The sequence below is a fragment of the Zalophus californianus genome, chromosome 1 (genome assembly GCF_009762305.2).
Source record: "Zalophus californianus isolate mZalCal1 chromosome 1, mZalCal1.pri.v2, whole genome shotgun sequence".
NCBI lineage: Eukaryota > Metazoa > Chordata > Mammalia > Carnivora > Otariidae > Zalophus > Zalophus californianus.
The window spans coordinates 36,006,301-36,294,658 of NC_045595.1; the positions used below are offsets into that span (position 1 = coordinate 36,006,301).

General features: G+C 41.0%; 2 protein-coding genes and 1 pseudogene across 9 annotated transcripts; all 3 read right to left on the bottom strand.

Annotated features, from left to right (window-relative positions):
* Positions 1 to 26,681: 26,681 nt before the first annotated feature.
* TAFA4 (TAFA chemokine like family member 4) lies at positions 26,682 to 209,924 on the bottom strand. 2 transcript variants are annotated; one of them, XM_027585372.2, is made up of 7 exons: positions 209,503 to 209,924; positions 169,857 to 169,922; positions 163,794 to 163,930; positions 157,031 to 157,146; positions 46,958 to 47,113; positions 36,933 to 37,057; positions 26,682 to 28,246 (listed from the first exon to the last, which is right to left on the bottom strand). In XM_027585372.2, exons 3-7 carry the CDS (start codon positions 163,805 to 163,807, stop codon positions 28,235 to 28,237), a joined length of 423 nt encoding a protein of 140 aa, XP_027441173.1. In that variant the 5' UTR covers positions 163,808 to 163,930; positions 169,857 to 169,922; positions 209,503 to 209,924; the 3' UTR covers positions 26,682 to 28,234. The 2 variants fall into 2 exon arrangements, with proteins under 2 accessions (XP_027441173.1, XP_027441174.1); XM_027585373.2 differs by lacking the exon at positions 169,857 to 169,922.
* LOC113917528 lies at positions 111,763 to 119,601 on the bottom strand (annotated as a pseudogene).
* A 37,532-nt stretch (positions 209,925 to 247,456) lies between the features above and the next one.
* Positions 247,457 to 283,135, bottom strand: EOGT (EGF domain specific O-linked N-acetylglucosamine transferase). 7 transcript variants are annotated; one of them, XM_027585870.2, is made up of 18 exons: positions 282,987 to 283,134; positions 281,965 to 282,183; positions 281,258 to 281,313; positions 278,884 to 279,107; positions 277,289 to 277,389; positions 276,103 to 276,211; positions 273,305 to 273,399; positions 272,849 to 272,953; positions 269,168 to 269,274; positions 266,439 to 266,542; positions 260,397 to 260,489; positions 259,977 to 260,048; positions 259,524 to 259,610; positions 258,939 to 259,007; positions 253,978 to 254,039; positions 250,870 to 250,989; positions 249,071 to 249,173; positions 247,457 to 248,640 (listed from the first exon to the last, which is right to left on the bottom strand). In XM_027585870.2, the coding sequence occupies exons 4-18, from the start codon at positions 279,091 to 279,093 to the stop codon at positions 248,494 to 248,496; spliced, it is 1,584 nt and encodes a 527-aa protein (XP_027441671.1). In that variant the 5' UTR covers positions 279,094 to 279,107; positions 281,258 to 281,313; positions 281,965 to 282,183; positions 282,987 to 283,134; the 3' UTR covers positions 247,457 to 248,493. The 7 variants fall into 7 exon arrangements, with proteins under 7 accessions (XP_027441671.1, XP_027441670.1, XP_027441673.1 ...); XM_027585869.2 differs by having other exon boundaries at positions 281,961 to 282,183; XM_027585872.2 differs by lacking the exon at positions 277,289 to 277,389 and having other exon boundaries at positions 281,961 to 282,183; positions 282,987 to 283,135.
* Between the last annotated feature and the right edge of the window lie 5,223 nt (positions 283,136 to 288,358).

Genomic DNA, 288,358 nt, shown 5'->3' on the forward strand with positions numbered 1-288,358 from the left:
AAGGGAACCATTCACCCTGGTGGGCCTAGATTTTCAACATGCCATTTTGCTAACAACTCTGTTAAAGAGTCAAGTTTCCTCTTTATCCATTCATCGGTCGGTCGATGGACATCTTGGATCTTTCCATAGTTTGGCTATTGTGGACATTGCTGCTATAAACATCAGGGTGCATGTACCCCTTTGGAGCCCTACGTTTGTTATCTTTGGGGTAAATACCCAGTAGTGCAATTGCTGGCTCATATGGTAGCTCTATTTTCAACTTTTTGAGGAAACACCATACTGTTTTCCAGAGTGGCTGCACCAGCTTGCATTCCCACCAACAGTGTAGGAGGGTTCCCCTTTCTCCGCATCCCCGCCAACATCTGTCGTTCCCTGACTTGTTAATTTTAGCCATTCTGACTGGTGTGAGGTGGTATCTCATTGAGGTTTTGATTTGAATTTCCCTGACGCTGAGCGATGTTAGGCACTTTTTCACGTGTCTGTTGGCCATTTGGATGTCTTCTTTGGAAAAAATGTCTGTTCATGTCTTCTGCCCATTTCTTGATTGGATTATTTGTTCTTTGGATGTTGAGTTGGATAAGTTCTTTATAGATTTTGGATACTAGCCCTTTATCTGATATGTCATTTGCAAATATCTTCTCCCATTCTGTTGGTTATCTTTTGGTTTTGTGGACTGTTTCCTTTGCTGTGCAAAAACTTTTTTCTTGATGAGGTCCCAATGGTTCATTTTTGCCCTTGCTTCCCTTGTCTTTGGCAATGTTTCTAGGAAGAAGTTGCTGCGGCTGAGGTCAAAGAGGTTGCTGCCTGTGTTCTCCTTTAGGGTTTTGATGGACTCCTGTCTCACATTGAGGTCTTTCAACAATTTGGAGTCTATTTTTGTGTGTGGTGTAAGGAAATGGTCCAGTTTCATTCTTCTGCATGTGGCTGTCCAATTTTCCCAACACCATTTGTTGAAGAGACTGTCTTTTTTCCATTGGACATTCTTTCCTGCTTTGTCGAAGATTGGTTGACCATAGAGTTGAGGGTCCATTTCTGGGCTCTCGATTCTGTTCCATTGATCTATGTGTCTGTTTTTGGGCCAGTACCATACTGTCTTGATGATGACAGCTTTGTAATAGAGCTGGAAGTCTGGAATTGTGATGCCACCAGCTTTGCTTGGCTTTTTCAACATTCCTCTGGCTATTCAGAGTCTTTTCTGGTTCCATACGAACTTTAGGATTATTTGTGCCATTTCTTTGAAAAAAGTGGATGGTATTTTGATGGGGATTGCATTGAATGTGTAGATTGCTCTAGGTAGCATTGACATCTTCACAATATTTGTTCTTCCAATCCATGAGCATGGAACTTTTTTCCATTTCTTTGTGTCTTCCTCAATTTCTTTCATGTGTATTTTATAGTTTTCTGAGTACAGACTCTTTTCCTCTTTGGTTAGATTTATTCCTAGGTATCTTATGGTTTTGGTTGCAAGAAGATGTGGTGTGTATACACACACACACACACACACACACACACACACACACACACACACACAATGGAATATTATGCAGCCATCAAAAGGAATGAAATCTTGCCATTTGCACTGACGTGGATGGAACTGGAGGGTATTATGCTGAGCAAAATAAGTCAATCAGGGAAAGACATGTATCATATGGCCTCACTGATATGAGGAATTCTTAATCTCAGGAAACAAACTGAGGGTTGCTGGAGTGGTGGGGGGTGGGAGGGATGGGGTGCCTGGGTGATAGACATTGGGGAGGATATGTGCTATGGTGAGCGCTGTGAATTGTGTAAGACTGTTGAATCACAGACCTGTACCTCTGAAACAAATAATACATTATATGTTAAAAAAAAAGAAGAAGAAGAAGAAGAAGATAGCAGGAGGGGAAGAATGAAGGGGGGATATCGGAGGGGGAGACGGACCATGAGACGCTGTGGACTCTCAAAAACAAACTGAGGGTTCTAGAGGGGAGGTGGGGTGGGGAGATTGGTTAGCCTGGTGATGGGTATTAAAGAGGGCACGTTCTGCATGGAGCACTGGGTGTTATGCACAAACAATGAATCATGGAACACTACATCAAAAACTAATGATGTAATGTATGGTGATTAACATAACATTAAAAAAAAAAAGTCAAGTTTCCTGAAAATGATCTGCCTACCTTTCAAAGCATCTTAGATTCTAATGGAAAAATTAACTACATGTCTCCGTCAGTATCTTGGGACTGTCTGGACAACTAAATTTCAGGTACAATTGGAGGGTGAAAACTGCAGGAAAATTGAAACTGATGTGCTTTAGTATCTTAACCTCCCATTAGATGAACTCTGATTTATTCTGAAGCGACTGAATCAATGTATCTCTTGAATACATCTGATGTATAAAGGCATCTTTAGCAATTGATCTGTACCACACCACAGCTATTCTAATGATCAGAAAAAAAAAATTTTTTTTGATTCTTGATTCTTCCTCCTTTTAAACTGTGAACCAAAGAGTTACTATTGCTTTTACATGTGCAGCAAAAAGCTAAAGCAGGACTCATACATTACACCTGATCAAAGGTTTAATTATGTCATTGGGTACTTTTATCAACAAAGGCTTTACTTTGATTCAATACATCAACATCCACTATGGTCCCTCCATGGGGATTCTATAAAATAGAGCTTGGTTTGATAATTTGTCTTTCTGCTATCTACATTTTATTCCAAACGCAGTCATTAGCACTGATTTGATATTGCATATGACAATACTTACTACGTTTCTGACAAGAACTTTTCAGACAGAAACTTAAAGGGAATTTTCCTTTGTTAGAGAAAGGTTGTGACAAACTAGAATGGGGATACTTATTGAAAAACATATGTGGCTTTAAGTCTCCATTGGAGATCAAATTAGGCATCTTTTTCTCTCAGGCCTTAATTTTGTCATTGTTTTTTCTGGCCTAAGCAGTAGCCCAGCTTTAAGAGATACCTTTCTCTACCCTGAAGAAATCTTGGACGGGCCAAGGAACTCTTGTGTTTTTGCAATCAAGTCAGAAGGCAGTTGGTTATCACATGTAGAGCAGCAGAACCAGAGAGATTTCCCCCCGGCGCTGCCCCTCCTCCTTTTAGCCATGAAAACAACCTCTTCCTACCTAATAGCATCCTGTGGGCTCCTGTTTTCTGCTGAGACAGCATCTTGGCAATTGGGATGATGTTCCATTAAACTCGAAGACATGTACTTCCTTATTTTACCAGTCTTGCTGACTATACTTCACATAATGTCTTTTTTTTTTTTAAGATTTTATTTATTTATTTGAGAGAGAGAATGAGAGATAGAGAGCACGAGAGGGAAGAAGGTCAGAGGGAGAAGCAGACTCCCTGCTGAGCAGGGAGCCCGATGTGGGACTCGATCCCGGGACTCCAGGATCATGACCTGAGCCGAAGGCAGTCGCTTAACCAACTGAGCCACCCAGGCGCCCCCTCACATAATGTCTTTTTACTCAAATCAATTAGTGTCTTATCAAATTTTTAGTTAAGTAATTCTCATTTAAATTTATTTACTTTCTAAGAACTCAAATCCCCAGTTCTGGACAGTCTTATGTAATTACAAAATTAATTATAGCATTAGGCTCCAAATCTCTTTCCTTGTGATATTTATTATCACTACCCTGATAAAGCTTTATTTTTATACTGCCTTCTCTGGGGGGAGGGGGTTTTGAAGCCTTTGAAGCCATGAGAATGACTTGGGGTTTCTGACATTACTATTTCCTAACATTTACTCTCATATTACAGTCCTCTGGGGCACCTGGGTGGCTCAGTTGGTTGAGCAGCTGCCTTCAGGTTGGGTCATGATCCTGAAGTCCCAAGATCGAGTCCAACATCGGGATCCCTGCTCAGCGGGGAGTCTGTTTCTCCCTCTGACCCTCCCCCCTCATGTGCTCTTTCTCTCATTCTCGCTCTCTCAAATAAATAAATAAAATCTTTTTAAAAAATTATAGTCCTCTGAAAAAGGCAAGGTAGGAACATAACAAACTCTGATAACATCTATGAGTATTCAGGATGGCTTTTCATTTTTTTCTAAGACTCACTCTGTTCCTCTGGAAGATACTGGGACCATGTTGTGCCTTACTCATAGTCAGTGTTCATTAACATCAGTTCCTTTTCTTTATCTAGCAATTTCTGTATATTGGAGCCAAAGATTTCTTAGACTTGCATCAAAACCTAGAATGTGGGGGATCAGACAGAAAGGTAACGGATGAATTCTGATAGCTACACAACACGCTTTCCAAACATTCAGATACATGATAACTCTGAGTTGGTGGGACTTATTTGAGAGAGCAAGTTGAATGAGTGGTCATCTCAGAGAGTTTTAACACTTAAACAGAATGTCATATCTAGCTATCTTGATTGTCTTCCTTGCCCTGGAATAATTCGATTTAAGTTAGAATGACCAGGCGAGCCAATATCCAAAGGGAAACCAGTTGGAAATTAAACACATTAATAAACCTGCCTCAGAAAAGGACATTGTGAAGGAGGAAGTTAAAACCACAAATTGTTTTCCCCCTTAGCATTTTATATATGAGACATATGTGTATATTTTAATTGAATGGGATTATACTAGAAATAAGTCAATGCTATTTTAATGGTTCCATAATAATTCATTGCTTGCAGATATGATAATATATTTAATCACCCCTCCTTATAATAATGTTTTATTCTGAAGTATTTTAAGACTCACAAGAAGTTAAAAAATTAGTAGAGTTTATCTGTACCTTTTACACAATGTTAAAACCAGAAAATTGATGGTGGTATAATTGGTCCTCATTATTCATGGGTTCTGTATTTGTGAATTTGTCTGCTTGCTAAAATTTATTTGTATCCCCAAAATCAGTATTCACAGAGCATTCACAGTCATTTGGACAGGTGCCTACACAGAGTGGTAAAAAATCTGAGTTGCCAATGTAAAACCTCACAGCTGAGGTTGAATACAGGAATTCTTTGCCTTCTTGTTTCAGGTCCTATAGAGTAAATAAGAGTCCTTTCTTCAATCTGCTTAGCATCACGTTTTCCTGGCATTTTTGAGCTTTTTGTTGGTGATTGCACTGTTTGAGATGGACTCCAAGCATAGTACTGAAGTGCTGGCTAGTGCTTCTAAGCACAAGAAGGCTGAGATTTACCCAGGAGAAAATACATGTGTTAAATAAGCTTTGTTCCAGCATGAGTTTGGCCAGGAGTTCAATGTTAATCAACATTATTGTATTAAATAAGGTGTCTTTATTTTTAAAGATGTTATTTATTTATTTGTTTATTTAGAGAGAGCAAGAGTTGGGGGATGGGCAGAGGGTGAGGGAGAGAGAGAATCCCAAGTAGACTCAAGCACTGAGTACAGAGCCCAACGTGGGGTTCAATCTCATAGCCCTGAGATCATGACCTGGCCAAAATCAAGAGTCAGATGCTTAACCGACTAAGCCACCCAGGCACCTCCACATAAGGTGTCTTTAAACAGAGACATACATAAAATAAGGTATTGTATTGATTGGTTGACGAAAATGTGACCAAGAGGCCCACAGAAACGTAGCCCTACATACCCATAGGAACAATGATATAGTACTCATTAATGTAGTGTTCATGGAGACTTCATAGATAAAAGCTACCATGAATACAATAACCATCTGTACAATGCTGGTGAGTATGTAGAGTAAATGGATCTCCTCCACATTAGCTGGTTGGAATGTAAAATGGTTATACAATTTTGAAAAAGTTTAGCAACCTTTCTTACAAAGTTAAACATACACTTACCATAGAACCCAGTAACTGGGTATTTATCACAGAGAAATGAAAAATTTGTACATGCACCTTTGAATTTGTAGATTTATGTCTTTTGCCAAATTTGAGAGGTTTTCAGCCATATTCTTGAGCACCATATTCTTTTTCCTCTCCTTATGGGATTCTTAGGGGATGAATATTAGATCTCTTGTCCTTTTATCACAGGCCCCTGAGGCTCAGTTTATTTTATTTCAAGCTGCTACTTCTCTGTGGCTCAGATTGGATGATTTCTATTGATCTGTCTTTAAGTTAACTGACTTTTTTCCCTATCTCCTTTCATTTTTTGCTATGAAACACATCCATTGAAGCTCTTCTTAAAAATCTCACTTACTATACTTTTCAGTTCTAAAATTTCAGTTAAGTTCTTTATATCTTCTACTTTATTGTTGAGATAGTCTTTTTTTTGAGATAGTCTATTTTATAATTTGTTTCAAGAGTGTCATAATTTCCTGTTGGACCATTTTTATGGCAGCTGCTTAAAAATCCTTGTCTGAAAATTGCAGCATCTGTGTCATCCCAATGTTGACATCTGCTAAGGATATTTTCTTATTTGAGTTGAGATTTTTCTGTTCTTGATATGACGAGTAATTTTGGACTGTATCCTGGACATTTTGAATATTTTATTATCAAACTCTGGGTCCCATTTAAATCTATTTTGACAGCTAGTCAACCTATGAGGTTCAAAATGTATGTCCTGGCTCACTCTTGTGGGTTGTGGTTGAAATGTCAATTTAGCTTATAAAGCCTCTGCAGTGCTATTTTCTTCCACCTTACTTGTGTGTTGGTGACAGGATTCAACACTGTAGTATTCTCAGTTTGGGATGGGGAGTGGGAGATATGCCTCATTACCTCAGAGTGAGGACAAAAGACAGGGTTTTATGTACTGACACATGTGAGGGAGAAGGTGGGGTCATCTTGTCCTTGCAGAAGGGATGGAATCAAAATTCTGTCACAGGCTACACAGGGCAGGGATGCCTGTTCATTACTGTTGTAGTGAGGTGGGGGTTGAAGTCAGAGTTTTGCCCACAGGGGAAGAGCATTTTCTCATTACATTGTATGGGAAACAGAGGATTCAGAGTTCTGCCCACATCCTCTGGAGGAAGGGGTGTTGCCTCATTATTGTAGGGGATGTGAAAGACAGGCCTCTGCCCATAGATCTACACAGGCGAGGGGCACACCTGCTTGTTCCTGCCAGAGGGTAGTGAAAGTCCAATTCATCCACAGGCCCTGCAGGGGAGGGATTGACTCAACACCGTAAAAGAGAAGGATAAAGGACAGGGTTCTATCTGCAGACTGCCCTGCTACAGTATCCACTGGGTTAGAGGATGGCTGCAGATGGTTTTCATAGTGTTCATTCAAGACAGGCAGATATGATTAAAGATTTCTGCATGGTGGAATTGTTCTCTTCCCAGTTGCTTGCACAAAAGAAGGTAGGTTTTTAGGAGGGTTAATTTTGTCTGCACTCTGGCTTTTCTGGGTTGTGGGCTTCTCCAGGGCCTCACCTAGGATACACAGGAAACAAGGAAAGAAGGGAGGAAGCAATGGAGGGAGAAAGAAAAGGAAGGAAGAAGGGAGGGAAAGGAAGAAAAGAAAACCAGGACCTTACTGCTAGGTTATTCTTTGAGTCTCAAGGTCCCAAGCAAGTCTGCCTCTCCTCCATCTTGGAGTCTTCTGCTAAGTGATTTATGTGTTTTGTAATTAGCAGAAGAAGGAAAATGGAATAGACCTTGCCCAGCACCAAAAGTACAGCCCCTTTTGAAGGTTATTTAGGATTTTTTATTTTTGCTGTTACAAACAATTCTGTGATTCGTATTCTTGCTCATGCCACTTGGCCTTTTAATTCCTTAAATTCCCAGAAGTAGAAATCTTGAGTCAGGAAGTATTACATTGCTAAAGCTCTTGAGATGCAGTGTGTACAGTGTATCACTACACCCCTGCAACTCTCGTTAAATGTTCTCTTCCTTTTTTAATATTGGGCAAACTGATAGGTGAAAGACTATTTTGTCTCTACTATTCAACAAAAACTGCAAACCATTATCATTTTTGTATTTCTTCTTTTGTGAATTATCACACCATTTATTAACTTTACTATTGAGGTGTTTGTATTTTACTTACCAATTTGTAAAAGCTTTGTATATGTGGCTACTCACATTTTTTTTTTTTTTTTTTTTTGGCCATATAGGCTGTAACTATGATTCCCAGTCTGACTTTTCATTTGGTTTATGGGGTTTTGCCATGTGCAAAGTTTTGCTTTTTACGTAGTCAGATCTATCAATTTTTACAAATATTTTTCTAATGAGTAGACATGGCTTCCAGGTCCTACCTTGAGCCTGAGTAAACTTCTTCCCCATTTTTCACTCCTTTTTGCACTTTTTTATCATGTTAGTCACCATACAGTACATCATTAGTTTTTGATGTAGTGTTCCATGCTTCATTGTTTGTGTATAACACCGGGTGCTCCACGTAATATGTGCCCTCCTTAATACCCATCACTGGGCTCACCCATCCCCCCACCCCTCCCCTCTAAAACCCTCAGTTTGATTCCCAGAGTCCATAGTCTCTCCTGGTTCGTCTCTCCCTCTGATTTCCCCCCCCCTTCATTTTTCCCTTCCTTCTCCTAATGTCCTCCATGCTATTCCTTATGTTCCACAAATAAGTGAAACCAAATGATAATTGTCTTTCTCTGACTTACTTCACTTAGCATAATCCCCTCCAGTTCCATCCATGTTGATGAAAATGTTGGGTATTCATCTTTTCTGATGGCTGAGTAATAGTCCATTGTATATATGGACCACATCTTCTTTATCCATTCATCTGCTAAAGGGCATCTCAGCTCCTTCCACAATGTGGCTGTTGTGGACATTGCTGCTATGAACATTGGGGTGCATATGGCCCTTCTTTTCACTCCATCTGTATCTTTGGGGTAAATACCCAGGAGTACAATTGCTGGGTCATAGGGTAGCTGTATTTTTTATTTTTTGAGGAATCTCCACACTGTTTTCCAAAGTGGCTGTACCAACTTGCATTCCCACCAATAGTGTAAGAGGGTTCCCCTTTCTCCACAACCTTTCCAACATTTGTTGTTCTTGTCTTGTCAATTTTTGCCATTCCAACTGGTGTAAGGTGGTATCTCAATGTGGTTTTGATTTGAATTTCCCTGATGGTTAATGATGTTGAACATTTTTTCATGGTCTGTTAGCCATTTGTATGCCTTCTTTGGAGAAGTGTCAGTTCATGTCTTCTACCCATTTTTTGACTTAATTACTTTTTTGAGGGAGGGGTTGAGATTGAGAAGTTCACTGAGATAAAAAGCTTCTGCACAGTGAGGGAAACAGTCAACAAAACGAAGAGACAACCCGCGGAATGGGAGAAGATATTTGCAAATGACACTACAGATAAAGGGCTGGTATCCAAGATCTATAAAGAACTTCTCAAACTCAACACACTTTTTGCATTTGAGATGTCAGGAAGGAAAAGAAAAATGAACTTGGCTCTCTTTAAACCACCAGAAGAAGAATGTAGTAACACAAGAGGAAGACCTTTGACACTACTTTTTTGTGTAATCAGAGATGAAATGAGTCTTCCACAAACACACTCAAATGTCTTTCTACTTAACTCTCACTGACCACAACCCAAGTGCCTACATCACCAAATCAGAGCCACTTGTGGTGATTTTCCCACAGGCAAAGCCCCGTTCCCCTGAGAATGGCAGACACAGCATCTTATAGAGAGCCCTTCCCTATTCCCACTCTATGTCTGAGCTCCAGTAGTGAATCAGGAGAGACAGTGATTGAAATAGCATATGGCAGCATCAAATACCAATTGTTCTGATTTTGACAGTTTCAGGAGTTGTCACTAACTTTTTCTCAAGCTGAGACTTACTGGTTTTACTCCAGTTTCTTTACTGCAGCATTAAGAATCTGTTTCAGTCCTCTGTGAGATATATAGCACTCATACATATTTAAATATGCCAAAGTATTGTCCTCATTCCTATTTCAACCCATGCCCCCACTGAGCTGACCTAAGCATTCTGCTCTATTGATTTGTGTGTGAGTGAGAGAAAAATGATGGATTATTTTTTATGTTTTCTTTTCAGTTATTGCAATGCTAAAATTGCAAGGACATGATTTTATTTTCTATGATGTCTGTGAATGGTCTATAAAACACTGAATGTTAAACTTAATATATGTAACAAAGCAAGGGTGAAGATGAAATTCAAAAAGAGGGCAGGAAGTTCAGAGACCCAAGCTGAACTACTGAGAGTAGGGTTTCAAATTTGGAAGTAGAGGACCAAAGTTCATTTGCAGGCTTCCATTCCTTGGTCATTAATTACAGTTACTCAATTAATAATTCAGTGTCCTGAACTATTCCGATAACTCCTCATTAAGAGGATCAAAGCTGATAATTAAAGGATAGGTCAGAGACCCTATCCACAGAGAGCAAAGGCCCAAATGAGCAACGTGAAAGACGTATCATTTCACATTCCTAACATGTGAGCAGGCAATGAATATTGATGGCACCAAATAGGAGAGAAAGGGACTAACATATGAGCTTACAGAGCTCTGCTTTGTTCACAGTCCAAAATCAATACTACAAAGACTGCCCAACATGCTTCAGTAACTGTTCATCAATTATTTACAGGCCTCTTTTGTTCAAAGTTTCTGTTTACAAGATTACTTGAAGATGAACTTGAAAGAACAGTGTTTGTGTGTATGGGCGGCATTGGTCATCTCAGGTTGCAGATTCAGATCAAGGTACCTGTGTGCGGCATCCTTCTGTCCAGTGCTGCTTCAACTTCTATGAGATTTGCATTACAGTTCCAAGACATTTACCTGTCCACGAAGAAAGCACAAGCATTTTCAATATCCTACCTGACAGCCAAGGTCAAGTGAAAGCAATGCTCCTTGAGTTATTTTCCACATTTGTCCTTGTTCTGCTTTTTCAAAGTTCCCACTGTCTTGGAAACAAGGAGAAAACTCTTTAAGATCTGTTCTTACTTGGTCCTAATTCTCTGTCAGTTGTGTCTTCTTAAACTTTATGCCCAGTTTTGAGGGGAGGGTATGCTGTTTGATTCTTTTTTATGAGGTTATTACCTGGACCACAAATTACTCATAAAAGAGGAACAACTTCATCAAGAACTTATAATATTTGCTAATCAACATGCTGAGCTTTTTTTGAGACAAAATTCTTTTTAAAATCTCCTGTGAGATATAGTTATTATTATAACCATTTTATAGATAAACTGAAACTTACAGGGTAGAAAGCTGTGACAGTAAGTAGCAGAGCTGATCATCAAACTTGGTTTTGTTTGCCTCCAGCACCTCTTTCTCACTATCTTATACTGTTGCAATGAAACTCCTAAAAAAACGTCTTGTTCATCCGTTGTGTAGAACAGGAATTAGCAAACTTTTCTGTAAAGGTTGAAAGAGCCAATTTTTTAGGCTTTGTGGACCCTGTGGGCTCTGTCACAATTAATCAACTCTGCTGTAACAGTGCAAAAGCAGCCAGAGATGATACCTAAACAGATGCCCAGGATGTGTTCCAATAAGTCTTTATTTACAAAAACATCCAGGCTGGTTTTGAGCCTAGAGGCTGGAGTTTGTCAACCCCTACAGTAGGAGAATCCACGTGCTTTGGTTACAACTCTTAGTGCTTTGCCTATTTCAGAGACACCCGAAATGGTAAAGTTAGTTAGCATTGGATTCAGTAAGTCCTCAATAGCCCATGACAAAGAATTCTGTGAGGAAATTTCTTCAGGTCCTGGAAGATTTATCTGTGAAATAGGTACTTTGGTAAGGTTGTTTCCATTGACACTTTGAGGAGACAGTACCCAACCTGTGCACCAAGAAATTTTTTCGAGAAATTCCATAGTATGGGCAAAAATTCAAGTGAGGGCAGTAGGCCAAGCGGTCACTGGGTTGGACAAGGTAGGGAGTACACGTCAGTCAAAGGGGTCACTGTCTCCTTTCCACCCAACCGTCTTGACGTAGAGGAATTAGGGGCTCAGTGTTACTGCAACATCTGCAGAAAAGTCCTTGGGAAGCCATGTAACATGCTGGGTGTGCATTTACCCTCATGCAGCCTCTGACTAAAGATTACACGGAGAAGGCTGGTGTTCTGTCAGTGTACACAGTGGTATAGAGAAACTTAGAGTTGCCTACAGTCTAAGTTCAACTAGAGTAGTAGTTGGAGGTTTTCAATTTTCGTTCTGTATTGCCTCAGTCCCCTACTCTCCCTTAAGTAAATAAAAGAGATTACTCTTTTAAACTCAAGTAGAAATTCAGTACTGAATATTTTACTTTATTTTAATCTTTTTAATTAAAGTATAATTGATATACAATATCCTATTTGTTTCAGGTGGGCACCACAATAATTCACTATTTTTAGACATTGCAAAATGATCCTTACAGTAAGTCTAGTTACCATTTCTCACCATACAGTTATAATCTTACTGACTTATTTCCCATGCTATACATTACTTCCCTATAACTTACTTTATAACTGAAGCTTGTACTACTCAATCCCCTTCATCTATTTTGCCAACCCCTCTGATAACCAACAGCTTATTTCCTGTATCTATGAGTCTGTTTCTGTTTTATTCTATTCATTTGTTTTGTTTTTTTAATTCCACATATAAATGAAATCATATGATGTTTATCTCCTCTGACTTATTTCACTTAGGCTAATACTTTGTAGGTTAATCCATGTTGTCACAAATGGCAAGGTTTCATTTTTTTAATGGCTGAGTAATGTTCCATTGTATATTACATGTCACATCTTCTTTATCCAGTCATCTATCAGTGGACAGGTAGGTTGCTTCCATATCTTGGCTATTGTCAATAATGCCGCAGTGAGCAATGATGTGCATATATCTCTTCAGACTGTTTTCATTTTATTTGAATAAATACTCAGAAGTGGAATTGTTGGATTATATGATAGTTCTATTTTGAATTTTTTGAGAAACCACCATACTGTTTCCCACAGCACCGCACCAGTTTACATTCCCACCACCAGGGCACAAGTTTCCCTTTTCTCCACATCTTCACCAACACTTGTTACTTCTTGTCTTTTTGATAATAGCCATTCTGACAGGTGTGAGGTGATATCTCTTTGTGGTTCTCATTTGCATTTCCCTGATGATTATTCATGTTGAGCTTCTCTTGTGTCTGTTGGTCCTCTGCATGTCATCTTTGGAAAATGTCTATTCATGTCCTCTACTCGTTTTTTAATCGGATTATTTGCATTTCTGCTATTAAGTTGTCTGAGTTCGTTGTCTCTTGTGGATAGCAACCCTTAAGCAGATGTGTGGTTTACAAATATTTTCTCCCATTCTATAGGTTGTCTTCATTTTGTTGATGACTTTCTTTGCTCTGTAAAAGCTTTTTAGTTTGATGTAGTCCTTTTTATATATTTTAGTTTGTGTTGCCCTTGCCTGAAGAGACTGGTCCTAAAATATATTGGTAAAACTGATGCCAAATACCTTACTGCCTATGTTTTCTTCTAGGACATTCATAGTTTCAGGTCTTATATTCAAGTCTTTATTTTGAATTTATTTCTGTATATAGTATAAAATAGTAGTCTAGTTGCATTCTTTTGTATATAGCTGTCCCATTTTCTCAGCACCACTAGTTGAAGAGAATGTCTTTTTCCCGTTGTATATTTTTGCCTCTTTGTCATTATTTTTTTTTTAAAGATTTTTTATTTTATTTATTTGAGAGAGAGAGAATGAGAGATAGAGAGCACGAGAGGGAGGAGGGTCAGAGGGAGAAGCAGACTCCCCGCTGAGCAGGGAGCCCGATGCGGGACTCGATCCCGGGACTCCAGGATCATGACCTGAGCCGAAGGCAGTCGCTTAACCAACTGAGCCACCCAGGCGCCCCGCCTCTTTGTCATTATTGATCACATCTGTATGGAGTCTTTTGATGGAGAGAGGGGGACTCTGTTCTATTCCAGTGATCTACATGTCTGTTTTCCTGTCAGTACCATACTTTTTTATTTCGACAGCTTTGTAGTACAGTTTGAAATCAGGGAGCACGGAACCCACAGCTTACTTCTTTCTTAAAATTGTTTTGCTCTTAGGGTCCTTAGTGGTTCCATACAAATTTTAGGATTCTTTGTTCTAATTCTCTGAAAAATGTCATTGGTACTTTGATAGGGATTGCACTGGGTAATATGGACATTTAATAATACTAATTCTTCCAATCCATGAACAGAGATTATCATTCCATTTATTTGTGTCATCTTCAATTTATTTCATCAGTGCCAGAGTTTTCAGAGTAGTTTCTAAACCTCTTTGATGAAATGTATTTCACCTCATTGTTTAAATTTATTCCTAGGTATTTTATTCTTTGTGATCCAATTGAAAATGGTCTTTTTTAAACTTCTTTATGTTTCAGTCTTAGTGTATAGAAACACAATCCATTCCTGTATGTTATTTTGTATCTTGTGACTTTACTGAATTCATTTATTCTAATAGTTTTTTGGTGAAGTCTCTAGGGTTTTCTATATATAGTCTCATGTCTTCTGCAAACTTTACTACTTTTTTCTGACTTGGTTGCCTTTTTTTCTTATCTAATTTCTATGGCAAGAATTTCTAATACTATGTTGAACAAAAATAGCAAAAGTGGGCATTCTTGTCTTGTTCCTGATTCTAGAGGAAAAGCTTCAGCTTTTCACCACTGAGTATGATGTTAGCTGTCAGCTTGTCCTATATGGCCTTTATTATTTTTTTTGGTTTTTTTTTAATTTTTTTATTGTTATGTTAATCACCATATATTACATCATTAGTTTTTGGTGCAGTGTTCCATGATTCATTGTTTGTTCATAACACCCAGTGCTCCATGCAGAACATGCCCTCCTCAATACCCATCACCAGGCTAACCCATCCCCCTACCCCCCTCCCCTCTAGAACCCTCAGTTTGTTTTTCAGAGTCCATCATCTCTCATGGTTCGTCTCCCCCTCTGACATACTCCCCTTTTCTTCCTCTCCTGTTATCTTCTTCTTTTTCTTTTTTCTTAAAATATGTTGCGTTATTTGTTTCAGAAGTACAGAACTGTGATTCAACAGTCTTGCACAATTCACAGCGCTCACCGTAGCACATACCCTCCCCAATGTCTATCACCCAGCCACCCCATCCCTCCCACCCCCAACCACTCCAGTAACACTCAGTTTCTTTCCTGAGATTAAGAATTCCTCATCTCAGTGAGGTCATGTGATACATGTCTTTCTCTGATTGACTTATTTCACTCAGCATAACACCCTCCAGTTCCATCCACGTCATTGCAAATGGCAAGATCTCATTCCTTTTGATGGCTGCATAATATTCCATTGTGTATATATACCACTTCTTCTTTATCCATTCATCTGTCGATGGGCATCTTGGCTCTTTCCACAGTTTGGCTATGGTGGACATTGCTGCTATAAACATTGGGGTACACGTACCCCTTCGGGTCCCTACATTTGTATCTTTGTGGTAAATACCCAGTAGTGCAATTGCTGGATCGAACGGTAGCTCTAATTTCAACTGTTTGAGGAACCTCCATACTGTTTTCCAGAGGGGTTGCACCAGCTTGCATTCCCACCAACAGTGTAGGAGGGTTCCCCTTTCTCCACATCCCCGCCAACATCTGTCGTTCCCTGACTTGTTAATTTTAGCCATTCCGACGGGTGTGAGGTGGTATCTCATGGAGGTTTTGATTTGGATTTCCCTGATGCCGAGTGATGTTGAGCACTTTTTCATGTGCCTGTTGGCCATTTGGATGTCTTCTTTGGAGAAATGTCTGTTCATGTCTTCTGCCCATTTCTTGATTGGATTATTTGTTCTTTGGGTGTTGAGTTGGATAAGTTCTTTATAGATTTTGGATACTAGCCCTTTATCTGATATGTCATTTGCAAATATTTTCTCCCATTCTGTCGGTTGTCTTTTGGTTTTGTGGACTGTTTTTTTTGCTGTCCAAAAGCTTTTTATCTTGATGAAATCCCAATAGTTCATTTTTGCCCTGGCTTCCCATGCCTTTGGCGATGTTTCTAGGAAGAAGTTGCTGCAGCTAAGGTCGAAAAGGTTGCTACCTGTGTTCCCCTTTAGGATTTGGATGGACTCCTGTCTCACATTTAGGTCTTTCAACCATTTGGAATCTATTTTTGTGTGTGGTGTAAGGAAATGGTCCAGTTTCATTCTTCTGCATGTGGCTGTCCAATTTTCCCAACAACATTTGTTGAAGAGACTGTCTTTTTGCCATTGGACATTCTTTCCTGCTTTGTCAAAGATAAGTTGACCATAGAGTTGAGGGTCCATTTCTGGGCTCTCGATTCTGTTCCATTGATCTATGTGTCTGTTTTTGTGCCAGTACCATACTGTCTTGATGATGACAGCTTTGTAATAGAGCTGGAAGTCCGGAATTGTGATGCCGCCAGCTTTGCTTTTCTTTTTCAGTATTCCTCTGGCTATTCTGGGTCTCTTCTGGTTCCATACAAATTTTAGGATTATTTGTTCCATTTCTTTGAAAAAAGTGGATGGTATTTTGATGGGGATTGCATTGAATGTGTAGATTGCTCTAGGTAGCATTGACATCTTCACAATGTTGATTCTCCCAATCCATGAGCATGGAACGTTTTTCCATTTCTTTGTGTCTTCTTCAATTTCTTTCATGAGTATTTTATAGTTTTCTGAGTACAGATCCTTTGCCTCTTTGGTTAGATTTATTCCTAGGTATCTAATGGTTTTGGGTGCAATTGTAAATGGGATCGACTCCTTGATTTGTCTCTCTTCTGTCTTGTTGTTGGTGTATAGGAATGCCACTGATTTCTGTGCATTGGTTTTATATCCTGCTACTTTACTGAATTCCTGTATGAGTTCTAGCAGTTTTGGGGTGGAGTCTTTTGGGTTTTCCACATAAAGTCTCATATCATCTGCAAAGAGTGAGAGTTTGACTTCCTCTTTGCCGATTTGGATGCCTTTGATTTCTTTTTGTTGTCTGATTGCTGTGGCTAGGACTTCTAATACTATGTTGAATAGCAGTGGTGAGAGTGGACATCCCTGCCGTGTTCCTGACCTTAGGGGAAAAGCTCTCAGCCTTTCCCCATTGAGAATGATATTCGCTGTAGGTTTTTCATAGATGGCTTTTATGATATTGAGGTATGTACCCTCTATCCCTATACTCTGAAGAGTTTTGATCAAGAAAGGATGTTGTACTTTGTCAAATGCTTTTTCTGCATCTATTGAGAGGATCATATGATTCTTGCTCTTTCTTTTGTTAATGTATTGTATCACATTGATTGATTTGCGGATGTTGAACCAGCCTTGCAGCCCAGGAATAAATCCCACTTGGTCCTGGTGAATAATCCTTTTAATGTACTGTTGGATCCTATTGGCTAGTATTTTGGTGAGAATTTTTGCATCCATGTTCATCAAGGATATTGGTCTGTAATTCTCTTTTTTGATGGGGTCTTTGTCTGGTTTTGGGATCAAGGTAATGCTGGCCTCATAAAATGAGTTTGGAAGTTTTCCTTCCATATCTATTTTTTGGAACAGTTTCAGGAGAATAGGTATTAATTCTTCTTTAAATGTCTGATAGAATTCCCCTGGGAAGCCAACTGGCCCTGGGCTTTTGTTTCTTGGGAGATTTTTGATGACTGTTTCAATTTCCTTAGTGGTTATAGGTCTGTTCAGGTTTTCTATTTCTTCCTGGTTCAGTTTTGGTAGTTGATACATCTCTAGGAATGCACCCATTTCTTCCAGGTTATCTAATTTGCTGACATAGAGTTGCTCATAATATGTTCTTAGACTTGTTTGTATTTCTTTGGTGTTGGTTGTGATCTCTCCTCTTTCATTCATGATTTTGTTGATTTGGGTCATTTCTCTTTTCTTTTTGATCAGTCTGGCCAGGGGTTTATCAATCTTGTTAATTCTTTCAAAGAACCAGCTCCTAGTTTCGTTGATCTGTTCTACTGTTCTTTTGGTTTCTAGTTCATTGATTTCTGCTCTGATCTTTATGATTTCTCTTCTCCTGCTGGGTTTAGGCTTTATTTGCTGTTCTTTCTCCAGCTCCTTTAGGTGTAGGGTTAGGTTGTGTATTTGAGACCTTTCTTGTTTCTTGAGAAAGGCTTGTATTGCTATATACTTTCCTCTCAGGACTGCCTTTGCTGTATCCCAAAGATTTTGAACAGTTGTGTTTTCATTTTCACTGGTTTCCATGAATTTTTTTAATTCTTCTTTAATTTCTTGGTTGACCCATTCATTCTTTAGTAGGATGCTCTTTAGCCTCCATGTATTTGAGTTCTTTCCGACTTTCCCCTTGTGGTTGAGTTCTAGTTTCAAAGCATTGTGGTCTGAAAATATGCAGGGAATGATCCCAATCTTTTGGTACCGGTTGAGACCTGATTTGTGACCTAGGATGTGATCAATTCTGGAGAATGTTCCATGGGCACTAGAGAAGAATGTGTATCCTGTTGCTTTGGGATGGAATGTTCTGAATATGTCTGTGAAGTCCATTTGGTCCAGTGTGTCATTTAAAGTCTTTATTTCCTTGTTGATCTTTTGCTTAGATGATCTGTCCATTTCAGTCAGGGGGGTGTTAAAGTCCCCCACTATTATTGTATTGTTGTCAATGTGTTTCTTCGCTTTTGTTATTAATTACCTTATATAATTGGCTGCTCCCATGTTCGGGGCATAGATATTTACAATTGTTAGATCTTCTTGTTGGATAGACCCTTTAAGTAGGATATAGTGTCCTTCCTCATCTCTTATTACAGTCTTTGTTTTAAAATCTAGTTTGTCTGATATAAGGATTGCCACCCCAGCTTTCTTTTGGTGTCCATTAGCATGGTAAATGGTTTTCCACCCCCTCACTTTCAATCTGGGGGTGTCTTTGGGTCTAAAATGAGTCTCTTGCAGGCAGCATATGGATGGGTCTTGTTTTTTAATCCAATCTGATAGCCTGTGTCTTTTGATTGGGGCATTTAGCCCATTTACATTCAGGGTAACTATTGAAAGCTATGAATTTAGTGCCATTGTATTACCTGTAAGGTGACTGTTAACTGTCTGTTGTCTGTGTTCATTTCTGCTCTTTGCTGCTTTTAGGTTCTCTCTTTGCTTAGAGGACCCCTCTCAATATTTCTTGGAGGGCTGGTTTCGTGTTTGCAAATTCCTTTAGTTTTTGTTTGTTCTGGAAGCTTTTTATCTCTCCTTCTATTTTCACTGATAGCCTAGCTGGATATAGTATTCTTGGCTGCATATTTTTCTCGTTTAGTGCTCTGAAGATATCTTGCCAGTCCTTTCTGGCCTGCCAGGTCTGTGTGGATAGGTCTGTTGCCAATCTAATGTTTCTACCATTGTAGGTTACATATCTCTTCTCCCGAGCTGCTTTCAGGATTTTCTCTTTGTCTCTGAGACTCGTAAGTTTTACTATTAGATGTCGGGGTGTTGACCTATTATTATTGATTTTGAGAGGGGTTCTCTGTGCCTCCTGGATTTTAATGCCTGTTTCCTTCCTCACATTAGGGAAGTTCTCTGCTATAATTTGCTGCAATATACCTTCTGCCCCTCTCTCTCTCTCTTCTTCTTCTGGGATCCCAATTATTCTAATGTTGTTTCGTCTTATCATATCACTTATCTCTCGAATTCTGCCCTCGTGATCCTGTAGTTGTTTCTCTCTCTTTTTCTCAGCCTCTTTATTTTCCATCATTTGGTCTTCTATATCGCTGATTCTCTCTTCTGCCTCATTTATCCTAGCATTTAGTGCCCCCATTTTTGATTGCACCTCAATAGTAGCCTTTTTGATTTCGACTTGGTTAGATTTTAGTTCTTTTATTTCTCCAGAAAGGGTTTCTCTAATAACTTCCACGCTTTTTTCAAGCCCAGCTAGTATCTTTAAAGTCATGATTCTGAACTCTAGGTCCGACATCATACTAATGTCCGTATTGAGTAGGTCCCTGGCTGACGGTACTACCTCTTGTTCTTTTTGCTGAGGTGATTTCTTTCGTCTTGTCATTTTGTCCAGAGGAGAATAGATGAATGAGAGAACAAAATGCTAACAGGTTTACAACGTCCCCAGCAAATATACTGTATACAAATCAGAAAAGACCTGAAACCAGGGGAAAAGAAAGGGAAGGAAAGAAAAAAGAAAGAGAAAAAGAAAAAAAAAGATAAAAACAAAAACAAAACAATACAAAAAAGGCAGAATATGATCCAATATGATCAGGCTAGTGCATAGATCAGTGCCACACACTAGATTTTGGGCGTATTTTGGTCTGTTAGAAAAAAGTGCCTCCTAAAATTTTAAAGGAAGAAAGACATATATGTACAAAATAAGGGTTGATACAATGAAGGGATGGAAGATGACTGTAAAGATCAAAATTATAAAAGATTTTATAAAAGGACTTGGTAAGATAAGTTGTTTGAAAAAAGAAAGAAGATTTAAGAAAAAAAAAAAGGAAAAAGGGAGAGAATGTGATCAGGCAGGAGACTAGAACAAAGCCATACACTAGTGATTTAGGGTATATTTTGATCTGTTAGAAGAAACTGTACCTCAAAATTTTAAGGAGAGAAAAACTTATATATATATATATGCCAAAAATAAGGGTAACTACTATGAAGGGATAAAATATGACTCTAAAAATGAAAAATAAAAAATGTTTTTTTTTAAAAAGGGATTGATAAGATGTTGGTTGAAAAAGGGAAAAAGAAAAATAAAAAAAAAGTCAACAAAAATTAACTTTGATGAAATAATGAATCATGTTAAAAAAAAAAAAAAAAGCCATGAATCTATGTGCAGTATTTCCCTAGCGCTGGAGTTCTCCTATTCTCCTTGATCGATCAACTTGGTCTTGGCTTGCTGGCTGTTTGTGCTGATCTTCTGGGGGAGGGGCCTGTTGCTGTGGTTTCCAAATGTCTTTGCCGGAGGCGGAATTGCCCCGCCCTTGTCGGTCCGGGCTAAGGAAGCTGCTCCGGTTTGCTCTCAGGAGCTTTTGTTCCCTGCAAGCTCTCGGTACAGCTTTGGAGGACCAGGGCAGAAATGGTGGCCTCCCAATCTCCACTCGGAGGAGCTGAGAACTCGGGGCCCCGCTCCTCAGTGTGCCCCCAGAGAAAAGCAGTCACTTCCGTGTCCCCGGTCTCCGGCCGCACTCCGTGCTCACCCGGCCTGTGACCGAGCGTTGCTATCTCTGGCACCCGACCCCGCGCGGAGTCTCCAAACCCAGCAGATCCCTGCAGTGCGTTCCCGCACCGCTCCTCCCAGGGAAGGAAGGGGAGTCTCCCCGGATCTGCTGCTTGTTGGGTCCCTGCTGGGGGAGCCGTGCCCCGACTGGGCCGCAGATCACAGTTTATGGCAACCCCGAGCTGAGAGCCCGCGACTCTGCTCCGTCTCTGCAGCCGGTTTCCCCGCTCTGATACCTGGGAGCTCTGGCGCACTCAGGCACCCCCGGTCTCTCTGTGACACCAAGGGTCCTGAGACCACACTGTCCCGGGAGGATTCCACCCCCCGCTTAGCCACTGCAGCGACGTCCCTCTGCCGAGCCAACTTCTAAAAGGTCCGATTTTGTGCTCCGCGGCTCTATCACTTGCCAGAAGCGGCCGGCGGAGGCCCCTCCCCCGCCGCCTATCCTCCCGAATATCGCCTCGGATTCACTTCTCCGCACGCCCTACCTTCCAGTAAGTGGTCGCTTCTCTGTTCAGAGAGTTGTTGCTACTCTCCTGTTCGATCTCCTGTTGAGTTCATAGGTGTTCAGAATGGTTTGATCCCTATTCAGCTGAATTCCTGAGACCAGACGAAATCCAGGTCTCCTACTCCTCCGCCATCTTGCTCCGCCTCCTGGCCTTTATTATTGAACTAATTTCCTTCCTTACTTGTGTTGTTGAATTTCAGTAAATGCTTTTTGATTCTACTAAGATGATCACTTGATTTGTATCCTTTGTTTTATTAATGTGGTATATCCTGTTAATTGATTTGCAGCTATTGAACCATCTTTATTTCGCTGGAATAAATCCCACTTGATGGTGGTGTATGATCCTTTCAGTGTTATTTTGAATTGAGTTTGTTAATATTTTTTGAGGAATTTTCCATCCATGTTCATCAGGGATATTGGCCAATAGTTTTCTTTTTTTGTAGTGTCATTGTCTGGCTTTGGTATAATGCTGTCCTCATAAAATGAGTTTGGAAGTATTCTTTCCTCTGAAAGTTTTTGAATAATTTGAGGATAGGTCTTCTTTAAGTATTTGCTAGAATTCAACTATGAAGCTGTCTGGTACTAAACTTTTGGTTTGGGGAAGTTTTTAAATTACTGATTGAATTTCATTATTTGTACTCAGTCTGTTCAGATTTTTAATTTCTTCATGATTCAGTCTTGAAAGGTTGTGTGTTTCAAGGAATATATTTCTTCTAGGTTTTCTAATTTATTGACAAATAATGGTAGTAATCTCTTACGATCCTTTGTATCTGTGGTGTTAGTTGTAGCTTCTCTTCCATCTCTGATTTATTTTGGCCCTGAATCTTTTTTTTTATTAGTCTTGCTAAAGGTTTATTGATTCTATTTATCTTTGCAAAGAACCTGTTTGGTCTGCTGGTCTTTTTTTTTTTTGGTCTCTATTTCACTTTTCATTTTGATCACTATTATTTCCTTTCTTGTACTAATTCAGCCTTGGTTTACTGTTTTTCTAGTTGTTTTAGGTATAAAGTTAGATTATTTATTTGGGATTTTTCTTGTTTCCTGAGGTAATCCCATAACACTATGAATTTCTCTTTTAGATTTGCTTTTGCTGTATGCTGTAGATTTAGGAAAGCTGTGTTTCCATATTCAATTGTGTCAGGGTATTTTTTAATTTCCTCTTTGATTTCTTCATTGACCCACTGGTTGTTTAGTAACATGCTGTTTAGTGTCCCCGTGTTTGTGGGGCTTTTCCCCCCATTTTTCTTCTTGTAATTGATTTCTAGTTTCATATTATGGTGATTATAAAAGATTAATCTTAAATTCATTGAGACTTGTTTTGTGGTGTAACATGTGCTCTGTCCTGGAGAATGTCCCGTGTACACTTGAGTAAAATGTGTCTTCTGCTGTCTGGGGATGGAATATTCCGTATATATCTATTAAGTCCATCTGGTCTAACACATCATTTAAGGCCAATATCTTCTTGATTCTGTCTAGATGATCTATCCATCGATGTAAGTGGGATGTTAAAGGTCCCTACTATTATTGTATTACTGTAAATTTCTCTCTTTATGTCTGTTAACATTTGCGTTTCATATTTAGGTATTCCTATGTTGGGTGCATAAACATATACAAATGTTATATCCTCTTCTTGGATTGACCCCTTTATCATTATGTAATGCCCTTCTTTGTCTTTTGTTAGGTTTTTGTTTTAAAGTCTGTTTTGTCGGATAGAAATATTTGCTACACTAGCTTTCTTTCCATTTCCCTTTGCATGGAATCCCTTTCCATCTCTTTACTTTGAGTCTGTGTGTGTCTTTAGGTCTGAAGTGAATAGGCGGCGTATATATAAAAAATATATTTTATATATTTTGCTACTTCATACCTTTTGATTGAAGCACTTAGTCCATTTACATTTAAGGTAGTTATTAGAAGGTATATACTTATTGCCATTTTGTTAATTGTTTTCTGGTTGTTTTTGTAGTTCTTTCAGTCTCTTCCCTTGGGATTTGATAGTATTTTTTAGTGTTATGTTTGGGTTCCTTTCTCTTTATTGTTTATCTATTGTAGGATTTTGGTGGTTACCATGAAGATCATATACACTGACTTACATATGTAGCAATCTATTTTAAGCTGATGGTTGCTTAAGGAAGCATTAAAACGTGTTTTAATGCCCCCAATTTTTAGTCGCCACTCTGTGCTTTGTTTTTGATGTCTTATTTTACTTCATTTTGTTTATCCCTTAACTACTTATTGTAGTTAGAGTTGGATTTCCTTTTTGCCTTATAACCTTTATAGTAACTTTTCAAGTGGCCGATTTGCTGCTTTTACCATATATTTGGTTTTACCATTGAGATTATTTCCTTTCCTATATTTTCTAATTTCTAGTTACAGCCTTTTCTATTTAAAGAAAACATTTTAACATTTCTTGTAAGGCTAGTTTTGTAATGATTAACTATTTTAGCTTTTGTTTTTCTAAGAAACTCTTTACCGCACCTTAAATTCTGAATGATAACCTTGTCAGGTATTGCATTCTCGGTTGTAAGTTTTCCCTTTCAGCACTTTGAATGTGGTATGCCACTCCATTCGGGCCTGCAACGTTTCTGCTGAAAAATCAACTAGTAGTCTTATGAGGTTTCCCTTGTATTTTACTATAATATGTCTTGGTTCGGATCTCTTTGGATTCTTCTTGTTTGGGATTGTGCTTTCTGGACCCAGATGTCTGTTTCCTTCCCCAGGTTAGAGAACTCTTCGTCCATTATTTCTTCAAAAAAAAAGTTTTTAACCCCTTTATCTCTTTATTCTTCCGCTGAGATAAATATTAATGCAAATGTTAATATGCTAGATGTTGTGTCCCAGAGGTCTCAAACTATTCTCATTATTTAATTCTTTTTTCTTTTTGGTCTTCTGATTAGGTAATTTCCACTATTCTCTCTTCCAGATTATTGACCTGTTCTGTGTCATCCAATCTGTGGTTGATTCCCTCTGGTGTATTTTTCCTTATCTCTGTTTTATTAGGGTTTTTTTTTTGGGGGGGGGTAGTATCTTGTTCTTTTGTTAGTAACATATTCCTCTTCTCATTTTTTTTTTTTTTTTTACTTTCTGTGTTTGTATCTGTGAATTATGGAGAACACCTACCTCTCCCAATCATGAGTCACCTTGCACTGGAGCATCCCCTTTGTAGACTACATGCACCTGGTGGCTTTGGCTGACCAGCTGGAGCTGAATAAGTTGCAGCCTGGTCTGGAGTGTGCTGCACCAGGGCCACCCTGGCAGGACAGCTAGAACTGGAGTGGAAATGGACCACAAAGTCACAGGATGCTGTGAACCAGATCCACCTTTGGCAGGATAGTTGGAACTGGAGCATTCACAGGCTGGGGTTCTCAGAGCATCTCCCCTACAAGGCTGCCCTGGAGGGATGGCTGGAACTGAAGTAGAAGTGTGCACTCTCAGCTTGCCACCCTGGAAGGCTGGCTGGAGTGGTGCAGGCCTGATGGGGTCCTGAGGTGCTGTGTGCTTGGGTTGCCTAGCAGGATGGCTGGGTTGGGCATGGACCAGGGGAGACCAGGAGCACACACTGAGACCACCTTGGTAGAATGGCTGGAGCTAATGTAGGCTTGGGGCCTGGGGCTTGCTGAGTGCCTGGACCCTGCTCCCATCTACACTATCAAGGTCAAGGGTTATATAAACAGTGGTGCCTGGTGGCATCTCAGACCCCAAAGAGAGTTCAGAGAGTCCTCACACTCTTTGGCCGATGCTCTAGAGTTAGTAAATGGCTTTCCTTCACTTACAGTGTAGTTGCCGTTTAAATAAATGGCTGTTTCTTTGCTGTGTTCTAAGGCAGGTGAGTCTGTATACAGGCCCTTCAGTGATAGCTGTTCCTAGTGCAGATCATCACATCAGGGGTAGGGTTCCCACCGTTACTATGTCTCCCTCTGTCCTGTCCTTCTCTATGCGGTCCCTCTATCATTGGTTGTGCCAAAGCCATTCAATCAGCACTCAGTTTTTCTTCAGGAGGAATTGCTCTATATTGAGTTGTAGAGTCTGTGTGTCCATGGGAGGAGGTGAGTTCTGGGACTTCTTAAGCTGAAAGGACCGTCTCCTTTTGCCCAATTTAAAAATGTTAGCAGTGAGATTTTTCATCAGTGTATTGGTATATTATAAGATCGTGGCAAAGAGTGCAAGTGCTGAACCCTGATAAAGTAGGTCAGATGCTAGCCAGATTCTAAGGCTAGCCAAATTCCCTGACACCTGAAGACACAGGATTATTACAGGTTATCCCAAAAGCTCTCAAGGAAAAGTAGATCTACAGTTTCTGATCTTTTTTTCATGATTCCTCAATTTATAATTTCTAGTAGTAACTACTTGTGTGAGTTTGGGCAAGTTTAATTTTATTGGTCCTAAATTCTATAAAATGGGAATATTCATAAAGACCTAACAGGGAGAGAAGAAAAACAGATTTGTGTGTATAAGGGTAGATCACTTGGGGGGGGGGTCTTCATTAAGTGTTGAATGAGTAGAGTTCCCCATGTATATAGTTGAGGTCCATATGGTTTAGAGCAACAAATCTGGATCTGAGGGAAAGCTATAAAATCTAGGAGGTTGCTGGTTCCTTTGGAGAGGCCCAGGCTAAGTCCATAGCCCTTGCTGGGCAGTGTCGGGGTTTAAGATAAAAGAATTGAAAGTCTTCAGGTGTGGAGATCACAAGTGCCACACTTAGGGGGCTTAATGCTGATATGACTAATGTCCTCACAACACTCTTGATATCTTAAATTCTGGAATACATAGAAAACTGTCTTATCTACTTCCCTCCAGGAAAGGTATAGGAATGATAACATAAAAATGCTTCTGCTGTGCAAGCTCCATTTTAGGACTAACTTTTGAACTTGATAAAAAGTATACTTTGAAGCAATAATGGATGAAATGGCAGTTGTGATACCCGCTATTTTCCCTAATGGACCATTTACTCCCCCAAAGTAGTTTACACCCTAGAAATGTACCTCAAGGTGAAGCAGTGTCATTTTAACTTGATCTTATTTGGTGTACTAGATCAGATGTATGGGCAAAAGATGGAGACATTCATATACCATAAAACTGACTTTTTTTTTTTTAACCCTCTCCTCTTACAATGGAGGGTTCTATAGTAAAGGCAGCAGAGTATAGAAAGCATCATGCATGGTCCTCAACTTAATTAAATCTCCCTAGATTTTAAATTATCTTTAATGCTACATGTTGAGGTCTTAAGTTTGCCATACAGTTCACATGCCCAAAATTAAGTATAATTATTTTTCACATTTGCATTTAAAATTTGCAAGCCTAGGGTATTAACATGAAGTCTTAAGGCAATAAAATAATCACAAAAACTTATGTGCCATCAGCAGAATGAATTTTTTACTTACTAATAGGACAGTAATAATTCTAGTAAGCATCCCATCAAATTCAAACAAAGCCAACAAATGGATGTCCCCTATTTCCATTCTTTTTGCAAGACTAAAGTCAAGTAGATGTAACTGTTACTGCTATAAATGTTATAGTAATATTCTCCCCCCCCACTCCGCCCCGGTTGTGAAAGGACAGGGATAATTAACAGTGCAGAAAGGATGTTTTTGGCATTTCTTAATATATAAAATCCCATATTACAGTAGTGTATATTTTAATGACATTATGCATTTAAAATCTGGGTCAGTCACTTTTCATCTGTAATATATTTCTGCATGATAGCATCTGAGAATATGTGGACACATGTCTGCTGCGAAATTATTAAACCAAGAAAAAAATGGCTCAGATTTTACTTACATATAAAGAAATAAAACGACTAACAAATGAGAGAAGAGCTAAGAATAAATCATTTACAGCCTAAAAATTCAACATTTCAAGACTTCTAACAAAATATTTTAATACATTTGACACAAACTGGATCTTAGAAATCACCCTTGATCTAAACAGAGACTGTTTTATATTTTAAGTGATTTACCTTTATGACTACACCTAAGCCATAAAAATCCCAACAGGTTTTATTTCTTTTGTGACTATGTCATGATCAAGCTTTGGTTATAAAATATTAGGTTTGAGATATACTTCCTTAGCACTCAGTAAAATGGTGCACAGAAGTTAAAATGTTATTTTATTTCTGCTAACCTGACAATAGAACTTAAAATGCAAAAATTTAAATCCTCTATGTAACGTATGGTGACTAACATAATAAAAAATTAAAAAATTAAAAAAAATTTAAATCCTCTAAAGCAAAAATACAAATACGCACACAATAACCCCGGTAAGTCTATTTGTTGAGATTTATAAAATGAATTTTCTTCACCAGTTAATCAGAGTTCATTAATCTACATCTGCAAATATGTTTTGCCAAAATGTTTTGGTACTGAGATCCCTTTCAAACCACTTTAATGCAAGGGCTAAAGGAAAAGTTCAAAAGAGGAATAGAATAAGGACCCTGTGAACCCGTCCATGTTCCTTTGTGGAGACAGAAAGACATGGAAGGCCAAGTGGAGATCCATTTTGAAGTCTCTGCTTTGTTCCTCCCGGGTTTCTTGGAGGTATGTTCCTCGGGATCCAGATAGGATGTGAATTGTGTGGCAGCCCATGGCTATAATTCAAGGTAATAAAATCATGAAGCAGAGAGGGCTGGGACAGTTAAGTAAATGACACTCCTTATAGCACACACATGCGAATGTGATGTTGCTGAAATCCGAGACAGTTTCCCCCAAACCAGCCAGGACAGTAATCCAATTAAGAGACCTCTGCATCCTGTCGCTCCTCCAGGATTAAGCACACCTCTCTTCGCTACCGTGTTACCTAAAACAAATTAAATAAGTGAGCATTCAGTATCTCATCCCCACTGAAGACAGTCCTTTCTGCTACCAGCCCCAGAAGTCCCTGTCTCTATCATTTGAGCAGCGTTTAGCAGTTTGTTCCTTTATCTGTAACCAACTTCACCAAATCAACTGTTCAAATCAAATTCTTCTTCACAGTTCTTGCTTCCAGGTTGCAAAGAAAACATGCACAAAGACTTCCACAACATGGTATTATGTACCTTACCTTGGTATTTTATTGAGTTATAAAAAACCCAGCAGATTAGGTACATTCATTGCCCACAGAGTTAACATATGCCTGCTGAGCATGCTTTCCTGAAGGCACTACATTTTTTTTCAAATGAATACCAATTAAGATCAGTGTATGTCAATCTGAAAATGTTACCTTTGTTACTTTTTATTTATTTTTTTTTAAAGATTTTATTTATTTGACAGAGAGAGACACAGCGAGAGAGGGAACACAAGCAGGGGGAGTGGGAGAGGGAGAAGCAGGCTTCCCACTGAGCAGGGAGCCCGACGTGGGGCTCCATCCCAGGACCCCGGCATCATGACCTGAGCCGAAGGCAGACGCTCAATGACTGAGCCACCCAGGCGCCCCACCTTTGTTACTTTTTAATGTGGTTAACTTTTATTTACTGGAGAGAGAGAGAGCACGAGCAAGGGGAGAGGGAGAGGGAGAAGAAGGTTCCCCGCTGAGCAGGGAGCCCAAGGTGGGACCCTGGGATCATGACCTGAGCAAAGGCAGCCACTTAACCAACTGAATCACCCAGGCATCCCTTTTTTTAATGTAGTTAACTTTTATTTTTAAAAATGAGACCCTCAGGGGCCCCATAATAACTTAGTCGGTTGAATGTCTGACTCTTAATTTCAGCTCTGGTGGTGATCTCAGGAAGATCGAGCCCCAGGTCAGGCTCTGCACTCAGTGGAGAATCTGCTTGAGATTCTTTCCCACTCCTTCTGCCCCGCCCCGACTCTCTCTCTCTCTCGTTGCACGCTCTCTCAAATAAATAAATCCTTAATAAAAGAAATAAATAGGTTCTTTTAGAAAACTGCCATAATTACTAGAAACAGACATTCATTAAGAAGTTACTATTGTTTTCTCTATTTTTAAATACTTATAAGAAAAAAGATTAGCAGTTTCTTGAGTTTTATTTGGTCAGGTAAAGTGTAAGGTATTTTACAGGTTAGATAATCCATACACAAGCTAGAAGGGGGAAAAACCCAAAAGCTTGGGACTTTAACAGGCCCACAGCATGAAAAAGTCATCATTCCTGGCCTTTAGACCCAATCAAGTATTTAGTCAAACCTCAGATTTGCTATTAACTGACATATAGCCTTTATTTTAGATATTCTACAATATAGTTGCTCTTTTGTTTGTGAGGGAAATACTATAGCAAACACAACAAAAACCCTGTCCTCGTGGAGTTTATAGAACAAGTATGCTAGCCTTATTCTAGATAAAGGACCAGATAGAAATTTGTTCAGCATTGCAGGCCATACAGTTACTGTCACTACTACTTAACTCAGCCTTTATAGAACAAAAGAAGCATAGACAATTCGGCATGTAAACTAATGGACATTGTTTTATTCCAATAAAACTCTGGTTGTAGACACTGAAATTGGGATTTCGTGTAATTTTCATGCTATGAAACATTCTTTTCCTTTTGATTGCTCCCAACCCTTTAAAACCATATAGCCAGGTCTTGGCTCACAGACCACAAAACCTAGGCCAAGAGCTGAGTGTGGCTTGCAAGCCACAGCTTGGTGACTCCTATTGTAGAGGAAACAGTTGGACCAACAGGCAAAGGAACGACATGTCAGCAAGTGATAGGTGCTATGGACAAAAAGATACTAGGGCCGAGAAGTTAGGGCTCTATGGATTTCGAGAGGTTGTCATTTGAGGAGCTGCTTGAAGGAGACAAGGGAGCACTGACTACCCAGGAGAAGAACTTTGACCTTTTTCCATCTGGGGCACAAAGAGGAGACCAGGGATGCATGGCTAGACTGCCAACTTAAAGGGATCACATTGGTAAAAGTGATGGAAGGTGAGGCCAACGGGACTCGTGAAATGAGGACAACGGATGTGAGAGAATGAGGATTCAAGCAAAGTCTTGATCTCAAATACCGAGATAATGGAGATGGTAATTTTCTAAGATGGGGAGAACTATCACTGCTTGAGCTTCTTCAGCTGCTAAATGTTAAATTAGCGCCTGCTCCCTTCAGTTGTACTGAAGGGTGAGTGAGATGTGAATGGCATGGCCCAGGGCTTGGCGTGTGGTTGACACGCAGGAAAGCTTAGCTCTTATCCCGTCAGCTCCTCCTGGATCTGCCATGCATCTATGCATATAAGTTAACAGTGTTCACAGCCAGGTAGCAACCTATATCTAGGATGTAATTCTCAACAGCCTCTTATTTAAGGAAGCTTTGCATGCCCAGCTCGTTTGGGAGTTGCTCTCCATTAAAGTTGAATGGTAAGATTCTTTAGGATTTATTTTCCTGTCAAATTTTCATTTTGCTAACTGTATATGGAGGGTGCATTTTTGCTTTGGAATTTGGCGGACATAAGGTTGCTGATTACCAATACTAGCTCCACTCTCACATGACAGGGTACTCTGAGTATTTCAAGCTCTGGCCCTAGGGATCAAGAAAGACAAGACTTCTGGGTAAAGGATACGTCTCAGTTGAACCTTAAAAGACAAGTAGAGTTTTATAAAAGGGAACAGACGAAGAAGGCAGCAGTGGGATATGGAAATACATGGTCTATTGGGTGAGTCATATTGATGGCTCAGCTCAAGGTGCTTATACTCTATTTTCTGTTACCCGTGGGAATCCATTGGTGGTCTCTCACCAAGGAGAAATCTAGGCAGGGAAATAAAGGCAAAAACAGAGCAGGTACAGAGCCTGGTTAAACGAGAATCAACATAAGAACAAATTTTTGAGAATGGTTTCCTAAGCCCCTTCCCAGACTTACTATACAAGAATATCCTAGGGGTGGGGCTCAAAACGGTGGATACACGTTCCCATGATAAGTTTCCTGCAGCCACTGTTACCATTAAATAATTATACTATTTGGTCAAGAGAGAATGAGGATGCTTCATGGTGGTAGCCTAAGAAACAGAGGGAAAGTTACCATTTAGAGCATGTTCCAAGGAAGATACCATAAGGACTGGGTCATCTTAGATCTTGAGGGTGAGAGGTGTTGCAAAGAAAACCTGTTGTTTACATTAACTCCTGTCTCTAGTTTTTTTTTTTTTTTTAAGATTTTATTTATTTGAGAGAGAGAATGAGAGATAGAGAGCACGAGAGGGAAGAGGGTCAGAGGGAGAAGCAGACTCCCTGCTGAGCAGGGAGCCCGATGCGGGACTTGATCCCGGGACTCCAGGATCATGACCTGAGCCGAAGGCAGACGCTTAACCAACTGAGCCACCCAGGTGCCCTAGTTTTCTAATATGAAATATTGGAAACATGTAGATACTAAGTGGAAACTTTGAAGAGCTACATGAAGTAAGAGAATCAAATAAGATGCTTACGAACAGCTACCAAAAAAAAAAAAAATTCTCTAAGGCAGATTTTTTTCAACCCCAACACTATTTACATTTGGAGCCAGATAATTCTTTGCTATGGGGGGGCCCTCCTGTGCATTTTAAGATTTTTAGCAGACTGTCTGGTATCTCCCCCCAAAATGTCCATATATCCCCCGACTCCCCAACGTGTGGCAACTAAAAATATCCCCTTGATGGAAAATTACCCCTGGTTGAGAACTACAGCTCCTAAGACATAGCTCTTCACCCTTAGATGTTGGAAAAACAAAAACATGACAAACCTAAAATTTCTTGAAATTCACTATGATTTACTTCCATTCTCAAACAAAAAACAGCCCTGGCCAGTGGTTCACTGTGGTGATAAAACAACATCGTGCAGTTGTTAGGAGCTTTAATATGAACAACTGAAATGTAAAGGAAAACTGAGGCAGGATGACAATGAGAGTTGTAGTTCTCCATGAGAACTAGTAGTTGAAGGTCTCTCTGGAAACACTGGAAACTGTAGAGGCAGAATAAACTCACAGCTACCCTTTTACCCCTGGAAAAGACAGGATGACTGGCTTGAAAACGGTCCCCCTCGTTGTCATATCTTCATCTAAGTCTGTTAATATCTCAGCTTGACTGCTTACTCTTCTCATATTTGCATTTAAGTGGAAAACAAAATTCTGACATAGGTGGCTTACTGCAGGATTATCTTTTTTCAACATTTCCATGTTTTGATGTTGCTATACATGAACTGTTTAAGGAAAACGAAAACTACTTTGTTATATAGTTTATACCCCCTCTAGGGCTGCAATGGTTTTTACCTCTGTAGGACCTCTGTCATACTTGTGGTATAAGGTTGCTGTCTATTTTAAGAAAAAGACACAGCTTCTGAGGGTACTAAGCTCTTCCAGGAAGCCAGTTGCACCTCTACAAATGAATTTACTCTGTTCATAAGATCCATAAAAGACATAAAATGTTTTATGCAGTTCAAGTCACAGTGACTTGGATTAATAAAGGAAACAAAGTTTTACTACTTTGAGATTATTCTCAAGTGGCATATCACTAAAAAAAAAAAGCAGCTAAGTATCATTATGGCTTAGGGAACTGTATTGTGTTTCTACAACTTTAAAAAGTGCCAGATGAAATGTCACTACCGTTGAGGATTTAGCTAGAGCAAACTTACATTCCCAGCACAGAGAGCCAAAATGCCCCTAAAGGTTTGCTTCCTGCAAATGCTCTCTCTAACTGCACATAAATAGAGAGGGAGCTGCTCCAGCAAGAGACTACTTAGACACATTCTTTTCCAGAACACAGTTGGCTTGTGCTCATGGCTTATTTTATATTTATATATAAGGATCAATACAAGTATAATCTTCTGACTGTTAGTCTACAAGCAATAGGATAAAAGGAAATTTTTATCATTGATGGATGTAAGACCCCAGCTTGTTGGCAGCTCCAAGATTTTTATTCAGGAAGGTGATAGGGAAAAAAGGGCTAAAAGGGGCCAGTGGGGAAAGGAGAGTGGAATTACTTTAAGGCAGAGTTTGCTTAGCAAGCACACTTGGGTTTACATAGCTTGGAAGTTAATTTGGAGCAGCTCTGAAGCGGACTTGATAGAAATGATGGGAGCGTTAACCTCCTTCCTCCACCAGCAAAGGACTCCACAAACTTCCACTGCTCTGGATATAAGAGCATATACGGGCATAACTCAGAGGACTGCAGGTTTGGGTCCAGACCACCCCAGTAAAGCAGGTATTGCCATAAAGCAAATATCACAATGAGTATCATAATAAAGCATGCCAGAGTAATTTTTTGGTTTCCCAGTGCCCATAACAGTTATGTTTATACTGTGCTGTACTTTTAAGTGTGCGATAACATTTTGTCTAAACAAAAATGTACATGGCTTAATTTAAAAGCACACAGAAAAAATGCTAACCCTCATCTGAGCTTGCATCCAGTCCTGATCTTTTTCCTGGTGGAGGGTCTTGCCTTGATGTTGATGGCTGCTGACAAATCAGGGTGGTGGTGGCTGTGGCAATTTCTTTTAACAAGACCATCTGGCCTGCCACACTGACTGACTCTTCCTTTCATGAACGACTTCTCTATAGCATGCCATGTTGCTGATAGCATTTTATTCGCAGAACTTCTTTCAAACTGGGAGACAATCCTCTCAAGCCCTGCTACTGCTTATCAACTAAGTTGATGGAAGATTCTAAATCCTTGGTTGTCATGTCAACCATCTTCACAGTATCTTCACCAGGAGTAGATGCCATCACAAAAAAACACTTTCTTTGCTCGTCCATAAGAAGTGCTTCCTCATCTATTACGTTTCTCATGAGATGGCAGCACTCTATTCCCACCACATCCCCAGTGACTTCCCACTGAAGTCTTGAACCCCTCAGAGTTGTCCATGCATGTTAAAATCAACTTCTTCCAAACGCCTGTTAATTTTGACCTCTTCCCATGAATCAGCGATGTTCTTGATGGCATCTAGCATGCCCAGATCCATCTGTGGCAGTTGTAGCCTTATAAAATGCACTTGTTAAATAATAAGAAAGACTAAATGACATCCATTCTGCAGCCCTTGGATCAAGGAGTCATGTTAGCAGCCATGAAAACATTAATCAACATTCATCTCCATCAGAGAGCTTCTGGGGGACCAGGTCCATTGTCACTGAGTGGTAATATTTAGAAAGGAATCTTTTTATAAGGAATAAGTCTCAATAGTGGGTTTTAAATATTCAGCAAACCAAGCTGTAAACAGATACACTGACATCTAAGCTTTGTTGCATTTCTAGAGCACAGAGTAGATTTGGTCTAATTCTTAAGGCCTCTAGGATTTTTGAAATGGTAACTGAGTATTGTCTGCAGCCTAAGGTCACCAGGTGCATTAACCCCTCACAAGAGTCAGCCTGTACTTCGAAGCTTTGATGCCAGGCATTGACTTCTCCTCTCTAGCTATGAAAGTCACGGATAGCATCTTCTTCCCTTAGGAGGCTGTTTTGTCTACAGCGAAAATCTGTTGTTTGGAGTAGCCACCTTCTTTATTTTACCCAGTTTGCTGCAGCTTCCACATCAGCACTTGGTGCTTCACCTTGCACTTGTATGTTATGGACATACCTTCTTTGTTAAACCTCAGGAACCCTGCTAGCTTCAAACTGTTCTTCTGTATGTTCATAGACCTGAAGAGAGTTAGGGCCGTATTCTGGATCAGGCTTTGGTTTAAGGGAATGTTGTGGCTGGGTTGATCTTTTATCCAGACCACTCAAACATTCTTCATATGGGCAAAAAAAGGCTGTTTCCCTTTCCTATCATTTGTGTGTTCACTGGAGTATTTTAAGATTTCCTTCATGGCTTTTTCCTTTGCATTCACAGCTTGGCTAATCATTTGGTGCAAGAGGCCTAGATCTGGGTCTATCTCGACTTTTGAACAAGGCCTCCTGACTAAGCTTAATCATTTCTGGCTTTTGACTTAAAGTGAGAGACATGTGATTCTTCCTTTCACTGGAACACTTACAGGCCCGTGTAGGTTTGTTAATGGGCCTCATTTCAATATTGTTGTATCTCAGGGAATAAGGAGGCCCAGGAGAGGAAGATAGACAGGGGAATAGAACACATAGGTGTGCATACTCAGTTTGCCATCTTACAGGGCTGCCACCCTAAAATTATAATAGTACCATCAAAGATCGCTGATAACCATAACAAGTAATGAAAAGGTTTGAAATATTGCAAGAATTACCAAAATGTGACACAGAAACACTAAATGAGCCAATGCAAATGATGCCAATACACTTGCTTGACACAGGGTTGCCACAAACCTTCAAGTTGTAAAACAAAAAAAACAAAACAGTCTATGCAAAGCACAATAAAATGAGATATGCCTGTATCAGGTTATTTATCCTAGTCATCTTTATATTACTTACAAAAAAGTTTACAATTAATGTTAAATAGTTTTGAGTTTGAAATCATGATTTTAACCAGGTAACTAATCATCTGACTTAACTGTACTATTAATTTTGTATTGGTACTGATGTCAGGTAAAATTTACACTTACAGTTTTCTGTAAAATGTTACCATTTGTTCTAAATGTAATCTTTTATTATGGGACTATCAAGGTCACTGCAAACATGGGGCCTGACCTCACAGGTCTCTTCTAGAGAGAAAGCTCTAGGTGCTAAGCCCCTCAGGACACCCTGCCATGTAAAGTAGAACCAGAATCAATGTTCAGAGATACAGGAGACACAAATCCAATCAGTGATGGACTCTGAAGAAATAATGGTGAAGTAGAAAAGAAAGGAGGGAAGCACATTCCATGAAGAACACCTTCCTTTGCAACCACAAAGGCACCATGGTAAGAGGTACCAACAGAAGGCTGAAACAGGGGGAAAAAAAAAAAGAGTAAATAACCCAGCAAGCCACTTCCCTTTGTGAAGCACCAGACTGGCAAGACCAGTGGAGCAAAAGAGACAGACTAGCTTAGAAGATCTCATTTCACAAAAGTGATGGGAGTCATCATGTGGAGAATGAGGCAGCAACTCAGTCCTCCAGATGGGACATGGTTGGGACAGGACCCCTGTTGTAAGGATGGTGACACACACCAAGGAGGGAGTTGGGAGGAACAATCCCAAGGACCAATAACAGATGGGACATGGGGACATTAAGGCAGAGAGATTTCTGGCTCAAGAACTAGGTGGATGGCGGTACACTTCTGGGACGGGGTGGTCTGGACAGAGGATCACTGAGGGCAGGCAACTCTTGACTTGTGACACCTTGAATTTATTAAAACTCCTCCCAGGAAGTATGCCTCCCTCAGCAAGTCAACTGTGTGTGGAATCTCGCCGTGCTGTTTTGATATGCTGGCCTGCCAACTCCAATCCCTTTATTTTAAACTGGGCTCTTGAAGGAGCTGTAATGAATTTCATGGCCCTGCCTAAAGTAACAAGTTCATCCCCCAAATCACTGCTCTGTAAAATCGGACATAAAGGGCAATACTTGGAAATGGGCTTTTCCCAAAAGGCCAAAGTAATAGGGTGGCTCAACATAAAATAATGTCGTGGTGCCAGGATAAAAGGAAGGGGGGAAAACCGCATAGCTAATAATCTGCAGACGTTGTAAAGGAGAATTGCGTGTGTCTATACTTGCCTTTGTAGTTTTGACTTTATTGCCACTGCTACAGGACCAACCTGAGTAATCTGGCAGCACTTTACAATCCTCTCCTTCCAAGCAAGGATTCATGTGACACCACCATTTCTGAATCACGATGGAAGCTGTAAGACAAAGGCCACATAATGTTTGTGATATAGTTGCTTCCTCCAACTATGGACAACATAAAGCTCATATGGATCAATATACTGACTTCAAAGATTGTTAGTAAGAACTATTTCACAGTAAGTAAATTTAAAGAATTATGCTTTAGATAAGAGTGAGATGCCAAGCTTTGCAGCACGCCTGGATTTGAACTTGGCCGTGCTACTTTTTTTTTCCAATGACCTTCGACTTGTTATTTAACTCCTCTTGGCCTCAATTTCTTCATCTGTAAATCGGGGATAAAAATAGAACCTCGCCACAGATGTCAAGAGGATAAAGCTAATCCATATCAAACTCCCTGCTAACCAGGGGCCAGGCACTAGGTTGTCAGAAAATGTTAGCTATTGCTGTGGTCATCATTTTGTAGGCTCCAGTGGTGGACACAAACCTGGCCAAGTTGTTAGATTTGATGCTGTCTGTTGTCAGGGCGCAAGCCAAAACAGTCAACATTTCCATCACAGAGTCCCTCACCTCTCCATGCCGTTCCAGCAAGTGGTGAGTAACCCCTTGAATTCAACAACCAGAAGCCAAGTGAAGGTGGAAGAGCATGGCGCTCCCTCACTTGCCCTCACTCTAGGGTCGTGATCTCACCTGTGAATTGCTTTTCCCCCTTGTCCCATCACCTCTGCTGCCATCTGCCAATAAGATGAGGAAGCAGAAAATTCTCTGGGTTTGGAGGCAGATGAAGACACGTTAAGGAAACTCTACCAACTTGCCTGGGTATTCCCACAGAGTCAAAGGACAAAGGGATTGTGATTCATTTTTTATGGTGTGCTCACAAACGGTATAGGTCAGAGATCTGGGGCTGTGGGTAGGGTGTGTAGATTAAGGGGGAAGGGTCGTTGAGCCCTCTTTTTCTGTTGAAATGACAGCACTTTGTTAAAAAAAATAAAATAAAATACCCCAGTGGATTTGATTCCAACTACCAGTGCCTACCATATCAAACAAGTCTTGAGAATTCCTAATAGCTATTTTTTCTGGAGGGTCAGGCACCCCGCTAAATGTATTTCCTGCATTTTGTAGAAGAGAGAAAACTGAGGCCCTTTGACAGAGGCATTCTAATGCTAGACCCCCTCCATCAACCCTGAAAGTCACACTCCTCCCTCACACCAGAGATCTGTAGGAAAAACAACTAGAGGTGTAGAGGCAGTAACAAAAGCAGGGAACATAGCAAGCAACATTAAAAACTCTGCTCCTGTCAGGCCAATGCAATATGGCACGGTTAGGGCACCGGACCATTTCATTATCAGCTGAAGTGGCTAGACATTGTGTCTACTCCCCATGAAAACCACCGTTCCTGATTCCGGCCAAATACTGTGCTTCTATGTGATTATAGTCCCATCAAAACCAGTCATACCTCAATGAGCTAGAACTGTGATCTAGAAAAACCATAAGCTATTTAAGTCAGAAGGTGCCAGCACTGAGAAAGGAATGTAGCTAAATGGGTTATTTATTTTGTCAGAGAGTGCCACTGAACTTGAGTGGATGGATGGAGACAGCTGGGTGAAGTCTGAGAAAGCCATATTCTTTTCAGTCACTGATATTACAACAATCCCACCTCAACACTCTATGGAGCTTTGTTATTTTCAAGGCCCTTTTACATACTGTTCCTCTTTCGATTATCTCAACAACCTTCAGAAGCAGGAAGAGGGGGCAGATGGCCAGAAATAAAAAACAAGAGCTTTCCACAAAGTGAGTAAAATGAGGGAGGAGGTACTAGAATCTAGACTTCTTCCTCTGCATCGACAAGTCTTTCTGCTGTACCACAACTTACAATAATAGTTAGATTAACATATGCTACATACAGTTTGACCAGATTCAAAGTCCTTCATTATCTTCTGAATACCTTAGGCCAATCCCAAGTAGATACAAAGATAAATAAGACATGGTTCCCAACCCTCAATTTAAAATTCCATCTGCAGGACTGCGGAAGTTATATAAATGTTGACAGAGCTTAGTTATATTTACACAGAGTTACAGCTGAATTTAAAATACTTTTTTTTTTAATCTTTAAAACCGTTCCCTTAGGCAGATTCTCTGCCACTCAGCAGTGGGCACCTATGTACTCCTGACAGGGGCCAGGGCTACATGGAAGATTCCACAGAAGCCCAGGCAGCTGACGAGTGATCTGCCCCAGGGAAGGCACGCGGTGCATTGGGTCAGGGAGTGACCTACCTGGAAGCCAGGAGACCCAGCTGAGCAAGGTGGGTGGTCTGAGAAGCAACCTTCAATGGCTCTCAATGCCAATTCCAGATTAGACTGGGTTCCCCAAGGGGTAGGGAGCCATGGAAAGTTTCTGAACAAGGGGGTGCAATAAGGCAGGGAAAACTGTGTGCCTGGGAAAGCTAGTCCGGCAGGGGATAGAAAACAATTTGGGACAGAAAGGAGTCTGAAGGAGACCACTTGAGGTGTAAAGTGAGAAATTTCCCGACAGAGGAAATCATCTGATTCATTCTATGTCAACTTCACAGCAGAGAAATGCTAATACTGCCTCACTGACCTCATGGGGTCCTAAGATCATTCTGATGCCAAAGCTAGAAGAGGAGCTTGAGGGGAAAAAAAGATTCAGGCATTCATCACCAAAAACTATGCCAATTCTTAACTACAGAAAAATAAAAGACTTTCATAGTATTTTGTTTAAGGCTTTCAATTTATTTAAACAAAAGAAGAAAGCATGTATAATCAAGCTCTTGTGGAATTATTTACCAGTTTTCTTTCATTTTACTGGAAAATATGGAGTGATTTTTCTGAAGACAGAGTCACAACAGGTTCCCTAAAAGAGCAACCTGTCTTGAAATTTAAAATATTTCTATTTGCCAAAAAAAAAAATCATTTTCACATTTGAGTGAAGAATACATTGAAAGAGGGGCCCTCCAAGTGTTAGAGACGTACTTACTTAACAGCAAATGCTCTTTCAGAAAAGAAAGTCTTAATGAGCGCCACCCTAGTAGCCATAATAAAAATTTCAAATTCCTTTATGTGTTAAAGACTGACTAAGGAACTCATAGCGAGGGTGAGAACCAACTGAGGGTTTCACCCACCAGTGAATAAGGTGATTAAAAAGCCCAGAAGTTCAAGCGTTGAATGCCTACTGAGCTGGGCTTTGAGCTGAGACAGAGGACGCAGAAATAGGATTTTATTAAAATAACTCTTGAGAACATCTGCCCACTTAACTGAGCCTTGTCTCCATAGGAAAATAAGTTTGTAGGAGGTATCTATTTTATCCTGTTCAAAATACCGTAATATACTCGAGATGAGAAAGTGTCTTGTCACTTCTATTTTTAAAATAAAATTCTTTTAGAAAGCCCCATGCCTCCCTGACTTAGGAAAATACAAAACATCCCTATCTTCAAGCTGCCAACCTGTAATGAATTTCTAGTTTTATGCAGAAAGGAAGAAGAAAAAAAAAAAAAAAACAGTGAAACTCTGGTTTTATGGTAGTGACTAGTGTTTTCTGTGATGTTGTTTTCTAGGTGAATTTGTAATGGGACCAATGAGCTATCTTGCTCTTGGTGCATTTTCTGTACTCTCTGTTGTATAAAATAGATGGAGTTTTTTTTCTATCCCTTGTCCCAATTAAACATTATTCCATGAAATAAAACACAAGATGTATTCATATAGCTATTTCTATAAACTCACCTTTGAGTAAGACCAACACCAGGCTCACTTCTCAGGAGTTGGTCTTTCATTTTTTTGACCTCATTTCATTGCATTTACAGAGTTAAGGCTTTTCTAAAGAAAAGTGTATTTTTACACTGAAGCTACAGACTGAAAGATGAAGAACACATCTTCCTAGAATATATACTGTCTTAAAAATGGAAACAATGACAAAAATATGCTCTGAGATTTTCAGATAATTTAGCTGATTTGCTCTTAACATTGTTCTTTCAAGATTTTCTTTGCAAATTAACATTAAAGAAAGGTTTATTAACTTTAAGCCATTTGTCAACTTTAAAAGATAGGCAGGAGGTGGGGGGGAAGGAGACCTGCTAATTTTTGTTATTTCAAGAAAAGAAGCCATTCCAACCTGACCCAGGTATCATGCAAAGAAGTAGTCCTGAGAACATGATTTTTGTTAAGGGAACATTTTACTTGTTCACACACTTCACACATAACAAGGTATTGTTATTTCTACAGAGTACTGAGTGAGGCTGTGGATAAATAGGTACAGAATGATCTTTTGTGATTTAGGTTTGTCTTCTCCACAAAGTGTGAGCTCACACAAGTACAACCCTCCCCAGCCATGACCTGCCCGTAAGGCAGAGTTTCTTGACCTTAGCACTTTAGAGGCTGGGTAATTCTTGATTGTAGGAGTATATAGTGCACCTTGTACCATAGTGACTAGCATCTTAAGCCTCTACCCTTTAGATGCCAGTAGCACCCTCTCCCCCAGTTTAACAACCCGAAGTGGTTCCAGACGTCATCAAACATCCCTAGGGTGGCCAAAATCACCCCTGGTTAAGAAACATTAATCGGGGCACCTGGGGGGCTCAGTTGGTTAGGCGTCTGCCTTCGGCTCAGGTCATGATCTCAGGGTCCTGGGATCGAGCCCCGCATCAGGCTCTCTGTTCAGCGGGGAGCCTGCTTGTCCCTCTCTCTCCCCCGCTGTCCCTCCCCACTGTTCATTCTCTCTCTCTCCTCTCTCTCAAATAAATAAATCTTCATTAAGAAAAGCTTAATCTACAGTCATGTACATTGGGATGTACTCAGCCCCAGATGAGAGGCTGAGCTACTTCAACAGACCTCATAATCCTTAATACATGGTAAACACAATACCACCTCTATTCCTTCTCTTCCCTCCTGGAGCCTCCATTGTGTGCAATCCTACAAGGCGAGAATGTGCATATTCTCTCTCTGAATCTCACTTTCTCTGGCTCAGTCTCACTGTTCTCTCTCCCACACACAAATCCTGGCTACTCCAGGGCTCACCCTGAAACCTATGCTGACAAACTACCTGACCTGGCAAATTCAGAGATCCCATTTTTCCTTTTCTGGAATCTTCTGGTATTGGATATGAACTTTGCTGATAGCACTTTAATACCCTTTCTTACTGGCCTACTCTCCTTCATCCACTATTCCTTGAATACAAATTCCCAGAACACAGGAATTAATCCTACAATCTGAGTTGATGGAAAGTCTCTAAGAGCAAAGGCTCTGTCTACATCTCCAGCCTTGTCTTCGACCATTTCAGAGCCCGAGGGAGACATTTCTCATTCTCATGCTTGCCCCTACTCGTCGGCACACGCTTTACCTGCTGTACCACTTAGTTCCCTCCTGCCTGGTAAAACCAGATCCACTGCTTCTCATGAGACACCGTCCCTGACCGCTTCTCTGCTCTCTCTTCAAGTACCTTCATTTTCTCGAGTTTGTTGTGGGAAAGCAAGACCTGAGTCTAATTAGCATCCTATCCCCCAGCACCTAGGACATGCCGGGCACAATGTGCTACATTAAAACTCCATGAACCAACAAATGCAAGGTGCATCCTTCCACCTCCCCCAGGGATTTTGCAAAGTACACTTCTCTGTCATTCACCTGACTGCCACGGGGAAAAGCTCTGAAAAACACTTGATCTTGCAAGTGGCACAGAGAACACCCCCAGTCACACAACTCTGTGAAACCCCATCTTGAAGACCGACTCCATACCTCATCACACAGTCCATAAAAACCACATCAGTTGTCTGCTGTACGAATGGGAATTCTCGGCCTTCACTAAGTGATTTCTGACATCTCAGAACACAAATTCAGCCATCAGCCAAAGAAAACAAATAGCTTTAAAAAGCAGCTGCCTCCCATTCCTCAGCTTTTATCACTTTTTTAAACCCAATGTTTAGAAAGCATTCACTCTAACAAAATAAATGAAGCTTCATCATACTACGCATTTATCTCGTTTTATCATAAACCATTCAGCATTATCTCTATAGCGTGGTATTTTGATAAATATGGAGAATACAGTTCCTGTCACTAACCAGCCTTGTATATATACCAGTCGAAGATTCAAAAGGGAACGTGCTTACCAGCTACACAATTGTCTGTTGTAGGACCCAAGTAACCGCAGCTTTAGTCAAGTACTTCCCCACCCCTCCTCCCAAATCCCAAATGTGGAGTACAGACACATTTCCATAATACAGGAGGACTTTGTAAGTTAATTATATCCAAAAAAATTGGAGGAAAAAAACCAACTAATTATTCTCCCTTTTTAACTAATAAAAGCTATGATTTTTATGGAAAAGCAATGAAAACACTGGATAAGTATCTCTGCTGTGGATTAGCAGAAATGCATAAGGATATTCCACTTTCTATGCCAACATTAATTAGTGCCCCGCTCCAATGTCTTCTCGCCTTTGTTTTAATTTAAATGTAAATCAAGTGAATGTTATATTTTAGATCCTCTCCACATTCTTATTGACAAATAAGATAAGAGGAACTTACCAGCAGAGACTAGGTCTTTCCACAAGCCAACTAGCAGCATGATAATGCATAATTATTATGGGATAAAGATTATTATGGGATAAAGCTAAAAAGCCCTAATGGAAACATTCGGATAAGGAATAGAAGATCAAAGGGGATATGAAAACAGATATACATCCTAACTAGAGTCTAAATGACAACTTTCCACACCTCCTCTGACTTTGATCCAACAAACATTTATTGAACACCAACTGTTTGCCAGGCTCTGCTAGGTGCAGGGGATACAAATATTAAGATAGAATCACAAGCCTATCCTTCAGAGTTTGGGTATTCTCTGGCTACAAATGTAGTACTCATAAGTCACATAGGTACATAAAGGTGATCCTGCACCGTCTGACAGAGAAGATTTTAGTCTTAAATTCCCATTTAAATTTAAATTCATACCAGGCACATCTCGACTGCTCACTAGCCCCATGTGGTTAGTGTTACCAATTATACTGGGCACATGGGCATCAACACATAGAGCTAAGAATATATTGAAAGAATATGTACATCATCACAGAACCTTCCACTGCACAGACTCTGCTCAGACATTAAATCATTGATCTCTATCACTTACTGATCCTATAACACTAAGAAAATCATTTAGTTAGCCTAGGAGTCTGTTATGACACAGACACAACTAAAATGTCCTTCAGTAAAGGAATGGCTAAATAAATTATAATCTATCCATACGTATAATGGAATGTTATGGAGCAATTAAAAAAATAAACACAGTAGGCCAGTATGTATTAGCACACAAAGATCTCCACAACTTAATATTGATAGCTGGTTGGATTAAGAAATATACAATGTGATACCATTTAGGTAAAACACATTCATATTGAAATGTACCACATTTTCTAGAGACCTATCTTAAATACACAAATATACAAAAACAAATGGATTGACCAAACAGATATGCAGTTATTCTTACAGTGGTGCCCAAAGGGGATTTCGACCACATAATAAATGTATATAAAAATTAAAACAAGCTACTGGAGGATAAGGTATTAATATTTTCTTTACTAAGAGAAAGATAGTAAATTTAATTGCCACACCATCTATACTTTCCAGATGCTGATAAAAGTGCTCTGAGATAAATGTGTAAGGCTTTTTATATCTAAAGATTCTATGATGGATAGAGTAGAAAGTTTATAATTCATCAGGTCTTAAGTTCTTGAAAAAGTTTAAAATCCACAGAGCAAGCAAACACAGTTGATACCATGAATTTGAAAGCAATCTGTGATTACTGAAAATGAATAAGTTCTCCCGTGTGCTCAAAGTCATTCATGGACCAGACAATTGGGGTGGGGTGGGTGGGGAGAAATAAGAGACTCAGTTTCCATCCTTAAGCAACCTACAGACTAATGGGAAGGCACACATTCAGAAAGATCTTAAAACATAATGGCATACAGGTCATGAACTAGAAGTACAGGGAGATACAAGAGCATACAGCAGATATGGAAGGAAAATAGGAATCAAGTAGACAAAATATGTATTGTGGGGAAGATGGCAATGATTCAGGCAAAGGATAAAGGTAGGAGTGTGGAGATCTAAAAAATGTAAATGCCCCCACTTGGACAGGGGTAGTATAGTTGAAAGAGGAGGGAGACAGAGTCAAAACTATGCAAGGCTTCATAAGCCATGGTAAAGAACTTGGATTTTATTTTAAAGATGGTGGGAAGTCACTGAAGGGTGGTTTTAAATACGTCAGTGACGTGATGAGTTCTACTTCTGTAGAAAGCTCAGGGTAGAGAATGGGAGACCGGAGTAGTAAGCATGGCAGAATGTAATGTGAGCCCCTGGACTGCGAGTGATGGCAACAAAGAGAATCTGAGATAGACCAAGGGGACAAAATAGGTGTGGTTTGGATTCAATTGATGGAGGAAATAAATATGCTCAGCTGTCCCAGCTGGAGAGATAGGAACTTAGGACATTTCTTTGAAATGTCTTTTTTTGGGACACCTGGGTGGCTCAGTCAGTTAAGAGTCTGTGTTTGGCTCAGGTCAGGATCCCCAGGGTCCTCAGATTGAGCCCCATTGGGCTCCCTGCTCAGCGGGGAGTCTGCTTCTCCCTCTGCTTCTCTCTCCGCTCCTCCCTCTGCTTGTGTGTGCTCTCTCTCTCTCTGTCAAATAAATAAAATCTTTAAAAAAATGTCTTTTTTTAATCCTAAAAATCTTCATCTTTTTTTATAGATCCACAATCCTTTATCTGTGATCCCCAAATCCAAAAAGCTCTGAAAATGGACAGGACTTCTGTACGATGGTGGCAAAACCTGATTTAACATGAGCTTCTAATTCTTGCCCTATCCCATTCTGCAAGAATATTCTACATATTTCATTGTAGAAATATTAGCACCTGTGACTATGGGGTACAACTGGAAAAGACATTAGGTTTGTGAGAAAACAGTTGCTGTATGTACTATGCTACCTTTAAAAAATCAGCAATGCATTCGGCCCCCAGGGTTTCTGTGAGGAACTGTAGATGGTAACTTGACCATATTCACTTTCCAGCTTTCACAGTGATACATACCACTAGTGACCATACAGACCATAAATTTGTGCCTGTGTTTGGTCAGGGAGACGGGATATGGGTCAATTACTATTCTTGACTGTGTGATTCTGGAGTTAAGAATGCATATGTTTATTCTAATGGCTGACTTTTAGACATGCATCAAATAAGACAGGAAGCATTCATGTTTAGGCAGTTTTCATGCCACTGTAGAGAAAGTGCTACAAGGCTTAACCTCATGTATCTCTTCCCCTGGGGACTGATAACTTGTTTCTAACAAGGTGTGTGCACCAGAGGCATCAAAAGGAATCAATCCCAGGCCTCTACCTACAACCCATCAACATTCATTCATTTTTTAAAAAACCCATTGGCACAGTACTCTGCGAGGGGATTTGGAGACAACAAATAAATGACATGTGATCCCAAACTGTTCTCAGGGAAGTTGCTCCAAAGGAGATGTTTTATAAATGTTTATTAAGATAGTAAACTAGAAATAAAGAGAATATCAGTCTGTAACATTAAAAATGAGGTGAGGAAAAATAAGCTGCTAATCGCTCTTGAGTTGAGAGCTTGAAATCAGGGAGAAAAGTGTATCCAGGGAAGCAAGTGCTTTGATGGATAAGATTTGGAAAGACAGCTGGGGAAGGAAAAAAAAAATCAAAGCATATCTTCCTGATTGTCTAGTGATAGAACTCCCTCATCAGGACCCCTTGAGAAATATCATTAATAACTTACCTGATGCACCAAGCAATGTGTGGAGTTACAATGATGTTCACTTTTGGAGCAACGCTAACCTGAAAGCAGCCTAGTTTTCTTTGAGTTGCAAAGACAGTAAAGGAGGTTGTTGGTGGTTTTACGTACTTTTGCAAGAGTAGAGAAACTGACCAGAAAGGTCTTACCTTCAACACAAGAAGGCTGAGCCCGCGTTGTGCCGGCAACCTGCCCTGGGAAGCAGGAGCACTTGACTGTTTGTGATCGCTCTTCTATGCGGTTCTTGTTACAGCACCTGTGGACAGCGACCACCTCACAGGTCCCTTGCTTGATTTGGTGGTGACCTGATGGATAAAACAGACCCAGTGCTGTTAGGAAAAGAATGAAACTACAAAGTATGTGAACGATACCATGACCACATTTTCCAGCTTCCTGCACCATGCTTAAGAATATTTGTAACTTTTTGTTTGGATGTCATTTCAAATATTTATAAGGTTGTTAAGAATAGTGCAAAAAATTCCTATAAACCTGTGGTAGACAGAAATTCAGCCCCCAGGACCTTCAACCCCTGGTATCACACCCATTATGTTACTTACCTGGCAAAACAGATTTTGCGGATATAATTTAAATCACTAACTGGGGGATTCCTGAGTGGCTCAGTCGGTTAAGTATCTGCCTTCAGCTCAGGTCATGATCCCAGGTGCCTGGGATCAAGCCCGGCAACAGGCTCCGTGCTCAGCAGAGAATCTGCTTCTCCCTTTCTCTCCCTGCTTGTGCTTGCGCACTCTCTCTCTCTAATAAATAAATAAAATCTTCAAAAAATAAAATAAAAATAATTAAATTACTAACTGGTTGATCTTAAGGAACTTGAGCTAATGTGCTCACATGAGCTCTTAAAATCAGAGAGAGAGAGCAGAAGGGGAAGTCAGATTGAAAACATGAGAAGGACTCAAAGCATCACTGCTGGCTTAAAGATCCGGGGTTCAAAAGGCAAGGAAATGGTGACTTCAGTCCTACACCCACAAGGAACTGAGTTCAGCCAACAAACTGAATACATGTGCAAGCAGATTCTTCTCCAGAGCTTCCATAAATGAATGCAGGCCTGCTGATACCTTGATTTTAACCCAGAGGTCAGACTCTGAGCAGAGAATCCAGCTACACTGTGCCAGACTTCTGACCTACAGAAACAAGCCACTAAATTTGTGGTGATTTGTCACAGCAGCAATAACTAAGACCTTTTATCCAGATTCGCTATTGTTAACATGTGACCCTCTTTGTCTTGTCATTCACTCTCTTTCTCATATCTTTCTGAGCCATTTGAAAGTAACTTAACATGATACCCCCTGACCCTTCAGTAACGCTTCAGTGGTTATTTCCTAAGAATAAAAACAGTCTCTTACATAATTACCAAAATCAGGACATTTGACACTGATACAATGCTATTTACACGATGCTATTACATGATCTGCAGTTTTGCCAGTTGTCCTAATAATGTCTTTTCTAGCCTTTATTCCCCTTGTTCAGGATCCAACTCAGGGACCTACATTGTATTTAGTTGTCACATTTCTTTAGCCTTCTTTAGTCAGAAAGTATTTTTTAGCCTTGATCTTTCTTAACCTTGACATCTGTCAAGAATACATGCCAGTTACTTTGTAGAATGTCCCTCAGTGGGTCCAATAGCCCTGGTAGAGTCTTCAAAGACTCCAACCCCAGCCTACAGCTTAAATTCAGTCTGATAACCCTGAGGCAGGACCACCCAGCTAAGACACTCCCAGATTTCAGATGCTGACAGACTGTGTGAAGTTATATATGTTGACTGTTTTAAGCTTCTAAGAATTGGGCTAATTTGTTACACAGTGATAGATAACTAATTATCATCTCTGGCTATAGCAGGATTGGAGAGACTTACCTCTGCTCTGATAAAAACTATGTAAACAAGGTTGTGTAGGCAATGTTTAGAAATTATTAGTAAAAGACAACCTTTTCAAGCACCCTCAATTTTCACATATACTATTTACATATAAATTGTTCTGTGAATTACAAGCAATCTCATCTACTCATTAAGACAGGTTTCCCCAAAGATTCCCAGGGGCTAATGCTTTGCTTGGTTTCTGTTGGTGGGTGCATGTACTTCAAATCACAAAACTAGCTTAAAAATCTGAATTATGAAATATTTTTAATCGATAAAACAAGCCCTTCCACAAAACTACGTCTATATTATTCTGAAAAATTTCTAGCCCTTTTTTCTATGTTAACTCTGGGTGGAAGCAAAATTCAATCACTGGCAAGAACAAATACTAAGGAAAAATTTCATTTGTAAAACACATAAAAGCAGAACCAGTACCCAGAGAATCAAGCCACCATCCTGAAAGTTTTCCATCTACTACAGAAGAAAGCATAAAGTGATTAAAACTATAAACCCAATTAAATGTACACAAGAATGCTGATTTCCAGGGCACCTGGGTGGCTCAGTTGTTAAGCGTCTGCCTTCGGCTCAGGTCATGATCCCCAGGTCCTGGGATTGAGCCCCCACCTTGGGCTCCCTGCTCAGCGGGAAGCCTGCTTCTTCCTCTCCCACTCCCCCTGTTTGTGTTCCCTCTCTTGCTGTGTCTGTCAAATAAATAAAATCTTTAAAAAAAAAGAATGCTGATTTCCCAAAGGTAGTTGCATACAATTGTAAAAAATAAATAAAAATAAATTGTAATTACAATGTCGGGAAAGTAGGGTGGGCACTTAGTGCTGAGTAAGCAGAACAGCAAGGACTGGGAAGAGTTCAAGAGGAGACCCTGTCTCTGGTTTCCAACTGCAAGTAAGCACCTTCAGGTCAAACGTTCCCTGGATGACTAGCCATGTGGGGGGGGGGGGGGGAGCAGGGTAAATTCATCCCCAGTCCTCCAACAGTGCCTTCCCCTGTTGGCCACTGTCACAGTTCGCTCAGCTGCCACAACAAAGGACCACAGGCTGGGTGGCTTAAACAACAGATCAAGGTCCTGGCCAATTCAGTTGAGGGCATTCAGGTGAGGGCATTCTTTGCAGCTTGCAACAAGCGGAAGGGGGCAGGGACAGAGTGCTCTGCTGTCTTTTTTTTTTTTTTTTTTTTTTTTTTCATAAAAACACTGGCTCTCCCAGATTAGGGCCACACCCATACCCATATGACCTCATTTAACCTTGATTTCCTCTTCACAGTCTCTGTCTCCAAATATTTTCATATTTGGGGGTTAGTGGTTTAACATCAGAATGGGGGGGCAAATATTCAGTGGAAATAACAGCCATCCTGCATTAATTAGATTTTCAAAGACCCTGAGAGTCATGAAGGCAGCACTAAACCTCACTAAGAAAATAAAAGAAATGCATTTTAGTAACAGCATAGTTGAGAAGTGATTGGGATATTTAATATTATAGTTGGATTAGAATTTTGCTATTTAGATAACCATCCACAAATGCAAACAGATTTTCTTTTCCTACTCAAATTTGTCTTTGAATAATCAACTTGTGTAGTCTAGGATTTTATTCACTTATATAACACGGACTATGATACCTCATTGATTTTTAAAATACAATGTTTTTCTCATCTTTAAACATTTCAGGTCTCACAACTGATAGTATCTTATCATTGTAATTGGCAATGCTTTTCTTAGAAATACACAAAATCGCAGGGTATCTCACAATTGATGACATCTTAGATTTGATAAAATAGGGTAGGTGGCAGGCACTGTTTTAAATCCTTTACAAATACTATCCTATCTGATCTTATAAAAATGCTACGATGTAGGTATTCTTTTTATTCCTTTTGTACATTTAACAAAATGTACAAACATTAATTTGCCCAAGATCACACAACTAGAAACTGAAGAGGGCAGATGCAAACCCAGGCAGTGTCTATTCTGTCACAGAATGCAGGGAAAGACAGTAACCAATATTTCACTAAGGGGAGCCAAAATGGCGTCTCCACCTCAGCAAACCACAAGATATGGTTGTTTCCCACTGAAAACAACTTCCCTACACAACGGCAGTGTGTGTGGGACTCCATACAAACAGTTTCTAGTCATTTGTGTACACTGGACTTTGGTCTTTGAATAAGAACGTGCCTCATTTCTTTGTAATCTATAGTTCCTGACACAGGAGGTAAGTATTCAGAAACAAGTATTTAAAAATTGCTCAAGGAATGATGGCAGAAGACAGGGATCCATTGTGGGCTAACATGCACAGAAATCACAGGTTATATACTTGGCTTGAGCAGCTCATCTTATATTAGGGTTCTCCAAAGAGAAATCTCGAACCAACATGAAGCAGGTATATACACATAAAGAGATTTATTATAAGAAACTGGCTCATGTGATTATGGAAGCTGAAAATTCCCAAGATTTGGAGGGTAAGTTAGCAAGATGGAGACTCCGGGGAGCCAAAAGTTTAGTTCCAGTCTGAGTCCAAAGGCTTGAGACCCAGGAGAGCCAATGTTGTCATACTAGTTGAAAGACTGGAAGGCTCAAGACTCAGCAAGAGCTGGTGTTTCAGTTTGCAAAGGCAAGAAAAGACTACTGTCTCAGTCCAAAATCAGGAAGAATTCTCTCTTACTCAGGGCAAGGTCAGTCTTTTTGTTCTACTGAGGCCTTCAGCCCAGTAGAATATGAAGCCCACCCACATTAAGGAGGGCAATCTTCTTTACTCAATCTATCAATTCAAATGCTAAACACCCTCAAAGAAACACACAAAATAATGTTTGATCAAACATCTGGGCAACCCATGGCCCAATTTGTTATATAAAATTCATCACCATAAACATGATAGAACTATGTAGTGTAGTCTTACTGGATGCGGGGAAAAACATAAAAGTTTTTTTTTTAAGATTTTATTTATTTATTTGACAGAGATAGACACAGCGAGAGAGAGAACACAAGCAGGGGAAGCGGGAAAGGGAGAAGCAGGGAGCCCGATGTGGGGCCCAATCCAAGGACCCTGGGATCATGACCTGAGCTGAAGGCAGACGCTTAACGACTGAGCCAGCCAGGCGCCCCAAATGAAAGTTTTTAAAAGAGACAAGAAGTTAATGACTTTCATGGTAAACTTAGTTCTCTGGAAAGGTACAGGAAGGATGCCTTGTTCAGTAAGATCACTACCAAAGAGTGGCCACTGCAAGTAAGTTCGCTTAAAACAAAGATACTTCTTTTTGGCAGCAGGAAATATTTTGGCTAGGGATTCACCTTGAAAACTAAAGCTAAATACATGTAAGTATTGAGAGTGAGAGACTATAGCTCAGACTTCTCTTATGGGATTTACCTTACAGGTGTGAAATGAAATAGATAAGACTAAGTTATCCAAAAGTAGAGCTGCTCTCAGAAGCAAAACTGGCCCAACAGAAAACAAAACACTATCCTCTTTGTGCTGTCTCTTCATCTCTGTCAGCTGCTGGGCCATTTCCCTTCCAGTTTTGTCTGGGTAGGTAGAAGGGAGGATATTTATTTCTATCGATTTAACCAATACTTCATATAGTGTACTATGTACAAGACACTGTTCTCTGTGCTCCTGGAGACAAGTAAGTGGGGAAACTTAAAATTGATCCTTGATTCCTTTCCACACTTTTTGACCATGCAATCAGGTTGCATATTTTTTTTCAGAAAAGGTGACTTAAAGTATTGTCAAGACTATAAAATGTAAGATGCCTAATTCCTCACTCACCTGAAGTTAACATGGACATCATTAAAAACATTATAATTCCTAGGGGTGCCTGGGTGGCTCAGTTGGTTAAGCGTCTGCCTTCGGCTCAGGTCATGATCCTGGAGTCCCGGGATCGAGTCCCACATTGGACTCTCTGCTCAGTGGGGAGTCTGCTTCTCCCTCTGACCCTACCCCCTCTCGTGTACTCTCTCTCACTCTCTCTCTCAAATAAATAAATACAATCTTTAAAAAATAAAAATAAAAAAATAAAAACATTATAATTCCTAAAACAATAACTTACTATTTTGGAATTGCTATAGAAGATGAATTAACTTTATCTGAAGAGTGAATTGCTTAAATGTTTATCTTTTTTTCTTATTAACTATGCTTTTAAGAAAAGTTGCCAACAGGGCGCCTGGGTGGCTCAGTTGGTTGAGCGTCTGCCTTCGGCTCAGGTCATGATCCTGGAGTCCTGGGATCGAGTCCCGCATCGGGCTTCCTGCTCGGCAGGGAGTCAGCTTCTCCCTCTGACCCTCTTCCCTCTCGTGCTTTCTATCTCTCATTCTCTCTCTCTCTCAAATAAATAAATAAAATCTTAAAAAAAAAAAAGAAAGAAAAGTTGCCAACAACGAAGGAAATGCCCATTCGTCCCAGTGAAGTCAGGGCCATTCCATTGTTAAAGAGATAAAATACAAAACCTCATTTGCAATAGAAGTTCTTCCATTGAAACTACTTGAAAGCTGATAGGGAGTCAGGAGGCATCAGATTAGGGTGACTTCATGCTACTATTTCCCTTGGATCCTTTTCCTTTTGTTCAAATCCCTTTTCCCCTTCCTCCTCCTGCCCAGCTCAAGAATATACACCCTTAAAAGGAAGCCTCACACTCCAGTGATCTTAGAAGGCATTTATTTTATTTGAGTGTGGTTTGTCTCTATGGCATTCTCAGCCTTTCTCCTCATGAAAGCACAACAGAGGAAAGAGAAAGCTGAAAAGAAGAATTCAGGGAATGAAAGCAGACAATGAGGTAGTGGCTAGTCATTGCCTTTGGAAAACATGCCTAGTATTCCTAGTTGTTGTTCTCTTATAATGCTCAACTCTCTCCCTCTATACCTGCCCCAACTTGGCTTTCAGTCAAAAAAGCGTTATGTCACAGAATAGATGTAAAACTATGGTAGCCACGGGACCACCAGCTGGACAATCTTGATAACTCACTCATGGAGACAAATATCTTCTGAGCCCATAGTATGTGCCAGGCCCTCTGCTGGCATTGAGGATAGAGCAGTAAAGAAGAGAGATGGCCTTTGGTCTCAACAAATAGAGACACCGAACAAAATATCTTGCAATACTCCCAAGGAGGAAATGGCCTTCTCCTTACCTTCTGTTGGCCTTGGAGTCAGAATTGCTGAGCTAGCATGCCAGCTTACAGACTTGGGTAATCCCACAGAGCCTCTCACTCTCATTTTCTCATCTATAAGTAGTTTATTATCTACCTCACATGATGGTTATGAATTTTAAAGTGCTTAATGAACATAGTGAGCTACTTGAAAAATGACAGATGTTGAATAAATGCCTTTGTTTTTTGTTGACACATTTATTCAATAAACATTTGTTGACTATTTACTCTATGCTAGCACATGGTAACAATGCTGAACAAAAAAGGCCCCCCAAAATCCTCTTCAAGGACTTTTCATATTTTAGTGATGAAAGAAACACAAAGCAGGAAAGGTACAATTTAAAATAGGGAAGGCCAGAAACTAACATTTGAGTGAGAAATTAAAGCAGTAAGAAAATAAGTCCTGCAGATATCAGAGGGAAAGAGGCTCTTATAGCTGGAGCTATGGAAGAGAAGGAGAAATTAATAGATGATGCCAGAAAGATAATGGAGGGTAAATGGGCAGATTACAAAAGGCCTCATGGGTCACTGTCGAGGCTTGGGCTTTTACTCACAATAGGATGGGAAGCCCCTGGAAATGATGAACTTAGAATGACCTGATCTAACCTACATTTTTAAAAGATCTATTATGATCAGAACAGACTGAAGAAGAGCAAGGATGAAAGCAGGGACATAGCACCTGCCACAATAATCCAAGGAGAGGTGATGACAGCTTGGACCAAGGTCACAGCAGTGGAAATGGTAAGAAAATGTTGGGTTCTGGATTTATGTAGAAGGTAGAAGTGACAGGATTTGCTGAAAAGTTAAGTTTAAGATGTGAAAGGAAGAGAGGAGTCAATGCTGCCCCCAAATTTGTTGACTTGAACACTGAGAAAGGTGGGGCTGTCCCTTAAATAAATAAGGAGAAAAGTAGGACCTGGGCTGTTAAATTTTAGATGCCAATTAGATTTTAACTGAGGAAGGTCAAATAGGCAGTTAGACATTTGAGTCTGGAGTTCAAGACAGAAGTCTGGTTTTAAGGTGGACACTTACTCACCATTGTAATACGGGATAGTATTTCAAGTCATGACACTGGATAAAATCCCCGACAGAACATTGATAGCCGGACGATTAAAAAAAAAAAAATGATCACTTACATGTTGAGTTTGGGAGCAGAGAAAAGGTAGCCAGTGGCCTAAATAGAACCAAAAATAAATGTGTGGGGGCAAAGAGTTGAGTTCAAGATGGCGGCATAGCAAGATCCAGAACTCACTTCCGCTCACAGACACAACAAATCTACAACTACATATGGACTAATTCCCTCTAAAAGGCAACTGAAAATTTAATGAAGAGAGCCTCCACAACAAAGGATAAAAGGACAGCAATGAGACGGGAAGAAGCAGAGACATGGACTCACCAGGAAAAAAAACATCCCAGACTTAGTGAGTCACAACCGGGAGGGATCACAAAGGTATGGAACTTTTTCTTGAGAAGCAAGGGATTCAAGCTCCACAAAAAAAAAAAAAAAAACGATAAAGGGGCTCATGTGCAGAATCACTTGACCTAGAAAACATCTCAAAAACACCAATTTGAAAAGCCCTAGATAAAAGGGTCCATTTACTAATCTTAGAGAGTCTGCTGGAGAGGCAGGAGACAACAAGGACTCTCCACAGAAACTGAGACACTGGTGGGAGCCATTTTTGTAATCTCAGTCCGTCTTCCTAACACCGGCTCTGAATGGTGTCATTTTGGAATTCTCCCTCTAACTTGCTAGCACCAGTGGGTGTGCCCACTGAAAGCCCCACCCACAAATGCAAAGAAGCAGTTGCTGTTGTACCCCAACAATGGGCCAGGGGACAGACCCACCCACCCAACATAAGACCACCAAAGTATTTACAGCAAATATTAATAGACATAAGGGGAAAAGCTGACAGTAATACAATAATAGTAGGGGGCTTGAACACTCCACTTACATCAATGCATAGATTATCCAGACCAAAAAAATCAGTAAGGAAACATTAGCCTTAAATGACACATTAGACCAAATGGACTTAGTAAATATATATACATTCCATCCAAAAGCAGTACAACACACATTCTACTCAAGTGCAAGTGGAACATTCTCTAGGATATATCACATGTTAGGCCACAAAACAAGTCTTAATAAATTCAAGAAAACTGCATTAATATCAAGCATCTCATTTGACCACAATGGTATGAAAGTAGAAATTAATTACAAAAAGATAAATGAACAGCCAGTAGGTCTTTGAACAAAAAAGAAAAAAAGACCTAGAGACAAATGAAAACAAAAATATGACATACCAAAATCTATGGGATGCAGCAAAAGTGGTTTCTAAGAGGGAAGTTCATAGCAATGGCAGGCCTACCTCAAGAAATAAGAAAAATCTCAAATAATAAGTCTAACTTTACACCTAAAGGACCTAAACAAAAACAAAAATAAACAAACAAAACAAACAACAAAAAACCGGCAAAACGCAAAATTAGTAGAGGGATGGAAATACTAAAAATCAAAGTTAAAATACATGAAATCAAGACTAAAAATACAATTTAAAATATCAGTGAAATTAAGCTGATTCATTGACAAACATGTAGCCCAACTAACCAAAAAAAAAAAAAAAAAAAAGACTCAAATAAAATCACAAATGAAAGAGGCAAAGTTATAACGGATACCACAGAAATAAAGTATCATGAGACTACTATGAACAACTGGACAAGCCTTCAAACTGGACAACCTAGAAGAAATGTGTAAGTTCCAAAAAAGTAAAATTTTCCAATATTAATTTGGGAAGAAATAGAAAATCTGAATAGACCAATTACTAATAAGGATATTGAAGCACTAATCAAACACCTCCCAACAAACAAAAGACCAGGACCAGATGTCTTCACATAAATTCTACCAAACACTCAAAGAAAAATGAATACCTATCCTTCTCAAACTTCCAAAAACTGAAAGTGGGTAAAGCTTCTAAAAACTTTCTATGAGGCCAGCACTACCCTGATACCAAAACCAAACAAGGACACCACACACACAAAATTACAGGCCAATGTTCTTGATGAGTATAGATGCAAGAAACCTCAACAAAGTACTAGAATACCTAATTCAACAACACATTAAAAGGATCATATACCACAATCAAGTGGGATTTATTCCAGTGATACAAGGATGGCTCAACATCTGGAAATCAATATACATATCACATTAATAAAATGAAGATAAAAATTATATGATCATCTCAAAAGATACAGAAAAGCCCTTGACAAAATTCAACATCCATTTATGATAAAAAGTCTCAAGTGGGTAGAGAAGGGACATACATCAACATAATAAAGGTTATATATAACGGTCCTACAGCTAATATCATATTCAGTGATGAAAGTATTTCCTCTAAGATCTAGAAGACAAGGATGCCCACCTTTTCCACTTTTATTCAACCTGTATTTTAAGTCCTAGCCAAAGTGATTATACAATAAAAAGAAATTAAAGACATCCAAATCAGAAAGGAAAAAAGAAAACCATTTGCAAATGACACACTATATTTAGAAAATACCAAAAAACTACTGGAACTAATAAATGAATTCACTGAATTTGCAGGATACAAAATCAACATACAGAAATTTGGGCATTCCTATACACTAAAAACAAACTAGCAGAAAGAAAAATTAAGAAAACAATACCATTTACAATTGTATCAAAAAGAATGTTATACCTAGGAATAAATTTAACCAAGGAGCTGCGAAACCTTTACATTGAAAACTAGAAGACAGTAATGAAAGAAATTGAAAACAACACAAATAAATGGGAACATGCACTTTGCTCATGGATTGGAAGAATATTGTTAAAATGTCTGTACTACCCTAAGAAATGTACAGATTAAATACAATACTTAACTAAAACACCAATGGCATTTCACAAAAGCAAAACAATTAATTCTAAAATTTGTACAGAACCATGAAAGACCCCAAATAGCCAAAGCAATCTGGAGAAAGAACAAAACTGGAGGTATCAGGCTCCCTGATTTTAAACTACACCACAAAACTATACTAACCAAAACAGTATGGTACTGGTAATAGAAACAAATTGATGAATGGAAAAGAACTGAGAGCCTATGAATATACAAACATATATAGGGACAATCTATAAGAAGGAGCCAAGAACACACAAGGGAGAAAGAACAGTCTGCTCAATAAATGGTGTTGGGACAACTGGCACATACGAAAGAATGAAATTAGACCACTATTTACACAAAATTAATTTAAAAATGATTACACTTGAATGGAAAACCTGAAACCATAAAACTCCTAGAAGAAAAAATGGGCACTAAGTTCCTTAACATCAGTCTCAGCAAAACTTTTGTGACTCCAAAAGCAAGGGAAAAATAAATGAGACTACATCAAACAAACAGCTTCTGCACAGCAAAGAAAACCATCATCAAATGATAAGGCAGCCTAATGGAATGGGAAAACATATTTGCAAACTATATGTCTGATCAGTTGCAAATATGTAAAATATATAAAGAACTCCTACAGCTCAACAATAAAAAAAAAAAACACTTAAAAAATGGGCAGAGGATCTGAGTTTACACTTCTTTTAAGAGGACATACAGATGACAAACAGACACACGAAAAGATGCTCAACATCATTAGGTAAATGCAAAATGAAACCAGAATGAGATAACACCTCATACCTGTCAGAGTAGCTCTTCTCAAAAAGACAAGGAATAACAAATATAACAAGACTGGAGAGGATGTGGAAAAAAGACAATCTTCATACACTGTTGGTGGTTTTATAAACTGGCACTGTCACTATGGAAAACACGATGCAAATTCCTCAAAAAATTAAAAATACAACATATGATCCAGCTATTCCATTTCTGGATATTTATCCAAACAATACAAAAACACCAGTTCAAAAGATATATGCACCCTTATGTTCACTGCAGCATTATTTCTAACAGCCGAGATATGAAAACAAAGTGTCCATCAATAAATGAATAAAGATGTATATTATACACAGCCACACCAATACGTCTGGAAAACTAATCAGCCATAAAAAAAAATGAAATTTTGCTATTTGGACAACATAGAGGGACTTTTGAAGGTATTATGCTAAATGAAGTAAGTCAGGGGGCGCTGGGGTGGCTCAGTCGGTTAAGCGTCCGACTCTTGGTTTCAGTTGAGGCAGTGATCTCATAGGTTGTGGGACTGAGCCCCAGCTTGGGCTCCTTGCTCAATGGGGCATCTGCTTGAAAGATTCTCTCCCCCTGCCCCTCCCTAGACACATGTGTGCGCTCTCTCTAAAAAAAATAAATAAATAAATAAATCTTTAAAAAGAAAAATACCATATGATTCCACTTACATTTGGAATCTGAAAAATAAAACAAATGATCAAACAAAACAGAAAGCAGACTCATGGAAACATCCAACATACTAGTCATTAGTTGAAGTGGAAGGTATTAATGGGCAGGTGAAATAGGTGAAGAGGATTAAGAGCTACAAACTTCTAGTTATAAAATAAATGAGTCACAGGGATGTAATATGCATCATAGAGAATATAGGCAGAAATACTAGAATAATTTTAGTAATAATGACAGATGTTAACTAGACTTACTGTCTTATAATGTCTTATAAGACTCATAGTTTTACAATGTATAAAAACATCAAATCACTGTGATGTGAAACTAAAACAATAGAATATTATATGTGAAATATATTAATAGGTAATGCAAATAAAAATTTTCAACTGATTGAAAGTCAAAAAAAATTGTATGTTCTAACCAGCATACCCCAGTCTCTTACCTTGGTTTTTAAAATACCTAAAACTTCCCAAGCTTAGCAGTTCTAATTAGTCTTTAAAAACTTTTCTTCCCTTATCACTCAAGTCCTATTCTAAGGACTTGCCCTGCACATTTTTCTTAATCAAAAGTCTATTTGTTTACCATTCTCTACCAAGAGTACCATCAATTAGAAGATACATATATTGATATGAAAAGTACCATGGAATAAATGCTGAGGGGACCTCATCATTAAATGACCCTTGGTCTTTTGAATGCATGACATAAATGAGAATACACACACACACACGCGCACACACACACACAGCTCCTATTTTAATTATAATACAAATCTCCTTTTAATTAACAACATATAACTTTCCAATGTTATATTTAGATACCAATACTTTTTAGTGGGCTCCTCCCTTATTTCAGAAGGAGTCCATCCAACTGTCTGTTATGGACTGCAATGTACCCCTCCCACCACCAAGGTCACTTGTTGAAGCCCTAAACTTCAAGGGACCATATATGTGGATAAGGCCTTTTCAAGCTAATAAAGGTTAAGTGAGGTCTTAAGGGTAGGACACTAATCCAGAAAAACTGGTGTCTTTATAAGAAGAAATACCAGACAGGTGCCTCTTCCTCCACACAGGCACAGAGATAAGATTACATGATGTCACAGGGAGAAGGTAGCCACCTGCACACTAGGAAGAAAGTCCTTACCAGGAAACAAATTTGCTGACACATGGATCTTGGACTTCTACCTTCTAGAACTATGAGAAAATAAATTTCTGATGTTTAAGCCACCGAGGCTCTGGTATTTTGTAATGGTGGCCCGAGCTGACTGTCACTTACTAATTCTAACTTTACAGAATGAGAAAAGGTGACACACTTCATTTCAAGGGGTATTATACTAACAACATGACTGGGTAAAACAAATCATTTGGGTTCACTCATGTTTCTGAAAACATCTCTCTCCATGTATGCATGCATCCCATAAAAATGTTTTTACAATCCATTACAGAGCATTGGGAAATATCAAGTAAAAGACATGATCTTTGCCTTTAACTGTTGGTGGTGTGGACCAAATCTGCCTTAGTTTACAGCAACACAGATTACTACAATACCAAACTGTATTGGAGAATGGTCTTGTTCTTAGGAAATACATGTAGTTTGCTGCTTACTTACAAACACTTCAGAAAAAAAAATGGCAAGATAGGCAGATTTTTAATTGGTAGTTCTAATATGATAGGCTATAACAGGTGGTCACTCTTGCAAGGGATATAAAGATGTTCACTGTAGGGCGCCTGGGTGGCTCAGTTGGTTAAGCGACTGCCTTTGGCTCAGGTCATGATCCTGGAGTCCCGTGATCGAGTCCCACATCGGGCTCCCTGCTCAGCGGGGGGTCTGCTTCTCCTTCTGACCCTCTTCCCTCTCATGCTCTCTGTCTCTCATTCTCTCTCTCAAGTAAATAAATAAAATCTTTAAAAAAAAAAGATGTTCACTGTACATTCCTTTCAACCGTTCTCTAGATTTTTTTTTTAAGATTTTATTTATTTGACACAGAGAGAGAGGAAAGAGCGAGCACAAGCAGGGGGAGTGGCAGGCAGAGGGAGAGGAAGAAGCAGACTCCCCACTGAGCAAGGATCCCAATGTGGGATTCGATCCTATGTAAACTACTATTACAAGAAATAACTAGAAAGCATTATAGAGGGACAGACCCAAGCTGCCTCTGTTTAAATAGCTACTCTGCCATCTCCTGCGGGGCTTTCAACAAGTGGCTTCACTTCTCTTTGCCTTGGTGTCCATATCTGCAAAATAACAAATTTGCAGAGTTTTGATGTAAGCATAAAGGTAATATAGAGAGTGCTGCTTCGCTACCATTATTACTGCTATTCTTATGAACTATTTAAACAACTACTAAACTGGGAAGATCTAGAAAAAAATATAAAACTCTGGATGCAATTCATTTTTTTAAAATGAATTTTTAAAAAATTATACTTCTCATGGGGTGCCTGGGTGGCTCAGTTGGTTAAGCGACTGCCTTCGGCTCAGGTCATGATCCTGGAGTCCCAGGATCAAGCCCCACATCAGGCTCCCTGCTCGGCAGGCAGTCTGCTTCTCCCTCTGACCCTTCCCCGCTTTCATGCTCTCTCTCTCATTCTCTCTCTCTCTCAAATAAATAAATAAAAATCTTTCAAAAAATTATACTTCTCAGAATAAGGAAAAAAATAAGTGCCCTTTAGAAGCAAAAAATCAGCATTGCAAAGGCCGCTTACCCAACTGATACTCATTGGAGATCTGAGATAGTCAGCAATCCTTGTTTTAATTTTTTCCATGCTGGCACATGAATCCCTTTTTTTCCCCACAAGTGTTCATCCAGTACCTCCTCAAACCCTGCATTCTCCCATCAGAAACCAGTTGATGCCAATTTCAGGCATTTCCAATGATGCGAGACATGACTCCCATCCCTACTGCATAGGACTATACTGGACGCTCCAGTTCCTATTTCTCTGGCTTCTGGTCTTACTACTGCCTAGTACTTTTAAAGGTTTCAGACTCAGCAGGACCACAAGGGGACAGCACAGGAAATCAAATGAAGTGCCTCCCCACTCTCAGTAGGTCAGAGCAAGCACCTTTCTTCTGAAAGGGTAACATAATTGCAGAGACACAGAAGAGATTGCAAAAAGCCTCTCCATTTAGGAGTAACTGATGAAGCAGAGAGCCCACATTACACTTCACTTGAGTCTGCACTCTTAGCCCCAGGCAGTCTCCCACTCTTTCTTAGCACAAGGTGGGGAAAAAGGCAGGGGAGAAAACTAAGTGTAAAGTGAAGGAAGGAAGGAAGGAAGGAAGGAAGGAAGGAAGGAAGGAAGGAAGGAAGGAAGGAAGGAAGGAAGGGAGGGAGGGAGGGAGGGAGGGAGGGAGGGAGGAAAAAGGAAAGGGAAGGAAAGGAAAGGAAAGGAAAGGAAAGAAGGAAGGAAGGAAGGAAGGAAGGAAGGAAGGAAGGAAAGAAAGAAGTGAAATTGCTGTGTTCAAAGAACATGTTTAAAAAGCTATACATATAAAATGAAGTTAGAGTAAAGGCAAATGAGAATTAAAGATAAAAATAAAAGTACTTGTTTAGTGCCTGCAAGTCTCTTTCAATATCTGCATTTATGATTTCAATAACATTTCGTACACAGGTAGATAGATTTCTTATTTGTTGTTCTACTAAATTTGTGTGCAGAACCATCTCAGTAGACAAAAATAAATCTATGCACATATAATGTAGAAATTGGTGATAAGCTTCTATTTGTATGTTTAAAATATAAAAAGCATATGTGTATTTTTAACATTTTCCTTCAGGAAATTTTGTTCTATTTTACTTCTAACTGAAATAGACTCCAGCAAGAAAGTGCATCGTGTTTTTCATCATAGTCTAGACAATATTTTAGGTGTTAAACTCTTATAAACATTACTTTTGTTGACATATTATACATGTCATTAAATACCTAAGCACAGAATTAAAACAGAAAATTACCCTGACATGGCACTATCGACCTTAACAGCACTTAGCAGAACCCATTTTCAATAGATGTTGTAAATTTTTTAATTCCAGTTAAAGATAGTGGAAGAACACCTTTGTTGATCTCTCTTTCCTAAGATTCCACTAAAACTACAGTAAAGGAATACAACAGATCCAAACTTAACAAAAGCAAAGAAAGAAAAGGGGAGGCACCAGCAGCTGAGAGACATTCAATAGTCTTTTGGGAGATGGAAGCAGATGGATTAGCAGTGAGTGATAGGCAGAAGTGGATACTGAGGGGATGAGACTGATTCATTTCTAAGGGCCTCAATAGGTCCTTCAAGGCATGGAGTTGAAAGCATCAGCATACACAAAATTAAAGTCCACTAGTCACTAAATCCTATCCATATTCAGAGAGTCCACACTTCCCTAAGGGGACACAATTGACCTTTGAACAATGGGTTTGAACAACATGGGTCCCCTTGTACCTGGATTTTTTTTTTTTTATAAATACAGTACAGTACTGTAAATGTATTTTCTCTTATGATTTTCTTAATAAGATCTTCTTTTCTCTGGCTTACTTTATTGTAAGGATATGCTATATAATACAAGTACCATCTAAAATATGTGTTAATTAGACTGTTCATCTTATCAGTAAGGCTTCTATTCAACAGTAGGCTATTAGTAGTCAAGGTTTTGTGGGAGTCAAAAGTTACACACTGCACAAGGGTGGGTGCCCCTAACTCTTGCGCTGTTCAAGAGTTAAGTGTACAACATTTGGAGAAATTTTCTAATATGAAGAAGACTAAAATAAATCAAGTGAGGGGCGCCTGGGTGGCTCAGTCGTTAAGCGTCTGCCTTCGGCTCAGGTCATGATCCCAGGGTCCTGGGATCGAGCCCCGCATCGAGCTCCCTGCTCTGCGGGGAAGCCTGCCTCCCCCTCTCCCACTGTCCCTGCTTCTGTTCCCTCTCTCGCTGTCTGTCAAATAAATAAAATCTTTCAAATAAATAAATAAACAAACAAACATGCCATTTTACACATCCCCTTATTAGTTTTATATATAATTATAATATATATGAAATCCCATAGTTCTGGAGTATACATATGTACACACACACACTCATTAAACCTTTGACAATAAGTAAGGCAATAAGACAGTTTCAAAGTCATCCATCAAATATTCAAAAAAAAAAAAAAAACCCAAAACAAAACCACATCTCTAATCCAGGTAATAGGACACTGAAAATCATATGACAAAAACATTAGCAATAAGAAAACACTCTTGAGAATTTTTTAAATAGCAAATCAATAATTTTGCCACAGAAAATCTCTCATGAAATTCAAAAAATAAAAAAGAGATGGAAAGAATGAAACCAAACAGGAAATACTTAGAGAAACAACCCAGATGGCCCAAAAACCTATTCCAGAGATAGAAAACAACAATAGCAAAAAGCACAGTGAGAATATCACCCAAAAAAAAAAAAAGTCCAAGATCAGACTTGGATCTAACTTGAATCCAATTAGAGCAGACCAACACCATAACATGCACTATCATGAAATGTAAAGTTTTAAGGATAACAACAAAAACATACCAAAGAAAATGGTAAGAACTTTGAGAAGCCAGAATAGGAAATATTAACATGCAGAAAAGGAAATGAAACAATTTTATTACACTTCTCAAAACCAGCACTGTATATGCTAAAAACCAATGGAGTCATGCTTTCAAAATTCTAAAGGAAAATTTCTATATCCAACAAAATTGTCAATAAAGTGTGAAACAAAATGTATTTCAGACATTGCTTCAAAACTTTTATTTTCATGAATCCAATTATTTAAGAATTTGCTAGAGGGTATGCTGTAGCAAAATAAAGGAATAAAGTTAGAAAGAGAGAGACATGGGAAAACAAGAAATTCAATCCAAAAGATTAGTGAAACAAAGCCACAGCGTCAGTTTTTCAGCTAGTCAGAATGGAGAAGATCTCTGGAACAGAAAGAATCTGATATGACACATAAGCTAAAAACATTATAAACAAAACAGCTAGAAACAGTAAAACTGTCTAAGCAATATAATCTTTACCTATCATAATGACGGTTAATAATAAGATCTAAAATTGATGAATCAATAAATCACAGCATATGCATATTGTTTAGAAATACGGTGTTAACAGAAAATCGAAGATAAAAAAAAATAGTTGCAGCTGGAGAGAACTGGGGATGCAGAGAGGGGAGGCAGTTGGTAGTCAATAATATACCAATATTAATTTGGTAAATTTAATCATATATTTTGAAATCCTAACCAGCCAGATGATTTCCAAAGCCATAGTATGTTACATTCCTAGTTGAGTCCTTACATGCATGCATACATAAATATATATGTACACACACACACAGAGGTGACTCCTTGCAGTTGATAACTATATCTAAATATCTGTAAGTTTGCTATTTTAAGTAAGTCTTTTTTCTATGACACAGGTTATTTTCAGGTAAAAAAGAAATCTATCTTTATGTGCTGTACTTTTCAGATGTATTTAAGTCATCACACCATATATACAGTAATTCCTTACAAGAATATTGGCTAAAAACTTTTCTTAAAACCTCCAAGACAGGGGCTCTTGGGTGGCTCAGTCGCTTAAGCATCTGCCTTTGGCTCAGGTCATGACCTCAGGGTCCTGAGATCAAGCCCCATATCAGGCTCCCTGCTCAGTGAGGAGTCTGCTTCTCCCTCCCCCTCTGCCACTCCCCCTACTTGTGCTCTTTCTCTCAAATAAATAAATAAATAAAATCTTAAAAAACAAAACCAAACACCCTCCAAGACAGAAGCAAAAATCTCACTGAGTGTCAGGCTTATGGTATTTTTTTGTCCTGAGGACCTTCTCTTAGACTATAAGCTTCAAGAAGGCAGAGAACACAACTCATTCGTGATTGGATCCCCATTGTAAGTAGTCAATAAATTCTTCCCAAATTAAGGAGTTAATCCTTTGGTCCTCTTTTTCATATATAACCCACACTAATACTAGAAGACACGCGTTCCATTAAAGCTGCATCAATGCCCTATGAACTTGAGCCAGGAGAACCTTAATATCATGGAAAGCCAATGAAGATTTCCCTGCATGAGGCTGTATGTTCATCCTCTAGGCGAGTCAGGAACTCAGACACATTAAAAAAAAAAAATGAAATTCAAATATAATCCTATTCAAATGCCAAATATCTTGTCTTTTCATCTGTTCATTTTTACTTTTTGTTTTGTTTGCTTTTAATAAAACTTGAGAAAAACACTATCAAAAATGCCTCCCTCCTAAACACATGAGGGCTTTAAGAATGATGCCCAAAGAGGGTTACTTGTGTGAGTTATGCAATTTAAATGCTATAAGGGTAGTAAAGTTTGTGACCACCCAGGACAAGTTGGTGATAACATGTTTTGAAATGCCAGAAAAAATCTAGTACAATATACCACTGCTGATAACAGTGATCATCTCCGAGAAATGACACTGAGGAAGACAATTTTTGGAATAAACAAGAATTGATTTTATAATTAAAGAAAATAAGAGCACTGTAAAAATGGGTGTAAATAAAGCAGCAGCTCTCTTACCAATGTTCTGCAACAGCAGTTTTCAAATTAGGGTACGCGAACTTCTAGAAATACAGAAAGACTTTCGAAAAGGTACACTCACAATTAAGGTAATCAATCTAGATTATTCTCCATACATTGTTTTTCTTACCTAAACATATAGGATGTGCTATGATGCAAGTACGTGTATGCCTGCTTTCCAACAAAAGGAGAGTTTGGGGGTCACTGAAGGCCCCCTCCCCAATTTTCATCTCATTAAGACATGAAATTCCAGTAAAATTTTACTAATGGGGAAGATGTCAACTTAGAAGCTTCACAAGTGTCTCATCTCTACACTCTCCTTTTCCAAAGAATCTGAAATTCAAAAGCGACAGAATAGGCAAGGTTTACAGAAATAAGACCATATGGAATTCAGAAGAGTAGATCCATGCTCAAAGAAATAACCTCAATATTACGTCAAATGATTGGCAAATGAGTGCACACTTACAGACATTAAGTTCAAATACAAGATTTAAGGTATGTTTTATCTATAAAAAAAAAAAATAATTCCTTCTCCAAATGACTTTTTCAGTTAACCAGACAAATAGCACCTTGATAAGAGAGCATCTACTTAAACAAAAAGTCAAAGTTAACTTCAGTTCAGTCATTCCTAAAAGAGCACATATTACCTCCCTGGTTACAGGGAGGGATCCCCTATAAGAGCAGGTGTTCTGTTTCTACCCCAATAGGGTGTACCGCAATACTATAATGTAATTCTCACACTAGCTGGAGTTAGTGCAGTGTCACAGATTAAGGGTTCAATTCTCCACAACACGGCTCCCACTTCAGACGCCAATTACCTGCCCTTCTGACCAACTTTGCTACAAATTCAGGCATTCCCACAACCCCATCAGCTTTGATAATTCACTAGAACAATGCACAGAACTCAAGGAAGCACAACACTTACATTTTCATTAATAAGGGTACAAATAGGGTAAGGTCTGGAAGGGTCCTGGATGCTGAGCTCCAGTGCCCTCCCCCCTCAGATTACATGCATGCCGTCCTCCCAGCACATTGATGTGCTGTTCACCAAACTGAAGCTGAACCAAACTGGTGTCCAAAGATTTTACAGAGATATCATTACATAGTCATGATTAAATAAATCACTGGCCATGTGACTGCACTCAGTCTCCAGCTCTCCTCCTCTACCCAGAGATCAGAAGTCTGCAAGTTAATGTCCACAATAGCCAAACTGTAGAAAGAGCCAAGATGTCCATCAACAGATGAATGGATAAAGAAGATGTGGTATGTACACACACACACACACACACACACACACACACACACACACACACACACACAATGGAATATTATGCAGCCATCAAAAGGAATGAGATCTTGCCATTTGCAACGACGTGGATGGAACTGGAGGGTGTCATGCTGAGCGAAATAAGTCAATCAGAGAAGGACATGTATCATATGACCTCACTGATATGAGGAATTCTTAATCTCAGGAAACAAACTGAGTGTTGCTGGAGTGGTGGGGGGTGGGAGGGATGATAGACAGACATTGGGGAAGGTGTGAGCTATGGTGAGTGCTGTGAATCGTGCAAGACTATTGAATCACAGATCTGTACCTCTGAAACAAGTAATACAATATATGTGGAAAAAAAAAGAAGATAGCAGGAGGGGAAGAATGAAGGGGGGGAAATCGGGGCGGGGAGAGGAACCATGAGAGACGATGGACTCTGAAAAACAAACTGAGGGTTCTAGAGGGGAGGGGGGTAGGAGGATGGGTTAGCCTGGTGATGGGTATTAAAGAGGGCGTGTATTGCATGGAGCACTGGGTGTTATACACAAACAATGAATCATGGAACACTACATCAAAAACTAATGATGTAATGTATGGTGATTAACATAACAATAAAATTTAAAAAAAAAAAGGCTGCAAGTTCCCACCCTCCAATCACATCTTGGTCTTTCTGTGGCCATCCTGCATCCTATGGGGGCCATTCATCTAGGGGGCCACCTTGAGTGACTTCATTAGCATAACAAAGACAGTCCTATCGCTCAGGAAATTTCTCAGCGATTACCTATCGCTCAGGTTTTTTTAAAATTTTTTAATTTATTTTTTTATTAACATGTATTATTTGTTTCAGGGGTACAGGTCTGTGATTAATCAGTCTTACACAATTCACAGCTCTCACCATAGCACATACCCTCCCCAATGTCCATCACCCAGCCACCCCATCCCTCCCACTCCCCTCCACTCTAGCAGGAATTTCAAGGTTTTTAAAATTCTGTGTCAGGAAAACAAGGACAAAGACCAGATATGTTCTTTTTATATTGCAATAGGTAAATTAAAATGGTGGGAAGATTTTGTGAAATTTTTAATGAAATTTTGGGTTGAGAGAACAGCAAGAGTAGGGAAGAGGTAAGAACAAGTAAACAAGGAAACTAAGAACAGTGATGAAAGAACACACAGCAAGCAAAGGAACTAGATCAAGGAGGAAATGTCTAAGGACAGAACAGTATGGGCAACATGTTTGGGGGAAAAAAGTTTTTCTATAGAAACAAAGCACCTGCAGGGAGAATCCAAACAGTGATGGACTTTACTTTTTCAACCAGGAGATGAACCAGAATGGTCACATTAGGTCTAGGGTTAGACATTGGAAATTCCAGTGATAAAAATGAGAATTCCCGTCAAGTTCCAGTACTAGGACAGGTAGCAATACTTGGAAAGTGATGAGGGAGAAGGCAAGCTGAGGACAAAGCACAAGCTGACACTCTGCAACAATCCCTCCCCCCAACTGCTTCAAGAAGGCAGAGAACACAACTCATTCGTGATTGGATCCCCATTGTAAGTAGTCAATAAATTCTTCCCAAATTAAGGAGTTAATCCTTTGGTCCTCTTTTTCATATATAACCCACACTAATACTAGAAAACACGCGTTCCATTAAAGCTGCATCAATGCCCTATGAACTTGAGCCAGGAGAACCTTAATATCATGGAAAGCCAACGAAGATTTCCCTCCCCTCTCTGCACCAACTCCCAGGGGGGACATGGTGACATTCCTCGGGCACTCCTGTCTGACCTAAAGCTAAGGGAAGGAAAAACAAATGGTTAACTTATAGAGATCACAGTCCTGCAAGATATGAGTCTCCCTCAGTTTACAAAATGTCTTAGTGATTTACCAGAAAAACAAACAAACATTCTTATCATAACCTAACTTCCAGAAGGAAACTCCCAACTATCATACTGTTAAAGCTTTACTAGAGGGAAAACAACCTTAACTTGACAATGGCAAGGCCTCCAATATCTTGTAGGCCCTCTTTAGCATACAGAAATTCTTTTGAAAACCTCTTTTTCCTCACCCCCCACTCCCAAGTATATAATCAGTCACCCCTCACAACCCCGGGGCAGCAGCTCCTTCTGCCCTTGGGTCCTGTACCCGGGCTTTAATGAAACCACCATTTTGCACCAAAGTTGTCTCAAGAATTCTTTCTTGGCTGTTGGCTCCGGACCTCACCCCACCAAACCTCACCTACGTTCCAAAACTCTACCTAAAGGAAGCCTCTGGAAGGAGGAGTTTACCCCTAGAAATACCTACTAAACTCAGTCAGTAACACAACACTGGAATTGACATACTATGCCAAAAATCTACAGTATATTGTTAGTTCTACAGAATTCTTTCACTCTTTCCCAAGGATCAGGTAGATGGTAATTAACACTTCTGAGGACAAAGCATGTACTATTTACTGTGCATTTTCTCATTTGAAATAGCTCTTGAACTAGAGGGGAAGAAAGATAGGACCATGAACACAGAGGCATTGCTTGTGGAGAGGCTAACTCTCTCCATGTTCTGCACTCTCAAGCAACAATATCAGAAACTAAACCAAGACAATGTGATTAAATGGTATACAAGTAAAGCTTAAGCAATCCTGCCTACTGCCCATTAATAATACATACCTGAGAAGCAGCAGGGCAAAGATTAATTAATCAGCAAATTGTATTTGGTCAACTGAATAACTACTTGGAAACAAATAAATATGAATTAATATATAATGCTAAAAACCAACATATACTCCAGGTATACTTAAATATAAATATAAAAATTAAACAGAGTAACATGTAAATGCACTAACAGAAAACATTTTTTTTCATTTTGTAGTAAGAAGTCCTTTCTAACCAAAACATAAAACTCAGAGGCATAAGGGAGAAAAATTATATATCTGATTGTGTAAGAAGAAAATTATGTGGCAAAAGCATATAAAAATAGTTAAATACAAGAAGAGGCTCCACTTATGCATAGGATATAGAAAACTGCAAAAGAAAATCATTTCCACAGTAACAAACTAACAAAAAGCCACATAATTAGAGAATCAAAACTTTTTTTGAGCCCATCAGAGTTTCAAAGAACTCAGGTGAACTGATTGCCAAAGGATGGCAAGTCTTTTGAAAATGTGAACTGTTTGACTTTTGTCAGGAAAAGGGAGAAAAAGGTGGCCTGCTTTTGGAAAACCATGGAAATTTTAACCATTTCTTAAAGGATAAATGTGAGCTAGGAGCACCAAGCCCAGAGGGAAATTGCTCTCAATCTTGTACAAGGTCTTCCACTGGGTGCTCAAGAGCAATACTGGAAAGAGGATAAAACAGAGAGAGGCTCTAGGCAGTGCAGGTGTGAGATTGGTGACCAGCTGTCACAGGAGAAAAACATAGGACTTACTGTCCTAGAAACTTCTCACATACTATGGAAAAGTTACATGCAGCCCCAGATTAAGGATGGTGTTACAGTCAAGGAGGTAGAAAACCTGAGTGACCTTGACCACTCTGCCACAAGACAAAAGCCACTGGCCACTGGAGGAAAAACAGGAAAACCCACTCAATCCTGGGATCTTAGAATGATAAAAACCAGAGGTCTGCTGCCACTTGCTCACTCCCAACCTACCTTCCCTCTATAGATACAAGGGAAATTTCAGCCACTATGGAGGGAGGAGCACAAGAAAGAACCCAGAAAAAGCCCTGCCCTTGAAGCTCAGGCATACAGGGCCTGCCTAAGATTGATGCTGGAGGAGAAGAGTCATCAACATCCCTGCTCCCATCACAAGACTGAGGAAAGAGCACTATCAGTCTACCACTGGGGATAGGACAAAAACAGGGAGAAAGACTACCTCCATACAGGTCCAACACTATGCACAAGGTAACAAGAATCCACTGTCAAAGGGATGGGGAAAGCTGGGGGCCACTGAGGGTAAGGAGAGCAAGAACAACATCCAAACAAACCCAGCTTAACTATACACTAGACTGACTCAACTCATGGCCTCATGGAAGAGATGGGCCTATTTCTGGTCATAAATAACATTTATCTCAGTTTCCTGCTCTATATTCACTGTCTTGCATTAAATAACAAATTATGAGACACACACAATAAATCAAGAGAAAATGACCTAGAAAATAATGAAGCAATATTTTTAAAGTACTGAAAGAAAGAAAAACTGCCAACCCAGAAATTTATGTTCAAAAATGAAGGCAAAATACAACAGGAAAATTAAAATAGAATTCGAAAAATTATCCAAAATGGCAGGAAAGGGAGGATGAAGCTCAGAAAAAGAGAAGCAGCAAGCGAATAAATAAATAAACTGGTAGCCTCAAATCCAAGCATATAAATAATTATTGTAAATAGTAATGGACTATAGAATTCAGTCAAAAGGCAGAGATTGTCAGAATGGACAAAATAAAAACTTCACCCAAATATATGCTAGCTACAGCCTTTATTTTTTTTAAACAGAAAGGTGTAAAGGAAACAAATGGAAGAAAGATATACTATGCAAATGTGCATGAAGACTGAAATAGCTATATTAGGAGTAGACAGAATATATTTCAAAACAAAATTCATCACCATGGATAAATATGAACATTTCATTAGAATAAAAAGGTCAGTTTAACAGAAAGATATACAAATCATTAAACACAATAGAGCTTAAAAATACATAAAGCAAATTGATGGACTTAAGAGGAAAAATAAAAGGAGGGCTCAAGATGTTGGCTAGGAAGACCCTGAATTCACCTCCTGCCATGGACACAACATATTTACAGCTTATTTACAACAGGCACCTGTGGGCCAGCACCAGAAAGATAAGCCCCCAAAATGTCTGGCTTTGAAAATCAATGGGGAATAGGACCAGAAGGATCACAGAACTACAAGTAATGGAGGTCTCAGTCTTAAAGGGCTCATGCACAAAACCACTCACCCTGATATCCAGGACAAAAGTAACAGATTGAAAGTACCTAGACCACAGGCAATGGAGAAAAACATACTAATTTTAAAGCAGCTATTAGGCAAGAACCTTCAGAGACTTCATCTAGGAGGGAAGTGTGGGGTAGACACAATTTTTGCAAAATCATCCTACCTTGCTGGTTACAGAGCTGATGGGTGCCATTTTTGTTGCCCTCCCTCTAAACTGCTAGTACCATAGGGTGTGCTCTCCTGACCCACACCCTGCTCACCACATGCAGCATCAGAGCCACAAAAGCGTTGGGCAAGCACCACAGGACTGCCCTACCCTTTCAAATACTGAGCCACAGTGTGTCAGGCAAACTCCCTGACTCTGCCTACCTACTACAGAACTGGGAAGGGCACACACCCGGAGCCCCACCCCACTCAGCAGCAAGCAAGGCAAACCAGGCCAGGCAAGTGCCCCAGTCCCACTCTCACCAAGCAATGAACAGGGACACAAGTGGACCAGGGAGTGCTCTTATTCCCATGCATTCAGCTCTGGAACTGAGCCACAGGAGGGCCCTGGGCCCTGCTATCCCTGCACTGCAGCTAACGAACAGTTGAGCCCAGGATAGCCCATCCCACAGAGAGACCAACTCCAAACCAGGAATGCTGAGTACCTTGAACCCCATCCTCCCTGTGCAGCAGTCCATCCTCAACAAGGCCAAGCAAGTGCCTGGAGCCCCCACCAACCCCACCAGAAGACAAGCAGCAACCAGCAGGGCAGTGCCCCAAGTAGTGACCTCCCCAAGCAGCAGACAGAGAAGCCATAACCAGGCTAGAGGAGTGCGCCAGTGCTGCTTACCCCTGCAGAGACTGAGCCACAACCAGGACAGTCAAGCCACTCCAACCCAACTCCCCCACTCAGTGGCCAAACAGCAATCTGTCTGCAACTTAGTACCCAGCGTCCTGCCATCCCCTCACAGAAGTCAAGGCCCAATCACAACACAGCTCACAGGAAAACACCATGTAGTGCCTGGCTCTGATGGAGATGAGAGATTGCATTTCTGGGCCCTAAGGAACAGCTCCTACAGAAGTTGACTTATGCAAGGCTGACGGAGGTAACTGTTTAGCTTAATACAGAGAGAGGAACATACAGAGACAGGCAACATGAGGAGACAGAGGAGTATACTATAAACCAAAGAGCAAGGCATATCCCCAGAGAAAAAGTAGTAAAATTCATTTAAAATAACTACTACCAAATACATAAAATAAAAAGTAGCAAAATACGCCATCAAAATATAAAAATATAAAGCTATGGACTGTGTTCAAATTTAAGGTATTATCAATTTTAAAAAGACTGCTATATACATAAGATGTTTTATGTAAGCTTAAGAGTAATCACAAAGAAAAAACTTATAGCACAAAAGAAAAGGAGCACAGAATCTAAACAAAACACTAAAGCAAATATTCAAATCATGGGGCCCCTGGGTGGCTCAGTCGTTAAGCATCTGCCTTTGGCTCAGGTCATGATCCCAGGGTCCTGGGATCGAGCCCCGCATCGGGCTCCCTGCTCAGCATCTCCCTCCCCGACTCGCCTGCTTGTGTTCCTGCTCTCGCTGTGTCTCTGTCAAATAAATAAATAAAATCTTAAAAAAAAAAGAAAATATTCAAATTACAAGGGAAGAAATGAATTAACAATTAACAAAATGGCAGTAAGTAAATACCTATCAATTATTACTTTAAATGTAAATGGACTAAATGCTTCAATCAAAAGACACAGCGTGGTTGAATGGATTAAGGGGGAAAAAAGCTTCTTCCATATGCTGCTTACAAGAGACTGCCTTCTAACCTAAAGATACTCACAGACTGAAATTGAAGGGATGGAAAAAAGATGTATCATGCAAATAGAAATGAAAAGAAAGCTGGGGGAAAATACTTGTATCAGACAAAACAGACTATAAAACAGAATGTAACAAAAGACAAGGGCATTATAGGGGCTCAATTTAACAAGAAGATATAACATTTGCCAACATTTATACACCTAATATAGGAGCTTCTACATATATAAAACATTTTAACAAAAATAAAGGGAGAAACAGACAATAATACAATAATAGTATGAGACTTTAATATACCATTTACATCAATGAATAGATCATTCAGACAGAAAATCAATATGGAAACACTGGCCTTAAACAACACATCAGACCAGCTGAACTTAATAAATACATACAGGCTATTCCATCCAAAAAGGGCAGAATACACATTATTTTTAAGTGCACGTGGATCATTCTCCAGGATAGATCACATGTTCAGCCATAAAACAAGCCTCAATAAATTCAAGAAGACTGAAATATTTCAAAGCATTTTTTCTGCCTATAAGGGGATTAAACTAGAAATCAATCACAGGAAGAAAAGTGCAAAAAAAAAAAAAAAACACAAAAACATGGAGACTGAACAACATGCTATTAAACAACCAGTGAGTCAGTGAAGACTTCAAAGAGAAAATTTAAAAATACCTTGAGACAAGAATTCAAACACAAAGTTCCAAAACCTTTGAGAAAGCAAAAGAACTAAGAGGCAAGTTCATAGCAATATAGGTCTACCTCAAGAAAAAAAACCTCAGATAAAGAATCTAACTTTACATTTTAAAAAAAGAGAAAAAGAAAGACAAAAATGCCCCAAGTTAGAAAAAAATGATATAAAAAGATCAGAGCAGTAATAAATGAAATAGAGACTAAAAAAGCCAAGAAAGGGTCAATAACACTAAGAGCTGGTACTCTGAAAAGGTAAACAAAATTGACGAACCTTTAGCCCACCTCATCAAGAAAAAGAGAAAGGGAACCCAAATAAAATCAGAAATGAAAAAGGAGACATTATAATCAGTGCAACAACATTACAAAGGGTCATAAGAAAATATTATGAATAATTAGTATATACAGGAACAATTACTATACAACAAATTAGATGGCCTAGAAGAAATTGATTCCTTGAAACACACAATCTTACAAGACTGAATCAGAAATAGAAAACCTTAACAGATTACCAGCAATGAAATTAAATTAGTAATAAAAAAACTCCCAACAAAGTCCAGAGTCAGATGACTTCACAGGCAAAGTCTACAAAATATTTGAAGAAGACTTAATACCTATCCATCTCAAGTTATTCCCCAAAATTGAAGAGGGAAGAGTAATTCCAAGCTCGTTTTATAAGGCCAACGTTACCCTGATAACAAAATCAAAGTTGGTTTACAGGGAACATACCTCAACATAATAAAGGACATATATGATAAACCCATAGCTAACATCACACTCAAGGCTGAAGAGCTGAAAGCTTTTCCTCTAAGATCAGAAACAAAACTAGGTTGCCCACTCTAACCACTTACAGTCAACATAGCATTGGAAGTGCTAGCCACATAAATAAGGGGGGGGAGAAGACATCCAAATTGGTAAGGAAGAAGTAAAACGGTCACTATTTGCAGATGGCATGATACTATATGTAGAAAACCATAAGGACTCCACCAAAAAAACAAACAAAAAGCAACCACTATTAGAACTAGTGCATGAATTCAGTCAAGTTGCAGGATACAAAATTCACATAGGGAAATCTGTGATGTCTCTATACACTAATAATGAAGTAACAGAGATATTAAGAAACAATCCCATCTACAGTTACAACAAAAATAATAAAATACCTGGAAATATATTTAGCTGAGGAGGCAAAAGACCTGTACTCTAAAAGCTATTTCACCTTGATGAAAGAAACTGAAGTTAACACAAATAAATAGAAAAATATACTGTACTCATGGATTGGAAAAATTAATATTGTTAAATGTCTATATTACTCAAAACAAATAAATAAATAAAATCTTAAAAAAAAAACAAACAGGCAGAGGATCTAAATAGACATTTTTCCAAAGAAGACATACAGCTGGTCAACAGGCATACGAAAAAACACTCAACATCATTAATCATGAGGGAAAAGCAAATCCAGACCACAATGAGATACCACCTTATACCTCTTGGAATGGCTCTTTTCAAGAAGACAAGAAATAACAAGTGTTGGTAAAAATGTGAAGGCAAGAGAACCCTTGTGTATTGTTGGTGGAAATGCAAACTGGTACAGTCATTATGCAAAACAGTATGGAGTTTCCTCAAAAATTTAAAAATAGAACTGCCATATGATCTAGCAATTCCACTTCTGAGTATTTCTCCAAAGAAGTAAAAAATGCCTATTTGAACAGATATATGCACCCATGTTCACTGCAGCATTATTTACAACAGCCAAGATAAGGAAGCAACCAAAATGTCCATCAAAAGATGAATGAATAAATGAAGAAACTGTAGTATTTATATACAATAGAGTATTACTCAGCCAGAAAAAAAGAACAAAACCTTGCCATTTGTAACAACACAGATGGAATTTTTGAAATAAGTGAAATAAGTCAGACAGAAAAAGGCAAATACCATATGATTTCATTTATATGTGGAATCTAAAAAGCTAAACAAAGACACAAAACAAAACTCATGGATGATGGATGCAGAGAAAAGAGTGATGGTTGGCCAGAGGGGAAGGGGGTTGGTGGTGGATAAAAAGGGAAGAGGGGAGTCAAGAGGTACTAACTTCCAGTCATAAAATGTATGGGTCATCAGGATGTAATGTACAGCATCGTGACTATGATCAGCAATGTTGTATTGCACGTTATGTAGCTTTACATGGTGTTGGGGAAAACTAAACTCATGGTGATCATTGCAGTGTGTACAAATACTGAACCATTCTGTTGTACACTTGAAACTACTATCATATTATATGTCAATACAATAAAGGAGTCAAGACGAATCTTGACACCTTGGATTTAGCAATAGATAATTAGATAATGTATAGGACACTAAAACTGCAAACAAGAAAACAAAATTAGGTAAACTGGACTTCATCAGAATTAAGAACTTCTGCTCAAAAGACACTGTTTAAAAAAAAAAAATTTAAGACAGTCTAGGAAAAATAATTTGTAAAACTTACCTGATAGAGGACTTATATCCAGAATATAAAGAACTCTTACAACTCAATAAGATAACAAATTAATGGATAGATAGCTCTGTCTCCAAAAACATTCAAAAACATCAACATGTACTAGAGGAATGCAATTTAAACTTTAACAAGATGCCACTAAGTACCTATTAAAATAATTACAATCATAAAAGTGACAAAACCAAATGCTGAGAATGCAAACTGGAATTCTCATACATGGGAATGCAAAACGGTATACCCACTTAGGGGAAAGCAAATATGCAGTTTATTACAAAATTAACCATACAACTTCCATACAACCCAGTAATCCAATTCCCAAGGGAAATGAAAACTTATTTCCCCATAAAAACTCATATGTGAATGGTTATAGCAGCTTTTTTCTTAATGGTCAAAAAGTGGAAACATCCCAGCGTCTATCACTTGGTGAACAGAGAAGCAAATTGTGGTATATCCATACAACTGAACACTACTTACTCCACAGTAAAAATGAACAAATTACTGACACACACGGCAATATGGAGGATTCTCCCATGCGTTATGCTAACTGAAAGAAGCCAACATACTCTATCATTGTGTTTATGTCAGTCCAGAAAACAGAGAAATTACAAGGAAAGAAATCAGATCCATGGTTGCCAGAAGCTGTGTACTGAGGGAGGGGTGGAATGCAAACATACCCAAGGCAACTTTTAGGAGTGATGGAAATTTTATCTTGATTGTGATCATTACACTTACTGTATATATTTATCAAAACTAATCAAACTTATATACTTAAAAGTGGTCATTTTTCTTAACGAAATATAGTTGACATACAATATTCTATTGGTTTCGGGTATATAACAGTATTTTGATCATTATACACATTACAAAATGATCACCACAGTAACCATAGTTACAATCTGTGACCAAAGTTAATTACAATATTATTGACTATTGACAATATTATTCCCTATCATAGGGAACTATGCTGTACATTTCATCCCCATGAGTTTTTCTTTTACAACTGGAAATTCTAACCTCTTAATCCCCTATACCTATTTCACCATCCCCCTACCCCTTCCCACTGGCAGTCACCAGTTTCTTCACTGTATTTATGAGTCTGTTTCTGGTTTTTTTTGCTTGTATGTTTTGTTTCTTAGAGTCCACATACAAGTGAAATCACATGGTATTTGTCTTTATCTGTGTGACTTATTTCACTTAGCATAATACCCTCTAGGTCCATCCCTGTTGTCATTAATGACAAGATTTCATTCTTCTCTATAGCTGAGTAATATTCCATTGTGTATATATATCACATCTTCTTTATCCATTTATCTGTTGATGAACACTTAGGTTGCTTCCATATCTTGGCTATTATTAACAATGCTGCAATAAAGATAGAAATGCATGTATCTTTTTGAAGTAGCATTCTGGTTTTGTTTTGTTTTTTAAGATTTTTTATATATTTATTTGAGAGAGAGCATGAGATGGGGGAGGGTCAGAGGGAGACAGCAGACTCCCTGCTCAGCAGGGAGCCCAATGCGGGACTCAATCCTGGGACTCCAGGATCATGACCTGAGCCGAAGGCCGTCGCTTAACCAACTGGGCCACCCAGGCTCTCGCATTCTGGTTTTCTTTGAGTAGACACCTGAAAGTAACATTACTGGGCTGTACTGTATTTCTAGTTTTGATTTTTGAAGAATCGCCACCCTCCATAATGGCAGCACCAACATGAATTCCCACTAACAGGGCATGAAGATTACAAAAGGGATTATTTTGTATATGTAAATTACGTCTTTAAAAAACTTGTTTTTTTTTTTTAATGCAGACTGAATAACATAGTAATTGGTCCTAAAATCCAGTAATTACATCCCTAATAACAAACCAAAACAGAGGCAGACAGTGACAGATTCAGAAAGACATAAACAAAAAAGTTCTGTCCAGCTTAGGAGCTTCAGTGCTGTGCCCAAAGTCCAAACAGGAGAGGCCCATCTACCACCGCCCAGAGTTTATCTAATCTTAGATAAACAAAAAAAGGATTCTTGCAAGCACTGAGGATTTCTCTTCTAAAAGAAAATGGAAAGGGGATGGTGAAACAAAAATTGGATGGATCTATTTTAGAGCTCCCCACCTAGTTTTCTGGTACCCCAGGTAGCTCCAGAATTTACAAGATAAAATTGGAAAAACAATTCTCTCTCTCCCTCTTTTTCTCTCACTCACACACAGAAAAAAGATGGAAAAAACATACACCAAATATAACAGAAGTGGCTGTCCCTAAATAACAAGATTATGGAGACTTTCATTTTCTGTTTTGCTTTTCGGATTTTCCCACGTTCATTCTTATAATGATCTTGTTTGCTCTTGCAATAGAAAAAAATTTTTATTAAAAACGGGTCAAAACAAAAATGATAAATTAGAAAAATCTTTGCAACAGAACAGATTGAGCTATGTTCTTCAGTATGTAGAAGGTGCTTACAATCAATAAGAAAAGATTATTGAATATCCAAAAAATCACAAATAGACAAGAACTGGAAATAAAGTTGAAAATGCTTATAATCAAATGAAAAGATGTTCAACCTCACTAATAACTAAGGAAGCACAAATTAAACCCACCTAGCAATTTAAAAAGTTTTATAGTTTAAGATATTAGAGCAGTTGTGAGGTATGGCACAATCTTTTGTGTAAATTGTTATGCTGTGTAAATACTGTAATGATGTATCAGGGCACTCTTTGAAATACACATCAAAATTTTGAATGCACAGACCCAATAACTCAGCAATTCTAATTCTAGGAATTTGTGTATTTGTCTAGGTACAGAAATATTTGTAATATATGCAAAGAATCATGTATCAGGCTCTTCAGTACCAAAAAGTATAAACAAACTAAATGTCCATCAATAGGGGACTGGTTCAACAAACTATGCTAAGTCCACACAACCTAGGAGGGAGATCTGCAGGGACTGCTATCATACATGTTCAATTTCCACAATGAAATAAATCAAGTTTGAAGACAGTATTGGAGAGCATTCTCCTCCTGTGTTTAAAAAGAAAAAAAAAGTGCACACAAGTTTGAATATGCATGGAAAGGTACTGGAAGAAACCCAAGAAAATGGTTACCTCTGGTTACCTCTAAGTAGAGAAACTTTTGTATATCCTTTGTACTGTTTCCAATTTTACCATGTACATGTATTAGCTTTTATCACCATTTAACCTTGACTAATAACATATTATACCTTGGTTTTCTACTTTGTAAAATGGTAATACATGTCCAGCTCCTCTCAGAAGGTAACTGTGAGTACTAAATGAGAAAATGCAGATGCACAAAAGTGATCTGTAATCTTTATAGAATGTTGCATAAACTACATAAAAGTTATATAGCAATGCTAATAGCGATTTAGATAATCATTTTATGACCCAGGATTTACATTGGATAGGTCTAAAGAAAATTTAATTTTTAGGTGAAAAGATAAATGAAAACTAAATGCCAAGAACATAGCTGTAAAATGTATTACTGGACGAAGGATTTTGTATTGTTTTGCTTTTAAGGTCAGAGTAGGAAAATTAAAAGGGTCAAAGAAAATATAGAAATACTCATGCAAAAGGCCTTTAAAAAAATTCTGTGCTAGATAAAAATTTAATCTAAATCTTAATTTAACATTTTTGAGGTCCTTAAAAATGAAGACAAAAACATTACATGAAGTTCCACAGGAGCCTCATAATTAAAGGAGAGTCAGTTGAGGCCAAGGTGATCCAAAGAGAAATATGTTCCCTCCATGCTGAGTGAATTTTAAACAGGTGTTTGCAGGTATCAATAAAGCTAATGTTAAGAGGAAATAGAAAAACAACGAGACCTCAGAGTATTCAGCGGAGACTGAAATTGCAACAAACTAACCCCCTACACTCACTATTAAAAGCTCATTAACTCCCAGCTGTTCATCCATTAGGCTAAGAAGAAAAAGCTCATGCCCTAGCTGTCACATATTTATACCAGAGGTTTTCATCTCATAAAAAGGAGAGAGAGGGAAGATAAGGAGAAGACACCATAATTATCTCACCAGGCTGTGGAGAAAGCTGTGGTAAGTACAATAAACCTCTCAGGCAATAAAGTCAGATGAATGTCCAAAGTCTGCCATGTAAAGAAGAAAGAAGGGCAAAAGGTAGATGCCCAGTGGCATCACGGTACTCATCCTTGAGCTACTTACAAACCAGAACCCCATGATTCACCCCAACAGGTCACATCTAATCTACACTACAAGCAGAAATACCTGCAAATAAAATTTTTTTCACCAAGCGATTCACTATTGTACACAATCCTTGACTACAACATTAAATTAAATGAAACAGGGCATAGGAGTACAAATCAGATTTAAAGCAATCTGTGCACAGACTACTGTTTTCCTTAAAGAGGGATGGAATGGAGCTGCTTGTTGTTGATAAAGCTTCTAGGTACCTGCTCAAAATCTGGCAACCTGTACAATGATTCCAGTGCACAGGTGTTGCGTTTGGCTTAGGAATCCTCGAAGAATTTAATTTCTTAGCTGTCAATATTTAAAAGTCAAGATATTGAACTCAATGGTCTATCTCCAGCTTGCCTGATAAAACTGGAAGACTCCAATGCTAGTCCTACATTTGCATATTTCTATTAGAGACAAGTCTTAAGTATTTGAGGGGTTTTTTTCCCCCTTGTTAGAGCCCCAGAAGCATGAAAATTGAAAAATACAACTTTTTCTATACAAATTTCATGCTATGGTATAACACAGATGGCTCTTCTTTCCTGCTCTTTTTAACTATAGCCTCTCTGTGATCCCAACCTCACCTGTATGGTTGAATTCCCACATCCCTTACCACCCTTCTGCCTTGACACCTAGCCACATTGGCCTCCTTGCTCCTCATCAAACATACCAGTTATCTACTGACTCAGGACATCTGCACTTGCTGTTCCCTCACCTGGAAGATTCTTCCCCCAGAATTCATCAGGGCTGGCTCCTTCATCTGATTCAAGTCTTTACTCCCACATTCCCTTCTCAGAGAAGTCATCCTTGACCACCCAATTTAAAAGTCCACCTATGATCTCGGCTTTAATTCTCCCTGTAGAACTCAGGACATCTGCCATCCTCTGCTTTATTGTTTATTTATTGTCTATTCTCCCCCACATATGATGTTAGCCTCAAGAGGGCAAATATTTTTTTTTTGTCTACTCCTCTATCATCAATTGTCTGATGAATAACAGTGTCTGGCACATAACAGGCACTGAAAAAAAAACATAGCCATCAAATGAATTAACTGTGTTTCTCATCAGAAAACAAAAGAAAAGCACACACTTAACATATACCCATACACAATAATGAAGCCATGAGGACGTCACACCTCTAAAATGAGAGTACAATTTATTGTAGACCTAAAAGAAATGTTAAGGGATATTCTTCACACTGAAGGGAAATTCTATCAGAGAGAAATCTGGAATTTTATCAGTAAAGGAAGAGGAACATAAGTGGCAAATAACTAGATATATATATATAGTCTATTTTTCTCCTCTTTCATTTAAAAAAATTGTATATGTTGAAAGCAAAAATTATCACATTATCTGGTGGGATTTTCAATGTACATATATGTAATACATTTGACAATTATAATATAAAGAAGGTGAATAAAGAGATTTATATGCTTGTAAGGCTTCTATATTTTGCTTGGTGTGTCCAAATATTAACTTTAAAGTAGACTGTGAAAGATTAGATGTGTATATTTTAAGCCTGAGAGCAACCACTAAAAATTAATACAAAGAGATATAACCAAAAAGCCAATAGATTACATAAAGTATTAAAATTTAGGCAAAACAAGGCAAGAAAAGGTAACAAAGGAGCAAAAAGCAGTGGTGGCATACCAAAACAAACAAACAAAAAAATCCAAATAATTAAATGACAGACTCAAGTCCAAACATATCATTACATTAAATGTAAATGACCTAACCACACTAATTCAAAGACAGAGATTATCAGACTGAATAAAATGAGAATACTCATAATTTAACAAAATAAGAATCCTTCAGGTATTGAGGGAAAAGAGCATGCTAAAGTATAGTCAGGTGACTTGCATTATACAGTCAATTCTAAGGTCGAAGTTCAGTGTCCCATTCACATAGAGATGGGAATCCCCTGAATTAATAGTACAAATGACCTTAAATTAGACATGAGTCCAGAAGTATCACAACCAGGGAACAAACTTACAATGCCATAGTAATAAAGTAAATGCATAAAATAAAGTAAAATGGATCTGCAAACTTGGGGCAAAGTGGGGGAGAGTATAAGCCAGAAGCGGCAAAAAATTTAAAGGATCTCTCCCACCTTTTGTATCAACTTAGTATTAAGAAAGGAAGAAAGCTTTGTAATACAGCTTGAAATCAGGCAACGTGATGCCCCCAGCTTTGTTTTTCTTTTTCAACATTTCCTTGGTGATTCGGGGTCTTTTCTGATTACATACAAATTTTAGGATTGTTTGTTCCAGCGCTTTGAAAAATGTCATTGGAATTTTGATCGGGATGGCACTGAAGGTATAGACTGCTCTGGGTAGCATAGACATTTTAACAATGTTTATTCTTCCGATCCATGAGCATGGAGTATTTTTCCATCTTTTTGTGTCTTCTTCAATTTCTTTCATGATTGTTCTGTAGTTCCTAGAGTATAGATTCTTTACCTCCTTGGTTAGGTTTATTCCGAGGTATCTTATGGTTTTTGGTGCTATTGTAAATGGAATCATTTCTCTAATTTCTCTTTCTACAATTGCGCTGTTAGTGTATAAGAAAGCAACTGATTTCTGTGCATTGATTTTGTATCCTGCCACATTACTGAATTGCTGTATGAGTTCTAGTAATTTGGGGGTGGAGTCTTTTGGGTTTTCCACATAAAGTATCATGTCGTCCGTGAAAAGAGAGAGTTTGACTTCTTTGCCAATCTGAATACCTTTTATTTCTTTTTGTTGTCGATTGCTGTTGCTAAGATTTCTAGTACTATGTTGAACAATAGTGGAGAGAGTGGGCATCCTTGACGTGTTCCTGATCTTAAGGGAAAGGCTCTCAGCTTTTCCCCATTGAGGATGATATTCACTGTGGGTTTTTCACAGATGGATTTTATGAACTTGAGGAATGTTCCCTCTATCCCTATACTCTGAAGAATTTTAATTTTATTTCTTTTTAAGATTTTATTTATTTGTCAGAGTGAGCAAGAGCACAAGCAGAAGGAGAAGGAGGAGCAGGCCCCCGCTAAGCAGGGTGCCAGACATGGGGTTTGATCCCAGGACCCTGGGACCATGACCTGAGCTGAAGGCAGTCTCTTAACTGACTGAGCCACCCAGGAGCCCCCTGAAGAATTTTAATCAGGAAAGGATGCTGTATTTTGTCAAATGAACTTTTGGGACTTCATCAAGATAAAAAGCTTCTGCACAGCAAAGGAAACAGTCAACAAAACAAAGAGGCAACCCACAGAATGGGAGAAGATATTTGCAAATGACACTACAGATAAAGAGCTGGTATCCAAGACCTATAAAGAACTTCCCAAACTCAACACCCAAAAAACAAATAATCAAGTCAAAAAATGGGCAGAAGATATGAAAAGACACTTCTCTGAAGAAGACATAGAAATGACTAACAGACACATGAAAAAACGTTCATCATCATTAGCCATCAGGGAAATTCAAATCAAAACCACATTGAGATACCATCTTACACCAGTTAGAATGGCAAAAATGGAGAAGGAAAGAAACAACAAATGTTGGAGAGGTTGTGGAGAAAGGGGAACCCTCTTACACTGTTTGTTGGAATGCAAGTTGGTACAGCCATTTTGGAAAACAGTGTGGAGGTTCCTCAAAAATTAAAAAATAGAGCTACCCTATCACCCAGCAATTACACTCCTGGGTATTTACCCCAAAGACACAGATGTAGTGAAAAGAAGGGTCATATGCACCCCAATGTTCATAGCAGCAGTGTCTGCAATAGCCAAACTGTGGAAAGAGCCGAGATGCCCTTCAACAGATGAGTGGATAAAGAAGATGTGGTCCATATATCAATGGAATGTTACTCAGCTTTCAGAAAGGATGAATACCCAACTTTTGCATCAACATGGATGGGACTGGAGGAGATTATGCTAAGTGAGATAAGTCAAGCAGAGAAAGTCAATTATCATATGGTTTCACTTATTTGTGGAACATAAGGAACAGCATGGAGGACATTAGGAGAAGGAAGGGAAAATTGAAGGGGGGGAATCGGAGGGGGAGATGAACCATGAGAGACTATGGACTCTGAGAAACAAACTGAGGGTTCTAGAGGGGAAGGGGGTCGGGGGATAGGTTAGCCTGGTGATGGGTATTAAGGAGGGCACGTACTGCATGGACCACTGGGTGTTATACGAAAACAATGGATTGTGGATCACTACATCAAAAACTAATGATGTATTGTATGGTGACTAACATAACATAATAAAATTAAAAAAAAGAAAAAAGAAAGGAAGAAAGCAAGACTCAGGAATCCCACTTTGGCAAATTTTGGCTCTGGTATCCATACCCACTTCCAACACACACACTGATTTACTTTTCAAGTATTTCTGGGTACCCCCACTGTGTGTAGTAGCTTAGTAGGAGGACGAGGCAGGTATGTAACAGATGGAGACTCTTAACAGAGACATGTGACTACAAGAGGAAGAAACATGGCAAAACAAGGTCACTGTGGCTGGAAGCATCTCGCTCCACCCTAAGGACATGACCGCATACAGCCAAGGGCCACTGGTCACACTGGTCTTGCTCTCTGCTCAACGTTAAGTGTTGTAGATTGAATTGTAACCACCAAAAATATACTGAAGTCAGTACCTATGAATGTAACCTTGTTTAGAGACAAGATCTTCACAAATGTAATCAAATGACCTGTGTCCTTGCAAGAAGAAGAAACCACCAAGTGAAGACAGACCCCCTGAGAGTGACAGTGGAGACAGAGACTGCAGTGCTGAGCAGCAAGCCAAGGAACACTTGGGGCTATCAGAAGCTGGAAGAGGCAAGGAAAGATCCTGCCCTAGAGCCTTCAGAGGGAGTATGGCCCCATCAATACACTGATTTTGGACTTCTATCCTCCACAACTGTGAGAGAAAAAAATTTCTGTTGTTGGAAGCCATCCAGTTCATGGTACTTTGTTAGGACAGTCCAGGGAAACTAGTACAGCAAAGGATGCTATTTCTCTTTGGAGCCTAAAATCATTTGAATAAGGAATAAGAAGAAAAGATAAGGCTTTGTTTCCATTTGAAGAACCCAACACCCAAGAAATAACCCATTCCCTGCCTCACACCCTTGTCTAATGCAGGGGATCTCAAGTTTACAAGACTACAAAGTAAATGAGAAGAGCAGCCATATAACCTAAATAGGCACAGAAACAAATGAAAGCCCTGTCTCTGGGATTATAGCAGCAGATTCTCAGTTCTAGATGTACTAAACTTTTGTTAGGAACAAGAAATTAAGATTTTGATGTGTATATTTTCAGACAGTGAAACACTGTACAGGCTGAACACAGCACCGATTTGGGCCAAACACAGCCCAAAAGCTGTCCGTGTACAATCCCTCCTGTCAATCACACCCTGTACCCCAAGGCAGAGATTGAGATTCTAACAAAACTCTGGAACTGGTAAAAAAAAAAAAAAAAAAAAAAAAAGAAAAAGAAAAAAAGTCATAGTACCTTTAATACTTAACAACCTACCAGTAGATTTTACCAGTTGTCTGGATTTCTCAAGTTATTAAACAATCTGAGTTTTTCTTAGAAACATGCCATCAATATCCATCTTTGCAAGCTCATTTCACTCATAAAAGAAAATGCTGGCCTGATACCACATTATTAAATAGTACTTAACAAGGTTAAGAGGTTAATGGACAAAAACCCCTTAACTCATCATCATTAGTGGAGGGAAATTATCAATTATTAATCTTATTTTTATTTCTTGGCTGAGAACATTAGCTATGGTTACATATATGGACTCATCCATGGATCATCATTTTTTCCATCAGTGAGTCAAGGGAATTTTTTGTAAGAGACAGAACTGAAATTTCAAAGTTGATGTCACATATTCCAATTTCAGGATATGGGACATGGCCTGGGCATCAGCATTTTTAAAAGTTCCCTGGTGATCCCAGCATGCAGCAGAGTTTGCAAACTTGTACAACAGACAATAGAATGGAGAACTTTTTCTAACCTTTGGATAGCATTTTTTTTTTATCTCAAACTCAAAATACAATGTACTTATACCCCAAAGATAATCCCCTCAAAGCTTTCAAATTTTCAGAAAAACAACCAGATTGATTCCTGCTATCTCTTGTCCTGTTTTAGTTGATGAAAATCTTCAGGGTTACTAAATTGATCTAAAGTTGCCCATGTCATTTCGTAATTATTTTTCTTTGCACAGGCAGTAATTTTCATCTTTGGTGTTTTCAAATTAACTAGATTAAAAGAATGCCACTTAACTACACACAAAATGTGTTCTGAGAATAGATACAACTTTGCTTCTCTTCCTAATGAAACTCAGACCTTTCATCTTAAATTCAAGCAGAATCTCAAACACTAAAATGAAATGAGTTTGATATTTTCCTATTTCTATTAAATTGATGGCCACCTACACCCAGGTAAAAAGCCTCGTCATTCTCTTCATTATCCCTGTAGAGCTGCACTACTGCTTCTATGAGATCAATGGGTTATACTGTCTCTTAATAGTGGGATTACGTTTTTCCTATATTTCTGCTGTTATTATTCTTGACTTCGCAAAGCATCTCAACTTTGGCAGGCAAATACAGGCAGTTAATCGCTCTCTGATTTCAGGGAAGTAGAAACCGACTTATCCAAATCCTACCGGAGATAGATCTTCGGATGAGATTGTCTGATTCAATTCAGAAAAAGAAGCTGGTCCACTTGGCCTGACCCCAACATTTACTAAATAAAAGAAGAATGGACTATTGTTTTTAAAATGCCACTAAACAGATTGCATAATTAAGGGAATAGAGAGCCAAAAACCGCACTTAGATGATCATCGGTCTACTGAAAAACACCCTCTGTTTTAATTGCTTCCTTGTAATTCGTTTCAGGGCTTAGTTTTGCAGCAAACTGTTTCTGATAAGCAATCCTATTCGGTGGTTCACAGCTAGGCAGCCCAATTCAGAAATCCAACTGCCACTTAGGCAATGATTAGTCATAAAGCTAAATGGCAAAAGTGGCATTTTAATTTTGAGCTTATATTTGAGCAAGAGCACATTAAAAACATTTAGCATAAACCAATGTGCTCTCCTGTAACAGCTGAACTTCATGGAGAGGAACAATTACAATCTTTTGCAAAAGAAATGAGACTTTGAGCCAGTTCTTTAAAAAAGGGAGTTGCCATTTTTATAGCTGTGCTTGAGTTATGGATTTTAAAAACTGCATCACGCATGCAAGTTTAATTCACTCTGTAATGATGAATCAAACGCAGGCACATAAAGAGGGATTCCAAATCAGATAAAGTGAAATTCAGAAAACGCCATCTCTTTACCTGCCAATCTATAAAATAACTCAAAATGTAGCTTTACTGTGTTTAATGGCATAATCAAAAAATGTGTCAAGACCCTGGAATTGCAAAGCTGCTTCACTTTACACTCTGTCCCCGATGACTCATTTAAAAGTGGGCAGGTTGTCAGAATCGATGGGACATAAACACCTTTCATTCCCTGAGGAGCTGCTAGGATCCTGACCTGTGCAACCCCCTATTTTTTTAAACTCCTCTCTTTGGAATACAAGGTTTTCTTAAAAATTCCAGTATCTTTTACCAAGCCTCAGTAGGCATATGATGATTTATTTTGCCATTGATGAGAATACAGACCTCATGTTATAAGGCATCACTGTCCATGAATACAAGCTCAGGAAAGATGACACCAATTCATTTGCATCATTTTTTCCCCTACTTACCCCTTCCCGGAAAACTAATCATTAACAGGAGCTCTTTGTTTTCTATGCTGGCTGTCTGCATGTCTTCCCTTAAAATTTTAAAAAGCATAGGTATATAAGATGGCTATATTTTGCTCATGCTAAATATATGTTGCATTATTACAAAGCAACCAAAAAGGACTTTAAAGACTTGCACTCTCATTTAACTGGAAGTAACAGGGGCAGTTCTGGTCTTGAGATCTTCTCTTCCTCCCCTCTACCCCCCAGTTGACCACAGGTCTGCTCTCCCACTTCGCTAACACTTCCCAAATCACTCTTCCACTTTCCATGGCTCCCTTCTTTCCTCACACTTCTTTCAAAATTCCACACTATGTATTGATCTCAACGGCGAACAGCTTAGACCTACCTGCCGATAGCAGCACCAGCAACTGAAAGCCAAGAATATCTTTGTCAATCATGGCAGGCGGAGAGAGTGGGGTGGATAGATACACTCCACACTTCAGAAAGCATGATGTAAATCCCATTAATGAATGTGACCCAGCAGTTCTGATTCTCTTATTAATCATCTGCTTACCACCACTAAGGCAAAGAGTAGTAGAAATTGGCTCCATCAAAAAACAAAGAGGGAAAACAACAGTTATTGTAGAACCAAGTGCAGATATGGTTGAAAAAACATACTCTACCAAGAGTTATGAAGCCTAAACTAAGCCTTTGCTTTTGGATCAAGTTCATGCTTCACTTAGCAAAATCACCATTAATTTTGAAACCTTAAATTTCTAGTGCTGTAATTGTTTACTAGCATTTAAAACCATGCATGGGTTTTTATAGCGATTTGGAGGAGAACGACAGGTAACAGAGTAAGCATAAACACACTTTGCTGGCAGAAGTGTTTCTTTGGATGTGGAGGTTACTGAGGAATTATAGCAAGGAGCTGAAGGAAGTGAACTCAGAGAGGAGGCTGGTTTTCTGATGTGCTTTTGCATCTCTTGGTTAGAGAATAAAGACAGGTATGTCAGTCCATGAACTACAAAATAAATTCCAAAGGCTCCCTTTTTCAGCAAATAGATATTTGAAGCCTACTGTGCATCAGGTGCTGCTCCAGCACCTGGGAAACAGCCCTGAGGAACAAAGACCTGGTCCCCATCCCCACAGAGCATATACTCTTCTCTAGTCCATTCACTCGATGAATCTGAGAGCAACATGGGACATCATAGCACCTGTAGCACATCAGAATTAGAAACCATTTTTACCTATGTGCATACACACTTCAAGGACTGAGTCCAAATAGTGAGGTCTCAACATTTAAGACTAGCAAATGCATCATGGCAGAAAGAATCAGGGTGTGCAGCTTTTATTTTTCAGGTGGGACTTTCTGAAACAGGGAAGTTTGGAGCAAGGTTTATTTGGAAGGAAATGAAGAACATGGAATACACATTGGTGCTGTGACTTAGTCAAACTCAGTCTGGTGGCAAACTTGACAAGAGAATAATTTTACTTCACTGGACAACAAATAAGTTGCCCAAGGTGTTAGGCAATAGTTTCTTGTACTTCATGACACTCTCTGCCTACATTTATATGCTGGTAGGGAGATCACATGCACACACAAGTTAACTAATCATGCTTCACTCTTTTTCCTCACCTTCCACAGTCAGTCACCAGCAGTCCTGATAATACGATTTCCTAGCTACATCCTAAATCCATCCTGATGGACTCCACAACTGGCCACAGATTTCTCCCCTCCTTTTATCAATCCCTTGCAATGGGACTTTGTAGCTTCTCTCAGCAAGAGGGGCTCTCTGTTCTACCCCTGAACAAAGGATGGTCACCTATGACTTACTTTGACTGGTGGGACATAAGCAAACATTTGAGAGGCACTTGTACATTGGGACTTGCTTCTTGCTGTTGTTTTGACAGTAAGCATGTGAAAAAGTCCAGCCACCCTATCATTCAGCCAAAGCCAGTCAGCCTCCGACGTGTAAGTGGAACCATCCTGATCATGCAGTCCCTAGATGACCTGCTAAATGACCACAGACACACAAGCAAGCAACGCACAAGCAAGCTCAAACTCTGCTGAGATTACAAGATTATAAGAGACCTGCCAAGAATTTCAAGCTAAACAAATGACTGCTTTTAAACCATATGTTTGAAGCAAAAGCTTCTCTACATCAACGTACTCATCTCCTTCCTCTGCCATTGTAATTTCTCACCTGAAATATTACATCTTCTATTTTGCCCTCTCCTGTCCACTCTCCACAGTGCAGCCAGAACAATCTTTCAAATTATATATATGAAAGTGTATTATATAAAATATATGTATAGGGGGCACCTGGCTGGCTCAGTCGGTGGAGTGTGTGACTCTTGATCTCAGGGTTGTGAGTTCGAGCCCCACATTGGGTGTAGCGATTGCTTAAAAATAAAATCTTAAGGGGCACCTAGGCACAGTCAGTTAAGCGTCCAACTCTTGTTTTCAGTTCAGGTTGTGTTTTCAGGGTCATGAGATCCAGCCCCACATCAGGCTCCATGCTCAGCACAGAGCCTGTTTGAGATGCTCTCTCCTCCTTTTGCCCCTCCTGTTGTGTATTCTCTCTCTCTCTCTCTCTCTCAAATAAATAAATCTTTACAAATGTAAAGATAAAAAAATAAAATCTTAAAAAATATGTATATAAATATGTATTTTATATATATATACATATTATATGTATGTATTGATGAAAAGACTCAATGGTGTGTTGCAAATGTTTAACAACCATCTCAGAGGCAAGAAGAGTGATTTGTGGCATTTGCCAATTTCCATGGTGTAAACAGTTCTCCATGGTGGATTTCAAGCTACCAATGGTGTAACAACTTGTTTACCAAAATTCTACAAAGTGAACTATCAGCTTTCATGAGCCAGTATACAGCACAATCTAGCACAACACTCACTCTTCCCTCCTTAAAACTCTTAATGGATAAGATCCAAAATCCACAGATTACAATTCTTAGCTCCCTGAACAGATTCATGTGTACCAGAAGTCACAAAATAGAGACACTTTAGCCAGAATTTTATTTTGCCCATACAATTAAATTTTAATCAAGTGCCAAAATTTTTTACTTTTCTAAGTATGAAATGAGAAACTCTTGAAAAATCAGACAATCTAACATCCTGGATTGGAGCTCAGAGGACAAAGCCACTTGAAATGGGCTTGAGTGCTTTGATTCACAATCCCTGCCGCATGTCTTAGACCAATCCTGGCTCATTTCTTTTGATTAGCCATCCTCCTAGACACAGAAGTTTGAGACTCTGGTGTGTAAAAGTTTCTGGGCCTCAGATCTGGGTGGCTCAGTCAGTTAAGCGTCCAACTCGTGATTTCAGCTCAGGTCATGATCTCAGGGTTGTGAGATCGAGCCCTGTCCCGTGCTCTGCACTGAGTGTGGAGCCTGCTTAAGATTCTCTCTCTTCTTCTCCCTCTGCCCCTTCCCCTCCCACACTCACCCCCCACCCCACTTGTGCACTCACGCTTTAAAGAAAAAAAAAGTTTCTGGGCCTTTCTACTTCCTTCAATCTTCAATATTCCATTCAGCTTGCTCTAAAGTCTCCTGACCTGTGTCAAGGTTATTCCACAATTCATGTAACACCCCTGCACAGAAGACCTCTCAGAACCTCCTAACTGTTCAACTCTCCTATCGCCTCTTTAGTGGTAACATTCATCATGCCTACGATTACCTGTGAAAGGCCAGTCTCCCACTCCACATTGCAAGTCCGTCAGAGCAAATGATTAACATTTCTGTACTCAGCACACAGGGTCTGAGAGGTGAATATACTTTATATGTTTGTTAAATGAAAGAATAGATTCCACAGATAATCAGATAAAGATGATTCTATGCAGAGATTTCTGCAGGAAGGACTCAGAAGAGAGATTAAAAAAAAAATTTAACTAGACTTTGAAGAATAGTTGCAGATACAAATAACAGAGAGGACAGAAAGCAGCGTAGATGGGAACAGCTTCTATAGTTGTGAGCTTTGGCCTACCCAGCATCCGTTAGCTCAATGCTAGTAACAGCCTGATTTTCCTTTAGTACAAGGCCCTTCCTTTCCCATGCTCAACCCTGTAGCAGAAGTAGGGTCCTACCTATCAGCTCCATGTACAAATCCTATGACCCAAATCTAAGATGTCATTGCCTTGCATTTGCCTTTGGTCATAATAATTGGTTTGCTGATGAGGAGTTCATGACTCAATCCTACCCAAGCAGACCCAGTTAGAGCTAACTAGGTCTTACACCCAACTGATGAGTTTATTGCTCTACCCCAGAACACTGAAACTCACAAGGGTAGAAGGCTTGAGCTACTACTGTCATCTTGCCACCACATGGGACCAAATCCAGAGGAAAGCAGAGGCAAAAGATAGACAGAAACTGAATCCTAGAGCTATCGTTGAAAGGTCCATCAGGCTATAATGAGGGCAAGTTATGTCTTCATAAGAGTCACCATATTCTTTGGCTTGGGACACATTGGATAAATTACTGCCACTTGGAAAGAAACCTAAGTAAAATAAGAACCTATATGACCAATGTCATAAAAGCTGCAGACGCTAAATAAACTATGTGCTCATTGCAGGGAAGGTTATAGCCATTGATTAGGGGATGAAGCTGAAAAAATTTAAAAAATGGTCAAATTGTAGAAAAACAAAGACCTGATTTTAGGGTTCAGATACCTTACCACTTCCAAAATGAAGGGTGCTACACAATATTTAATATATATATTAATATATATTATATATTTTTGTTCTGTATATATATACAGAATAAAATCATATACTGCCTTTTTCAGAAAAGCAAAACAAGTAAAATTAAATCATACAAAATAAAATGGGACCAAGGAAAATAATAAAATAGGTCAATATCAGCAAAGTTACTGTGATTAAGCTTAATTAGGAGCTGAGCTTCCTTGTAATCAGGGTTAAAAGGAAATTATCTGTTTTATTGTAGTCCTTGTTTGTTTTAAAAAGAAAGATGCATCTTAAAAATACTTTATGTTCTGGGCAACAGGGAACCTTTGAAGGGTTTCTGAACAGAGACATGTTAGGAATACTTGGTAGACAAAATAAAACCAACTTCTCCCCTCTCTGCCCCCCCCCACCCCCCGCCCCGGCAAACAAATATCCACATCCTAATTCTCACAACTTGTGAATATATTACCTTACCTAGCAAAAGGACTTTGCAGGTGTGAATAAGTATCTTGAAATGGGGAGAATAGTCTGGATTATTCAGGTGGGTTCGATAGAGTCACAGGGTCATTCTAAGAGTGAGGCAGGAGGCTCAGAGTCGGAGAGAAGGCAACGTGACAAGGGAAGTAGTTGGGGAAGAGGCAGAGTAATGAGAGGCCATAGCCAAGGAATGAGGATAGTCCTTACAAGCTGGAAAAGACAAAGATACGGATTTACCCCCACAGCCTCCAGATAGAACCAGCCCTTCCAACCAGCCCTTCTTGATTTTAGAACTTCTTACCTTCGGGAACTGTAAAATGATGATAAAATTGTGTGTTCTGAGCAATTAAGTTTGTGGTATAGAGCCAATTACAGAATGAAACTTTTCAAAACATAAGGAACCATAGAGGGAATCTCTCACGGCCCCACACTTCTGCTTATATGAAAAAATGGAGCCACGGTGGCTAGGCAACATGCCCAACCTCAGAAAGAGTAACTTTTCTGCCTCACTGTTCACACTCACCTCCAAAAGTTTCCCCCACACTTGCTTCTCAGCTCTCCAGGGCCTGGCACCAGAATGGAGAGGCCGCTTTTGAAGAATTTCATTAAGGCGTGTTTGAAAGCTTGTCGAAACTTAAAGAGTGGAAGAAAAGCAAGTTCTTTTGCCAGGTACATATTCCACAGATTTAATGAGAACCAGAGCACATGAAATATGTGTTGGAATCATCATTAATGAGACATGGAGTTGAAACTAGGCTAAGGAGAGGGGGCAAAGTTCTAAGATCAAAAACATGGGACATCAGCTTTGTCACCAAAGCCATGGGTATGTGGCAAGCATCCAAGGGGAAAGGCACAGATGCCTACATTTCAACAGTTGCAAAGCTAATTGGGCTTTCCAGTGTTGAATGGTCACAGCTGCCTGGTACGAAAGAGACCACCACTGATTTGTGTGACCACTCCCTTAAGATTCTAGAGTTTTACAGACAGACCTGTTCTGCATTTAAGTTCCAGAAAAGGTCACCCATTATGCCAGGGTCATTAATTTTATTTTTATGCATTTAGTACATGAAAATGATATTTATTAAATCTCTTATCCTTGGCATGTAGATTTCCAAGTGAAACTCACACCCATGTCCCTCTTGGCCAAAATATTAAGAAGAATTAATGTTTTGCTGATGCATCCCTGTTTTATTGTCTTTATTTAATTGACCATCACCTTGTAGCTATGAATGAGCTCTGGAATCCCTATGAATGTTGCTGCAGCCTTTTGGGGAATTCTGAGTAGGAAACCAATCCAATCTCTTTTCTCCTGATGGCTGCCCAGTGGCTTATGTGAAAAATGTATTGAGAAATGGAATATTACTCAGCCATCAAAAATGAAATCTTCCCATTTGCAACAATGTGGATGGAACTAGAGGGTATTATGTTAAGTGAAATAAATCAATCAGAGAAAGACAATTATCATATGATTCCACTCATGTGGAATTTAAGAAACAAAACAGAGTAGCATAGGGAAAGAGAGGTAAAAATATAACAAGACAAAAACAGAGAAGGAGATAAACCATAAGATACTCTTAATCATAGGAAACCAACTGAGTGTTGCTGGAGGGGAAGGGGGTGGGGAGGATGGGGTCGCTGGGTGATGGGCATTAAGGAGGGCACGTGATGTAATGAGCACTGGGTGTTATATACAACTGATCAATCACTAAATTCTACCTCTGAAACTAATAATACACTATATGTTTATTAATTTAAATAAAGAGCGAAAAAGAAAGAAGCTTTTTAGATTGTTAGATTAAGAAGTTTCTTAGTTCTTAAAGCTTCTCCATTCACAGCACAAGCTATGATGGTATTCTGCTTACATCAAGTATCTATTGACAACAACATGAATGTGGCCCCTAAAGACCTTTTTATACCTACCACCTATTTATCACCGCAATTCAATTGGGCAAAGTCTTATTACCATAATCCAGATCAGAAGTTGGCAAACTTTTCCTCAAAAGACCAAACAGTAAATATTTAGGCTTTGAGGGTCAAGCAGCAGAATAAACACTATCATATCCATGCCTAAATAGTCATTTAAAAGTGACCATTTAAGAATTTAAAGAATATTCTTAGCTCATGGGCCCTACAAAAGGACACAGACTTTGGGCCAGATTGGCCCAAAGTCCATACTGACCTGTTCCTCTAATCATTGAAATTATTTATACAAAATTCCATGCAGTTTTTCCCCCAGAGTCCAAAAATCTATAGTGTTTATAGGTACAAGATGCAAAACAACCACTGGGATCTTCAGGGGTTTTTTGCAGGTAAATGCAATTAAGGAATATTGATAGACACATTTGTTCAAGAGGTTTTTTCAAAATAACAGAAGGGAGAATACACTGTGTTCTCACCCTGTTGCAAAATGATAATAGTAGTATTAAGCAACAGAGAAAACCATTCTAACTGATATCACCAGTTAGCTAACTTTTATATGCAGTTTTTCCTTCTCTAATTGACATTTTATAAATGGTATCTGCTTTGTAAGTGTTCCATTTTGATTTATGCCAATCTGTTGGCATTACACATGAACTAGAAGAAAATATGGAGCCTTCTGCTTCAAGTATCCTAATTTACATGCTAAATCAGAAGGTCAAAATGAATCCTTGTCATGTTTAGAGCCCTGTACATTGGCCCAGAAATAAAAGGCAGCCTGGTGAATTTTTTTTTTTTCCTGGCAGGAAGGATAGTTCTTTTCTTAGAAAAGAAGCAAGTAATAACAATGTAAGTTCAGAACAACAAAATCTAGTGCATGAGAAAATAAATACTATGGAAAGTGCTTTGGTGCAATAAGTAGGACTGTATTTAAGTTGAAAATTGTGCTTCATTCTGATAGTAGTTGAGCAGCAGATGGCCTGAAGTTATCATAAATATGTAAGCTCCAGAAGTACTCTGCATTGAAGTGCAGCCAAAACACAACAGTGTTGAACAACACAGAGCATAGAGAGAACAGTCTGACACATCCAAAAGAATGAATTCTTTCCCCATAGTCTGATTTCTAAGCACAGTAGAACATCAGAGACATCAGCCAGCTTTTCCATGCTACAGTGACCACGTGGCAACCTCATTGTTAAAGGTTACATGACAAGGAAGTTAGCCTTTTTCTTCCAATTAAATTACCACATTTTCACAATATAGAACTTGAGCTAGAACTTCGAGTGCTTTCTTTGACAACCTGCTGTCAAAATCCCAGCTTACGTTTAAGATGAAGAGCTGAACAGTGCAATGGACAACACTAATGGGATGGTTTGCTTTAGCTTAAGTATAACTTTCCCCCTTCTCTAGGTACTGTGACTTTGCTTCTTGCTCCTATCTACCTAACTGAATACCTGAAATGCTATCCAAAAAGATCTTCACTTCACTGAAAATTCTCTTCATTGCTGAATTACAAAGGTAGCTCATTTCCTATCTACTGTAGCTACAGTCATAATATTCTCTACAGGCTTGAATAAATAAATACATGTGAGATCCATCCACCTCCTCATTAATGCCTATTATGTACTGTATTAGAGAACCACAGATACAGAGATGAATGACTTGGAAAATACTCCTTTCCCTGTGTTTCTACAGAATTGGTTTGAAACTGCTGCCTTCTCACACTCCTCTAAATGGGAGAAGGAGAAATTCATTTGACAGGTGCAATGATGAGAGTCCAACATCCCTGATCCCTAACTCTGTCCTAGGCAAAGTTGATTTGTTCACAACTGCTGTGTTGATGTGGTCTTCCTGTGTTCAAGGGGTATGAGAAAAGCCAGGATCTGCCATGTTGGGTTACATGGATAACTAGGGAACTGTTCGGCCATAGGTGAGTCCCAGGGAGGAGACGCAGGGTGGGGAGAGAAGTATCAACATGTCTATCTGAGCTGGAGGTCTGAACCTCATTCTCTAATCCCATTTTACCAGAGGTATAGCTGATGTTTTGATGTTTCTCTGCCTCATCTGTTCGTTTTTCCTTAGGATCAGCAAGGGGGGAGGGGGGAGTATAGGCCTCAAAAAAAAAAAAAAAAGAGGGCTAGGGTTCATGGTACCAACAGGTAAGATTCCTGCCCTCAAGAAGCTGAGAGCCTTCAAGGGTCTTTACTTTGTTTTGTTTTTTTTCAAACATTTATATAATTAAACCATGAGTAGAAAACAGTATCTATCCCAGTTCTTCAAGAAACATGAATTCAATGCAAATGCTTTAAAGAAACTACCTGAGAACGTGGTCTCTGGATAAGTCAATACATAAAGGGCTTTAGTTACATATAAAATATATAAGTATTAGAAAATAACTCCCAAACAACCAATGGGGTACACGGTATCTTGAATTTGGGTGACCTTAAGCACATGATAACATTCTGAACACTGCAGAAAAGCAGTGCACCAGTGACCTGGGCAGCATTTCATTTTATAGTTTATGCCTTGGTGATCAGGGGGCAGAGAAAAACCCTTTCAGTAAAGTCTGTGACACGGTATTTTCTTTCTACATGAAGAGAAAAATGGTTTTCCTCAAATTCACTAGTTGGTAGAAGACACTCTTCTACTGGTTCCCACACATTACACTTCTCTGCTTTAACAACTGTCAAAGGCATCAAACAAGAAAAATATTTTACTTCAGGTGACATTTCTAAGGAAGAACAAATAAGTCCCAGCCATTTAGTTGGTTATTCTGTCTTATATACCTAAACCATGTATTATATCTTCTGTGGTTCAACTTTTATTATAAAAAGCTTACCATCCAGGACTTGGCCAAGAGGATATAAGCCTTGCATGCAAGACTCGACCAGGAATGCCCAGGAATGAGGATACACAAATGTCATCGATAGTCATTCCATTGTTGTTTAAGGAATGCTAACAAGTACCAGAAACTCTTCTAGGAGCTGAGAATAGGAGCGTGAACAAAATCAAGTCCCCACACTCACTGTGCTTCCACCTTGGTGATGGACAGGAAGAGCTGAGCACATCAGCCATGTCAATCACAACACCTGCTTACTCGCTCTCTCAGCTCGCATTCAATTCTCCACGATCTTGTGCCTCATTCCCTACAACTGACTGGTCTAGAGTAGCTAACCAATAGGCTGGCTAGTGACTAAGACCTATGGTCTGGCATCAAAAACAAAACAAAACAAAACAAAACCAACACCAAGTTGAGTTGATCTTCTTCCACTCCTTGAATTTGAAGTAAAGACGAGAAAGAAATAAGGCAGTTAGCAACAGCAGCTGATGGCTGTCTTTCTGTAAGGAGGACAGGGAGGTCTTATTAAAGGCAACTGCTAGCTGATGTTATAAGACGGCAGAAACAGTGAGTGAGCAGAAGCAATGATGAAGAGCAGCAATAATTCCCAACTCAGAGCCAGACTGCCCATCAGTAGACACTTTGGAAATATATGGGGCATTTCAGGTTGTCCCAGGAATTGGGTGGACAATGATGCTTGGTATCTTGCAATACTCTTGAAGTCCTGCACAGAGAAGAATTGTCCTGCGATCTACAGGAGTTTTAATACCCTGCAGGACATTCATTTAGGTGCAAATCTGTTTGTAACTACCAGAACTTAAAGGCTGACTCTACTTTGCATATAAAGGTGGAGCGCACTAACATGTCAACCTAGGAAGGACTGTTTTGTTTTGTTCAGAGCTTTAGCAAGAGATGCTCACCATTTCAGGTAGACCTACCACCTACACAGGACTGCTCTGTGTTAAGTTCCCCGACTTAACCACCTCTGCTGATTTGCATCCGAAGCTAAAGTATCTGATAACATCATGTCCTCTGGTGTTGTCATGCCCGAGAATTTACACATTGAACTATAGAGCATTCTATTCCTTTTTGTTTCATCCTTTATAACACAGTAACACATTGCATTGGAGGGTTTTTCTTTATGTGCATATGTAGATAGTATTACTTGCGAATTTTGGCTTAAAACAGTAAAAGAGGTGCTGAAAAATATTTGTTAGAAAAAAAGAGAATTGGATCTGATGGGGTTGAAACCAGCCAGAATGGAGAAGGAGGAACATACAGGAGGAGAGTATTCTAACACAGAACCATTCACATCTATGAGCAAGCCTCTGAAAATGGCCCTTTCAACCACAGCTTCCAGCTGGTGCTGGGCCTTCAACCCTCCACCTCGGTCAGACCACTGCAAACACCTCTTGTTCCCTGTTCCATGACCCGTGTATGTATCCAGCTACATGATAATCATCTGAAAATGATCATTACTAATATCTCTGTCTTACTCAAAATCTTTCCAAAGTCCCAAGTTACCTTAATGTACTCACAATCTAGACCCACCCTATATTCCTAAAATAAATTTTCTGCCTACCCAAGCCCTCTGAATGAGCCACCCTAATCTCTACTTTTCCCTAAAGAGGTCACAAGCCATCCCAAATCTCATCTTCATACCTTTGACTTCTGGTTTCCCCATGGCAAAGCCCGTTCTCACCTCTAATTCTAAACCCTTTATTTTTCCCTTGTGGCTCAACACAAATTCCTTATTCAGAAGTCCTAAGTGATCATTTCTTCCTCTAAAAACCTAGAGGGAGCCATTAAGTATGACACAGTAGTCCAAATAGGGTCTATTACATTACAATAACAAGCAGCCCCACAATCCCAGGGGCTTACAACAAAGGTTTACTTCTCACTTATGTCAAATGTCCAATACAAATCAACACTGCTTCTGGCTCCTTGTCATCTTCATTCTAGGACACAAATCAAGGGAGCGCCTTCATCTTGAAACTGCTGCTCATCATGACAGAAAGAAAAGAGAACATGGGGATTCCTGATTTAAGGAAGCGTTTGCTCAGAAGGTCCATGTGTCACTTCCACTCATTTTTCATTGGCTGAAGCAAACCATATGACCAAACATGATGTCAATGAGGCAGGGAGAGAAGAGACAACAAATACTTTCAAATTTTCAAACAATATTAAAATCTTTAATAAATGAATCAGCTTGCATAGTGAACGCTTCCTAGCAATACCCTCATACCTCTAGAGTACAGGTTTCATGGTCGGCAACAAGCCATTTATTGGTATTCTATTCTAATATGATGATAGCAGTGGATTTGAACATTTTCAACTCCAAGTCAAAACCCTGAAAGAACTGTTGATCTGTATACATCAGAACCAATAATGTCTCTTGGATTGCCAGTCTGTGAATTTAGTTTACCAATGCAATTAAATTCTAGTACAACAAAATAAATTGGACATGAATTTAAAGCGCACTCTAACAGTATGGGGATTGTAGTTTTTTGTCTAGAAATATGTTTTGTTACTAATATAATTTGGCTGGGTTTGTTTTGCAGTTTTGAGATCCACAAATTTAAAATCATGAGATAGGCGGTATTAAAAATCTCACTACCTGTAGAAAATTAGGAGCAATGCAAACCCTCTGCAATTAAGCAAAACATGAAGAACTTCATTTCATAGTTGGTGAGCCGTGGAAAACTACAACCTGCTCACACTGCACCACAGGAAGGTGCCAATTTAGCTAATCTGCAGATACCCACTGACTCTTTTGGTACTGTGGAAACCAATTCCATAAATTATGTTACTCACTATTGTGCTGTAGCTTTCACAGTCAATACTTACGAATTAAAATTATTTTTAATTCCATAATAATGTCATCCATACATTCAGTGATGCTGAAAAACATGGTCAAAAATCGATAACTTTTGAACTACTGCCAAAATATATACCATGCTGTTCATTTGGGTACAAACTCAGAGTTATTCAAGATAATATGGAGGAAATAAACACAGCATCAAAGCAACAGTAAGACAGGACGGCTGAAGATTTATGAGCTGTGAAGTTAACCTTGTTTTGTTTCCATGAGAAAACAAGTCTTGGAAGATGTGCGTTATGAATTAACGTGCGTTCTTCGCGTATCGCCCCAACCATAAACCCTGCTGCCACCCTGAATGTTAAATCTTTCCACAAAGAGGAAGGCCATGAGGGCACATTCCTGATAACTACATTTCATTCAGGTGTTTTGCCCATATACCACTTTTCATCCAGAAGAAAAATGAGAAAATATTGACATGTTTAAACCATGGTAAGTACCTAACAGCTCTCTGTCTTCTATTTAAAGACACAGCTGTCAAATCCATCACTTACAGAGATATTTGAGAGTGCTACTCCAGTAAATCTGTGATGAAAACCGCCTGTGGAAAACCTCTACTGGTATTAATTTTTGCAATCCTATTGAGCCTCATGTTAACAAAATAAAAATGTATTATGCTCGCTCTATTTATATGGCAGGTGTGGAAAGCTCTGGAAAGCTACTTGGTTTCTTGTGGCTGCCACAGCTATCTTTCCAAATTTTCCAGTGAAAACAAATACTGACTTAAAAAAAAATGTAATCCCAAGGGTAAGGAGGATGTAAAATATTAAGTCAAGCCAGTATCACAAACATCATCATGCCTACTATGTGCACCACAGTGCGCCAGATCTAAGCCTAAAATCCTCACTCAGTGAGCTGTTTGATAGGCTATCACATAAGCAACTGTCTTATGAACTCCGACTGAAGCTCATTTGTGTGTATGACTCAGGAAAAATGGTCAGCACAATTTAGTGGAACTTCTGACTCCTTCTCGGTCAAGAAAATGTTGCTAACTGCTGCTATTTACCCAAAATTACCTCTAAGACGCAACTGCACTGAAATTCTTGCACCACTTTTCATTCCTGTTGTGTTAGAATGCTTTGCTAATATGGAATTAATTTCACACTCACCTCCCTAACCCTACCATAAAATTGTTTACTTGCCAGCTCTTCTCTCCTGCTCAGTTTGTTTTTATAAATGATGTTTCAAGCCCACATCAACTCAGCTGGGTTTATGAGACTGGCTTTGGCCTTTTGCAAATGAAGCAGGGCAGTCATCGCCTTGTCCTCTCAAACCCATCACCCCTTAAACCCCAGAAGACATTCACTAACTCTTAAGCGTTAGGTCTTGGGGGTTCACCACCCTTCCTGTTGTCTTTTCATAATGCCCCTTGTCAGGGATTCACACCTGAATTCACACTGAGGGGCGCACAGTCAGAACTGGTGGGAGGTGGGGGGTGGGGAACAGGGTAAGTGAACTTGAGTGGGGACAAGTTACATCTTTATTCCACTAATCTCACACTGACTGTAGCAGCAACGTCAACGATGAATACAGTCAATGGAACACAATACTGTCAGCTGTGCCGACGATTTCTGTCACCAAAAGAAATCATGGATATTCTCATCTCACATTTCAATTGTGCCAGATGTGCTAGGATATCGTTTGCGTGCATTCCTACTTCAAAGTTACAGTAGTTATGAGGCCTGCCCCAAGATCTTTTTAAATGTGTTACTGAAGTTCAAATATCACCTTACCTCACACTTTTTAAAATATTGGATAACTGTATTTCAATGTAACAGGCTTTCTTGGTTGTAGTACTGATTTTATTTTATGAATTAAAAACTTAGTGCATTTCCTGGGGGCACCTGGCTGGCTCAGTCAGTAGGATATGCAACTCTTGATCTTAAGGTCGTGAGTTCAAGCCCCACACCAGGCCTAGAGCTTATTTTAAAAATAATAAAATCAGAATGAAAAAAATGGCTAAGATGGTAAATGCTACATTTTTTTTAAAATTTTTAAAAATTTAAAAAAAATAATTAAGGAAGGGGATTAAGGAAGGCACTGCCTTTGTTGTAGTGCTGATTTTATTTTGTGAATTAAAAACATAATCCATATGTAATATCCTGCCGAAGGGGCCCATGGCTCAGAGAAAGAACACCGATGATGTGGTACAGGGACAGTGCTCAGGACCGGGAAAGAAACTGAAGCCAGGAGAGGCTCTGTGGCTGCTCTAAGTTATTCAAAAGATAAGAACTATAGCTACCACCCAGATCATTTTTTAATACCTACTGTATTTGTTTCCTATTACTGCCATAACAAACTACTTTAAATTTGGCAACTTAAAACAATACAAACATTCTTTTATTACTCTGCATGTCAAAGTCCAAAATGGGTCTAATTGGGTTACAATCAGCACTGACAGAGCCACAATCCTTCCGGAGGCTCCAGAAAGAAGCCATTTCCTTGCCTTTTCCAGCTTCTACCAGATGCCCACATTGCTTGGTTCATGGCCCATTAAGCTCCACATCACTCTACTTCTGACATCACATCTCCTTCTGCTTCTGACACTCCTGCATCCCCCTTTCGCTCATAAAGACCCTTGTGATGACATGGGGCCCACCCAACTCATCCAGGACAATTGCCCTACCTCAAAATCCTTAATTTAACCACACCTGCCATGTCCCCTTTTGCCATGTAAAGTAACCCTCACAGCTTCCAGGGATTCGGATGTGGAGCTCTTTGGGAAACCTTATTCTGTCTACCACACTAACCCTATTTCCAGCTACGCTTTACCTGGTAAAACAATCCAATGAGTTTGAAATGATCTTCAGCATATAAAAACAGAGAGGCAAACGATAAGAGACACTTAACTATAGGGAACAAATGGAGGGTTGCTGGGGGAGGGGGGGGGTTTGGGTGGGGGTGGGCTCAAGGGGTGATGGGGATTAAGGAAGGCACTTGCTGGGATGACCACGAGGTGTTTTATGTAAGTGAGGAATCACTAAATCCTACTCCTGAAACCAATACTACACTATATGTTGACCAACTTGAATTCAAATAAAAACTTGGAAGAAAAAAAAGTATCTTCAGAATCGAGAATTTTGAGGTTTTAAGTTCAGAGTTCAAGGTCACAAAGCCAGCAAGGGACAGAAACAGGACTCCGTCCTCTTAGCCACCGGCCTCTAACAAGAGCTACGCTGGGATGCCTATTATGTGTGACCTCTTTGCGCGTTTAATATCCCCCTATCCTTTATCCTCCAGACTTGCTGTCCTACATTCTCTAGACCTGCCCTCACTTAGGCTTGAATGCAGAGTTTAAGGCTTTCTTTTGAGGCTTTTGGGAGCCTAGTGCCTTCACTGCCATGTCCCCAGTCAGTCCAGAATTTTATTTTTATTTATCCGGTATTAACCTTACCTTAACGGACATACTTCAGAGTAGGGGGAAGCAAAAAGGAAAGGCTCACTTAGCAGCTTCTTTATCCCTCCCCATAACTCAGAAGAATGAAAACCCAGCTTTGAAGGGAAGGCCTTTCACTCTCTGTGAGCCCTTCTCCAGGATATCTCAGGCACATTCAATGACCAGTTCTGTCCTTCTGGTCAAGGCTTTCTTTTGGATTCTACTGGGAACGTGGTAAAGGGCCCATCCCTGCTCTCAAACAGTTTACAACCTAAGGGACGCAAGTGGGAGGAGGCAGAAATCGATCAGTGTAAACCTGACCATTACATTAGACAGGGAGGGACACGGCCAGGGACCCAGGCTGGTGATCAACATTGTGAAGAAGCTCTTAATAAGAAATCAAACTAGAAGGACCTTCAGAATAGGCAGGAGCTCTGCAGAATGAAGAGGGTTTTGAAGGGTGAGAGAGCACTGCTGGGCAGGAAGAGAACACAGAGGCTAGAAATCATGGCGTAGTTCAGGGAAGCATTTTATTTGGGCTACAGAGAAGAGGGGAGAGAGGAACAGAACACTGGACCTGGAATCAGAAAGCCTACTTTTGAGAAGCCAGCTCTGTCGCTATCTGTGTAACCACAGTTACTTGATTATGCCAAGCTTTCTCGTCCATAAAAAATGGATGATATGAATGTTAGTTCTGAGGGGTGTTATGCAAAATAAATAACATGATGTAAATGCGTCTGCAAAAATGTTCATCTGCATTTGAGGGTGCTATCAGGGTAGAGAAGCATTACCTGGAAAGAAAGGGGAAGAGGAGACATAGTGCAGATGGGCCCCCACTCACGATGGTTCTACTTACAATTTTGTGACTTAGAGATGGTCCAAAGGCAATACACACTCGGGAGAAACCATACTGAATTATTGAATCTGGATCTTTTCCCAGGCTAGCAATATAGGGTAGGATGCTCTCTTGTGATGCTGGGAAGTGGCAGCCCCAGCTCCCAGTCAGCCACACATTCACCAGGGTCAACAACCAATACACTTTCAACCATTCTGTACCCATACATTCTGTTTTCCACTTTCAGAACAGTACTCAATAAATTACATGAGATATTTGACACTTTATTTTAAAATAGGCTTGGTGTTACACGATCTGGCTTAACTGTAGGCTAATCTAAGTGTTCTGCACATGTTTAAGGTAGGTAAGGCTAAGCTATGATATTCAGAAGGCTAGGTGTATTAAGTACATTTTTGGCTTATGATATTTTCAATTTATCATGGGTTTATCAGGACGTAACCCCATTTTAAGTCAAGGAAGATCTGTATAGTATTATCAACAGTCTGAGGAGGCTCAAGAATAATGAAAACACACCTTCCTTCTGAAGATTCAATCCTTTTCTCCTCGGACCTTTTTTACCCAGTAACGTTATGAGAACTAACAGGTCATGTATTATTTCAGAAGACTTCCATTTAAAGGAAGTTACCTAGTGCTCCAAAGACTTGAGAAAAAGAGCAAATTCAGCATATGTACCAGAAACAGAGCCTAGAATTTTCCATGACCGAAACCTAACTCTGTATGAAATATACCACCCAAGGTTATAGTAGCATGTCTAAGGACCCTCAGTAAAAACATCAATGTAAAGATTATTTTGAGTAACTAAAGCATTCAGGTACTTGGAAATAGACATGAAGTTTTCCTTAAAATAAGTCTGTTAAGAATGAACAGTCCACAAACTTTAATCAATGTGTAAATATTTAATTTATTTGGAAGAGCTATTTTTCTTAATTCCTTTGTCAACTTTGAATAAAAGTTTCCCTTAACTGAGATCTACTCTTAAAATTTCATCAATAACTACAACTACTTTCCTGTCTACAGTCTAAAACAAATAAAATAAAATAACTGCTTTCATCTCTTTACAAAACATAGCAGAGGAATACAGGACTAGTGTCAAATGCACACTGAGGTATTCCTATTCCAAGATGCAAGATCTTAGGTAAATGGCATCCTCAAGTCTGAGGTGCCTCATCTGTAAAACAATGATGAAAATATGAAGATTATATGAAACAATTATTATAAAGCTTCTAACACTCACATGGGTTGCAGAGACATGTATTTCCCTCTCCTCATAATTCATTAGAGTTAATGACCACCCTGGGTTCTCCCCCCAGACTTCAAGAACCCCTCTCTAGAAGAGGAAGGAAGACTTACACAACTGGCTGATTGGCAAGTCTAGAGAGAAGGAAGGCCCATCTGTGGTAGGATCTGCTTACCTGAACATACACTAACATTCTGATCTGCTTGTGTCTGTGCAGTAAGGAACCCATCCCAACCAGGCCTGGTAAATAAGCCCATCTGATTTTAGAGTAGAGTATGGGCAAGTCCACTCTGCCATGAACCCAAGGCCACATTCTTTACTCCTGCCATTATCAGGAGTAACATTGAAATTTTAATTCTCTACCTGTATAATTTTTGTTTTAATTTATCACTTGGCTCTGAGTTCAGAAACATGGTAAAGAATGTTCTTTACTGTGCTCATACAACCCAAATAATAGGCACATAATACTAACTGCTATTAGTACCATCATCACCGAAATCCTCCTACCTGAGCTTCACCAATTCATATCCAGGTGCCTTCTTGACATCTTCATGTGAGTAGCTAACAAGCATTTCAACTCAACATATCCCAAATCCAACTCCTGATATCCACTTCCACTCCACACACACCTGTTCTTCCCATATCCTTCCTCATCTCAGAAGCAGCAACTCCTTCTTTCTGGCTAATCAAGCCAAAAAAATATTTGCATCATCCTTGATCCCTCTCTTTCTCTTTCAAACCACAGTCCATCTGTCAGCCAAGTTGTGTTGGCTCCATTTCACATTTTCAGTGTCTACTCAATTCAAATACCATATCTCCCGGTACCACCCTCATCCAAAGCACCCCTATTTCTTGCCAGGAATTATTTCAACAGCCTCCTTAGTGGCCTCCGTGCTTCTGCTCTGGCCCTCCCACATATCAACACACCACCAGAGTAATGCTTTTCAAGTTTAAGTCAGAAAATGTCTCCTCCTTCTCAAAACCCACCAAGATCTCGCACCTCACTCAGGGTAGAAGCCATCATCTTCACGATGGCCGATGAGGCCCAATATGGTCCACATCCCCCACTGCCTGCTGTATTCACTCCACTTAACTCTCAGACCTCACTCCAATTTCTTCCCCTCCTCCCTCAGAGCCTTTGCATTTGCTGTATCCTCCCCCGAGAACACTTGCTCCCAGTCATCCTTGGGTCTTTGTCTAAATGGCACCTCCCAGTTAAAGCCTTTCCTGATGACCTCCTTTGAAACAGCACCCTTGCTCGCACCCACCCTACTCCCCCAATCCCTCGACTCTGTTATTTTTCTCCTTAGAACTCATCACCATCTGATATTTACTTTTTCTGTTTGTTCATTATCTGTCTCCACTCGCTAGCGTTAAAAGTTCCTGGAGGACAAAGACTTTGTTTCCCCAGAATGAGAACACTGTCTGATACACAGTCAATAACACCCAAATATTGGTTAAACAAATGAATGAGATGGAGGCACATGATACAAATGTCTTTCTTCCTTGCCTGTGGCTTCTAGAAGGCTTAATAATAATAAGTATCTTGAATAAACAAACCCCAAAATTGCAAAATTTCTCCATCTAAGGTAAATTTGTGAAGTTAGCTCAAGTTATAGCACAGAGAGAACATTTTTGTGGGAAGTTTCACTACAAAGCCCCGATGTCTTGTGGCAGTCTTGCATAGGTGCCAAGTTGGCTTGCAGGTGACATAATTAGGTCACTGGGGGCAGGAATGCTTAGCAATGATAAAGAAATCTGTATGTCTTCTCAAGTTAGTCTTCCTGTCACTTCCACAGCTGTGCCTTCCCTCTTCCTTCCTCAGGATCAAAAGTCAGACTCTCAGCCATTCAACAGCATCTTTACTTCAGTAAATTCCTGAAATGGGCAGCCATTTTGTCTTCTTCATGTATCCCTCTTTAAAATTCGTGATTCTTCAAACACACCTACAAAATTGCCCTTCCCTTTGTGTCAGAAGAATGCCCTGCAATATATAATGCAATTGTAATGCCCTGCATATATAATATGCAATATTGTTACCAAAAAAAAAAAAAAAACCCATTCCAGCAAGGTCTGCAAATTTCATTTTTAAAATCTTATTAAGTAGGGCGCCTGGGTGGCTCAGTTGGTTAGGCGACTGCCTTCAGCTCAGGTCATGATCCTGGAGTCCCAGGATCGAGTCCCGCATCGGGCTCCCTGCTCAGCAGGGAGTCTGCTTCTCCCTCTGACCCTCTTCCCTCTCGTGCTCTCTATCTCTCATTCTCTCTCTCTCAAATAAATAAATAAAATCTTTAAAAAAAAATCTTATTAAGTATTCTAAAATAAGCAACTATAGAGAAGAAAGAAGAAAAGGGTATATTACCCTCTCTCGGGCCCCTTATATCTTCTGACTGTTGGCATAAGAACGCACCATTGACTGTGTTTCGTAGGACCTCTCCATTACAAGAAAATGGGGCTTTTGTCTTGAATCCCTTGCCCCAGAAATAATCCCAATTCCTCCATCCACCAGGGTGGTTTGTCAAAACACAATACTGAGAAGGACTTGAAGGCTCAAAATTCATAGGAGGTCTTAACAATTTAAGCCACAGGTAACAATGTAGGTCCCTGCAAATGGTACCTATCAAATGTAAATGAACTGCTGCATACGAAGCAGCCCGAGTACCAAGAATCTTGAGTACCAAGGAGCCTATATGTACAAACGTCTGGCTTCTAGGACTTATACTGTATCATTGGTTGAATTACTTTACCTTTAAAATCACCTTCTACAAAAACACTAACATTAGAAGTGGCAAATCATTAACTAACCATTCAACAAATGTTTATTGAGCACCTACTATGTTCCAGGTACTCTCCTAGGTAGTGAGGATAGAGAAACCACAGAACAAAAGAATTCCTGCCCTCATGGAGTTTACATTATAGTTGCCCTTCAAAAAGAAAAGTTATTTCCAAAGCGAGATTTGTTGCTGGTGTGGAGCCCGCTTTGTATAGTAGAAAAAACACTGAGTTTGGAAGCCAGAGGTCAGGGTTCAAGTCTGGACAATACCAAGTGGTTGCCTTGCATCCTTGAGAAAGTTCCTTCATTAGCTTTCCAAATCTTTAGTTTTGTGTATTATACCAGGATACAAAGGATGAAGGAAAGCACCTAGCAAATCACCTGTCATATAGAAGGTGCTGAATATTTCTAAAGAACAGTGAAAATAATTGGTATGACTCTCTAACCCAGGACTGGAAAATTATGGCCCTCAGGCTAAAACCAACGGGCCATCTGTTTTTGTAAACAAAGTTGTAACAGGACACAGACATTTGTATATAATCTCTGGCTGCTTTCATGCTCCAACAGCAGATCTGAGCAGTTGTTACAGGCTGTTTGACCCGCAAAGCCTCATACTTTCACTCTCTGACCATTTAGAGAAAAAAACTTGCCAACTCCTGCTGTAATCCTAGCATTATGCCAAATGATCCAAGAACAGGGACCAACAGTATCACCCAGCAGTGGGTTTGAAAAGCAGAATCTGAGGCCCCACTCCAGACCTGAGTCAATCCACATTTTAGCAAGACCCCCAAGTGTGACTCCTTTGGCATGGAAGGCTGGGAAACAGGGCCATAGAGTGTGGCCATGACAGATGCATTTTTTTTTTTTTTTTAAGAGTAGCACTAGGATTTATTGAATTGTGCCTTAGTACAGGCACTGGGGCTTGCCCATGGTGCTCTTGATGTATAAAGCCCGGACATTCTGCCAATTCTTCTTCAGCAAGGACACCAGGAATTTGACCGCTAAGTGGATGTTGTACACAAGCTTGTCATCCGTCATCTTCACATGGCCAAAGGGCACTGCCAGACACATCAACTTCTTCATCTAGAATTTGATGGTGGAATTCACTTCATCCACTTTGGCCACCATGTTCTCATTGTGGGTCAGCAAGGAAGGGAACTTGCCAGCCTGGTTCAGGCCTGGGCACAGGATTCGTGGGATATGCTTGATCAGACATTCTGAAGCCAAAACAGCCTCATACTTCTTGGCCAGCTTCTTGACTAATTTCTTATTTTTTCTTTAATTTTTTTATTGTTATGTTAATCACCATACATTACATCATTAGTTTTTGATGTAGTGTTGATGATTCATTGTTTGTGCATAACACCCAGTGCTCAACGCAGAACGTGCCCTCTTTAATATCCATCACCAGGCTAACCCATCCCCCACTCCCTCCCCTCTAGAACCCTCAGTTTGTTTTTCAGAGTCCATCGTCTCTCATGGTTCCTCTCCCCCTCTGATCTACTCCCCTTCATTCTTCCCCTCCTGCTTTTTTTCTTTTAACATATATTGCATTATTTGTTTCAGAAGTACAGATCTGTGATTCAACAGTCTTGCACAATTCACAGTGCTCACCATAGCACATACCCTCCCCACTGTCTATCACCCAGTTACCCCATGCCTCCCACCCCCCACCACTCCAGCAACCCTCAGTTTGTTTCCTGAGATTAAGAATTCCTCATATCGGGGCACCTGAGTGGCTCAGTCGTTAAGCGTCTGCCTTCGGCTCAGGTCATGATCCCAGGGTCCTGAGATCGAGCCCCACATCCGGCTCCTTGCTCAGCGGGAAGCCGGCTTCTCCCTCCCCCACGCCCCCTGCTTGTGTTCCCTCTATCGGTCAAATAAATAAATAAAATCTTTAAAAAAAAATTCCTCATATCAGTGAGGTCATATGATACATGTCTTTGTCTGATTGACTTATTTCACTCAGTATAACACCCTCCAGTTCCAACCACGTCGTTGCAAATGCCAAGATCTCACTCCTTTTGATGGCTGCATAATATTCCATTGTGTATATATACCACTTCTTCTTTATCCATTCATCTGCCGATTGACATCGTGGCTCTTTCCACAGTCTAGCTATTGTGGACATTGCTGCTATAAACATTGGGGTGCACGTACCCCTTTGGATCCCTACATTTGTATCTTTGGGGTAAATACCCAGTAGTGCAACTGCTGGATCATATGGTAGCTCTATTTTCAAATTTTGAGGAACCTCCATACTGTTTTCCAGAGTGGCTGCACCAGCTTGCATTCCCACCAACAGTGTAGGAGGGTTCCCCTTTCTCCACATCCCCGCCAACATCTGTCGTTTCCTGACTTGTTAATTTTAGCCATTCTGACGGGTATGAGGTAGTATCTCATTGAGGTTTTGATTTGGATTTCCCTAATGCCGAGTGATGTTGAGCATTTTTCATGTGTCTGTGGCCATTTGGACGTCTTCTTTGGAAAAATGACTGTTCATGTCTTCTGCCCATTTCTTGATTGGATTATTTGTTCTTTGGGTGTTGAGTTGGATAAGTTCTTTATAGATTTTGGATACTAGCCCTTTATCTGATATGTCATTTGCAAATATCTTCTCCCATTCTGTCCGTTGTCTTTTGGTTTTGTGGACTGTTTCTTTTGCTGTGCAAAAGCTTTTTATCGTGATGAAGTCCCAATAGGTCATTTTTGTCCTGGCTTCCCTTGCCTTTGGCGCTGTTTCTAGGAAGAAGTTGCTGCAGCTGAGGTCGAAGAGGTTGCTGCCTGTGTTCTCCTTTAGGATTTTGATGGACTCCTGTCTCACGTTTAGGTCTTTCAACCATTTGGAGTCTATTTTTGTGTGTGGTGTAAGGAAATGGTCAGTTTCATTCTTCTGCATGTGGCTGTCCAATTTTCCCAACACCATTTGTTGAAGAGACTGTCTTTATTCCATTGGACATTCTTTCCTGCTTTGTCAAAGATGAGTTGACCGTAGAGTTGAGGGTCCATTTCTGGGCTCTCGATTCTGTTCCATTCATCTATGTGTCTGTTTTTGTGCCAGTACCATACTGTCTCGATGATGACAGCTTTGTAATAGAGCTGGAAGTCTGGAATTGTGATGCCACCAGCTTTGCTTTTCTTTTTCAACATTCCTCTGGCTACTCGGGGTGTCTTCTGGTTCCATACAAATTTTAGGATTATTTGTGCCATTTCTTTGAAAAAAGTGGATGGTATTTTGATGGGGATTGCATTGAATGTGTAGATTGCTCTAGGTAGCATTGACATCTTCACAATATTTGTTGTTCCAATCCATGAGCATGGAACGTTTTTCCATTTCCTTGTGTCTTCCTCAATTTCTTTCATGAGTTTTTTATAGTTTTCTGAGTACAGATCCTTTGCCTCTTTGGTTAGATTTATTCCTAGGTATCTTATGGATTTGGGTGCAATTGTAAATGGGATCGTCTCCTTGATTTGTCTCTCTTCTGTCCTGTTGTTGGTGTATAGGAATGCCACTGATTTCTGTGCATTGATTTTATATCCTGCCACTTGACTGAATTCCTGTATGAGTTCTAGCAGTTTTGGGGTGGAGTCTTTTGGGTTTTCGACATACAGTATCATATCATCTCCAAAGAGTGAGAGTTTGACTTCCTCTTTGCCGATTTGGATGCCTTTGATTTCTTCTTGTTGTCTGATTGCTGTGGCTAGGACTTCTAATACTATGGTGAATAGCAGTGGTGAGAGTGGACATCCCTTCCACGTTCCTGACCTTAGGGGGAAAGCTCTCAGCTTTTCTCCATTGAGAATGATATTGGCTGTAGGTTTTTCATAGATGGCTTTTATGATATTGAGGTATGTACCCTCTATCCCTGTACTCTGAACAGTTTTGTTCAAGAAAGGATGCTGTACTTTGTCAAATGCTTTTTCTGCATCTATTGAGAGGATCATATGATTCTTGTTCTTTCTTTTGTTAATATATTGTATCACGTTGATTGATTTGCAGATGTTGAACCAACCTTGCAGCCCAGAGATAAATCCCACTTGGTCATGGTGAATAATCCTTTTAATGTACTGTTGGATCCTATTGGCTAGTATTTTGGTGAGAATTTTGGCATCCATGTTCATCAAGGATATTGGTCTGTCGTTCTCCTTTTGGATGGGGTCTTTGGTCTGGGGATCAAGATAATGGTGGCCTCATAAAATGAGTTTGGAAGTTTTCCTTCCATTTCTATTTTTTGGAACAGTTTCAGGAGAATAGGTATTAATTCTTCTTGAAATGTCTGATAGAATTCCCCTGGGAAGCCATCTGGCCCTGGGCTTTTGTTTCTTGGGAGATTTTTGATGACTGCTTCAATTTCCTTAGTGGTTATAGGTCCGTTCAGGTTTTCTATTTCTTCCTGGTTCAATTTTGGTAGTTGATACATCTCTAGGAATGCACCCGTTTCTTCCAGGTTATCTAATTTGCTGGCATAGAGTTGCTCATAATATGTTCTTAGAATTGTTTGTATTTCTTTGGTGTTGATTGTGATCTCTCCTCTTTCATTCATGATTTTGTTGATTTGGGTCATTTCTCTTTTCTTTTTGATAAGTCTGGCCAGGGGCTTATCAATTTTGTTAATTCTTTCAAAGAACCAGCTCCTAGTTTTGTTGATCTGTCCTCCTGTTCTTTTGGTTTCTATTTCATTGAATTCTGCTCTGATCTTTATGATTTCTCTTCTCCTGCTGGGTTTAGGCTTTATTTGCTGTTCTTTCTCCAGCTCCTTTAGGTGTAGGGTTAGGTTGTGTATTTCAGACCTTTCTTGTTTCTTGAGAAAGCTTGTATTGCTATATACTTTCCTCTCAGGACTGCCTTTGTGGCATCCCAAAGATTTTGAACAGTTGTGTTTTCATTTTCCTTGGTTTCCTTGAATTGTTTTAATTCTTCTTTAATTTCCTGGTTGACCCAATCATTCCTTAGTAGGATGCTCTTTAGCCTCCATGTATTTGAGTTCTTTCCGACTTTCCTCTTGTGATTGAGTTCTAGTTTCAAAGCATTGTGGTCTGAAAATATGCAGGGAATAATCCCAATCTTTTGGTACCGGTTGAGACCTGATTTGTGACCTAGGATGTGATCTATTCTGGAGAATGTTCCATGGGCACTAGAGAAGAGTGTGTATTCCGTTGGTGTGGGATGGAATGTTCTGAATATGTCTGTGAAGTCCATTTGGTCCAGTGTGTCATTTAAAGTCTTTATTTCCTTGTTGATCTTTTGCTTAGATGATCTGTCCATCTCCGTCAGGGGGGTGGTTAAAGTCCCCTATTATTGTATTGTTGTCATGTTTCTTTGCTTTTGTTATTAATTGCCTTATATAATTGGCTGCTCCCATGTTCAGGGCATAGATATTTACAGTTGTTAGATCTTCTTGCAGGATAGACCCTTTAAGTAGGATATAGTATCCTTCTTTATCTCTTATTACAGTCTTTATTTTAAAATCTAATTTGTCTGATATAAGGATTGCCACCCCAGCTTTCTTTTGGTGTCCATTAGCATGGTAAATGGTTTTCCACGCCCTCACTTTCAATGTGGGCGTGTCTTTGGGTCTAAAATGAGTCTCTTGCAGACAGCATATCGATGGGTCTTGTTTTTTAATCCAATCTGATAGCCTGTGTCTTTTGATTGGGGCATTTAGCCCATTTACATTCAGGGTAACTATTAAGAGGTATGAATTTAGTGCCATTGTATTGCCTGTAAGCTGACTGTTACTGTATATTGTCTGTGTTCCTTTCTGGTCTATGCTGCTTTTAGGCTCTCTCTTTGCTTAGAGGACCCCTTTCAAGATTTCTTTTAGGGCTGGTTTCGTGCTTGCAAATTCCTTTAGTTTTTGTTTGTCCTGGAAGCTTTTGATCTCTCCTTCTATTTTCAGTGACAGCCTAGCTGGATATAGTATTCTTGGCTGCATATTTTTCTCATTTAGTGCTCTGAAAATATCATGCCAGTCCTTTCTGGCCTGCCAGGTCTCTGTGGATAGGTCTGTTGCCAATCTAATGTTTCTACCATTATAGGTAATATATCTCTTCTCCCGAGCTGCTTTCAAGATTTTCTCTTTGTCTCTGAGACTCGTAAGTTTTACTATTAGATGTCAGGGTGTTGACCTATTTTTATTGATTTTGAGAGGGGTTCTCTGTGCCTCCTGCATTTTGATGCCTGTCTCCTTCCCCACATTAGGGTAGTTCTCTATTATAATTTGCTCCAATATACCTTCTGCCCCTCTCTCTCTCTCTTCTTCTTCTGGGATCCCAATTATTCTAATGTTGTTTCGTCTTATCGTATGGCTTATGTCTCGAATTCTGCCCTCGTGATCCAGGAGTTGTTTCTCTCCCTTTTTCTCAGCGTCTTTATTTTCCATCATTTGGTCTTCTATATCGCTGATTCTCTCTTCTGCCTCATTTATCCTAGCAGTTAGTGCCATTTTTGATTGTACCTCACTGATAGCCTTTTTGATTTCGACTTGGTTAGATTTTAGTTCTTTTATTTCTCAAGGAAGTGTTTCTCTAATAACTTCCACGCTTTTTTCAAGCCCAGCTAGTATCTTTAAAGTCATGATTCTGAACTCTAGGTCCGACATTGTACTAATGTCCGTATTGAGTAGGTCACTGGCAGATGGTACTACTTCTTGTTCTTTTTGTTGAGGTGATTTTTTTCGTCTTGTCATTTTGTCCAGAGGAGAATAGATGAATGAGAGAACAAAACACTAACAGGTTAACAATGTCCCCAGCAAATATACTCTATACAAATCAGAAAAGACCTGAAACCAGGGGAAAAGAAAGGGAAAGAAAGAAAAAAGAAAAAAAAAAGAACAAGGTAAAAACAAAAACAGAAAAAAATAGAATATGATCAAATATGATCAGGCTAGTGCATAGATCAGCGCCACACAGTAGATTTTGTCTGTGAGAAGAATGTGCCTCCTAAAATTTTGAAGAAAGAAAGACTTATATATGTACAAAATAAGGGTTGATACAATGAAGGCATGGAATATGACTGTAAAGATGAAAATTATAAAAAATTTTAAAACAGGAATTGATAAGGTGCTTGAAAAAAGAAAGAAGAGGATAAAAAAAAAGAAAAAAGGGGGGAGACTGTGATCAGGCAGGAGACTAGAACAAAGTCATACACTAGAGATTTAGGGTATATTTTGATCTGTTAGAACAAACTGTATCTCAAAACAACATATATATATGCCAAAAATAAGGGTAACTACTAGAAGGGATAAATATGACTCTAAAAATGAAAAATAAAAAAATTTTTTTAAAAAGTGATTGATAAGATGTTGGTTGAAAAAGGGAAAAAGAATTATTTAAAAAAAAGTTAAAAAAATTAACTTTGAAAGACTAATGAATCATGGTAAAAAAGCCATGAATTCTCTGTGCAGTATTCCCCTAGAGCTGGAGTTCTGCCGTTCTCATTGATTGGTAAACTTGGTCTTGGCTTGCTGGCTGTTCGTGCTGATCTTCTGGGGGAGGGGCCTGTTGCCGTGGTTCCCAAATGTCTTTACCGGAAGCGGAATTGCCCCGCCCTTGCCGGTCCCGGCTAAGCAATCTGCTCGGGTTTGCTCTTGTGAGCTTTTGTTCCCTGCAAGCTCTCCGTACAGCTATGGAGGACAACAGTGAAAATGGGGGCCTCCCAATCTCTGCCTTGGAGGAGCCAAGAACTCGGGGCCCCGCTCCTCAGTGCGCCCCCAGAGAAAAGCAGTCAGTTACTCCCATCTCCCCAGTCTCTGGCCGCACTCCGTGCTCACCCGGCCTGTGACCGAGCGTTTCTATCTCTGGCACCCGACCCCGTATGGAGTCTCCAAACCCAGCAGATCCCTGCGGTGCGCTCCCGCGCCGCTCCTCCAGGGGGAGGAAGGGGAGTCTCCCTGGCTCTGCCGTTTGTTGGGTCCCTGCTGGAGAAGCAGTGGCCCAAAGGTCACCAATCACAGTTTATGGCAACCCCGAGCTGAGAGCCTGTGCCTCGGCTCCGTCTCTGCAGCCAGTGTCCCTGCTCTGATACCCGGGAGCTCTGCCACACTCAGGCACCCCCGGTCTTTCTGTGACCCCGAGGGTCCTGAGACCACACTGTCCCGTGAGGGTTCCACCCCCAGCTTAGCCACTGGAGCGATGTCCCTCAGCAGAGCCGACTTCTAAAAGTTCCGATTTTGTGCTCCGCAGCTTTATCACTTGCCAGAAGCGGCCAACAGAGGCCCCCTCCCCCGCCGTCTATCCTCCCAAATGTCACCTCGGATTCACTTCTCCGCACGTCCTACCTTCCAGAAAGTGGTCGCTTTTCTGTTCAGAGAGTTGTTGCTATTCTTTTCTTCCATCTCCTGTCGAGTTCGTAGGTGTTCAGAATGGATTGATCCCTATCCAGCTGAATTCCTGAGACCAGACGAAATCCAGGTCTCCTACTCCTCCGCCATCTTGCTCCCAGGACCCTAATTTCTTATTCTTGTTGAGTTTCTTCAGGACCTCAATGTCCATGTCGGGAATATCCACTGCCTTGGCCTCATCACAGTGCTGCTGATCCCCCAAAACACATACGGAGAACTTGGGGCAGGGAGTGGACTTAAGCCTGACGGTGCCCGAGAAGCATTTGTCCTGAGGGTCATAGTTCTTCAGGCTGATCTGCAGCTGCACCATCTCCAAAAACTTCCAGGCCTTGCACTGGTTCCCGTGCAGGACTTGCCACACTGCCTCGTACAGGGCGTCATGGGAGACTTTGCTGCTCATGCTTCTTCACGCCACAGTAACCAGAAAAGAGACAGATGCATTCTTGCTCTAAAATGATTGGGTGAATATCAACCTTCCCCCTCCTACCATTCCAGCCAATAGCTGGATTTAGAACAATGATTTTATACCTTAGTGAACATCAGAATCACATATACAACTTGTTAGAAATAGAAACTCCTTAGGCTTCCCTCCAGTGATTCTGATTTAATGAGTGTGAGGTGGGGTCAAACAATCCAAATTTTTTAAACTAATACCGCCTGAAGATATTCAGACATAACTGATCCTGGAACATCACTTGGGAAACACTGAAGAGTATGCTTTTATATCGTGTAGAGTCGGGCCAAAAATCAAAAGCATCATTCATGCCCATTGCTACTAACATTTTTCTTTTTTTTTAAAGATTTTATTTATATATTTGACAGAGACAGAGAGCACAAGCAGGGGGAGTGGGAGAGGGAGAGGGAGAAGCAGACTCTCCACTGAGCAGGGAGCCCACTGCGGGGCACAATCCCAAGACCCTGGGATCACAACCTGAACCAAAGGCAGATGCTTAACCGACTGAGCCACCCAGGCACCCCATCATTTTTCTTTTAAATACTGAAAATAGCACCAGAACATTGGTCAGCAGTTTATTGCAAAGTAATGACTCCATGACTGTCCAGGGGTTAAATGCCTTACCTCTCAGCTACTACTTCACCACCATTAGTGTTTTCAGTGACAAGAATCCATTTTCATATCTTCATGACCTTATTCAAGGAACTTTACTGAACACCAGAGGTTTGTAAGGCATTGTTCTAGGTAGATTGGGAGTCTAACACTGAGGGACCCACATAACATTCACTCCTAGCACAAATATCCATCCAGGGCCCACTCCATAGCAAGGTCCTGCTCTAGGTCACAGGTTGGCAGAGGTTTTCTCTAAAGGACCAGATAGGAAATATTTGAGGCTTTGTGGGCCACGTATTTTTACTTCAGGGTTTTTTTTTTTTTTTAACCTCTTTTTTAACCCTTTAAAATGTAAAAATCATTCTTGGTTCTCCTGCAATAGAAAAACTAGCTATGGGCCAGATTTGGCCTGTGGGCTTTATTTTGTATATCCCTGCTCTAGGTGATGGAGCTATGGTAGTGAATAAAACAGACAGGAGACCCTGCCCTCTAGGAGACCATCCTCTAGCAAAAGGACACATATGATCAATTAATGGATTAAAATGTAGATAGCAAGTCAGTTCTATGTAGAAAAATAGTAAGGGGATTAAAAAGTGACAGCGGAAGAAGACTTTTAACAGCGGGTGGCCAAGAAAGGTGATATTTAAGCAGAAATCTGAATGAAATAGGGATACAGATACAGCAGGATTACAGATACATCAAGGCCTGGTCAAGTTAAATTATCACCACGAGTCCATCCATGTTGCTGCAAATGGCAAGATCTCATTCTTTTTTATGGCTGAGTCATATTGCATTGTATATAATATTCCATTGTATATATACAATATTCCAATGTGTGTGTGTCTGTGTGTGTCTATATATATATATATATTCCCGTGTATATATCCCATTGTATATACACATCTTCTTTATCCATTCATCTCTCAGTGGGCACCTGGGTTGCTTCCATATCTTGGCTATTGTATATAATGCTGCAGTAAACAGGGGTATAGAGAGGGTATAATGCTAATTGAAATAAGTCAGAGAAAGACAAATACCATATGATTTCACTCATGTCGAATTTAAGAAACAAATGAAGAAAGAAAGAAGAGACCAAAAAAAACCAGACTCTTAGATACAGAGAACAAACTGGTGGTTGCCAAAAAGGAGGTGGGAAGGAGATGGGGAAATAAAGGGAATCAAGAATTTACTTCTCTTGCTGAGCACTGAGAAATGTATAGAATTGTTGAACCACTATATTGTACACCTGAAACTAATATATAACTAATAATAAACCAATATTGTATTTTGCACATCCCTGCTCTAGGTGATGGTGCTAGGGTCGTGAATAAAACAGACCGGAGACCCTGCCCTCTAGGAGACCATCCTCTAGCAAAAGGACACATATGATCAACAAATTAATGGATTAAAATGTAGATAGCAAGTCAGTTCTATGTAGAAAAATAGTAAGGAGGGACGCCTGGGTGGCTCAGTCGGTTAAGCGGCTGCCTTCGGCCCAGGTCATGATCCCAGGGTCCTGGGATCAAGCCCCACATCAGGCTCGTTGCTCAGCAGGGAGCCTGCTTCTCCCTCTCTCTCCCTCTGCTTGTGCTCTGTCAAATAAATAAAATCTTTAAAAAAAAAAAATAGTAAGGGGATAAAAAGTGACAGCGGAAGAAGACTTTTAACAAAGGGTGGCCAAGAAAGGTGATATTTAAGCAGAAATCTGAATGGAATAGGGATACAGACACAGCAGGACCACAGATACAGCAAGGCCTGGTCAAGTTAATTTTACTGGTTAGTTTTACTGGAATTTTTAAAACAAAAATAAATAGAACACAGGCTTTGAGAAAGAAAAAAAAAAATATCATGGGGAATAATGTAAACACCACATGAGAACATAGGAAAACAACATCCAAAACAAACAGAAGTAATTCATAATAAAAAGGGCTTTGGCCACAAATATTAGTAGTCAAGACAGAAGTGAAAGTTTTACTACATGATGTACATGCAAATATTTCACATAGGCCCTGGAAAAGTCAGCACCAACTCAAGCTTCATTAACACTCAGATGCAATTCACAACCTTTTCATATTGAGAAATATTCCCCTGCCTCTTAAAAAATCATTTTAATTCCTTCCTTCCCTGACATATGGCCTGCCACTCTCCTTTCCAACCTCACGTTAATCCATTAGAAGCATTAATTTTGAGATCAGCTGATCCTCACTCTAGAAGTTTGTTGCAAAGGAGTGCCTGGTCTTTGGAGTTAAGTTAAGGGGGAAAATCTAAGGACACCAATTCTGTCAACTGGCTAGAAGTGGCAGAGGTCAGAGAGACCATCAGCCAAAGTCACAGAGGCACTGGGCTGAGATGTAAGGACAATGGGAGTGAGCCCTGATGGGTCCACCATGAACAAAAGTTGCGCACACAGATTGAATATACTACCGGCAGAAAGCTTGAGGTAGACACAGCTTTGTTAGACTCTCCCGTTCACCTTCTTTTGTTTCCAGGTAGAAACTGTGATAGGACACTGTCTTTTCTCCAAAGAGATGCTTTGTTCCCTCAGGTTAAAGTCTCAAGAAAAGATAGAGATTGCGAGACAGAAGGACCCCGTGGCAAACACGGGCTGCATCAGTAAACTCTGTAGCCAGAAATCATTCTCACCACTTCACTCGTTTGAGATAGACCATTTGTGAGCGTAGGTAAATAGTCTCTCCAAGAAATGCTCAAGAGATATAACACACGTGGCTTTTCAAAATAAAACTCATATTCTGTTTCATTCATTACTAAGAAGCGGGTTGATGACACTGACACATAACCTACATGGTGATGGAGAAGGGGGAAAAAAGGAGCCCTAGGTCTTCCCCACATGGAAAAATTAGAGTTCCACAGTTTAGCAGCAAACACTCTTCCTGCATGAGAAGAAGCCTTTTGTGGTTTGCCTCTGGGAGCCAACATGCCTGCCAAAGCCTTCCCTGGGCTTACTGCCCCGACCATGGTTAGACTGACCAACTATCAGCCACTCTTGCTTTAGGTACTATTAGTTCCTAAAATACTGGACCAAGTGAAGTTGCTTTCTAGTCCTGGACTTGCCCTGTCTCACATTCCCCACCCCTGCTGTCAAGACAATAACACTGAATTAAGTGCAAAACTCTAAAGGCTTCCTTTATAAGCCCAAAAAGAAGGTGATCTTAAAGAATACACACACACCCCTTTTAATTTGCATTAAGTCTCTGTGGTCCCACAATCACCTGGCATTGTTCATTTTTGTTTTTGTTTTATTTTATTATGTTAGGTTAGTCACCATACAGTACATCATTAGTTTTTGATGTGGTGATCCACGATTCATTGTTTTCGTGTAACACCCAGTGCTCCACGCAGTATGTGCCCTCCTTAATACCCATCACCAGGCTAAGGCATCCCCCCACCCACTCCCCTCTAGAACCCTCAGTTTGTTTCTCAGAGTCCATAGTCTCTCGTGGTTCGTCTCCCCCTCCGATTTCCCCCCCTTCATTCTTCCCTTCCTTCTCCTAATGTCCTCCCTGCTATTCCTTATGTTCCACAAATAAGTGAAACCATATGATAATGGACTTTCTCTGCTTGACTTATTTCACTCAGCATAATCTCCTCCAGTTCCATCCATGTTCATGCAAAAGTTGAGGCATTGTTCTTGCCTTTCTTCCCTGACAGCACATGGCCACCAGCCCCTGAGCTAAATCACAATCACTATCACTATCTCTCTACACAATTCATGCACTGTCACCTCCAATTGATCTACTGGATGGTGTGAGAGGAACTGAGCTTCTCAAAAGGCCACCAATTCCCCACACTGGATTTGAGATTTGAGCACACTAAAATATGAAATCACTGGGTCATAAAATCCACGTTAATTTCCCAGATACGTAACATGTTTTAGAAACATTTACCACCACTGTATGCAGTTCCTGCTTTGAACTTGTCCTCCAGAGGCTAAGTGAAACACACACAGAATTCACTCACCAAATATTTCTAAGTCCCTACTTTGTGTCCAGAACTAACGCTAGCGACTTCTCTAGAAAGGTAAATACTGCTGCTGCTAATAGCTATCCCTTTTATAGCACTATGTCCACTTCACATGCGATGACATTTCATCTCCACATCCACACGAAAAGGTGAATGTTATCATTAGTCCCATTTTATAGTTCAGGAAACTGAGACACACTAGATGAAGTAACAAATCTGAGTTTCCACAGCTATTCAGTGGCAAAACCAAAATTTGAACCAAGTCTGGCTCCAGTGCCTAGGCCATTAACTGCCACACAACACCACCCTGCAACACCCCAGGATATCTACCTTCTCCATATGTAAGCGCAACACATACAAAATTAATCTGCCCAGGGGCGCCTGGGTGGCTCAGTCGTTAAGCGTCTACCTTCAGCTCAGGTCATGATCCCAGGGTCCTGGGATGGAGCCCCGCATCAGGCTCCCTGCTCCGTGGGAAGCCTGCTTCTCCCTCTCCCACTCCCCCTGCTTGTGCTCTCTCCCTCTCTCGCTGTGTCTGTCAAATAAATAAATAAAATCTTAAAAAAAAATTAATCTGCCCAGCATTTTCTGAGACCCTACCCTACACAGGACTCCAAAGCCAGATGTGACATGAGAGAAAACGAATCACACAGTGTCCTCTCTCTGTTCTTGGTCATCTATCAGCAAATAAAAATCATGGTCTCAACTCATACATTTTAGTCCTTTAGGCATGAAATATAACTGTAGTTTCCTATGTGGTTCTTGCCCAGGAAACAGGCATCTTCAATCAATAAGGTAGAACATGTCTTGGTGTTTTCATCCTGCTGTTTGGCCTTTCCACGGACGATGGTTGGTCAACTCACCTTGGTGGCAACGGTTCCATGAACCTGGATTAAAGGGAAAAGTGGGGAGGCCTGGGGCACCTGGGTGGCCCAGTCAGTTGAGTGTCCAACTCTTGGTGTCAGATCGAGTCATGATCTCATGGGTCGTGGGCTCCGGCTCAGCAGGGAGTCTGCTTGAAGATTCTCTCCCTCTGCCCCGCCCCCTGCTTGGGTTCTCATGCTCTCTAAATTAATAAATAAATCTTTAAAAACAAAAAAAGTGGGGAGACACATCTAAGTGGCTCAGTTGGTTGAGCCTCTGACTCTTGATTTCAGCTCAGGTCCTGGTGTCAGGGTCGTGAGATCGAGCCCTGTGTCATGCCCCACATGGAGCTCTGCACTCAGCATTGAGTCTGCATGTCCTTCCCCCTCAGCTCCTCCACCACCGTCCCCACCATTGGCACTCTCTCTCACTCTCTCTCAAATAAAATCTTAAAAAAGAAAAAAAAATGGGCAGGCCTATTTAACTATACTACTTTCTCATCCCCTCAATGGGCCCTGTGCCCTTTTAACATCTTCCACATCCAGTGCCAACGCCTCAGGCAATAATTTCTACTGCCACCTCCAGAGGCAGTGAAGCCTGCACTACACCACTCCCTATCCCAAAACAGAGGTCCTAGCTCCTGTACCACTTCCTCAGGCAAGACAATCTTAGGCTGAGAACATGCCCAGTTCATAGCGCGTGGAGTGTGGCAGACTGTCTCCTTTCTATTTCGTTAGCTCACCTAACAAAAACCAACTTGATTCCCTGGAAGTTTGCCAAGGAGAAAAAGTAAGAACACTCCTCCAGAAGTTGTCCCTTAAATGGATTTCTTACCTCTAGCATTGGCGATCCTTCCAGGAAAAAGGAGCAATAAAAACTACTGATGAATATAATGCAATATAGTTTTTCCATTATTTATTTTTATTTAGCCATTCTAGTAGGAGTTTCACTTAAAAATCCATACTTCCTCCTTCTCAGATTTCTTAAATTCTTTTTGGTCCATCGATTGACCTAAAATGTGATGGTAACTCGTTGTGACATGTTACAGATAGCCACAAATGCTTTGACACTCCTCTGAGAGAAATTGAGTCTGTGTCCCTTCCCTTGGAAAATGAATGTGCCATGTGACCAATACTAGAATATTCAGGAATTACCCTGTGCCTATTTCTGGGCCCAGGCCTCAAGAGACTGACAACTTCTACTCCCTGGCTTTTGGAAAGCTTGAGCCCTGAGCCAGTATTAAGAAGTACGTGGAGAGACACTGAAACTACACGGAAAGAGACGCAGCTGAGTCCAGGCTCCCAGCTGCCCACCCAAGTGGGGGAAACATGAGTGAAGCTACCTTAAATCTTTTGCGCTATCCCAGATGTCATCTGAATACCACCAAGCAACCCGATCCATGTGGAGAACTGTGCCCTGACCAAGTGTGCCTGATTCCTGATCTGCAGTCACGACATAATAAAATGTATTAAGTCATTAAGTCTGTTACAAGCATCAACTAATCACCAGTCCTTCCTCAAAACCCCAACTTTCATTCACATTGTCTCACTCAACATCTTCTCTCCCAAATGATCCACTATTGGCCAGCTTCTTGGCCGTTCCTCAACAGGTTCCTCTATTGCATGCCCTCCCCACTCGTCAGTCTTTCTAGAGGGTGTCTGGCTTGCTGGTTGCCATGTCCCATAGCACTGAAAAATTGCCTCCTTCACTGTAAAACCACCAGGATCTCCACCCTCCTCTTCAAATTCCATCTGATCACTAAAGACTCTTATACCTTCAAATAAGTACAGTGCACTTACACTAAACAGGGGAAGGCAAGAAATTTGGTTATCTAATTTTAAAACTTACTGATATGGTCTAGTAGCAAGCCTAGAGGGGAAAGCAACCTGGGGGAGAGATACATAGGACTGCACCCTGGGATGGTGGCAGCAGAAATAGAGTTTCGAGCGTAAGGTTAAGGTCAAACTTATGGGACTGGGGTGAGCAAATTTCAGCACGCCTCAGAATGACCTTCTTAAAAATCAGATTCCTAGGCTCAGACCAAGAGATTCTATCTCACTACATCTGAGTGGGAGCCCAGGAATGTGTGTTCTAACAGCTTCCTGGTGATTCTGATGCAAGCGGCCACAGACCACTCTTTGAGAATCCCTACTTGAGGTCTTAGCACACGATGAGTGAGAAACAGGAGAAGAAATGATGAATCAACACTGCCTCTTAAGTCTCAAGACTGAGTAAGGCCAAGACAGAAACAGGGAGACCAGGAAGGGCTCCTTTACAGGGAGGGGACTGTTTCAAGCCAGATAATATTAGGAAGAACCAGGCATCTCACTAACTGCATTTGTGAGTTTGGTTGCAGACCCAAAAGCACATTCTCCAACTAACTTTTCCAGTGCCCAAGGCAATGTGCTCATCTCCACTTGCCTGACTCTGCAGCTCTCTCTCAACCAGGTCAGACCTGAATAGGGGGCCTCCCAAAACTCCAATCACAAGGTTTGAATTGAATTGGCTAAGCTTCAGCTCAGCCTAAAAGTCAGTAGGCACCCATGATCAATTTCTTTTCAGATTCACTAAGCCTGAATCCCTAGTCATTGAAATTCACTAACCAAGTTTCCAAACACTATTACATCATCCTCAATGTATCATCATCATCTACCAAAAAGAAAGGGAACTAGCAAGACTGAGCCCTCAGTTCATGTGAGCTCTGGGTGGGGGGAAAAAAACCTCCCTCATCTCATATTCATGATCAGACTAGATAATCCTTTTGGATCTAAAAACCCTACATGTTTCCCCTACAGTGTTCTGAAATAATTCCTTCTTAATAAACTCTTCTCCCTTCAAAGGAAAACTGAGGGTTCTTAAACCAGAAATGTGAAAGTACAGTTGTGATTCACTTGAATCTTTTGCAAGAACATGGTAATAATGTACAAAGCTATGTGATTTCTAAGTAAATTACACTTTAATTTATAATGTCAAATGGATATAAAGTTGGAGTGTCACAATGTTTACATATCTATTAGCCTTAATTATTATTATTATTACCTACTACAGAACTAAGGGGGAAAAAAACATTTTTCCCCTGCTAGTGTTCTAAAAATAAAATCTTCAAGTGTTAATAGATGTGAGTCAGCTGTGCGGGTTTTTTTTTTTTTTTTAAGACTTATTTATGTATGGGGCACCTGGGTGGCTCAGTCGGTTAAGGGTCTGCCTTCAGCTCAGGTCATGACTCAGAGTCCTAGGATCCAGCCACCCCCCACCCCCACTCCACCCTGAGTCAGGTTCCCTGCTCAGCCAGGAGTCTGCTTCTCCCTCTCCCTTTGCCTTTCCCCCAATGTTGTGCTCACTCTCTCTCCCATTCTTTCTCAAATAGGGAGAGAGGGAGTGAGAGAGCACATGCGCATAGAGCGGGGAAGAGGAAGAGAATCCTCAAAGCCGACTCCCCACTGAGCGTGGAGCCTGATGCAAGAGCTTGCTCCCAGCACCCTGGGATCACGACCTGAGCTGAAGGCAGACACTGAACTGATGAGCCACACAGGCAACCCCAATTGTGTTTTTAATACAAGAAAGTGTGACTCTGTAACATTCATCTTCCTTCTATTAACTTCAAGTTTATTTTAAGTAATATTTTAAATGCATGATTTATCATTATTAATTTTCCCTGGAATGTCCACCTTTCCTCCTCTCTGCCTACTAGAAGAAATTTGTTCTTAAAATCTGGGTAAGTCCCATCTCTCCTGTGAGGTGAGGTCAGGCCACGACCTCTACCTTTCCTGGGTCACTCCATTTGCTAATTCCTACCCTACTTCTAATTTATACAATGCAATCAGCATTCCTCTATATTTTCCTCTGTCTCTTACCATCTGTTTTCCATGATATGGCCCTTTATTAATTATTCATTTCAATGCAATAAATATTTATTGAATGCCTACTGTTGGCAAAGACAGTACAGCAAGGCGGTTAAAGAATGGAAAAATGCCCAAGGCTGAGTCATTCTGGATCCTCTACTTACTACTTGCATGACTTTGGGCTAGCTGCTCAATTCCTGTGCCTCAGTTTCCCTAGCTGTACAAACAGATCTAGTAGTATGACATGCAACAGTGCCTGGAGTGTAGCAAGCCTCAGTAAACGTTAGCTTTTACTTCTACTACTATGGCTAAGTATATTTCCGGGCTCAGGGAATATGGAAATAAACAGGGAACAGTGACAGCTTCATATTTTAGATCTCATTCACTGATTTAACAACTATTTACTGAGCACCTACTATGTACCAGGTGCTATTCGGGGGATGTAATTGTGTGCACTCCTTCATTGAGAGAAAAAAACAATAAACAAAAAAATAAAAATATACTAGGTTGTCAGATAATTATGATTTCCATAAAGAATTATATAGCAGGATAAAGGGTAGGAGAGTAATATGGCAGGACAGGAGGTACCTGAAGAGGTAGCGTTGAAGCCAAGTCCTCAACGAAATAGGAGGGTGAACACGAAAGAGGGTTCAAGGCAAAGGGAACACAAGCCTGAGAGGAGAGCATTCTTTGAGGAACAGGAAGGGGGCCAGCATGGTTGGGACAAAGGGAGTAAGGAGGACAACTGCAAGAGACGATGTGAGGGATGTAATCAGGGCCCAGGTCTGACAGAGCTTTGGAGGTCATGGGAAGGACTACGGCCTTCATTCTAAGGTCATGGGAAGACACTAGAGGGTTACAAGCAGGGAAGTGGCATAATGTGCTGTGTGGAGAATATACTAGAATCATATACATCTTCACTAATCATCAAAATGCTACACATTCGGCAGTTGCTCCTCTGAGCTCCTTGTGGGCAGACACCAAGTCCTGCAATTCTTAGAGTCTCACCCAGCTTACTTGGAGCAAGGAAAAGATACATGATTAAAGCCTTAGTGATTGAATGATCTTTGCTTCTCATCTGAGTTTAAAAAAAAAAAAATCACCAAGTACATTTTTTTTTTTTGAGAGACAGACAGAAAGCACATATGCACGTGTAAGCAGTTGGCGGGGGGGGGGGGGCGATGCGGGGGCAGGGGACAGAGGGAGAGCGAGAATCTCCAGCTGACTCCGCACTGAGCGTGGAGCCTAATGCAAGGCTCAATCTCACTTCCGGGAGATCATGACCTGAGCCGAAATCAAGAGTCCGACACTCAACCAAGTGAGCCACAAAGGCACCCTACCGAGTATCTTCTCATATGTTCTGTCTGGTTTTGTTTTTTGGGGGGGGGGGGGCTTCAGTTTGTGTGTTTCCTCTCCTAACCACCTTTTTAAGAAAAGTGAACAATTTTACCTCCACAGAAGTCCACTTTCCAACAACCTCAAACGCCTGGAACACAGCCTCGAAAGACAGAACACAAAATGTCCTACAAAGTTCTGCAAGAATTAGTCGTAACTTTTCAACACAAAATCTCTACATTTAACTTCTAACTATCAGAATACACACCACATCACTCTCGTTAACCTACAATCCTAACCCTTGGTCTCAAACTCACAGCAGAATAGAAATCATAACACGGTTCGTGGAATTCTTAGGAGCCAGATTTCAAGGAGCTTTGTTTCGGAGGACAAAATTGGATAAGGGCACATGGGCAAAGGGGACTGGAAGGTCTAAGGCAACTTTACCTTCCTGAAGGTTTCAAAATAACATTGCTGTATTATTTGTATCATATTTAGTCAAAAAAGAGAATAGAGGATCACTCTGAGAATCCACGAATAATGCTGCACAAAGGAATTGGCCGCTATGTTGCATTACACAATGTCCCTCTCTGAAGATCAATATGTTCCCAAACACACCTAAATTGTCTGACTATTCCCACTTAGAACATTCTTCCAGAGTCCTATGGAAACTTCTCCTGACCTAGAGTTTCAAACCCACTAAGCAGCCTCTTTGGTCAACAGACTTCATAGGCTCCATATGTAGCAGTAACTGTCACATGATTTTTAAATTAACTCCTATGAGTAGTACTCAGGCAGGAATCCTGAGCTGGAAAACAGGTATTATGGGGCCACTTTTACTTCTAGGACTCATCCGTTCTGGAAAAGGCACTCAACCCAAAATATGGTTTTCAGCATTCATACGGATGAATAAATACCAATTAGACCTCAGGTCACTGAATGGGTCTGAGCCTCAGTGCAAATGTGTGGGATAACAACACAGACCTCCAGGATCAGGGAGGAAATCAAACGGGACATGCCTAAGGTAGATGATGTGGCTCAGTGCCTGTTACTAATATCGTGATAATCATTTCTATCAACTAAACTCATCATCATGTAAATAGCATTCTTTTTTTTGTCTTTTTTTCTTTTTCTTTTTTCTTTTTTTATTGTTATGTTAATCACCATACATTACATCATTAGTTTTTGATGTAGTGTTCCATGATTCATTGTTTGTGCATAACACCCAGTGCTCCACGCAGAACGTGCCCTCTTTAATACCCATCACCAGGCTAACCCATCACCCATCCCCCTCCCTCTAGAACCCTCAGTTTGTTTTTCAGAATCCAACATCTCTCATGGTTCCTCTCCCCCTCTGACTTACACCCCTTCATTCTTCCCCTCCTGCTATATTATTCTTTTTCTTTTTTCTTAACATATCTTGCATTATTTGTTTCAGAAGTACAGATCTGTGATTCAACAGTCTTGCACAATTCACAGCGCTCACCATAGCACATACCCTCCCCAATGTCTATCACCCAGCCACCCCATCCCTCCCACCCCCCACCACTCAGCAACACTCAGTTTGTTTCCTGAGATTAAGAATTCCTCATATCAGTGAGGTCATATGATACATGTCTTTCTCTGATTGACTTATTTCACTCAGCATAACACCCTCCAGTGCCATCCACGTCATTGCAGATGGCAAGATCTCATTCCTTTTGATGGCTGCATAATATTCCATTGTGTATATATACCACTTCTTCTTTATCCATTCATCTGTCGATGGACATCTTGGCTCTTTCCACAGTTTGGCTATTGTGGACATTGCTGCTATAAACATTGGGGTGCATGTACCCCTTTGGATCCCTACATTTATATCTTTGTGGTAAATACCCAGTAGTGCAACTGCTGGATCGTATGGTAGCTCTATTTTCAACTGTTTGAGGAACCTCCATACTGTTTTCCAGAGTGGCTGCACCAGCTTGCATTCCCACCAACAGTGTAGGAGGGTTCCCCTTTCTCCACATCCCCACCAACATCTGTCGTTTCCTGACTTGTTAATTTTAGCCATTCTGACGGGTGTGAGGTGGTATCTCATTGAGGTTTGGATTTGGATTTCCCTGATGCCGAGCGATGTTGACCACTTTTTCATGTGTCTGTTGGCCATTTGGATGTCTTCTTTGGAAAAATGTCTGTTCATGTCTTCTGCCCATTTCTTGATTGGATTATTTGTTCTTTGAGTGTTGAGTTGGATAAGTTCTTTATAGATTTTGGATACTAGCCCTTTATCTAATATGTCATTTGCAAATATCTTCTCCCATTCTGTCGGTTGTCTTTTGGTTTTGTGGACTGTTTCTTTTGCTATGCAAAAGCTTTTTATCTTGAAGAAATCCCAAGAGTTCATTTTTGCCCTTGCTTCCCTTGCTTTTGGCGATGTTTCTAGGAAGAAGTTGCTGTGGCTGAGGTCAAAGAGGTTGCTACCTGTGTTCTCCTTTAGGATTTTGATGGACTCCTGTCTCACGTTTAGGTCTTTCAACCATTGAGAGTCTATTTTTGCGTGTGGTGTAAGGAAATGGTCCAGTTTCATTCTTCTGCATGTGGCGGTCCAATTTTCCCAACACCATTTGTTGAAGAGACTGTCTTTTTTCCATTGGACATTCTTTCCTGCTTTGTCAAAGATGAGTTAACCATAGAGTTGAGGGTCCATTTCTGGGCTCTCGACTCTGTTCCATTCATCTATGTCTGTTTTTGTGCCAGTACCATACTGTCTTGAAGATGACAGCTTTGTAATAGAGCTGGAAGTCTGGAATTGTGATGCCGCCAGCTTTCCTTTTCTTTTTCAATATTCCTCTGGCTATTCGGGGTGTCTTCTGGTTCCATACGAATTTTAGGATTATTTGTTCCATTTCTTTGAAAAAAGTGGATGGTATTTTGATGGGGATTGCATTGAATGTGTAGACTGCTCTAGGTAGCATTGACATCTTCACAATGTTTATTCTTCCAATCCATGAGCATGGAACGTTTTTCCATTTCCTTGTGTCTTCCTCAATTTCTTTCATGAGTATTTTATAGTTTTCTGAGTAGAGATCCTTTGCCTCTTTGGTTAGATTTATTCCTAGGTATCTTATGGATTTGGGTGCAATTAAATGGGATCGACTCCTTAATTTCCCTCTCTTCTGGCTTGTTGTTGGTGTATAGGAATGCCACTGATTTCTGTGCATTGATTTTATATCCTGCCACTTGACTGAATTCCTGTATGAGTTCTAGCAGTTTTGGGGTGGAGTCTTTTGGGTTTTCGACATACAGTATCATATCATCTGCAAAGAGTGAGAGTTTGACTTCCTCTTTGCCGATTTGGATGCCTTTGATTTCTTCTTGTTGTCTGATTGCTGTGGCTAGGACTTCTAATACTATGTTGAATAGCAGTGGTGAGAGTGGACATCCCTGCCGCGTTCCTGATCTTAGGGGGAAAGCTCTCAGCTTTTCCCCATTGAGAATGATATTGGCTGTAGGTTTTTCATAGATGGCTTTTATGATATTGAGGTATGTACCCTCTATCCCTGTACTCTGAACAGTTATGATCAAGAAAGGATGCTGTATTTTGTCAAATGCTTTTTCTGCATCTATTGAGAGGATCATATGATTCTTGTTCTTTCTTTTGTTCATGTATTGTATCACGTTGATTGATTTGCAGATGTTGAACCAGCCTTGCAGTCCAGGGATAAATCCCACTTGGTCATGGTGAATAATCCTTTTAATGTACTGTTGGATCCTATTGGCTAGTATTTTAGTGAGAATTTTGGCATCCATGTTCATCAAGGATATTGGTCTGTAGTTCTCCTTTTGGATGGGGTCTTTGTCCGGTTTTGGGATCAAGGTAATGGTGGCCTCATAAAATGAGTTTGGAAGTTTTCCTTCCATTTCTATTTTTTGGAACAGTTTCAGGAGAATAGGTATTAATTCTTCTTGAAATGTCTGATAGAATTCCCCTGGGAAGCCATCTGGCCCTGGGCTTTTGTTTCTTGGGAGATTTTTGATGACTGCTTCAATTTCCTTAGTGGTTATAGGTCTGTTCAGGTTTTCTATTTCTTCCTGGTTCAATTTTGGTAGTTGATACATCTCTAGGAATGCACCCGTTTCTTCCAGGTTATCTAATTTGCTGGCATAGAGTTGCTCATAATATGTTCTTAGAATTGTTTGTATTTCTTTGGTGTTGATTGTGATCTCTCCTCTTTCATTCATGATTTTGTTGATTTGGGTCATTTCTCTTTTCTTTTTGATAAGTCTGGCCAGGGGCTTATCAATTTTGTTAATTCTTTCAAAGAACCAGCTCCTAGTTTTGTTGATCTGTCCTCCTGTTCTTTTGGTTTCTATTTCATTGAATTCTGCTCTGATCTTTATGATTTCTCTTCTCCTGCTGGGTTTAGGCTTTATTTGCTGTTCTTTCTCCAGCTCCTTTAGGTGTAGGGTTAGGTTGTGTATTTGAGACCTTTCTTGTTTCTTGAGAAAGGCTTGTATTGCTATATACTTTCCTCTCAGGACTGCCTTTGTGGCATCCCAAAGATTTTGAACAGTTGTGTTTTCATTTTCCTTGGTTTCCTTGAATTGTTTTAATTCTTCTTTAATTTCCTGGTTGACCCAATCATTCCTTAGTAGGATGCTCTTTAGCCTCCATGTATTTGAGTTCTTTCCGACTTTCCTCTTGTGATTGAGTTCTAGTTTCAAAGCATTGTGGTCTGAAAATATGCAGGGAATAATCCCAATCTTTTGGTACCAGTTGAGACCTGATTTGTGGCCTAGGATGTGATCAATTCTGGACAATGTTCCATGGGCACTAGAGAAGAATGTGTATTCTGTTGCTTTGGGATGGAATGTTCTGAATATGTCTGTGAAGTCCATTTGGTCCAGTGTGTCATTTAAAGTCTTTATTTCCTTGTTGATCTTTTGCTTAGATGATCTGTCCATTTCCATCAGGGGTTGTTAAAGTCCCCCACTATTATTGTATTGCTGTCAATGTGTTTCTTCGCTTTTGTTATTAATTGCCTATATAATTGGCTGCTGCCATGTTCGGGGCATAGATATTTACAATTGTTAGATCTTCTTGTTGGATAGACCCTTTAAGTAGGATATAGTGTCCTTCCTCATCTCTTATTACAGTCTTTGTTTTAAAATCTAATTTGTCTGATATAAGGATTGCCACCCCAGCTTTCTTTTGGTGTCCATTAGCATGGTAAATGGTTTTCCACCCCCTCACTTTCAATGTGGGGGTGTCTTTGGGTCTAAAATGAGTCTCTTGCAGACAGCATATCGATGGGTCTTGTTTTTTAATCCAATCTGATAGCCTGTGTCTTTTGATTGGGGCAATGAGCCCATTTACATTCAGGGGAACTATTGAAAGATATGAATTTAGTGCCATTGTATTGCCTGTAAGGGGACTGTTACTGTATATTGTCTCTGTTCCTTTCTGATGTGTGCTTTTTGTCTCTCTCTTTGCTTAGAGGACCCCTTTCAATATTTCTTGGAGGGCTGGTTTTGTGTTTGCAAATTCCTTTAGTTTTTGTTTGTCCTGGAAGCTTTTTATCTCTCAATTTTCAATGAGAGCCAAGCTGGATATAGTATTCTTGGCTGCATATTTTTCTCGTTTAGTGCTCTGAAGATCTCATGCCAGTCCTTTCTGGCCTGCCAGGTCTCTGTGGATAGGTCTGTTGCCAATCTAATATTTCTACCATTGTAGGTTACATATCTCTTCTCCCGAGCTGCTTTCAGGAATTTCTCTTTGTCTCTGAGACCCGTAGTTTTACTATTAGATGTCGGGGTGTTGACCTATTTTTATTGATTTTGAGAGGGGTTCTCTGTGCCTCCTGGATTTTGATGCCTGTTTCCTTCCTCACATTAGGGAAGATCTCTGCTATTATTTGCTCCAATATACCTTCTGCCCCCCTCTCTCTTTCTTCTTCTTCTGGGATCCCAATTATTCTAATGTTGTTTCATCTTATCATATCGCTTATGTCTCGAATTCTGCCCTCGTGATCCTGTAGTTGTTTCTCTCTCTTTTTCTCAGCCTCTTTATTTTCCATCATTTGGTCTTCTATATCGCTGATTCTCTCTTCTGCCTCATTTATCCTAGCAGTTAGTGTCCCCATTTTTGATTGCACCTCATTAATAGCCTTTTTGATTTCGACTTGGTTCAATTTTAGTTCTTTTATTTCTCCAGAAAGGGTTTCTCTAATAACTTCCATGCTTTTTTCAAGCCCAGCTAGTATCTTTAAAGTCATGATTCTGAACTCTAGGTCCGACATCGTCCTAATGTCCGTATTGAGTAGGTCCCTGGCTGACAGTACTATCTCTTGTTCTTTTGGTTGAGGTGATTTTTTCGTCTTGCCATTTTGTCCAGAGAAGAATAGATGAATGAGAGAACAAAATGCTAACAGGTTAACAACGTCCCCAGCAAATATACTCTATACAAATCAGAAAAGACCTGAAACCAGGGGAAAAGAAAGGGAAAGAAAGAAAAAAGAAAGAGAAAAGAAAGGGAAAAAAAGATTAAAAACAAAAACAGAACAATACAAAAAAAACCGAATATGATCAAATATGATCAGGCTAGTGCATAGATCAGTGCCACACACTAGATTTTGGGCGTATTTTGGTCTGTTAGAAAAAAAGTGCCTCCTAAAATTTTAAAGGAAGAAAGACTGATATATGTACACAATAAGGGTTGATACAATGAAGGGATGGAAGATGACTGTCAAGATGAGAATTATAAAAGATCTTATAAAAGGAATTGCTACGATAAGAAGTTGTTTGAAAAAAGAAAGAAGAAGATTTAAAAAAAAAAGGGGGAGAGAATGTGATCAGGCAGGAGACTAGAACAAAGCCATACACTAGTGATTTAGGGTATATTTTGATCTGTTAGAAGAAACTGTATCTTAAAATTTTAAAGAGAGAACAACTTGTATATATATATGCCAAAAATAAGGGTAACTACTATGAAGGGATAAAATATGACTCTAAAAATGAAAAATAAAAAAATTTTTTTTAAAAAAGGGATTGAGAAGATGTTGGTTGAAAAGGGGAAAAAGAAAAACTCAAAAAAAAAGGCAGTTAAAAAAAATTAACTTTGAAAGACTAAAGAATCATAGGAAAAAAGCCATGAATTTTATGTGCAGTGTTACCGTAGCGCTGGAGTTCTGCCATTCTCAATGATCGGTAAACTTGGTCTTGGCTGGCTGTTCGTGCTGATCTTCTGGGGGAGGGGCCTGTTGCCGTGGTTCCCAAATGTCTTTGCCGGAGGCGGAATTGCCCCACATTGCCGGGTCCGGGCTAAGCAAGCTGCTCAGGTTTCCTCTCGGGAGCTTTTGTTCCCTGCAAGCTTTCCGTAAGGCTTTGGAGGACGACAGTGAAAATGGCGGCCTCCCAATCTCCGCCCCAGAGGACGCAAGAACTCGGGGCTCCGCTCCTCAGTGTGCCCCCAGAGAAAAGCAGCCAGTCACTCCCATGTCCCCGGTCTCTGGCCGCACTTCCTGCTCACCCGGCCTGTGACCGAGCGTTTCTATGTCTGGCACCCGACCCTGTGTGGAGTCTCCAAACCCAGCAGATCGTTCCCGCGCCGCTCCTCCCGGGGGAGGAAAGGGAGTCTCCCCGGATCTGCCACTTGTTGGGTCCTTGCTGGAGGAGCAGTGGCCCGACTGGGCCGCGGATCACAGTTTATGGCAACCCCGAGCTGAGAGCCCGCACCTCGGCTCCGTCTCTGCAGTCGGCTTCCCCGCTCCGATACCTGGGAGCTCTGCCGCACTCAGGCTCCCCCGGTCTTTCTGTGACCCTGAGGGTCCTGAGACCACACTGTCCCGCGAGGGTTCCACCCCCCGCTTAGCCACTGGAGCGACGTCCCTCCGCGGAGCCGACTTCTCAAAGTTCTGATTTTGTGCTCTGCGGCTCTGTCACTTGCCAGAAGCAGCCAACGGAGGCCCCCTCCCCCATCGTCTATCCTCCCGAATATCGCCTCGGATTCACTTCTCTGCACGTCCTTCCTTCCAGTAAGTGGTCGCTTCTCTGTTCAGAGAGTTGTTGCTACTCTCTTCTTCGATCTCCTGTTGAGTTCGTAGGTGTTCAGAATGGTTTGATCCCTATTCAGCTGAATTCCTGAGGCCAGACGAAATCCAGGTCTCCTACTCCTCCGCCATCTTGCTCCACGCCCCGTAAATAGCATTCTTCTTGAATTAAACTTAAATTCCCAGAGCATTCCTATTATCATCTTCTGTGCACTTGTTCCATGTTCACAGTGTGGCAATGAGCATCCCTGTCACGGGGCATTCGGTGATTTCTTCCAATTCACGCAAACTGTCAAAATGTTGCCACACAGCCACTTCTGAAAACTCAAAGATACGCTGGTGGCACAACAACTAAATAATACAGTACATCTAAATAATACAGCACATCTAAAAGACAAAGTCCCTCTTAATAAAGGAACATCACGGCCTGTCACTTTGCTCAGCACATCAAGCATCCATGGAGTGTCGCAAGGATGGAAAAACAATGCCTGTACCCTAAGGTATGTAACTAATTTGAAAAGAGGATTAACAGGAAATAATGTTAGATGTTAGCAGACGAGAACCCATGGATGTCAACCTTTCACCCCCAGAAAATGCTCTTAATTGCCACCAAAATGATTTCAAATCATTGAAATTAAAAATGGGTTTTACATACTATGATTGCTCTACTAGTTTATTGTTACCTAAAAATAAGTTATGTAGAAGTACACTGTGAAATACAAATGCATAAAGACTTCTTTACAAATACACACACACACACAGACACACACACACACAATATAGTAAAATGTTCTTAATTTTCCTTCAGTGTTACAGCTCCAGAGACAAAAACTACACAGAAATAGCATTTGGTTTTAGCACCAAACAGCTCTGGAAGCCAACATTATTGTTTTTAAAGGGAGTGAGATAGGAAAAAGCTGTATTATCTGAAGAAATACAATATATTAAGTTCTGACTCTAGTCAAGAGAGGATGTGAGGACCGGAGCAGACCAATTCATCTCCCTCTCACTCCATCACTAATTTAAATCTGATTCCTGATTCTCCATCGGCTTATCAAACACCACATACCACCACAAGACGCTGCCTCCAACAAGAGTGATCCTGCTTTCCCTCCCCTCTGTGGACCGTCGGGTCCTGCTCACCCTGTCCATCAGGGGGGTATTATCTCTCACTTCTCTCACATAAAGCCATCAGATTCCCGTATGAGGAACAAGGCTCACTCCTTTGAGATAATGCTTCATGGAAATGCTTGTCATCCTTCATATATGTACCATCCCCTCAAGTCTCAGTGCTTAGAAGCATATCAAGAACAGGATCCTGTCCATCAGCTTTCATAGTATCCTTTTTGTAATTATGTTATAGTGAAGTTAATAATACTATCAACCTAGTGTACCCGCCGTTTTAAGGAACACCTGTGTGAAGAAGAATATTACTTCGTGCCTTTCTCAGTTGATGGGAAAATGAGAAATTACTCTTCTATTTATCAATTACATTTTCTTTTTCAACAAAATTGTATATAAAAATATTTAATGAGTTAGCATATTCTAAGTCGTATGGGTATGTTTGAGTGTGTCCGTGTTTAATGGACACACATCCACACAGATGCAAATGGAATCCTCACTGCAACTTTACAAAGTACACACAATTGCTTTTTCAACTGAGGAAACGTGTTCAGAGAGGTTAAGTCATCTACCTAAGGTCACACAGCTAATCTGGAAGAAACCAGCTTTCCTTTCTAGGTAATTTTGATCCTGGAGCCCAGACTCAACTAATGTGCTATAAATGACAGCAATGCTTGAAACTTGAAAGAAAATCTTCTAGTTATTTTTATCTTTATTCTTGAACACGTGAGTCAAGGCTCTCAAACTCAATTGCTTATACTGCAGGGTCAAGGGAGTCAACATAAATGAGGGAAGCAGGCGGCATAGGGAATGAAAAATGCCCCAAAGGCTGGGGGCAGCCAGCAGTCAGCTATGGCAAACTGTTACAAAGCAGAAATAAAAACTTAGTGTTGCCCCAAAGATGAATTTTTACATCAAATCCTGTGATTTCCAAACAATGCAACCAATTTAAAAATACTTTTAAACATAATCTGGCCAAACAAAGCACATATGTGGGCCTAAGTTACCTGTGGGCCACCACTTTGAGACCTCAGCTTCAAACCACAACTTCATCAAATTTTTGGTGGGATACAATACGTCAACTCATCGGCAATAAATAATAGGTGATATTCACATGTCATTGCCAAATATCTGTTTGATATTTGTTTGATTCGGAAAAACCTGAATCCCTCCCTCCTCCTGAGACACTTAACCAAACCTGTTTCTTAATTCATGGCTTCTTGCTGCAAAGTTTTCCTTTGGTCAGGTAGAAAATGACCTTGCTGGTTCTATTTATTATTTAACAGAACTCCATCTCAAAATCCCTGTCATAATCCATAATAAAATAGAGAGCGTGAAACCTAATCGGCTGTAAATGTACAGTAGTTAGCATTCACCGCAAAATGCTAATAATGTTTCGAGAATGCCATTTCTCTTCCTGGCCTTTGGACCAAATTGGTTAATGGGCTGAGACTCGGGAAATAATGGAAATAACTTAGGCAGAGAACTTCCCAACCATGCACCAACCTTGAACTGCTCTGCATCCAAGCAGGGAAAGCAGCCCCGAGATGGTAGCCTACCACACAGGGTTGACAACGAGAGCTCGCCAATCAGGGTGGACACTTGTAACTCTGACAAAAGGACAATCTAGTATTTCAGTTCCAAGTGGCAAATGCCCACTTTTCAGACAGTCTTAGCATCAGATTTTCTTAGATTACTATATAATTAAAATTGAATGTCTAATATGCATGTAGAATGTTGAAATCCTAGAGTTATAAGGAGTATTCTAAAAGATAGTTCTAGTCCACGGAGGTCGTCCTTAATCCAATATGCTAATCAGATATGCTAATCACTGGGCTGGGACCCTGAACCTGATCAAGGGAAGCCCCAAAATTATTTTTCCAAAATCTTTGCCTTCAAATTCCTCCCTTTCTAAGAATACATCTCATCCACAACTTCTGTGACTATAAAGGAGAATGACCACTGTGGCTTGTCATCTGTTAGTGTCTTGTCATGTCACATACGCACCCCTGCCCCAGCAAATCCTCCCAGGCAACCACGGATCCCAGGGAAATTCCTGAACAGGTCCACACAGGAACACTGACATGGATCGCCAGTGCATTTGCGGCTGTTGTTTGTTTTGTCCTTGTTTTGGGATAGTAGAGAGCTGGAGCAAACCAAGTATCCACCGCTAAGAGAATGAACTCACCTGTGGCAGGTGTTCACTACAGAATGTTCGGGAGCGATTCCAGTTTGGGTCTGTTCATTTTTCACTCTCAGGAACTAACTTGGGAAAAATCTTTCCCACTTATGTCCTGAAGAGCTGAGATGACAAGCCCTGGGAAATTTCATTTTACATGAGAAAATAGCCTATTATAGTCAATATTCACGTTAAAAAAAAGAAAATATTGTGCCAGGTACCTTGTGAAACAAAAATAAGACACCTGTGCTTATCCTTTCGGAACTCTTTGCCTTGGAAGGGAGACAGACACAAATCCTTTTCATCCCCAATGATAAAGGCCGCAAACGATGTGCACACCCAGGCCATGAAATCACTGAAGGTGTTGGCTTACCCACAGGATGCCAGGAGAGAGGACACGCTGCTCGAACTACCGCCCCTTGGCCCAGCTCTATACCCTGTGCAAGTTTCCAAGCATTCCCTGACCTTTCTCTCCACACTTGTGCAGAAAGAGACGTGAGGATTCACCAGAACACCAAGCCGTCTGTGCCCTGTCCCGCTCCCACCTGCTGGAACTGCAGATCAACAACACAAATGCAAGTGATGGAGATTCGACTTACTAGATACCCGAGAGGGGCAACAAAACTCCACTGATGTCCCCCAAATCAGTCACACACAAGCTCCACGGGCCAAGAGTGCCACATGATGCAGTGGCTGACCGGCTTATCCTCGGTGGCCCTTCCTAGCTGGCCCAAACGGGAGCTCACCTTTGTGCACCCCTGGGGTCCTGGCAGGGCAGCTTCCCACTCAACCATCGAATCACCTCCCTGGAGGGAAATGGTTCTCTGATGCGACCACCAGATGCCTGGGGCTGCGGCACCCCTTACCAAGACGGCAGACTTGTTACCTCGGGCAGGGAGGCCAAGAGGTGGCCGTAGACACGGCCATTCATCATCTGTGTTATGCCGGGGTGAACCCTACAAACTTCCTCTCAGAACAAATACTATAAATGCGTAAGATAAAATTCATAGGATTGCAAAGGAAAATAGTTATATTAAAATGTGTTAAGTTCGGGGCACCTGGGTGGCTCCGTCGTTAAGCATCTGCCTTCGGCTCAGGTCATGATCCCAGGTCCTGGGATCAAGCCCCGTATGGGGCTCCCTGCTCAGCGGGAAGCCTACTTCTCCCTCTGTCTGCCGCTCCCCCTGCTTGTGCTCTCTCCCTCAAATAAATCTTTTTTAAAAAAATAAATTAAAATAAAATAAAATGTGCTATGTGCAGAATCCAAGCAATTTTAAATGTTGTCTATGATAGGTTTGTATACATACATGTAGTTGTTAGTAAAAATAGGAATAGAGCAGCATATGGGCCACACGCCAGTCCTTACAGGGATGTTTATTTTTACCCTACTTACCTGTTGATTAACAGGTTTCTGAGGGTTTACAAACTAGTACATATTACAGAATACTCAGATGAGAGATTCTAACTCTATCCTTCAGGAAAGCCCGAGCTATAAATATATTCTAAGTGTGACATGCATCACTCTATCTAGCTCCCTTGCCATCTTCTGAACAATCAGCAACATGGATCAAGCAGAATTAGGAACATTGTTAGGGGCCAGGGAGCAGAATCCAGGCATTCCATCACCTCGGACTAGAACCATCTAAACTGGCATCTCTGTAACACTGAAACCCACTAACCACGACTGCTGACCCGTGTGTGACACCATGCCCTCATTACACCTCAAAGCTTGAAAGAACCTTAGCAAAAGATCCTTTAGCTGGGGGTTTCAAGTTACCATGACTAAGAATACATTTTACTAATAAGAATAAAGTTCACAGTCTTTCAAGCAGATAGTCGTTGCATTGTTGTACTCGGACTACAAAAATGCATACATGCAGGGCACCTGGGTGGCTCAGTCAGTTGAGAGTCTGCCTTTGGCTCAGGTTATGATCGCAGGGTCCTGGGATCGAGCCCGTGTTGTATCGGGCTCCCTGCTCAGCGGGGAGTCTGCTTCTCCCTCTGCCTCTGCCCCTGCCGCCCCTGCTTGTGCTCTCTCTGTAGCTCTCTCAAATAAATAAATAAAATCTTTTAAAAATGCATACATGACACGGCATTACTAGGAAGTCATTGCCCTTTTAAATCCTTAAGCTCTCTCTCCATCAAAATGCTATCAACACACCCTTGAAAAATGAGATATATACAGATGAGGGACATCTATTCAATCTAGCCCATTATTGCTACCAAGATGGATATAAGGGTGCTTAACAACCTGCCCCTCTTCCAGTCAGCAGGCCTACACGTTGTCAATTTAAAAATTCATCTAACTTCTGTGTTTTACAGCTGTAGAAACAGAGGCCAAGAGATTCAACAATTTGTCATAATAATTTTTCATGGTCTACACAACTAGTTAATCGTCTAAACCTGGGAGAAAGGCTGGTCGCCTGGCTTCCAAATTGGCACCCTCAGTGTTCAGAGCTGCACAGATATGGTCTATTTAAAATATTCTGAAAAGCTGTATTGTTTAAATGATTGCACACCGTTATTTTAACTTACTAATTCAGACTAATTAGTGTGGTAATATCGGTCTGGCTTATTAACATGCTTAAGTCATTTAAAAATAAATCTATGATTTTATTATTTTCAAGCACTCTCAGCAACTTCACCTAGGTAACAAGAGGAGAATTTATAATTAGCAATATTTTTATTTTACCTACTAAAAATGCATTAAGCACATCACATACAAAAATTAACTCAAAATGAATCACAGGCCTAAATGTAAAGCCTAAAGCTAAAACATTTTCTAGAAAACCACCTCTGTGACCTTGGGTTAGAGGCAACTATTCCTAAGACATCAAAAGCAAGATACATAAAAGAACACATCGGGAAACTAGGCTTTATCAAAACAGAAAACTTCTGCCTTTCAAAAGATACCATGAAGAGAATGAACAGACTAGGAGAAAATATCTGCAATTCGTTTATTTGGTGAAGAAACTTTATCAAGAATATATAAAGAACTCTCAAAATTCAATATTCAAAAAACCCAACGCGTGAAAAATGGGCAAATTATTTGAATACACATTTTACCACACACAGAAAATGATGTGCAATGTCATCCGTCATTAGGGAAAGGCAAATTAAAGCCATAATATGGTATCACTACACACTTACTGAAAAGACTAACATTAAAAATACAGATCCTACCGAGTTTGGCAAGAACATGAGGGAACTGGGGCTCTCCTTCACTGCTGGTGGCAGTGGGGGTCAGTATAACCACTGTGGAAAACAGTTTGACAATTGCTTAAAACATCAAATACACATCTACCACATGAACCAGCCATTCTGCTCCCTCGCATTTCCTTAAAAGAAACGAAAGCATATGTCCATTTTGTCCATTTGTATAAAATGTTTGTAGCACCTCTATTTGAAACGGTCCCAACTGCAAACACCGTGAGTGTCCATCAACAGGTGAATGGATAAACTGTATGGCAGACAATTGAATTACTCAGCAATTTTTAAAATTACTGAGCACCAGGGTGGCTCAATTGGTCAAGTGTCCAACTCTTGATTTTGGCTCAGGTCATGATCTCAGGGTCCTGGGATCGAGGCCTACATAGGGCTCCACGGTCAGCAGGGAGTCTGCTTGAGGATTCTTCCTCACCCTCTCCCTCTGCCCCTCCCCTCACTGATGCTCGCTCGCTCACTCTCAAATAAAGAAAAATAGAACAATTTAAAAATATAATAAAAAATGAGCTATTGATAGACACAGCACCATGGCTGAGCCATAAAAAAATTATGCACAAAGAAAATCAAACAAAAAAGAATACATACTGTATGATTCCACTTAAACACAATTGTATAAAAAGCAAACTCATCTATAATGACAGAAAGATCAGTGGTTACCTGGGGATGGTGGGGAGAGGGGCAAGAGGTACCGGAGGCACAAGCAAACTTTCAGGGGTGAAAGGTATATTCGTTATTTTAATCATGGAGACGATTTCATGGTGTACATAATTATGTTAAAACTTCTCAAATTGTACTCTTTTTAAATAAGTTCCATTCACTGTATGTCAGGTACACCTCAATAAAGCTGTTAAAAAATAAGTAAAATTAAAAGAAATGCCTTACTTTCTAAATGTAATACCGAAACTCTTTATATGAACTATTCCATTTAAACCACACAATAACACTTTGAAATAGGAGATGTTGTTACACCCATTTCCAGGGAAAGAAACTGAGGCGCACAGAGAATGAATAACTTTGTTATTCAGTAACTCCCAGAGCTAGAACTTTACAGAGCAAAGGCACAAGCATTTTTATTTCGTGTTAAATAAATGCTTCCAAAGCACTTGACAAGTTTTTAAGGTAACTTAAATAGCTCCCAGGCTAAGATAGATAGATAGATAGATATCTTTATCCCAGGCAAATATATTTACACTATTTATTTGCTTAGCAAATCTCTTTTCATAGACACCACATGGGTAAATGTCAGCCCTATCATTTCAGGGTCAGCACAAATTCTAAAATTAATAGGGTTCAAATTAAGGTTTTAGTGACTTAAGAGAAATAATCCAGGTTCTGATGTGTCACACACCCAAGAGTTGCAAGTGAGGCTCACTGGAAAACCAATTCAACATCAGCACAACACAGGGTAGAAAAGTCAGGTTAATAACCTTCTTGTTCCCACCTGAAAAGATCAAACACCTGAGTTTTTCTTTGGGGGACACACACACACACTGGCAACTAAATTGCTGATCTAGCCATTCTGTGGATGTTTCCAATTTCTGGGTGGTGCCCTAGAAGTACACTAACTAGAAAAATCATAAATGTTGATTGCTGCTCTCTCTCTTTACATATGGGCATTATTTCCTACAGGATAGGATTGGCCAGCAACAGCTCAAGCAGGTGTAATATTCGTCAGTTGGAATTCACTATCCTCTGCTGGTCCACACTTACTTGGAAGTCTCTAGGATTAGACCACAGGACATTTGATGAAGGGGCGCTGAAAACAGAACCATGTTCTGTTTTGAACATGAACCATGTTCATTTCCCTGGCTCAAATCCACCCAGGCTTTCAAAGCTCCTCTTGAAAGAAGTGCCTTCCACCATCCCTTGCAAATGCTTTCCAAACTACCAAGTCAGTGACTGTGTTTGATTTGGAGGAAGACGACACACACCTTAACTTTGTTCTCCTTCACCCACCATCAAGTTCAGGTTGTTCAAGTCTCCCACCCCCACATTTCAGGTATTTATTTCTAGTCCTTTAGCAGCTACCTATGCAAAATCAGTGATGAACCACAGAAAAGCTACCTGCTTCTGGCAACACTGTGGATATTCATTTTTTTCATTTCATGCTCATAGTATCTTTTTCCTAAAACAAAGTTCTCTATTATTTTGCTTTCTGACTTTGGGACCCCATAACTCACACCAAACAGGGAAGAAACAGGACCACACAACCCAGCTGGAGATGCCACTGCCTCCAGGCTCTCCTTGCTCTGTTTAAATTGATTACAGTTCTCCAGACGCCTGGGTGGCTCAGTCAGTTAGGCATCTGCCTTCAGTTCAGGTCATAATCTCAGGGTCCCGGGATCAAGTCCCACATCGGGCCCCTTGTTCAGAGGGGAGTCTGCTTCTCCCTCTGCTTGCTGCTTTCCCCTGCTTGTGTGCACACGCTCTCTCTCTCTCTGACAAATAAGTAAAATCTTTAAAAAAAATAAATAAAATAGTTTACAGTTTTCATCTGCTTTCAGACATACCCCAAAACATAAGCACTGCTGACACATGGCATTAGGAGTGAAATTATTTTTTAACTCTATAGACACACATAGTCTTCTCGTAATCAATTAATCGTTTCTAGTGGCTTTTGAACACCTCTTCAATAACATTATCTCCAGTGTGCTATTCTGAGACCACCATACGGGCCACAGTATTTCAAGCATCCAAGCCACACCTAGAAAAACACGAAACCTTTCTCCTCCTGCCCCATCGCCAACCCTCCTGATTCTTTTTAGCAGTGATTTCATTTTCTTTATCTGGGACAAAAGATTCTGATTTCCTTAGACACCACTGACATCCAGATGAGATACTGACCTGTAGCTTTTTAAACCCCAAATTGTAAGCTTTGTTTAGATGAGTTTAAGTGCAAGGCTTGAAAGAACAAAGAGGAACTTTCTTCTCAAGGGTAAGGAGATTCTTTTCCTAACTACCCAGAGAACTCTTCAAAGGTAGATCTTTACCTACTCTGCCTCAAAGACTCAGAAAGGGGCAGCAAGAGAAGCATGTTCTGCCAAGTAGAATGGCTCACAAGCTCATTTAAGGAACAGAAATTCTTTACTCTCTGGTCAGTGAAACAACCCTTCCTTCCCTCGAAAAAGGATGTGAAGCCGGCTCTTTTGTCAGATATTTTGCAAAGCTGACCTTGCCGATAGCATTGGGACTTGAACTTGGAGCCAAGGAGATAAGAAGCCAAATATTCACACCTTGTGTAATCTGTTCTTTTCCCTTCTTATTAAACGCCAAGATTATGAAAAGCCCATGAAGATGGCACTGGAGAAAAATAATGTAGGGAACAAGGGAGGTCAATGGACTCTCTTGTGCTAGAGGCTTTTAGCGTCCAGGAATGGCTATGCCAGAGTATTTTCACAGTCCTTCCAAAAAGTGGAGATGGAGGGCACCTTTATAGGGGGAAAGTAGATCTCTCCCAGCCTAACTGTTGCCCACTAACACTAAAAGAGAGGCTCAACAGCTCTGGACCAAACTATAGTTTGATAAGAGCTGGAGTCAAATTTCTCTCCTTTTTTTTTCTTCTGAATCAGTGGTTCTTATCTTTGGCTACAGGAAGCTATTAAATAATACAGTTGCCTGGGATCCACCTTGCAAGATTCAGATGTGACATAGCTGTGATGAAGGCACTGTGTTTTATCCTGTAAAAGCTCCCCAGAATTTTAAGTAGGCATCATCATAGAGATGCCCTTTTCAATCACCACCAAAACAGAGGCTTTTTGACCATTCCACAATCCTATCTTGTTTATAAAATAGAGGATAATCCTATGGAGTTGCCTACATAGAGCTATATCTATACAGTTGACAAAGTAACCATTCACTAGGGGTAGAGGAGGACAGACAGGGACAATTATGGAAGGAACCATATTAAAACCGTTATCATTGGATTGCACTCAGGTGGGTAAATGCCCATTATTGGTCAAAATAAGCTGTCCAGGGAGTAACTTCAAGACTTACTGGCTGGAGCCCTCTCTCTCTCTCTCTCTCTCTCTCTCTCTCTCACACACACACACACGCACACATTCTATTTCAAATTATTTTGACACTTCTCTCTTCCTTAAAGTACACTCTTACAAAGAATGATCACACAGGCAGTGATTAGGAAACGGAACGATCTTCCCCAGTCTTTATGACTTAAGGTTACAAACCCCACTTACCTGGCATTTTCCATAAATCTAGGAGTAGTCATTCGCGGTGGGGGGGGGGGGGGGGGGGGAGAAGAACTAAATAAAACATAAAAATAAATTAACCAAAATAAAAGGAGATGAAACACTGTGCCCTATGATTGACCCATGAAAACGCAAATAACTTCTGCTTCTCATCTTTCAGAAAGTACTCTTAAGACCCAATTTGTGAGCATGCACTGTTTATTACAGTAGCCTCCAGCCATGTGTGGCCCTGGAGCACTTGAAATGTGGCTAGGGTCATATGTAGAAATAATATTTTAATACAGTAGGTTACATAAAATGTGTTAATACAAAATTAATTTCACCAATTTTATTTATTTATTTATTTTTACTTTTTACGTGGTTATAGAACATTGAAAATTACCTATGTGGCTCTCCTATCTCTACTAGACCACACTGCATTAGACCAGGCTTGTTTTTTGCTATTGCACTCTTCTAAGCCTTGCCTGCCCCCTAGTGTCAGAACCCAGGCAGTACAGGCAAATCATTTTTCAAAACCATCTGTTTTTAAGTACTATTCATTTCAGCCTGCAAAGTGAGAAACAGTAGCTTATATGCACAGCTTTATTATTTGCAGTTTTCACCAATGACAAATTGCACTCGAGTCTCACCAAAAAACTCCTGTAGTAGAAATTACCTTCCCCACTCAACTGGTACCTTGGAAAGAGGTTTCTCACAGAAAATTAGGGCTAAATAGTCAATCCAATCAAAAGTATCTGCAGGGTTCCTATAAAATTTCAGCCATTATAGGGGCCAGAAACAGGAGCCCAAACTTGGATGCAACAACTACTCTTCAGTTTATCCTAAGTTAAAAAGAACACAAGTCACCTGTAGGGACCAAGGGCTGGCCACCCCAAGACAGACCACTGTCCCATAAAGGTTATTTTGAGTTCAAAGCAATCAAGACCCAGCAGATTCAGGGAAGTTCTTTACCGTCCCTGACAACTGTCTAAAAAGAGTTTTGATAGAAGATCTGCTTCAGGAAGACAGCTATCATCAGAGGTAACTACATTATGATATGAACTGGGTAAGGTGGACAGGGAGAAGAGCAAAGCCTGTTCCATGCAAGTCCTCCATGACTCAGTGATCTTGAGGGGCCCAGGAAACATCTGTTTACTGAACATCTACTGTTTTGTTCTTCCTGAGGATTGCATTCCTTTTATTTGAAGACCCAGACCGCTACCCCCTTCTCCTTTGTTCACAATGACATATATACCTCATTTTGCCCTATTGTCTTTGGAATTTCCATTTCTGTATGGCTTCCCCATACATAGCCTATTAAATTTGATTTTTTTCCTGTTTATCTGTCTCATGTCAGTTTAATTCTTAGTCCAAGTAGAAAGACCTTGAGGGGACACGATATCCTTGCTCCCTGACACACCAAAGCACACAACCATAATTCAAGTGTTCATCATCATTTATAATACAGAAAACAGGAAACCTAGGTTTCATAAATTTCAACAGTACAGACATCTATAAAATAGAATACATTGCAAAGAAGAAGGCAAGTTTCAATAAAGACAGCTAACATGTTTTGAGCACTAACTATGCCAACACAATTCCAAGCACTTTCCAGACATGAATATTGGCATAGCTCGGAGATACTGCAGGTGCATTTCCAGAGCACAGCACTGAAGTCAACATCACAATGAAGACAAGTGGATTTTGTTTTCCAATGCATGTAAAAATCATGTGTACAACATACTGTTGTCTATTAAGTGTGAACTAATGTTACGTTGAAAAAAAGTACGTATTTTAATTTGAAAATACTTTATTACAAAAAATGCTAACCATCAGCCAAGCTTTCAGTGAGTTGTCATCACTGATCAATCGCAGATCCCATAACAAATACAGCCATGGGAAAGTTTGAAATATTTCAAGAATTACCAAAATGTGACACAGGGACACGAGGTGAGCCAATGCTATTGCAAAAAATGGCGCCCGTACACTCGCTTGACACAAGGTTGCCACAAGACTTCCGTTAAAAAAAAAAAATCCCAATCCTGTGAAGTGCAATAAAACAAAGTACAATCCAACAGGGTATGCCTGTGATGGACACCTACTTACAAACCTTACAGGACTCTTTCTATCTTTCATTGTGCCCACTTTACAGAACAAGAGACTGAGTCCCAACTTGGCTAGATAGCCAGCCCAGGAACAAAAGGAGAACCAAGCACACGTGAAGCTCCTACAGCTCGTTGTGCCATAAATAAAATCCCCTGTATCTAACCCGGGCACGTCAAGTCTCCCGCCAGCACCCCGCAAACTGTGACTGGCTAACTCATTAGCTGGCAAGTAGGGTGAAATCTCAGACCTGTCACAATTCTTATCATCCACCCAGCTTCCAACACCTCTGGGTCACTCTGTCCCCAGCTTGCTGAAGCCTTATTTGTTAGACGTTCCTTTTCTCCTTCTTTCTTGGGGTTTGAGCTGAAACATCAGTCTTCATAAAGCAATGCTCTTCATTACAGTCCACCTTTTAGAACAATGAAAAACAAGCCTTTTTCTCTTGTACACGATAAAGCTTCGACCTCTCCAGGCATTGATCTATCTCCCTGTACCTGCCCACATCCCTCCACTGTTCTCAAAGATGAACGTTTCCAGACTCCCTCTCATTCTGGATGCCTCTAAACATATAAATAGCTACTATTTATGGAATATTTACTATGCTAATCCATCTGCCTACTTTGTCTTATTCAGTCATCCCAATAACCTCATAAGGTAAACAGGGAGATCATTCCATTTTTACAGCTGATGATGCAGGTTCAGAGAGGTTAAGTGGCCTGGACAATGTCACACAGCCAGATGTGCAGAATCGGGATCATATTTGACCCCAGAGTCCAAACACTGGGTTCCTTTTACTGCTTCATTCCCAGGTGTGTTCCATTTTTTTTAGGTCCTACATACACCTGGACAGAGTATATACTACATAGGTTTTACACCAAAACAGATATTAAATGGTAGCTAAGCAGCACAGCATTTGCTGCAATTTACACACCCCCAGACAGGTCATACTTAAAGCTCCCTTGGGGAAATAGAACCACTGAAATGAATTTGCAAACCAGCAGCACCTCACCCAAGTTCCTACCTCTCTGTTACATCCGGAGAGGAGCTCTGGTTCTATCTACAAAGGGGAAATTATTAATTTTTTGGAGTGTCCAATTATTCCTATGACTAAATCTCAAGGGCATGGGGTGCTTACTGTCCCAAACTCATCATGTCTACATCAGATGAAACTTTTGCAAAGATCCCCACAGGATTAATTCCACAGGATTCTCAAGTTTCTGAAACTGCCAGCATCTTTCCACCGCATTATGTTTGCTGCCCTCTTGCGGCGAAACGGTGCTACTTAGAGCAAAAAAGAACAAAAGAAGAAATCGCTAGCTCTTGAAAAAAAGAACAGAGTTTACTCTGGCTTCCTTTTTAAGAGAAACTCTCCCATCCACTGATCCTTTCTCCTTTTCTATAGCTTGAGGCTTCAAAAGTCCACGTGGTCTCACACTCACTTATTACCTCAAGTAGTTTTAAAAACAACACAGGTGGTCTTTTGTGTTTCCTAATTCCTTAAAAATACCACTTCTGGACTCTCGTGGAAGTTTACAAAAGCCATTTGCCTTAAAGAAAGACTCCCCTGACCTATGCTACGAAAATTAGGTGGGGTTTTATTAGGTTTGGTTTTTCAATGCTTGAACTAAAAGGAAAACTTCAAGCCACACCTAGTACCTCATCTTTCAAAATTGGGGGTGAGTCCCACCTTCCTCCTTTATCTTTGAGAGCCCTTGTGAAATCTCTCCTCGTTGATACGCAACCATCAACAAGCCACTCTTCTAATCTGAGCCATTAAAAGCATCCAATAAACATTAACTAGGGTTTCCTGGGACCACAGTTCCGTTAATTGGCCAGCACGAACCACAAAGCCCTCGGGAGAGTGACAAGAGCCCTTCTGGACATTGATGCACAGGCTTCTGCAGTTAACCCTCAGCAGCTTGCTCCTGCTCTGGAGCTGCCTTGGGTACCTCCACAGTGGAGTAAAACCTGACCAGTTTCTCAGCATCTAGGTATAGACAGACTTCCCCACACCCCACTGGTTCTGACCCTGAGTTTTCCATCAGCTGAACTCTATACTAGGAAGAAAACCACATGGCCATGTAAAGAGCATAGACTTTCTTCCCCTGAAGGTCATTAGTGAACATTTATAGCAGTCCTCAACCCTCTCATCATCATCATCATCACCACCACCACCACCACCACCACCACCACCACCACCACCACCACCACCACCACCACCACCACCACCACCACCACCACCACCACCCCACCCCCAATGGAATACAGAGCCTCGCTAGAATGGGAGGAACACAGGGCAGGAGGGAAGGAAGGAGGAGAGGGATGGTCAAAGGGCTCCGGTGTCCTCAATCTACAAAAAGCTTTGCCAATCATCAAATAAACAGACAATAGAGCCAACAGAAAAGTGGATAAAGAATGCAATAGCTCAAATAAAAACAAATAGTCCACCAGCACATTAAGAGACTCGTCAGTCAGAAAGAGATAACAAGCCCATACAAATGACACATCTTCATTGCTAGATTGGCAAAAAATTAAAACTTGAAAGCACCCAGAGTTAATAAGTGTAAAGGGAAATGGGTGTTATCACACTATTACAGTTGGTGGAAGTATAAATAAGTCCAAGAGTTCTGAAGAGCACTCTGGTACAATTAAAACGTGAATGCACTGCATCATAAGTTGCAAGATACTCACCAAAGTTCCGGTTCTCCCGGTCTCCCTGTGCCCACAACTAGAGCGTTTCCCAGTTGCCCCTCAGTAAGACGTGCCTACAGGCTAGACTCTAGCCAATGGCAGGACAGTGCACGAGAGGCTGCCCGAGCCTCGGCCGGCTTATTAACACCTCCTAGCTGAAGCCTCCACGCTCATTTCCCTTCCAGCTGGCTGGAATGGAGGCTGCTCTAGGACAGCCTTGGAAGCCACAGGTTGAAAATGATAGTACTTCCATCCACCACGGGTTCCAAAAAGACTGCAGTACCGGAGGGTCATCCAGCAGATATATTTACCCCCCACCTCCAGGACACATGAGCAAGAAGCAGACCTCCGGGGCGCCTGGGTGGCTCAGTCGGTTAAGCATCTGCCTTCGGCTCAGGTCATGATCTCAGGGTCCTGGGATCGAGCCCCACGTCGGGCTCCCTGCTCAGCAGGGAGTCTGCTTCTCCTCCTGCCCCTCACCCCGCTCGTGTTTTCTCTCTTTCTCTCTCTCTCTCAAATAAATAAAATCTTAAAAAAAAAAAAGAAAGAAACAGACCTCCATTTGTTGAGCCATAATGTCTATTTGGTCTCTTGGTTACAGCAATTAGGCTACTCTCACTGATAACACCTGCGTGCACTTTAATTCAAGATCTCGCTACTAGGAATTCACCTGAAGTCAGGACATACATATTTGTAGAAATATGGTAACGAGTCAAATGTCCACAAAAATTGGGAGTGATCAAATCATTTATGGCACCTCTATACCATAGATGACTATGCAGTGTTACAGAGAGTGATAGATCTGTAAGTGCTCAAATGAAAAGATGTATAAACTCTATTGTTAAATGGGAAAAAAGTCAAAACGGGGCATAGTGATATGTAAGTGCATAAACGCATTACTGGTATACACATTCTTTTTTTCTGGAAGGAGAGCTGTGATGATTAATTTTATATGTCAGCTTGACTGTGCCATGGGATGCCCAGGTATCTGATTAAACATTATTTCTGAGTGTGTCTATAAAGGTGTTTCTGGAAATGATTAGCATTTAAATTGGTGGACAAGTGGAATAGATGGCTCTCCCAATGTGGCTGAGCCTCATCCAATCCCCTGAGCATTTGAATGGCACAAAAAGGTGGGAGAAAGCTGACTTTGTTCTTTGCCTGACCGTTGGGCTGGGATATCCATCTTCTCGTGCCCTCACTGTTCCTGGTGCTCAGCTCTTCAGACCTGGACTAGAGTACACGTGGGCTCTCTGGTTCCCAAACTCTTAAACCACACCACTGACTTTCCCGGGTCTCCAGCTTGCCGACCACAGGTCATGAGACTTCTCAGCCTACATAGCTGTGTGAGCCAATACTTCATTAAAAAAATCTCTTTCTGTATCACAAATATCATACACATGCACTTGTGCACGCGCATGATAAGAAAATGAGAGAACAGAGCCCCCTCTAGGGAGGAACCAGTTCTGACTCCTTCCATGGGTTGTTCAGACAAGGGGTGAGAAGGATGTAAATCCCAAAAATGAAAGCCGAAGGAATTCCCCCAAAGCCAAAGGACATGTGCTGGGAATCCAAATAAAATCAGCTAGAATTCTAGGGCTGAAAATGTCATTCCTTGAGCAGGAGTTGCCAAGGCTTTGCTCTGACTTCTCGCTGTCCTGATTGCTGTTGAGTCCGCTTATATAGAAGATATTGTCTGTATTTCTTGTGTATATAATTCTAATCTTAACTTAGATTTATTCCAATGCTGGTGCCTTTTCTAAATTCAAAGAAATGAGGATTGCCACATGGATAAAAATTGAAGGTTCAGTCATGTCCTCTGTTTCCTTCTACTTTTAATCACTTTTCAACACAATCTCTCTAGCCGAGTTCCTGGAAGTCTGGAAATCTGCTCTTGATAACCTGCCCCACTGAAATGCTCTGCCTGCTTGCTACTCGGACTCTCAACCTCCACCCAAGAAAAGAGATATGAATTAAACAGATAAGACTAACAACTTCAAACTCTCGATCCTTGAGAACAAGCTCATCAAAAGATACACAGTGCAATGACCAACTAGCTGTAGGCACTTCACAGCAGCCAAATGGTATTGATTTTATGCTGATTCATTAAAATTTCAATTACTTTTCTCGTCTTCTCTGAACTCTCACTTGAGGCGAGAAAAATGAGTCGTGAGAGATTTTTTAAAGTCATTGGTAAGCCTCATATTATATCTTCACCTTAAAATATCAGAATAACTGAGTGGAAAGCACTGCCTGCTATATGTCTGAGGGTAAGGATATCTGATAAAGTCCATACATTAGACCTGTGGGAGACAGAATTTATGACTGGGACATATACCTGGTTGACGGTTCAAGATTCACTTTTTCACCAAGCAGTCGAAGCAAGCCTGTCATTGCCACACTTCAAATTACTGAAGCAATGACAGTAAATTAATTATTTGGCCATGAGTCCACAAACAAATATGAATTTATCAGGAAAACACATTTCACTGGGGAGTTTCCAAGTCTGTATCACTTTAAATGTAGATGTAACAAGGAAAGGAGGGAGGGGTGGGCAGAAACACACATACACACGCACCTGCACATAGATACTTCAATAATTATTTTCATCTTTTTTTTTTTAGAAAGAAGCCAAGTATAGACAAGGGTCTCATGAGAAATTATGAGAATGATTCTCTAAAACTTTAGACACATTTTATTTTAGGTCCCAGGTTACAGCTACCACTGCTTTTTTCCTTTTCTTTCTTCTTTATGTTTTTAAATCATTCACCATCTTTTCTCCACACGTGTTAAAAAGCTCTTAGATTATCTGACAGCTTCACTCTAGCCCTGGAAGTGTTTAAGTTTACCAATAAAGATGTCCTGCCTTCAAAGGAAGTTACAGGAGTAATACATATGCAAAGAAAGGGCTGCTGGTTTTCCAGGATTCTTTGAGAAAAATCACTTTAAGAATGGAAATGTACTCAGGAAAGGAAAAGGAGAAAAAAACCCTGGAAAACATCTTTTAAAAAAAAAATGTCTAGAAAACACTCTTAGCACCAAACCATTGAACTGCTTTGCTCTGATGTATCTCAGGCTTCCTCTGATTATTTACACACCATCAAACACTCTTGTCAATTACCTGTGTCTAAAATGTGGACTCTGACGTTTGAAAGGGTTTTATTAATTGATCTCTGTGGTGCATAATGAGCTTAAAGGGCTTACCTGCGTGTCCCCGGAGGTGCTGGCTCGAGGCGGACATCAGCTTACAGCACACCATTAACACATAGGCCAGAAAGACCCAGTGTGACAGCAACACTGATTTAGCATAGACTCTCATCCTGAAAAGAAAGCAGGACACAAGTCAGTGAGGACTCAGTGAGGTGAGGTTCTGCGGCAGACACTCAAGCATGGTCTGGGGGAAACTAGAGGAAAACAGCACGCAAGAGATGCTCAGCGCTGGACTTCTTTCCCCCCAAGAACACTGAAGGCAAATGAAACCTGATTCCCACTGTGCATTAACTCAATTTTCAATGAACGCTTTTTATAATTACGAGTTTTCCAAGTTAGCGATGAGCTTCAATGATAAGTCTATTTATGAAGCCCCATTGTGTCATGTGACTTATCCTCATAGAACATGGGGTAACATAATATTTTATATCATGAAATTAGAAAGCTACACACTTAGAGCTGGACTCAAATAAAATATACATGGTTTCTACACCTCAAAGAAACCACAGAAATTGTCACACTTAGCCTGAGGGTTTTCTCCTGGTTTCTCTGGTTGTACATTAATAAATGATTATCAGTCTCAAAGTTTGGTAGGAATATGGGCAAGTATAGGTGAATGAAAAGTAACCTTAACTTCATATGGATGTCGACAGATGAATACATAAAGAAGATGTGGTATGTATATACGATGGAATATTATTCAACCATGAGAACAAAGGAAATCCTGTCATTTGCAACAATTTAGGTGGACTCTGAGGGCATTATGATAAGGGAAATAAGATGGAGAAAGACAAATACTGTTTGATCCCACTTATATGTGGAATCTGAAAAAGACAAACTCAGAGAAACAGAATAGAGTAGTAGTTAGCAAAGGTTGGGAGGAGAGAAAAATGGGGAGATATTGATCAAAAGTGACAAGATTGGGGCATCTGTGTGGCTCAGTTGGTTGAGCATCTGCCTTTGGCTCAAGTCATGATCCCAGGGTCCTGGGATCAAGTCCCATATCAGGCTCCCTCCTCAGCAGGGAGTCTGCTTCTCCCTCTATCCCTCCCCCCTGCTTGTGATCTCTCTCTCTCTCTCTCTCTCAAATAAATAAAATCTTTTTTAAAAAGTGACAAGATTAACAAGTTTGGGAATCTAATGTATAGCATGGTGATTATAGCTAATAACACTTTATCATATACTTGAACGTTGCCAAGAGTAGATCTCAAATGTTCTCACCACAAAAAAAAAAAATGGTAATTATGTGACAGGATGGAGGTGGTAGCTAATACTATGGTAGTCATCATTTTGCAATTTATATATGTATCAAATCAGCACAGTGAATACCTGAAACATATACAATGTCATGTGTCAATTATATATCAATACAGCTAAATAAACTTAACTTCATACAGATGGACAGTATCAAAACAGTTGCTCAAAGAAAATTCAGTTCACAAAAGTGTATGTGTAGTCTACTATTCTCAAAAAAACCTGAAAGAAATTAACTAAAAAGAAAATATCAAAAAAGCATTTTCGGGGTGCCTGGGTGGCTCAGTCAGTTAAGCATCCAACTCTTGATTTCAGCTCAGGTCATGAACTCAGGATCATGAGATTGAGCCCTGAGTCGAGCTCCGTGCTCAGGGAAGAGTCTGTTTGAGATATTCTCTCTCTCTCTCCCTCTGCCTCTCTTTCTCTCTCTAATAAATAAATAAAATCTTTTTTAAAAGTGCATTCTCCCCTCAATTTTTTTTAATTGAAGAATAGTTGACATCTCCACTAATTAGACATTATAGGGAAATTAGATAGAACTAGATTAACTTTTGTTTGCTATTTTTTTTAATTAACTTTTTCAAGCAAAGTGGGACAGAGAGCTTGGCATTTGAAACTCCAGTGATATTAGGTTCTGCCTGGCACATGTATCGTGGTGTCTATGATATAATTCACCACATTGGGTCAAAGGAACCCCCTTCATATATATATGTGGATTCCTGTTTGCATCACTAGAGGCAAATCTCCTGAAGTCCTGGAAGGAAGGGTCTCAACCAGAGACGAGCAGCATCTCAACCAGAACCCTGAGTCTGTGCTTGAGGAAAAGCACAGCCTTGGGGACCTAGCACCCAAATCATACTCCAGAGAACAGGTTCTACCCCCACCCTTCTCTTTTGGCCTCTTATGATTTAGTCAAATAGATCTTGTTGAAAGGTATCATACAGTTCATTGATGTGAGACTCAGTCTGCTGTTGAAGCAGCCAGGGCAAGACAAGGTTCTAAGATCATCTTTGAACAACTAAACATTAGAGGAGACACAAAGTCTTGGCTTCTCTTTGCCCTTGGCCTTGGAAATCCTGAGCATTCCAAACTCATCGTACATGAGTTGTTCCAAACTCATGGAACATCAGGTCTCTCTGCTTCAAAGGCCCTGCACATGCTTTAATTTCTCAAAGCACCACCTTCCATCTCCCCCGCTTCATCTTGTATACATGGGAGATAGACACCCTGGGGGCAGTTCAAAAAGTGGCGAAGAAAATACATGGGTCCACGTGAGCTTTGGTATGAGTTCAGCTGCCCCTTGAATGACACAGGTTTGAACTGTGCAAGTTCACTGAGACATGGAGTTTCCACCATACATGGCGGTATTATAAATGTATTTTCTTTCTTATGATTTTTTTAAAGATTTATTTATTTGAGGGGCTGGGGCAGAGGGAGAGAGTCCCAAGCAAACCTTGTGTTGCGTAGGGAGCTGGACACAGGGCTCGATCCCACAACCCTGCCATCATGACCTGAGCTGAAACCAAGAGTTGAACACTTAACCGACTGCACCACCCAGACATCCCTCTTGTGATTTTTTTAAATAGCATTTTCTTTTCTCTAGCTTACTTTATTGTAAGAATACAGTAGGTAATACATATAATATATAAAATATGTGTTAACTGACTGTTTATGTTATTGGTAAGAGTTCCAGTCAACAGTAGGCTCTGAGTGGTTAAGTTTATGGGGAGTCAAGTGCCCCAACCCTTGTGTTGTTCCAGGATCAACTTCCATTAATTATATTGTCATTTCAGGGAACTGATTATTTATTTACTACTAAGTAGGGAAAGCATGTAGTTTCAAAATTCTATATACACTAAATTTGTGGATGAAGTGCTCTGTCCCACCCATAATGTTTTAAAATTCCAGTTGTTAACTCCAATATTAGTTATTGATCTCATTGTTATAAAGATTCTTACCCAAATTTATATGTTGGCAATTAATTCAGTTTGTTTTATTTTTAAAACAGAGTGCAGGGGCGCCTGGGTGGCTCAGTCGGTTAAGCGTCTGCCTTCGGCTCAGGTCATGATCTCAGGGTCCTGGGATCGAGCCCCACATCAGGCTCCCTGCTCAGTGGGGAGTCTGCTTCTCCCTTTCGCTCTGCCTCTGCCTCTACTCTGTCTCTCTCTCTCAAATAAATAAAATCTTTAAAAAAATATTAAAAAAAAAAAACAGAGTACAAAATAGACCAAGTAAAACACATCTGCAGGCTGAATAAGGCACCTTGGCTTCCAGTTTGCAGCAATCAGCGGCCCCAAAAGGGAGAATTTTAAGGAATCAGATAAATGGGGTATTAATTTCTGTTTTGACATAACAAATAAACTGCCAAACTCAGAAGTTAAAAAAATATGGACATGGTTTCCATAGTTTCTCATAGTTACCTGAAGTCAGAAATCTGGCACATTCTAGCCAGGTCCTCTGCTCAGGGACTCACAGGACTGAAATAAAAATGTCATCTGGGTGTGTCCTCATCTGGAGGCTCAACTGGGGAAATAATGGCTTCTAATCACCTACATGCTGTTGACAAAATCCATTTCCATAGGCCCATATAATTGAGGTCCCTGTGTTCTTGCTATCAGCCAGGACCTGCTCTCAGCTCTGAGATGTGGCATCCTGATCTTGGCCACATATGTGGACCCTCTTCAGGCTGCTTCAGTCCGAATCTCCTCTGTCAGGAAAGGTGTAGTCCTTTGCTACGGCTCACCAAGTCAAGTCAGTCCTATCCAGGATAATCTCCCTTCTGATTAATTCAACATCAATTTATTTGAGACCTTAATTACAATGACAAAATCCCTTCATCTTCATCTTTGTCATATAACCATAACTTAGCCACAGGAGTGAACCCCATCATATTCACAAACCTGCCCACAGTCAAGGGAAGGAAATAACCCAGGTCGTACACACAGAAGGGTACAAATCTTAGGAACCATCTTAGAACTCTGTCTACCAAAAATGGGCAAACAATCCAATCAGTTGGTTGGGCGACTGCCTTCGGCTCGGGTCATGATACTGGAGTCCCTGGATCGAGTCCCGCATCAGGCTCCCTGCTCAGCAGGGAGTCTGCTTCTCCCTCTGACCCTCCCCCCTCTCATGTGCTCTCTCTCTCTCTCTCTCATTCTCTCTGTCTCAAATAAATAAATAAAATCTTTAAAAATAAATTTATCCATATATGTGGTTTACAAAGGTCCAACCAGGTATTCAGTCTAACTGATTTAAGTGATTAATTACACAAGTTAATCTCAAGATTTATATCACTGAAAACGGACTCTGACGAAGAAAACATTACCCAAAGGTAATGTGCTCTCCCTCACTGTCTTTTCCTTCAGCTGTCACTCCCCAGTGCTGCCAGATTGACCTGCAGACCAGCATCTGTTCTCTGAGATGTGAGCAACGGTGCTGAGAACCTCGAGTACACGTTGCTCTCTCTCCTTGTTAATAAACCTATCACACTCAATCCGGTTCTGAAACCCACCTTCTTGTTCTTAATCCAATTTCCAGATGCCCAGATCCCTATTGGCTTCTTAATTCTTTACCCTCCACTGAGTATCATTAAATACTTTTCTTCTGCTTAGTGCATTGGCTCCCCTGCCTCTAACCATAAAGCCCCACCCAATTTAGTCTCCAAATTCAGACTAGGTCTTTCGGGTGATCTATAATCTCTCCTACCTAATGTACCACTGAAATGCAGTTTCCATCTGTTTATCAGGCCCTATATCACCTAAACTTGTCTGGAAGGGTTTTAACAAATTGGAGAGTATATCTGAGATGATCTGAGTCCCAAGGTTGGGAATTGGTGAGCAGGAGGTTAATCAAGGGGTAGTCCAGGGATATCACCTATGGAAGGGGAAGGCAAGGGAGGGAAGGAGGCAGCACAGAAGGAGCAAAAGGCCTCAGATAACCCAGCGAAGAGTTCCAAAGCTGGAATGCTCCTTCTCGGTGGTCCCACGCTGGGGGGAGGGGCCGAGGCTTTATACTTCCCTGTTAACCCATCACTGGATATGAGCTGCCCTTAAAAAGATGGGTAATTTTAGGAAACTGACTCTTTGAATTGAGAATAATTCAAAGAAGTTGTAGGTCATCTTCTTCAGTTGGGTGTGTCCTCATTCCAAAAGGGGGCTTTGGACAGTGAGGGAATAAATCCTTCTGCATCATAGCGTCTACTACTGTCCACCTCAAATAGAAGATGGTGTATGCAATATGCATAATTTACCTTCTGAGGCCATGGAGTCATCCTCAAGAGAAGACCCATCCTCAAGAGAATTTACCTTCTGAGGCCATGGAGTCATCCTCAAGAGAAGACCCATCCTCAAGAGAAGATCCATCCTCAAGAGAAGACCCATCCTCAAGAGAAGACCCATCCTGAGGTATAAAAGACCATGCCGTGACATTAAAATGTCATAGGAAGAGGTTTCATATAGGAAGCCCATCCCCTCCCGGGCCTGTTTTGCCCTTGGATCCATTCTTTTCCCTTCCCCTAGGTCACTCCCATGGGCTGCATTTTCCAGGCCCCTGAATCAGCTGGATTTAACCAATAGGAGACAGTAGCTAGAGCCTGGAGGGTGGAAGAAAAAGGGTAGGGGTATTTATTCCCACCTTCTCCATCTTGGGCAGGATCTATGGAGTGGCCATCTCTCCTGCATGGTGCCAGTTCCGGCCAGAAGACCCACTCTGGTTCTAGCTCTCACTGAGGGTCCCTACCCCTAGGTGCTGGCAAACACTACTTCCTTCATTTGTCCGACCAGCCCTGGGGACGGTGGTAGCTTCCTCTCATTCCTTATCTCTAGGCAGCCTCCATGTCTTCTGCTTGACTTCTCTGACTCTCCCTTTACATCCATTCCATGAATTCAATTCCTTCTGTCCCACATTATCAGAATGGTCTGTTTTCCTGGTTGGATCCCAACAACAAACCCCAAATCCGAAGTGTCAAGGACAGCCTTTCCAACCTGAGGGGTTGATCCCTGATCCGTCTTCATACATAGACAATTCTATGTACCAGGTTCCTGGGTGAAGCTTCCAGGGCCTAGGGCAGGCATTTATTTTACAATAGCTATCACTGTCTGGAAAATGCCAGGGGACAACTGGATAGCTATTCAGCAATCATTCTTTATTGTGGCCAATAATCCAGACCCCTAGTCAAAGGACTTCTGACCTACCACATCTACCATAATACTTCAACTTCAATTTCTTCCCCCTTGAACATTTTGCTCAAACGTAAAACAAAATTGGTTTATCTTTAAATCTCACCTTTCACCCTACCAAACAGTTAAAACACTGCTTTACAAACAGAAATGATTTCCAAAATGAGAACTAAAACTTGAAAAACTAAGATTCCTAAAATACTCAAAAATTCAATGTAAAAAGAAACATTTTATAAAGGATTGTCAACTCTAGGATTCTCCATTTTCCTAAATTCTCAATGCTTCATGAAGAAACCATCTCTAGGTGTCTCTTAAAATCATTTTACCTTGGTGACTTCATAAGATTTGGTTCCAGTCAAGCACAATTATTTCAGAATGGATTTCAGAGCAACTCCAAATTCCCATTTGTAGCGAGGGCCAACAATTTCTGCAGTTCCAAAAAATTATCTTAGCTTGGAAAGACCTATTTAAGAAACAACAAGGACAGGAAGTCATTAGCATGTTAATGTTGAAATCAAACAGATTTCCAGTAGCAGAATAATGGGGTTTTTTTACCATGAAACCTGCAGTTTCAGGACAATGGTAGGCAACCAGATGCATCCACATTTGTAAGGGGTCCTAATATACAGGGGAGAAAAGACACAGAATCCAGTACTCATTAACTCATCATGGATTAGCTAACAGAATACAATTTTATTTTATTTTTTAAAGATTTTATTTATTTATTTGACAGAGAGAGACACAGCGAGAGAGGGAACACAAGCAAGGGGAGTGGGAGAGGGAGAAGCTGGCCTCCCGCAGAGCGGGGAGCCCGATGCGGCGCTCGATCCCAGGACTCCGGGATCATGACCTGAGCCGAAGGCAGACGCTCAACAACTGAGCCACCCAGGTACCCCCAGAATACAAATTTAAAGTAGAAGTTATCTCAGCAGCAAAGGCATTCCAAACTTGACAGAGGATCCCCAACCTTCATGATGCAAAATTTCATTCTCCCCATGTCATTAACAATGGGATGAAAATGGAAATGGAGATGATCCATTCCCAAGAATTCTGCAACTTGCCCAAGCTCACACAGCAGTGGAAAAGCCAGCATGAAGATCTGAATTCCTAGATTTGTGAGATAATAAACCTGTAGATGTTGCTAAACACTCTGTGAGGATCTTTTTTGAAAAATGTTTTTGGGAGGAAGAGAGAAAAGTCTTTCCAATAGAAAACATCACATCAACATACAAAGAATGCTTGTTAATACCATAATTAACATTCAACACATTCCTTTAATGCACAGACCCAAAAGGACTTTTCTACTCAGCAAAAACATTTTTGCAAGAAGGATTCAGATGTTTCCAAACCAAAGACATCTCAAGAGGAAAAAAAAAAAATGGACCATGAAACGACACCGTTTTTAACACTGTTAAGTTAAAAACATCCCTCCCAGTGGTGGAGAGTGGGGAAAAATAATGATGTGCATCGGTAAATATTAAAGTTGCAAATATGAGATTAAAATGATCCTGTGACACAGTCTAGTTACTTTAGAATCCTGTTGGACCCATTACAAATCTGCCACAAAGCACAACTGAGATTTTTCTCTTCTTTAGGTATCTTCCCCTGAAGATAACTACCCAACTTTGCCCAGAGAATACTGTAGGTGATGGACTTGCAGACCCACTCCTTTGGGGCCAAAGGAAAAAGAGTGAGCTTTGAGTGACTAGCTCAAGAAGGAGTGGCTTTGAATAACTGTACAAATATATCGTATTCAGGGGTAAAAATAAAACACTGGAAAATGTTCATCTCCCACCTCCTCCAACTTTATTAAGTATGTTTGTCCTGATGTCCACCCAAGGGCACAGTGTGACCTTCCGTTATCGGAAAGAAATACACAGTATAATTTATCAGAATCCATCATAATGAACTTCCCACATATTGGAAACCAAAATGACCTTTCCTAGCTAATATTTATCTTGTTTTCTTCACACAAAAGGAACCACTGGGGATTCTTTTTTCAATTCATTAAAAAATGGATCCATCAGTGAAAAGAAATGTGATCTTATAGTTTGTATGCCAGACAAGGAGCCAGGAGTTTAATTTTAGGCTGAGCAGTAACTCATTTGGTCAGATTTTCCCAGGGCATACCCTAGGCACTGGCTTAAAAGGATTAACTCTTTCTCGTCACTTCTGAACTTGAGTGCATTCAAGACCATCAGTAATTCTGTGCGTGGCACCAAAAGCATTTGCTTCCAGTCATTTCATTTCTCTCTCTTTTGTTTCCCAGCCATAGCACAGCGATTTCTATCCATGTGCTTCCATACTCATTTGTTTTTTTAAAGAGTCTCAGTGTTTTTTATGATGAAAGACACCACCCATATTTAGACTTAAGAAAAAATGTTTTCTGGGGCACCTGGGTGGCTCAGTCTGTTAAGCGTCTGACTCTTGATTTTGGCTCAGATCTTGATCTTGGGGTCGTGAGATCAAGCTGGGCATGGAGCCTGCTTAAGATTCTCTCTCTCCCTCTCCTTCTGCCCCTCCCACCACCACCCCCCACTCATGCTCTCTCTCTCAAAAAAATACAAATGTTTTCACGCGTCCAGTCATTCTCAGAATGAACTTCAAAGACTCAGCATTTAGATGCCAGGCTATATTTTTCATCTTTCCCCTAATGTGTTGGTACTGTATAGGGACAGTCACTCTTTTCCAACAAAAGAGCAGAATGCCTGGTTATGTTTCCTGGTACCAAGAAACTTTGAGGTTCCCAGCCAGAGGAGACCATTCTTGTGATGTTTAATTTATTTCCATTGCACATAGAAAAGAATTCTGCCTACACTTGATTTTTTTTATCAAGGAAATAGTGAGGTTTTACCTCTTTTCTCTTGATCTATTTGTCCTCACCATTAGTATGCTGAATTCCCTAAGGGGATTATTCTTTTGGGAATACAGTCATTTACTTGTAGATAAGCACCCTCAGAATATCTTTGTTGGTTTTGCTACACCCACCTCACTGCACACATGTCAATCAGTAAAGAATCAAGCTCCTCCTCATCTTTTCAGTCTAAAAATTTACAGGGATGAAATATCACAGTTCCTTTTAGAATTAGAAGACACAATGACCTTAAAGCTAGATCTAATCAGGATGAAAAATCAGACTAACTCAAATTTGAGGGACATTCTAAAACGTAATTGCTTTTGAAAGTGTCAAGGTCATGAAAGACAAAAAAAAAATCTCTAAGGAATGGTTTCAAATAAAGGAGAGACACATGGCAACAAAATGCAATTGTGATCATACACTGGATCTTGGGACCAGAAAAAAATACAACACACACAATTTTCCTCAGAATAAACTGCATACACACATATATACATTTGCACAAACATACACACATACACATATACACACACACAGCTCTAAAGGGCATTATTGGGACAACTAATAATTTCTAAATATAGTCTGCAGAATAAATTACAGTGTTGTATCAACATTAAGTTTCCTGACTTTGATCATACTGTAGATAAGAAAGAGAATGTCCCTATTACTAAAAAATACACCCTAAAATATTTAAGAATAAAGAAACAAAGGCTTCCACCTTATTTTCAAATGATTCCGAGGGAAAAAAACAGAAAGGAGGGAAGGGGAAGGAAGGGAGGAAGAGTGAATGACTGAATTAAAAACCAAATGAGCATAATGTGAGTAACTGGTGCATCTGGGTAAAGGACTTATGGGAGTTCTTCATACCATTCTTTCAACTTTTCATGAAGTCAGAAATTGTGTCAAATAAGACATTAAATAACTAATTAGCAGCCTTCAATTCAAAAGATATACACAAATTATTTAGACTTTGTTACCAGTCCTAAACAATGAGGAGAGTTGATAGTTGGAATGTTCCGGTTAATTAAATTCTGTGAGCATTCACCCAAGCTTATTTGTTTTTTGTTTGTTTGTTGTGTTTTGGGTTTTTTTTTTTAAGATTTTATTTATTTATTGAGAGAGAGCATAAGCAAAAGGGAAGAATAAAGGGAGAGGGAGAAGCAGACTCCCTACTGAGCAGGGAGCCCAATGCAGGACTCGAGCCCAGGACCCTAGGATCATGACCTGAGCCAAAGGCAGACACTTAACCAACTGAGCCACTCAGGTGTCCCCCAAGCTAATTTAAAAACCACTCACATAGTACCAGGCCCTCTCTTAAGCACTTTAAAATATTAGTTCACTTAATAGTAGTATTTACTTATATCCTGATATACAGATGAGAGTAGGGCATAGACAGAATAAGGGACTTGCCCAAGGTCACTCAGCTAGCAAGCAGCTACACCAGGATTCAAACTCAAGCCATCTGACACCAAGGCACCTACTGTTTCAGTTCCTGTAAAATTATTTCCAAAAAGTATTAGTCCCTCTTCATGCTTTAGTAAATAGACTGAAAATAAATCTATCTTTGGGAATTCAAGACATTGATCAGCATCCTAAAGATGAGAATTCTATTTGCGGAAAAATTCGTATAGGCACTTGGAGTGAATTTGCAAGCAGAGCAGAGTTTGGAGCCGAGGAGGTATTATATTAACCCCTAAATAAGTTTTGCTTCATCTCTGCAAAGCTGGTGAAAAACAGTGATTCAGAATTGCTGCAGGGTTCTGATTTGCTGCAGATTTATTAAAGGCTTATGTCATTTTCCAAATTAAGACCAAACATGCAAGAATTCTAAAGTCCTTGAGTGCTTAAGCTGCCATTTTTCAAACATATGGGAAACAACCATACTTCATATCAGAACTCCTCTAAAACATTTCAGAGAAAACCCACCAGAACCAGAACATCACACACAAAGGCTAAATTACTTTTGTTGATTTCAATGAAAGAATTCAGCATCGAAACAAAACAAAACAAAAGTGGATCTTTGTCCATGCATCCACTCAGACTCATTTCCTGACAAACTCCAGGGGGAGAGCATTTCTACAAACATGCAATACGGCAGATTCTCCCTTAATCACAAAGCAAAGGGTCCCTGCACTACTTAACAGCACTGTCCTTTCCTGCCCGCCCACTAGCAGGAGAGAGTTCCAGGTTCTACCCTGCGCCACCTCCAGAGTAGGTACATTTGAATAATTAGCTATTTCCAGACTCACCATCCGTCCAACTGACCTCCCACAGTGGGATCTACTGGGATGGCCTGGTGACTCCAGTTCTCAGGCCCCCAGGTACCAGGGTGCAAGGTGGAAAAATTCTTCCAGCTATTGAAGAGAGGTGACACCCTTAAAAGTTTGGACATTGTGGTAAATCACTTTACCACATTAATTTCTACTCAATCAAGACAGAAGATGACATAAGTGAGAAATGTATCCTGAATTAGGGACCTAAGTTTGGGGGAGTTAAAAAAAAAAGGAAGGGGGGTTATGAGTGGAAAACAGGTTAAAAGATGATCTCCCTCGGTGATGTCTTGTCTGATAAACAATGGAAATTTGGAAATAGAAGTTGCCTACATAAAATAATTCATCATTTCTTCAGGCAGAAATTTCCATTTCCATTTCCAGGTGCTTAAATAAAAAAAACCACATTGAATTGTCTCCTAGAAATTTTCAAACAGCTTTTCCACAAAAATATGTAAAACCACAGGTAACCCCTCTCTTGACAAATTTATTCTGAAACCAGTATTAATGAGCTTCTTCTATTTAAGAGTAGGCTGATGAAGGTAAATGTATTTAATAGGTTATCGACGCTTCTGTGAATATATTTCAAACACTAGTGCCTGGTTGATGTCTCGCTGGGTTATCATTTATAATTATCACATGATGCATGGAATTACTTTGTAATTTAGAGTATGTTCACCATCATATGTGAAACTGGACACGTTTTTCTGCCAAAAACGTGGTATACGCATGTCATAAATTGCTTTTTTATTTGCTCGCTTAAAAACATCTATGAAGAATTTACTACTGAGCCATTTTACAACATATGAAAGCAAGTTGTAAATGAGCCATTATAGACAATAACCGTGTCTATTAAATATTAAAGAATTTTATAAATGGCATTTTAATTTCAAGTGTTACCAGTACCATCTCATCCACATTAGGTGGTAGGGAGTTCTTTAAAAAGGCTCTTCCAGTTGGAGATGATTTAAATAAATTAAATAGACATGCTGTGTTTTTATAAGGTTCGCACACTGTCATTTTAAGAACTGAGAAATTCCTTAAAACCACACAGCATCTTTATTTAAGTGCTGTGACACAATCCTTTCTAGTGGAATTATGGGCAAACGGTGCATTTTGTTAATGAAGAAAAACTCCAGCCTTCCAGTGACCATGAAAAGTACACAAGCAATCCTCACTAAGTGATAATGGTTCATTGAGAGCCTATATACATAAAACAGAGAAAACAAACTGGCAAGTTACATGAAATAAGATGCACTTACCAAATTCAGGGACACCCAGCACGACTCCACAGCTTGTTGTCCAAGTGAAATCGCCCAGGTCTGGGGCTGAACAAATGTGAACAGTAATGACAATTTAGCCATAAATCTCTCAAGGCCCAATTATCCTTCCTGCAGAGAGGGTTTATTTCTTTTAATTAGCCCAGTTTTTAATTGGAAATTTTCCTCTCATTTCTCATTTTTCAAATAATCAAAACAGAGTGTCCAAGGATTTTAACATAATAAATATGTTATTTATTTATAACATAAGAATATTTTGAAGGCTGCCCACAAGTTAACACGCACTTGAATTTTTACCTAAAAAGTTTTTATGTGATGTGATCGAACTTCTACATAAAGAAGATTAATAAAGTTGTATGTAAATATCAGTAACAATGCTTCTACCACTTTAATCATTATTATCTTAGCTGGGGGATGGGGGGGCGGGGTCGGGATCTGTTGACTTACATCCAGAATCTAAACCTCTTGATGGGAAGAATGATATCTTATTTCTCCTCTACCGTCATCTCTAACATAATGCCCTGCACATCAGGGCTGTTAAATATGCTTGGTTAAATAAATGAATAAATGTAAGTCTTTTGTTTCACTCCCAAATGAATGGTCACTTCATTTCTATAGCCCTAAATTCCTCACCCGTAAACTAATATAGTTCAACTAGAAGACCAGCAAGGTGCCTTAGCTGTAATAATGACTCACAGAGCATTTTAGGAAAAACAGTTTGATTCAGCTATCGGTAACATACAGCTCATGGACATATATACACAGCAAATTCAGCTGTGACAGGATTGCATGGCAAGGTAACACCCACTGCAGACAATATTGGCCATTTTAATCTATTAGTGGGATAAATGCTTCTTAAGAGCTTAATCTAAACCTTTATTAAATTTCAACCTGAAAAACGTCTTTTGTTTGGCAACAGTGCCCTCCTGTGGCCAAAAAAGGAAGTCTTTTGACAGTGCTAACATTAACAGATCTAGGTTTTTGTTAGAGAAGTTACGTTTTAATTTTTTTTTTTTAGAACAAAGCATTTTTTTTTAAGATTTTATTTATTTATTTAATTGACACACAGAGAGAGAGACAGCGAGAGAGGGAACACAAGCAGGGGGAGGGTCAGAGGGAGAAGCAGGCTTCCCGCAGAGCAGGGAGCCCGATGCGGGGCTCGATCCCAGGACCCTGAGATCATGACCTGAGCTGAAGGCAGTCGCTTAACCAACTGAGCCACCCAGGCGCCCCACGTTTTAATTTTTTAATAAAGCCATATTTATAAACAGGATATAAGCTATCCTTAAATAAACATAAGATATCAGATAATTTATATAACCATGTCACACTAAATGATATCACAAAAACAGTTAAAATATATCAACAGCTTCTAAATGAAATGGTAATTATTTATATGGAATACTACAAGAGAATAAACACCAGACCGTATTGGGATTTAGTATTTGTTGCTTCTCCCTGTTACTTCTACAACACAAGTCAATGTCACAATCTATCAAAGGTCCCCAGGCTATTTAAAGATGCTCGGGGCGCCTGGGTGGCTCAGTCGTTGAACGTCTGCCTTCGGCTCAGGTCATGATCCCACGGTGCTGGGATCGAGCCCCGCATGGGGCTCCCTGCTCGGCGGGAAGCCTGCTTCTCCCTCTCCCACTCCCCCTGCTTGTGTTCCCTCTCTCGCTGTGTCTGTCTCTGTCAAATAAATAAATAAAATCTTTAAAAAATAAATAAAGATGTTCAAAATACCCAGCCTGTAAATACTAAAAGCCTAGTAGATACTGGCTTTGCACCAGTATGTACTGGGGGGGAATAAAGATTAGGGCTGATTCCTGTCCATCCAGAAGTGATCATCTAATTGGAAAAGACAAACATACATAGGGCAACCAAGAGTGTAGGTCATTGATATTTGGTATTGTCTTTCAGAATGATAAATATAAAGACTAACAATGTCAAGAAAAGTAAAATCAGGGAGGAGTTCTGTAATCCAGGGAAGCTTTCTAGAAGAGGCAACAATACAGACAGCAGAAGGAATAAAGGAATATTTGGAGAACAGAGTAAAGAGGTGTTTGGGGGTTTTTAAATTTGGGGTTTTGTTTTTTGTTGTTGACAGAGGAAGGTCTGTATGCATGCGTGGTTTTGTTTGGCTTTGCTCTGATTTGAGATGGTGAAGGAGGGAAACCACAGAACTCAGGGAAAGGGGGAAAGGAGTGGAGGCAGGTCAAAGGACTGACCCTATGTGGAAGTCCTACAGAAGAGCTGGACACCATCTTCTCTGTTGTCTTCATGTTTGTGGGTCACCTCTGCGGGATCCCTTCAACAAGTATTTTTTTATCAACTCTCCTGCACCAGACCCTGTGTTGGGTTGCTGTGCTCAGAGGATGGATAAGGTCCTGGGAGTCCTGGAGTTTGTGTTCCAGCACAGAGAGACAGGCAGACAGGTGAATGAGCGTGAAAAAGAGAACTGTGGGTTGAGATGAGTGTACCAAGAAAACGAAAGTGAAGAGTGTAACAGAGACTGGTTGGCCTCGGAGGACGAGAAGATACCTGGACTGGGTGCTCAGGGAGGGCCTGTCTGAGAAGCTGATTCTGACATAATGGTGAATGACAAAATGCGGACTTCTGGGGGAAAAAGATCCCAGGGAGAGAAACAGCACAAGCCTGCAGGAACCACAAGCCAAACTAAGCCTGGTATAGTCAGGAGCAGAGAGGCAGACAGAGTGGAGCCAGGGGAGTGAGGGGTACGAGATGATGTCAGAGAGATCCCTGGGGCAGAGGATGGGAGAGCTTGCAAATCAGAGAGGGGAGGTGGGATTTGATTCCACATGTGCTGTGAGAGTTTTAAACAGGAGAGAAGTTGAAGATGGGTTACGTTTCAAAAGGGCCTCCAGGGCACCTGGCTCAGTAAGTTCAGCATCTGCCTTCGGCTCAGGTCGTGATCCCAGGGTCCTGGGATGGAGCCCCACATCGGGCTCCCTGCTCAGCGGGAAGCCTGCTTCTCCCTCTCCCTCTGCCTGCCGCTGCCCCTGCTTGTGCTCTCTCTCTCTCTCTCTCTGCCAAATAAATAAATAACAACTTTAAAAAAAAAAGTGCCCTCCAGCTGCTAGATGGAGAATGCACTCTGAGGAGCAGATGCTGAGACTGCTGCAGGAGTCCAAGCAAGACACGGTGATGGCTTAAAGCAGGATGGGGACAAAAGATCCAAAGCCTAAAACAATGCTTGCATACAACAGGTTCCTAATAAATGTTGGTGAATGAATGAGCGAGTGCCTAATAGAATAGGTAAAACTCCCCTTTTCCCTTCATTAATTCTCTCTAGGGCTGGCATCTATATTACCAGTGAGTGCAACAAAATTACTAACTGCCTTATCTATGCCCTCAAGAGAAGAAAAACTAGCAAAACATTTTCTCAACTGCTTGTTTGGTGCACACTAAGGTCTCAACCTAGCAGTGTAAGAGGATGAATTTGGACTTGAAGCTAATGTAACACTGTGTGACAAGTACACTGCAATTAACAAAGAGAGAGAGACAGAATGAATTTAGCCAGCTATTGCTAAAGTAGAGCACTGATGAGGTCAGACTGCTTTAAGAGCTCCTCTTACATACATTACTGGGTTATCTCCGACACTCAGTGTGGAGGCAAACTAATGAACCAACTTGCAAGGTCCAAGCCTCAGGTCTTGGCACCAACATTTTTTGTTACAGGCATTGCACATCCTAACATCAATTATATTTCACTCTTCACTTTAGCTACTAGGAAGCTCAGAGCCAAATTTATCATCTACCTTCAGTAAGTGAATAGAACTTTTCACCATGCATTTTATATACTAAATTTATACTTAGTTTGTTCTACGTTCCCTCTATCTTTCATTTCACTAAATACTTTTAAAGGCTTTCTCAAGTCTGTTTTGATGGGAACAGACACAAACACATGAATATATAAACAAGACAACATTATCTAATATTCTTTAACAGATTCAAAGTTCAATTTGTCCTATCTCTTCATCCACTTCCCTTTTGTCTACCCATTCGACTTGCCCTACCAAAAGTCGAAATTCTCACCTTGACACGGCCACCTAAGGGTAAAAGCATTATCTCCAAATCATAAAATGAAAAATGTCACCGAGACTATACAACACAGGAATTCACAGGCAGTGAATCACGTTGGGATTCGGGGATGGGTTTCCTGGTAGGTAACAGGGTGGGAGGGAATGGGTCCAAGGACCGGGAGGGTTGCATACAACATAGGGAAGCAAGCAGTGAGGGGAGCAGGGAGAAGACAAAGGACGAAGGGATCAGATGGGAAGGGACTCCAAGGACACATGTTTTACAGATTTAACAGAGCTCAGTCCTGGCTCACGGTGATTCAAACCAGATCTGTCTTCTGAAATTAAGATCCTGATGATACGTGTGATCCCAGAATCCAGCAAAGCGTCCATGGGCCCTAGGAAACAGTGGGAAGCCACACCTGATGGTTTTAGATCTTAAGTCAAGAGAAGAGGATCAAAGAATCTGATAGCGTGGTAATACTTTAACAGACGGGTACTCAGGGTCCAACACTGGACCCGTCAGTTCACTTCTCATCTCATTTAATCCTCAAAATAATCAGATAAGGCAATTCTGTTCTATTTTGTTGTCAGTCTTTATTTAACAGTAGAGAAAGTCAGTCATTCCGCTTATTCACCCAATAGCACAAAACAAGTAAGAGGTGGACTCAGGATTCCGAACTGGGCCGAGAGATTCCACCCCTCTGGGAAGAAAGGGAAGTTTAAAATAGAAAAAAAAAAAAAAAAAAGCCTGGGAAACCCAGAGACGGGGCTGGAGATAGTACGTGCTCAGTCAAGACTGAAGACCGGGGTTTGTGCAACACAGAAAATCCCACTCAGAACGTCTCACAGTCTGGAGAGGGAGTTGAGAAGGATAGAGTCTTCCTAACAACCGGCCAGAGTTGAAGAAGGACGACATCGCATAAATTCCAGCCACATATCTACTTTTTCATGTGTGAACATTCTAAAATACATCAAATATTTCCAATGAAAACCTGCCATCTGAGTTGAGATAGGCTCTAAGTATAAAAACCACATCGGATCTGAAAGACTTACTACAAAAGAAAGAACCACCTCATTAATAATTGTAAATATTGTTTACACTTTGAAATGACAGAAGTTTAGATAGGGGGTTAAATAAAATTTTGAAAGTGAAAAACAAGATCCAGGCTTATGGGTGTAACCACAAGTGTTATCCACAGATGCAACACACTCCGGATTATTTTTTTCTTCATTTGGAAAGACCTTTTGGCGTTCGCAGCAATTGTCTTAAACTCTTCCTATGATTTGATATCACTGACTCAGATAAAGTCCTGTGAGGCCATTCCTCTTATTCAAGACCGAAAAACAGAAAACAAAACAAAAAACCCAGCTTACATTTATAATGCATTACAACCAGAAACTGAGTTTTAAGAAATTTCTAGCCCAGTCCACATTCTCACACAAGTATTCACTAATCATGTTTCATTCGGGCATCAGGGAAACATTCTGACAGCAAGTATGCCCACATAAGGAAACATAAGGAAATCGTGGGGTCATGATCCCATAATTCCAACATACAAGAGATGCACCACACACTTGAGGAGACTTCTAAAGCAGGAAAACACAGGAAGCCAGGAAGAATAACCACTCTTTCTAGTCATAAATATATGCTCTCAAGGTAATAAATGCCCTATACATCCCCAGAAGGAAGAAATGCATGTAAAAACTGAGATTATCATAATCGGCTGCATAACATAAAAAATACACAAAATGTAGATTTATCTTTGTGACTGATAGGATGTTTAAAATTTAATTAAGATAACAGATACCTGAAACCCCATCAGTTGTAATCAATTCCAAAGCACCTTTGTAAACAGGAGGGCATGAGAGAGCAGAAACAATGAAATTCCAACATGATCCAGTCTTTCATAGCCTTCCTGCCTCAGGGCTTTTGCCCATGTCATTTCTTTGGTTCAGAGCCAAACACACTGATCTGTCCTTCTCCACCTGGTTAATTCCTGCTCAATCTTCATTTCTCAGGACAGCCATAACCTCCTCGGGGAGGCACTTACCTATATTACTAAGTAAAATCTCTAAATTTTAGCCTTTTCTTCTTGCTTATTCAGAACTACACTGTTATACTCATGTGGGTCTCCCCCGTAAGACCCGAAGCTCCATGAAGACAAGAATAGGTGTCCTCTCAGCATTGCATCTCATCTCCAGCCCTTGGTACTGGACCTGACATGTACCAAACATTCAACATATATTTGTTGAATCAATAAATAAATTTGAAAACCTAACCTGAAGTAGGATGTCCAATCCCCTATCCCCAACAAATTCGGGTTTTCAATCACCGTATTCACCCTGTGGCAAAATTTTTAACTATATACATTGTCTTAGGTGTGGACTCAACTCAGAACTCTGGCTTTCCCTGAGAACATCCCAGCCCCCCACCAAACTTCTTAAGAACCGCAGGGCAGTACGGTTGGTTCCGTGGTTCAGCCACCCGTGGCGAAAATTCAAGCCATGCCAAGTGAAGTTTCTTCCTCCTGGAACTGAGAATTGAGACTGAGAGACAGCTAGTCTCTTAGTCATTTAGGAATAAACTCTTGAAGGAGAGAGACACAGATTTGGGAGTTGTGGGGTGCCCATCTCTCTCTCAGTACACATAGGGGCACAAGAAAAGCTGGTCTGCACAGAGACAAGACTGACACAGCCATTCAAAGAGCAGAAATGAGACAGAGGACATGATCCAGGTCCCAGAAGGTTGTTCTATGTTTAGCCTTTCTTTGGCCTGCCTTCAACCCTTCCCTTGTATTCCATAAGAACTCCTAAAAGATTTTTTAAAAGAATAATTGTCACCTTTGGCCTAGCTAGAGTGAGTTTTCAGTTGACTCCAAATAGAATTACCCCCATTTCCTGGATGGGTAAACTGAGACCCCAAGGTTACAAAGCTAATTGGTGGTACCTCTGGGGTTCATACCTAAGCCTCCCTAAACAAGAACAACTCTGTCTACCCTGTCCAGCTGGGAGCTCCTAGCCATGTGGGCCATTAAATGTGAGTTAACTTCCATGAAATAAAACTTTAAATTGAGTTCATTAGTGGCACTAGGCACATTTCCAGTGCTCAACAGCTCCACGTGGTGAATGGTATATTATAGAGCACATTTATAGAACATCTCCACCCCTGCAGAAAGTTCTATTGGACAGCACTGGATCCATGAAAGGTCTCCTTCATTTGAAAACTCTAAAATGAACTGCAGGAACAGGAAATGGCAACTGAGAAGGAATAACCCACAGAGGAAGAAATAACTGACAAAAATCTATCAATAATATCCTCACAAGGGGGCGCTTGGGGGGTGCAGTCAGTTGGGTGTCTGGCTCTTGGTTTCAGCTCAGGTCATGATCTCAGAGCCCTGAGATCGAGCCCCAAGTCAGGCTCTGCACTTGGCCTGCAGTCTGCCTGAGATTCTCTCTCCCTCTCCCTCTGCCCCTCCTCCTCATGCTCTCTCTCTCGCTCTCGCTCTCTCAAATAAATAAATCTTTAAAAAAATAAAATAAGATAAGATAAAATAAAATATCCTCAGAGGGATAACAGGGTCTGTAACCAAGAAACAAATTCAGGGTGTTATTTAAAGAAAAGAGGGGACGCCTGGCTGGCTCAGTCGGAAGAGCACGAGACTCTTGATTTCAGGGTTGTGAGTTCAAGCCCCACTTTGGGTGTAAAGATTACTTAAATAAATAAATATTTTTTATTTTTTTCATTATTTTTTATTTTTTTTAAGATTTTATTTATTTATTTGACAGAGAAAGACACAGCGAGAGAGGGAACACAAGCAGGGGGAGTGGGAGAGGGAGAAGCAGGCTTCCCGCGGAGCGGGGAGCCCGACGTGGGGCTCGATCCCAGGACCCTGGGATCATGACCTGAGCCGAAGGCAGACGCTTAACTGACTGAGCCACCCAGGCGCCCCAATAAATATTTTTTAAAAAGAGAGAGAGAGAAGAAATATTCAGGAGACAAACAAGAAAATCAGTAGAAGGAAGATAAGGAAATTTGCCAAAAAGTAAAACAAAAAGACAAACAGATGGGAGCTAGGAGAGAAACATAAGAAACTTAGAGTGTCAGGCAAGGAATTCCAGGACCCGGATATTAAGAGTTGTGCTAAGAAGAGAGACAGAGAAAATGCAAGGGAGAGAATCATCAAAGAAAACATTTTTATTACCAGAAATGAAGGACATAAGTTTCCAAATTGAAAGGGTTGAGTCAACAGCACAACAGTTGAAAATAGACACACACTAGAACACTGGAGACAAACACAAGACCCTTAAAGTTTCCAGAAAGATAAAAAATAGGTCAAATGCAAAGGAATTCAGCTTCCAAAACACTTACTGCTCAAGCATACCTTCTAAGAAAGCAAATGGAGGAGCTGCTCCACCAAAATCAAGAAATAAGCTAAGAAAGTCTTCATATGTGGGATGCAGTAAATATGATGTCCAACACAGGTGTTCAGGAGAACGCTTCAAGCTGTTTTAACAAAAAGACCCAACAACTCATGGCTCAAACAAAAGTTTATTTCTCAAGAAAGAAAGAAAGAAAGATAGATAGATTTATAGCAGCAATGTCCATAATAGCCAAACTATGGAAAGAGCCAAGATGTCCATCAACAGATGAATGGATAAAGAAGATGTGGTGTGTACACACACACACACACACACACACACACACACACACACACACACACACACAGTGGAATATTATGCAGCCATCAAAAGGAATGAAATCTTGCCATTTGCAGCGATGTGGGTGGAACTAGAGGGTATTATGCTAAGCAAAACAGAGGGTATTATGCTAAGCAAAATAAGTCAATCAGAGAAAGACATGTATCATATGATCTCAGTGATATGAGGAATTCTTAATCTCAGGAAACAAACTGAGGGTTGCTGGAGTGGTGGGGGGTGGGAGGGATGGGGTGGCTGGGTGATAGTTATTGGGGAGGGTATGTGTTATGGTGAGTGCTGTGAATTGTGTAAGACTGTTGAATCACAGATCTGTACCTCTGAAACAAATAATACATTATATTAAAAAAAAAGAAGAAGAAGATAGCAGAAGGGGAAGAATGAAGGGGGGGAAATCGGAGGGGGAGATAAACCATGAGAGACGATGGACTCTGAAAAACAAACTGAGGGTTCTAGAGGGGAGGGGGTGTGGGGGAATGGGTTAGCCTGGTGATGGGTATTAAAGAGGGCACATACTGCATGGAGCACTGGGCGTTATACACAAACAATGAATCATGGAACACTACATCAAAAACTAATGATGTATGGTGATTAACATAACATAATAATATAAAATTTTTAAAAAAAGAAAAGAAAGAAAGAGAAAAACTGCAGAAGCTCACTTCAGCCAATACACTAAATACAGTGGAAGACCCTGGAATCTGGGCTGATCTCGCCAACCCAAAATGTGGGTTCTTGTTCCCACTGTTCACATCTGTTCAACAGGCAAATCATTGGACCTCTCTGAACCTCAAGTTCTTCATCTTGAAAATGGATTATGAAATAGCTACCTGGGCTATGCTAAAGTTAAATGAGGCATGGTACAGAGTAAGGCTGTGTAAACGGCACCCATTCTAATATGAGCTGTTGTAATGACTTCCAGAACCCCTGTAAATGCCCTGCTCTGCCCTGAGGGTTTTCTTTGCATGAACTCAATTAATCCTCCCCAGATGCGTTGAGGTAAGTGCTGTCATTATCCCATTTACAGAGGAGGAATTTGGATGCAGGGAAGTAATGCGACTTGCCCAAGATCAGCTACCAAGCGGCAGAGCGGGGATAGAGACCCAGGTTCCAGAGTCTGCTCTCCCTACCATTGGGCAACAATGTCTTTCCAACATCTAGAAATGAGCGTTCACCCCTCTCTTTCCCCACCCCTACCACCACTTTTTTCAGCCAATACCGATATCGTTCACTTTGTGGATAAGCACTCTAGTTATAATCTTGTCTTCAGGTTTCTCTTCTAATATTTTCACCTTGTGTGCATATATATGTTTGTCTACAGGTCTGAAACCTTCCTCGACCTGAAAACACTTGATGTCAAAACACAACTCAGCCTTGTTCACGCCACAGCGATATGCAAAGCAGTAATCAGCAAACAGATCCTACCTGAGAAAACCTGACAAACCAAGTTAGTAAAATCACTTTCCAAAGTATTTTCAATCTAATAAGTAATTTCAGACATCATTGGTTCTCCCAATCAATGGCCATTTCTGTAACAGATGAAAGGAACCAAAAGAAAAAAAAAAGGCAGACACAGGAATCCTGAGAGGTAACATCCCAGGGTCCTAACTCTCATCATTAACATGGCTCTGACCTAGAATAACGGCAGGTACCTTGCTGGCAAAGCTTTCCTTCGACCAACATTTGCCGAGCATCTCCTGTGAGGCAGACCCTGGAGCAAACAGAAGCTTTAGCCCAGGACTTAAAGCAACCGCCGATCCTGAGAATGGGGCTTCTGAATCTGGGGTCCTTGGGTAGAATTCAGGGGTCCATGAACTGGGATGAAGAAAAAAAAAAATGACATCTTTCTTTTCACTAACCTCTATTTGAAGCCCATCACATCCCTCAATGATAAAAGTCAGCAACAAATGACAGGGATTATGTAGCAGTTCCTACGACATGGTCACACATGGAAACCACAGGTATTTTCAAGTCACATTACAGTTTGTAGTGTATACCTTGAAATCTGTGTCCATGGCCACTCCATAATTATATAGCTCACGGATCTGCCCATAGAGCATGCTGTTTAATGCATTAATACAAAAGTGCGTGTTCTATATCACAAATTGCCTTAATGTTGTGATCACTACATGACAACTCAGTTGGCTTCCTTTGTAATCCTATGGATTTTGTTTTATGCGCTTTGAAACATATTCTGAGACAAGATCCACTGGCCTCACCAAACCTCCAAAAGGACCTATGGCACCAAAGGGGTTAAAGGATCTAGATCCCAGGAGTTGGCAAAACCAATTACAATATCACAGCTACCTTCTCCCTCTCTCCCCCTCCCACCCTACGAAAGCCGGACCTTGCGCCCATCAATTCTGCCAGTACTGACACAGAAAGTTGGAAAGAAAACTCACAAATGATGCACTGACATCTGTGTAAGGCATAAACCAGTCACAAAAGCACCAGGGAAGAGTTGCAGAATGATTCTTACAAGGTTAAAAAAAAAAAAAAAAAAAAAACAATTTGCCCAGTATAGAAAGCACCATCGTTTCAAGTACTTCTTGCAACCACTATTTGTAATGTATTCCAACTTGCAAGTGTAGAAATGGCCTCATTATCCCCACAGAGGTCCTTCAGAAAGTCTATTTCAAAGCAAGCACATTTGAAAGTTAGCCTGCAATCTAAAAGCCAGAGCTGTAAATACACATGGCCTGGGAAAGCGAGAGCGAGCTGGATTCCATGATTGCATCTTCAAGGAAGAAACTGGCAGAGCTGGAGGCCAGCAGATTGCTCAGTGAACAGCTGTAAGATAAAGGGAGATGAAGTATCAAAGATCTTTAGGGTAACAGGTGTCAGAAGTCCAAGGGCAAAGAGACCCCCGTCATCCTGAAAGAGATAAAATACACATGCAGGCAAGCATTAACAAAGAGGTTCATAAAAGCTTTCCCGATGTATACTGCAAGTGTCTGTGCAGGTGACAAAGGGCAGGCAACAACGAAGTGAAGGTACCAATATGAATGGGGTCTCAGGATGGGTTCGCCACCAAGCAGAGCCTGAGACAACGACATACAGGTGCATAAATGAGGTCACTGCCTCAAACAGTGGCAGCCAGATTCCTTAGGGCCTCTCAAGAAGCATTAGAATGGCTCCCGGAATCATCCACCGAAAGACAGCAGGTAGAAGCATTTATCCACTAGATTTCCATCAGAGACATTACCTCCCAGGTTTGCCAGGTCGCCCTTGCTGGGACAGACAAGACCCTGTGAGGAAGGCGGAAAGACACTTGGCAGAAGCCAGGGACAGAACATGAGCAGCTCGAGCAGCTCGTATGCACTGGTACCTTGTGCTATATAGCCCCCAGCTCCCCAGAGATTCACCTCTGAACTTGCAAGGAACGGTCCTTTGCAGCTGCCGAGGGCTGAGGGATATGTCATGAGATAGGAGAGGTACCTGCTAGCTGGGGCAAAGGAGGAATGCAGCCTTTTCTCTCCTGGAGCAGCTTTCCTGCACTGAATTTTAAACTTCGTTCACTCATCAAATAGATCTGAGCCCCAACTACGCAACAGGCACTGCCTCCAGGTCCGGGGACAAGCAAGGAGGGGGACAGGCGGGGTCTCTGCCTTGTATTCTGGTTTCAGGCATCTGAAAAATGAGTATTTAACATTGATTAAAAAGAGATGACAAGAGACAACAGAAAGTGACGAGGAAGGGGGACAGGGCAGAGAGGAGAATTCAGAAAGGGCAGGAGGAAATTGTTGTTTTGAGTTGGAGCCTAAAAGATGAGAAGGAGCCAGCTGTGGGACACATAGAGGAAGTGCTTTTAAACAGAGAGAACAGCACATCCAAAGGCCCTGAGGTGCAAAGAAGCCAGCCAGGGCGCTAGTGAGAACAGTCCCCCGTAAGGTGGGTGGAAGGGGGCATCTATTATAAGCAGGAGTTCTCACTGGTCAGAGAGTGAGCACACCATGGAAATTCGTTTTCAGATGGTGATGAGTTCTGTACAATATACAGAGTTCTCTCTGCAGGCCAATTTCCAACCAAACCAAAGGATTTCTGTTCCTTTTCCTTTTTTTTTTCTCTCTCTCTCTCTCCACATTTTCATCCACAGATCACTGAATTTGAAGTTCACAGTGTTGACCAGGCTTGTACCCAAAGTAAAAGTCCCCAACTGCCTGGAGGCCAAGGCATTTTGGAAAGGAGAAAACAAAAGCAAACCATAAAGTCATTTCCCATCTGAGGAAGAGAAGATAAAGAGCAGGTGGGAGTAGGTCCAGGTGAATAACGTTCTGTGTACACAAGCAGGCCAGATAAGAAAGCGGGAGGCCAATCAAGGCCCGTCAAAGGGTGAAGCGTCCTTCCTCAAAATGGCAAAGCTAGCTCTGCATCCGCGTTCCTTTCTCACGTCCTGGGAGATGATACATTGATTGGCACAACAGAAAATCAGGTATCGATTTCATATATCCCTCCCTGGACATTAGAATTGAAAATCTTGCCAGCTGACTGCCCTCTAATTTCAATTATTTGGGGCCTCTTAGCCTTGAGAGTCTCAGTGCGCAAATAATAATCACTGCTATTAGAAAGCTTTTACTTAGCACTAACTAGTGGCCAAATATGATGCTGAAAACTCGTTACATACATTAACGCATCCGAGTCTGGCCACAGCCTTCTGAGACACGGACCTTCTTAGAGGAAATGCAAACACAGCAAGGTTAATAATTTGGCCAAGGTCATAAAGCTGATAAGTAGGGAAGCCGGGATTTGAACCAGCAAGGGTCTGACTCCAGAGCCCTTCTCTCAACACAAGCTCTAAGGGCTTTGTGAAATCCGTGTTAGTTGCACAGCTCACTTTCATCGTGACAGCGTTGTGAAGGTTGGAAGTCTTCCTGAAGAGAAGGCCCTGCATCTTGCACAGAACTCACTGCCAGCTGAAAATCAGTGTCCACAGTATGTCACATCCATCATGAAAGGGTCTCAATAAAGTGATTTTGGGCCAAGAGACAGGAAAAAAGGCAAGGGAAAGAAGGTTTAGAAAATTTGGTCCTCCAGTAACACCCAAAGTAATCAAAGAAATTAATGCTCATTGTCCAAACAGAAGATGGAGGCAAAGATATGCACCAACTGTCATTCTCAAGATAATAGCTTTCTATCTAGCTGGCTCCTGTAAAGTCATCTGCTTTGGAGAATGCCTTGATCTTCAAATGAAAAATCTTCCAGCTTCTGATACGAGTGTCAAGAAGGCAAAAGGCCAGAATGAGCTGAGCCCTGCAGAAAACGCACAGAACTACAAAAGGGCTATTTTTGTTATGCTCAGAGCAAGAACAACAAGACATAGGTCTCCCGCCTGGTGAAGGTAGTGTGATGCTAACAGGTAACAGCAGGTGGAATTACTCAACCTCCAGTCTGTGTCTGTGTTCTGTCAAGAAGGATGAGATGCTTTCCATAAAGGGTAGAGGGGATACAAGGTAGAGGGAATTGAGGTCCACAATAGGTGTTGTGATTGTCAGAGTGTCTGCTCTCTCTAAATGAGCCCAAGGCTCCTGGCCCTGATGAATTAAACCCCATACTACTGATGGCATGAGGTATGAGGTGGCAAAACATTGCTGGCAAACTTTGAAAAATCTGGGAGAATAGGAGATGTACCAGCAAATGGAAAGGAATGAAAACAGAGGTTCTGCCAATCACAAATCAGTAAGCATGTGCCAACCTCACAAAAAATACTTAGAATGCCATTACTAACAGGGGTGGCAAGGAGCAGCAATGATTCCTTGGAATCCGTGTGGCTTCACTAAGAAAAATCTTACCAGGCAGGGGCGCCTGGGTGGCTCAGTCGTTAAGCGCCTGCCTTCAGCTCAGGTCATGATCCCAGGGTCCTGGGATCAAGCCCCGCATTGGGCTTCCTACTTCCTGCTCTGTAGGAAGCCTGCTTCTCCCTCTTCCACTCTTCCTGCTTGCATTCCCTCTCTCTCTGTCAAATAAATAAAAAATCTCTATAAAAAAAAGAATTCTTACCAGGCAATGCTCATTCCCTTTTTTCATACCCAATGAAGCTGATGATCAAGAAACTGTTACAGTCATAAAATCCAGGGTTCACCAAGATATTCTGAGTTTTTCATAAAACTCCAATGCAAAAATATAAAGAAATAGAGGCCAGACATAATGAAAATAAGTGGGCTGAATAACCCATCAAAAATTTTCCTCTCTGCTGATTAATTACATCTATGTCGATTTAGTGTATATTCCTTAGTGGTATGCCACTGGGCTCTATCCAGAGCCCCCATGCTGTTCATCTTCTATCAATAATTTGGATGCCGATATTACCAGCATTCCACTCAAATTTGGGGATGAACTGAACCTAGGAAGAAAAACAAGAATTTTGATCCATCAAAAGCAAAATAGAAAAAATTCCAGTAAGGTGACCAATCCATTGAAAATTAACACAATTACATTCTCTGGAGGTAAATGCAAATTATGAAGCATGGATCCAAGAACATAAGTAGACAGTAGAGGATGGAAGAAACACTGCTCTCACACAGCACATGGAGAAAAATTGCCCATAAATGTCTCAAAGGACTTTGAATTTTAAATGAGGACTACAATATGGCTGCTAAAAATGTTATTTTGATCTTGGGTTTCATTAGTAAGAGTTTATTCCTTCAAACTAGAGAAGGGATAAGTCAGTTATACTGTGAATTAGTTAGACCAGAACGAAAGGTTTTTGTATTATGTGGTTCAGTTTCAGATTCAGCCCCATCCCATGGCACTTCAGCCATGATGAAATAAATGTTCTCCATCTCCAACGCAATTGTCACCCCCCACATATGGCTACTGAGCTCTTGAGCTGTGGCTAGTATGACTGAGGAGCTGAAATTTTAGTTGTGTTTAATTCTAATCAATTTAAATTTATGTAGCTGCTTATGGCTCATGGCTACCGTATTGGGCTGCATGGCTCCAGACAAAGCTACACGCCACATGGTGGAAAAAGCTAAGAGGATAGCGAGCCTGAAAAGAAGACTCAGGGGGACAAAATGACAACAGTACTTAATGTCTGAAGTGCTGTCTTGTGGAAAAGGGTTTGGAAATACTCTTCGGAGCCCAGTGAGCAGAACTAGGACTTGGAGAAATTATAGTAAATTTTTAAAAAATCATGACTGGGGCGCCTGGGTGGCTCAGTCGTTAAGCGTCTGCCTTCGGCTCAGGTCATGATCCCAGGGTCCAGGGATCGAGTCCCGCATTAGGCTCCCTGCTCCGCGGGAAGCCTGCTTCTCCCTCTCCCTCTGCTGCTCCCCCTGCTTGTGTTCCTGCTCTCGCCGTGTCTCTCTCTGTCAAATAAATAAATAAAATCTTTAAAATAATAATAATAATAAAAATAATAAATCATGACTGTGTAGAAATAAGGGTTTAATAATTATGACAATGGCAGTTCTTTTTTTTTTTTAAGATTTTATTTATTTGAGAGAAAGAGAGACTGAGAGAGATAGAGCATGAGCGGGGCAGAGGGAGAGGGACCAGCAGACTCCGGATTGGGCAGGGAGCCCAAACGGGACTTGATCGCAGGACCCCGGGATCAGGACCTGAGCCGAAGGCAGATGCTTAATTGACTGAGCCACCCAGGTGTCTGGACAATGTCAGTTCTATAAAGCAAGACCATAGCCCATCATCTAGCACAGGGCCCGGCACTGAGAAGACCCTCAGGAAATACCTCTATTTAATAAGTAAGTGGATCCGTCAATCAATGAAATAGGAAGCTGTCCAAATGGAATGCAAATGCCTCAAAAGACAATGAATCCCCCCAGTCCGTTGGGAGTCCTGAAGGCGCTGGCTGACCACTTGCCAGGGAGACTGTGGAAGCTCCAGGCATCCACCAAAAAAGGCTGCTGGACTAGATGGCCTTCTAGGTCCTTCCAGATCAGCTCTGATCCTCATGTTTGCCTTTAGATGGGGCTGGGTTCAAATCCTGACACTCATTATTTGTAGGACTATATATCTATTGCTGCATAGCAGATTAATTTATACTTGATGACTTCACACGCACACATTTATGATCTCACAGTTTCTGCAGACCAGGAAACTGGGCACAGCTTAGCTGTGTGCTATGCCTACAGTCTCATGAAGCTGCAGTCGAGGTGTCAGCCAGGGCCGGCATCTCACCTGGAGGCTCAACTGAAGAAGACCCCACTTCCCCCCCCCCTTGAATAGTTGGTGGCGACATTCCGTCCTTTTATCTTTGCATTTGCAGGCCCGAAAGCTTCAAGGCTTTTCAGCACTCAGCTCCTAGAGGTCATCTGCGTTTCCTTGCCACATGGGCTTTCCCAACATGCCTGCCTACAAGCAGAGTTTACATAATGCAACAATCACAGCTATGACAACCTCTCACCTTTACTGTATTCCATTGGTTAGAAGCAAGTCAGGTCCCGCCCACAAAAGTGTGAACACTAGGAGGCAGGTATCACACAGGGCCACCCCAGTGTCTGACAGTGACCTTGGCAAGTCAGCACACCCCAGGTTCTCCTCCATAGAAATGAGGCACTAATTGCACAACAGAGTCATTATAGGCGCATTTAATATACAAACTCACTTTAGCATGTAACGAGGGTCAGGTTAGTCTCCACAGCAGTGTTGAAACGTCACAACAAATCTCATAGGGTAGATTTAGGTTAAAGAGGCTTAAGATGAAAAGAGAAGCAAGCCGACCCTTTAAGCCAGAGAAATACTTAAGAATTCCCAACCCAACACCCATCTATAGAAGTTTGGTAGTTATAAGCAGAATTCATTCAACATTCATTTATTCAATACATTTGAATGCTCAGACTTCGGCATTCCCTTTGTTCCTTCCTATGGACTAACTCAGCAATTCTCAAACTTTAGGGGTAAGAACTCTTCAAGAGGATCGTCTCCCAAAATATTATATGGGATTTTTCAGGGAAGAATTCTGACTATGTATGATTTTTCTTTTACACACTTAATTCAGCACCAAATCCCACGTGCAGCCAGATTCCACTGTCCCAACCTCATAGGCTAGTCAGAACAAAATATCATTAAAAGGGTGACACAATGCTCCATACTTAAGTGTTTGATAAATATCAGCTCCTATCGCCTATTAAATTACTAAGCACGTAAAAAAAAGATCTGATGATAGATTTTGCCTGGAATAGTTGCTCATTTTAATGTCACTTCCCCAAAAAGAAGGTCACACTCTGTATCTTTCCCTTCTGTGGAATTTACATTTCAATAACTGTAGCCCCAAAACATGTTAAGGCCCGGCCACATTCTGAGCAGCTTGCTTCTGAAAGCAAAGATACTGCTGATGTTCGAGAGGAGAGCAATTATGCTAAGCTGATCGATAAAATGAACTGTAAAGATTAATCCTCCATAATCCATTTTCTTCCTATAGAAGACAGAACTTGGCGATTTCTCATTCCTCTCCCCCATGTCTCTATCATCTCAGAAAACAAGGACAAAACATCAATAATTAAAAGGTGCTTTCCAATGAGAGCCAAATGTTCTTTTCTAAAAGATTTATACTCCCTGTGATTGAGAGGGTAAAGAGAAAAGAGACCCTAAGAGAGACATTATGTGGTGGGCATTGTCCCCATACTCGCTCACTTGTATCATAGTCCCTCCTAGCTAGTGGGTATGATTGACTCTGTTTTACACATGGAGAAACAGAAGCTGTGAGAGATGTTAAATTGTTAGCCTAAAGCGCCACACACACACACACACACACACACACCCCAAATGGAACTGGAAACTAGCCTCTCAGAAGAGGATCCCCTAACACAGAGCATCTCTCCAGCATAACAGAATCCCCACAGCTAATCAACAAATATTTTGAAAGTATATGTGCTGAACACCACCAGCCACCATATGGCTTATAAATAAGCCAGAGAACCAATAAACAGGGAAGACACAAAAACACAAGTTCACTTGTAATCTTTGGGTAACAGGGAAGGGATAGGGAGGGGAGATTGGTTAATTTATATCAGCATGTCAGAAAAGGTTAAACAGAAAAATAAAATGCCACAAAGCCTCCTGGAAAGGGTATGTGTATGTGGTGATGTATGTGTCAGCAGGCAGGGCTGTCTTGGCTCGAAACCCTTATTAGTAGTAATATGTTTCTTACCCACGCAGAGGGCTCTAGTGCCCAGATCATCAGCCCAAGTGGTGTGAAATCATTTCAATTCTCCGCACCTCACCTCCAAGGCACCACCCCTCCCCTAAGCCCCCTTGGATCAATGTTTCATCCGCTACATTCGAGCGAATCACTGATCCTTCTCCTTCATTCTTTGAGTCTAGGCTCACAGATTATTTCCCACACCTTTATTCCATTATTTCCATTCTATTATTTTCCCCTTGTCTGTTTCCCACTTCCCAAGACATTAAAGGGAAGCCTGCCCCTAAAGGGTATATGAGCAATTTCCTTTCCTACACCTGCTAGCGCCCCTTTAATCATGAAACATCAGGAAAGACCTGCAAACCAAAATCTCCCTTCCACCCCTACCAATCCCATCGAAGCTGGGTCCTTTTATTTGCCTGCGCATAGTACATCAAAAGGAGGGGGGGCAGGGGACTGCTTGATTAAAAGACTGCCGTAGCTCAAGGACACAACCAAAATGTTAGATGCCTGACATTAACTACTGGCCACTAATTAAATGCAAAACAGTAGCATTAATGCAAAATGGCATGAGCAACACTACATTGGGCTTTTATTTTTTTCTCTACAGTGAACACCCCTGGTTTCCCCCACCCCCATCCCACTGCATTTTCCAAGCATCGGGGACCAGAGGAGCATGCTAGCAGCATGCCGTTAATCACTCTTACTCATCTGCGTGTGCCACTGCATTCACAAAGAATTAATAATGGGTGTAGCTGGGAGCGCCTGGGTGGCTCAGTCAGTTAAGCATCCGGCTCATGATCTCAGCTCAGGTCTTGATCTCAGGGTCGTGAGTTCAAGTCCTGCGTTGAAATAACAATAATGCATGTATCTGAAAACCAGGAGAGGAGGACTAAGGTGCTGTTGGCTCCCACTCAATTGCTCCCGCATTCATGGCTATTCTCTTAACCCCAAGAGAACAAACTCAGTTTTTCGTCTGCTATAGCTGGAAAATTGGAAAGCCCTAAGAACGCTCTCCCTGGGCTTCAGAAAACCACTGGAGATTAACAAAATGGAAAGAAAAGATCCTGGGTTCTCCGATATTTTCCTCTGAGTGCATGTTAAACTACTTGTGGATCTCACTTTGGGGGTTCAAGGCATTTACCCAGGTTCCTAATGCAGGGAAAGGCATACTTGAAAGCACTGGGGGAAGGAATCCTGCCCCCAAATATTTCCCCAGCCACATTATCTTGTTAAAGATCAAGGCTTGGGGTTACTAAGGAACTGTCTGTCCTAGAGGAATCAACGTGGGAGGATTTTGAGCTGCTCAGTCTTTCACTGAAATGGTCCTAAAGACACTCCTTTTGAAAAACACCAGCCAAAATAAATAGTAACAAATACAGTGGCTGCTTATATCTAGTGAAAACTTCCTGCATGTCAAACACCGTGCTGCGCGCTATGCATGCATTTCCCATCCAATGCACACCTGGTATTTTCTCCTTTTTATATAGATGAGGACACCTGAAAGGGTTAACATTATCTGCTCAGGGTTGCACGGACAGGGTTGCAGCCAAGATTGAAATCCAGGTGAGTGACTCCAGAGCCCCGTTTTCCTGAAGGCCACCCCGTTCTGCCTCATTTACACCTAGCAGCCCGGTGGGCGGGGTTGCAAAATAAAGCTAGCCATCAGGGGGCAGAACAGAGGGGGGCAGGCAGCTGGAACAGCAAAGAGCCCAGAAAGAGGGGGGAAGATGTGCCGGATAGGACAGGGAAAGGCTGCGGAAGACAATGCTTGTTTTATTTAGCAGAATGGTTATGAGCAGAGCTTTTGAAGCCAGACCACCTGGGTTCAAATTCCAGCTCAAATCGCTAGCTGCTACCATTCAATTTATAGTGCTGGTCTTTGCTGCCTCTCTCTTGGGCGTGAGGTCCTACAGAAGGGTAACCATTTGGAGAAATCAATGTTACTAATCTGATCAAGGTTATTAAGACATTCTCAGAGATGAGAAAGGCAGAAAGACAGAAAGACGGAGAGAAATTCAAGCTCGAAGTTAGTAGCTGCGTGACCCTGGTAAGGGGCTTCATCACTGTCTTCTCCAGTTTCCCTGTCTATAGAATGAAGACGATAATCCTACTCACCCCAATTAAATGGGTTAATATATTCAAAGGATTTGGAAGAGTGCTTGGCACAGGACAAGCGCTATTTAAGTGTTAATTATGATTTATTTTAATTATTTAACAATTCTGGCAAGAAACAGCCCTGGCTCAAATACACAGTCTGAAAAAAACAAAGGTATACAACAGAAACGAGCATATATGTCCACCAAAACCACGTATGAGAATGTTCATAGCAGGCAAAACCTAGAAAAAACCCAAATGTTTAACACCAGAATGGGGAAGTAGAGTGGCCTGTTTGTACGATGAAATATTACGCAGCAATGAAGAAGGGTTACCTGTGAAGCAGACATCATATTGCTTAACAAACTCAGGAAAGAATACACACTATGTGCTTCTACTTATATGAAGCCATAGAAGAGGGAAACCCAAAGCTCTACTAGCAGAAGGAGCCTCCTTGTCACCTAGGGGGGATGATTATGACAGAAGTGGGTATAAGGGACCCATCAGGTCCTGGAAATTCTGCATTCTGAGTAGTGGTTTCATGGGTGAGCTGCATGTATGTGCATACTCACAAGGCTCTCATGGTTAAGATTTGGGTACTTTATTATAAGTTACACCTCAATGTTTAAAAATTAACAGAAGCCGCTGAGTCAGTATGGGAGGTATGATTGCACGTACAAAGTTAAATTTTTTCTGTTTTAGTAATTAATAGTTTCAAGGCTTATTTTAAGAAGTGATGCATTTAGCCTGTCTTTCATTAATCAGAACATCAAACTCATTATTTCACAGATATTACTGCTGAAGATGAGACTGAATATAAGTCTATCTCAATAAAAATATGGAGGAATTTAGGGAAGAAAACATGAAGGCAATGTGCAAATGACTGAAATTTAGAAATCACTAGATTCTAGGGCAGCTATGGAGGGGAGTCAAATGGGCCTTTATTCTAGTCCAAGGGTGGACAAACTACACCCAAGGACTGAATCAGCCTGCTTCTATACAACCTATAAACTAAGCGTGTTTTTTACATTTTTAAATAATGGGGGTGAAGAGGGGGTTAAAAGGACATTGCTTGACATGTGAAGATGATATAAAATTCAGATTTCCAAGTCCGTAAATGGAATGGTATGGGATCACAGCCATCTTCACTCATTTACATACTGTTTCTGGCCCTTTTCCCATGACAATGGCAGAGCTGAGTAGTTGTAACAAAGACCATGTGACCTCAAAGCCTAAAATATTTACTATGTGGTCTTTTGAGAAAAGGTTTGCTGATCTCAGCTCCAACGGATAACTTCCATCCTTGCCACTGACACTGCCCTATGAAGTCACATATTCTTCTAATCCCTTCTCATGAGGTGTTTTCCAATAACCACCATGATTAACTCCTTGGCTCCAAATTCTGACTTTATAAAGCCCACAGGACAGGGGCACCTGGGTGGCTCAGTCAATTAAGCATCTGACTCTTGATTTTGACTCAGGTCATGATCTCGGGGTCCTGGGGTTGAGTCCCATGTGTCAGGCTCCGAGCTCGGCGGAGAGTCTGCTCCAGGATTCTCTTTCCTCTCCCTCTGCCCCTCTCCCTGCTCTCTCGCTCTCTCTCAAATAAATAAATCTTTAAAAAAAATAAAGCCCACAGCACGTGTGCAAGCTCTGAGATCTGACCCAATGGCGACCAAAGCACGATCAGAAGATGCTTCCACAAAAGACAATGCAGTCACAAACCATCACGAGGGAACATGATGGGTTTCTCTGAAGACACTGTAAAATTGTCTGTTTTTTTCCTGGAATGTTTACTGACCCCTCAGCTTAGTTCTTGATTAAAAACCAACAACTTGAGAGTCCTCTTCTGTTTTCAAGGCACTAATGTATTTTTAAAGTATCAACATTTAAGGATGTTGGTGGAAATGTACCAACAGAAAATAATTAGGATGCTAATTGGCTGATAAGAAACGTGATGGAAGATGAATTTTCCTACCTCTGAACTTTCAATAGACTATCTCCTTCACATGGAATATCCTTCCTCCTATCTTCTTTGTAGCTGCCTCTCCTCACCAGGCTGAAAGCTCCCTGAATATGAAAACCATATCAGAATCAAGAATTGCACCACGCCCACCATCTTATGCAAAATGGGCATTTGAGAAATATATGGAAGAAGAAAGAAACTGAGAGGGAGTTCTAATCCCCAGTCAATAAATATGGTATTGATCCAGATATGCTGACTTTATCTGCTCATTGCCTTAGATTTTAAGTGACTATTTCTCTGTCTGCAAAAGCAGTAACTATTTTTGACAGACAAGTTCAAAACCCACCAGTATGAATGCATACTTTTAGAAATAGGGTAAATACCTTATAGTTGTGAAAAATTGTTTCTTATAGAATGCTGTTCAAGAAAAGGTGTGAGGTTCCTTCAGGCTCTGTCTAATGTTAATCATTTATGATATACTGTGGTTCAGAGCTCAGCAATTGGAGTTATTTCAAGCAGTAAATATACATTTCCTGTCAAAACACATCAAATGGGGAAGACTTCAATTTATTTGAGAATGAGTTGTAACTAACTTCCATATCGGCAATTTGGAGAGTTCTCTGGTGGCTTTTAATAGCCTTGGCAGTTTTCTCTTCACGTCTTGCTCCCAAACCACAGAGTACCTCTGTTTGACCCTCCCCGGAAATGGCCCTCGGTATCTATCTGTGTCGTATGAGTCCCTAGAGTTCCAAATCTATAGCATCGCATCCCTTTTCCCATCACTCAGCCTCTCCAGAACTAAATCTATGTCTATACATAACCTGAAAGAGCATTCTGGATTTACAAACTATAAATCCTTCTACCATGTTATGAACTCAGAAAGGGTTGAGTGCTAACCTTCCACCTGTATCATTTCACATCACTGCCTAGAAAAAGGACGTAGAAAATAAAGGCTTCAACACAAAATGACTTGCTCTTTTACGAAAATTAAGTCCAGTGGTACACAGGCCAAGGGAGGTACTTGAGCGCTACACAGTCATCAAGACCTCCCACTGTTTCCTACTATTCTGTCTTCTTCCCACCTGCCTATCATCCTCAAGGTCACCTCACAGACCAAGATGGCTGCTGGAGAACCAACTATCACATCACATTCCAGGACTTTAGGGATCCACAAAGGACTCCACTCTTTTTTTTTTTTTAAGATTTTATTTATTTATTTGACCGAGAAAGATAGTGAGAGAGGGAACACAAGCAGGGGGAGTGGGAGAGGGAGAAGCAGGCTTCCTGCTGAGCAGGGAGCCCGATGCAGGGCTCGATCCCAGGACCCTGAGATCATGACCTGAGCTGAAGGCAGATGCTTAACAACTGAGCCACCCAGGCACCCCAAAGGGCTCCACTCTTGATTTTAGGAAGACTCCACAGAAATACCACCTGACATTTCTACATGAATCTCATGCAGCCACTCTAGTGCCAGAGAGGCTGTGAAAGAGTCAGGATTCTGTACAGCATGTGCCTCACTAGAAATCAGTGTTAGGAAGGAAGGGGGAAAATGGATACTACGTAGGCAATGAGCATCTCTTCCGCAACCCTGTATTGTATATAGACACTCTGTAAAGAGGAACGATCAATGATTAAGTCAATGAAAGAAAGGTGCCAATATGGTGCCTTTCATCGCCTCAGGGAACCTTTCAGAAGACTCAGATTGGTCAGTGTTGCATACTTCCTCATCGTATTTTCAGATGTAAACAATACCTCAACTGCACTTATTATGAAACTAAGGTGTTGTATGGTTTGAATTTCCAGGTTTTGTCTTCTGTGAAATTTAATTATAAAACCATGTGTGTTTCTGTCCCATCAAAACCCAAGAGCAAGGTCACAGCTTTCCTCCCCTGTGTGCCAATGTGGAAGGACGGAAAGCTCAGGGAAGCGATGGCATTTTCCGAGGATCAGATGGAAAGGTAGAAGCTCAAACTCTGAATTCAACACCTCTGCGTTTTCACACCAATGCCCAGCCTTATGGAAGATCACTACAGCTTGGCAGAGGCAATGTGGTTTTTGGCAGAACTTCAGGAATAATGACAGTGTGCATTTATAGAGTAAGCTGCAGCTTTCAAAGCATTTCCACCTAGTGAGCTTTGGAAACACCCACCAATTCTTTATAGGAGGCCAGAGAGCTGTTGCTCTGAGTAGGTAAGGGATTTATGTACTTGAGGTAACAGTGGAGATTTAAAGAATGAGAAGGAGCCAGCCAAAAAAGATAGGAAAACAAACAGGATGCACGTTCCAAGCAAAGGAACATCAAGTACAGAGTCACTGAGGAAGGAGCGAGTTTAGGCATTCTAGGAAATGAGATGGTCAAGGTGGTCATTGGGAGAATAAGCAAGGGGAAGAGATCTCAGATGACATCAGAAAATCAAGACACCAGTAACTGTCATCCTTTGGCCCTACTTCTACACAACTGCTACTTTTCCTACAACCAAATGCATTTTATTTCTTTTTTATTTTTTTAAGTAGGCTCCACGCCCAACGGGGGGCTCGAACACACGACTCTGAGACCAAGAGTTGCATGTCCTACGGACTGAGCCAGCCAGGCATCCCAACCAAATGCATTTTCAACGTGGGAATCTTATCTATCTTCTGTCTGTCTCCACCCCCACTCAATCTCCGACAACTGTCTTCCAAGAAAAGAAAGGGAAGGCATTTTTAATCGCAAGACATGCTATTAATTTTTAAATATATACAAAATTTTAGAATTATAAAACTCCATTTGCTTTCAGAGCAAATTTTCCACCAACTTCCTTTGACCCATGCTTTCAAATTATATCTCAGTGTGTGTGTTTTATTCAAAGAAGTACCTATGAAAACACAGAGCCCTATTTCTTATCTATCTAGAGTAAACCTATAAAATATCCCTCTGCAATAACAGAATTCCAAACCCCTGCCAGAGTATTTACACCTAGTAGGCCCTCAATTTCACTGGCTCCTTTGGCCAATCTTTAAAAGGTCCAGTGTTTCCAACAGTCAGAGAGAAAAAAAAAATTTTTTTTTTAATATCTTCGCATCCATCAACCAGCATTTTCAAGGGCAAGAGAACTACAGCGCCCAAGGAGCTGTCTGAGGTGCTTGAGGTTAATGGCTGTATTTACATAGCCATCAATTCACTTTACAAAGAACTGCCCCAGTAGAATGATGCAGCTCCCGTCAGGCAGCCCAGCCAGGGCAGAGCAGACAGGAGCCTGAACGAGGGAAGGAAAACGCCTGATAAATCTTAACGAGTCCATCCTGTTTTCAGTCTATTATTTATCTCTCTATTTTCAGTGAAAGAGGCTTGAGCCTCTTGTTGAACACAACGGACTACATTTCCATCTCTTGATGAGTCACTCACTAAAACATTTCGGGAGTAAAATAGTAAAATAGTAGCTGTACCCGGGCTCTGACGGAGTTTACCTTCCACCTGCACTGTCCAAAATGGCAGCCACTACACACAAGTGGCTCTTTAAATGTAAAGCTATTTAAAATAAATAAAATGTAAAATTCAGTTCCTTTGTCACAACAGCCACACTTCAAGTGCTCGACAGTCCCATGTGGCTCAGCGGCTTCTGTTAACGGACAACACAGACTTTAGAATTTTCTCTATACACTATAACACTATAACACTATAAAACACATCCTCTAACGTGTCTCTTCCAGGTGTACTTCAAAAAAAAAAAAAAAAAAAACTAGCATTTGGCTACAAAGCTACATGTAATTATGAGAGGGCTTTAAACAGTAAACATTGAATCTCAGTGTGAGGTATAAATTTGTTCAAAAACATTCTCATAGGAAAGGGAACCCTCGGGGCCCCTGGGTGGCTCAGTCAGGCATCAGACTCTTGATTTCAGCTCAGGTCATGATCTCAGGGCCCCGAGATCAAGCTGAGTTGTGCTCCACACCCAGCATGAAGTCTGCTTCTCCCTCTCCCTCCTCCTTCCCCTGATCTCATGCACATGCTCTGTGTCTCTCTCTCTCCCTTTCTCTCTCAAATAAATAAATAATAAAATCCTTAAAAAAAGAGGAGGGGAACGCCTCGTGAACTGTTGGCGGGAATGTAAATTGGTGCAGCGACTATGGAAAACAGTATGAGCACAATAGGTGAAGTAGATTAAGAGGTACAAACTTCCAATTACAAAATAAATAAGTCCCAGGGATGAAGAGTTCAGTATAGGGAAAGCAGTCAATAAGATTGTAATAATTTTGTACTGACAGATGCTAACTACACTTAACCATGGTGAGCATTTTGTAACGTATATAACTGCTGGATCACTATGTTGTACACCTGAAACTAATATAACATTGTATGTCAACTATACTTCAAAAAAAAAAAAAAGAATGTTCTCATAATACTCCCTGTAACAGAAAAAAATGGAAAAATCTGAATATCCACCTGTAGGGAACAACTAAATAAAATGTAGTGCATTCCTAATGAAAGTTAGGCAGTTAAAGAAATAGACAAGCGCTATGTATGTACCAACATGACAGGACTCCCAAGATAATGGTAAGCAAACAATGCAAATTATTGAACCTGATGTATAGTAAATTACTTAAGGGAGAAAATTCATACAATACTGCATATTTAGTAAACATACATAATTTAAATAACACAAACTGAAAAGTTGAACATGTTTTGATGTTTCCACATTACACTTTGAAATAAACGTAAAATGCCTGATCTGCTTCCGACTTCTGTTGATCAGTGAGCACTGACAAATGAACTTCAAATGGTTAAAGAGTCTACCAGCACATCATCAGTCCATTCTCCCTCCTCATGTCGGGATTTCTTTGAGACATAATGTATTTGCAATATGTACAGAATGATATCAGTCCAACTCTTAATAGTATTTGGGGAGAGAGGTTTAGAAATGGGTTGGAGGGGTCATTAAAGGGGAGCTTTGCTTTTAATCTTACTGCAGTTTTACCTTTATTTTTTTTTTTACCACTTGCATGTTACCAGTGGGTCGCTGGTTGCTGTGATCCCATATTATCACTGGGGGCATCACTGTCCAGAGTCAATGTAATAACACTGACCCGCCATTCCCAGCCAGCAGAAAAATGCCACATTTTTTTTTATATATATATAAGTGGATATGTCTGCTGTTTTGTCTTCCATGTAAACTAGCTTCTGTCGCGCCCTAGTCTGCCACTCAACCTGGAAGCCTCATCTCTAACTGTCTGGAGTGGAGAACTGGAGGGAGACAAAGGGCACCATGGCAGGCGGCCATGAGCTATAGCATCTTGACAGTTGGGCAAAGATAACCAAAGTGAAACCGGCTGAAGGGACAACAGTGACTGATGGGTCCCAAGGAAATGTTAGTACAAACCTAGTCATACGCAACACGGCACAGCCTTCGAGAGAGCATCACGGTTCTGCAAACCAGCCATGTAATTAAAACACAGCTCTGGAGACGGAGAAGGTTAAGTGACTCCGACCCAGCCTATCCACTCTTCTTGGTGGCTGCCAATGGTAACCTTCCTGCCAACACCTACACATTTCTATAAGTCAGACTATCTCGAAAAATTCTCACAAAACCGCCATTTTTTTTAAAAATGAATCAAGATTTAAAAAATCAAGTTCTTCAGCATTTGTTTTTCATTCAGAAGAGACTCTGGTTTGCAAACTTCAAGTTCTTGTTAATAGTGCAAGACAAAGTAAAATCCATGGAAAGCTTTTCATTTAAGCAAACACAGATGCTAATTTATTCCTCCAAGTGGTAAGAGAATGCAACAAGCCAGGCATCTGTGCAAAAACTTTCCATACCCCCTCAAGCCCTATAACTCTATCTGCAACTCCATCTTCTGGTCCTAACTAAATCTTCAATTATTCCCAGAACGGATGAAATCTTAAATCCACGTCAGCTTTTAACATCTGCTGAGTCTTAACTATACAGGAACCAAAACGAAATTCCTGTGTGTCACCTGCCGATAGGATTACAATTTAAATCAGACTCAAAGTATATGAAAATAGAAGCCATTTTTTTCCTGATCCATGTAGACATCAGCCAGATGACAGAAGCAGGTGATATGCTGGTTACGTGCTATGAACAGCCAAACTGCCTCAATATCCATTTAAACAACATACAATTCTTATTCTAAAAGTTCTCAACTATGGAAAATATAACTTACACTCCAAAAGAAACTTACAGGTGTTATCAAAATCAGTTTCTCATATATAACACTGATCCAAACAACATCTAATTTGTATTTTGGGTTCAGTGATTTAAACTGATCTTCAGAATTGTACTGTTTAGACAAACTTAACCAGCATATTACAAAATGAAAAACTCATAACCTCATCAAAACAACCTTGTTGTATGAAAATGTCCATATTACAATTTTTTAACTCTGAAAGATGAACTGTAAAAAGAAGTGTAAAGCATGGGTTTGACCCCTCAGTGCTCTGGGGGAGCTCATCAAAACTGCAAATTCTCAGGTTCCATCCTAGACCAGTGGCTCTGAGGGTGAGCCCTGGGAATCTGTGCTTTAACAATACCCTCCAGGTGGTTCTTATGCACTAGTCTCAGTGAAAATATGAAGAATTGTAGGAGAAAAAGGAACACCTGCACAATGTTGGTGGCAATACAAACTGGTACAGCTATTATGGAAAACAGTTTAGAGGTTCCTCAAAAAATTAAAAATACAAATATCATACAGTCCAGTAATTCCACAACAGAGTATTTACCCAAAGAAAACAAAAACACTAATTCAAAAATATATATGCACCCCTATGTTTTATGTTTATTGAAGCATTATTTACAATAGCCAAGATATGGAAGCAATCCAAGTGTCCATCAATAGATGAATAAAGAAGATATGATATATATATACGGACATATATACACACACAATGGAATACACACACACACACACACACACACACACACACACACACAATGGAATATTACCCAGCCATTAAAAAAAAGAATGAGATCTTGCCATTTGTGACAACATGGATGGATCTAGAGGGCATTATGCTAAGTGAAGTAAGTGACTAAGTGACAAAGACAAATACCATATGATTTCACTTATATGTGGAATCTGAAAAACAAACAAAGAAACAAACTAACATAAAGCAGAAATAGATCCATAAATACAGAGAACAAACTGAGTTGCCAGAGGGAAGAGGGCTTAGGGAGATGGGCAAAATGGGTGAAGGAGAGTGGAAGATACAGGCTTCCAGTTATGGAATGAGTAAGTCAGGGGGAAACAGCATAGGGAATAGGGTCAATGCTATTTTAAGAGCATCTTATGGTGACAGAGGGTGGCTACAGTTGTGGTGAGCACAGGATAATGTATAGACCTGTCGAATCACTATGTTGTACACCTGAAACTAATGTAACGTTGTCTGCCAACTACACTTCAATAAAAAGAATTGTAATAAAACTGGAATTGGGATACTGGCATACCAAATAAGACTTGAGAACATGAAATAGATTTTTTAAATCCAGAATGTTCAGAGGACAAAAAAAAAATTACAATCAGCGTAAACCCTACATTCATCTCTCCTTGTTACCTACTTCTGAGTCAATGAGGACTTTGAAACTTGTATATGAATGTCGTCAACTGCTTGTAAGTTCATGTCTGTTTATGCTATGGTTCAGAAATATTTGCACATCAAACCAGAAACTGAGTTTACACTTGGGATCATGAGTCTTTTGTAAATGTGAAGAGAGTAAATTTGGAATCAAATGTCTTGAAGAAAAAGAGTTTTCTAGGAATTCTGCCAGTCGTTTTTCTCAGGGTGACCTTAACTTTCAGACTTGAGGAGCATTTTCCTTCTCTGATTAATACTTCCGTAGGATGATTAGTGTACTTTGTTCGAGTATATATCGGGACAAGCTCACTTTCCCCCCACACTATCAGGAACACTAGAGCTTGCTGCTCTATCCTAAAGGGTAACCCAATATGCTAGGCCAGTATCAACAGCCAAGCTTACTGGTACTCTGCTCCGCCTACTCACCCACAAAGGACGTGGGGCTGATGTGTTCCAAACATCGCCGTTTTCCTTTTAAATAACACAGAAACCTTGCAAATGAGCTACACACATCTGATTTAGGATTCCCAGGAGGACACCCTTAGCTACAGGCTTATTTCTAGGCCTTTAGAATCAAATTAGAATACCCCATCAGACACCTATTTGTGCAAACGTTAATTTCAAGTGTATTTAAATGCCTTAGCGGCTTGCTTTTGCTCATCACATCAAGCACAGCAGCTTCCACCGCGTAATCACAATAATGAATAAACATGGGGTGCTTATAAAGGACTTGGGAACCACAAAACTGATCAATTGTTAATTCCATAAAGTGACTAAACGTGTCTTCTTTTGCAGTAATTCCACTAAGCTGGGTTTTTGGTGAGAAAGATGCCCATGTCCTCTGCTTACTGTCTCTGTAAAATAAAAACGCAGTCATCACTCAGATCCTACCTAAGGCTTATCTTGATCTCAATTATTTCCTTGTACTGTCTACACCCACCACTACACCCCACCTCCAACGAGAAGCAAACATTGGCATGGCATTCTAAACACCATGAGCTGCATGGTTATTAATCGCCAGAGGATTTGAGGCAACTCTAATATTAGCAGCCAAAATAACCACAGTGTATATTTACCGGCCTCTTATTATTTTGATCAAATACTGATTTCACAGTGAGAATGGCCCACGGGAGCTCCACATCTCAATCAAATTCCTTAGTGTGGCAGGGTGAGGACTTTCAGAGCTTTTCCTCACAATAAACATATTTGTTACTTATCTCTTCTCCCCCACCACACCTAGGCCGTGCACATGAGGCATTCGGTCAATCTTCTTGAGCTGGACGAATGAATGATCAAGTAAGAATCTGGTTCTCCCACACTGCTTGGGTTCAAATTGTGGCTTCTGCCACAAGCTACCTGTGTAGTTCCAGCCAATGTCCTTCACCTTCCTGGTGTACAGAAAGGAGTGGCTCCTTTCTGATGAGGGCTCACTCCACCTTATAGGGATTGGGGGAGGATTAAATGAGATAGTGCAGTAAAATGATACAGCTTCTATGCAAAACTGTATGATGGTTTCTCAAAAAATTAAGAATGGAATTACCATATGATCCAGCAATTCCATTTCTGAGCACATGCCCAAAAGAATTGCAAGCAGAGACTCAAGAAGATATCTGTACCCCTACGTGCCTGGGAGCATTATTCGCAGCAGCCAAAAGGTAGTAGCAATCCACCTCAATAGATGAATGGATAAACAAAATGGGATTTACAATTGTGCAAGACTGTTGAATCACAGATCTGTACTTCGGAAACAAATAATGCAATATATGTTAAGAAAAAAAAAAGAAGAAGAAGATAGCAGGAGGGGAAGAATGAAGGGGGGGAAACTGGAGGGGGAGACGAACCATGAGAGACGATGGACTCTGAAAAACAAACTGAGGGTTCTAGAGGGGAGGCGGGTAGGGGGATGGGTTAGCCTGGTGATGGGTATTAAAGAGGGCACGCTCTGCATGGAGCACTGGGTGTTATGCACAAACAATGAATCATGGAACACTACATCAAAAACTAAGGATGTAATGTATGGTGATTAACATAACAATAAAAAATTTAAAGGAAAAAAAGAGAATGAAATTCTGACACACACGGCAACATGGATGAACCTTGAAGACACTATGCGAAGTGAAACAAGCCAGTCCACAAAAGGACAAATACTGTATGATTCTCCTTCAGTGAGGTACATGGAACAGTTAAATTCTTAGAGCTAGAAAAAGAATTAACTGTTAGGAGCTAAGTAGGGGAGCTCTGTTTAATGGGCACAGAGTTTGGGTTTTACAGGATAAACAAAGTTCTGGGGATAGACGGTGGTGAGGGCTACACAACAATGTGAACAATTAATGCCTCCGGATGACACACTTAAAAATGGTTAGGTAGCGGGGTGCCCAGCTGGCTCAATCGCTGGAGCACATGACCCTTGATCCTGAGTTTGTAAGTTCAAGCCCCACGCTGGGCATAGAGATGACTTAAAAATAAAATCTTAATAAAAATTTAAAAAAATAAAAAGTGTTAAGTAGGTAAACTTATGTTATTTGTATTTTAGTGCAATTAAAAAAAAATAAAAACACTTAGCATAGTGATGTCTGGTTTTGGCTCAGGTCCTGATCTCAGGGTCAAGAGATAGGACCCCACGTCAGGCTCAGAGCTCAGCAGTGCTCAGGCTCAATGCTCAGAGTCTGCTTGAGGATTCTCTCTCTCTCTCTCTCTCCTCCCCCGCCCCTCCCCACCATGCTCTCTTTCTCTCTTTCTCTCTCTCTCTCTCAATTAAATAAATAAATCTTTAAAAAATAAAACACTTAGCACAGTACCCAGCAACATCCTTATTCAACAAATGATAGCTATTGTAGCTACTATGATTTTTTGAAAGGCTAACAAAGCACATATTTAACAAGCATTCCCTAATGTGAAAATGGTAAATACCTGCAGAAAACTTTAGTGAAAGAGACATTTGCTATCTAACGTCCAATTCCATTTAAATGTCTCCTTGCCCACTCCCGCCCACCCCAAGCCCCACTGGTCCTACGTGGCCTTATTGGGGGACGTTTCAATGTTAACCAATTCATTCCCCAAATCCCCCCAGCTGAGGTGAGTGGAAATTCAGCACACAAGGAGAACCAGACGGGTGCCAGGGGACAGACTCCTAGCCATCCCCCAGCTTGCTTAATGGAGCTCCATGCTCCTGAGCAGAGCCAACGGTCTGCAAAGAGCAGGACAGAGTGTGGAGAAGATGCAAGTTTTATCCTGGGAGGACTGGACCCATGGTAACCAATTTTACGGCTCTTTTGATTTGTGTCCGTGGACGTGTGTGTGCGTGTGTGTGTGTGCGTGTGTGTTGAGAACGAATTAATCCAAAAATATAGATGAGGAAAGCTGTGTCTCGGATGTGAAGCTGGGTTGCATAATCAGTTCTGAAAGCAGAGAAAAGGTAACAGATGTTTACATTACAATCTGGCTGCTTCTGGTAGAGCTGCCAAATGATTTAAATAGTAACGGAGATTGCTGGCCCCAGTGAATTGTTGCCCCCACTGATATATGCAGAGAATTCATCCCAATAATATATTTTGGGATGGCCTTAATTAAACACCCCACTGTATAAAATATTTCTGGCTCTCAAACTACTTAAAATCTTAAACTGGACACCAATAATAAAAAATCGAACTGAAGGATGTATTCCAGCACTGACATTATGAAACTTGCTGTCTTTGGCAAAGAGGAATACATTATAAAGAAACTCAAAATTGCTTTTTAACTTTGGGTGTTTTTATGACAAGTAGGAAGATGCATTTTTAAGTAGAAAAACATACAGCCACGAAAAAGAATGACCTAGAGCTCTCTTCACCGAATTGTCATCCTTCCTGGAATGGCTCCAGAGTGTATCTGAGTCTCATATGAATGCAGGTAAATGGCTACCACTCCATAGAAAGTCTTCATAATCAAGGGGATTTCACCTGACCACATGGATGTTGGCTGACCAGAGGGATGTCAGACTCCTTCCCCAGCCATGGGTGCACCAAAGGCCTTCCCATGGCCCTTTGCCCAGTAAACAAAGCAGTACAGATTATATGATATATGACCCCATTTATCTAAAATGATTTGGTCTCAACATCTCTCTGTGGATAAAGACAGAAGGAGGGAATTGGAAATATATGTATTAAAATACGAAAAGGTATTATCTCAATGGCAGAACTGGGTTCATTTTTCACTTACCTTTTTATATTCTTTTACTATGCTTGAATCTTCTACCCCACACATGTATTATCTTTATAAATTAAAGAAATCAAAAACAAAAGACATCTTCAAAACAGAAGCCTAGAGTGAGGAAAAGAATCCTACTTATGCATGAGAGACCTCAGTTCCCTGCCAGAAATAGGGAGCTGGGGACGCTGGACTAGCCATTTCACTGGTCTGGGCCCCAAAAGTCACCCTGGACCAGCGTTTCTCTGCCTGAGCACCACTGACATTTTGGGCCGCAGAGTTCTTTGTGTGGGGGCTGCCTTATGCCTGATTGGAAGTTTAGCAGCACCTCTGGTCTCAGCACACCACAATCTAATTCCATCCCACACTGTGACAACCAAAAATGTCTCCCTACAGAGCAAAACTGCCCCCAGTTGAGAACCACTGCACTAGATGGTCTGTAAGTTTCTTCCTTGCTGGAAACCTTTAATCATTTTAAACCCTGTGCCTAAAGTTTGAGTTTTAGCCCCAGTGATGCACAGGGAAGTGCTTATGGCAGACCGAAGTCTCATTAATATTTTCAGGATTCATTAAGCAGAAGATCAAATAAAATTGAATAAAATAAATAAAACTGTGAATTTTCAGAGAAAACTTTGGGACATGTGGCATAGATAGGAAACAGAGAATTCAAGCAGATGCAATCATCATTTAAAAACGAGCAATAACACAGGCTTTGGACAGTTCCACCTTTAGTTAAGACAAGCGAAGTGCTGCGGAAAAGTTCAATTGCTTTCTAGTTTGAAATAAACTTACAGCAAAAAACAAAAAACCCACAAAGCTTATTTTTTCTGCAATGCCATATTTTTACTTAAAAAAAACCCTAGTGTTTTCTCTTTATAAGAAATACAAGGGCATTTTTCTAGAAGAGGTATCTTATTCTTCTGCACTAACAATACTACAAACTTACGAAAGGAGACAAATTAGCAATATCTTTACTACCTACCTTTCTAAATATAGTGTCTTATTTTTATTTGCCATTTTATTAACAAGAACTCCCTAATATCTGACACTACCATGCTTTTGAATTAAAATTATCGATGCTCATGCTAATGACTTGCTACTGTAAGATCCTGACATCTTTTGAATTAAAAGGAGTGAACAAAAAAGATTCAACATGGTTTTAGATTCATGACTCTTTGGACATCGGTAGTTCATTCATAGAGAGAAAGCCACTTAGTAACCAGGATGTTTCATTAACATCAACATTCTACACCTGACACACACTGAAGTGTTCAACAAATGCAGGGCACCATTATCATTACTCACAACCATGCCAGAAAATAGAGTTTTATTCCAAATTACCAGTTTGGTTTTACAGCAGCTGAAAAGCACAAAGTATGACAGAGGAGACAGATCACACCATAAATTAATATTCTGAGCTCGCAAACCTTACATCATGCCTTATCTTAATTTTAACATTTGTGTCTTTCCACGTGCTTAAATTAGGGCCAAACTGAGTCACCGGACCCCATTCTTTTCCACTGCCACCGCCCCTTTAAGTGTCTCTTTTGTAAATGCAGATACTAGGACATCTACTAGGAAGTGGCCCAAGCTAGCTGGTACATACGGTTGTCAAATCCCTGAGCTGGGTTCAATCAGCCTAACATTCTAACAAACTGATCCCTGATACTGAGAGAGGTGGACATGGTCCTGCTCTGCAGAGACAGATGAAATGAGGGGTCCTTCCACCATCCCAACTCCACCCTGCAGGCCTTTATCAGAAAAGTCAGGAAAGGGCACTGGGCTAGAAGTTAGTATCCCAGTTCTTTTTACACCGTAATGGACTTAAGTCATAACACCTTCTACCCTTGATCTTTTAGAATACTGAACTCCTGAGGTACTCTCCAGATTTAAAATTCTGTGAGCCTTTGAGTTTTTCTTTAAAGCAGATTATGCAATTAAACTTATGTTTAAAAAACACACACATAAGAGCCCTTTACACTGACTTTATGGAAGAAGATGGATTTAGCTTGACTAGCAACTGTAAACCACAAAGAGTTAACTTTTATGGTTCCAGCAGATATCAAATAGATGGGGAGCCAAAGTTAATTTTTTCTGGTGAGAGGGGGGGTTGCCAGAGATCACAAACTGAGTGCGCTATTATTCCAAAGTGTGACTCAAGCCTATGTCTATAAGTAAGGACTGCTAGGAAGGCCGGGAGCTTTTTCTAATAATATTTTCAAAACAAATAGCTATGAAGTGATTAATGTGGCCAAGATCCCTTCCCTTTTGTGGACGTCTTTTTCCTCTTGCCTGTCCCTCACCCTCAATCCTGTATCTCTCTAACAAATCAGGAGAAAGTCCACTGTATGATCTCCCAGTCATCTACGATTGGCTCTAGGACTTGAAGTCATTTTGCCAATCCTAGCAGATTTATTTATCCAACACCTGATGAAATGCACACGTGTATACAAAAGAATCCATCATCTAGATGTTCCATCTATCTTGAGGACAAAAAACTCAAAAGACTAGTCCGTTTACTATGATGTCTCTCCATAATAGTAAAGAAATAGAGCCAAAATGTAGCGTAAAAAACTTCCAGAGAAGAAAGAGGCATAAGGGGGAAACATACTTCTGCAAATTCTAAGGAGATCTATAAACTGCAATCTGAGAATTTTATTAAGCTAAGCTTCTTAGTATAGAAATCCCCAAAAACGCTCCAACTGGGCAGCTAATTGAGAGTTAGAAAGAGCCAAAATGACTTTCCTCTTTCTCCTATTCATCACAGGCAATATAGAAACCCTTGCTCAAGAAGATAATGTGACCCTTGTCAATGTATGTTCAAATCAGATAGAGGATTGGCTAGTAATGATGTCATCCCCAGGGGTTAATCCCCAGGGAATGCAGTTTTAATATCATATGCATCAACACATCATTTACATAACAAAGTATTATATTAAGTGTAACAATAAATGAGCTGTGCAGATAAAAACAGCTATTAGAGAAAGGCTATGTGCCACTGAAAAGGAGTTAGGGGGACAAAGACTTTTTTTTAGACTAAATGGAACTAGGTCATCAAACAATACACATCTCTAAAAAAAGCAAAAAATGAATATTGAAATTCAAGTGACCTAGAACATTCTAGTACTAGAAATATGGAAATGTTGCCTCCAATGAAAAATATTCAGTAATTAAGTAGAGATATTTGTAAGGTTTTTGTGTGTTTGGGAGACAAGTTAAAAAAATTAAAGTCACTGAAAAATAAGTGAACTAGCAGCTATTGCTTTTCTGGGAACAGCAACTTCCTTATCTTTAACAGGGAAAATTGGCCAAGTCGAATCGTGACTTAAAACCTTGTAATAAATTTTAAAGTGTCAAAGGTAGTTAAAATGGCACAGAGGGAAGACAGAAAAGTCACGCAAAGCGAACAATGAGCAGAACGGAGAGAGGAAACCTTGAAATACAGCTTTATGAGATTATCGATCAAGAAACGTCCACACATATGAAGAAAGCTGTTTGCACAAATGAGCAATGCCAACTCACGAGGTCAGTTTGGGAGGACACAAGTCATCATTAGTCATGATGATTCTGAAAACTGTTCTCCTGTGCCTTATTAAGATCTGTATTTCCAATCCAAAGGAAGTACTAGGCTTGTGCACTGATTTATGACTACAAACTTAGCAGGAATGCTTGTCACTGTAAACCCACAGCAAGCTGTTGAAGAATTTTTTTAAGTCATACATCTGTTCAAGAATGACCAAGTGGAAAACACTGATTATACTGTGATTGGGCAGGTGTGGGTGTCTGAGTGTGCAGGTGGAATTTTCGGGCTGGTGTGGATAATCTCTATAGCAAGGATGTTAGAGAAAGAAGCCGACCAAGGCTTTGAACACGCCCATCCCCACACACCGGGATCGCCTGTCACATCACATCAACCTTGTTAGCCTTGGAGGGACGGCCATAGAAAAGTTAAAGGAGAAAAGAGTACAGGGATGCAGATGCTTCATCAAGAGGGGTCCTTAAACCCTGGTTGGGTGGAGGGATGTGGGCACATGGGGAGTTCTCAGCGAGTCCATGAACCTGTGCGTGTACATCTTCCTGGGAGTTGAATCATAGCTTGGCTAAGGCGTCCGTGGAACCCCCAGACGTTAAATGCTACTGAATCAGGAGAAAAACGCACCAGCGGCACCGCGCTGGCTTCGGCTGCCTCCCTAGGTGCGGGATACCAGGCTTTCCACCTCCCATCCTTCCCAAGCCATGAGTTTAGGATTAAAAGATGCCTTTCCTTCCAGGAGCGGACAGACATGGCAAATGAGGCAAGAGAAGGTCTGAAAAAGAGGGGAAGCAACGTAGCCACTCCGGCCTGGTGGACAAATCCGAGGTGCCTAAAGGGCGAAGAGACAGAACTTCCAGACCTGCTCTAGTTTTCTACCTGGGCGGGAGGCTGAGCGCTTCAGCTGAAAGATGCGCCCCGAGTGCACGCGGTGTCCTTCCAGCAAGAGCCCCGCAACCGGGGCTGCAGGTGTAGGCTAAGCTGGCTCCTATCACAATACGGGCTCAGACTCAAGGGATGAAGCCCCAAGGCCGGCTTCTCCGAAACTATCGCTCACCCCGAGCTCGCACTCCCCCTCCCCACTAGATCCTTCAAGTGGCCTCTCTGGCCCCCCAGGAGCACCCCGGGGATCTGTGAGAGGCAGACACGAACCCCGAAGTTGGCAGTGGCCGCTGCCCGGCCCCAGCCACGCATCCCCACTTAGGAGCGCCGCTTCCAACTTCGGGGTGCAAACCAATTACCGCACAGGAGGTCACCCCGCAACTCATGAGCGTCGGGATGAGGGGGGCTGCCCCGAGCCGAGTCAAGTCGGTATCAGCCTGAGAGGCAGGTGCCGCCCACGAGACAGAGACTGAGCACTGGGTCCAGCGCCACCCCAACCCGATCTTCCCAACCCCTCTTTTGCCCTTCCAACCCTTCTTACTTGACTAGAGCCGCATCCAAATCGGGCTGGCGCGTCCAGGACGAGGCACGGATCTCGGCACCGGAGCCGGAGGATGCTCACCGTGCCACCTCCCCGCAGGCGCCCCGGCAGTGGCCCATCACCTCCGCAGGCTCACTGTGAAAGTTCCCAGGTCTCTCCGAGTCCGAAACTGCCGCAGAAAAGCAGCGGCTGCAGAAGCGCGGGTGCGAGTCCACTCCTGGGGTCTGGCTGCAGCCGCACGCAGGGGGTCGGTGCGCCCCGTCCGGGCAGCGCGCAGCTAGCAGTGCTGAGCCGAGCCTGCAGGCGCTCTGGCCGGGAGGGGCCGGGCCCACCGCGAGCCCTGCTGATTGGCCCGGCCACCGGCCGCCCCGGCCCCCGCCCGGCCCGGTGGTCCACGTGGGCCGGCCCTCTTCGCTCCCCGCGCCCCGGCTCGTTCGCCCTCCCCGCCTCGCCCCCGCTCGGCTCCCAGCGCCTCTCCCGAGCGCCTCGCTGTGGCCACCACTCCTTTCCAAATACCTGAGAGCCGCGTGAGTCCTGCATAAGGGAGTGGAATTTAGGGTTCGGCTCCCAATCAAAAACCATCCCCACGCAGGGTGCCTCCATCCGAGGACCCAAAACAGTTGGCAAACAGGCTCCCTCAGACGCCCTGAGCGTAACACGGGCATAACTAATCCGGCTTCTTATGTAACTTGCTTGCATGGGAGAGGAGGGAAATCCGCACACACGTCAATACTGGAATACTTTCTTATTTTAGAAATTATGAAAGTACGGCTAAGACTTCTTTGACTCGCACTCCATGCTAAGCCCTCTTCCCCTCTCCAGGTGAAGTGACACTAATAATCCGTGACTTTTAAATAGTATTTATTTTACAGAGAATACCTCATTTGATCTCCATTTTATAGATAAGAAAACTGAGGCACGAAGAGACTAGTTTACTGAAGATAGCAGCTAATCAGGGGTAACTGTGTGTAATTTGAACCCAACAAGTCTGGGTGCAGAATCCACTTTCTTTAATATTCACAGTGTAATCTGGAAGAGGCACCCCCGGAGACTTTGTTAGCAATGCAGACTTCGAGACCCCACCCTGGAATCAGAAACTTCATTATAAAAAGATCCCCAGGTGGTTAGTATACGCATAAAGTTTGAGAAGCATTACCCTATACCACTATGCTGTTCACTGTTCAGGGTTTGTTTTAACATCTTCTGATCCTTTAACTCTGCACTGATGATAAAATACTGCGTCATCCTGCCCCAGCTGCACTCCAGAGTATATTTGCCCTTTTCTGAGCCTACTGCTTGAGCTAATATATGGAAGCCTTCCTGTCTCTCTTCCCCATACCTTTGTTCTAGGCACACACCTACCCCAATACCGTATTATTTGGGGTATCATTTAAAACTTTCCATTCTTTGCTCTTTTATCATCAGAATTGGGGCTCTGAGCCAAAGACAGTCGTGTTACCAAGTAGTCCCCAGTCGTGGAGGGAATTCAAGCATCAGAGACAGGGGCTTGAACTTTGAGGAGTCTCTTTGTGCTGAGATTCTAGGGGGATTGAGGACAGATGCAAGGAAAACAGGCCATAAGACTCCAGACTTCTCTCCAGAGACACTTCATTCACTCAGTGAAAGAGACGGCCTACTCTGTGTCCGCACTGTAAACAGGTGCTGATATCTACAAAAGTAAACGAACAAACAAACAAACAAAAACAGGAAAAACCCCTGCTCCTATGGAGCTTACCGTCTAGTGAAGGATAACAGGCAATAATGTGATAAGTAAAATACAGTTGAGTAGAAGGTGTATTACAGAGAGAAATTAAGTGTGGAAAGGGAGATTAGTGCTGGGGTGGGGTGATTTTAAAGGTAGTGGTCAAGCTAGTTGTCACCCGACCTTTGGAACAAATACTTAGGGAGCGAGTCATTTAGAAGTACTCCACATTCATTCATTCACCAAATATTTATTGATTGGGGACTTTGTGTTAAGCGTGGTCCTGCCACGGGTCTGAGTGTTCACTTGAGCACTGCTGTTTTTCTAAGTCCAAGTTTCCCTGGACTGAAGTTTACCTATCCTGATGGGGAAAAAACAAATTTAACAATTTTGTGGCTCTACCTATTACCGTATTCTACCATCCTTGGTGTTTCAATATTGTTAGGGGTTTGTGTCCTCCAAATTCATATGCTGATGCCTTAATCCCTAGTACCTTGGAATAGGGCCTTATTTGGAATGCCAAAGATTGCTGACAAACCACCAGGAAAGGAAAGAGGCTCTTTCTCTCAGCCCTCAGAAGGAACCAAACTCACCAACTTCTTGATCTGAGATGTCTAGCCTCCAGAGCTGATTGATGATAACTTTCTGTTGTTTAGGCCCCCTAATTTGTGATACTTTGCTAGAGCAGCCCTAGCAAACTAATAAAAGTATGATTCTGAGGTAAGATGTTGGCACAGTTAAGTACCATCTACGATTTTCCAATGTCTTTTGTGCGATGGCAAGAAGCCAAAATGATCTGATGAATTGAGATTTACTAACCAAATCACCAAAAGAAAGGGCAAATTATGTTTTTTATAAAGGAAAGCCAAATGAAGGGCGCCTGGGTGGCTCAGTCTGTTAGGCAACCGACTCTTGATTTTGGCTCAGATCATGATCTCAGGGTCGTGAGATCAAGCCCCTCATCACCTCTGCGCTGAGTGCAGAGCTGGCTTGGGATTCTCCATCTTCCTCTCCCTCTGCCCCTCCCCCATCTCACTCGCTCGTTTGCTCTAAATAAATTAAATAAAATAAAGCCAAATAAGCCCCAATTATTCAATTATTTCTTCATCACATATTTATTGAATGCCTGCTACACACGAGGCTCTGGGATACCATGACAAACAAAGCAGATGTGGTCTCTGCTTTCATATGACTTGTGTGTCTTGTTACAGGAAGAGTTGGACAGTGAGCAAATCAACAAATATATGAACAAGGTAATTTCAGAACAGAGTAAGGGCTTAAAAGAAAGGAAAGAAGGCTAGAGGATTAAAAGAATGGGGGATGGGTTTAATTTAGATTGGCTGACCAGGGAAAGTCCCCATGAGGTAGTGACATATGAGCTAAGACCTCAGTGACAGAAAGCCATCCAAGCAAAGAGCCGGTAAAAACTGTTCTAGGCAAAGATAACAATGCCTCTTGTAAAAAAAAAAAAAAAAAAAAAAAATCCCTGCCATTCATTCTATAACACCCTTCCTTTCTCTCTTTATCACCTATTTTGCATCCTTTGAGGTAGTGCAAAATCAATAAATATCTGCTTCATAAAAATGGGGTCCAATTATTTATCTTCTTACGAAAGAACCTGTGAAGGTTGTACCAACAGGGTTTTGCATGCACGCACACACTCACAAAACACCCTTTGACGTGCCTCTGTATTTGTAGATAGTGATACCACATGACTTAGATATTGTGTTTATTTTCCCTATTTGTAGCATCTGTTGGGCACATCCTGGTGATTAATTCAATCTGCTGATAACCAACTGTGCCTGAGAAGGAAAATTCTAACTCTACGAGGCCCGTTCATAAAATCTTCTTATTATCAAGTGAAGCTTCAGTTTTAAAATTTTGCAGTGCTCATGAACTTCAAATGTAATTTTTACTTAGGAGACTCATAAGAATACTAATTACCATTAAACGGGGGATTGTGTGTGGCTCACTATCCTAAGTGCTTCACATGATTATCCTCACAACCCTAGGATGTAAGTTCTCTTATATAGAACATCCATTTCACAGATGGAAAACCGGGGCTCCAAAAAGGTTAAGTAATATGCCCACAGTTGAAACCGCTATGTGATGGCGGATGAGCCAGTCTCTTTAACTGCAAGGCTTTTGTGGGGGCGGGCGAGCAGAAAGCAAAAAGCATTTGTGCATTCCTTTGCATTTGTCTTTGAAATTTTCAAAAGCACTGTTTTCTGACTTTTTTTTTTTTTCTATTTACCCCAGCCCTCTAGCTTTCAAGTTCACTTTTCTAGGCAGATATTCGCTTTGCTTTCCCTTACTTCAAACTGGGAACTGCAAGAACGTTGATAAATGAAATGACTGATAGATTTTTTTGTTTCCAGCCTGTTTTTCAAGCACCCTCTGAGGAAATGTGAGTCAAGCTTCTTGAGCTCAGCCGGCCTTGTCAGACATCCCTATCTCACACACTGACACTCCCCAACACAAAGGGGGTCCCTCCCCTCACTCAAATACGCCGCCCTGCCAAACCAAATGCTGGGCATGATGTGGAACGCCAGCTTTAGCCTCTTTACACAGATACTAATAGGCTCTCCTCCCTGAGAGTGAACATCTAAAAATGGCTTCAGCCGGTCTTTGTGAATCACTTTCTATTCTAGCGGTTTCCCTACAGTCTTGGTCAGGGAAAAAGCCCGGGAATCTTGCAACGGTGAAAAGATGTGAGGTATCTCTCACTGCATCCCAGACTCATCCCCTTTCCCCAGGCCTCACTTAGGAAGTGGGCAGCCGTTTTAGCTGTGAAATGACTTCCTGCCTGGGATGGCTTGGTCAGGCTTGCTTGAAACTTCTGGAACCCAGACAAGGTGTCTGGCTGTTCGCTTTGGAAGGCTCAGGTGGGTTTCACTATCCTTCCCTTCACTGACCACAACGGCTTCAATAATTTATGCCCTGGAAAAGAACAGCACTTCAGGGCAAATTAGCATAAGAAGGACTTATGAAACCACGATGGGAGGGCATTTTTAGAGATCACACAAGAGCTGTTGCATGGAGTACTATGAGCTAGCTCCGAGCAGGACCAGCCTCAAGTAGAACCATCAAAGAAATAATACTTGTTTGGTACTATTTTTTTCCCCATCCCTTCCATCCACCATCTCCCAATGTGGTCATATCAACCCCAGCTACCCAGAAGACCACCACTGTCCCTCATTATTTTTTTCATTGATTCTTTTATGAATTCATTTAAAATTTTTGTTTGTCAAATCTGTACATCCATGTTCATTGCAGTATACACATAGCCAAAAGCCAGAAGCAACTCAAGGGTCCTTGAACGGGTAAACAAAATGTGGTACGCACATACAATACAACATTATCTAGCCTTCAAAAGGAAGGGTATTCTGCTACAGGCTCCTAGAAAGATGAACATGGAGGCCATTATGCTAAGTGGAATAAGCCAGTCAAAACAGACATCTACCATATAATTCCTCTTATATGGGGTACCTAGAGTAGTCAATTTGTCCAGACAGAAAGCAGAAGATAGGGAGAGGGGAGAATGGGCAGTTAGTGTTTAGGGTACAGAGTTAGGGTCCAGAGTTTCAGCTAGATGAAAAGAGTTCTGGAGACGGATAGTGGTGATGATTGCACCACAACATGAATATCCTTAACACCACTCAGCGGTACCCTTCAGAATGCTTAAGGTGGTAAACTTTGTGTTATGGGTATTTTGCCACAATCTAAAAATGTTTTAAACTAACAGAAATTCTCCTAAATTAATCAAACCTGGCAAAATTTTAAAGCTTAAAATGTGAGGTGTAATTCAACTTGTATCAAAGCTTACTAGGCTTAGACTAAACAAATGTTCACATAAACAAAAAAAATGTTTTAATTTTGTTTGTGTGTGCTAGACGTGGTACTGGGCACTTGAGATTCAGTTGTAAAAGACATTCGTAATCCCTGACCCCAAAGAACTTAACAAAAGCATGCCACAGTGACCTAGATGGAATCCTTATTTTCTATATTTTCTTCCTCCAACACATACTGTTCTATGCCAGGCTCTCTGCTACTTACTACAATACACTGGTGAACAAGACAGCCACTGAGTTCCTCCTCCCAGAGCTGCCAGTTTTGCAGGGGAAAAAAAAAAGTAAGCAAGAAATTATTGGTTCTCTAACCCCTCTGCGCCATCAAAATTTACTGGTTCTCACCTTTCAGACTCTAACACAACCTTCTGCAGTCTACTAATGATGTCCAGAAAGAAAGCTTCTAACTGTGTCTCTCCCATATGTGTAAAATATATGTGCAGTAACACAAGAAACAGAATATTAACCTAGGGTTGTTTTTTTTTCCAAAATGCGGTTTGCATCTCACAGTTTTCTTACAAAATTATTTTGGGTGATACGCAGAAGGATTATTTTAATAGTTTTAATTTATTGTAATGGTTAACACCAAACTTTGGAAAACACCAAACTTGAGAGTTCATGGATATTGTTATTTAGAATGAGATTAAAATAAAAGGTGACACCAATTAAACAAAATAAAATGATAATAGTAATAACAATTCAGGCATATAGCAAAATTGAGGCAAGGTCCAGCAAAATCAGGAAAGAGGCTGAAATTTTTAAACATAGGAGAGATGGTATTGGCAGAAATGCAGAAATGCTTGACCAGTGATAGGCTGATGAGAATAGCATTCTGAGGAAAAACAGGGTTTGGAGTCACATTTGTATCCCACCATGTGTCTAGCCTGGCTCCATTATTAATGTTCTTTCCTTTCTTTTTTCTTTCCTTTTTCTTTTTCTTTTTCTTTAAGATTTTATCTATCCATTTGACAGAGAGAGAAAGAAAGAGCACAATCTGGGGAGCCAGAGAGGGAGAAGCAGGCTCCCCGCTGAGCAGGGAGCCCAACGATGCAGGTCCGATCCCAGGACCCTGGGATCATGACCAGAGCTGAAGGCAGACGTCCAACCAACTGAGCCACCCAGGCGCCCCAACATTCTTCCCTTTCTAACGCTGCACTCTTAGGAGCAACCACCCCACATCACACTGATTGACAACATGTACTGAGAATCTCTTCCTCCCCTGTTCACCAACTCAGCTTCCTCTGAAAAGACTCAATCTGGATGAGGATGATGGCAAAGAGAGGAAGGTCATCGAGTATCTTTGGAACTTGGATTCCAAGGATGCTGCACTTACATCATGCAGGTTGAGATTATGGCAAACTTATGGTGGAAATATTAACATTTCCAACCTTACTTGTCCTATTGACTCTTTTAGGCTTCTAGAGGAAAGTTTTGGAGAAAACAGAAAAATAAGCACTGGGTTTTATTCCAATGTTCTTTCCATCTGCTCTATTCTAGTACAGGCAACAAAACCCACATGCCATTCGACTTTTATTTTTGGACTTGAATATTTTGCCTCTACCTTGAAACAACATTATTTAGTCAAAGGTCATAAATGTTAAAGTAGGATTTAAGAGGCTTCAGTTGGACATCTGACATTTGGAATACTCTCGATCAGGGACTTACCCACCAGGGAAGCCAAATCTATCAGTGGGCCTCAAATCCCATGGATTTCAAGCAAGTTGCAGTACTAGACATTTGCCTGCCTGCCAAACATCCCCTTCTGAGAAAGTGTCCTAGCCAGAATCCTTGATTGTAAGTGACAGAAACTCAACACACATGGACAGAGGCAAAAAGAGACAGCTGTTTACATAACTGAGATGCTCTAGAAATGTAGCTAGATACTGGTATTCAAGAAAGAGCATGAATGTGTTAAGTATTTCTTCCCCATCTCTTGACTTTGTTCTTTTGTATGGATTGGCCTCATTCTCTCTTACTAAGAGAAGGTTTCTTCCAAAAGTCAAGGAAGATGTCCTTCAACAGCTCTGAGTCATATCCAGCAATATGACCCTAAATTCAACAAGAATTCTCCTCTGCCTTCAAATTAAAGAAATCCAGGCCAGCTTGTTTTAAAAGCCCATCGCCATACCCAGGCAGGATATAGGACATGAATAGCAGTCCCACTATACTCACACAGTTATAAATTCCTCCAAAAGAAGGAGACAATAACTAATGTCCATTCCAGGAGTCTGCCCAATGCAATGCCCTGATTGACCAACCCATATGACAACAGCTAACTAGATTAGTTTGGGCTTCTAAGCCTAGAACTATCATCCAATATTTCTGACTCACGTGGTCTGGCTAGAAAAGTGGCATGCACCAATCACACTTTTCTTCCCTGGAATTTGAAAATGGGATTCCTCACAAAAAAAGGGGGGGAGCCCAAGAGACTGAGCCATTTATTTGGAGCAGATGAACTAAATTACATGACAGATCCTTATAGGCAATATGCAGGTGAAGTTATGAAGAAGCCAATCTACAGAACCAGAGATCAGAGCAGAGAGAAACATTGACTCTGAGACCATATTACCTCTGAAAGAAAAGGTTCAGGGAGTCCCTGACCCAGTTTACTGGGAGTTCCAATGTCTGGAAATTTTGTGATCTCACTGGGGCTTCCAGGTAAGAAATGACTAACACATTTGGTGCTTTTACCCACATTATCTCATTTTCTTATTGTAATAACTCCTTTAGAGAATCTTTAATTTTCTCCACTTTACAGATGACAAACTGAGGTTCAGAGAACCTATCTGATTTTTCTTAATGTGATTTTTCAAGCTAGAAAGTCTCTAAGTCAAAAATGTGCTTTCCTTCTACTACAAGATGCCTCAGAACCTTGAGTAGCATAGAAAGATCTGGGATGGAGGCACAGATTTGGAAATCAGCTATCTACTTAGACTCCTAGAGATATTCACTAAAGCCTTGGGAGGGAGCAGGCTGCCAAGGGAAGGATCACAGGTAGGGAATAGCTGTGATAGCCCTTGCCTATTAGTGCTCACTCTCAGCAAGGTTCCACACATTATGTACTCTCTCAGCAAAAGAGAGGTTGAGGTAGAATTTGTGGAGATAACAGTGATCATGCTTCTAGGTGCCACAAGATGAAAGAAACCCCAAATAGTTTGTTTTGTAAGACTTGGTAATTTTCCTGCCATGCTCATGCTGCATATCCTCACATTGCACCCAGCCTGAAAAATTCAAGAGAATCTCCCCTTTACACATGAATTTCTAAGTGAATCTTGCAAATTGGCACAGGCATATAGGGCCAGGTTGAAGAGAATGAGACAGAGAATATCAAGGAGTGGGTGTCAGGTTGAATAGGGTGATCCTCAAAGCGACACTTCCACCCAGTTGTGATAAACAAGGTTCCACACTGAGTTGATTTTGCCCCTGATGAATTCAGAACATTCTAACATTTTAATAAGATTTTTAAGAGCCACAAATAAAAAGTAAAGTATGATTCGTCATGTCAGCACTTTATTTTGTAAGGTTATTAGCACACACTGGCATAAATTTTAAGGAGTAAATACATGTGCTGAGATGATTTTTAAAATATTCCCTTGTACTTCTTTTTAGTCCATGACCCTACTTTCTATTCTCACCCACAACAAATTCAAGCAGCTAGACAGTATGCTTACAACCCTAGGGGAAAATGTACCAAAGCAAAACTCTGAGAACAAAGACACAAAGCCATGGCTTATGAGTTTCAAAATAGGCCGCTGAAACCCATGCTGGAGATAATAGTTTTGAAAGGGTTTCTGAGACCCAGAAGCCAAGTTTTTGAATATCAAAAACCCACAGCATATCCTGAACAATAGGTTGGGAAAAAATAGCCTCCCTTCTAGCTTTCAGACAAGGCAAGATTCCATAGGCTGGATGGAAGAGAAGATCCAATGGAAAGAAGAAAGTGAGAGGAGAGCGAGCCTTACCTACAGGGACCACCATGGACAGCTCTCCTGAGTTGTGTGAGACCAACTGCAGAAGTCTGACCTAGGACGGATAGGCACAGGGCTCCTCAACCTTGGTGCTACTGACATTTTGGCCAGATAATTCTTTGTTGTGGGGGCTGCCCTGGGCATTGCAGGATGTTTAGCAGGATCCCTGGCCTCTACCTACCTGATGCCAGTAATACCTCCAAGTTGTGACAGCCAAAAATAACTTCAGACATTGCCAGATGTTCACTGGGGTGGGGGGTGGAGAGGGGAGGGTGGAGAGAAAATGCCCAGATGGAGAATCAATGGGAAGAGAGAAAGAGATAGAGATTATACATACATATCTTTCTAATAAAAAAGGTGTATGTTGTTTATACAGAAAACTTTAAGAACACACAAAATCACCCCCCCAAAATCATCCATATTCTACCCATTCAGGAATAATCATTGTTAATGTTTTATCTACACACAATTTTTCCTATATATGTAATTTATTTACACAAAACCAAAGAATGAGGCCACGTAACCATAGGTTATACTGTTTTATAACCCGCAATTTTTTTACTTCACAACATGTTGTGGATTTTCATAGAGGTATGGAATTCCTTGAAATAGCCATCACATCATTTAATTAGCCAGTCCCCTATTGTTGGACGTTTAGCTTACTCCCAATATTTCATCATTATTGGTAATGCTCTGATGAACATTTTCATATATTCCTTTCATTGTTTTCTTTTTTTTTAAAGATTTTTTTTTATTTATTTATTTGAGAGAGCGAGAATGAGAGAGAAAGAGCACATGAGAGGGGGGAGGGTCAGAGGGAGAAGCAGACTCCCTGCTGAGCAGGGAGCCCGATGTGGGACTCGATCCCGGGATTCCGGGATCATGACCTGAGCCGAAGGCAGTTGCTTAACCAACTGAGCCACCCAGGCGCCCTCCTTTCATTGTTTTCTTAGCATGAATTCCTACCAAAAGTTCTTAGAAAAAAACTGGTATTTGGGAGTTGTGTCTATAACATTTGCTATGTCATTGTTTTAAGTCACAGTTTGCTGATGTAAATTATAACTTCTATTTCTCTAGTGTTTTTTTACTTTCCCACAGTGCTTCCCACTTTGTCAAATATGCAGGGAAGCTAGTAATTGTCCCTTTTTACTGACAAGAAAACTGGTGTTCCCAGAAGTTAAATAGCTTGCCCTGGCAACACAATTACTTAGCAACAGAGGACTAAAACCCATCTCACCTGAGTCACCTGGGCTTTTGGCTAATAGTGCTCACATTGGTAGTATATATGCTGTCAAAATGGAAATAATTCAGAGAGGATGAGTATGTCCCACGCTCGTGGTTGATGTGCAAATAGTGATGGGCTCTAGGATGTTAGGATAATTCTTGGTTATGAGTTCTGTCTCTAAGTGCTATTTTGTGTATATTCCAGAGGTCCCAAAACATAGTCCAAGGCTATGAGACCTTGGATGAGAGAACCCATCGCTTCCCATGCAAAATTCCACAACCAATCTCCTCTCCAAATGCTGACTTAGAGGGATAATATTTTAAAATGTTAATTCCAACATCTGCTTCCATCTTATCCCTGAAGCCAAATTAAGTTGGTACAGTCTGTTTTTACTTCCAGTTACACTCTAACACAGATTTATTACCAATTAATTTCTTATCGAGGAAAAACAACCCCGTCATAAGTATTTTAGATAATGACATCTAAGTATTTTATATTGCTTTAAGTCTGAAAAGTTAGAACAGAGAGTGCATCCAATGTTCATTACCTCTTAATGTTCACATTCTTTTTCATGTTTTGATTCACCAAGAAAAAAATGAAAATGCTACCCGCTGCTTAGCCATTTTTTGGGTTTAATGAGATTAAATAAATTCTGAGGGGGAAAAGAGTACAGCTTAATAATGTTTTAAGTGGTTTGTAGGAACATTCCCTCTACCATGGGCACAATTTTAAACCAAAGCCAACCTCTGCAGTGCTACTGAAAGCTAATGAATGCCTTAATAATATGCAGAGGAAAAAAGCGATGAGTTGATTAGATACAGAAATATCCTAGACCTCTGAAATACAGTTAGGAAAACAACTCAATTGTACTCAGAGACAGAACTCATAACAAAGAATGACCCTAACATCCCAGTGATCCATCTCACGATCCATTAATAATAAGTGATCTTCTTGGCAGCATACGTTGAGGAAATTGACCCTCACTGATTTGAGGGCTAGACTTCAAATCTCCAGATAAACCTTGGAATGATTTCTCTTGGTTCTAACAATACCAAAAAAATGAGCACAATTTAGAACATCATATAACTTTTCTGTTTCCTAGAACCCAGCTGATGCCAATCCATCCTCCAGTTAATTAAAATTCTTTCTCAGGTTGGTACTTTTTCTTTTTTTTTTAAGATTTTATTTATTTATTTGACAGAGAGAGACACAGCGAGAGAGGAAACACAAGCAGGGGGAGTGGGAGAGGGAGAAGCAGGCTTCCCGCTGAGCAGGGAGCCCGATGTGGGGCTCGATCCCAGGACCCTGGGATCATGACCTGAGCCGAAGGCAGACGCTTAACGACTGAACTACCCAGGCGCCCCAGGTTGGTACTTTTTCTTAATAAAGTATTTGACAGATTCATCTAGAAATTTTATGTTACTTTTCCTGATTGTCTAGCCTTTGGAACTGTTCTGTACATGCATGTCTTTCTCTTTGTAGGAGATTATTACCTTCAAACATACTTGCTTTCTAAGAGTTGGACATCCCATTGGGTAAATACAGGGTTTCTTAGAGTCTGACAAATTCTAACATGGTTGTTACTTGATCCTTGGGGCTCCGAGTGAAGGGATATGTTAGATGTAACACTGCTTGGGTAAAGGAGGCAAATATCAAAGAGCAAGAGCCATCTAAATAAATATACCATTAACAGCTCTCAAAGAATGTGAAGAAGCAATAGACAGCAAAACATAGGCAGAGCAATAAAAAGGAATGAAGTTTGGGTACTTGCTATAACATGGATGAACCTTGAGAACATCATGTTTCATTTCATTATTAAATGAAATAATCCAGTCTCAGAAGACTTCATACTGCATGATTACATTTATCTGAAATAGCCAGAATAGGCAAATCCACAGAGAGAGAAAGTAGACTGATAGCCAGAGGCTGAGGAAGGAGAAGCAGGGATTGACTGCTAAATGAGAACAGGGTTTCTTTTGGGGGGATGAAAGTGTTCTAATATAAGGTAATGGTGCTGATTGCCCAGCTCTGTCAATAGACTAAAACCACTGAACTGTGCACTCTAAATAGGTTAATTTTATGGGATGGGAGTTATATCTCAAAAAAGGCCTTGAAAAAAAAAAAGGCAGAAACTGATAGGAGTCAGAAGAAAGGAACCAGGAGTCTGAGGCCCAGGAGGTTTAGCTACTAAGAGAAGCATCTTTCCTCCTTGGTCTAAGTTGACTGATGAAGTTTCTAGGCAACTTTCATACAAGTAATTTAAAAAAAAATTTTTTTAAGCAAGAGAAAATCAACACTGGTTCTGTGCTCACTTCAACCAAGTAGATTCAGCAAACATTTCCCAAAACCCCCTATACGCTAGCCACCTAAAATATAAAGAGATTGCTGCCCTTTTGGTGTCACATGCTTTTAACTAGAAAATAAAATAGAAAATAAAATATCTTTTAAAGTAAAGGAAGAGAGGCGCCAGTCTGGCTCATTTGGTAGAGCATGTGACTCTTGATCTCAGAATTGTAACTGCGAGCCCCATATAACAATTACTTAAAAATCTTAAAAAATAACAAAATAAAATAAGAAAGAGAGTACAAATGTTTAGAATGATTCTTTTCAGGTATGGAATTATGAGTATTTTTTTCCAGTGCCCTAGAATATAATGACTTTATATTACAGAAAGGGAAATGAATTTAAAAAAGGAAAAGGTATTGGAGAAAAGTACAGTGAGTGCTGTATTCAAGCTCTGGAAGCAAGAGGAAGGAGAAAGGAGTTGTGCATCAGGAAGGACAGAGAAAATTTGACAATCCTTTGATATTAGTTCCAAGAGATGGGAACCTTGGGGTTGGAAAGATCTAAGGATGTTCCTCCATTCTTCATTCCTGTTTTGAAGGTCATTATAAAGGCTGAGTCCTTCGGCCTGCTAGAATGAGCCTCCAGGCTCACCAGCTCCCCACCCCTACCCCAGGCACCCTCTTGGAGAACTGAGGGGCTGAAGCTCTGAGCCCAGGAAATACTCCCCGACCCTCTGCCCACCTCCACTTACCAGTAGGACCTGCCTTTGGTTGCACTAAGGGCAGAAATATTGTTAACAGATAGGAATCATTAGGAAGGAATTTGCTTCTGGATGTGGGCCAGTGGGTGACACTTTAGACTCTTCTGTTGTTGCCAAAGCACATAACACAATAAGACAGTTCCTGCAGAAGTAAACACGGAGAGCTTTGCTATTAATGCACACACAGTGTGTGGAAACAGCTAGAGGAAAGACTGTCCATTCAGCTCCTCTGCGGGAGAGATCATTGCCTTTTCAAAGCCGATGTAGAGCGTTCATTTATTATTATCAACAGTGTTCATCACCACAATTCTGACCCCATCATCCTTTACCTTGTTCTTGTGGTTATGCAGGCTTCTTTGAAGCAACAAAAGAAGCTGGCAAAAGCCACACCAGCTCAAATCCATGGCTCCTCCATCCCTGCACTTTGAGGGGGAAGAAACCTATTATAAGAAAAAGAGCATGGGCTTTGGGTTTGAATTCTAGCTCAACGAACTCATCAGCTAATTGACTTTAGGAAAGTTAGTCTAGCTTTCTAGGGCTTCATATCCTCCTTGATAAAGTGGGCTAATGCCAGTACTGATTGCCCTCCCAGGGTGGTTGTGAGGATAGTTTTAAATCAGATACACACCATCACCTGGCACTGTAACAGCTGACCAAATTCAAGGTCATTTTCATCAGTTCTCTTAATGGAAGGCTCTCTACAGTAGCATTCCTCAGAGTTTAGAGACATTATCTATGCATTCTACCATCCTCCCCTTGATTTATTTAGCTAACAAGGATATATTTATGTGTATATAAATATATACAATATACACAGGTGTGTATACATATATATATATATACATATATGTATCTATAGAGCATCCACTTTATTGGAACTGTCCTGGTTGCAAGCGACAGAAATTCAATTTGACTGGCTTAGAAACCCTCCAAAAACTTAGGAAACATTTATTGATTCACATATATGAAAACTTCAGTGGCAGTTTACTTTCGAGCACAGCTGCATGCAGATACCCAAATAATGCCATCACCAACTTGTCTCTCTTCCTGTTGTAATCTTTGCTTTTCTGTGTGTGGGAAATTAATATACATAAAGCACTGAGAATAGTGCTCCTCTCACAATAAGCACTATACACATATTTGCTACTGTTATTTCATTTAATCCTCCCCCCGTCCTATGAAACACATACTATATTATCCTACTTTTACAGATAAAGAAACTGAGGCACTGGGAGGTCGTATAGCTATTCGATATATATCCCAGCTGGCCAGGCAATCTGATTCAAAAGGCTTTCCTTGACCACTTCTCTCACCTGGCTCCTCGTTGGGCTAGAACGAGAGGTTGAGTCCTTGATTGTGATGGGATTTAGAAAACCTAAAACCTAAGATAGATGCCTCCAAAATAAAGCAAAGGAGCATGAAAGGTTGGGTCACTTGCCACACGACGGGGTAGTGTCCTTTTGAATCTGTGTGGTTTCTTTTGAAGCAGAAAATAAGTTCCTAGGGTGCCTGGGTGGCTCAGTCGGTTAAGCCTCCAACTCTTGTTTTTGGCTCAGGTCATGATCTCAGGGTCTTGAGATCAAGCAGAGTCTGCTTAATTTTTCTCTCTCTTTCTGCCCCTCCTCCGCTTCCCCTCCCCTGTTACCCCCTCGCACTCACTTTCTTTCAAATAAATAAATAAATCTTTGAAAAAATAAGAAAGAAAATACGTGCCTCCTTCTATAATCCATGCATAGATCCTATTAATCCTACACAAAGGCAGGGGTTACACTCACCTAAGAAGTCTAGAAGCATGCACTGGTTGGAATATGAGTCTTAGTACTGGTTATCCTTTGTTGACAACCCCATGTCCCGTCCCCAGTGCATTTTCTGCTCCTGTCTGCCTTGTTCCTTGCTCCTCGCCCTACAAGCCTGACCCGCATGGATTGAACCTCTGAACTCCTTTCCCTCTGGCTTCTAGTTGGGTTTAGTCATTGGTCACCTGCCCTTGTGAATTCAAGCCCAAAGGTGGTGGTAATTCCCACCATTGCTAGTCCTTGAGTGTGTCACCACCCCTTGTTGGTTTATCGAACCCAAACAACACCTTTGCAAAGAGCCCCTTTGCTTCATTCTCCTCAGTGAAACCCTTTGAAGTTGTCATCAGTCTATAGGGCCACATGATGCCTTTTTTGGGCCCTTGGCATTTCTATTTTCGTGAATGCCTTCCTCCATAAAAAACTACTAAAAATTATATTTTGTGACTGTATTGGTAAAAAGATGAATGTAAGCCAGGTTGGATGATATCTACTTTTTCTCTTCTGAATTTAAAAGAAAGTAGACCATTTTCATGGGCTCCTAGAAGCATCATGGGCCCTAGGCACTGTGCCTGTTATGCCTAATGGGGAAGTCAGCCCTGCTCGTTCTCTGCCAGGACTCTGACAGATGCTGTCTCTTCTACCTGCATACCTAACAGACAAAAAAAGAGAAGCCCCCAGGAAGGTAGGCTACTATCAAGTTAAGATCATGATCCTCGGGTCAGATTTCCCGAACAGCCTGTTTCCATTACAGCAGACCCAGCATCCTTGTCCTTAAATAGATCCTGTTTCCAAGTCACAGCAACCATGACAAGATAATAAAGAAAGAAAAATGGAGTATCTTGTGTTGAATTAATGCCCAATTCATTTACGACACACCACATTCCAGGGGCTGATGGCACAACAATCACACACTTCATTAATAATCCTCACTTTCCCCTCCATGAATACATCACTCCATAGCTGGAAAGGAGAGAACATTTTTATGTGTTCTCAGGTCACAGTTTTGCTCCAAGTACTGGAAAAGCAAGTTGGTGGTTTTCGTCTTGTTTTCAAATGAGAACCAAGAATGTTTTGATAATGAATACTGCCTTTAAATGGCAATCTGTTCAGTATTGATGATCTTGAAGTTTATATTCGGGGTTCTACTTGCTCAGCCAGCTCTCAGTCTGTCAGCGTCTCAGAGACCAGGCGGAAGGAAGTGGACAGTGTGAAACTGTGCTGGGAAAAAGACAGGCTAGGCAGCAGAAGTATTTTTAAATCGAAAACAAACAGTTATTGATTTTCTCTTGGAGTTTCACCCCTCACGCCCTCCACGATGTGGGACGGAGGGCACTTCAGATTCTTTCTTTGCCTTTTTTTAATCTTCAGTTGTCATTTCAAGGTAATGCCAGATTTAAATCTCTCAGCCCCTAGATCCCTCTGATCCCCCCTTGCCAGTCAATTCTTTGGCAGACTGGGGCGGGGGGGTCCCTAAAAGGACAGGAGAAGCTGAGAATCTGCCCCTCAGCATCCTTGAGTATCAACCATAAACTAACGAACTGTGGCAACTGAATTGTCTAAGTTCATTCCAAGTTTTGTCTTTGTAAAGTTCATCTTGGTTTCCAATTATCATCCTGGAATCATAAGTGTCGAATCTGAGCAACAGCTTCTCAGCTCTATGAGTCTTGTTTGGATCCTTCTTACTGTTAAGCCCCTGATAGGGGATGGCCCGCTTTACCGGAAACCCAGAGCAACAGGTCCTCTCTTAAAAACAACAACAAAAACAAACCCTTTCGTGTTTTTTTGTGAAATTAAATCTGAAAAGGTCTCTGAAAAAGACTGCCCAGATTCGGTGAATCTGAATTTTGACATGTTGATGAGTACAGTGTTTTTAAGTATATCCCCCTTAACTGTTCATAACCCAGTTATAAATCATGTTTATTTTACATCTTTTTTTCCTTCATCCTCTTATGACCATAAAGCATTTACACTGACAAGTTTATAAAGAATATTGAGGTTGATACTTGCTGGTCTTAGTAGAAATTAATCAAAATCCATCTGTTCCCTCCTCAGCCTGGACAATTTCATTACCACTAAACCAGGGATTACAGGATTCTTACATCTTCTTTTTTTCCAACACAGTTCAGTTGATTTAGAAACAATGATTAAAGCTGCTTACTTTAAGGAAGATTGTTTCCAATCTTCCCTTCTTGCAAGGCAGAGAAAGATGAAAGCATCTTGATCCTGAAATATTTATATCTAAGACTGGAAATCTGTATCGGAGGCATGATGAACGATTGCAACCAAAGATTTTTTATTTAAAGTCATATTTCTTATCTCCACACTTCACTTTTCCTCACAAGCTATAGGAAATAAGCACTAAATACATTCACTGCCCCCTATCCCAGGTAGATTTTCTACCTTTATTTAATTGTAAATCCAATGTGGCATAATAAAGAGACTCGAAGATAAAGATTACCTTTCTGACACTGACTATTTATAGGGATAAATATCAGTTATCCTTATGTGGCCTTAGAATGACTGCTTTCAAAGGAATGCAGAACACAAATTAGAGAGAATGAATTTAAGCCTCCCGCAAGGAGATACCTTGATCTGGGATTCAAGAAATCTAAAGAATTAGAAGTGATTACTGGAGAGTAATTCTGGTTTTAACCAGCCTTAGAAAGGTGCTATAATGAACTGTTCTTACTCTTTAAAAAAAAAAGAAAATCTGGTTTCCATACTTTTCCCCCTCTAATGCCCTTTAAATTGAGGTAAAATGCTCAGATGTTAAGCATACCATTTGGATAAGCTTTGACAAATGCATCTACTCATAGAGCCATCACTCCAGTCAAGATCTAGAACATTACATGCTCTTAATTTTTTTGGTGTGGCTGTTTTTAATAAAATGAAAATTATTATAGCCCTCTGCTACTAGGAATGAACACCCCTCTAAATTCTAAAAGGAATAAAATAAAACGAAAGACCTGTTAGCTGGGTTCCCTACGGAGCCAAATGCTGTTTGAAACCAGCCCATGGCCAGGGCCTTTTAACAACATCACAAAAAAGGGAACTGATCTTGACCGGCAGGCAGAGGGGATGGCGTCATGGCCCAAACATCAGATTAGAAACACAATGATTCCCTGGGACTGGACGCTAAATCCTGGCAGACGACACAGCCTTTCATCTTCTGAAGTGGATAAATTGAATGAAGCACGGCCAATTCTGGGCCAAACTGTTGGATGAGATTCTGGGCTTTGTTTTGTTTTGTTTTAAGTTCCTAACTCTTCTACATAGACATTAAAACTTCAATTACAGCAGACCCAGAAACCGTCCTTCTGTCCTTGACATTTCCTTCTTCCTCACTTGTCCCCGTGTAGCGGGAAAACAGTCATTTTCCAGTATTCCCAGCCTTCGGGACCCTGCACCTCAGGGATGTTTCCTTGAATGGCGAGAATCCTGCTGAATAAAGGGAGAATTACCAATGTTCATCCTTGGAAATCTTGAAGGGAATATATACATAGCCTAAGGAGTGCAAAATGCTCTTCCTTTCATTCAGTAATTGCTGCTCAGGGACCTATGTACAAAAATAAAGGATGAATGGGCTGTATAGTATAATAAAAAGAGCTCAATTGTGGGGAGCTCCTTCTGTTGATCTGTTTTTTAAACTAGGAGTTCTGTTCTGGTAAGTTCTATTGTCACCGTACTGTGGTACAACAGAGAAGTCAAGAAACTCTGGAGCCAGACTGTGTGAGCTCAAATCCTGACTCTGCCACATATTCGATATGTGACTGAACAAACCACTTACTTGTCTGTACTTCTGTCTCACCTCTGTAAAATGGGGACAGTAATAATAGCTAGCTCAGGGTCAGCTAACTTTTTCTAAAAGCCAGATATTAAATACTTCAGGCTTTGCAGTCCACACATTCTGTTAGAGCTGCTCTACTCTCTGTGTGGTGGGTCTCACTGTTGTCTTAATTTGCATTTCTCTGATGGCCTCTGATGTGGAGCATCTTTTCATAGCTTTGCTTACCATCTGTATGTCTTCGGTGAGCTTTCTGTTAAGGTCTTTGGACCCTTTTTTAATCAGGTTGTTTGTTTTCTTATCATTAAGTTTTAAGAATTCTTTGTGTATGTTGGATAATAGTCCTTTATCAGATGTGTCTTTTGCTGAATCTCATATAATTTTCAGTTGTCAAGAAATCTTCTTCTTCTGATTTGGTTTTTCAACTCTTAAAAACTGTAAACAAGGGGCATCTGGGTGGCTCAGTCACCTAAGTGTCTACCTTTGGCTCAGGTCATGTTCCTGGAGTCCCAGGATGGAGCCCTGAATCAGGCTTCCTGCTCAGCAGGAGTCTGCTTCTCTCTCTGCCCCTCAACCTGCTCTTGCTCTCTCTCTCTCAAATGAATAAATAAAATCTTTTTTAAAAAAAACTGTAAAAAACATGCACATGCATAGCTCACAGGCGGTACAAAAACAAACAGCAGCCAAATTTGGCCCACAAGCCATAGTTTATCAAATCATGAATTAACACATGAAAAACTCTTAGACCAGTGCTTGACACATCATAAGCACCACATCCATGTTACGAGGTATCCATATTATCTAGTGGAAGGTGATGAATGCTATTCTCTCCCGGGGTCTGTTATTAGTACTATTTCCCAGAAAGTTGACTTTATGGGCTTCTAGTTTTGAGAAAAAGAGATAGAGATCCTAAGAGAGAAAATGATCTTAGTGTCTTCCTCCAATACCTAAAAAAGATATAGTGAACACTACCTCCAGATATGGATCCAACATACAGAGTGCACCATTGTATAGATCCCATCATTTGGGGAATGATTTTTTAAAGCCATTGCTGTCCATTTTTGCACATTAAATCCCACAAAGAGATTTATTTACAACATTAAATCATTTCCTTGCTGCCTGGCTACATTTTTAACTATTAAAATATTTATCACACACTCTAAGAACCTAATGCCAAGTGTTTTATGACCTTTTAAAGGATAACTTCTTTAAAAAAAAATCCCCTCCAAATGTGGATGTCAGCTTCCAAATGAGGCTAATGAGAGCAGTCCATTGTCAAATATCAAAAGGGATAAACACGAGCTCACTGCCCTAGAAAATACTACCAGGGATGGGCTGATTAAACAGAAATGTATGTGATGCATTAAGCTGTTGCTTGGGGAGGTGGCAATTAAAAGTGGGGAGGAATTTGGGGCAAAATTTGCTTCCTCCCTAGTATGAGAAACACACTTAACTGTCTAAAATAATGATTCCCAGCAGGGGTCGATTTGGGCCCCTGAAAACACATTTGGTAATGGCCATAGGCATTTTTGGTGGTCATAGCTGAGTTGAGGGCTGAGAATTGCTACTGGCATCTAGTGGGTAGAGGCCAGAGATGCTGCTGAATTATCCTACAATGTACAGCACAGCCCTCCACAACAAAGAATTATCTGGCCCCAAATGGTCAACAGGGCCAAAAATGAGAAAGCCTAGTCTACAGGACCCATCTTAACTGACCCCCACCTCACATCTGACTTTATCTTGCTTTTTCTTTGCATTGAACACTATAGGTGTGTGTCCAACAGATAAATGTAAACATTGGAAAGCATCTCTCCCTATATTTCTATTAAGGACCACAATTCGATTTGAACTCTATATCCATCCACTTTTTCAAAAGCATCGTGATGGAAAAATTGCAAGATTGGTGTTCATTTAAATTATACAAATTAATTCAATTACCCTGAAGAAAACTGGTACCAGATCACCAGATTGCTGAGCAACTGATGCTAATTTGGTAATTCAATTTACTAAAGAGATAATGTGACAAATGTTTAAAAGCTAGTCATCTGTAGCTAGCATCAAGCCATCCAAGGAAGTCAGTACCTGCTGTGTATCAATTTGGATCCAATTCTACTCCTTCTCAACCAAAATGAATCTGTTCAATTTCTTTAAGTAAATAAGGCCCTTTTTAGAGCAACACATGGTGAAAGAAGAGGTAAAAATGAACTTCCATCTTTTTACAAAGAATCAAAATACTAAACAAGCAGGGAGGACTGATAAAAAGCTTCCAAATCAATTTATGAAGAGTCAAAGTAATTCTGATTAATCTAATGTAACTTAAAATTGCAAGTACATTAATTAACATTTTATATTTAACACTGTTCTAAAACTTTGTAATACCAGCTTAAAACTCTTTTATCTTTAAATTTTTTCTTTTATTTATTTATTTATTTAAGTAATCTCTACACCCAACATGGAGCTGGAATTCATAACCCCAAGATCAAAGAGTTGTATGCTCCTCTGACTGAGCCAGCCGGGCACCCCTAAACCATTTTTTTACAATAAAATTATATTTAAGCTGTACCTGTAGAGTACTTTACGATTCTATTTAAATTCATCTGTATTTGTTGAGCGCTTTATAATTTGTGAAATGCATATATATATTACCTCTCTGGAGCCCTAAAATAACTCTAAGAAGAAGGAATAGCAGATTTTATCATCCTTGGTTTACAGATGAAAATACAGGTTTTGGTCCAACATATAGGTCTCTGGGTTAACAGAACACTCAACTGATGATACCATGTTTTACAAAGTTCTAGAGACAATTGTGTCTTTAGTGCTAAATAGATAACCCCCCAAAACTCAGTGAAACCAACCATTTCATTGTATCTCAGAATTTAATGGGACAGGAATTCAGGCAGAATCTAACAGAGTACATCTGCTCCACATGGCGCTGACTGGGATCACAGGGTTCACTCTGTGGTACTCAGCTGGTAGCTGGTTCCGAGTGTCCAGAACAGTTTCGCGCATGTGCGCCTTGGTGGGGGCTGGCTGGAAGGCTGGGCTCGGCCAGATTCCTCTCCTCCACGAAGTCTCAGAGCCTCTGCCAGTGGTCTCTCCAGCAAGAGAGTCAGACTTCTTACATGGTAGCCAAAAGCAAGTATTCAGAAAGATAGGAACTAGAAGCTGTCGATCTTGCAGTGTGTGCAGGCCCAGACACGGGCACAGGGTTAATTCCATCATAATCAACTGTTCAAAGTGGTCACAGAGACCACCCAGACTTAAAACATGAGGGGAGTTGAGGGGAGGAATAGATTCCATCTCTAAAAGTGAAGAGTGTCCAAAAATCAGTAGCCATCTTTAATCTGCATAAGATCTTGAGAATCTCTTCCAACTTAAACGTAAAGATGGCCCAATGACTCTGACACCTTCACTGATAGCAGGAGCTATTCTCCTCAGAGAAACTAATTCTAGGGGCACGTGGATAATGCAGTTGGTTAAGCGACCAACTCTTGGTTTTGGCTCATGTTGTGATTCTCAGGATCGTGAGATCCAGCCCTACGTCAGCCCCGTGTGGGGCTTCATGCTAAGTGCGGAGTCTGCTTAAGACTCTCTCTCCCTCCTCTTCTGCCCCTCCTCCTTTCTCTCTCTCTCTCTCTCTCTCTCTCTCAAATAAATAAATAAAATCTTTAGGAAAAATAAAAAGAAACAACATCTATCAGGTGAAACTGCAAACCCAAGAGGGCTGAAGTAAGCAGGGCTCAGCACCCGTGTCTTCACCTGCAGTCTCTGTTGACTGACTGCTGTCGGAGCTTATCCATTCCCATGGCTTCTGCCGTCATTTCTATGCCAGCAGCAACTATTTTCCTAGGTTCCCAGACTCTTGCATCCACCAGGTACATCCATGTGCATACCTCCCCGTCACCTCGAACCCAGCACAAAACGAAACTCACCACCTTTCCTCTCAAGCCTGCCTCTCTTGCCGTCTTCTCTGTTGCTGTGACATAACCATCTACCTTTTCTTCCACATCTGCATCCTGAGCAACATCCTTGACTTCTTCCCCCTCACGCTCTGCATTAAATTGATAATCAAGACCTATAGGTTCTAACTCCTAATATCCCCCCACATTGCTCCATCCTCACTGCCGGCTCTCCTCGCTCACGGACTTCCACACTCTTCTCCAACTTCCCCTGCCTCCTGTCCTGCTTCCACACAATCCAGAGTGACCTTTCTAAAGTCCAGATATGATTATGTCATTTCCCATTATAGCTGGGAGGCACACTGTTGAGAAGAAAACCCAAAATCTTTAATGTGATTTACAAATTTTGTTCTTATATGATTGGATTTGAAGGCAAAAATGCCCTTCTGCCTCCATAGATTTCTCTCTCTGGTGTTGCCAGTAAAACATTCATATTATCCACTCCTTTCAGTCATGGCATCTGAAGTCTCTGTTAATGGCAAGTAGATACTGAGAGGAATAGCCACAATTAACACTTTATCAGCCAGGAACTCCTTTACTGGGGCTCATTCATCAAAGTGTCACTGTGGCTACTTGATCTTCTGGGATGGGTCAGAGGATAGGGAAGTCTTGGGGGAAAAAAAAGCAACAGTTGTCTAAGTAGGTGCCTGGAGCCATTTCTGATGCATAACAATTAAAATATTTTACTGACTTCATAAAATATTCAAGTATCTGGAGATATTCTGTACTGTGAAATTATCCTGTATGCCATTTTTAGATAAAAAATCAGACAGATATTGATATTACGAAGGAGGAGGAGGGGAGGAGGAGGAGGAGGAGGAGGAGAAGAAGAAGAAGAAGAAGAAGAAGAGAAGAAAGTGACCAATGAATGGAATGGTGGAGACAGCCACTTTATATCCAAAACTTCAAAATCATCTGGTGAATCAGCTAACTGTCCTCTTTGGATAAGATTACCATAGCTGGAAACCAATCAAGACCCCAAAAAATAAATTCCAAGGGATGACTTACACGCACTGGTCACATATGAATTTTCAGTACCGATCATTTCTGGAAATTAGGGACCCATCAAGCAACACTCAAAAATCGTTTCCATATTTAGCTCAATTTCTGCATTGTAATAGTATTACTACTATGATAGGATTTGACCCTTAATAGACCTTAACATTTTTGAAACTCAAGTTCTCTGTCTCCTCTTTGTCCATCTTGCACTGATATTCTGCTTCTCCAAGTTCCTGTCCTGTTGCCGAGAAATGGAACACCACCGCCACCGAAACACTCACAGCCTCACTCACCCACATGCCTGGGCTCCTGGCTATTTCTGCTGATGCTCCTTCTTCAAATATCTCCTGCTTTACTCACTTTTCTCTGACACACCTGCCACATTTCCCATCTTCTTCCCCAGCAGCCTCTTAAGCCCCTGTATCTAATCACTTAGCTTTTCAATGCTCCCATATATCATTTTTCTATAAAATCTGAATTTCAGTGATGATAATGGCAATGATGATTAGTTAATATTTTTGTGAATTACCTTGATGTTATCTCGAACTATCTCCTGTGCCCACTTTGGCAGCATATGTACTAAAATTGAATTATTTCCTCTCATCCTCACAATACCACTGCAATACCTAAGTACTGTTAGTATCTCTTTTACAGATCAGGAAACCGAGGCTCAGAGAAGTCAAGCAATTTTGCTAAGGTCATATAATTAATTGATATTTTACAAAGATATTCAAATAATGCTGAATCAAAAATTTAAATTGATTAGGACCAATCACTCAAAATCATTTTTTTATACACTAAAATATTCCTGAGTCAAATGATATGATGTCAGAGATTTGCTTCAAAATAATCTAAAGCAGGAGGCGGTGGGGTGTGGATGATACAGGAGTCTCCAGGAATTGAGGATTTTTATAAGTGGATGATGAGTACGTAGATGTTCATTGTACTATTCATTCTACTTTTGTGTATGTTTGAAACTTACTGGAATAAAAAAGTGGGTTTTTTTAACGTCATCTTTTTCAGACAATTATAAATAGCCCAAGCCTCTTGATCATCACAGTCTATCAGTGTTTTCAGATAATTATAAAATGTTCCATTATGCATCCAGGCTTATAAATTACCTAATGTGGGGATTTGGGGTGAGCACTCCAGCTTTAGAAACAAATGTCTCATCTTTGTCACACAAGTTTATTTTTTTCCTAGACTACCATGGTATGCATTGCATACTTGTCTTAATGGAAGAAACAATTACCCGGGCACTGTGTCCAACTGCATAGTGCTATCTTTTAATTAACCTGTGTAGCCTTTTTTACTTAACCTAGTTGGAAAAGTGACAGCCACTAGTGCTGTCTACATAATGTTCACTGCTACTCCTTTATTGGGTCTTTTCAATCAAAACAGCTCCCTGTGTATGGTCCAGCTCTGCAGACCTGGTGATCTTTTGTATTCTGCCACGATCCTTGCCACAGCCTGCAGTCCTGCAAACTGTCTTGCTAACCAGACTGCTTAGAATTGTTTCAATATATGAAACACGGCTTGATCCAGTATGTCCTCTTTTCTCCAGTGTTTCTGTGTACAAGGTATCCTGAACTCTACCTTAAAACTCTCCTGCCAACTTACGATGTCCAGGGCTGTGCGTATGTGGGGCAACTGGATTCTCACATCTCTGCCCCAGGGTTGCATGAAACGTACCACATTTCTGGATAGAAATTTATCAGTATGGAATCAAATCTCTGCAAATGTGCATACCCTGGGATCCAGCAGTGCCACAGTTAGGACTTTGTCCTAAGGAATTAATTGGACAGATGCACAAAGATGTATGTGTAAGGATCTTCAAGGCATGGCATGTTTTCTTTAACAATAATAAGTAGGTACAAAAAGTTTAACTATCCAACAATACGAGATTGGCTTATGGAATTACCTACAAACATTGCAAGTGTGGATGTAAATATTTTTATGGTAATGAGGAGGTACCGTTAAGTCCTCTTAGCAAAGAGCAGGTTACCCAGGAATATGCATAGTATGAATATATATAAAGCCTAGCAGGAAAAAAGTTTTATCTATGTACATACGCGTGTGTGTGTAAAATCTGTGTGTCTGTGTTGGGGGTATGTGCACAACCCACGCCTGGCTTGATAAATACTATGGTTTCCTTCGAGTGCTTTCTTTTCTCCTCTCTGTATTTGCATGTATTTCTCCAGGGAATGCCATACCTACATAAGAGATTTTAGAAGAAACAGAAATAACAGACAAAACCTATCCTGTCTAAATGTGTTTCAAGTGTTGAGATAAAAGGAAAATGGAAAAAGCTGGGGAAGATGTAAAAAAAATCCTTTTGGGAGCATTGTTTCAATAAAGAAAAGCCTTTCGGTATTAATTATTGAGTAGAAATGATGGAAAAGGTAATGAGCAAAGGAGCAGAGAGAAGGTCAGAGTCCGTCTGCAGTTGGGAGCGATATCCCAACTTGAGGCTGGGAGCTCTGAGCTGCAGACCCCAAACCAGTGAGATACTATAGCACCTTTTCTCTCCCTTTTCTGGAGTGCCAGAGGTTTCTGGAATTCCTATAGTGTTCCAGGCATTATTCTCTGACCCTTACAGAAATCCCTCAAGGTAGGTCTTCGTAAAGGGTGGCCCGGGGCGTTCAGTGCCTTGCCCAAGGTCAGAGCTGGAGCCTTGAGCTGAGGTTAGGAGACTCCCTGAAGCTTAGTGGTGGGCTAAGCTTCAGGGAGTCTCCATTACCAAGAGAAGAGGGGCCCTTGAAAACGAAGAGAGAGGATTGTCACTGTGGTGTTAGCGACTAGGCTAGGACCTTGGTAATGTCTGGGTAGAATTCTCTGAAGAGGAATGGGGTCAAGCTGACTTGTGCAGGCAGCAACAGAGGACTCTTTTAGGAACCAGAAGTGAGCCTTTGTGACTGTAAATTATTCAGGCTAGATGTTTACAATGAGCAGCTTAGCTTCAGGCCCAAATTAACTTCCATTCCTATTACTATCAGATTAATGGCATTTTGTTGCTTTTTCTAAATATGTAACAAATCAGGAAACCTATAATTCAGCAGTTAGTCATTAAAGTAGCAGTGAATCTGCAACTGTTATCTGAAGCTCATCTATAAAATAACATGAAAATCCAAGATTGGGTTTTTTTGGGGGGGGTATGATAAACAGAGCATTAATAATAAGTAACCAGGATATTGTTTCTAAGTTGGAAAATGTCTAAATTGAAAAATTCGTCAGACAACAAAAGAAATCAGGGCAAAGAGACAACAGAGGACTGAACAAACAGGAAGATTAGCGTTTTAGATAATGGATCCATAGAATACATAGAAAATACAGTTGCAGAGACTTCCATTTCAAGGTTAAAAGAAGTATAAGATATATAAAGTATTGTGTATGTTAGTATGTTCATGGACAAAGATGAGATAAAGTTAAAGGGGATTTAGTATTATCTCACAAATTTCAAATAGTAAAGTACTAAAAAGTCCTATTTCCTATGGACTTCAGAGACTATATATAAATACGCACATATATTTAATAAGTCTTCATTTTTCATTTTTCCCCATGATCTCATGCCTTTACATTCAGCTAATATCAAGTACTGTTTTACAGCTGATCAATAAAACACAGTTTACATCAAATGACCAGAGTGTTGTCAATTTTTAAAAATCCCAGCCTCTCTTGCGAATTGCTAACTTCAAAGACATGCATTAAGATTATTAAGCAAGTAATGATTGATTTATCACATAACATTAAGAAATGTTTTCTTTGAAGCACAAATTAAAAGGTCACGGATGCCCAGATTTTTCTTCAGGTTGATAGTTAAAATGCAGACTAGATCATATTGCTGGCCGTGAAGGACACATGAAGGGGATTTGAAGTAACTCTCCTTTCTGGGCAAATATTTTAATGAAATGCGTAATATTCTGCAGTGGATTAATGAGGCTGTTCTCGATTTTCAAACAATGGGTAGACAATTAAGACCCAATCCTGGGAACAAATTGGTGTTGCTGTTATTTTGTGACAGTATTTAAAATGACCATCGCTGGAGCAACAGGGCATTACTTAACAGAACGGAAAATAAGCATTTACATCAAGCGATTCAGTGGAGATATTCAAGACGGAAAAAAAAAAAAGTATGTGGCAGCTGCTGTTCCTAGAAATAAAGCTGACATTTTAGGATGAAAGCAATTTGACCAGCTGAAACTTAAACATGCTTTGTGCCATATTCAGAAGTCACCCCAAATGCATGCCAACATGCTAAACACTCTCCACAAAGCCAGAGAGCCGTGCGATTTCTCACCCTGCTTTCAAACACTCAGAGAAGAGATGGGTACAGATCTTTGAAGAGGACGGACTTCAGAATGAACAGAATTAATTAGCCACATGAGTATAAGAAAAACCATACCTCAAGAGTGTGGGAAGAGTAATCTACATATGGAGATTAACTGGGAAAAATTGATCTTCCAACTAGGCTCAAAGACCAATCCAAGACGGCTCTCAACACCTGTGTGTCCTAACTAATCAGGAACTATAAAAAAAAAAAGGAACTATATTGCTCAGCAAGCTTGCGTCACAATACAAACAGAATAATATAGTATCTCCTATTTTCCTGGTGCATTGTTATGGAAAATGAGGATGAAATTGCAGTGTCATTCCACAGGTGGCCAGTGAGAATAAAGTGTTTTTTCCTGCCCAGGAGTCACATAAAATCAGGGAGCTTTTCTTACATTTTTGTGAATTGTAATTGTACACTTACTGCAATATCTTCCCTGAGGAACATTCTTTTTAATTCTACTCCTCAAAGCTCTGGTCTTTGCTTCCCAGATTGCAAAGTTATTTTGCTTGCTATTTTAGATGACTTCTATAATTCAGTCCTGCCCCTCCCCCACCCCCCAAGAAGTCTATATGGCCAAATTGATGGGATGAAATGCTAGGTTTAAAGAATAATTCATTATACTATCAAGATCTTGGCATGCCAATTGCTGAAAAGACTATTTTGAGCTGTCAGTTCTAAAACACATATTTTTTCATTGACTGACATGCCAAGCGCTTGATGGAAAAATGAATTGTTCCCATTGACATCACCATCTCACACAGCACTTGGGCTCCGTGCAGCATTTTTCAGGGTGATGAATAACACTGCTGCTCTTTCCCTGGTGTGTAAAACTAGAAGGGTGAGGTCAGGTACAGGCACTTGCTGAAAAAGCGGGTGGGGGTAGGAATGGGGTGAAGGTCAGGGATCCCATAAAGGTCAGCCAAGACTGTGGTACATGTCATACTCCTCACAACTAAAAATACACACGAGTCCACGTTTTGACATGATTGGGCCTAATCTTAAGGAGATCTTTGCCTTCCCTATCCTTTCCCCTTCCCTGAAAAACCAGAGGCTCTAGGCCCACCTTCTAAGTATTCTGCTTTCTTGCTTGGGAGGGCTGCTTTTTTTTCCCCCTGTGACTCGGAAGCTATTTGTGGCTGCTGCATTCAACTCAGAAACTCAACTCCTCTGACTCAGAGACAAGGAAGGCAAAAAGAATATGATTTCACTCAGATGTGGAATCTGGAAAACAGAACAAATGAATAAACAAACAAAAAGCAGAAACAGATCCATAAATACAGAGAACTCAGGGTTGCCAGGGGGGAAGAGAGGCGGGGATGGGCAAAATGAGTGAAGCCGGGAGGGAGGTCCCGGCTTCCGGTTATGGAATGAGTAAGTCACGAGGATAGAGAGCACAGCACAGAGAATAGTCGGCGATGTGGTAATAGCCCGGTATGCTGACAGATGGTAGCTACACCTGCAGCAAGCCAGCAAGCCTAGCGGAACGTAAAGACAAGTGGTATCACTCTGTTGTACCCCTGAGACTCATGTAACATTGTGTGTCAACTACACTCCAGTAAAAAACGTTTTTTGTTTTTGTTTTTTTTTTTTTTAAAAGAAGGCTCCCAGATAAAAGGCACCAAGGCATTGCCCTTAGCATGGGTCGTATCAGTATTCCCAAGTTCACTCTGCTCCTAGGCTACGCTCGTCCACTCTTGCACCTCTAGGGTAGCCCAAATCTACCCAGCAAACATGCCAGCGGCTGTTCAACAAAATGCTGAGTGCTGACAAAAGGTCACCATGCACGGCAGCACTGATGCATCAGGTGCCTTCTCACTCGTGCAAAATTCCCTGTATTTAAAAGGCGGGCTTGGACCTTCATTGAGACACATCTCTAGCTTCTGGTTGGCGGGCTCCTCTACCACATGCCCTGAGCAATGAGCATCAATAATAACACCTGCTTCAAGCACGTCCCTTCTCCTCCACTGAAAAGCAATCCATTTTATTTATTTTATCCAAACTGCAGCTCCCCCTGCAAAAAAAAAAAAAAAAAAAGCAAACAAACAAAAAACCCCAGCTTTGGTCTCCCCACTTCCTGGTAGTCATTTGCCTACTAAATAATGGAAAACTCTGACTATACCAGGATTTCCTTAAGTCTCAGCCCATCCCTAAATACCTTAGCAAGTGGATGAACCCCCTGCCCGCCTTAGGACTAAGAACACTCGAAGTTTGTAAAAAGACTTTAGGATGAGGCCCTCCCATCAGAGCCACCACGGGGCTGCCTTACGTAACTGAACCTTGGGTTTACACATGGGCATATATTTGCAAAGTTCCACATACCGTTTGCCATTTAATCGCAGACTTCACGGAGGAAGCACAGTTACGAGGTCCAAACTCCTCACTTGCCAGCTGGGCGCACTGAGGCCGGGAGGAAGCAGGCGAGCACATGCGCCTTTCTGAGTGGGAGGCTGTCAGGTGATGCCCACAAACCCACTCAGCGGGAAGCCAAGTTCTAGTCCCGAAGCCCTGGCACGTCTGCGATGCCGGGGACGTCTTTTGCAAGCTGGTCTCCTCCTGGCCTTCTCCCTGAGATCACCTCCCTGGATGGAGCATTCCAGGGTTGCAGACCTCAGGGCCCGGCTGTCCCGGGGCATTTCAGACGTGAGCGGCACAACCCAAGCGTTGCTCTGGGGCTGACGGTACTCACCTTCCCGTGAGTCTGTGTCTTCTTCCTCCTCTTCACCTGCCTCCACTTCCCTCTCCTCATCTCCTTCTCTTCTCCCTATTTGTGGAGGCCGCACCATGTGCCAGACACTGTGCTATCTTCCATCTCCCTGGGGGTCACCTTCCCCCTTCATCTGGAGTATTTCCCTTGGTTATGGCATGTTCTTGCCCTTCAGGGCCCTAATCTCAGCGTAACTTAAACACCCTCACCTGTGTCGCTGTCTGATTAAGATCAGTCTCCCCTATTCTCTCACCCTTGCTTGCCCTGCACAGTGACTTCCATGTAGAATGACGTCACAGCAACCTTGAGGTTGGTTCCCTCCACAGCGCCCATTGACAGATGACCAAACGGAGGCTCCAGGAGTGCAGGTGGCTTGCCTAGGTAGGTCACCCAGGCGGTCAGCACACGGGGCACGCCCGTAACTTCCACTGTCCAACCACACTGCCTCTCGTCACGGCTCTGCAAAGCCCCTCCAATTTCTCGGGAGACTTCATGCACCCGCACTTGCCAAATGTCCTTACCCTACAGAAGACCTTCCACGGGTCTCAGGAAGTCTCAGTGGGTGAAGTAGACGTTATCCACAGACTACTATGGGTTCTCTTCCAAGGGAAGGCCACGGCCACAGCCCAAGCCTGAGCAAGTCCAAAACCTGCTAGAATGTCCTACCCCATGGGCGAGCGCTTGGAACAGGATGCTGTTCGCAAGTAACCAACTAGTCAAGACCTTTGTGCAGGATTCCTGGCTGGCCAATGGGTGCTATGTACTTCCACCTAGAAAGAGACTTTTCAATGCTAATAGTGAAAGGAGAAGGAGGAAGAGGGGGAGGTGAACAGGAAGAAGAAAAAAGGCGAAAGTAGAACACATCATTCCCAGCTGTTGGTCTTTTTCACTAAAAAGCAAAGCTATGGAAGAATGGGCACCTTTTTCTGAGTATTACTTTTACTCCCTTGTCCTCCGGATTTATTGCTTGCACCCAGTAGCCGCCACCATAAAATTCTTCTTTTCAATAGACTACTATTTGAATTGCAAAAGCAAGACTATCCAAGAACATATAATCTAGTAAAAAGTAAAATGATAGTATTACAAAGCGACTTCTGAAAGGCGACTTATTTGCATAGCGATACCCGACAGGCAGAACCAGGGGTCCATCTCCACTCCGGGCTTTGGTTTGGTGACAGTGCTCTGAGACGCTCCATCATCACATCGTGCTTTCAATTTTCCAGAAAAGCAGATGGGGTGACATCCTCGTAGACGAGAGGAGGGAAAACTCCTGGTCCCATTTCCACAGGGTGAACCATAAACACTTCTAAAAGCAACTTGTGTAAATTCTCTCCCTGAAGTGGCCGAGTATCCCCTGCACTTTTGAAAAACGATACGTAGACAAAGACATCTCTCTAGAGGATTTACATTTTCCATCAGCATAGAATGGCTCCTCCCGTGAGTCAGAGCTTTCTTGCTGTTCTCCCCATTTTCTACCTGCCCCAAGTTGGAAGGGTTGTGTGTGTGATGTGTGCTTGTTACCTTAGTTTTTCCTCTTTGTGTCTCCTTTCGAGCCGGCTTTCGGATGTTCATCCCGGCCTCTCCCTGTCTCTCCTCCATCTGTTCACTATGTGTCTGGTACGTCCCTCGTCTGACTCTGGTCCTGGCTTTATTTCCAGGCCCATACCACGTTAACTGCCAGTTTGCTTCTGGCACCTGCAACAGCCCCTTTTAGCTTCGTATCCTACTTGCTGATTCCTCACCCCATTGCCTCCTCTCACACTGGCCTGATTCCTCCAGGACATTGATTTAACACTCGGCCCAGCTTAGATTTCCACCCAAAGCAGTAGGCACTTCAACAGAATTGTGTCCTTACAATTTACTTTCCAGATTATTTCTGGAAACTACAATTGTTCCTTACCAACATTAGTCATGCAGACTGAACGACCTCAAGGTGAGAGGCAACACTATGTCAGGGTAGCTGGACTGCATTAAACTTGGAGTAGGAAGGCTTGGGTCCAAGTCCTTCAACTTCTGTTAGCTTCCATCTCCGGGGTGTAGTGTGGGGAGAACCACACCTGGAGGGGGGGAGTGGCTGCATCCGATAGGTTCTTTCAGACCTTCAGGAATTGACCATCCAATTCATGACTTGAATGGACAAGCGGCCTCATGGGTGACTGGAAAGTGGCTCATAATTGAACTTGATTCAAGAGAGGCACCGGTAATTCAGATCTGGTGTCTTGGTAGCAGGGACTTTGGGGCATTCTCTTTGCATCTCGCATCCAAGTGTCCCCTCAGAATGGCTGGGTTATTTATTTTCCCTTTGTCTTGCAGCCTCCTAACTGGATAGACTTTGGCTCAACGATTGATCCCTGCCTGGTCCAATCAACTGTGACCAGGTAGCACCACTGATTTAACTCACAGACAAGATGCAACTGACTAAAGTAATTTCATCCCAAAAGCACCGCCAGCTACCCTTTCCCCAGAAGGGGGCTATGGCCATAGCAAGTGCTTACAGGTACCTGGAGAGGGATTCTTGCAATGCTGATTCTCACGCTCCTTGAGAAAAAGATCCAGTGGTCAAATAAATTTGAAACAGTGACTATTATATCTTCCTGTTTAGAGATTCACAATGCACATTAATGTATCAAAGGTTTGGAGTAGCCCTGCAATAAATAATTCCAGTTAATGTGGCTTGTGGCAACATTTCCCAAGAAAACCATTTTTTATGTAACATCTTAGTGATACCCACTGCAAGAGACTTGGACAAGGGCTGACTTAGATCTCATGAACTGGATAGTGCCACCAGCTTTGTCACTGTCTCCTAAACCAGCAGCCCCCAACTCCTGTGCATTGGAACCACCTGGGGGCATTTGACTACATAGAGTCGGTCAACTGTAGCCCCAGAGACTCTGATTTACTAGGTCTGGGGAGAGGCTTGGAGGTCAGAATGCAAATGCTCCCCTACTAGAGTTCTACATAATCATAGTTCTGTATGTCATAGCATAACAATCGTATTTAATGGACATATCCTATGGTGCCAGGGATGAAACCAGTGTGCCTGCGTTTTAAAAATTTCATCCTTAAATCCACTCGGCCTAATAGGTATTACCGCGCATTTGTAAATAAGAGAATTGAAGCTCCATGCGCCCAGGCAACATGATCACGCGGCTTATGGGTTGCAAGGCTGAGAAGTCAGGGTCTTCTGACATCTGTGTCTCAGTCCTTTGGTCTATACAACTTGCCTCCTCCAGGAACTCACCTTTCTTGGTCTGCTAACTGGTGCCTGTTACTGGCGGGCAGTCAACAGACCATGGTGGAATGAACAAATGCCATGAAGGACCTCCAAGGTCCCTCTTGGCAAAGCACCCCTAAATTCTGCAACTCAAAGTTACGAAGAATGAAGGATACTCAACAGTTTGAGAATCGCCGTTCCGTCACACCCGCATCAAAACTCGATGGTCGACACTCTCTTGTTTATGCTGAAAGCACTGCTTAATTAATGTCCCACTAGCTTCCATGTGTAGCCTTCAAGCAACGCTTCTGCTTAGGGTCTGGTTCTGCTCAAACGAAACCATAACTGCAATTGCTTATGTGCTAACCCATAAAGCCTAGACAAGAAAGAAATTAGCCCCTGAAAAGGATTGAAGAGCTAAGGTGCTATCTACAGATCATAAAATAGAGCTCAAGTCCCAAGTGAGTTCCTGTGCACATCACTGAGAATGCATTCTGCTAACAGCTTCTGTCACTAGACATCTTCCAGGGGCCAAATGCTTTTTGCATAGGATCAAGAGTTATCACATGGGATTCAGGTATTGGCTGCAATTAAGAAATTCCACACTTAAATGTGAAACTGTCCGTGAAAATTTTCCCACTTTCCCTCAAATCAGGAAGCAAGGTCTGAACTCCTGGAGTTCAGGTGTCCCGAATCTACAAAGAGATGAAGACACGGGGATTGACTGCCACAAAGAGGCCATTTGGAAGGGCTTGACTGCCACCTCGTGGTCAAAGTGTGCATTACCATCCAAAGCAAGGGCCCAGGTAACTTGCGCACTGCTTGCTCTAAGCCACTTCTTTTATGACAAGACAGCTTATAACGTCTTTTGACATGCCCCAATAAGCTAAAAGAGAAGAAAGGCATTAAAGTGTTTGGCAATAGTCCTTGGTTGGGAATAGGTTATTTTAAACCTAAGGCCATCATACCTGAGCTGATGTGCTTTAAATGCGCCTAGTTTTGAAAAAGCACGTATTTTTCACTCTCTCCATTGACAGTGTTTCAAAGAAAACTATTTTGTAACCGCAAGAAAGGGCCTAACCCCAGGCGTGTTTTCTCTATTCTCTATTTCCCCAACTAATTTTTCTCTTCCTTCCTTTTTCCCTTCTTCTTCCCTCCCTCCCCCTCTATATTACCTCTAAACTTTCTTGTTTAAATTCCCTCACAAAGAAAGACCTATATCCAATCTATCTGTTACTTCCCAGCTGTGTAGCTTTGAGTAAGTTGCTTAACCTCTCCGCTGTCTGTTTAAACATCTAAAGAATGGTTTTTACATTTTTAAAAGCTTGAGGGGGGACCAACAAACAGGACGGGACAGAGATCACATAGGGTCCACAGAGCCCTTCTACAATAGGAAGTACACAATATACACATCTCCATCCCAGAGTCTGCTTCCCAGAGAACACAACCTAAGGGATCCCTCTGCAATCTGTTCCCAACACAACAGCTAGAGTTATCCTGTTCGAAGTGAGATTATTACTTCTTCCCGCAATTCAACAACTCCCATTTTATGAGAAACAAAAGACAAAGAGTCTTGCCATCCGCACCCCAGTCCCAGAACCTGTCATCCCTTACTCCTCTGTCCCTCGATCGTTCCAGCTGCACTGGCTTCCTTGCTTTTCCTCAAATGTTCCAGGCATGCTCCTGCCTCAGGGCCTTTGTATGTACTGTTTTTGTCTCCTTGGAATGCTCTTTGCCCAGTTATCTGCCACGGCTTCCTGGGTCACCTACTCCAAATCTTGACTCAAATGTTACCTCATTGAAAACTTCCCTCGACCTCTGCTTAGGTGTCCCCGACCCCACCTCACCCCAGGAATCCACCCGCATCCCTCGCTCCTGCTTTAGCTTTCTCTCTAGCATGTAGGAGCATCTGGCACACAGTGTATTTTCCTTATTTATATTGTTTCGTGTCTGTCTCCTCCACCAGAACCCAAGCTCCATGAGGGCAAGGACGTTTTCCTGTTCTTTTTACAGCTGTATTCCCAGAACCTAAAATAGCTGGTACACAGCAGTTACTCAGTATTTATTGAATGAGCAAGCGAGCAACACAGTGGAAGGTTATGGATATGGAACTAGAAGAACTGTGATCTTTAGGGAAGTCCCTTAAACAGCATCTGATTTTTTTTTCACGTGAAAAATGAGAACAATACTTACGTCATTTTTTGTAAAAGTTACACACTATGCCACGTGTGAAAGCGCCATATAATAAACTGCTAAATAAGCATAATGCATAATTTTTCCAGAAAATGAATTCATCAGTGAGCTACTTAATTTTTCTAAATCTAAAGCTACTAGACTGCCAAAGAGTAAGTGTAGAACCGTCAGACACAGAAAACCTTGAAAATTGTTCTGGTATTTAAATAAAATATAAAAAGATTTATTCCAAAGTCATACCCAAAATGTACAAACAATGAAATGCATCTCTTTTCAAGACTTAATAAAAAAAAAAAAGCCCTCTTTACATTTAAATTTTATAACCATTTAAAGATCTTTTGCCCCCATATAAAAAGTCTGATAAAAGTTAATTCCATAAAGTGTCAAATGTACTCATTTATATAAAAAGCATTCTTTCTATAAATGCAATATATTCAAATACAAGAGTTGTATTATGCAACTGTCCTCAGTTTCTGGAATTCTTGCTAGGCTATAGAATCGCATTTCTACATACTGCTTATAAGACTATAGACGCTGACACTTTTTTCGGATGTTTATACCTCTCTGATGGAAAGTGTAATGCTGCCTTTACATTGCTTTTCAAGTGAAATCTTTTCCCAGTGGTAACTCACTATCCTGCACAAAGAGCAGCCACACCACTCACTGCAAAATTCATAGGTTCTAATTCTTTTTACGCAATTTAACAGCCGAATCAAAGCTATGATGCACTACTTTCTTTACAGAGATTTTAATAAATATCCCTAAACTCTAGAAGACTGTTCATAATCCTGGAAAGCAGGGCTCAGTCAACTTGTTCTGTAAAGGTCCAAAAAACAAATATTTGGGGTTTCTCAGGTTACTTCTCTGTTACATACTCTCTCTCTTTTTTTTTTTACAAGGCTAAAATGTTTTTTAAAAAAATTCTCAGCTCTGCTAATCCTCTACTTGAAAAAATAGAAGTCATTCATCTCTAAATTAGATTTCTCAAGTGTTAATAAAATGTAAACTTCACATTTTGCAGGAAATGAAATCCATGGTTTCTGACCCCTGAACTGAAAGTTCATCAACAGTGAGAAATGAATCCTGAAGAGTGGGTCTGCATTTCAGATATTCTTTGTAATCAATGGTACTTTCTCATGGCTTCTTTTTCATTTTGAAATGGGTAATTCACATGTGTCTTTACTTTTTTTTTTTTTTTTGGTCTTCATTTTTGATAGGGAAAAATGTTCTTCATGTAGCTACTGTGAAGCCTGCAAACTCAAAGGGGAATACATCCATGCTAAAAGAGGTAGATGCACACACAAAGGGGTATGCCGTCACAGGTCCATGCACACTGGAAACGACCCTTTGATACATAAATTCAACATAAATGTTCTCCAGAGCTAAGAAGGAATTAGTGGAAACCAGCTAGAAGGTATCCAAAGACGTCCTAAGGGATGTTCTAATTTGTTTTTATCATATGTAGTTGTTACGTTTTGGGAAAAACATGATTTGCATATGCAATCCATTAATATAAATTAATGTAGCAGCATGGTTTATACAAATTACTGGTGCATATAACCTGGAGTTCACTTAGCAGATACAGCAGAGAATTCTGTGGGAGTTTGTCTGGACTCTGAGAGGGTAAAACAGACCTGTTTATAAACACTGATCTCTAACGTGGAGTAGGCTACCTATAGCTTGGTACTGAGAATCAAACGTGAGTGTGTGTGTGTGTGTGTGTGTGTGTGTGTGTGTGTGTGTGTGTGTGTGTGGTATGTTTTCCTTTCCTATCACAAACAGTGTTATGAACAGATTTTGGCAAATAAAAAAGCTTCTGTGAATTTACTCAAATATAACACAAACAAGTTAGAAGCCTCTAGAACTACAATCCCATGTTATTCTACAAAAACATTTACAAATTCTAAAGCCAAGAAAGGTGAAAACTTTGGTAGACCTAAGAAGCTCAAATGTACTAGTGAGCCTAGTACAGCCTTATTTTTGAACTATAAAGAGTAAAGTTTTCAGTGCAAAAACAGTCTCTTGATAAATAGCTATGACATAAAAATCCCAGGAAACAGCTAAAGCCTCTAAAACACCTAAGTACTATCCTGAAGGCATGTTTTGGTATAGAAAAGGTAATTTGGGGCTAGGAAATAACAAGGTGTTTTACTGACTTAACTGTGAGTCTGGGTGGTGGAATGTTTAAACAAACAGATTTTGCAAACAGATTCAGCACATTTATAGCTCATCACGTTTTTTCTTAAATGGCCACTTTGGGTGTTGTAATACGTGGTCTGCAGCCTGAAGGACAAGGTACATGAATTCTTCTACATCGAAAGAATAGTTGGTAAATTTCGGATGTTCCCCCAGAGTTGGGTGGTGGCCCTACAAAACCAAACCAAAACATAAATCTGTAAGTCACTGAGGATATGGTTTTCTGAACAGGAATAAAATCATTTTACTTTGGCCAAGGCAACTGTCCCAATAAAACTTTACTTATAAAAACAGTGGTGGGCCAGATTTGGCCTACTGGTCTATAGTTTGCTGATCCCTCCTATATATAATTTAATACATCTTTCTAGGCCCAAAGTTCCCAAAGTTGTCTTCTCAACATACAGATATGGAGTGATTTATTTCCCTTTTCCCTCAACTTGCAAATATAAAATACAACTCAATGTTCCAGAGAAGAAGTTTATCTTTGAAGTTTAATGATAGTTTTTCATATTAATTAGATACTTTAAACCAATGAAAAAGCAAAATGAGGTGAAAAGAAAAAAAAACACAAAACAAGGTGAGTTTCATCACTGAACTTTACCTTATCCTGAGGAAAGACTTTGTTCTGCCTTCGCCAAGTGATGTAGTGGACACCTCTCAGCCTGGCCAGGTCTAAGTAACAGCGCTCATCTTCACAGTTGTACCTAAGGATGCAAGGGCACCCACACATGAGACCTGTGTCCAGGCGTTTTGTCAATCAACATTTCTCTGGGAAATAATGCACCTCCCAAATATATTCCTGCAAAAGGTTGTATAACTCGTATACAAGATTGATGGAGATTATTTTTTAAACATCCTCATAACTAAGCTACCTCAACTTTAAAAAAACCAAACAGGATCAAGGTTTGGAAGGAACTGAAGTTTATCAATAGGGCCAACTGCCTGTGAACTTGATATTATCTCCGAATACCCAGTCTACACACATGCAAGCAGACTTAGGGGAGGTACCACATCCAAGGGCACATAGCTAGGGAAGCAAACACTGAGCCCAGTCTGCTGAGCTCCAAGGCCTAAGGGTTATCTATTACACCTCTTTCCTTCCTCCGTTCTTCCCTCCCTCCCTCCCTTCCTCCCTTCCTTCTTTACCTCCCTCCCTCTGGAGGAAATGAAGCACTGAGATAGAATCCCTAATTATCTGGCTATTTCTCTAACATATATGCATTTCCAATATTTTTGCAGAATGTGAGAAGTTCACAACTTTTTTCTAAATAGTCTCCCATTTAAACTGAGTGTAATCTAGGTGCTTAGACACAAAGAGAGAAATGAGGTAACAGTAACCACCGTTGGCGTGTCCAGAATGAAAGATGAGGCATGGTGTCCAGGGCAGAATTACCAAGGGGGAGAGGGCCATGTCTCCATAACCACCCACCCCGGTTAGAGGAGCGCCCCAGAAAGATCATTTTCATCTTGAAGCCTCAGTTTCCCTGTGGATGGAATCAGTGAGCACAAGGCAGAGTGGCTGGCCTGTGCTTTGGAGCCGTGCTCTTCATGAGACATATAGGTTCTTGAACTCTCTTGTTTTAATTGTGGTAGAAAACACAAAATTTACCATCTTGTCCACTTTTAAGTGTACAGTTCAGTAGTGTTAAGAGTGTTCACGTTGTGCAACCAATCTCCAGAAAGTCCCCATCTTGCAAAACTGAAACTCTGTTCCATGCAACAAGAACTCTTCATTCCCCCCCCCACCCCCTACGGACCCCTGGCAACCCCCATTCTATGCTCCATCTCTGTGAACCAGACTACTCTGCATACCTCACATAAGTGAAATCACACAGTGTATGTCCTTGCGTGAGTAGCTTATTCTACCTAACATAATGTCCTCAGGGTTCATCCATGTTGTAGCCTGTGACAGGATCCCCTTCTTTTTTAAGGCTGACTAATGCAGAGGTATGCAGATAGACCCACATTTCACATTCTGTTTATCCGTTCATCCGCTGAAGGACATTTGGATGGCTTCCACATTGGCTATTGGGAACAGTGCTGCCGTGAACACAGGTATGCAACATACAGGTTGCCTTTTACCACAACGACACAGAGGGCAGAGAGATGATCACAGCCTGAGAGGCAGATAGGAACAAGCTTCGAGGACAGAAGTCACAGACGCACATCTCCCATATCATCATAAGATGGAGGGAGAAAGCGGAATTTGCTTGCTAAGTGAACGGTGGCTGCAGACTTCACATTTTTAATTTGAGGTCTGTTTTCTTTCTAGAAGCCTATATGATGTGACTTTCCTGTAAGGAGTAAGTATCAGGCCTTTTGAAGCTCTGAATGACAGTCTCGGCATGCATAAAAAGCATTATTCATGGCCTCAATGTAAAGCTGTCTCAAAGCACTTACAGTTCAAATACAGCAGCCCAGTCTGGAAGGAAAAGTAAATGGGTAAGACCAGCTCCATGCATTCCAATAAATATGTCCGTGTTATGAGTGATCCTCAGCTGATCCAAAAACCCAAGTTCCCTGTGAGCATATAGAACAACAGACAGATGGCGAGAAGACAGAAACTGTTAAGATGACTTAGTTCAGGACTCGGTAACAATATTCATACAAGTGTCTTTCCCAATTTAAATCACATTCCACTATGGCTTTTTGCCAATTTCAAGCCTACTCCGGGAATTAATAACTTAATAATTTAATAATTTAACATTGTTTTCTAAGTAAGCTCACTTTTTTAAAAAAGTGCAAATATTTGCAAATAAATGCATTTTTTTAAGATTTCATTTTCAATCTCTACACAATGTGGGGCTTGAACTCATGACCCCGAGATCAACAGTTGCAAGCTCTACCCACCCAGGTGCCCCTAAATGCATTTATTTTAGAAGGAAACTTTTAGCACTGTCTTAAATGAAAAACCGGTAACACGGGTCAAACAAAACTGTAAAAACAGATATAATCAAAGGAAAAAGATTCAAATCTAGGTAGATCCCACAGCAAGGCAAAGCTCTGAGCCGAGGCCTGCTCTTTCTTTATGAAACAGGGAAATCAGGAGGCTACTAAAGAGCTGTTGTGATATACTAGCATCAAACTGAAACCTACTTCCTTAAGATAATAAAAGAATTTTTTTTTATAAAATAAATACTCCTTGTGTGATTGGAGTTTATTCAATGCCATCTGGGTACACCTAAAATTAGTTCAGATACCACCAAGGCATTGTCCTGACTTTGCAACAAACTAATCCACAATTTTATGCACATTAAGATCATAAAAGTGTGCTCCGAATTCAAGACCCCAAAAAACATGCAAACTCTGAACACAAAGTCAATGCCAAAAACGTCCACTGAAATGAGGCTGGCAAGAAACACTGGACTAAGTATAATACTCTGAATACACGTAATGGAATTAGATCTCCCAGTCCTGCTTACCCAAAGGAAAAAAAAAATGACCAAGATTATTTGGAATTTAAGAGCATAAGAATTCCCAGCTTCTCTTTATTTTTTTTTTTTTTTAAGATTCCATTTATTTATTTGAGAGAAAGAGAAATGAGTGAGCAGTCGGGGGGGAGGTGCAGAGGAAGAGGGACAAGCAGACTCCATGCTGAGCACAAAGCCTGACGTGGGGCTCGATCTCACCACCCTGAGATCATGACCTGAGCTGAAATCAGGAGTCGAGCCCCTAACCAACAGAGCCACCCAGGTGCCCCCAGCTCCTCCTCTTTAAAGAGCTTCCTCTTGAAGGACAACAGAAACCCCCCATGCCACACAGGGAAAGGAAGACAGGGGGCACCCTGTGTGTGTCTCACAAGAGGTGCACCTGCCTTGGTTTCTCCAGGAAGGCCAGCTGATGCCGGGGGAAGCATGAGGATGTGCCCAGATGGACAGAAGCCTGAAGTCTGAGGATAAGGAGGCAAAGCTCCATCTACTGTATTGTAATGCTTCCCTCAGACTGGCAAGGTCTGAATTTATTGTTACTCTTCCTTCATCTGAAAAAACCTACGTATCCTAAAAGCCAGTCAATGCCTGAGCGTCCGAGGTGCCCTCCCCAGTTCTGTCAGCCTGACCTCGGGCCCTCTTCTTCCTCCGTGTCTTCCTGTGGTGATAACGGTAGGCACCATTGCACAGTGTAATCTGTAAGACAGGAGTAGTTCTGCCAACCTCCTAAGACTGTAGGGAGAATGAGATGACAAAGCTTAAGAGTAAGTCACAACAAATGGTAGCTGTTCTTACGACTGCTATTTATTTGTATTCCGGGTCTGTGGTCCTCAAGACTAAAGCCATGCCATCCTCCGTAACTGGACTCCTACTTCAAAGCCTGTGACCGGCTGGCAGGTACACAATAAAGATCGATTGTATAAATGAATGGATGTATGAAGAATAAGGTGCGGAACTCCCCTGTTTACCGTTAAGTTGTTGTTGTTTGTTTGTTTGTTTTTTAAGCAGGCTCCACACCCAGTGTGGGGCTCAAATGCACAGCCCTGAGATCTGGAGTCATGTGGTCTGCGGACTGAGCCAGCCAGACGCCCTTCTTACTGTTAAGTTCCAACCTATCAATAACAGAGACCCATATGCTTGAATATGGATACTTTTTCTTTTTTTAACATAGAAACTGTTCCTAGGGTTAAATTTGGAAAACAAGGCAATGACTGTAGGTGGGCAAGGGAGGACAGAAAAGTCTTCACCTTTCCTTCTGAGCTTTTTTCTACACTGCTTGGTTTTTTCAACCAGGAACAGGCACTGTTGTTTTTACATCCACAGGGTTTACCTAGACAGTAAATGTTAGGTATATTCTGTCTTTCTAAGCCTTTTGCTTGTGCTGGAGTTTTAAAAGAAATGCAAAAACTTTGTAATATTTTTAGAAACCTCGTATTACTCTATGACCCTCAAATTATTCCCATAGAACTAACTTTAGGCCAGGAGTTAAGACGCAGCAGCTAATGGGACAAATTAGGCCAGGAACATTTTAACATTTTTTTTTAATTCAGAATTAGTTGTCAACTTTTTTTAAGATTTATTTATTTTTGAGAGAGACAGCGTGAGTAGGGGGGAGGGGCAGAGAAAGAGGGAGGAGAGAGAATCCCAAGCAGACCCTGTGCGGAGCACAGAGCCTGGTGTGAGGCTCTATCTCAGGACCCTGAGACCACGATGGGAGCTGAAACCGAGAGTCGGACGCTTAACTGACTACAGCATCCAGGCGCCCGTATTTTTTTTTTTTCCAACTTCTAAAAATTCAGAAATTTCAAATGAAAATGTGGACTCGAAAAAAGAACTCTGGATTCACCACTTCGCTTGAACAATGAGATGGTGTCAAAATATCAGACCGCACACAGCCGAAGAGCAACTGCCCCTGTCTGCCCCGGGTCCTCACCTGCTCACTTCACTCACAGAGGTGTCTGCCTGTCCCTTCCCAGTCTATCAGTGTCAACGGCTACCATTTGAAAAACCCTTTTGATTTTCCATTAACTCATCCAAGCAAAAGATAACAGCGTCTGTCCAAGAGCGGGATATTACTTACTTATATTTGTAATCGACAATCTGAACCTCAAGTGTAGATACCGTTTTCAGTGCGTTTACCAGCTAGGGGGAAAAAAAAAACATTTAGAATGTCTTTTCCTTCCTTCTCTTCTGTTTTATTTTCCTTTGAGTCCTAAAATTTCTTATTTTCATACATAATATTTTTCAGGTATTACCTATCATTCAGATCTACGGTCTTAACCTTTAACTGAGTTCAAATGCAGATTCCACCCCTCGGTCACATTACCTCCCTAAAATCCCACCACAATGGGCTGTCATAAAGGCTGAAAGCAGCAAATTCATGGGAGTGAAGTGTTCGGCACAGAGCTCACTACCTATTAACTGCTATTATTACTACTTGCTAGTTATTCCCTCAATTTTTCAACATAGGTTTGCTGGGCACCTACCTTGTTCCAGGCTTTATGTTAAGAGTTTTCTCCCTATCCCTTATCTCATTTCAGACAAACCACTTGTGCTTTTGGCCTTATCCTCTGAAAACATTAAATTTTGGCCAAAAATAATGTTCTCAATATTTCTACACAGAAAAAACAATTATTCTTCTAGCAAACAGAAAGTAACAAAGCACAATTAACCTAGTATCCAAAATACAGCCATGGTTTTCTGTGTCCCTCACAATTAGCCGTCTTAACCCAACACTGTGGGTCACTGCTATTCAGAAATTTTTGTTCTTGGGCGCCTGGGTGGCTCAGTTGGTTGGGCGACTGCCTTCGGCTCGGGTCATGATCCTGGAGTCCCGGGATCGAGTCCCACATCGGGCTCCCTGCTCGGCGGGGAGTCTGCTTCTCCCTCTGACCCTCTTCCCTCTCATGCTCTCCATCTCTCATTCTCTCTCTCTCAAATAAATAAATAAAATCTTTAAAAAAAAAAAAAAAAAGAAATTTTTGTTCTTGTATCCTGTGGCCTGTGGTGTGCACTATACAACAAAAATGGTAACAAATGTATCACTTCAATTGTGCTGGCAATGCTCAGTGCTTTAGGTCGTCACTTAATCCTCATACAAGTCTCATACCAAGTAAATATTATTATTACACCTATTTTTTTAAAGATTTTAAGTAATCGCTACACCCAATATGGGGCTTGAACCCACAACCCCAAGACCAAGAGTAACATGCTCCTCTGACTGAGCCAGCGTCAGGCACCCCCATATGCCTTTTTTTTTTAACAGTTTATCTATTTATTTATTTGAGAGAGGGAGAAAGCCACATGTGTGAGCGAATGGAGGGGTAGAGGGGGGAAGGAGGGGGAGAGAATCTCAAGCGGACTCTGAGCTGAGAGCGGGGAGCCCTACTCAGGGCTTGATCTCATGACCCTGAAATCATGACCTGAGCTAAAACTAAGAGTCACTGAACTGACTGAAATCACCCAGGCGCCTCCCCCCCCACCCCATATGCCTATTTTAAAATGATACAGTGGAGGCTTAGAGATGTTAAGGAACTTTCCCAGGATCTTGCAGCTAGCAAAGGGCAGAGCCAAAATTAAATCTAGGTCTTCTGACCCCAGAATCTGTGTTTTTAGGCAGTGCCCTGGTAAAAGCAACAGGCAAGGACTTACATCCACTTCCCTCCCTGTTACACACATACACAGTTATAGAATGGAAGTTTCTTTCTCTAGACAGCCCCTGAACTCCCCTGAATATACTACTTATGTCAGGGAGTTGAAGGAGTGAGGATAGGTTAGAATTCCGTTTTCCAGGAGCGAATTAATCCCCATGCATGAGCCCTGGTCTTGTAATGAGATGGGCCCACATAAAAAGAATCTCGTTTTAGAGGGTCCTCGAGCAAACAGGCTTTTTTTTTTTTTTTTTTTTTTTTACAATTTCTAGTCACACCGCGGAGGTGGCCACAGCCCTCTGACATGATTATCCCATCCTGAGGTTGGGAAGGATTGCAGGAACTGTCATTTAATGAGAGCATCTGGGGTTTTTTTTCCTTAAAAATCTTATTTATTTATATGAGAGAGAGAGCACACAAGCAGGGGCAGGGGCAGACGGAGAGGGAGAAGCAGACTCTCTGCTGAGCAAGCCCGATGCGGGACTCGATCCCAGGACCCTGAGATCACGACCTGAGCCGAAAGCAGCCACTCAACCAACTGAGCCACGCAGGCAGCCCTTTTCCTTGAGACTCCAAAGGGCCAAAGCAACAGTCGTTTGCTTTTTCTCTGTCCCCTACCAAGGGCTGAAGGAAGGGATCCATTCTATTGTTCAGAGGCACCACCTCCTTCCCCTACATCAGGCTGAGAAGGAGCCAGCCAGCTCTTAACTCCTCCTGGTTGTTTTTCTTTCCCACCCCAGTTTATTTTTTGTCTCTCCTCTAGCCCCTACCTCTGAAGCCATTTTATGAACTGTCAAGTGCCACCTGAGCCTCCAGTAAAAACAAAAACAGGCATCTATCATCTATCTATCTATCTATCTATTCATGAATCAAGGTAGAGTCAAAGGTGCTTTCTTCTCTGCTTGGTAGCTGCCTTTTCAAGTGATGCTGATCACCGGGAGAAAAGCAGCCGGTGGGTGCTCTTTGGCTTAGAGTTCAGATCCGAAATGCCAAATCTCACCCGTGGGCAACATCGTTTGCACGATCAGCGGGACCAGATGTGAACACGTCGCTGGCGATACTGCAGCACCCACTGGTGCTACTCCTTTGCGCTGGACCGCTTGCCAGGTTTGAGGCTGCTCCTTGGCCAGCCTTCCCGGCAGACTGGGGGCCAAAGTGGGTCAGCATCCTCACATTTATTTGTGTTGGAGCAGCAGAGTTCTCTGGTTAAGAAGCAGGCTCAGACCCTGACGACCACGGCTCACCCCCTATTATTCTGCTCCCTGGCTGGGTGACCTTAAGCATGTTTTGTAACCTCTAAGCCTCTGTGTTCTTGTGAGGCTTCCCATCCATCTACCCCAGCCCTGCATCACTTGATACATTTTTATTTACAGGTCTGTAACACACACACACACACACACACACACACACACACACACACACTGCTCATTTCTTCCACCCACGGCTTCCAAACAGTGTCTCATCACACCATATGTTCATGTCCTCCATAATCCATATGGATCTCAAGACACTAATTACATAATTTTGATCTGCCCATTAGGCATCCAAATTAATCTGTGTAAAACATTTTACCCAGCCAAACTTGCCTCCAGTCCCCTCCTACTGAGCTTCTCCCATCTCAATTCCACTGGCCTGCTCAAGCTAAAAGCCTGGGAGTTCACCTGATTCTCAGTGCCTTTCCTGGGCTGACCTCATGTGTACCTGCATATACTGACAGGAAGTCTCCTAGACTTGCTCTCCGAGACCGATCTTGAATTCATTTCCTTTATCATCTCTGCCGTCATCACCTTCATCTAAACTCTTACTGGGGCCACAGTGACGGCTCTGCATGAATCCCTCTGCTTCTACTCTTGCAGCCAGAGTGGTTTACAAATAAATAAATAAGCCAGTTCATGTCTCTGCCTGTGTATTCGTTTTCGACAAGCTGCTATGACCAATTACCACAGAGTCCACAGCTCACAAGAACACAACTGACCCTCCCACTGTTCTGCAGGACAGTAGTCCAACAGTGAGACAGACAGCTGTCCACAGGGCTGTGCTCCTTCTGGGGGCTCGAGGGGAGAATCCGTGCCCAGCTTCTAGAAGCCATCGCATTCCTTGGCTCGGGGCCCTTCCTCCATCTTCAAAGCCAGGAACGCGGCATCTCTCTGGCCCTGCTTCTATCCTCATGTCTCCTTCCTGGATTCTGTCTTCCACTTCCACTTTCCAGGAGGTGCTCAACAGAAATCCGGTTGGCGAGAAGAATCATCTTTTGGTGGTAGCCCATGATTCTGCCTACCACACCCTGCTGCAAACCTCACAGAGGCTTCCCTCCCACCGGAATAAAACCTGCCCATCTCCTCACCCAGGCCCATGAGGCTGATAAGATAGGGGACCTCCTCACACCCTGCCTGACTTCTCTGACCTCTTGTGGGGTCATCCTCACCTCTCCCACTGTGCCAGTTACGCTGGTGAGCCTCCATTCCTGGAGCACCTAAAGCTCTGAACACCACAGGCCATTTGCTTCTGCCTGGGAGGCTCTCTCCCTGGCTGGTTTCTTACTGATAAGGTCTCTGCCAACAGCACCTCTTTAAACACCTCACCTGACTGCTTCCCCCTTCCTCCTACATCTCCTGCCCCAACACATCACCTTGTTTTACTTCCTTTGTAGCACTGCCCACTACCTGAAATCACCTTACTTAGGGACTTGTTTACTTATTTCTTGTCTGTCCCACCTTGAGAGCATAAGCTCCATGAGGACAGGGACCTTACCTGTCTTGTCCTCTACTGTAGCTCCAGGGCCTAGAATATGGCCCAGGACATAGCAGGTGCCCAACACATTTCTGTGCAATCAATCACACTATTGTGAGAACATCTTCCAGCCACGCTATTGTAGGCAGGTGCCTTATAGGGTGATCTTATTTAAGTACAATGTACGAGTTCACGCTGTCGAAATGAATTAGAGAACCTAAGAGGTGAATAGTTTCTAAGACACACAGTCATGAAAGGAACGGAGACTCTTCCAACTTAGATGGTGGATGCCACCGTATCACCATGCTCCATCAACCACCTCTCAAGAGCTACTCTTGCATTTCTGCTGCTCGTTTGTCCAGAGGCAGAATGTTTGGCAACCTATGGCAGTAAAGGCAGGAATCAGAATTTCTGCCTCTGTTTCCCCTCTGAGTTGGGGCAGATACACGTTTCCCGTGAGGCGAAGCTAGTTTGGGCAATGGGTGGTTTGCTGACTCCCAGGAGAAGTCCAATAAATGAACCAGGCATAGCCATCAAACTTTTCTAAAAGCTAATAATTTCAAATCAAAGCATTTAATGCAATGTGAAAAAAATTAAGCACATCAGTCACAGAAGGTTAAATTCAATACGATGATATTAAAAATGCCTACCAAACACTAACCTCATTTTGGTTTAGTATTTTCCGGTACTCTGTACTCCGTGCAAGGATGGTGACTCGGATTTTTCTGTCCTGCAATCAAAAGGAAAAGGCAAAATCATGCTGTATATGCCTGCACATATGAGTGAATGCTAGAACCTAAAATGTGATTTTCACAAAGAGACGAAACTCAATCAGGATACATTTAGGGGATGATTATGATTTTAGTCTGATTCCTTCAGAGTTCTTGCAGGAAACTAAAATGCATCCACTTTAGCCACAGAAGACAAAACCTGTTTATTACACTTCTGTTTGGTTAGCTGCATGGAATTTTTGGCAGGGGTTTGTGGGTTAGGTGAGGATTTGGGGGGAGAACCAGGTGACGTGGGGAAAGACAGGGAAAAGGAAAAGGAGAAAAAAAGTACATACTTCCACTGTCCCTTAGCTTATCTGTCACAGGTTGGTGACATCTGATTTTGGATCACTTCAGGTGAGAAATTGCTAACTGAGAAAACACTGTCTTCTGATTCTTTTTCTGCAAAGGTGGCATTGATTTTTATTTCGGGTGAAAAGTCAGGCCCACGTCAGAACTCCCAAGGTACTCCTTACCTTGGGTCCCTCCTGTGTGATGTTTAGTCTGTGTAGCACATGCTGGGAAAATGCCCTGAATAATCCCGTGTTTTGGCAGCCAGATATCTAACACGAAAACAATAGTTCATATTACAGTGAATAATTGTGTATTACTCTTGAAGATGTTCTCAAGTTATATATAAATGTTATCTTAAAACCTATCAAGAATAGGGATGCCTGGATAGCTCAGCTGGTTAAGCGGCCAACTCTTGATTTCAGGTCAGGTCATGATCTCACAGTCCTGGGATCAAGCCCTGAGTCCAGCTCCACGTTCAACAGGAGTCGGCTTGAGGATTCTCTTTCCCTCTCCCTTTGCCCCACCCCCTTCTCCCGCACACGTGTGCTTCTCTCTAAAATAAATAAATAAATCTTAAAAAAAAACCTATGAAGAATAAATGTATAAATATGAATATGAATAACAGATATGCTTACCAAAGGGGTATTATAGAACAGCCCGTATCGCATCCGGGGGAGTAAAGAAAAAACAGCTTCTTTAAAACATACCTAAGAATGAAGGTATTATATAAGGTAAGAGAACACAATTTGTACCACATCAAAATAGTACTTATAATCACAGAAAATATATTTTAATTAATCTTTTTGCACTGAAATATTTTGAATGGCAAACTATTTCACTCAAGGGAAAGTCATAATTTTGGAGAATCTAAAGGAAAAATTTTCTGCACACTACATGGTTAATAATTAAGAATGATTTGAAGTTATAAAAAAAGAAACTACAAAGTCAGAAATCAGTGGCAATAGCTAATAGAAACTCGTATTAAAAATTTATTTGATGAGTGAGTCATCTACAATGACTGTTATTTACAGACATTTCAGCAAAGTTTCCAGTACCCTTTTGGAATCATAAGTTTTCAAATGTATAACATCATAATCAGTAAAGGCTTTCCAGGTGTCAGAGAACAGGTCACCATATCCATAGGAGCTCTGAAAGTGGAAACAAAAGAGGTTAGGGCAACAAAAGTCTACAACGTGGCTTTTCAAAAGTGCAACAAAATATTTGAATCAGCTTGTCAGTGTTAAGAACTAATGATTCTAAACAAGCTCATAAAATTCATGGAAGAAAAATGGATTTTCATCTTAGGCCTGAGCAAGGACCTAGTATGATATAATGTTATCAGAAATAATCACCCACAATTATAATCTTAGTCTGTTAAAAACATTGTTTTTCTACCCTATCCCTTTTTAGATTCATATCTCTGAATGATAGCTGGTGTGGGTTTTTTTCCCTGTGAATCTTCTATCTAAATCACACACATACAGGGGCACCTGGGTGGCTCAGTTGGTTGAGTGCCTGCCTTCAGTTCAGGTCATGATCCCAGGGGCCTGCATCGGGCTCCCTGCTCAGCCCCTCCCCCGCTTATGCTCCATCTCTCAAATGAATAAATAAAATCTTAAAAAAAAAATCACACACATACAACATATACAGATGCCATCATTTGTACACACTTGGATATTCTCAGTAAGCAAAAATTATCAGGGTAAATGGAATACACTTTTGAAAAGAAATTTTGAAAAGAAAAAGCCTTGAAAGTCCTAACACTACAATACAATGAACATTAGCCTATGAAATGATCTCCGCATTGACTAAAGAGTAACATGTGATAACATCCCATTAACATTAATAATAATTATTATTATAGCATCTTGCATATTTCCTATATCTCTAGCATTTGAAATGAACACCCCACAAACTTAATGAGCTAGGTGATATCATTATCCCCATTTTACAGATGAGGAAACCGAGATACAAATTTAAGTAATTTGCATTAACAGTAGTGCTGGTGTGTTTGCAGGGCTGAGATTAAATCCAGTCTGTTTGCTTCCAGACTCCAAGCTCTTAATCTACGTACGGCAGTTTGCCTCACAGGGGGAAGTCGTTCTTTCTATTACATTTACTGAATGCATTTCATTTTTGAAAAGTAGAAATTAATTACGTGCTCCATCAGCTAAAGGAAGGAGATCAATTTATTTAAAAATGGAATAACTTAGATTGAAAAATTCAGCCAAAAGAAGTAAGAACTATGTATTGTAGGATGACGTTCAAGGTCTACAGCAGGTTATACATTATGTTCATGCCTTTTTACCATTACAGCATTCTTTTTTCAGATTTTGAAATTTTGATGTTGCACATATTAGAGTTATTTCAAAGTTAGTGAGAACTGTCAGATGTAGTGATAAGAAAAAAATTTTCCCCTTCGATGTTTCTCCTGTGCCATTCTAATAAAGGCCCTTCTCAACACCATCAAAAATGAAATGTCCCTATTCTGGCTCAATAATAAATAAAGGGCAATTAAAAGAAGTGATCCTAGACAGTTTCTTGAGATAAAATACTTCAAATAAAATAAGATACCCTTGAAAGGAAAATTTAATAATAAAATACAGCAATCCTGACTGATCCCTTTCCAGGGAAATCATGTATTATTCAGCAACAACCACCTCCAGAAGCTTTTTTTTTTTTTTTAAGATTTTATTTATTTATTTGACAGAGAGATAGCGAGAGCAGGAACACAGGCAGGGGGAGTGGGAGAGGGAAAAGCAGGCTTCCCGCTGAGCAGGGAGCCCGACACGGGGCTCGATCCCAGGACCCTGGGATCATGACCTGAGCCGAAGGCAGATGCTTAGCAACTGAGCCACCCAGGCGCCCCCCTCCAGAAGCTTCTTAATTCATGTCCCTCAACTTCAAATTATCTGCCACAGGGGAAGGAGGAACTTCTTTCTTTCTAGTCTCATGTTGAAGAATATTTGGGTATTCTTAAAGATGACATAAAACTTCCTCCTGGGTATGTCTCTAACTTAAACATGCTCCTGACCCATGACTTAGAAATTCTACTTCTAGAAATGTGTCCTACAGAAATGCTGGGATAAGAGTATAAAGACGTATGTCTGTGGAAAGGATATTCACTGCATTTCCACAAATAGCACAAAAGTGGAAACAAACAAAAGTGATTGGCGTGGGGCCAAGAGATTATACATACACTGAGGCATGCACTGAATATGTGAACATCCATAACATTCACCGAATTGAATACCATGTAACCACTAAAAAAAAAATAATAACCCTAAATGTACCCACTTGGAACAATGTCCCTGATACAATGTTAAGTTAGCAAATATGAGAGAGCATATTTTCTATAAGGATATAATAGAAACACACCCTTACACAAATTTTATAATATCCTTATACAAATCCTTATATAAATTTTGGATAAGGATATATTTATCTTTGCTAAAATAAAGTCATACATGGGAACTGTAGTTAGTCACCTTGGAGGGAAATGGAGTTGGAGATGAGGAAGGAGGAGACTTTGTCTTTTTCTCTTTTGTTTCCCACAACCCCATGACTTATTTATTTTATAATTGGAAGTTTGTACCTCTTGATCATTTTGCCTACCTTCCAACTCCTTCCCCTCCAGGGACAGGAGACTTTTCTTTAAAAAAAAAAAAGATCTTATTTATTTATTTGAGAGAGAGAGAAAGCATGAGCGGGGGGCAATGGACAGAGGCACAGGGAGAAGCGGACTCCCCACTGAGCAGGGAGCCCAATGCGGGACTCGATCCCAGGACCCCGGGATCATGACCTGAGCCAAAGGCAGATGTTTAACCAACTGAGCCACCCACGTGCCCCAACGGGGGACTTTTCTTAACTTTACATACTTCTGTGTTGTCTGAACTCATTATAAACAAGTGTTACTTACATAATTAAAAATTATCATAATGAAGCCATACTACTCCTAGCACAAGAAAATGTGGAAAGCCTGCAGTAAGTCCCCTTTCATTCATTCTGCTTCGTAGGACCAGCCCTGCTGTGGCCAGAACCACATCTGCGGAGGGTCCTTCTGTGCACCTCTGGAGGCTAGTGGCCTTGCCCATCTCACCTAGGAAGCCATGTGCCTGAGGAGCGGCCAAACTGCTGAGACTGGAGAGGGTGACAGGGAAGGCCCGCTCAGCTTCCTTGAGGGGGCAGTTTTGTCACTAAGATGTGAACATCGGCCACAGCCACCGGCGGCTCTTCTCCCAGCTGCTCAGCCCCGGCTTGGAGGCTCCACCGCTCGCCACCTCCCGGGGGGCCTGCAGTGTGGCTTCCTCCAAGGCCTTGCCAGCGAAAGAGAAAATTACGCGGCCACACAACACCTTAATGCTGTCCTCATCTAACCTACAGTGTCCGGTGGACCTCGATTCTGGAGCAATCAGGCAGAATCGCTTGTCCCAAGAACCTGACTGAGCAACCAGTGAAGACCTCTCTGACCGGGGCGCCTGGGTGGCTCAGTCGGTGAAGCGTCTGCCTTCAGGGTCCTGGGCTCGAGTCCCACGTCGGGCTCCCTGCTCAGCGGGGAGCCTGCTTCTCCCTCTGCGTGCCACTCTCCCCGTTTGTGCTCTCTCTCTCTCTCTGACAAATAAATAAAATCTTGGAGAAAAAAAAAAAAAAAGACCTCTGGGACCAAGTATGCAGGTTGAAAGTGTATGCACAGAGAGTACCAAAGGAGGGAGGTCATAGGGTGGCCAACCCACTCAGCTAAATCCATCCTGTCCATGCCTGCCTATCATGGCCAGAATGCCCTCACATCATGTGTCCAGGTAACTGAGTAACCTGGGACGTCGTGGTGGCTGTGAACCCTATCTATGCCCTCCCAGCAGGTGCAGAGGACGGTTGTGAAGTTGGCTCAGTTTAACTTAGTCTGCTTAAGGAAGACATGGAAAAACATGCAACAAGATATAAGGAAGCTTCTGGGACTTCTGGGAAAGTGTCTAGAAACTTCCCATCAACTTAATAGGATCTGCAGAGAACTAGAGGGAGGAGACAGAGCACTGTGATTTCAGGGCACAGGATTGGGGTCCGACTGCCTGACCCAGAGCCCTGACTCCATCCCTCACTGGTTGCCTTCTCTTACAACACCCGGCTGAGGCTCAGAGCCTCAGCTTCCTCATCTGTAAAACAAGCTAATAAAAACCCTACCTCACAGAGGGTTGTAAGCATTAAATGAGATAACACAGGGTGTAATTTTGTTTATTTATTTTTTTTAAGTACAGCTACCCTGAGTTAATCATTCAGGGCTTCTGAGAGCTAGTGACCGTGGCCTAGAAGCACTTGCAGAGAGAAGAGGAGAAAGGGACTGTTGTGCCCTTTGCTCACAGAAACACGTTCGAGAACAGAAACTGTGCTGGTCGCCAAACCGGCCCCTGAGAAGGTAATGGAAATCCTTGCAAAGAAGAAAGTCAAAAGAGAGCTTTAACACGTCAAGAATTATAAACCAGTTCTCATCGGCCTTCAGGTCTGTGGAGCGGTGATAAAGAAAACCTTTCTATGCAGCTTTACTATGAGCCTCATATCAGTGAAAAAAAGGCATTCATGAAACCATTTCCCCGTCTGCACAAGAACGTGACCTTCGGCGAACTGGCTGGCTCTGCTCTCCGGAAATGAAGATGGCACGCGTCAACTGTGTTTTTAGGTAACACTGCATGTGATTTAAAAAAGAGGCTTGACGGGTACGTTGCATCTGGACTGGGAAAGGCTACAGCGACTCTTGGAAACTGGCCGTCTCTTCTGGGGATCCTGGGGGATCTGCCAGTGCAGCTGGTGCAGGAGATACTGGCCCCTATGGGACGTGAGGTGTGTCGGTACCTGCCCCAGGTGGATCCTGGCCCCTTGCCCCTGAGCGGTGCCGTTCAGGCTTCTAGAAGGACTCCCCCTGGAAGAAACGTCTGACGTGGCCCTGCCAGCAAGCTGTGGTCCCCCTGCAGGAACGTTCATGCCAAGAGGGGGTGCTATGAGCATCTTGTGAGCTGGAATGCCTAGGTGAACTGTAGATGATCTCTTAGTGGCTGTCCCAACTTCCCAGTTTAGGCAGCCTGCTGTGTACACCATAAACCCCTGGCTCTTCTTAACATTTTCATTGTCCTAGTCAACGTGCAGAGCACACGTGCTATGTGCCAGGCACTGCGACTGACCGCACACTCTATGGCTCATCCTCAAAATGACACTGAGCTAGATACTAGAATCATCCCATTTCACAGTTGAGTGGACGGGGGCAACTTCGGGGGATACCTTGGCAGGTGGAGCAGAATATGGGAAGAAGCACAGACACGGCAGGCAAAGAAAGAAAAGGGAAAAAAGACTGTGCTGAAAACAACTCAGCAAAGAGCAGGTATAATTCAACACATGTCTTTTTTTTTTTTTAAGATTTTTATTTATCCATTTGAGAGAGAGAAAGAGACAGTGAGAGAGGGAACAGAAGCAGGGGGAGTGGGAGAGGGAGAAGCAGGCCTCCTGCCGAGCAGGGAGCCCGATGCGGACCCTGGGATCGTGACCTGAGCTGAAGGCAGACGTTTAACGACTGAGCCACCCAGGCGCCCCTCAACACATGTCTTTATGTTTATGACTAAGCCTCACCCTCAGTAGTGAGCTGACATGCACAGCACAATGTGTCACCGAGCGAGCAGCAAAGGGGAGCTACAAACAAGCAAAGGCCGATGGCAATTACAGGAGGCCACATGGCAAAACAGAGGCAAGCTTGCCCCACGTGGGTCAGGTCGGAGGGGTCAGAGAAGTTAAGCAAATGACAGTGTTCACATGTGTGTCTCAGAGCAACACCAAGCACACGTTTCGGAGCTCCACCTGCCCGAAGGGGGAAAGAAATCTTCCACTGCTTCATTCGAAAATTCAAAGAACAAAGATACACATGCACGCAAACATTTCTGCCCATACGTATGTGGACGTGTGCGTGCAGAGACACGTTCACACCCATCTGCACAGGTGTGTACATGTGTGTATATTTCAATGTGTGTGTCTTACAAAATTGCATTTACCCACATCAGAGCCACACATTCACTGAGCAAGGCAAAGACAAAGCTGAAGCAAAGGACATTCTTACTTACTGTGTCCCACATCACGATGTATGCATCTGTGCCAAATGAATTATTAACGTGCTGAGTAATATACAGATTGATAAAGTCACAGAAGTGGTGATACATGTTAACACCTAGTATTGGAAAAAAGAAATCTATGTTAAGTAACCCCAGAGAGGAAAGGATTCAGCAATTTTTATTCTACCCCACCTGTTTATGGTGTGATAGACTTTTAGCTGAAAATAATTGGGAGAAAAAAGAGTAAGAGTTTTCTCCAAACACAAAAGGATCTGTACTCAGGTAGTCCTCAATTAACAGATGATTGGGTTCAAAAATTCACTTTAAAATTGCCTATTTAGAAATCAGAAATGCATTATCCCATATACACTAAATAACAAATGATCAGTAAATTCCAAGAAAAAAATATTAGAAGTCTATTTAGCTCAAAATGGGGTAGAACTATTAAGGCCATGAAAACTAAGTTTATTTTTTATGATCACTTACTTTTAAAAATCAATTAAGCAATATCAATTTATCACAGAAGTATCAACGATGACAGCACTATTAATATTTTGGTATTTTTCATTTCTTTCTTTTTTCCTTTTTCATCGTGATTTATAGCATTGCTTCTTGGGAAAATATTAACCAACTATCATTTAAAAGGGCTCAGTGTCTCATGTTCTCATTGAAAGAGGATGAACTTTGGAGTCAGAAGAACCGGGCTGAATACAGCTCAGCCATTCATGAGCAACATTCTCAGATGAGTTGGTAATGTTCCTAAGCTTTAGCTTCTCTATGAGAAATAGGAAATCCTTATACTTAGGTGGCAGCTTTGTTAGGAGACACCCAAAGATCTTGTACCTCAAAGCACCCAGCCCCACACACACACAGTGAAATTGTAATGAAGACTACCCGAGTCCTGCTGGGTCAAATAGGGGGAAGGGGAGATATAGGTGCAGCTATTTCTAAGGTGGCAAGTCCATCATTCCAAAGAAACCAAACATTCGTTCTTCTGACATAGGTACCCAGGACCCATTGTCCAACCTGGCAATGTGCAAATCTAAACGGCGTGAAATTCCAAGAACTGACATGTGACACATGCACTTTAAAAGGACAGAAAATCTTGACTGAACGAAAAACAGTGACTCTCAAAAGCAGAAATCACAACATATCATGACTTCACTCCCACAGTGAATAATAACGTTGTGTGCCCAAAAATAAGAGTAAAAAATCTTCAGTTTATGTCAGCCAGGTCATTATGCTGTATACCCTCAAGTTATACAGGGCTGCAGGTCAATTATGTCTCAATGGACCAGAAAGAAAAAAGAGAAAATCGTTTTTAGAGAGGAATATTTGGAGACAACTCCTTTCATCCTTCAGAACCATTTGGCAAAGAGCAAATTTTCAAATTAATGACAAAAAGACAGTTCTGTGACAACACATCCCTATTTCCAGGTGAGCGCACAGCACACATGAGCTCCCTCGTGGGTCATCCAGTAAGTTTATAACACGGACTGGGGAATGCAGCCCAGACCCGCGCTCGGTGGTGCAAGGAGGGAGAAAATGCAGGTTCCATGCTCGAGAAATATGCCCCCAAGTGAGTCGTGTTCTATAAAACGCTCATTCTCTCTCGGTGAAGAGTCAATGTGGAAAGGGAAATGCGATGAGGGCGAAAGAAGAAAAAAGGAGAGTTTCAAATATAGGAAAGAAACCGCCCGGGTCTGCGCTGGCTTATTATTCCCACTTCACACACTTTACTGCCTGCATACCAGCATCTATTTAAGAGCTCACAGACATCTACCCGAATAGATGCTTGGCCCCTTTTCAGTTTCCATATTTGAAAAATGAGTCAGGACCTCGCATGCAGCATTTTTACTCGCTCGTATTTCAAAAACCTCCATTTGTCGGGTTTCTGGACCTCATGCGTTGTTACATAAGAATTGCAGCTTCAGGAAGCAGAGCACATTAAAAATATAATCAATACATGACAGTGATTCTGAACTATTCGTGACAGAGGGCTCTCTATATTCTCCCCCACCCCACCCCGGGAGGTCCGGCGGGGGGTGCACGTGGATGTGGCTGAGTAAGCTTCATCTCTCAAGAGGAGACACGGAACTGCACGGCCTACGGCGCTGCTCTCCAGGGCAACTGGCTCACCAAGTTTAAGCTGTGCTTGCGAGCTCAGAGTCACAAGCTCTAAGTGTAAATGGGAAAATAATTCTAAATTTAACTTTTCTTTTGTACCCACCCACCCCCCCCACCCCCCCACCCCCACCAAGAATATACGGCCCTGCTGACTTCCAGAGGAATTTTAGGTTCACTTCAGTCACGGAACCGATGGCAGGAAGTTTGCCAGAAGAACTCAGTGGGCATTCCTTCTCCACCCACAGTACACACACGGTTTTACTTTTAAATTTTTTCTAGTGAAGCACAACACAAAAATCAAGTGATTAGAGAAACCAGGTGGGGTCAATTTAGTTACAGAAGGTGCCCATATATATAGCTTTTTCTCTCATCTTTTGATTCTGAGTGAGTCATTTGATAGAAATGTGCAGGTTCCCTCTAAAATACCAAAGGTAACATATAGTGGGAAGTTCAAACTAGCTCACATCTTCAGAGAAGAAAGCAAAACCCAAACCCACCACTTCATGTCACACAGCCTCCCAGAAAGTCACAGGAAATCACTATATACACATATCAAAAAAGGAACAAAGCCTCAGTCACCAATAACTACATATCGGACAAATTTAACTTCCCACCTGCATCCAGTTTCATGAAGTAGGTTGGTTTTTCAATCACAACGTCACATTTAGCATCTTCTAGAGGTCTGAAGTTGAGCTGAGTATAGCTTTGCAGCTCAGCAAACCTGCAATAATGAATTGGAAGACGTTTCAAGGGGGTCCTCCTGAACTTTCGACGGCAACACTGTAACTTAGGATCTGCTCATTACGGGGATTTTCTTTCTGGAATATGATCTTATGAAGACATGTGGAACTTCTCAAACATACTAACATTTCTATAACTTGATACCAAATTTTAATGCTGAGACAAGCAACAAAAATGACTTCAAATTTCAGCCTCATGTGCAAGATAGACCTGGAATTTTCTAGACAAAGAAGAAATTTACACATAGAATTGGCTAAATAATCTACCAGTAAAGTGGGAAGACTGAAGAAGGATTCCTGGGATCTTGTGACAGAGTTCTTGGATGCTGAGACAGATGACATTCCAAAAATTATTGAGTGCCTTGGAAAGACAGCATACAGCTAAGCTTCCCAGAAGAAAGTGAAGTGTTTTCCTCAGAAAATGTCTTTGGAGACCACATGGCAGTTTTCTTCCATATAAAAGAAGACAATCAAAAGCATGTGCCAAGAGATATTTAGAGTTAACCTAAAGACTGTTTGTAACTCTTCACCTTTGAGACCACAACTGATGTAAAACAAATATCAAACAAATCCTTTTAAAATACACACAACGCTGAATTATTGTGGTGGTTTCAAAATAATGTCCACAAATTCTTTGATACTTCTCCCTTCAAGAGGTAGAGATTAATTCCCTCCCCTTAAGGGTGGACTGGACTTAGTGATTCACTTCTAATGAACAGAATATGGCAGAAATGATGGTGTGTGATGTCTGAGATTAGGGTATACAAAGACTGAAGCCTCCATCCTAGGGTACCTGCTTGGTCTCTTGCATGCATGCTTGTGTGCTCTCTCTCATTCTCTCTCTCTCTCTCTCTCTCTCTCTCTCTCAGGGAAGCCATGCTGTAAGGAGCACTAATGGGAGAGGCCCATGTGGCAAAAAGATGGTACCTCTAGCCAACAGCCAGAGACAAACTGAGTGAGCCTAGAAGCAGAATCTCCAGGCCGGGTTGAGTCTAGAGATGGCTACAGCCCTTGTCAATAGCTGCTCCTGAGCCAGAAACACTCAGCTACGCTCCTCCAAATCCTGACCATCAGAAACTTCGTGAGCTAATGAAGTGTGTTGTCTTAAGCTGTTAAATTTTGGAGTAATTTGTTATCAAACAGATAATGAAAAAAATCTACCCTAGGTTATATTTTGGAGTAATTTATTACATGGCAATAAATCACTAATATAAATACACCTTAGAGAACTTCCACCATGTGGAATCAGTTATCAAAATATACTAGGAATCAAAAGGTCCACTAGAATGGAAGAACTCCTACTACAGAACTCTATTAAATGTTAAAAAGAAATGACAGGCCCAAAATGGAGTCACTGATGCTAAGCGCATGTCACCAAACCAAGGCTTAATGCCTACCCTAATTACAGTTTCAGCCTTCTCTAGGAATGTAGTCTTAACCAGCCAGTCTATAATTTTCTGGTCAGCACCAACGAGGTCATCTACCACCCAGACCCTCCCTATTCCCCATTGGAAGATGAGGTGATCTCCTTTCCTTGTCCCTGCCCCCTTCTGCCAAGAAAAGCCTTCCATTTTGTACAGCTCCTTGGAGCTCCTCTCTGTTTGCTAGATGGGATGCTGCCCAATTTGTGAATTGTTGAATAGAGCCAGCTAGATCTTCAAAGTTACTCAGATGAATTTTGATTTTTTAACGTAAGTTAGAGAAGATGTTACAGTGTAGACTGTAAAAGGCCATACAAATGAATGGTAGAATATTATCCTGAAGGATATGCATAGCATGAATGTTTGACCTCAACAATTAACATTAAATAAGAGTATCCTATGTGACCTGTGATATTGTCATTTATAATAAGATATATAGATATTCGGTGTTCTTTCTCATTTCCCCACACAGAGTTCCTGAAAGCCTTGGAATTTCCAAGTGATAAGAGCCAGAAAGGTGTCTTTTGTTATGCTAACGAGGTACTTTTGACCTCCCTAAGATTGGGGGCTGGTTGCCAGGAGAACTAATCATGTGATTAGAGGGTTGGAGCTTTCAGTCCCATCCCACACCTTAGGGGAATAAAAAGGGGCTGGAGTTTGAATCAATTGCCAATGTCCAATAATTTTATCAATCGTGCCTCTGTAATGAAGCCTCCATAAAAACCGAAGAGGAGAGGAGCGGCTCAGAGGGCTTCTGAGTTGGAGAAGACATAGGGAGATACAGGGACAGTCGGGTGCCAGGAGAGGGCATGGAAGCTCTGTCCCCTTTCCCCAAACCTTGTGCTAGGCATCTCTTCCATCTGGCTGTTCCTGAGCTATATCCTTCTATAATATAATATTCTATGATATAATAATATAACTGGTAGACTCGTAAGTAAAATGTATCTCAAAGTTATTTGAGCCGCTCCAGCAAATGAATCTAACCCAATCTACAGCAGATTGGTCAGAAGCCCAGGTGATCACCTGGGCTTGCAACTGGGGTCTAAATTCTGGCACTGAGCCCTTAACCTGTGGGATCTGATGCTGTTTCCGGGTAGATGGTGTCAGAATTGAGTTGAACTGTAAGACATCTAGCTGTTGGAGAATTGCCCGGTGGTGTGTAGAAAACCTGACACACAAGTTGGAATTGAGTGCTCAGCTTCGAATAAAGGGGCAGCATGAGAGTTTCTTTGGGATGACAAAACAGTTCTATATCCTGATTGTGGTAGTAGTTGCATGCATGTGGACATGTGATATAAATTTCATAGAACTATGTATCCAAGATAAAAAAAAAATTGAAGAGAGTGCATATAAACACTGGCGAAATTCAAATGTGTTTAGTTAATAATATTGTACCAATGTCAATTTCCTGGTTTTGACCATTGTGCTATGGTTACGTAAGCTGTCATCATTAGAGGAAGCTGGGGGAAGGGTACAAGGGGAACTCTTTGTATTATTTCTAAACTTCTGTAAGCCTAAAATTATTTTAAAATAAAAAGTTTTTTAAAGTACCCTAATTTCTTAATTTCTAGAGATAACAAATCAGACCACAGAGCTAGTTTATTATTAAAAATGTTTTAAATCAAAATGTGTTCTCCAATTTATATAAAGTTCAAAAAGCTGATCAGAGGTGTTGAAAGTCAGGGCAGGGTTTACAACTTTGAGGAGGAGCCTGGGGTGCTGGTTAGAGCCCAACGCGAGGCTGGATCCCAGGACCCTGAGGTCATGACCTGAGCTGAAGGCAGACACTTAACCAACTGAGCCACCCAGCCACCCAGGGGATAAATGTGTATCCCTTTTAAACACGTGTTTCTCAATCACATGTACAGTTACAAGGAGTTAATAAAAACTCATTTTTGAACAGATTTTTTTCTTTCATTAGCAATCAGTAAATCCTATATCACACTTCCTCATATTTTATAAACATATATTTAATTCAAATGAAACTGAGATTCACTCTGTAGCCATCACTCCCTTGAAGCTCATGCCAAATTCTCCACAAATGAAGTAACATTTTCCATTCAAAAGTCCCTTCCAATGTGCCAGAAACAAAAGCAAATATTTTAGAAACATATTTTTAAAAAAATAATCTTACCAAGACTGCAGAGGGCTTTTGCGCTGACCTTGAGACATCAATGTCCGAGTGTCCAGTGTGCAGTGTCCTCCGATTTCACCACTCTGGAGAAAATCTTCCTTAAATCTGGTGGATGACCAAAAATTAAGCTGAGTTTGAAAAATTTTATCATTATGTAAGCACATGGGATGTAACTAAGGTGGTTTACCACTTTCCAAAATCAGTGTGTTGGTAGAATTTCACTCTATTATAAGAGAATGTTTCAAATATACACAAAAGTAGCAGAGTGGGACAGAAACCCGATGGACCAAGAATCCAGCTTTTCAATGATCAACCTGTGGCCTGACTACGTCTTTCATGCTCCATCCGTTTCCCAACCTCATCGCCATATTATTATGAAGCAAATCCAAGGCATATCCCTGGACCTGGAAATATTTCAGAATCTCCATTAGGTTTTAACATCAACCACTTCCGTACCTGTCATGGTTTCTCTTGATGTTTCTTAAATCAAGATAGAGATTGGATGCTCTGCAGTACTGAAGATAACGGGAACACACCAGGCTTGAGTCATGCTGATTGAGTTTGAGAAAAAAGAAAAAAATTAACTCCAGGTACTAACATTTTGAGGACATTCTCAGACTTGCCAGACAAGTTCACAGCACGTGCACCTTCAGGTTGCAACCACACAATATGAGGAGAACAGCTTCTTTTTTAAAACATTTTTATTTAAATTCAATTAATTAACATACAATGTATTAGTTTCAGAGGTAGAGTTCAGTGATTCATCAGGAGAATAGCTTCTGAAAAGCTGCTTCTGTGGATGGATTTTCCCCTCCCCAGCAGACTCTGGTCAAGCCTAATTTTGCCTGTGTGCATGAATACTTCTAGGTTACTATGAAGAACTCCCAAATGTTCTATTTATATCATCTCAAACTTTACGGCTTTATGTGTGGTTCAGTTCAGTCCTCTTAAAAAAAAAAAAAAAAAAAGCACTCAGAGCCATCACTAACCATGTAGCTATGCGAAAAAGCATTTTTCAAAGCCAAGCCAAATGAAACGAAGAATGAATGCACACGTTAAGAGACATTAAAACGAAGGCTGGAAGGGCACTTTGCTAATTTTATTTTTTTTTAAAAGATTTTATTTATTTATTCATGAGAGACAGAGAGAGAGAGAGAGAGAGAGAGAAGCAGAGGGAGAAGCAGGCTCCCAAGGAGCAGGGAGCCCGATGCGGGACTCGATCCCAGGACCCTGGGATCATGACCTGAGCTGAAGGCAAACGCTCAACCATCTGAGCCACCCAGGCGCCCGGTAATTTTAATAAGACGTGCTTTCTACAAACCATAAAGCTTCCGGGAGTCCCTGTCTCAACAGCAGTAAGAGGGCAATGTTTTTTAAATCACTGAAATAAAAGAGCTTAAGAGTCAACTACCAGAGCCCGCTTCTCTTTTTTCCAGTCTAGTTTGTTCCGAAATAGGGATGGTTTCAAAAACTTTTATCCACTCTGGATTTTATTTATAGATTTAAATGCCATTTTATTGTTTTCCCATAATTCCCAATGAACACAAAGCCTTCACCTTAACCCATATGGGGTTCTGAAATCGGTAGTTGGTAAGGGATTAGGCTCTGATTGCATAAAATCTATTAAGGTAGATCTTGGCCAGGGAAGATTCTACATACTGCCTTGGACGAGGTGTGTGGGGTGGGGTTGTGGCTCTCGCCTTGCCCCTTCCACATCAACAGGTGGACTCCAGCCAGACTATGCGACACACACAAAAAAGTGTATGTTAAGGGTACCCGGCAGCAGTGTGGCTAAAGCCCTGCCTCCCTCCTTTGGGGTTCATCCATCTCCCTACAATTGCTTCAAGTTCTATTACGTGATATCTCCAAAAGCACTATCAAGCGGGCGCCTGGTGGCTCAGTCGGTTAAGTATCTGCCTTCAGCTCAGGTCATGATCACAGGGTCCTGGGATCCAGGCTGGCATCATGCTCCCTGCTCAGTGGGGAGCCTGCTTCTCTCTCTGCCCCCTTCTCCGCTCATTCTCTCTCTCTCACAAAAATAAGTAAAAATACTTTTTAAAAAGCGCTATAGAGCATACATTCAGTTTCTTAAAGTGAATTAAGAAAAAAAATTGTTTTTAATTTTCTAGATTGCCTGGAGATAATAGAGACCCCTGAGATGTTCAAGAACACTGACAGATATGAGACCTTAATAGTAAGTGCTTACACCCCCATGGACCTTTAAAAACTAACACTGAGCCCTTTGCTGGGAGCCCAGTCCTGCACTGAGCATTTTTTTTTTAAAGATTTTATTTATTTATTTGACACAGAGAGACAGCGAGAGAGGGAACACAAGCAGGGGGAGAGTGGGAGAGGGAGAAGCAGGCCTCCTGCTGAGCAGGGGCTAGATCCCAGGACCCTGGGATCATGATCTGAGCTGAAGGCAGACGCGCTTAACAACTGAGCCACCCAGGTGCCCCGCACTGAGCATTTTTATAAACAGAATGAGCATTTTTATAAGCTCATTTCTTCCCAGTCACAAGCTATGACATGGGCATAGCTTGAAAGGAAAAAAAACTGAAACATGGAAAGGTTGAGTGCTCTAAGAATCAGGTTTTGAACCCTACAGTATGGATGGAGCCTGCTTTTCTCCTGACTACCCAAAACTGGCTCTTAGCAACGTGCTTGGCTTACCCACTGAGCGCAATGCACTAGGGTTGAAAGCACACAGAAAAAGATCTGTATCCCAATTCTAGATGGACGAGTCTACCTAGGAGCTGTGTGCTCCTGGAGAAGTCACTTCACCCTTCTGAGGACCCTGTTTTCCTCTGTGGTCAAGTCGCATCAGTTAATACCTACCCTGTCTATCTGCTGTAGGGCTAGCGAACATAGAGGAAAGCTTTTTGCAAACTGTAAAGTCCTAAACAAACATAGAGCGGTCTGGTGGGGTGGGGGGGAGGGTGTATCCTCTGTCCCGAACTCCTTGTGAGGGAATTTGGAAAGATGCAGTTTATCAATTTATCTTCTTTAGCATAATGTTGGGGGCAGGGAAATTCTAAACCTAGTAATATTTTAACTGCCTCAAAATAGGACTATCTGATATATGTGTGAAAATGACGACAGGGCTTCCAAACGAAACAGAATGACTTGTTTTAGGAAGTTAAATAAAAGTCACAGCCAATAAACACTTGAGTAAGGATCCCTCTACCAGAGCCATATATCTTGTTTTTACAGGACAATCTAAACATTAGGAGTATCTGAAAAGAAACACTCACAGTTTCCTTAGGCTGGCAGAGCACATGCAGTTCCTCCAGACGCTCTCCCGCATATCCAAAGTCAGCTTGTTTCCAGAATATGTCCTGGGCGGATTCAAGGGTATCTGTCCTATTTGCAGTCAAAAAGATTCCATTAAAAAAAAGGGGGGGGGGGGGCGGCTGGGTGGCTCAGTCGTTAAGCATCTGCCTTCTGCTCAGGTCATGATCCCAGAGTCCTGTGATGGAGCCCCGCCCGCATCGGGCTCCCTGCTCAGCGAGAAGCCTGCTTCTCCCTCTCCCACTCCCCCCGCTCGTGTTCCCTCTCTCCCTGTGTCTCTCTTTGTCAAATAAATAAAATCATTCAAAAAGAAAAAAAGATTCCATGATTTTTCTCTTTTTACCTTTTCTGAGCCTTGAGTTTCCTTTCTAAAGGTTAAATTGCCAGAAGTCTGTCATTAAGTTTTTTAACCATCATAATCTTCCTGCAACTCCCTTGCTACAAGAAGATACCAAAATAAGTTATTTACAGACTTTCTTTCTTTCTTATATTAAGAATATACAACAGAAATGTATGAAGTTAGGGTCATCTGGAACTGAAGAAAATGAGAGAAAATGAGCTACTAATTACCATATTTTCTTTACTCCACTAACCTTGCATGTCTTGTATTGGAAATACTAATTACACTTCACACTCCCCTCCAGAATCAAGAGGAAACCATCGAGTTATCTTTTTAGTGTTTGTTGGGGGGAAATACTTTCTGGTGATCCATACTGCTTTCTCTCTCTGGCAGAGGAAAGAACTGATATTCCTGTACATGGTGGCAGGAGGGTGAGGAGGTGAGTCAACTTGAATCCATGACTGTGTAAGCAAATTAATATCTAAAGAAATTACTATCTAGGGCGCCTGGGTGGCTCAGTTGGTTAAGCGACTGCCTTTGGCTCAGATCATGATCCTGGAGTCCTGGGATCGAGTCCCACATCGGGCTCCCTGCTCGGCAGGGAGTCTGCTTCTCCCTCTGACCCTCTTCCCTCTCGTGCTCTCTATCTCTCATTCTCTCTCTCTCAAATAAATAAATAAAATCTTTAAAAAAAAAAAAAAAGAAATTACCATCTAAAACCAAAAGAATCCGGGTGGGTGGTGGAGCATCAGCATACAGGACAAAGAAAGATGATTTAAAGGGAAGGAGGATTCCGTCTGGAAGCTTACCATCCCATGTCGACGTAGGTACAGACAGGGTAACCAAATCTGAACTCTGGTTTGCAGGATTTCTCATAACCCCAGCAGTATTTTAGATTCTCTAAGTGTTTCTAGAACATAAAATGTGTACATTTACACTGGTCTCCCTCCTTCTGACATTTAGAGGACTCTAGATTTTCCCATGAAGAAAACAAATCTTCATAGAACTTTCACTTTCAGATCTTATAATACATATTCATACAATAAAAGGAATTAGAATAAATCCTAAGAATAACAGTCTCCAAGTTCTCAACCACAATGATCCTTAATCATCACTCCCCCACCACCACGTCTGGACCCCAACCAAAAGCACAGGCTTTCTCTACACTACCAAAGAACACTTGAACTGGAATTTCCTGAAGGAGCTTAATGAAGCTGCCTTTCTCAGTGAGCAAAGTGATTCTAAAATCAGTCCCTAAAGAGTCACATAAAATGGGGCGCCTGGGTGGCTCAGTTGGTTGAGCGACTGCCTTTGGCTCAGGTCATGATCCTGGAGTCCCAGGATCGAGTCCCGCATTGGGCTCCCTGCTCAGTGGGCAGTCTGCTTCTCCCTCTGACCCTCCCCCCTCTCATGTACTCTCTCTCTCTCATTCTCTCTCTCAAATAAAATCTTTAAAAAAAAAAAAAGATCTTTTAAAAAAAAGTCACATAAAATGAAATTTCTATGATCAAAAGAATCACAGCAAAATTAAATGGATTAGCATCTTTAGTCATTAATCAAGAGCAGCAGAAACACCACAAGACTGGACACAGCAGCGGCTGTTGGCTGAGGCCGCTCTTCTGCAAGGCCCAGGAGCAACACTGGTCTGATTCCCAGGTCTGCTTCTCCATATGCTTCCTGAGCCAGCACCATGGGAAAGGAAGTTTCTCACAAGGCCCAGCTTTGATCTCTGAGACCTCCTGAGACATCTTAATGGGCTCCAATTGGAGGCCTTTCCAACAACTCTAAAACAGAAGGACGGCCATGGTAACAGTCCTAATTATGTGGAGACAGGGGCGGAGGTGTTATTACTGGAGTTAAATGCTAAGAGACCCTCTGAAAGGCAGTTAAAGAAAAAAAGAGGTGTGAAATTAGTCTCTAGTGAGAATTATACATTCTTGTCCGGATAAAATCTAATTCCCTTTGTTTACAGAGTATACAAATAGTATTGGCTGACTATTTATTTTATGAGTGACTGAGATTTTAAATTTTTGTTGCGATTCAGATTTTAAATCTCACTCTTGTGAATGGGATATAATCTTAAGCAAAGTTTAGGCATTTAGAAGCACTAGACGAAATGCAAACGAAGTCTGACAGCTACCTTACAGAATGCTACCTTCAAGTTCAGGTGATAAAGCAGAACCAACATCCTTTTAAAAATAAATAAGAGAGGGGCACCTGGGTGGCTCAGTCGTTAAACTCAGGTCATGATCCCAGGGTCGAGCCCCACACCCTGCTAGGCAGGAAGGCTGCTTCTCCCTCTCCCACTCCCCCTGCTTGTGTTCCCTCTCTCGCTGTGTCTCTCTCTGTCAAATAAATAAATAAAATCTTTAAAAATAAATAAATAAGAAAAACGAATACCTACCTTATAAGGACAATGTGAGTCTTTCTTACAGACCGTGGCAATATGCCTGTTATTGTGCAAAAAGAAGGGAATGTGCTCCTTGGGCAAGCGGATACTGGCATAGTTAAACAGAGGTTCGCCTGGAATGCCATCAGCCTTGGGAGGAGCCTCATCTTGGCCACTCAGTGAAACACCATGAAGCAATACTCCAAGGACAAGCAGCTTTAACATAGCAACCTCCAAACCTAGAGATCATATTGAAAAGGTTTTTGTTAAGACATATCCTTTAAAAGTCAAAGGGATCGAGGGCTCAGTATAATGACACGGCATCTTGATACATCACTGAATAACACTCCTTTGTTCAACAAATATTTATTGTGCACCTGCTCTGCTCCAGGCACTGCATTAGGAGCTAGGTACACAGGGGGTGAACAAAACCAGGCCCTTGTTCTGATGGAGCTTATAACCTTTCTCAAACTTTCTCAGTCAAGAGCCAGGTAGTGAATATTTTTGTTTTTGGAGGCCATACAATCTCAGCGGCAACTACCCAACAGTACTTTTGCCATGAAAACAGCCACAGCCTACCCTAAAGAATGGGGGTGGTTGTGTTCTAATAAAACTTTATTTATAAAAATGGAGCAAAGGCCTTGATGTGACCCTAGTCACATATTACTGATGCCAGAAATAAAGTAGGTAATATGATAGGCAATATAACATGGTGGTTCAGAACATGAACTCGGAAGCTAGACCACCTGGGTTTGAAATCTAGCTATAGTTTCCTAGCTGTACGATCTTGAGCTATTTAACCTCACTGTGCTTCAGCTTTTCTATCTGTAAAATGGAAATAATAATAAACCTTTGTCATAGGGCTATTGTGACTTAAATATTGGTAAAATATTTAGACGTACCTGGCACATTAAATGCTATACAAGCATTTATTGAGTAAATGTTTAAAGCCACATGGAATGGTGGGGTAAGGAAGAGACTGCTAAATATTATTTGAGCTGAGACCTGAATGATGAGGAGCAGGGAAATCATGCCAGGGAGAGAGAAGAAAAGAAAGTGCAATAGCTCTGAGCATATATGTATCTGCTGAATAAAAACTAATAATCATGGGGCACCTGGGGGGGGCTCAGTCAGTTAAGCATCTGAATCTTGATCTCAGCTCAGGTCTTGATCTCAGGGTCATGAGTTCAAGCCCCGAGTTGGGCTCCATGAGCCTACTAAAAAACAAACAAAAAAAACCCCTAATAATCACAATCGTATACGGGTTCGTTCTATGTGCCAAGTACCTAGGATGCAGCAATGAACATGCAGTCTAAAACTCTTTACCCTTGTGAAGCTCACCTTCTAGTGGGTGTAATAACAAACTATGGTAATAGTAACTACAACTCAGAAAACTCGGAGACTGTGCCATTAATCTGTCCCCATCTTGCCTTAGCAATGTGAAAAGAGACAATAACCATCATGGACCTTACTGCATGTCTAACTCACCCCATAAGGATTAAACCTCATGGACTAGAATTCTACGTATCCCAGACAATAATTGTGCCATTCTTGGTTAACTTTAGTGAAATATTTTGCTCTATGAAAAAAAAAAGATGCTCTTCCCACCGAATGATAGGACCATATTACACATGAGCTACTCCCCAGCGAGATCTACAGTCACTGGAGCATGTTGGAAAAACCAGCTTTCAGAATCAGCCTTCACTGACTATGCCTAACGAAGATGGGGCCTTTAGAAACAAACTGCTATGTTCAGTCCAGCCTAAAGTCCCAAGGCCAAGGCTTCATAACGAAGAGTGTGGACACTGAAAAGCGATCTTTTTTCCCCTCTGGAGTGGTAAATATAGTGGCTTCTCTCTTTCGTGGCTCTGAAGAATATATTGTTATCTGTTGGAAAGGTGATCTGATTTAATACTTTTAGTTAGGACTTTCATCCAACAGTGAGTTGACAGTGATTTTAGAAAAGTTAAAAATACATATTAATACTATGGTGAGCGCTGTGAATTGTGCAAAACTGTTGAATCACAGATCTGTACTTCTGAAACAAATAATGCAATATATGTTAAGAAAAAAAAGAAGAAGAAGAAGATAGCAGGAGGGGAAGAATGAAGGGGGCAAATCGGAGGGGGAGAAGAACCATGAGAGATGATGGACTCTGAAAAACAAACTGAGGGTTCTAGAGGGGAGGAGGGTGGGGGGATGGCTTAGCCTGGTGATGGGTATTAAAGAGGGCACGTTCTGTGTGGAGCACTGGGTGTTATGCACAAACAATGAATCATGGAACACTACATCCAAAACTAATGATGTAATGTACGGTGATTAACATAACAATAAAAATTAAAAAAATATATATTAATAGTAACAGTGTACTTCTAATGGAATTATTTACCTCTTTAATTATCAGAACCACGCAGAAGCTGTTGTGATGCTTCAGATATCAGAAATCTGTCAGATATGAAACATATTACCTTAAAAGGATGCCAAAGTAGACTTTATCATTCAGGTGATATTTTGGATTAAAGGAAATATTAAGAGAGAAAAAAAATGAATGAGATAACCTCTAAGCACAAGGCCTGGCACTTAGCGAGACATTGTGTAAGCAAAAGGCCTGACTTATGGTGTGCTTTCCTTTCCTTAGTCAACATTAGACTGAGAAAAGCAAAGTTAAAGGTACCACTCTCAACACTGTCACTTAAACTAGATTCTCATGGTACGCAGAAGGATATGGTCCACTTTATACAGGCATCAACCGGTACAGGCCAAAGGGACACTCTGCAGATAAAACATTCCTAAAGGAAACAATGTTCCTGGTTCTCATCCTATTAATCCTACTCACTGAATCATACTGCTACTCGAGCTTTCCTATTTACTACTTACTTCAGCCTGACCATTCAACAGGCAGGATGGCCTATTTTTCTGATTCATTCTTTCCAGTAATAAAGTCACTGTTATAACTAAGTCCTGACCTTCAGTTCTTCAAGTCCACTGTCCTTGACTGAGCTCTGCCTAAAATTAAACCCACTGATCCACGGAGAAGGAGTCACACTTAAGTCATGGGAAAAATCTGAAGTCTCGGCTCAAAGGGCACGTACCTACTTGCATAAGCTAGAAGGGGCGGCTGCTCAAGCATGAAAAGCGCAGCCCCGGGGCCTGGCAAAGAGCCGTTCTGGTGCGCAGTCCTCTTGCAAGGCCCCCCAAGGATGGGTGCGTGCACTTCTCCGGCAGATGGAAGCTTGAGCGCCGCCCTACTTTTCCTTCAGTACAAATCAACCGGCGCCTTCCTCTTCTGTATTCCTTCACCGGATTTCCTCGGGCCTAAAAGGTGGAGGAAGGAAAAAAAAAAAAAAAAAAAGGAAGAGCCTGAAAGATGATGAGAGACGAGAGAGCCCGAGGCGGACAGGGACCACAGTGGGTGAGATGGGGCGGGGCTCCGTGACAGAGCTTGGGAAGTTTCAAGAAGACAGTGGACAAATGAAAAGTTGAACGCGTCTGAGACTCACAAGGACTCCTAAACGGCTCGCCCGCACTGGGGCCACGGGTCTCACGGTCGGTAGAGGCAGGGGGTCAGAAAGGGCTTGGCTGCCTGAGATGCCGAGGGGAGGTCCACCAGCTGTGTGCGGGACCGTCACCCGGGGAAGCGGGGCGGGCGGGGCCGGCGGCCACAGCGCTTCCGCAGCCACCCCGCCGCGCTCGGGTTCTTCACCCCAGGCGCCGGCGGGGCTGCCTCGGGGTCGCCAGGTCCCCGCACTTCGCCCGCCACCCTGCACTGCACCCCCCCCCACCTCCACCCAGTCCCCGGCGCCTGGGAAGGACCCGGGGGAGCGGCTTCGCCCAGGTCTGGCACATCGACCCACGCGGCACGGGAGGGGAAGAAGGGCATCCTTCGCCGTGGTCGGCGGGCTCCCGGGAACCCCGCGCGCGCCGCTGCAGGCTCCGTGAAGGGGCCGAGCGCCCGCCTCCCCGGCCCGCAGGCCGTGGAAGACGCGGGTGGAGTCCGCAGAGAGGCTGTAGCCCGCGGGGAAGGCGCGCGGGGAGCCCCGGCGGGAGAGGCGCGCGCAGTCGGGCCGCGGCGGCAGGGCGGCGGGTGAGGGTTCCGCGGATCGCCGAGCGAGTCCCACCTGGAGCCAGGGGAGCCAGGGCTGCGGAGGAGGAGGAGACAGCCGCTGCTCGGGAGCACGGAGTCGTCATAACCGGCTGCTGCGGCTCACCGGAAACCTCGGGCGCGGGAGCAGGGCCAGGGGGCGCCAGGGAGCCGCCGGGACTGCGAGGCAGCCTGCGCCGGGAGGCGGGCCCGAGCCCCGCGGTGGGGCGGCCGGGGGCAGGGGCGGGAGCCGGCGCCCGGCGCGCACGGCCAGACGCGGGGCTGCAGGGAGGGGCGGGAGCTCGGTCTGCTCCTGGTCGCGCTCCCCCGCGGGCGGGCAGTGCGGGAGTCTGTGAGCCGGCCGCCTGAGCCGAGCCGGAGAAGGAAGCGGGGTCACCGGGCTGGCCTGGCCCCCTGGGGGGAAGGAGATAAGGCGCTTAGAGGACACTAGGACACCTGACTCTACTTCTCATCTTCATTCTGATTGCGTCGCACTGACGCGGCTGGTTACTGTTTTCTTAATCAGGACAGAAGTTGCCGCCCTAACTTCCCAATGTAGGGCGCGGACCAAGTGGGCAGCACTTTCTGGTGGTGGGGATTCTCTGGGGTCCTCGTACATTATACAGCAGTGTCCTTGCCCCTCTCCGTACTTACCCGAAAACTCGACACGTTTAAATGCTGCTCTGCGTTAAGTTTTATCGTTGTATAATTTTATAATTATTTGAATTCCTTTGTAATTATTTTATCATAGTTATTTGAACGCCCGTCTCCTACACTGTCTTCAGTCTTGACACCCTTGGTTCTAGTATGCTATCTACTAAAGAGCATAGTAGAGTTGATCATTACGGATTCAACCTGAACTGATTAAAGGAAGGTTGATAACATCAAAATAAACTTATGCGCAGACACATAGAGGCACCACTATTAATATGATAATAAACAACAGTTTGTTTCCGAAGGCTTAAATGCTTTTTAAATATTTTGTTTAAGACTGTTAAGAGAAGTGTTACAAGTTCCATTAGTAATCTGCTAGATAAGGAATGTTATCTGGATTTTTATTTTTCAAATAACAATACTGCAAAGACACATATAGTATTTGACATGTCCCAGGCATAATTCTAAAGATTTTATTTTTATGTTTCGACAGAGAGAGACAGCAAGAGAGGGAACACAAGTAGGGAGAGTGGGAGAGGGAGAAGCAGGCTTCCTGCTGAGCAGGGAGCCCGACCAGGACCCTGGGGTCCTGACATTAGTGGAATCCAGACACTTAAGGACTGAGCCACCCAGGCACCTGCAGGCATAGTTCTAAAGCACTTTACAGTATTAACTCATTTACTCTTCATGTAAAAGACTGTGTCTAAGGGAACTACTGCTCTATTATGTCATGCTTTGCCCACCCCATACCAATAAGGGCAGTAATTTTAAAAGTGCTTTCTCAGTTTACTTGTCACCATCCTATTTTTGTCCTGTACAGGAAATGTAGCTTTCCTGTTAGTTGATTCAAAATGAATTGCACTCATTTAAAATAAATTTTTGTCAGAGTGGTGATATATATTTATATTCGTATTTATGTATTTTAAACCTAATACATGAGAAAAGTTTCTAAAAAGAGGTTAGTCTCATTGCAAGGACAACAAACCAATTAAATTGGTGTGACATACATGTGGTACTATTTTAAATGGCTAAATATTAAGTTGCGGTCATTCAGGGTAAGAGGAAACATGACAGAGTTTTAAGAACATCAGATCTGGTTCTAACATACGTAGCAGCCATTTGCAACGTAGAATTTCCACCCAAAATACCAATCTTAAAATTTAAAGTTTCTCCAAACTGACATTAAAATAAACTCAAATGTCCATTACTAGGAGACTGATTGAATAAACTGTGGTATATCCACACAATGTAGAACTATGCATATGTAAAAAAAAAAACAAACTGAGAAATATCTCTATACACTTCAGGGGTTATTATTGAGTGGGCAAAGGATGTGTAATATGCTATTATTCATCTAGGAAAGGGCATATATATAAAATGATTACCTATGGGGGAAGGAGGGAATATGAGTATAGGGACAAAAGATAACTTCTCTGGATGTACGTTATATAGAAGTGGCTTTAGAATCATGTAAATATTTTACATTATAAGACAAATTTTCTAAAAAGTAATCCTTAAAATTTGAAAGTAAAATGAAACTAAATTTAAATGCCATCCAGTTGTGGCATATACCACAACGAAGGAACCATCCCAAGTGACTTTGAAACATAATTAGCACATCCTGGTGGATTGTACCCTCAGGACTAAAAGAATTTAAAAAATCACAAACTGTTTTCAGGAACCAAACTGTTAGTGGGAATATTGGCTGGGATACACCAAATAGGAGTAATTAAGATGGTATCTTTGAAGCTGAATTTTTTGGCACGTGGTATAGATGTAAGCCTCATGAGGTTATATAAAAATCCCATAGTTATGATTTTGGAGGTAATAATGTAAATTAACATATTGTTAAAAACGGATCTCTCCTCCATCATCCATTGGAAACAGGCCTAGAAACAACCAACCCTGTAGCAAGATTCACCTGTTTGCCCAGACTATGATCTGCAAACATTTCCCATTAAAAGGAACATGGGTTCCATAGAAAAATGGATCATCTTAGATATGGGGCAGGTAATGTACAAGAAGAAACTGAAAAATCTTACATGAGGAGGCAGGGAAGCAGTCAAAGATTATGAGGGCCATATCAAAAGGACTCAGGAACCAATCTGAAAAGGTTTCCTCTGGCCAAAGATAATTTAAAGCATCAATAAAGGTAACTGTAATGGATTGAAGCACACATATACTTAAATCTTATATTCAAAAAGACACAACCAATCAACCAAATGCACAAGCCAAAACCTCATTGTTCATCTCTGATGGTAAAAGGGAACCAATGCTTATGTGAAAACTGGTAAAAAAAAATAAAAACATGAAAACCGATAAATGAAGAAAATAATTCAAGTGTATTTATCCCATCTTTCCTATATGAATTATGATGCAAGTAACCAAATAGTTGATGAGGTACTTTTTACAAAAATGTTCCATACTTAAACATGATAATCAAGTCTTATGTCTGCAGTTTTCTTCGGAATAGTGTGGATTGAGATGAAGCACAAGTGAACTATAAATGAAACAAAATGGGCCATGAACTGTTGAACAGTTAATAACTTTGTTAATGAGTATATGGGGATTCATTATCTGTTCTCTCTTTTGTACAAGTTTGAAATTTTATATAATCATTTTTACAGTGCATTACAATCTTTCTAAATGTGTTTTAAGCTCGTTGGACATATATTGACATTTGGAGAGCTCACAGTGTCAGCAAAATGCTGAACTATCAGAATATAGCTTATTGGTTATCTGATATATCCAACTGCTTAAAATGTAATTCAACGGTTCTGAAGTTTTAAGCAAATAAATTTTGACAAAAGTTGACCTTATGCTACAGTTGATCTATACATTTATGGTTTCACAGAAAGAGGTAAGAGAAGCAGCATTGCACAGTCAATGGTTGAGAGCATGTTCTCTGGAGCCGAACTGCACAAATTAGAATCTCATCTTTGCCGCTTACTTACTACATGACTTTAAGCAACTAAACCATTCTTCATTTTAAAAATGGAGATGATAATAGTGACTTTAAAAAGCTGCTTTGAACATAGAGTACAGGTATACAATCCCTTTTCCAAAATCCTTGGGACGGTATGTGTGCCTGAATTTTTTTGTATACAGTAGGGTATGCACACTAAGTTTACTACTTAACACCCTCGATGTGCCCTGGGTCAACACGCCATAATCTTACACAATATTTCTGCAGCAAAATGTATGAATATTCACACTGAGTGAGATAAAGTCTCTAAATAGCCCCATGTCAGTAAAGGTTAGGCTTTACCACCAAAGCAGATTTGACAGCAAACATAAAAACACCACCTATCAGCTTTCAGAGCTTTCTAGACTTCAGAACAGTGGATAAGGGATTATGATCCTATTTAAGTGAATTAGTTCCACAGTAACAAAGCAAGCACTGTGTTTCCTATAATCAACATGATCACAGATTTTTGAACAGAATGTATTTTTAAAAATTAAGATTATAATTTCAAGAGACAAATGGACATGGCACTGTATAAAACTGAAAGGAACACCTCTATCTGTCCATCACTACCTATAAAAGCAACAAGAGAGTTTAATATTAAGTAAACAGCAATAGCTCTTATTACCCCTTGCTTAGTATTATTTGAAGATTCTAAAATTACATTTATCTTACTTAGGAGCAGGGCAAAACGGAGACTAAATTCTGGACAGCACTAACAGCAAATTCTCTGTACCACAGCTGTGGACTACTAAAGTATTTTGGGTTTTTTGTTTTGAGAAGCATTTAGTATTAAGAAAGGAACAATTTCCATTTTATCTTATTAAAGGATCGTGATTTGCTAAAGGTAAAATGGCTATGTGTAAAGGCAAAAGTTTACAAGTACTTTTAAGCATCAAAGTTGCAGAGTTTAGTATTAAAAGCAACATGAACTCAGAATAACTTATGAATAGAGGACAACTTATTTTATCCATTATTATTTGAATACAGAACTATTTTCAGACTTTTAGAAGAGTATCCTGACAGTGTTTAAGATTTTTAAAAGACACAAATCATCCTTACAGTAATTTAGTTGCAATAAGTAAATTCTCAGAATTGTTTTCCAAAAACATATCTTCATTGGAAAAACTATGTCTAATACTAATAACACTCTTCATAATATAACTCAGAAAATTTGGGCTTATCCTCATTTTAAAATATGAATTCCAAAGTTATACAAGTCCTATTATCTTCATAAAACACTACTACCTTCATTCATTGGTACTGGCCAGTCTAAATTATGGTAACAGTGAAATACATTAATACTATTTTAAAATCTTTATTCAAATCAGATCCATGCTTATTTATATTATCTTTCATTTAGAATTAAAATATTTTGTCAATCTGTAGTTGAAATCATACTTTAGCCCTTTACAAAATATGAAATTAAAATTATAGTGTAAAACTGAATGGAATAGGGAAGATTAGAATTTTAAAGGGAAATAAAAAATTATGATACACTAGAAGAAAATGTACACATACCAGACAAATAGTAGTAAAACAAGTATAGTCATTTTCTCTTTTCTCTTGTGGCTTTTTTCTAAATACTCCAACTCATATACTTTTTAATAAGCATCTGAATAAAATTTTCAATTTATTTACCAAATGCCAATTGAGGATGAGAAAAAAATTTTCACTTGCTTAATTACAGAAACTCATGTTTCCCTAGGTCAGAAATTATCCATATTTAGAATGTCTTAAATCACAACACAGATACATTCAATACATTCCCATATGCTAAACAGTACACA

Coding starts and splice junctions, on each gene's coding strand:
- TAFA4 (XM_027585373.2), bottom strand. Junction 47,114..157,030: donor GCACCTCCGGGGACACGCAG/GTAAGCCCTTTA, acceptor TTTATCCATCAG/GTCACCACCAAATCAAGCAA. Junction 37,058..46,957: donor TCAGCCTTCTTGTGTTGAAG/GTAAGACCTTTC, acceptor TTTGTCTTACAG/CTTCCATCGTGATTCAGAAA.
- EOGT (XM_027585867.2), bottom strand. CDS start 281,998: ATGCTTGAGCAGCCGCCCCTTCTAGCTTATGCAA. Junction 269,275..272,848: donor AAAAGCCCTCTGCAGTCTTG/GTAAGATTATTT, acceptor TCATTATTGCAG/GTTTGCTGAGCTGCAAAGCT. Junction 250,990..253,977: donor ATTGTCGATTACAAATATAA/GTAAGTAATATC, acceptor ATATGCTCACAG/GGAACTTGGGTTTTTGGATC.